The sequence below is a fragment of the Acipenser ruthenus genome, chromosome 1 (assembly GCF_902713425.1).
Source record: "Acipenser ruthenus chromosome 1, fAciRut3.2 maternal haplotype, whole genome shotgun sequence".
NCBI lineage: Eukaryota > Metazoa > Chordata > Actinopteri > Acipenseriformes > Acipenseridae > Acipenser > Acipenser ruthenus.
Window position 1 is genome coordinate 37,275,207 of NC_081189.1, and position 269,733 is coordinate 37,544,939.

The 269,733-nt window shown below is 36.9% G+C and overlaps 8 protein-coding genes and 1 pseudogene across 22 annotated transcripts; 3 read left to right on the forward strand and 6 right to left on the reverse strand.

Annotated features, from left to right (window-relative positions):
* Positions 1 to 18,932: 18,932 nt before the first annotated feature.
* On the reverse strand, positions 18,933 to 36,071 carry LOC117420787 (uncharacterized). Of its 4 annotated transcripts, none has more exons than XM_059024669.1 (13): positions 36,010 to 36,071; positions 33,921 to 34,068; positions 33,425 to 33,542; positions 31,460 to 33,020; positions 28,274 to 30,380; positions 27,500 to 27,647; positions 26,907 to 27,034; positions 26,776 to 26,811; positions 25,440 to 25,714; positions 23,799 to 23,887; positions 21,956 to 22,173; positions 21,797 to 21,845; positions 18,933 to 21,276 (listed from the first exon to the last, which is right to left on the reverse strand). In XM_059024669.1, exons 2-13 carry the CDS (start codon positions 34,027 to 34,029, stop codon positions 21,069 to 21,071), a joined length of 5,046 nt encoding a protein of 1,681 aa, XP_058880652.1. In that variant the 5' UTR covers positions 34,030 to 34,068; positions 36,010 to 36,071; the 3' UTR covers positions 18,933 to 21,068. The 4 variants fall into 4 exon arrangements, with proteins under 4 accessions (XP_058880652.1, XP_058880648.1, XP_058880644.1 ...); XM_059024665.1 differs by having other exon boundaries at positions 33,921 to 34,071; XM_059024661.1 differs by having other exon boundaries at positions 33,921 to 36,071.
* A 1,422-nt stretch (positions 36,072 to 37,493) lies between these two features.
* Positions 37,494 to 81,899, forward strand: LOC117421351 (mucosa-associated lymphoid tissue lymphoma translocation protein 1). 3 transcript variants are annotated; one of them, XM_059024683.1, is made up of 18 exons: positions 37,494 to 37,629; positions 44,201 to 44,415; positions 44,872 to 45,038; positions 46,734 to 46,855; positions 50,025 to 50,172; positions 53,675 to 53,853; positions 54,085 to 54,181; positions 55,561 to 55,608; positions 56,499 to 56,522; positions 59,395 to 59,439; positions 60,223 to 60,426; positions 71,738 to 71,915; positions 72,144 to 72,218; positions 72,618 to 72,745; positions 73,640 to 73,789; positions 76,996 to 77,153; positions 77,654 to 77,779; positions 80,018 to 81,899. In XM_059024683.1, the coding sequence occupies exons 2-18, from the start codon at positions 44,261 to 44,263 to the stop codon at positions 80,501 to 80,503; spliced, it is 2,490 nt and encodes an 829-aa protein (XP_058880666.1). In that variant the 5' UTR covers positions 37,494 to 37,629; positions 44,201 to 44,260; the 3' UTR covers positions 80,504 to 81,899. The 3 variants fall into 3 exon arrangements, with proteins under 3 accessions (XP_058880666.1, XP_058880669.1, XP_058880675.1); XM_059024686.1 differs by lacking the exon at positions 55,561 to 55,608; XM_059024692.1 differs by lacking the exons at positions 37,494 to 37,629; positions 44,201 to 44,415 and adding an exon at positions 49,216 to 49,282 and having other exon boundaries at positions 44,903 to 45,038.
* Positions 81,900 to 95,256: 13,357 nt separating this feature from the next.
* LOC117421082 (O-acyltransferase like protein) lies at positions 95,257 to 111,683 on the reverse strand. 2 transcript variants are annotated; one of them, XM_034034997.3, is made up of 15 exons: positions 108,930 to 111,683; positions 108,127 to 108,260; positions 107,722 to 107,800; positions 107,122 to 107,263; positions 106,258 to 106,502; positions 105,650 to 105,826; positions 105,041 to 105,143; positions 104,454 to 104,555; positions 103,171 to 103,336; positions 101,564 to 101,643; positions 100,699 to 100,809; positions 100,150 to 100,273; positions 99,691 to 99,877; positions 98,572 to 98,714; positions 95,257 to 98,213 (listed from the first exon to the last, which is right to left on the reverse strand). In XM_034034997.3, exons 1-15 carry the CDS (start codon positions 109,075 to 109,077, stop codon positions 98,109 to 98,111), a joined length of 2,046 nt encoding a protein of 681 aa, XP_033890888.3. In that variant the 5' UTR covers positions 109,078 to 111,683; the 3' UTR covers positions 95,257 to 98,108. The 2 variants fall into 2 exon arrangements, with proteins under 2 accessions (XP_033890888.3, XP_058880709.1); XM_059024726.1 differs by lacking the exon at positions 105,650 to 105,826.
* Positions 111,684 to 111,800: 117 nt separating this feature from the next.
* LOC117972772 (zinc finger protein 532-like) lies at positions 111,801 to 156,949 on the reverse strand. 7 transcript variants are annotated; one of them, XM_059024705.1, is made up of 13 exons: positions 156,754 to 156,949; positions 156,492 to 156,631; positions 155,770 to 155,923; positions 154,424 to 154,521; positions 146,590 to 146,770; positions 131,737 to 134,057; positions 128,336 to 128,517; positions 123,875 to 124,051; positions 121,909 to 122,071; positions 120,574 to 120,867; positions 120,193 to 120,305; positions 114,893 to 115,040; positions 111,801 to 114,286 (listed from the first exon to the last, which is right to left on the reverse strand). In XM_059024705.1, exons 6-13 carry the CDS (start codon positions 134,029 to 134,031, stop codon positions 113,798 to 113,800), a joined length of 3,861 nt encoding a protein of 1,286 aa, XP_058880688.1. In that variant the 5' UTR covers positions 134,032 to 134,057; positions 146,590 to 146,770; positions 154,424 to 154,521; positions 155,770 to 155,923; positions 156,492 to 156,631; positions 156,754 to 156,949; the 3' UTR covers positions 111,801 to 113,797. The 7 variants fall into 7 exon arrangements, with proteins under 7 accessions (XP_058880688.1, XP_058880693.1, XP_058880685.1 ...); XM_059024710.1 differs by lacking the exon at positions 156,492 to 156,631; XM_059024702.1 differs by lacking the exon at positions 156,754 to 156,949 and having other exon boundaries at positions 156,492 to 156,740.
* A 7,073-nt stretch (positions 156,950 to 164,022) lies between these two features.
* Positions 164,023 to 175,331, forward strand: LOC131702919 (signal peptidase complex catalytic subunit SEC11C-like; annotated as a pseudogene).
* A 2,890-nt stretch (positions 175,332 to 178,221) lies between these two features.
* LOC117420594 (gastrin-releasing peptide-like) lies at positions 178,222 to 190,069 on the forward strand. Its single transcript, XM_034034080.2, has 3 exons — positions 178,222 to 178,431; positions 185,882 to 186,141; positions 189,308 to 190,069. Exons 1-3 carry the CDS (start codon positions 178,275 to 178,277, stop codon positions 189,359 to 189,361), a joined length of 471 nt encoding a protein of 156 aa, XP_033889971.1. The 5' UTR covers positions 178,222 to 178,274; the 3' UTR covers positions 189,362 to 190,069.
* Positions 190,070 to 198,049: 7,980 nt separating this feature from the next.
* On the reverse strand, positions 198,050 to 201,346 carry LOC117420630 (retinal homeobox protein Rx-B-like). The gene is made up of 3 exons (XM_059024741.1): positions 200,620 to 201,346; positions 199,802 to 200,043; positions 198,050 to 198,996 (listed from the first exon to the last, which is right to left on the reverse strand). Exons 1-3 carry the CDS (start codon positions 200,885 to 200,887, stop codon positions 198,550 to 198,552), a joined length of 957 nt encoding a protein of 318 aa, XP_058880724.1. The 5' UTR covers positions 200,888 to 201,346; the 3' UTR covers positions 198,050 to 198,549.
* Positions 201,347 to 209,305: 7,959 nt separating this feature from the next.
* On the reverse strand, positions 209,306 to 220,940 carry LOC117420618 (complexin-4-like). Its single transcript, XM_059024745.1, has 3 exons — positions 220,283 to 220,940; positions 213,011 to 213,098; positions 209,306 to 209,869 (listed from the first exon to the last, which is right to left on the reverse strand). The coding sequence occupies exons 1-3, from the start codon at positions 220,447 to 220,449 to the stop codon at positions 209,642 to 209,644; spliced, it is 483 nt and encodes a 160-aa protein (XP_058880728.1). The 5' UTR covers positions 220,450 to 220,940; the 3' UTR covers positions 209,306 to 209,641.
* Positions 220,941 to 225,067: 4,127 nt separating this feature from the next.
* Positions 225,068 to 243,600, reverse strand: LOC117420800 (protein ERGIC-53-like). Of its 3 annotated transcripts, none has more exons than XM_034034442.3 (13): positions 243,291 to 243,598; positions 242,211 to 242,365; positions 242,017 to 242,124; positions 240,591 to 240,652; positions 239,876 to 239,975; positions 239,633 to 239,756; positions 239,294 to 239,352; positions 238,521 to 238,653; positions 235,836 to 236,029; positions 235,328 to 235,398; positions 229,934 to 230,087; positions 226,769 to 226,890; positions 225,068 to 226,600 (listed from the first exon to the last, which is right to left on the reverse strand). In XM_034034442.3, the coding sequence occupies exons 1-13, from the start codon at positions 243,487 to 243,489 to the stop codon at positions 226,564 to 226,566; spliced, it is 1,518 nt and encodes a 505-aa protein (XP_033890333.3). In that variant the 5' UTR covers positions 243,490 to 243,598; the 3' UTR covers positions 225,068 to 226,563. The 3 variants fall into 3 exon arrangements, 2 of the variants coding, with proteins under 2 accessions (XP_033890333.3, XP_058880738.1); XM_059024755.1 differs by lacking the exon at positions 243,291 to 243,598 and adding an exon at positions 243,054 to 243,093; XR_009328779.1 differs by lacking the exon at positions 225,068 to 226,600 and adding an exon at positions 227,329 to 227,510 and having other exon boundaries at positions 226,768 to 226,890; positions 243,291 to 243,600.
* Between the last annotated feature and the right edge of the window lie 26,133 nt (positions 243,601 to 269,733).

The following is a 269,733-nucleotide window of genomic DNA, read 5'->3' on the forward strand; positions in this document are numbered from 1 at the left end:
TTTGCCATGTAACATAGATTTGGAGGTTGAATAGTAAATACCAAGCAGTCATATAAATACTGCCAGCTGTAGCGTGAAACCTAAGTTGACCTCGGTAGAATGTCAGCTCTGGTTACGACGCTGATGAAAAGACATGTATATATATGTACCTATGCTGTACATGTTTTGAAATATGAAGTCAAGTCAAGAAACATTTAGTTGTGTGAGTGCAAGGTACATAAAAGATTTAGTGAACAAAGTAGAAAAAACAAAGGGAGATTATCTTCACTTATTACATAGGAGTATTTGCATATTGTGAATACAGTTTGAGAAAGAAAAAGACCTTCAATTTTACAAACACCACACCATCTGTACCTTGTGTACCTCATATTGCGTTTTATTGAACACTTTGATTATTCACTAGCTAGAAGTAAACTGAACTACAGTACTTGTACTGTACAACACACACATAGGGATATATCTCTTGTAGCCTGAATTACCTGAGCACAAGGCTCTGCACCATTTTCTCTTTTAGCCTTTCCCTGAGGAAGGAGTGAGCTCTGAATTTTTAGTCATAACTACAGAGATAAGTTGATTAATTCACTTTTTCTCTCTCATTTCATATTTTGTACCAGTCACCTCCATTGGTACCAGAATCAGTACCAGTGACCCGGTTCGGTCTGGTTTGACACAGAGACTGTTACCAGTGTTCCATTTTTGTGTACTCTATGTACACAACAATTTTCAGCACCAGTCACCTCACTGTCTGTTCTTGTGAGCATACATTGCACGGCTGAACAGTTTTTTAACCTTGCATCATTCCTGGGTTTCACCTTTGTGCTGTTTGCAAGAGGAACTTTCTAGCAGGGGATAAGCACGACAGGTGCATCTACTGCCTGGGAAAGGGAGCATGCAGAGGGGGCAGGTAAAGACCACAGCTCCTGCACGTCTTTGGCTAATTTTTCTAAGAGGACACTGGAAAGCAGCCTGGCCTGCTGTTCCAGGGACCGGTCTGCATCTCTGACACCGGCGTAGCATGACTCCCCCCATTCGTCACCTGCAGTGCGGTCAACAGAGTCCCCACTGCCTGTTACACACCGGGAGCTAAGAAGCGATCCTTTAGGGGTAGGAGCAGGCCTGTGCTCCTCTAAATCCTCGTCTTCATCCTCTGGCTCGGAGAACTCCTTCCCTCTCCTCCACCAAGGAAGAGGAACAGAAGCCGCCGTAGCAGGCATTCTCGCAATACTGACCGGGTTGCGGGGCAAATGGAGAATCTTTTTGAAGCTTTGAACCAGCAGCAGTTTTGTCTCGGCCATTCTACTTTTCAGGGCATGATCGTAACAATGGTCATGAACCCTCATGACACTATTTTAGTGTCTCAGGAGGTATCGGCCCTGCTGCAGAAACAGGCCATTGCAATTGTTCACCCTCTCAACAAAGGAGAAGGGTTTTACTCCAGGTATTCCTGGTTCCAAAACAGGATGGCGGCCTCAGACTAATCCTCGACCTCAGACATCTCAACCTGTACTTGAGAATATGAAGGTTCAAGATGCTGACAATGCAACAACAGTCAGGTCAGGCAACTGGTTCACTATGGTGGACCTCAAGGACGCCTACTTTCACATCCCAGTAAAACCCAGCCACAGGAAATACTTGCAGTTCGCTTTTCAAGGGACCGCGTACAAGTTCCGTGTACTGCCATTCTCTAGCTCATCACACTTTCTCAAAAGATGCTATACTGGCTCTTCTGAGACTCAAAGGCATCAGAGTGCTCAATTACTCTGATATGAGCCAAGTCACCAGCACAGGTTCCACACAGGACTGGTCACCAGCCACCTCAAACGGGTAGGCTTCACGGTGAACCAGTAAGAACAGTTTTACCTGCTGGTATTCCCTAATAGAGAGTGGTCACCCTTTCAGCATAGATGCACTGGCCCACAGATGGCCCAAGACTCTCCACCATTGCCACTGCTTACACTATACTTAGAAAAGATAAGGCAAGACCGGGCTTAGCTGCTCTTAGCAGCCTGAAGTGGCCCAGGGGGACCTGGTTCTCGGAACTGGCACAGCTCCTATACGGTCAGCGACCTGCTGAGTCACTGTGTGACATACAGACCCAACAGTTCTACAGCTCTGGGTCTGGCCTGTCCCTGAGCGGAGACATTTCAGTCACCTTGGGTTATTGTGTCATTGTCACCCTTAAGAATGGTAGGGCAGCATCTACCCGCTCCCAGTACGGTTACAAATGGGGTGTCTTCCAGACGTGGTGTCAGTCGCGTGCCCTGGACCCCATGGCAGATATACTGCCATTTTGCAGGACCTGTTTGATGAAAAGAAGTCTTGCCATATTAAAATTGACACACTTACAAGACCGCCATTCAAGCCCTTCATTCAGAAGAGCTGAAATTCCTGTCAGTAGAGACAGCTTTACTGCTTGCTATTACCTCTGCCAAGTAGGTAGTAGAAATGCAGGACGAAAGCCTGTTTGTTGTTTGTGGGGGCTAGAACTAAGGTTACTCTCCACACTAATGCTGCTTCTCTCCCTAAAGCAACTCTGCTTTCCATATCAACTAGTCAGTGGAATTGGAGGCCTTCCATCTACCTCCTTTCCAGTCTGACAGGGAGAGAAAGTTCCATACGCTCTGCCCGGTTAGGGCACTGGCGTATTATGTTGACCCCACCCAGGGTTGGTGGCAATTTGAGAAATTGTTTATTTGCTTTGGGTCTAAGTTCCACGGACAAGCCCTGTCTAAACAGCAGCTGTCAAGGCAGATTGCAGACATGGTCAGGATTGCATACGACCTAGCCAACCTGCCACACCAAAAAAGGCCACTGGTCAATCCACAAGAGGCCTTACAACCTCCTGGCCATTATTCCAGGGCACATATTATACCAAGGTCATTGAAAAGTTATGCAATACATCTAATACATATAATAACAAACATAAGTAAATCATATGCTTTCAATATTCATGGAGCCTATTTTACAACTTTTAATAAATGATAAAGATAATTCCCAGTCAACTGTATTGCAAAGGATTTCCACAAGTATAAGGAGCTCTTATGTACAGGCCAGTCAATATATAACACAATGCACACAGAGAAAACTATACCTAGCACTCCAATGAGAAGTTGTATTCTATTACTTTGAATTTTTTTGCATGGATAACACATCTAACCCAATGCATGTCTAAACATCTAAAAAAATCATGCATTCATCTCACAATAATTGCTAGTCGGGTCCTCTTGCTTTGTGCATACCTCATGGAAATTAGAATTTGGAAATGGGTATGGAGGATTTTTTAGAAGCTTGGAATGGTGTGTTTTGAGCAGGGATTAGAGCAGTTATTGATAACGTAACTGACTGAGATGATATCGCAGCCTAGAGCAATCGTTCCAGGCATTACTTTAAACATACAATATTGGAATAATATTAAAAATCAGTTAATAAAGGCTGAAAAGAGTAATCCTTTGTAAAGGGGGTCAATGGAAAGATACTTTATTGGAACATTTCTGACCCAATGTTCAGGAATATTTTAATACATAGGCGTGTTTATTTATTTATTTATTTATTACGAGACAGATTCAATTGGATAAGCAGTATATCTGAGTTAGAGGGGTTTCCCTCACCAGTGTCACGCTGGAGCTCTGCATATGCACTCCAAATTAATAATCGATACCTGGGTAAAAAGAGACCCAGGTCAGGTCGGGTAATTTAAAACCCGATGGGTATCTGGGTTTTTGGGTACCGGTGTATATATCGTAAAACTTCAAATAATTGCCTAGTCTCAAATAATTGCCTCTCTCCAATACATGCCGGGTCTGCTGGCAAATATTGTAAATAAACACCAGGTCTCTGTCATTGCCATTGAAGATGAGGAGGAGCTTGAGCGTAATGAACTGTTAATAAGTGACAGTGATGAAAGTAACTCAGGATTAATAAATAATAAAAATAATAATAATAATAATAATAATAATAATAATAATAATAATAATAATAATAATAAAGGTACAAGGTTGTGTGTTAGCGGCTTCTCAATTACCACATGAAGCATGTGAAGCTAGAGATCTAATATTATCGCCGGTCTCCAATACAGGCCGGTCTGCTGGCAAATATTGTAAATAAATGCCAGAGGCGTTTAATTGAAGTTTTACGGTATATATATATTTTACGATATATATATATATATATATTTTTTCTTGACAGAGAAAGACAACACTCGGACAAAAACTGCAGTTAAGCACTTATTCACAAACACAAATCGAAACAAACACAAAGTAAAACTCCACACAGGAGAACTAAACTTGTTTAAATTAATCTCTAACTAAAACAGGACAGCTATACGTTTCCCTGTACAAAAACATTTTAAACTTCTTTAACCACACCATAATCATCTTCTTCTTCTTCTTCTTCTTCTTCTTCTTCTTCTTCTTCTTCTTCTTCTTCTTCTTCTTCTTCTTCTTCTTCTTCTGTGATTTAGGAACACGTGCTTTTGTGCCCACTCGGCAAGTTAGCGTCAGCGCTTGACATGGGCTGAACCTCATTTAAATACAAATGTAGCGATTCAGCAAACCAGCAGTGGCTTGGTTTACATGCACATGAAAATCGACTCTACAGTCATGACTGTGTGACGTTGTTACGCGAATACATCATGAAACAGCAAAAGGACATTCTTTTGGCAGCCCAACTTTAACAGCAGGGTCAATCGCTTTCTCACGATAAAAATAGCTGTAAAAGCCCATGTAAACCGGAGCAGGAATCGTGCTTGTGGCTCACGAGGTTTCAGCAGTCAAGATCCCTTTCTTCTAACTTAATCTCAAGTAATCTCCAGCACAAAGGTAAACACACACACACACACACACACACACACAATGCACATTTTTAGACTACTTTAAAGAACCACAGCGTTTATACTCATACCTACAACTGTTGACAGCAGTCATTATCAGGGTACATTTTAAACATCATCAATATTAAAATGAAAGACAAACTATCAGATACAGCTCAAAAGTTTTATTTAAGCACATCATATCAAACATCTGCACAGCCAAAACACCATATTTAAATGAACAATTAAACATAAAAGGGTTTATTTTCTAACTTACCACATATAATGCAGTACTTCAAAAAATGAAAAACTATAATAAAATAAACATTTAAAAAACAAACTAGTGTGTAAACAGGTTTATGTACAAACAAAACTGTAAAAACAAAAGTAGTTTTTAATGTAAAATGAAAGTAACATGATTTCTCTTGCATGCGTGTCACTCGCAGCACAGAATCCAGGTGGAGCTGCTGCAGCCTGCAGCTTTGCAGTTTTCTGATTGAAATGTTTCTGCTGAAGTGCTGCGGCTAGCTTCAAGATGAAATCTATCCTACTGATATTTTCCCCGGTGCTTTCCTTGTACAAAACAAAGGAATTGAAATGCTGCCAGTGTTTGTGTTTCAGTTGACATGTCAAAACGAGGTCTAAACTGTTTGCAAATTATATGGTCGACTATAAATATCAGGGAAGCAGGCAAAGAAATGAGAGAGAAAAAAGAGAAATGAAAGAAATCGGGCTCCCAAGTGGCACATCCCGTAAAGGCGCTCCACGCGGAGTGCAGGATGTGCCCTATAGCCTGGAGATCACAGGTTCAAATCCAGGCTATGTCACTATTGGTTGAGCACTGCCCGGATAGGGAGGGCTTAGGTCGGCAGGGGAATCCACGGCTCACCGCGCATCAGCGACCCCTGTGGCCGATAGGACGCCTGTGGTTCTGCAGTGGAGCTGCCAGATCTGTGTTGTCCTCCGGCACTATAGGTGTGGTGGCATTGCTGTGGATCTGCAGTGCGAAAAATTACGGCTTGGCAGGAGCACGTTTCGGAGGACGCATGTTCCAGCCTCCGTTTCCCGAGTCGGCGGGGGGGTTGTGAGTGGTGAGCCGAGGATACAGATAATAATTAGGCATACTAAATTGGGGAGAAAAACCGGGGTAAAAAAAAAAAAATGGCAACGACTAAATTAAAAAAAAAAAAAGAAATATGGAGTTCGCACTGGATTAATGTGATTTTTTATAATGTGATACTTTGTAATGTGATACTTTGTACTGTGATTTTGTAACAATTGTAATCAATCAATCTTTATTTTATATACCGCCTTTCATAATGGACCACCATCACAAAGCGCTTTACAAGATGCAGTAACAGCAAGAAAATCCATAATACTTTAAATACAGAGAAATGCATAATACATTACATACAGTGGAAAGTGCATAATACATGATAGTAGCATAATACATGAAATAGTAGCAGCAACACAGCAGCTAATAGCAGATATCCGGCTTAAAGAGCATGAAAAGCAAGAGAGAACATGTGGGTCTTGAGAGTTGATTTAAAGCGAGCGACGGTGGGAGCATCACGCACCAAAGCTGGGAGAGAGTTCCAAAGAGTCGGAGCCATGAAGCTAAAAGAACGTTCTCCAAGTGTTCTGCACTTTTGCTTGGGGATAACAAGCAGGCCAGAGTTGGAGGACCTCAGCTTTGCAGGCAGGGACATAGCGGGTGAGCAGGTTGAGGATATACTCAGGACCTGTGTGATGAAGGGCATTGTAGGTGAGGAGGAGAGTTTTGAAAATAATTCTGAACTTTACAGGTAGCCAGTGCAGCTGGGCAAGATGGGGGGTGATATGATCATGTTTTTTACATTTGGTAAGAATCCTGGCAGTGACATTCTGAACTAGCTGTAGTCGGTTTATGGTGCGTGCCGAGGGACCACCATATAGAGAGATGGTAGAAGGAAGATTTGACCACGGGGGAGATGTGGGCATCAAAGGAGAGGTTGCTGTCAAGAAGTACACCAAGGCTTCGTACTGTGGGGGACGGCAGCAGCAGACCATTTCCGAGGTTCTGGGCAGCTATATTTAGATAATTAAGTTGAGTTTTAGATCCTACTAGAAGTTCAGATTTGCTAGCGTTCAGCTGAAGAAAATTGGCAGACATCCAGGCCTCCATGTCTTGAATGCAAGCCGAGAGCCAGACCATGGCAGAGGGGCTACCAGGGTCAAGTTTTACGTAGAGCTGGGTGTTGTCAGCATAGGAGTGAAACATGAGGCTGTGTTGGCGGATGAGGTGACCCAAGGGAAGCATGTAGATATCGAAGAGAAGGGGTCCAAGAACAGATCCTTGGGGACACCACAAGTGACTGGGCTTGCAACACCACTGCATCCAGCATAGAAAACAGACTGCATGCGTCCGGATGGGTAAGAGGACATCCAGGAGAGACGGGTTCCAGAGATTCCAGCATACTTCTGAAGGCGGTCAAGAAGAATGCCATGATCTATGGTGTCAAAAGCGACTGTTAGGTCAAGGAGGACAAGCGCAGAGGGAGCTCCAGCATCAGCATTGAGCAGGAGATCATTCACAATCTGGAGCAGAGCAGTTTCAGTACTGTGATGTGGCCGGAAACCAGACTGTAGAGATTCAACAGATTGTTGTCCGTGAGATGTTTCATCAGCTGACTGGCTCCAGCCCTTTCGAGAGTTTTTGAGAGAAAAGGGAGATTGGAGATGGGACGGAAATTATATGTCAGCCGGGTCAAGGAAGGGTTTTTTGAGTACCACCGTAACTCAGGCAAGCTTTAAGCAGAAAATGATTTTATGCTATTTACAAAAATGTGTATGGTGTATGACAAAAATATAAATTGATATTTTATTATTATTATTATTATTATTATTTTTAATAAAGAAAAAAATCTTGTAATTCCTATTCTCATTATTTTCATATTTGGAATCAGTGCATTAACTCACATTTTTGTATATAAACGTGTACAACATTTTTGTGAAAGTTTTTAACATATTCCTTATTTACTCTATCTCTTTATATACACACACATTCATCTGTCTTTTTATGGCATACAAATCATGTTGTATGATATCATTAATTTTGATCATGCATGTTCCTGTTTGGCTTATATTTAAAACACATTAAGAACATATGTACATCAATATATGGATATATGATGCATATATGTAACATATAAAATGGTATACATTGCATATATTTATAATATATTGAAAAGATGTGCTCTTCCCATATGGGACAGTTAGCTCCTTCTCAGCAGTCATAAAACAATGAAAATAAAAATACAAAGAAAAGCAGAAAAATATGTTCTTTTTCTGTCTAATTACTGACCATGTAAAGGGACCGCAAGAGACCACAAGAGTGAGGTATGTGCAACAAAATCTAAAGAATAGTTCCAAGAACATCAACAAAAATAATCAGAAAAATCAAATAAACACTTTAGACTATGAAAACACCATTACTGCTGGCATGGGGAAAGTAGTCTAAATATGAACAAAAAATGATGAAACCAGCTGAACAAGTTTCAATACCAAATGAAAATGTCCATTCTGAATGTTTATATATATATATATATATATATATATATATATATATATATATATATATATATATATTGTAACCTCTCATTTTAATATTGACTTAGCACAACCAATTGAACCCACTCAGATTTATGTTCCTTTCCTTTCTTACAGGTAGTGCTCTCACACTCTCCAACGTGTCAATGACATGTACTTTTTTCAACAGGTTGTTATCTGTGTACCTTATGAAGGCAGTTATTGTTTGAATGAACTGGCTACACATGTGTAATAAAATAAAATGCAGCAGACACAGCCTGTTGAATACAACCAGCGTTTATTATGTGTTGCTAGCAGATTAATAAAATTAATAATAGTGTATTAATATGGATTAGTTCTTGGTCACCCCAACCCATGCCCTCAACCCTGAAAATAAAACCAGCTAACTGTTCAAAGCTGTAAGTCAACACTGGAATCTTGCCAAGTGGTCCCTGTGATCAAAGGGTCTTCATCTGCTGTGTTCCCTGCACTTGCAGTTCAGAAATGCTTTTAGTTTGCTCCCGCAGTATCAGGCTCTACTTATTAGCTGGAGTACACATGTCCCAGCAATGGGATGACTCTTTAAACAGAGGAAAGAACTTTGGACTGTGGCATGAAGTTAAAAAGTAACTGGACCAGAAGTCAAATCAATAACTGGCAAACCTTTTCTGGAGCCCAAAATTGAGTAAAAATGTTATTTTTCCACCAAAATAATTTGAGATAAAGCACATATTTTACGTATTTATTTGAAGCTTTATTAAATACCTTAACATTCATCCAAGTGTTCTTGAAAGGTTTGTTGGATCTCCACTCCATTAATAATATTCTCTTCAGTTTAATTTTATATCACCACAAGTGAAATGTCACTTTTACGTTTTGTTGTGCTCAATAGTTACTTTCTATTCAAGTGCACACATGTACCATTTTGACAGTCCTTCATTAATTCACTGTTTTCAAAATGTCATGATTTGTTTGATATGTAATTCAAATAGCAATGTAAAGAGTGAGCACTGTATCACTTTACATGATGTTTTATTATGTGGTTAAATAGCCATTCAATTCTCAAAACACAGCCAAGCGTGTAATTACAAAACACTTATGGATATGTGATGTGAGTTTTGACAACAATGATAGACAAAATAAATTTTAAAAAAACACATACAGGGTAACATTTCATTTATGGTGAGCAGCCATTACGGGTTTGAAATGTATGGATATCCACATGGGTCAAATGATGTTATTTTTTGCCAAAATGTTTTTGCAGTCTGAATTGTTTAATTCCTTCAGAAAAGTGCAAAATCTGCACTATTTTATACATGTTTTACCAATGTTATATATTTTTCATAAAACCACTTATAACAGATCCCTAAACTAAAGTGTTAACATTTATTCAAAAAACTCTGGCACAAAATACAAAATAAGGGGTTAATACTGTATGTCATTATTATTTTTATTTTCAGAATGTGTTTTTCTAAAGACGTGTTGCTTCTACCGGAGTATGCATTGCTTAATGGATATCGAAGATCCAGAGGAATCTAGTTCATTATTAACACGTTATAAAATGGGGATGAGGAATTTGTACTTTGCATAGAATTGTAATTATAATTAGTAATTGTAAATATGCCTTTTTCTGTAAACTACCATTAACCAGATTTCAGAAATCCTATTTAGATCAAGACCATGTGCTTAGTTCTTTAGGTTTTTTTTTTTAGTACCACTTATCCTTGCAAACACCTAATAGCAATGCACACATGGATTGTCAAGCAAGCTAAAATGATTACAGTTAGTATAGTAATATTCAAATACATTTTATATTTATGTTATGTCTTTAATGCACCATAATACAGTACATGCAGAAGGAACCACATTTTGCATGAATATCCCTACATGCAGATCCTTAATATAAACACGAAAACCTCCAGAGATATTTTTAATTGACAATAATCCGGGTCGTAAAATTTTACAATCAATTCCCTCTAATATATAATTTAGTTCAAATGGGTTACATTCATGTTATCTATCCTTTACGACTGATTTCACAGCCCCTGACCTATTATTACTTATAATGATCTGCGGAATCAGTTGTTATTTATTTATTTATTTATTTATTTCTTAACAGACGCCCTTATCCAGGGCGACTGACAATTGTTACAAGATATCACATTATTTTTACATACAATTACCCATTTATACAGTTGGGTTTTTACTGGAGCAATCTAGGTAAAGTACCTTGCTCAAAGGTACAGCAGCAGTGTCCCCTACTAGGGATTGAACCCACGACCCTCCAGTCAAGAGTCCAGAGCCCTAACCACTACTCCACACTGCTGCTGTTAGATATAGTTTTAGATGAATTAATGGTGTTATTTCCTTAGCTGCATTGGCCTGGTCACCCAGTTAAAAAATAACTTTTTCTCAATGTTTGGTTTTTTTTAGCCTGGTTGATTAATTTGATTGATTGAGTATACCTTGAAAGTGGTCAGGTTTTAATCAACCATCATTATGGGTTTGCTCTGTCACCAAGCGGATTAAAATAAAGAACTCAAGTACATTGTTTGTTTTTGAAAATAGAATTGTATTCTGTTGAGCAAGCAACTTTGTTCAGCACCCCCTTTTGAGACGAATTAAAAATCAACTGGTAGTACTAGTGTATACTGTATGAAAGCAGTGTAGTTCCTTTAATAATGCATCTTAATGAACATGAAAAAACACTTGTTTTTCCTTTGCAACTGTTTTAAGAATATGGTTAGTAGCACTTCAGTATGCTAACTTTATCTAAACAGGAATATATTTTTGTTTTTCTTTTTTTCTCCAATCTGATGGTATATGTTTATACAGTTTGTTTGTGGAGATAAAAGACTGGTTTGTACAAAGGACAGGAGTGTGATGGCCTGATGGTCACTGAATCTGGTGGTTAGCCATTGTGGAATCACTCTGACCTTCACGAGGGACTGAAAATAAACAGAGAAAGATAACTTTCTTCGGTTTTGTAGAACAGAGATTCAGCACATTTGTAATGGACCCTGTGCAACTCAAAGAATCAGGGAAAGTCTCAATGACAAATAAGAGGTAATGTCACGTTTGTGGCAAATGTAATTAGGTTTGCATTCGGTCACTAAATGACTCTAGATGTTTTCTACTCCTTCTACTTTGTATCCATTCCTCAATTGTGTTCTTTTATAAGTATATACAGTATTAATATATGTGTAAACTTTACAAAAATCAATTATTATCTAACATGCCATGTGCATTTATGTCACATAAATATTAAATACCATAATAATGATAATTATTATACTTATGAACAAAAACTATTTCAGTACTTTTCTTCTGTGAGGTTTAAAAACTGAATATAATAAACTGTGTGAAACCTAACAGACCCATAAGGAAAAACTCTAGATGAAAGTTAAAATGTTTTAATTCATTTTTCAATATATATTTAAGTGTAGAAGCTACTCTTCAGTTTAGTTGCCAACCATAGACCAAGAGCCAGTGCCATCTAGTGAACAACAACTCTGTTATGCCAACAGCACAAAAGGAAACTCATTCCACAGTTGGTGTTCATTGCATGCGTTGGTGCTAACTAACATAAAGACACTTTGGCTCATCTATGTAACTGTTTCTTTGGCAGACTTAGCAGCAGTGTTTGCTTAATGTGTAAATTAATTGCAATATAAACTACTCAGAATGATTGCAAACATCATAACAAGGTAATATGAAGCTACTTATGTATTCATATTCAACATAATACAACCATGCAGGAGTCTGATGATGTATTGGATAAACAATGATGTGTATTAACAATTCATCAAGATCGTGAGTTGTTTATGCCACCTATTCCATCCCTAATGTAATTTAAATATGTGTACTGTAGATTACGTCATTGTAAATGTCACATTTTTAATCTGGTGGTGTGGAGGTGGTTAGCTATTTTGGATTTGTTGCCTTTGGTTTGACAAATCCATGTATTCTGAGTTTCCGAATTAAACAATTACTGTATACATAAAAGAAAGACAACTTTTTAAACTAAGTGAGTGCATGTTTTTGCATGTTTCTTTTTGTGAACGTGTCTATTATTCTTCAACATTGTTTAAGGATGTACGCTAAAGGTTTACATGATTACAAAACCATTTATTTCAGGACATTTTGTACAAAAGCCCTTCTTCAGCTGTGAAGAAAGAGAAGTAAACAGTGCAGTAAACATCTACAGAATTCTTGGGAAAAAAAAAACTTTACTGCACCATTTACCTTTCTTGCTACACAGCTGAGAGTTATTGTTTAATCATTTAAACCTTTTGTGTTCATTAAAAAAAATCATTTATATATGTATTTTTAGATATATATATATATATATATATATATATATATATATATATATATATATATATATATATATATATATATTAAATACTATTGTTCAATATTCTGCTCATAGAAATATTTGTTAAATTTGCATGCTCCTGTTTTTCAAAGGTGATGCAAGCTAAGTTGCCCCAGTGCCATCCTTCAATGACCCCACCCTCATCCAAATTAATCAATAGTTTTCTGGGACTTACCAGAATGCTGAATAAACTATTTGCTTAAAACTGTGGGGTTGCATAAAGGCAGAGCAACAGGAGGAGCTGGTCCAGAGGCTGTCTGTTCCCCCGAGTCCCGTTTTTGTATGAATTGAACTTCTCACAGTGGTCCACTGTAAAGTCACTAATAGATATGCTGCAAATAATTTATTTAAAACAACTTTTTTGAAACATTATTCAGGTTACAGTTGTTTCTTCTGTTGAGATGGTAAGTTATTTTCGATCACTGTTTTTTACAGTATGTGCAACAGTTTGTTCGGATTCAGATGACAATTGTTCCAGACATTTATTGAATGTCGTTCAACAGCTTTGCTGTGTAATTAACTTCTATTTGTCAATCACTGCAAGTTTTCAATAGTTTTTCAATATTTTTAGAAAAAATATTAATTTAATATACCACTGTTTATATTGTCAAAATATGTATAATATGGGGATATCCATTACTTATATTAGACTATCAGTATTTGATGTTACAAAACTGGATTAATTTAGAATACTGAATTAAATTTGTGCCATAATTACTTTGCAAATACCTCAAAGGTATGGATTATATTAGCACTTCTGTTATGATAGTTTATTTCCAGGAAGGTTATTTCACTCCAGTGGTTTTATGGGAAAGTCCCTAACTAGAATAACTCAAAGCTTGTGTCACTGAGTGTCTGCACCAGGTAACAAAAGAATGAGGATAGTCTTGTTAATTGTTTTCCTCTGAAAATATACTGTATATTATAGTGTACACTGATGTTTTCAAACACACTCAACAAAACTGTTTGTGTTAAAGGATATATATATATATATATATATATATATATATATATATATATATATATATATATATATATATATATATATATATATATATATGGTAATTTTCAGTTTCATTTTATTTGTTTACATTTTTTTATAATTTACCTAACAAACAGTAACATTAAGACATAAGAGAATTAGAACCTACTTAAGTTTACAAATGATCTTTTTTTAAGCAATTGTTAAGACAGTAATTAATTAAGACCTTAAGAATTTCATGTTATAAGATCAAACTAACTATATCTGCCAGCTCTTTCTCAATTCACCAACAGGTTATAAGCAACTCTTATGAACAGAGCTGAGTGACACATTGTAAATTCACGACTATCTTCTCGGCAAAAGAAGCCTGACTCTTATGGCATAGCAGACTGTACATTGATCTCTGAACCAGGAGAGCGGGGTTCAAGCCACAGTCACAATCTCATTATAATACTTTGGTCACTGATGTGCCTTTACAGCAAATGCAACTTTAAACCACTCAACTAATTCAGTTTGTAAAAAGCTAAGTCAAGCACTTCATGAAACATTTTGGATTAACACTGTAACCAGTTCCCTCCATCCAAATACTTCTAAATTTGTGGTTTGCTTTCTTAATTTTCAACTGATGTGCATTTGTTTTAAAATACCCCACCTGCTTTAACAATCACAGAGAATGCTGTCTCCATGGTTAAAAATAATATATTTTTTGTCAACCAAAGTGTGCTTCAGTGATTTAACATAAAAAGCCAGTTTCCCCATGTTTGCCTCTTTCCTTGTAGGCCTGTACAAACATGATTGCCCAGTAATAACACCACCTGCTAGGAGAAGCAGAACTAGAACAGCTGGGAGTTCACTCACACTTGCTGTCTGTCAGTGTGCTTGTGGGTTAAACAACATGGGATAACTTCAGTTCTGTGTTTCTTCAATTCAGTCAAACCTATTCTCATGTTACAGTTTGTAATTTACCTAAATCCAACAGTGTGTATTGAATACGGTATCGTTTTGTTTTTTTGGACTAAATATCAATATAATTCTAAAATGGTCTGGATATGAGAAGCTGAAAGTTACGCAAAGACTGTACTCTTGTTGTGAACTACTAGTGTACACTGATACCTGCCTCAGCTCTACCAAACTATTAATAGGACCCCTGAGTGAAAGTCCACAGATGTTGGTTTGGACACTTGCCATGTCACCCTATGAAAATGTACTTGCATTGGAAACACCAGGATTGACTCCAACAACTGAAAAATTTGTCAAATTTAAAGAAACATTGCACTGAAACCTTTGCTTTGTCGTATTTAAAAAATATTATTATTATTATTATTATTATTATTATTATTATAAGTAGTAGTCGTAGTAGTAATAATAGTAGCTGTAGTAATCGTATTCATTTTATATATAGCTACCTCAAGGTTTTTTTTGTTATAATGTTATATATTATATTATATATTGTACATAACAGACTGTATTTGTTTCTCCACTTTTCACAAACTCCCCCAGCTTCATCTGCCAGAGCTGTGGAGTGTGACAATGGTGTTTGTGTCAAGTGCTATCAAACGCCATTATCACACTAAATAGCTATGACCAGAAACTAACGCCTGACCATGAATTCAGATGGATTCACCTCTGCTGCAACAACACTTCTTTGTGAGTTAATGTAGGTTTTTTTTCTCTCCATTTGTAATTTTGACACTACAAACTCCTGTGACAGCTTGCAACCATTTGGGAACTTTTTGAACAAAGAGACACACAAGAATTGGCTTCCGTTTAATGACAAACTAAGTACAGCTTCCTGATATGACATGTCAAGGTGTTTACTGTCAGCGTTCTAGAATGCTCATGCATTTTCTCTTTATTGCATAACTTTGGGTCATGTATTACATGCAAACTCCAGGCAAACATATTGGTCATTTTGTGATACAACCTGTTCTGTATAAAATGTTTTCACACAGTAAACCCCAGGGTTGTTAATGGGTGGTTATTTTCCCCTGTTTTTACATATAAAATATACAAATAAAAATAAAGATTACAAAATGTGCTTTTGCTATATAATATAATATAATACAGGCTAAAATGGTCAAAGAAACTGGCATTAGAGTATATTTGACAGCAGAAGTCTGCCACAGCTACTTTGTCTACATATAGGTAAAACCACTACTCTGAGGAGGAAATTTCTTCAGTCAAGAAAGGAGGCTCTAACACAAGGGTGTCAAACTCCAGTCCTCAAGGGCTGCAGGGTCTTCTGGTTTGCATTCCAACTTAACCTCTCAATTAACTTAATTTACAACTTAACCTCTCAATTAACTTAATTTATATAATTATTTGTTCAATTGGAAATGCTTAATATGTTTTCAAGGTCTTTTACAGTTGATGACTTAAAAAAATGCACTTGATTCAAGGTACACAACCTATGAAAGATGTTGAGACCTGGAAAGAACTGGTAAATTTGTCCTAATTAATGAAATAATTAGGCCCATGAAGTAATTTAGAGCTTGGGTGGAACGAAAGCCAGAAGACACTGCGGCCCTCCAAGGACTGAGTTTGACACCCCTGCGTCTAACATATTTAATTTGTTTTAATTTCAAGTTATTTTACTGTTTGTATTCTGTTTCTTTATTGGTGTATGTGGCAAAGTGGCTTACAGTGTACAGGTGTAGGATGCGTTGCGTAATCAGGAGACAGACAATTGTAATCCACTCAGGACTGTTTTTTTAATTATAATTCTGGTCTGGTGACCAAACAATAATTCCAGGCAATACACAACAATGTGTAATGCACTGGAATAAATAAACAGGTTGCAGTCCCAAATAATAAACACAGTCAATAGTACAAGCACACTACACAAACATGGTCACCATTCCTGGGTGAGTGCTGTAGTGCTTGTGGTGCAAAATACAATTAATCGTGGTAACAAGTGAAGTGCTGTCCGGGTTTGTGCTGGCCTCTGACGACAGCTCCAGATGTGTTTAGCCGTCTACTAAATAACAAGTAACAGTTAGAGACAAGACAAAACAAAACAAACAAAATGATTTTATGTTTTTTGTCTTGTATTCTTACAGTACAGTGTTCATTAATTAACTTTAACATACAGTACATACAAAAAAAATGGCAGGACAATAAATGACTGTCTACAGCTGTCAATATCAATACCATACACTAGAAGTTGCTAGAAATCACACTTCTTGCCCTGATTGCACTGGATTGGCAGCTGAAATAGTGGTCAACCTGGAAAACAGATAATCAGTAAAAGGGTGTGTATGTTTAAACAGCTGATTGCTCACAAATAGAAACCAGCTCTATTCTGCACTAGGTGGGAAACCTCTTGCAAATAGTCATCCATAACTGCATCCTCTAACTGCAAAACAGATTCTGATGACAATATATGTGAAGCATACTTTTGTAAGAATATGCACGTCTGTATTTTGAAAAGGGAATTCATGGGGTTCTGTACAGTAGTTATTCCACGAGTAAGGATAACTTGAAGTATTCAGTTTATATAACAAATCTAAGACAAAAAAAGTAGTTTTAGTTTAAAACGAGAAAAACAGATGAATTATGTGAATAACTTTCCTTAGATCAGGGTCCTGGAGTGCCATAGACATTTCTGATTTTTGTTTTACCCAAGCCCTAATTGATTCAATGATTGGCTTAATTGGTCAGAATTACCATGTTTTCCAGGTATTTAGCAATTGATGATTAAGCAATACCTACAAAACCTGCAGGACTGTGGCACTCCAGGACCAGGGTTGCCTACCCCTGCCTTAGATCAAACTCTGCATCTGCTTAGCAACGCAGCAACATTTGGAACAGTGTGATTCACCTATTTTTTTCTGTTATAGGATTTGAATAAATGCAGAATACTGCAGATTCCAAAAAGAGATCAGCTAAAAAATAAAGAAATACATACTCTACAGCAGGGGTCTCCAATCCTGGTCCTGGAGGGCTGGTGTCCATTCTGGTTTTTGTTCCAACTGTACCCTAAATTACTTAATTGGAATAATTAAGTGCTTATTGGAAGCTTAATTGGTCCAATTAAGCAATTTAGGGTACAGTTGGAACAAAAACCAGGAGGGACACCGGCCCTCCAGGACCAGGATTGGAGACCCGTTGCAGCCGTTGTGTGTGCTGATGCGCCAGGGAGGCAAAATAGGCTGATCCCTGGAGCCAGCATTATACTTCAGCCATCAACACCAAGTGGAAGGATAGCTACATCATCAGATGGAAGGAAACGCAGATGGATCACATTAGTTTACAGTAAAATAAGCTATGTCTTAGTTGGTGCTTATCTTGGCGAGAGCTGAGTCCAATAACACCTACTCTCATGTAATGGAAATCAATCAAATCATGCCTTTACTGTTAACAGAATGCATTATGCTACATTAATTATTTTGCTGAACATATTTAAATGCACAATAATTGCAAACAGTATCAATATACCTGTAATTTTTACAGGAAATCTACAGATTCTAGTTACTTCGTAGAACAAATGATTATTTTGTAATCCCTGTACAAAGTTGTGATGCTCTTATACCAAATATGTCCTTTACATTGTTTTAATTGCGAGTCTGTTTAACGAAAGATGTTAAACATTTATATATGAACAACATAGAAATACTGTATATAATTCATATTAGTACTGTATCTTGTAACAGGTCTACTCGGTCCCAACCTTTTGATCTGTAGTTTCTGCACTTCCTCCACTGTAGCAAAATTATTAGCAAGCACAAATTCTACTGTATTCATGTCTTCTTTTTTCGATTACTGGTAACTTAGAATACAAAAACTTGGCAATATACCAAAAAAAAAAAGGTTAAAAAACTAAAACACACCGAATGTACTCAAATTTAAATGTGTATTTAATTAAATTTAAGTTGTCCCTGAATGTAAATCAATCCCAAATTCAAAGACCAAGAACAGGACAAGACCTTAACACTAGAACCGCCATGGCAGTCATTTTGACAGTTTTCACTTTTAAAATTGTAATTACTCTGCGTGTGTGAAGGATACGCGGTTGTCCGTTCTTGACTCTTCCTAAATACATGTATTAAATACCCTGATGGCGTTTGAAAGGCAGGATTGCAAAAATAAAAAAGTTATAATCCCCTCTACCTAGAACCACCAGAGCAGTCATTTTGACTGCCTTTTACAATACGTTTTATTTTGAATATAACCTACAATATTCTATTTTATTTTTATATACAAGCCTTTTGATATCTCTACTGGATCTGGCAGCCATGAATTCTTTCATTTTGTACAAGGAATGCACTGGGGAAAATATCAGTAGGAGAAATTTAATCTTGAAGCTAGCCACAGCGCTTTTGTTCATTTATGTTAGAGTTTGTGTTGGGTAAATATAAAACAAGACAGATATGCTGGCAACACTTGTATCATGATGAGGTAAGGCATGAATGCATTTAGTAAGCAGCATCACTTTTTTATTTCTTAATATTGTATGTAAATAATGTGCTGATATTTTGTTGTGAAAATAAACCAAACATGTTAATGCATTTTTACAAAAGCACAAATCTTTGAGTGACAGAAACACATGTCCTGCTGTGGCTCTATACACTCTAGGATACACTTCAAAATCACACTGTAGTTACCAATACATGTTAATTGCAACAGAATCCTAGAGAAGTACTTACTCCACTTCACATATTTAAGTGGGATGTCCTTTAGTATGTTTATACATCATTTACTAAAAGTTATAGAGAGCACCAGAATGTGGGGTTTAAACGTAAGTAGCTGTCCGAACTGTCACCATTTGCTTGATCATCTGCAGAGATCATTACCTGTACTGTAGATAATTGACTTTATCTTTCGTTAAGTGCCTCCAGCTTGAGACACCTGAGAGTCACCACGGTAAATTAATCTAGGTAATGACCGATGTGTTGAACACTAATAATTGCAAACTTAGTGATACTCAAAAGCATTATACAGTATAGCATTATATTTATTGGAATTTATGCTTACATGCATCACAATGTCAATACTACCACTATTTCTGTAATTCTACACATTACATAGTTTAATAGAACAGTATTTTGGTTTTTTACATCATAATGAACCTATTTTAGCACAAATGCCAGCCCAGAGCTTGAAACAACAACATTATGTTATAAACTACCATAGGCATTTACTCATGTAAAGCATGTCTATTAGCTTAAAGCCCTGCATAAATAGTCACATCAAAAAGTAGAAAAAAACATGACAATCCATTTAAATTGCATGTTAAAACATGCTTTATTAAGATTTACGTAACATCATCCATTAAGTAGAAATACATATAAACTATTTCATATTTTCATTTATTTCATTTGTAAATGTCATTACTAACATTTATCACTTGTTCTATAATGTATTATAACAAATAACTAATCTATAAGCATATATACTATGTTAATAAACTATTTATAAACGACACATTAATTATGAAGTGTTACTGATATGCTACATAGACACAGAACGATACATTTTAGCAGCACTGAATCTTAAATAATTCAATAAATAACAATACATGAGTAAACCATAAGTCCAGTAAAACACTGTATTTTTTTGTAAAGAAATAAGTCCAGTCTAGTTTATTGCTGTCAACTCTGCTCTAAAGCCTCAAAATAAGGCATATTATATTAAGACTTTGCCCAGGGGAAACACTAGAAGAGGTTTTTTTAACCATTGGATATTATTCTCTTTTTATTAAAACTATTTAAAACAGTCTTAATATTTTTTGAATGGGGCCCAATGAAACCAGTGCCTTGTTTACCCTTATTAAATTGTGTTGAAATGTCCCTTCATTTAAGTTATATATCCCAGTTACTATTACAGCACTTTGGGACTTTAGCTTTATAAACTAAACACCTGGATATTTTGTATGGATAAATAAATCTGTACAATGCACATGCATCCATTCATCAATTCCTGTCTTTTACTAGTGCCTAAACAATCAATACCTGGTTGCAGATATTTATTTACATTTTTGAAAGCAAACAAACCAACAGAAAAAAATACCAATCTGGTAGCAAGCCCACATTGTGGTAAAATAATATTGAAACATTTCTGTTTCATCACATACATAACTCATATTCAAAGATTATGAAGTATTCACAGACTGCCTGGCTTTGCAGTGCTCATGCCTGCCTGGATAATTTCTGTACCGTATCTGCTGTATTATATTCATGGTAAGTGAAGCACTCAAGTTGTGGAATTCCAGTCCTGTTCAGAGTTTTTTTTTTCTTTTCTGAATGCTGGTATATGTAACAGTCATCAATCCTAATATATTATCCTCTTAGTCTTATAATTCCACATTTATGCTTCTGTATGTCAGCACTGCCAGTTTATGTTTTGTTCTTGGTGTGAGGCAAACATACAATTTTCTTTGAGCTTGGCTGTCCCCTCGCTTTCACTGCTGCTGTCTTTCTGGGCTTTGGTTGGCTGCTTTGCAATGACTTCAAGCCCAGCATTTCACAGAATTTATTACACTGGTGGAGAGCGTTAAACTGATCAATGAAGGAAGTTGCACAGTTCCCTTTGAACCCCTTGTACCTGAAAATTATAATGGAAAAGTATCAGTAACTGAGGGGAAGCATTTTTAAGTTTTATTTTCATAAATTAATTTAGCTTTATATAGTAAATTATATACATATTAGATAGATTTTTGAATAAGGTATTGTTTGATTTATTGTATAGCAATGTATTGTTTAAAGTACTTCATGTAACAGTGGTTCAAATAAATAAACAAATGAATGAATAAATAAATAAATAAATAAATAAGATTTTTCTGTGCTTTGGAAATAATTTGTGTTTTTGCAGCACTAATTTTCAGCAATATATTAAATACATCACTAACTTCCAACACTCAATCATCATTTCTGAGGTAAAACTTTTAATAAGATTAGACAAAACTTTTATCTCCTGATTCTAAGTACTGTAAATGTGATAAACATCCACACGTCAACATCCATTATGACCATGAAGGTAAACTACATACCAGGCCGTGTCTTATTTGTAACCCAAACAGTGCCAAATAAACGTAACCATTTGCATCCTTTCATTCTGAACTCACCCTTTGCCACAGGTTGCTATTCCAACATCAGTTAACTTCATGCCCACACCTGCAAAAGAAACAGCACAGTCAATGTGATTTGTTTATAGTCGAGCAAACTTCTTCTTAAGAAAACAAAAGGTGTTTGTATCTACTGTACACCAAGTGAATAGGCACCACCTTGCAAATCAGTGACTAGGAGGTTCCCGTCTGTCTTCTTGTAGACCCAGTGCTGGAAGGTACAGCATTTCTGTCCAGCATCGGACTCTCTTCTCATCATATTCATCTCCTTGCCGTCCTTCACAGAATATTTCACAAAGTCCCCAACCAGTTCCTCTTCCAGGGTTGCATATGGGATGTTGTTGGCAGGACGATGGATAAGGTAGACAGGAATTATTCTGAAATAAAATCAGTATATATTTTAATGAGTTTAAAAGCTACATAGAATAGAGGGCTCTAAACACAAAGCTTTAGGTCTTTTTGATGAATTAAGCCATTAATGCATAAAATAGGATTTTCATCTGCTGTTTCTATTCCCATTTAATACTGCATTTTGATAAAGGTACGATACCAATGCCTTTCATATATGAGACTGTCTATTACCATGGCAACACCTGATTTAGGAAAAAAATTGTCTGTACCAATGCAGATTACTCCATTCATAGTCATTTGGGGGAGGGTATATTTAAATGTTTGTGTCTGCTTACTAAGTAGGAAAAGAACCTCAAAATATCGTGAGGAGAGCTTCATGCGTTTCCATGAAGATAAAAACATTTAACAAGAGAAATTAATTCAGGTGTTGTTGCGCACATTCTGAATTAAAAACTTTTGAGTTGTATCCGATAGTTTGTCTTTCATTTTAATATTGATGATGTTTAAAATGTACCGTGATAATGATTGCCGTCGGCGGTTGTAGGTATGAGTATGGTTCTAGTGTTGAAGTAGTCCAGAAATGTAGTTCTAGTGTTGAAGTAGTCCAGAAATGTAGTTCTAGTGTTGAAGTAGTCCAGAAATGTACATTTTGTGTGTGTGTGTGTGTTGGGGGAGTATGTTTACTACGGCATTTCTGATGGAGATTATGTGAGATTAAGTCAGAAGAACTGGATCTTGACTGCTGAAACCTTGTGAGCCACAAGCACGATTCCTGCTCCAGTGTACATGGGTTTTTACAGCTATTTTCATCTTGAGAAAGCGATTGACACTGCCCTTAAAGCCGCGCTGCCAAAAGGATGTCATTTTGCTGTTTCACGATGTATTCGCGTGACAACGTCACACAGTCATGACTGTAGAGTCGATTTTCAAGTGAATGTAAACCAAACCTATGAGAATCGCTGACAGATTACAATTAGGTGACAATTCATCCAAGAACATGTCACTTGTTATTGGAAGTTTGAGTGAAGACTGAAAACAGCTGAACTGGTTGGATATTTTTGGAACAAATAGCTATACACAGTTGTTTGTACCTGTCATACACAAATCAATATGAATAGTTGCTGTATCTAGTAAAATATACCCTACTCTGGTTTCTGGAGGTCTGTAACAATCTGCATGCACTGCCTTCACAATTTTGCCTTTCAATTTTAATGCCATTCCTGATTTAGTGTACATAGTGCCTTTTTATAAAAGACACATTTAGAAAATTAACTTATGATCAGTATTTAATTAACCTAATTTGTTTTTCCCCAAACTATGAAATATGTTACTGTTTTTTTTGCAGTGCAGTTATTAAAAAAAAAAAAAAAAATGATACCACTGAATAAAATACAGATTTGCAATATGTGTGCAGATATTTAAACTGTTTTGTTTTTTTGAACACTGTTGAGAGAATGTAATCTATCCATTTTAAAATTATTCTTATCGGGATAAATGATAAGGGCAGCTAAATGATGGGGGACTAGTAAGAATGGTTGGTGATAATTCAAATGTAAACCACAATCACGGTATAGGCAAATTACAACACTTTATGGAAACGTACCTTTAAAGTGAACTTAAATAAAATAGCTACCTGTAAGATTTGACTTACTCTGGCACTTCTCCAAAAGCTTTGGTACATTTTATGTCAGCTCTATATTCTTTAATGTATTCTCTTGCTGTGTTTTGTACATGGCACTCCTAAAAAAAAAAAAAAGAAATACAAAATAAACTGAAAAGTATTGAAGACCAGGGACGAGCTTATTAACCTTTTAGATCCAGCAAAAAAGTCTTTGCATTTTTCTACTCTGATGCATTACGAGCATCAACAGTTTACTCAAAACATCCACTAGTGTTTTCTACTATTATAACAACCTTTACTTGCATAAAGAAGGAAAAACATTGAGTGAAATAACTTGCATCACTCGATTTTCCAAGTGTGGTATCTGAAGCATAATTAACAAGTACACAGAAACATCATCTGTAATTGACAAATCCAGCACTGCAAGACCCAAAAAGCTGTCTAATAATGATAAACAATACATGAAGATAAAATCCTTAAAGAATAGAGTACAAAGGTCACTCTTGAAATCAGGACTTAAAGGATGTGTTGCAGTAAGAATTCCTCTGTTAAGAAGAACAAGACAAAAAGGCTAAAATATAAACAAGAACACAGAAATTGGACTATGGAACAATGGTCAAAGGTGCTTTGGACTGTTGATTTGATGGACAACGACACCTGTGCCTTCTGCCAGTTCTGTTGTCAATTCAGCGCTTGTCTTCTTTCTATTCCTTAATGACATCATCTTCAAGTATTGCTCATCCTTGTTAGACAGCTTTTTGGGTCTTCCAGTCCGGGGTTTGTCAATTACATATGACTTTTCTCTGTACTTGTTGATTATGCTTCGGATACCACACCTTGAAAATCGAGTGATGCAAGCTATTTCACTCAATGTTTTTCCTTCTTTAGTCAAGGTTGTTATAATAGTAGAACACACTAATGGAAGCTTTGAGTAAATTGTTGATGCTCATAATGCATCTGAGTAGAAAAATGCAACATGCCTAGAAAACAAACACAATAGTGTTTGTTGTATATTTATAAAATATAAAACACATTGATTGGATTATAGGCCCTATTCACAATTGTTTTCTATAATATAAAGTTTGATATCCACCAAATGTTTCTAGACTGTTGTTAAAGAAACCATTTATGAAGTACTAATCTATTTACATTGAGAACCTGATACATACTGGCTGGTTCATTCATGTGACTGTAAATAACAAGTCTTACTCTATTCAAAATATAAAAAGGGACCAAAAATATATTCTAATATATTTATTTTGACAAGGGACAGAATAATTGCCTGTGGTTCATCTTCAACCAATGAGAAATAAATAAATATTGTAAATGTATCAATATAAGGGAAAAATTAAGGGCATTCTCAAAGCTATTTACTTCAATTTGTCATCAGCACACATATTTTCAGAAAGGAGAAACACACCCAGTAAAGTTACAAAACCAGAAATAAACAACTCAGACTTTTAATTCAGGGGCTTGAATGAAGCATTAAGTTGTTTCTTATTCATTTTACACATTTAATTGGTGCTTTTTCCATTTAGAAAAAAAAATGTGCTAATGACGATTTGGAGTAAATGGCTTTGAGAATCTAGCCCTAAATATTTAAGTACATCATATATTTTCATAACAATTATTATTTTGAGTTAAGGGAACTCAAAAGCAAGTTGTAGTTACCTGTACTGCTAAGTTGTAGTTCTTCTGAATGAGCTCATCATTAGTTTTGGTCCCATAGGCAATTGCGTTATGGACTTTGAGGACACAAGTGTGCCCTGAGTTAAACACTGGCATCAAGCCACTGATGACCTTTGTTCGGAAAGCTTTCCGGTGCATTCCTTCCCCAAAGTGCTGCTCTTCTGTAACAATGCTGGCAAGCAGATCATCTCCGAAATATTGGTCCCTCAAAAAATCTTCTCTGAACATCAGCTGTGCACATTTAATTTCTTCCCCACCTGTTTTAAATTATAAAACAGAATTGAAAGAGTGACCAACATGTTTCATTACCTGCATTACTTTACCTCAGGCCATTGATAGTATTCCAGTGTTTGCACTGTTTTCTTGACAGAATATTGAATTGTTTGCAGGATAAGAATTTGTCATGCAGGGGAATGTACTTAAATTCATGTGCTTTTTATAGCAGATGCTTTGCTCAATCACAAGCACAATTCTTCAAGTTCAGCTGTCTAGAAGAGATACCTTTACCTACAGCTGCAGTCTGCTCCCTGTAGCATATGATGGGACTTGCGACATGCACTTATGAGAGCAGACAATATCCACATATACAAAGCAGCATCTGCAGTAATTTGGAGATGGAGTGCCTTGTTTCCGAGTAGCTGGGATGTCTTTGTTTAGAGTAGTAGGTTCATTCTTTATAAGAAAATTGCTTTTTAGAATGATGCTTCTCCATATTTGTAGATGAATATTTACATGAATAGTCAAATTTAACCAAGGTGATTAGTCAAGAGAATAGAGTAGTAAATAGTGGTGTTCCAAAAAATATAATGTTATTATGTCCCCACTTCTTGCTATAACTGTTTAAATAATGTATCTGTCATTTGTCTTTTCATTGTTAACATCCTGACAACTTTTTACACTTATAACTTTAAAGTCTTTTTCAAAGCTTTTTTCAAAGTGGCTGCTCTAGTGCACTGTTCTCTAAATTACTGCAGGATTTAAAAAAAAGAAAACATAACAAGTGCTCTGGCTTTTCAGTTTCGTGCCACATCATGGATCGTTATTGCTACGTTACCTATTTGACAATGTAGTCAATAATTCTTACACTATCAGTGCACTAGAGCAGCCATTTCAAAAACACCTTTGAAGTTGATGTGTAAAAAGTTGTCAGGATGTTAACAATGAAAAGAAAAATTACAGGTATGTTATTTAAACAGTTGTAGCAACACGTGGGGACGTGTAACGTCATATTTCGGAATCTTGCTACTTACTTTTTAAGAAAAGGTTTGATTTTAAATAAAGCACATACATGCATGCTACATAATAGGAACTGGCTTACCTTCGAGGTCTTGCTTACTAATTAGTTCATTCAGTGCTAGAAAGGAATCAAAAGGCAAATCAGGTGTAAATTTTAATGTACAATTTGCTTGAAGAAAAAGAAGAGAAAAATAATATTGCTTAGTTTTTCACCTTCTGAGGTCAGTCTGAATTCAGATGACATCTTCCCATTGGGATTCTTCAGCTTGCACTGATACATCCCCTGATCTTTAATTGTCGCTTGAACAATGGCCAGGGAATCTGGGCTGTCATCACCTGCACTGCAAACAAATAAACAGGCATCTCATCAGACAAACTGTTTTGCCTTCTGAACCTACTGTAGTAGTGTAATTCCTAAAACACACTTGACTATTGATTTACTCATGTTTTATATTCCATTAGAAGATCATTTTTGTAAGTCTGCTCCAGTATCAACGCAAAAGACACATACTCCCTTGTGTGGCTGCAATGTGTTTATGTTTCATATACTGTGAACACATACAAAATAAAACTGGATTATGTATAGTGGACAATAGGTTTTATGAAACGGTGGACAGTTGAAAAACAGATTTCCTGAGATATAGTAGCAGTGACATAAACACTACAAATAATATACTCCCAGTTAGCTTTCAAACTCCTGCTTCTTGTACAATTTCACAAAAAGTGAAGTTCAAGGCTCCCACAGTTATAAATCAGTGGCAAGTTTTAAATCAGGATCAAGATCTAAATTAACATCTACTGCTTACCTTCTCTGTACTTTGGCCAACACCACCCCATCTTTAGACCATGTGATAGTTGAATCTGCGTAGATGTCACCAAACTGGCACCAGAGTTTGATGTTTCCAGAAATATCTGGAAAGGTTTCTGCATGGATGTGCTGAAGAACTTTGGGCACTACAAGAAAAAAAGTTTTCATCACTTCAACGAGTGATAAAACAGGGCCAGCTTGCAGTCAACTACAAATGCTAAACAATAGGGATGTTGCTTAAATCACCTTTTACTTTGCACTTCAAAATCAATTATGGGAATTTCTGGATTTCTCCACAGTTAAAAAAAAAAGAATTAATTTGGCATCTTTGTCATTTTACCAATTCTGTAATAGTATGTTAGTTGATTAAGCATTTACACCAGAAGTATGACAATAATCCCTTTGGCTATTGTGTAATTGGATTTGATGTTGAGTCTTACACTGTTCTTTACCTCCAGTCTCCAGTCTCGTTACTGTATCTCCCATGATTTAAGTAACCAGGAAATTATATAAAGTTGAATTATTTTAAAGATTTTCATGTTACTTACTGTAACATTTATTTTACCCAGTAAGTGTAATATATAGCACAATATAAGGTAGGATAATTTAACTTATTTATTCAATAAAGCACCTGATGATAATATAGTGGATTAATACACTAAGGAATAGCCCCAGACTATCAGTAGGCCATACAAAACTTCAAATATCACTTCTTGAGACTGAGGAACTAATAGTCAGGAGGAAAACTGTTCTATTTGTTTTTTTACCTTACCTTTGTTTTCCTCCTTTATGGGATGTTTCTTTTTCTGCTGATCATTATGATTCCTTTTTGGAGTCTCCTGCCCTGTAGCTCTTTGGCCTTCCTTCTTCTTTAGCCCAAGATGTTCGTTTTCTCCTAAATGCTGCTTGTGTTGCTTTGCTTCCACAGATTCACCCTTGGTTCTTTCCCCCGACAAACGCATGCGTTTGGTTATCTCTTCCCTATGCTGGTGCACTTCAGTAGCTGATTGTGTTTCCTCTGGTGCAGAGTGCTTGCCAGACTTGTCTGGAGTAGTAACTTTTCTTCTAGCACTAAGTGGGAGCTCTTTGGCAGTTGAATGTTTGTGTTCATTATCTTTAACCGGATTCCCCTTTCTAGGGTTGGACGAAGCAGCTGGTGTAGGATTTTCAAGGTTTTTCTTGCTCAACAGTAATTGTTTTGCCCCGAAAGCTGCATCTTTCACCTTTGAACCCCCTGCATTGTTATTACTGTCTTTATCCATAGAGGGAGATTTTCTATCTTTAGGGACTTTTTTGGGGGATTCTACGCCTTTTACTTGCTGCACATTTTTTATTTGTCCACCACAAGACTTACTGGTGTTTTGCTCTTTCGCCTGCTGTTTTGAAGTTCCAGTTTTCATTCTGTCTGTATTTTGTGTTACAGATTTCCCATTGAAGGCTTTACTATGTGACTTAAGAATTACAGATGACTCATTGGTTTTCTTGGCCTGTTGCAAGACTGTTTGTTCAACAGAGTGATTCATCTTTTCTGGAGGCACAACATTAGACTTTTTTAAGCCTACTGTCACCAAATTAGCTACCGCATGCTCTGGCACTGATGCGCACATCATTGACAAATCCACTGCCTCCGGTATGGCAGTTTGTGGGACAGCTGTATCAATCTCTATGAACGATAAGTGAGCAGACTTTATCTGATTGCTGACCTTTTCATCTGTAATTTCCATCACATTATCTTCATTTTGTTCAGGCACTGGCTTACAAATTGTACACGATTCTAGGGTTTCTTTTGGGTGCTGTACAACACTTTGTTGATCAGTTGCAATGACTTCCTGTAAGATTAAATCCCCAGGTATACATTTAAAGTTGGACTCAGTTGCATTCCTGCCATCTGTTGTGGAAACATGTTTCTCATTTGTTACCTCAAATTCAGACCCTTTTAACATGTTGATGCTTGTATTTGTTTTAACAGGTGGTGAAATAGTTTGAGCTTCATGTCTACTAGTTGGGTGTGGTGACTTTGTGTCTGAGTTTGTGGTTTTATCTTTCTGAATGTCATCTTTTTGATTAAGCAGTGAAAAGGCAGACTTAGATGTATCATTCATGGGAGGCTTTTTCTTAATGGCAGAAGGTAATCTGTTTGTATCTGAAACTTCATTACAAAGGTTATTTATTTGATTCGTCATGCTGTTTACTTCCTTTGAAGGGGATATGAGTGATGTAGATGTAGATCCACAGGAATTGTCTTTGAATGGTCCTTCGTCTTGTGGCAGCTTTGATGAATGGCTTTCATCATGAATGTGTGATTCATTATCAATAACATTACACCGCTTTGTGTTTAATGATGAGTCTGTATATCGTAGGTTTTCTTGTGATGCTCCATTTCTGAGAAAAACACTTTCTTTGGTGTGTTGAAAATCGTCTCTAGTTTTGTACTGCGCATTCCCTTCTTGAGACCCCTCAGCACCAGTGAATGATGTGGGTAAAATATCCTTTAGATCACTATCTTGCCTCAGGGTATTATTACACAGGTTTACTTTTTGATTCTTCATAGAGCACTTTGCAAATTCACAGCCGTCAAAAGATGGGCTATGCTTTAATTGCAAAGGTTTGTCTAGGGTATTTGTTGCTGTGCTGCTGTACTGGGTCTGAGAAACAGTTTTCCCATCATTATTGCGTTGATCCATCTTCACATTAAGGTCTTCGCTCAAGCAAGAATTTTTGAGACAACGTGAACCTAAAGGCTCATTGAAATTCTCTGCAGCCTCAGCCTTTATGCGATGCAAAATTTCCAAAGAGGAGTTGAATCGTCCTGATTCCTTACAGTGAAGGTATGAACCTGTGGGTGTTTCTTCAATTTCAGGGTAAGGTCTGGTCTCAGTCTGCAAAACAAAAGCATGCATTACTCAACAATCATGATTAAACCAAGACTTTTAACACGTGTAACTAATGGTGAGCGGACACAGACACACAGGCAACAGTCTGAGTATCCCAAGAGACATACTGCATACTTGTCGAAACTTTATCTGAAGCAATTTGACAACACAGTAGCTACAACCTTTTGAGGATTTCTACAGGCCTGCCATCTTTTAAGTAACCAGCCTCCCAAGACTTTTAGCTTTTTACCTGCATGTCCATTATAGCCCTGCATAGTAATATAACCCTAAGACTTACTGTACTCATTTGATTCTGCAATTTAGTTACAATAAAATTAAATGAATACCACATATGTCAATTATAACATTCCATTAGAAATGCATTTAGCATTTCGTATTCTACTGACCTCCGTCTGCATTATATACACACAACAACAGGAATTCTTCGGGTAGGTGGGTGATATTAAGCTTGTAGAAGGACTACATTAACTACAAGTCCAAGAAGAGATGCAGTGGTCGGGGTTAAGCTACGTACAGTAGAGTAGATCCTGTAACTGAATTCAGCTATGATTGACTTCTCCCTGGAAATGTTACTATTATTAGGGGGCATTTTTGTTTATCTATGGCTTTTTCAAAACCTCACATTTGCTTTGCTGCAGCAGCTGTCACTAAGGGTTTATGCCAGAAGTTTAATCCTATACAAATAACTAGGATATTATTATTATTATTATAAATTATTATTATTATTACTATTATTATTATTATTAATAATAATTTATTTATTTATTTATTTATTTATTTACTAATAAAATGTTATTTATTTGACAAACAATTTGAACGCTGATAAAAAAATAAATAGAAATAAATTAAGTGACGATTTTGGTTTTATCAATTCAACCTTAAGATCAAGCCAAAAGCAGGGGGTAACAACATTCCAGCAGAGGTTATGCAGTACACTGTATTTAAAGAAACAGAGCGGATGAAAGAGTTCTAAAATATATAAATAAATACTCACCATCTTTGTGACACTGGAGTTTTTCTGGAAAATATTGATATTTTATTTTCTATAAATCTCTTATACTTACCATCTGTATATTGAGTTCTTCACACATTAATCCAAATTGTTTCTTATGGGAAGTCCTTTCACAGGGGTAAATCCTATCTGTTTTCTCTGTAATCAAACTTTCTTCAGTGCAATTGTCCCTTACTGTACTGCTGTCGCTTAAAATGGCTTTAGTTTCCACGGGTATAAAGTTTTCACACTTAGGAACAACGTTAGGCAAGTCCCACTTGCAGAGTTTCTTAGAATCTAGTGTGCCAGACTGTTTTAAAGCACTCTCCTTCTCTGAGTTGATTATTCCAGTGGAATTTTCTTCTCGAGACTGAGCAATGTTCTTTATCTTGCCTTTTATTTCCTCCTTATCTGTCTCTGACAAATGTTCTCCTTTAACTTTGAGAGCTAGTTCTCCTTCACATATCCCTGAAAGAGAGTTCAAATCTGTGACATTTCTCTCCTTTGTCACTTCAATGTTTTCTTCATCAACTTTCTTGTATTTATGTTCTGGCAAAATAATATTCATGCAATTGTCCTCTGCTTTTTCAAGGCCTTTATTCTTAATTGCCATGGTAGTCTGCGCTTGTGGTTTTATTGCAAGCCACTCACCTTGGTACTGAGTGGCTATGTGAACCATGTCTCTGTGTTTGCTTGAGGGGTTGTTTTCAGATGGGCTTCCATAGACAGCTGGCTTTTTAACTCTTGACTGACCACCAGAGATTGCATCCACAGCTTTACTGTCACTCGATTCCAGGAGCTTTTTTACTTTTTCAGGACTGTTGACAATGTAATCCTTCTCTAGACTGAGGTCATCATCACTGTGGTCACCTTCTTTTAAAAGCGACAGCTCAATTCCTTGCACTCTTGCTTGCCAGATTGCATTGGTATATTCCGTCATGCCATCAGAACATTCAGAATCATCCAGGTCATCTAGATTGAACTCCTCAGCTGTGATGAGACATGTGTCCACAGAGGGTGTGTTATGAAAACTACAACCATTTTTAGAGTTAATCTGTGTGTGGTTCTCTGCTTGGCTCACTGCGTGTACGTCAGCCCCAACAGGTGCCACAAATTTGGTCATGGGCTCTGCCAAGTCACTGTATTCACATCCTAAATGGTGCTTGTCATATGTGTCTATATCTCTTCCAGCCACATCCTTACCATTCCTGATAACTGGAGGACTGTTGTAACTAGGTGACCCATCTGCTGCTTTTAGCCTGTGTGTAGTACCCTTGCACTTTTTAGTCTTGTTTGTAATATTTTTACTAGTATATGCATTTTTCAAGGTATTTATATCTAAATAGCTGTTCTTTTCTTTAGTAGGTTGCTCATCATTTATTGACCCAGACTGTACCAATGCAGGACACTGTTCATCTGAGGCCACTGTCCTGCTTCCATCTACCCTGGAACCTTGTTGAGCAGTCTTATCCTGAGGTTGTGTGTCCAGCTCAGTTCCCTTTGTTTTTCTGAGCATTCTTTCAAAAACCCTCGTTCGTGTAAAAGATCCAACTTCCAGAACTGCAGAGGAGCTGCTCATCCCTTTGTTGTTTCTGGCAGATACTTGATACACTGCAGCATTGTCTTCTGTGCACCTAGAAGCCAAAAACTAGATCACAGGTTCCATGTGGCTCAAGAGATATTCTGGTAGAGTGTTAGTGATATATTAAAAGCTCGGATTCTGAAGTGAGGTTTCAGTAATGACCACTAGGGGAGTGCAACTGTGAGTTAGTAAATATAAATCTCTATATAAAATCACAGTTACAGAGGGGGAATAAATTACAGCTGCACACCTCCAATGGTCATTTTTCAAACCACCCCACTTCAGACATGCAGCTTTTCAGAAGCAGAATATTAAGCAGTTAACAATAGCTGTTGTCTTTACAACACTGGCTTTAAAATTACAATACAGTATCTTCCTGCAGTAACTTAAGTTAATTAACGTTATGTAAAATAAATATAAAAAAGGAAGTGAAAACACATTTCAGGAAATATTTACTTTGGTAAGTGAAGAGTGTGAATGTAGTTGCCCATTAATGTTTCTTGTTCAGTTGGTTCATTTGTATTGATGAGTATTTGACCATTTCTGTACCAGGTCACCGTTGGTTCTGGAGTGCCTATTAAACACAAGAAAAATCGAAATCGGCATTTCAGCTTCAAAGTGGAGCGATTCTCCAACCTACCATATTATACAATTTTATGGAAACACATTTGAATTGGTGTCTGTCCTGTTGTGAGTGACAGACTTTATTTTACTCAAAACTGCTTCCTGCCAGCACTCTAGCTATGCTGTAATATATATTATAAAAACACATATTTACTTACAGTTACTTAGTGTTAATCCTTTATGAAAAAGCAATGCCAATTAAAATGGAGAATCAAAGACAATCAAAGTTGAAGTTGTGACATCTTGCGTGCAAATTGCCTCTATGCAAATTGATTTTATCATCTTGGAATCATGCAAAAACCATGTACGGCATCACTTTTTTTTTTACCAGATATTGTGCAGAAAAAACGAACATCCTCATTCTCTGGGACTGCCTGTGATCTCAGGGTGAGGATGAAGTGTGGTGAGGAGGGCTCTTTGTGTGGCCCCGACGACATCACTTCACATGAACAGGTGCCTGTAATATAATCTTGACACTACTGGTTGAATAATAAGGGAACATTAAAAACATATGCTTTTTTTATTACATTTGGTAATTCTATATGGTAAAAACTAGTGGCAACAAAGAAGAAATTGACTCAAGTTATGATTACGTTCCATTGAATCTTAAATATTCATAAAGTAGACTGTGAAATAATTGATAATAAAAAGGAGTAATATCTAAAGAGCTGTTCTTTTCTTCAGTTATGTTCTTCAGTTATGTTCAATCTCTTAAAATCCAAAACGAAATGTCGAGTTTGTGTCAAAATGTCTTGTTTTTCTTTACAGTTAACTTCTTTTCAAAATGCTACTGTAGATGTGTGTGCTCCATTCCAGGTGATTTGTGTAACTAAATTAAGTACTTCCTAGAAATGGGCCAATGTTTAATGTGAATTGATGCTAGCTTATGGTGTGTCTCAAAGTGTGATAAAGAATAATCACAGATTTACTATATACAGTAATTACTTTTCAAAGTGATGGCCGATTGAAACTAAATAAAAGAGTCATTGTCCTGAACAGTGGAATACAATAGTTAATGCACACTGTAGAGAAAGCATGGTAAAGCAAAATAGTATTGCAGCAGTCCAGCTGTCCAGCAGGGGGCAATGCCAGACACCCCCTTTCTGGCAGGGAGGATAGTTAGAGACTGTATTACAGGGACAATATGCAAATCAGGATGATGGTGAAGAATCATGAGTACGGGTTCTCTGTCATACTTTGGCTGCATTAGGCTCAGTCCCCAGAGCTGGATGTAAAAAGCAAACGCTAAAGTATTTTAGGCACACAGAACAGAGCAGCTAAGGGTCCATTTTAATGATGTAAGCATCTGCGGACTCTTTAACTCTATATTAGTCCATCTAGGAGTGATTTTTGACCCTCTTATTAACATTACTACACACACACACACACACAGACACACACACACACACTCACACACATAAATAACACAACACAATGAGTTCAGTGAAAAATCAGGTCAATACATTTTTGATTATTAAAATAGGCCGCTAGTACTGTATGTTATTTTAGACCCAACTGGTAATTTACACATAAAGTACATTGTAACTATGCATAATAACATTGTATGTGTAAATACTTGTGTATTTACTAAGTCACTACTATGTAAATACACAGTAATTAGAGAAATGTTATGTATAGTTTTACCACCAAGCTAATATATGTTCAGCAAGCAGGATCTGTAAGCTACCATATTTCCACATGTCTCTTTTCCAGTTTGGTCTGAGTCCTGATTACTATATGTTAACCTCTATAATCATGTTTTAGTCTGAGTCAAACCTGAATTTCTGAAGACCAGATTGATGAATCCTCCCAGACTAAAACATTCTTTCTAATAATCTCTAAAGGGTACAGCACTGTAATCCTCGTACACAACATGGATCCCCACAAACTGTGACTCCTCAATACCAGGAGAAGAAAGCCTAGTTGTGATGTAAGTGAGCAAAGGACACAAACATTCTAATAAATGCTTAGGAATACAAATAACAATAGTAGTGTACAGCATCTGAAGTTCAAAAGTGAGAAGAAAGAACATAGTTAAACTGTTGTACAATTTTAAAAAGCCAGGTATTAAAATAAAACTCATAACATTTGAGAACAATATAGCTAACAAGGGAAATATGAAATTATATATTAACAAAAAACTGACCAAATTGAAAAAATTGACATTTCAAAATCTAACATGAAATACTGTACTACGATTATGGCTTCCAGTAGACTTTTGCAATATCTTTATTTATTTATTTATTTTTTAAATACGGACTATGCATTTACAAATCAGGGCAAACATCCTATTCACTGACATACAAACATAGTGATTCACCTTTCTCCCTTGTAATGGAATTATAAGCAATACATGCTAACCCATACACAAGACTACTGCAAAAAACTAAGTAAAGGAATCTATATATTGTACTTACATCCCTGTTTTTCACCCACACGGCACCTAAAACACTGAGTGGTCATATACAGTACGTGGATACATTTGGTGTCAAAGTGTGTGCCTGAATCTATTTTGAACTTTTCCCCAAGTTACCCGTTAGATGATATTGTCAACATGTGCTATTGCAGGACACTTAACACCCCAAGTCTATATTAGATTTACCTACATTTTCAACTGGGGTAAACAGCACTGTACTGTATGATCATTGGTAAACATATTGGGCCTTAATTTCAAAAGCTTAGTAATGTACAAAACTAAGAAATAAACAAGTTGCTAAGTTGCTAAGGGCATTTCAGTCACATGATTTAGATGTTTGATTCTAGTTTTGTACAGTAAAAAGGTGTTTTTCTCTCAATTTTTTTTTTTTATTAAAGACTGGAGTAAACTCTATAAAACTGTGGCCCATTTTATCTTAGAATTTTGGTCAATTAGAAAGAAAATCATTATAAATACTGAAAGAATGTTCTTTTCCTATTTTTAATCCCAAAGATTTCACTTTGGGATTAAACTCTAACATTACTTCCCCTTAAAGTGCTATTGCTTAGGCTTTTTTTTTTTTTTTTTTTCTTGAATTTTTCCACCTGGTGGTAAAGTACTGTAGTTATAGATGTACTGGAGTGATTTTCCACATTTTATGTTGCTTTATTACACATTTACATTCATCATACAAATTGTATTGTATTATTTTTACATGCTTTTCAAAACTGAAATCATTCTTAACCATCTTTACTGTAATCAGTTAATAAACTAAACTAAATGTCGTCAGAAAAAAAAAAAAACTACTAGGATATAGCCACAACTAAGGCAATAGTTTGAATTCCATTCTGCTTACAGTATGTGTCTGGGCAGATCTATCTGTTGACAGATTAGGAGAAATAAGCAGTCAAAAAGTGGAACAACGTTCTTATCATTCCTCCTTGTTTCTTGTTGATAGTAAATTAGATCTGTATGAAACTCAATGTATTTGAAGAGATTGAGATGGACTATGGAATCGAACTATTTTACTCTGTAGTACTTTTAAAACATGTTTACAATTTTTGCCACTATATAGCTAAGGAGTAGCAACATCTAAATTAGTCACTTAAGGCATGTTTGGATAACAGAGAAGTGACCATGGCTTACTTGTCTTAGTGCACGAAAACAGTACAATGAAGCCAATAAATTAGAATAAAGGGATAAGCCATATAAAGATGTAATATTTAATTAAGGGTAACACTAGCACTCAGTCAACTGGTTCTACAACTTGGTATACAACGCCAATTGTACCTCATCAAAAACAGTGGTTTCTGGTCATTTTTTTTAGTATCCATTAATTAACAAAGGGGTTGACTTTCTGAAAACTAAAAAAAAAAAAAAAAAAACCCGCTACTAACAGTAGCGTGCAGAGCCACCTGGAACTCCAGCACTGCATCTCCCCAAGGTCGTGTGCTGTTACGTAAAACAGTATGTATACACCACCAGGAAGTAACTTTTTTTCACCTGTACGGTTTCGGATTTCCCCAATCTCATTTCTGAAAATACTCAATCACTATAAAGGACCTACAACACAGACTAACGACAGATTCCAATTGTCTAACCAACAATGGCGATTTGTAAGGTACTGTAAATGTTTTGTTTGTTTTAGTATGTTTTTTGTTTAAGTTTTGCACGTTTAACCTGCTTCTTTTAAGTTAGTTTTGATATATGACCTAAATATAAGATCTAAAAGATAAGGCAAGCAACAGCGAAGGAGTGCACAGTGGATACAGAATATGTTGTGCCTATTATAATTTATAAATACTATTTAATACTTGGTGAGTACAGTGATTGTGTTAACCTGCTATACTATAATTTGTCCTCATTGTATTATAGATTTAAGAACGAAACTAACAGCGATGCTTGTGTGTTGATTATTGAGTGTAATGATACAAGTGGGTAGAATGTAGTACGATAGATAGTTGCAGCAGCACGAGTGGCAACAAAATATCAACGTTGAAATGTCTTTACAATTGACATTTCTGACACCAGATCATGTACCGGTAGTTAGATTTATTTAACTTTCTAACTGTACAGGAAATGTCAAAATAAACTGACGCATCAGTATTACCATTGCACAATAAGAAAGAATTTAGGCGATGCTAGACGTTTTCTAAAGGAAGCGTGATGTGGTGTGGGTTTGTGTAGTCTGGGGCACAAGACGTCTTCCACATTATTTGTTTATTTAGCACATGTCAGCTCATCGTGTACATTAAAATCTAGATGTGAATGTATAACAGACTCTTACTTGTAAACACTTTGAATAGTTATTTTGGCTCGTTGTGCGGCTCATATGAAAGAGTACATCTCGTGCACAGCTTCAGAGCCAGCAGTATAAGCATAAAAAAGACAGCCAACCTTGCGTGCAACAACCGCTGAAGGGACCATCTAAAGTTAGTACAATAAATGCAAGCAGGCGATTTATTATGGACATATGAGTGTAGCTACAGTGTACTGGTAATTGATAATACAACACTGGAAGGACGTTTGAAGTAAAATGGTATAAGTTCAAGTTTTGTTTACAGAAATTTAAACAAAAAGGCCTCCTTTGGCTTTCCAAACTCTCGTTTTGCCCTTGACCATTCTGTTTGCCTTTGGGAAAAATATGTATGCATGTATGCTTTTAATGTGTACATTTGCATATCAAAATACCATTAGGTAATGTAAAAATACTTGTGACATTCGAGGTTAAAGTATTATTGAATCATAAATAAGCAGGGCTTCACCCTGGAGAAAATTAATTAAATTTAAACTTATTAAATTTCCACAATCCCAGGACTAGATGGATCAGAGGATTCATTCATTTCGAAGAATCTTGAGAGTAAACTGTGGAAAAACAAGCAAGGTCTTCTTTCTCCTTTCTGATAAAGTAGAGCACACAGCGGCAAATCTATAGACGAGCATAAAGATAAAAAAAATTACAAAGGAACTAACTTACTTTAAATTAAAAACGGTTTCCAGGATTAATTTGACCATTAGTACATTTTTTTTATTTTTTTTTGCAACAGATCATACCTAAGAAGAAATACATTTTACAATACAACCTTAGATTCTGCCAAATGTAAATTAAAATTTCGTAGCAACAATTATTTGTCCACAGAAGCGACTCAGTAAGATGATAAATCGTTATTTGTCCATGGAATTTCATACATTTTGACAAATAGTAAAATTTTAATTGAGCCAGGCTGGCGCTGGCCTACCCCCTCCATGCTTTCCACACTTAGAACATGGATCTCCAAAATCTAGAAAAGCATAGTATGATGTTGGTATATAACATCAGAAATCTAGTAAAAAGAACATTCCACTCTGGGTGCCAAAAGTTGTTGTTAACATAGCCACTGATAAAGACCACATGCATTGGCAAAGGGGAAATAAAGCTGGTTGTAGTGTCCGATTCTCTCAGTAAAGTTCCATTACAGGTGAACATTTATGTTTCATTGCCACATTGTTTGTAACCTCTCATATATCAAAGGTCGGGTTTCCATGCAGCTTAGAAATTCATCACTCTCTCTTCACAGTCTATTTATGTGACGTAGCACTCACATACCACACACATTCCACTCGCTAGAGGAAGTACCCGTCTGAAACATTGTCCAACATTAGAAGGTGGGTAAACCGTCTTCTCACGCTAAAAAGCCGTACAATTGACCAAAGACTCATGAAACATGTCCGGAAGTCGTACATTATGTTTACGAGACTTGAAGTGCAAATCCAGTTTGTGTCTTAACCTCTCTACTATAACTGAAGCAAGGTTATAAACAATATTGAAGCTACTACTACAAAAAATAAAATAAATAGAAACCTTTGCAATAAATACATAAATAAATAACAAAGCCCTTCTTTATACTTACTTTTGTTATCTTTGTCATTGGCCATTGGATAGCTGATTGGTTTAGCATAGATTGTTCTGTCCCCTTTAGCAATAAGATGCAATTCATTGTACACAAGCTTATGTACCATCTATCATGCATGAGGTTTCCATGCGGGTCAATTTACACGTGAAATGGCGATGCAAGTCCACGTTTGGGAGAATTACTCGGGTAAATCAGGTTTGTGGCCAAAAAAAACGGCCAAAGAGAGGGATAGGGTAAATTTCATTTACTTGTGTAAATGACGAAACACACGGGAAAACCATGCCCAGTTTCGCATGGAAACATTCCATGAGCGTGTTTATCCTTAACTATAAATATTGCAAGGGATCAGGTCAGTTGTTACTGTGGATTCCAAGACGGCATAAAGTAGTGGCTGATGGGCGGTTTTATGGTTAGCAGTGGAGTAGTTCACCTTAATGCTAATGCTGGCTGTCTTTCATGTTGTATATCTCTTGTGGGTTTACAGTTCTGTATAAAACCACTTAACATGAACTGTGTTATGCATTTGTTAAAGTATTAAAGTAGCTATTTGAGAATACCCTAGCTGTAAAAACTACGCTAATGCTAAACACAAAGAGCAAGTAAGCTGCTTAACTGAATTCATTCCCGTCCTTTTTTTGATCCCAGCTATGTCCAAAGACAACGCGCGTCTGCCCTCCACGTTAATAAATATAGTTTGTGAACTGGATGTCATGAGCCAGTTCGATCGCCCAAAACAGCGCAACAACATCCAAGTTGTTGAAGCCCTCTCAGAACTGACCAAATAAAATTGCAAATGAACGTATCGATTGTGTTTTATTTGTTTGCATCATTAATATTTAACACAACAGTAAATCCAACACAACTTAAAAGAAAGGAGAGCATCTCTGACAGCACGAGCCTCCTCAAATTGAAAAACAATTTGGTCAAGAGCAGTAAAGCACATTATTAACCAAGCAGGCACAAGGTATTTTGCTTTATTACAGCAGCTTATATTCACTTGTGTACCAGTTCTCTGTGCATGGTAACCACATTTTCACAAACTGTCACTAGTAATCTTCAAAAACAGCATGAGTACTTTACACATAGTTAACATGTCAACCCCACCTTTCCCATTCATTTGCATGACGTCGGGTGAAAAGCCCGGTTTACTCGAGTAAAATAAACTGAGCGAATGCAAACCCCAAAAAGCATTTTACACAAGACATTTTTCTTGTGTAAATGTCTCGAGTTAAAAAAAAAACTTGCATGGAAACCCCATGATGGTTACCTAAAAAGTCATATTTGTACCAAAATATGTATTAAATTAGTGTAGATGTATCATTACTGCCGTCTACCTACAACACTAGGCTTGAGCAAATTCATTGAGCAAGATTTGTTTTAAAGTACGAAAAAAATGAAAAAGAAAAAGAAAACTTCCAGGTTCCAGGAATTTGTTAAAAAAAAAAAGACAAATACCGTTTTTAAAAGCAGCTTGCTGCAAGACTAATATACTACATAACAAAGTTCCAGAAGTCCCGGTGGACAGCACTGAGAAATGTGTTGAACTCATGGACTACCGATAGACTAGTTCATCAATAACAAGAAGAACAAAATATATTATATTGTAACCACATTCTACTGACGAGTATTATTATTATTATTATTATTACAACAATATGATGTAGTGGGAAACGCAGTGAGTAGGGTAGCCTGATTTACTATCAATAGTTAAAAAATGTACTGTACTAAACATTTTGACTGGATCGTTTTTAAATCATTAACCTTAAGTGCTGGTATTTTACCTCTGTTAGTAGACTATAAGGATCAGATTTTCTGTGTTATTATTATTATTATTGTTATTATTATTATTGTTATTATTAATTAGACATTTAACAGACGCTCTTATCCAAAGCGACAGAGACAAGGGGTGATCCATGTATGGAAGGCCATCTGGGTCAAAAACGTGTTATTTAGTATGTGTTTTAAATATTTAATACACATACTGATTTGGACAAATAAGACGACATAAAATACCACATGTTCTTAATATATTTAAATAAACTACACGTAGAGGCTGGTCACTTTTATCCAAAGTGACTTACAGAAATTAAACAAAATATTACAGGCAATATTACAGATTGCAAAATATGATACAGTATATATATATATATATATATATATATATATATATATATATATATATATATATATATATATATATATACTGTATACAAAATAAATATAAATAAACGAAAATACAAAAAGGTATATAAATAGGAATTTACAAATAAAGGTTGAATACGTGGGGTTTGAGAAGACAAGGGAAAGCAGTAAGACTGAACAGTTCTGAGGATAACCGGTTCTGAGGATAAATGGGGATTACCACTGAATGAAAGCGATTTCTAAGGCTCTGAACCGCCATTTTTCACTACACTTTACCCAATGCCAAGTCCATATAGCGCCACGAACTAGAGGTGAATGGCATTATCCAATTAAAAGTAAAATGACTTTTAATTGGATAATTTATTACACTTACTATTTACTTTAAATTCTTTGGTTCTTATTTACGTTTTTGGTGATTGGCCAAATCAGTATGTGTAATAATTAGAATTACAACACATACTAAAGTCAAATTAGAATGTGTATTAAATATTTGAACCATGTATTAAATAATGCGTATTTGACCTGGATCGCCTTCCATACATAGATCACCCCTAGTCTCTGTCGCTTTGGATAAGAGCGTCTGCTAAATGACTAATTAATAATAATAATAATAATAATAATAATAATAATAATAATAATAATAATAATAACGTGCATTATAGGTTTATAATAAATATACACTGTATATATGCAGTCAAAAATATTTGGCAAATAATACATTCCAGGGGTGTGCAATTTGTATCGCCCGATGCCCGGGACAACAAGATTTGTGTGAGGGACACTCGAGTTTTGCCGTTATACTTTGTCTGTCAGACAAGTAGTTTTTATTTATTTATTTTACCTATGTTCGTTCTGTTGCTAGAAAGACACTCTGGGTATATTTCTAGAGAGTCACACAAGTTTCTAAAAACTGAATTGCGGAAGTCTAGCACCGAAGCACACACATTTTAAAAAGTGTTTACGTCCCATCCCTGATCACTTCTGATTGGCTAGCTGTGGAAGAAGCTGAAATGCTTAAATATATGAGATTATCTGTACAACACTGTATTATTATTTTAAAATAAAATACAGACTGTAAATCTCATGGCAATGTGCTTATGTATTAATTAATTTATGTTTTTATTTTTCATTAAGAGTAGTGCAGGGAAAGAAAAAAAAAAACCATCAGGATATTTAAACCAGGATCACCCTACTACAGCAGAGTTCCAGTTAGCCATCATGGGACAAGATGTTAGATGAGGAAAAAAGTTATAAAATGTTATTGTACACAGTTTAAATAAACAAAAGAAAAAACATTTTGTCTTTGCAGAATTTGGTGGAGCCTACTGTAAATATTGTGTGCATTTTGCTAGAAAAACAAAATACAAACAGAGAAACTTGAAAGGTTATACAGAAGTCCTTTAAAAATCTGGGGTTTAGCAGTTACAAAACTGAAAGAAAATCAAGAAAAACCAGAATTCCACAAAGTATCTGTGATGCAACAAACTAAAACACCTGTACATCAGGAGGTGGATTCAGCTTACAGAGAAAGAGTGGAAAAAACCGGCAGAAGCTATTTTTATATTTGAATAACTCCCAAGTATTGCTTATTATAGTTCTACTCTTAGTATGTTACTTAAATTTAGTAGCAAATGTGCGCCAAACTGCACTGAAAGGAACATTTCCTTAAAGTATGTTATAAATTTGTTGCTGTGAAGTGGGGTCACAGGGAACCATTTGTGTATCTTTTCACTAAGAATTTAGTGAACCCGTCAAGCTACATGGCTAAATCCACCCCTGTTAATCAGACGAGGCAGGCTGCACTTTCAGTGTTTTAACACAACCTAAAAACTTTGTGGAAACCCAGTTTGAGAAAGTTGTACAATATCAGTAGTTGGGCAAGGCCAAATTGGAACTCAGACACAAATATTGAAATATATCCTCCAGTATTTTAATATTAATTAAGTTATTTGCATTTGGAAGGAGAATTTCTCTGACTAAAAAAAAAATACATGGAAACACACACAACCCTAAAGTACTACCAAAATAGAGTTAGACAAAGGTGAGACTTCTTTTTATTTTTCCATGGAAATTATCCCAATTGTACAAACCATTAGATCTGATAAGACAGATTTAATTTATTATTTATGTGTTTTTTTTTTGTTTTTTTTATTACAGAACGATTCCTGACCCCTGTTCACACGGCTGTAATTGTGTGGATTGCTTATTTTTGCTGAGATGTCAGATTCCTACCAGTTTAATTCCTTAAACATAAACGCTCTAAAGGAGCCTATCTTGAAGAAACTAAGTGAATTGCTGGACAAGACCAACAGCAAAAATGGATGGCGTAAACTTGGGGAAATAGCTGGGAATGACAGACGCTTCAGAGTCAGGTGATTTCTACATGTCATGTAATTCAACCAGCCTTCTACACTGTTTTACACACACAACCCAATGTTATGACCTGTGATGCATTCCAGGGCATGTGCTGAATTCATGCTGATTACAACTAGCTATATACATACTGTTATTTGTTTATTTAGCAGACGCCTTTATCCAAGGCGACTTACAGAGACTAGGGTGTGTGATCTATGCATAAGCTGCAGAGTCACTTACAATTACGTCTCACCCGAAAGACGGAGCATAAGGAGGTTAAGTGACTTGCTCAGGGTCACACAATGAGTCAGTGGCTGAGGTGGGATTTGAACCGGGGACCTCCTGGTTACAAGCCCTTTTCTTTAACCAATGGCCCACACAGCCTCCTACTGTATGTGTAATAGTAAATGTTTTAAATGAGGGATACTCACCCATTGATGAAATAAATATAATTGTTTCTGGCTCATTTACAGTGGAAATGACATGGAAAACTGTTCCCTCAAAGTGCTTGAGCTGGAGGGCAGCCCATCTCGAAGTTTGCTCTGGCTGCTGGGTGACCAGGGATGTACTGTCAAATATCTCCTAGAGTTCCTTGAGGCAATGGGCCATGTAGAAGCTATCCAGTGTTTAAAGACCCCAGGTCAGTACTGTACCAGTGTTATCATTCCTTCCTAACTTTTGTTATAATGTTGTTGTTTAAATCCTTGAATAGCAGATAAAGAACAAAATACAATTTTTTCAATATAATTAAATATTTTTTGCTTTTCTGCTTATAATCACTTTTTTATGTATTTATTTATGTACCATTTTTCAGGAATTTAAAATAAATGAAAATCAGGATGAGAATCAATGCAAGTATAGTAATCCGCTGTGTATCCGCATGTCACAAATCTGTCCTAACCGTTTATCCGCCATGATCAAGCTCATCAGCAACATCACCCACGTGTGCAGCGATAATGCAAAATGGCTACAGGAAAGCGAAAAAGAGATGTGCTTTCAATTTGAAGGTTTTTCTTTTCCCGTAAACACCTATGCATTTTGCTGCTTTGTAAATTACCCAACACTAATGTAAGTGTATACAGCACTGTGGCACTGTGGTGTGTATTTATTGTAATTAATTAGCAAAGTACCTGACGCTCCAGGTGTGAAATCTAATCAGCAGGTCGGTGTGTTCCAGCGGGGCGTCAGGTATAAAAAGGTTTATTCACCTGAGGGCTGCTGCAAAACTAAAGCCAACTGGGCTAAAGAAGTTGAAATTCGCTCACGTGTGTGTGTGAGAGAGAGAGAGAGAGAGAGAGAGAGAGAGAGAGAGAGAGAGAGAGAGAGAGAGAGAGAGAGAGAGAGAGAGAGAGAGAGAGAGAGAGAGAGAGAGAGAGAGAGAGAGAGAGAGAGAGAGAGAGAGAGAGAGAGAGAGAGAGAGAGAGAGAGAGAGAGAGAGAACACCAGGGTTGGATACCGAAGAGTCAAAACCACCGACAGCTGGGCGAGTAGCCAGAGTTAATTTATTATTGAACAGAGAAGATTAGTTCAGAGATTGTAGATCCCACCAAAGTTTTCGTACATTGTGTACTCCGTATGCTATCAGTGTGCTGATAACTAAATAAATCCCATTTGCCTGCGGGGCGTATCAACTTCAACCTCGTCTCAATTTTCTGCCTGTCATTCAGCAGCTAATGCACGCACCCACACGGTAGATGGCTAACCTGTCACAAGCATTAATAACCTGTATCATTCTAAGCAAGGGATTTAGGGGAGCTGAATTTCAAAACAATAATTGTGTGAACATAGTCAGTGTTACAGCTGTATACAGTGGTATTTAAAACAGGATTAATTTAACCAACTTTTTACATATCCACCCTTACTCTGGTCCCACCGCAGTCAAATACGCAACAGGTTTATTTTATGTTAGAAACTCTAAAAGCTAAAATATGTATAAAGCAGTAACAGCTGGCTTATTTGTTTTTTTTTTTCTTTTTCTCTATAACATTGTATAAAAAAACATTTAGTTAACATGTATTATTTTCTTAATAGAACTTACTCAGATTGTTGATAAACATGTAAAAACTGAAAAAGAAGGGCGTTACCTACAATATGATGAAGAAAAATCACATCAACACCATTGATACATTTTTGTTAATAGACAGCATTTTTTTGGTGGGTCCCTGACACTGTCTTCTCATTGAGGCTATACAGTGTTTGATATCTAGTCCATGATGGAAAAAATATATTATTGTGAAAGCAGCAATCATGGCTACCAATTTAGTCTGTGCTAGAGGACTTAAACACTGTGAAAATGATTACAGTTGATAATATTTTGTTGCTTTGTTTTTTACAGGAATAAAAATCATCATTCAGCCGCAGTCTCAAGCAGTGCTAGCTGGTCAGACTGTGAGACTAGGCTGCCATGCTGCAGGACATTCCAACATTCAGTACCAGTGGTTTAAAAGCAAAGAAGAGGTGAGCACTGTACTGGAAGACACTTTCACGCGAGAGTGATGAACGTTACTAGTTTATAATGTTATTATTAAGAAAGAAAGTGATAGTGTACTACAGCAAAAACTGACCCCCCTCATCTGCAGTTCCAGCAAATTATTCCACCATTTTGAAACACATTTTCCTACTTATTTCCTTTCCAAAGCCTGCATTTAAAGCCTAGCACACACCTACAAAGGGTCCTGATAATGACAGACTGCATTCATTTATATAAAATCAGCAGTAATATGGATTGTGCCCAAATGTAATCCGGAAAGTTCCATAGGAGGCTAGAAGTCTATGATAAATGTGTGGATTTAGTACCTTTGTGAGTAGATTTCTATGTCTTCTGCTCAGAGACAGGTGCCACTTATCTAACTTCATCATAAATAATAGTTTACTGTATGGAAAACATGTTGGCAGTTGAGCTTAAAAAAGGAATCTGCCATTCTATCACTTTTTGTTGTATAACTTCCTAACAGCTGACTATAAAAAATAAACAAATAAAAACAGACTACCTCTAATTTTCTCCGAGAGACATCCTTCCTTTCCTACATGTCGAGACGTACGTACACACACACACACATTAGGGCTTCCGGCTTTCGGTGTTTTCTTCCGACTTTTCGCCTGTTCTTTACAAATTAATTTCACAATTAACAGTTTCTCTGTTTTAATTCAGAAATCAAAACACATTAAACAGTGCTCATTGTCATTTTAAAAGGGGATTTACAGTTAAACATGACGAAAACACGGGTGCTGGCGAGTAAATGGCTCCTGAGAATAATATGATGTTAATTTAAGGTAGGGCTAAGGAAAGGTGACGTGTGCGTGATGAATCATTACCATTTTGCTAATTTGCATACGTTTTGCACCGGGTTTTGTATCGTTTACGGCAGTTCTGACAGCGCGCGTGAAAAAGATGCCAGCGCCCAGAGTGAAAGGAAAGTTCCAAATGTTTTTTAAACCTCATTCTGTTCAGAATAACGTCCTTGATCACAGATGTGCCAGCAGAGGAAGTTGAAGTGATCACAACGAGCGATCATATCCCGATCAAAATAATACACACTGAAAAAAAACACCACTCTACAGCAGGCAGTTCTCAGAAATCGTGCTACGATGTCAACACGAAATGTGCAGTATGTAAGTGTAAAAAGTGATCAAAAATGATGGGCTGAATGGGCTAACACTGCTTCTAAAACACAGAGTAACTGTGAGGCACACAGACATAGAGAACATTTTTGAATTCCTAAAAAATTATTTCTTGTAGTAAATCTGTGTGCTGTCTGACCCTTACTCACAAGTGCTTTTTACTGCATATCATTAATTATATCAGTATTTCGACGGAAGACATGCAATTTTTTTTTAGTTTTGTTTCAAAAACAATGAGGCATGTTTTTGCTAAAGTTCACAAAACAAAATTCAATGTACAGTCATCTTTTTCAGGCAAAACAAATTGGTTAAGAACAAATATGTACATAGATCTTGCATTCTGGTCTCCGAATGCATATAAAATGACCCAATCGTAATTAATTGTTAGTAATTTACTTTACAAAACTTAAATAATAAATAGTGAGAAAACAAAAATAAAATCTATCTGTTAGTTATTTTTAAACCCTTACCTTAGCCCTGCCTTCACTCTCTCTGTTAGTGGTATGCAGTAGTACAGAAGAGTCATCTATTCGGGTGATGATATAATATTTTTGAAAGCTATAGGAAAGCACACTAAGCTGATCAAAAGGATAACAAGCTGGCTGTCCAGAGATTCTTGGGCAGGACATTTTTTCTTTTTTTTTTGTGGTTCTCTAGCCCAAACTAGAAGAGATTATCACTAAGAGACACACCTCAAACTTATATTCTACAATGGTCTAGTTATTATTTATTATTATTATTTAGCAGATGATTTTATCCAAAGTGACTTACAACTGCTGCTGCTAAGTCACTTACAATAGGACCTCAGTTTTACGTCTCATCCGAAGGAAGGAGCACAAGGAGGTGACTTGCTCAGGGTCGCTCAGTGAGTCAGTGGCTGAGCTGAGCTTGAACCTGGAACTTCCTGGTAATAAGTCACTTTCTTTAACCACTGGCCCACCAAGCCTTCTTCTCACACGGATATTCTTAAGGATGATGTCAGACAAGGAAATACACAGGCAACAAGTACTGCGGGGGTGAGTCGCAAATGCGCTCGTTTTTATTATGAATAAAATGTTTTTACAAAACAGAAACAAAAACACTATACAAAAACAAAATGTTATAAGCAACAAACAAACAAAACAAGTATCTAAAGTCAGCACGAGTAGCAATTGTTATTTAAAAAATCTTACTGTCACTCTGTCTCCTTTCTCCAGCTCCAGCTCTCATCATCCCAACAGGAGCAGCTGCTTCACTTTTATATATGTGGCCATCTCCCAATTGGTAATTACTTGCTTAATTGGGAGATGGACACATTACGTACAAGTTTTAGCTGGATGGAGGATTTTAACCCCATCCATGCTGTAAAGCAATAATAACACACATCATGTTTTAAACACTAAACAATAGATTTAAATCATAATACAACAAATACAAAATACACACAGGGGTGAGGTGTACCCCGTCACACACCTATATACCATTAAAGGAGGATTTTATAAAATCCTAAATCCTAAGTCATCACAAAAAGTAGTACAAGAGGACACACTTTTTATGATCAAAGAAAATGGATGGAATAGTTTACTGGGTAACATTGTTACCACTAAAACACCAGGGTCATAAAATGCTGCCCAGGGTCTCATGGTGTGGTACAAATGAACACATCTCAATGGACAGAACAGCTTCTTCACATTCACATTTCTTACCTTTCAAGGAAAACCCAAAAGCCAATTCAGGGCCAACTGTTTTTACACCAGACGCAGTATGCTTGTTGTGTGGTAAGAGTGTACAAAGTGCATATACTAATAATTAAAAAAATAATAATAATAAGTTGGCAATGGAGACTATAAAAACAGTAAACAGTAGTCTATGACAACTAGGAGGCATGTTCTTCCTTGTCTGCTGCTTATCTTTACCTTTGTGTAATTTCCAGCATCTGGTTTTGAAACCAGAATCCTGTTTAAGAAATCTTAGGTGTGTTGAGTCTAATTATACGTTTTTTCTTTGTCTCTTCCATGTCCTGTAGGTTCCACATGGGAATTCCCCAGAGCTGGTTTTCAACCCTGTCCATGTAAATGATTCAGGCTTCTACATCTGCAGAGTAAACTCTGGAGGATCCTTTCAATTCAGCCAATGGGCGCAGCTAGAAGTATGTGACATAACTGCAGTTTACGGTGAGTCACACGCTACATTAAATGTGGACCTTTAATGTACTGTGTGGAGAACTATTTGCCTCTCTTCCTATACAAAAAAATCACAAAAAAAACCTATTTTTTACAGTTGTAGGAATTGGTGTCCTTTTTTCAGAACACCCTGGGGAACATTATGAAGTACTTCGGAAACCACAAAAACTTCAATTTGTATTATTATGTATTCCGCTTAGTGTTTTCAAAAAGATACATTTATAACAACTTGTTATTCTATGACCTGAGGGACCTTACAATACTTCCTGATATTTTTACAGATATATGTTTTTAAAAAAAAATATTATTCAGTAGATTTGGGGTTTTCAAAGAGATAAAGGTACAAAAACATTTTATTCTGTTACCTGAAGGACCCTACAACACTCCCTGAAAGTTTTGTTACATATATTTTGAAATATGGGCAAAATACAAGACAGTCTTTCACCTCAATGATTTTATTAATGTAGAGCCGTTTGTTAAAAAAACAAACACAACACATGGTTTAGAACTGAACATTTATTTTAAAAATAAATAATACTGAGAACACCTCTATTAAAACAACTGAATCACTTCAGCAAATTCTGATTTCTGCCAACAATGATTCATCTAATCGTCTTGCCATCTTCAAATTAAATTCTCTAGAGTGAAAACATTGATATTATTGTGTGCATATTTATTTCTGTACATAAACAGTAAACATATATGCAGAATATTGTGTTATCAAAGCAGTATTTTACAAACAGCAAGAACAACAGAATAAATATTGCTAAATGAACTACAAAATGCTCTTTATTATAAGCAAACATAATAAAATTGCAATGCCATAATACATGTTTATTTTCTGGATCTTTATAAGCAATAATGGACACTACTCTTGATTATTTTCTCAAAATAAATATTTATGAATAAAATAATAGTTCTTCAGTCCATTACGATCTGTAATAATGAAAAAAGGTAAGTGATTGTGGCAGGGCAGAAGCCCTGCTGCTATAAATAGTGCATGTGGGAATGTAAGTTTGGCAGGGATGGGGGTAAATCTGTCCCTGTTAGCAATCAGAGGTGTGACCTTTCCCCAGTTAGGTAATTGATGTTAATTGGGGATTCGCCACATGCATAAAGTGAAGCAAAAGCCTTTGTGAGCTGTGAGCTGTAAGTTTTTATTTTTGTATTGTTTAGCAATGTGGTGGTGAAGGCTAATGCCCAGCCTATCAATCAATCAATCAATCTTTATTTTATATAGCGCCTTTCATAGTGGACCACCATCACAAAGCGCTTTACAAGATAGTGGGGAACAATGCATAATACATTAAATACAGTGAAATACAGGGCATAGTACATTAAATACAAACAGTATGTATATATATATATATATATATGCAAATACATTAAATACAAGGCTAGGATGTGAATTCTAAACATTGTAGATGCGTGTGTAATACAGAATCATACGAATAAGATGGAGTGAAAAACCTGAAATAGCAATTTAGACAATAGCTAATAACAGATATTAGGCTTAAAGAGCATTGAAAGCAAGAGAGAACAAGTGGGTCTTGAGAGTTGATTATGAAGCGAGCGACTGTGGGAGCTACACGCACTAGAGCTGGGAGAGAGTTCCAGAGAGTCGGGGCCATGAAGCTCTCCGAGTGTGGTGCACTTTTGCTTGGGTATAATAAGCAAGCCAGAGTCAGAGGACCTCAGCTTGCGTGCAGGGACATAGCGGGTCAGCAGGTTGGAGAGATACTCTAGACCTGTGTGATGAAGGGCTTTGTAGGCAAGCAGGAGAATTTTGAAAGTAATCCTGGACTTTACAGGTAGCCAGTGCAGCTGGGCAAGACGGGGTTATGTGATCATGTATTTTACATCTGATATGGATCCTAGCTCACACAGTTATTATTTTGTTTAAACCTTTTATTTTGGACCTTGTGCCGTGTTTATTTTGTTCCTGTTTTTGTGTTTTTTTTTGTTAAATAAACGTGTGCATCAATGCTTCGCAGCTTTCTTTCTCTGGCTGTGATTCCCGTCAGTAGCCAGCCTGAGCCATGACGTTACCCTCACACCGATTTCAATTTTGTTCATGAAACATTATGTGCTTATATTCAGTTGTGTCTTGATATTTATAAAAACATATATAATAAAACACATGAGACAGAATAAATGTTCACTAAACAAGTTCCTCTGATGTCATCTCTGCGTGCTGTTGAAAGCGTTATTCACCCTTTAAAATGGAAATATCCCTCTCAGTGACGTCACCTGAAAAAAAAAAAAAAATGAAATCCCTCCCCTATCCATTGCTATGTGTTTCTAATCTTTACGGCAAAGTACAGTGGCCCAGTAGGCCCAGAAAGACACTTCAGTATGATTGTGTGTACACAATCACATTCCTTAGAAGGTTAATCAAGGACTTCTATAAGCAATTTCGTAAATGTGACTTATTGAAACAATGACTATTGCATACAATATTATAAAGTTACACATTACTGTAATCTAACTATATTTTTCAGTAACTTGTGACTGTAATGGTTTCGTTTTCAGACAGGTAACGGAATGTGGTAACCCATTACATTTTATGTGAAAAAATAATGCAGTTGTTTTTACTTGCTTTTTAAAAAGGAGTATGGTGTGCATAACATGAAAATAAGAAAGAGCTTCAACAGGGCAAGTCAAGCCTTACATGTCACATGAGCATACTTTTTATATCATGTTGCTGGAATATGGCGTCAGAGGAGGGAACGAGTGGGTTGAATCTTTACATAATAAACTTGGAAGAAACAATAAAATAAAAAAGCAGGTTTATATAGGGAACAAATGGATAACCTAATGATGACTAATAATAAAAAAAAAACACACTTATTATCCAACCAGTATTCTTAAGAATCTTAAGAATACTGACACTTCCATTTTAACCTTTAATGCTATCCAAAACACAGCAAAATAAATAAATTAAAATAAAAACATGTTTTGAAATTATTTAGTCTCAGAAAGCATAACTGTCATCACAGTTTGTAATCTAGCTGGTATTATTATTATTATTATTATTATTATTATTATTATTATTATAGGTAGTTTTGATGAGATGAAAAAAACAGTCTATGAAAAAAAAACTATGGCCACAAGTTGTGCATCACCTAGAATTTTAGGATTGAGTCATAATTAAAAAAAAAAAATATATGAACAGAATTTCAATCTTTATTTAACATTGTGTAATCAAAGTAACCAGAGAATTATATCGCAAAAGTCTACCGGAAGCCATAATAGTAGTACAGTAATTCATGTTGGATTTAGAAATGTCACATTTTTCAATTTTTGTCAGTTTTTTGTTAAGTATATGGAAAACTACAAAGCAATATGTAATTCAATATGTTAAAGTAACATTATTCAGCAGGTTTCATTCGACTTTATCAAGCAAAATTAGTTAATTCTATAGGGTAATGCTAAACTTTGGCCATAGCTGTATATCAAATTTCACGTTTGTTTTCTTTTTTTTTCTGTGTAGGCTCAATGTTTAATTCCACTGAAGGCCGGCTAAAGATTGCCATCCAACCTCAAACTCAGAAGCTGATGATCGGAGACACTCTAGACCTGGAGTGTGGTGCAGTGGGGAAGCCTCTTCCTAAATACCAATGGTATAAAAATGGGGCCCCACTGAAAGATGCAACCAAGAAGAGATACACTGTATGTTACATTTACATTGACCTGGACACTGTATATTACATAGAAATAAAACTTATTAAAAAATGCTTTGTAAAATCTGTTTAAGATTTGTTGCCAGTTTTGGCTGCAGTAGAAATAGTGTATTCTATCTTACATCAGTTATTTCCCAGCATGCAGTAAGTAAAGTGATGACTGAAACTGTTGCATATATTATATACTGCAAAATCCTTCTCATTTATTTATTGGAAACAGATGCATGATATCACCTTGGGTCATCAGGGAAAGTACTGCTGCCGAGTATCCAATGAACTTGAGCACCTATGGAGCCGGGAGGTTGAAATTGTCATTGGTAAATATATTCTGGGTTATTAACATCAAAGAGCAAATCCGTGAATGCTGTTGTTATCATACGTTTCCTCCTCCTCGCATTTTTAACTCCTTCAACAACACGTTACACCAAAAACACCAAGCCAAAAACCTAACAGTGCCACCTGCTTGAAGAGTCTGGGTTGGAGCAGATGTGAGTTAACTGACAGCTGCCTTCTGTCCTTGCCATCTATCATGACAGAAGCCTAAGCCTGAGTGCAATACTGTGCATTATATCAAAGGTAGTTGTTCCTTGCCACAGAGAGCAGCTGTCCTGTAGATTATCAAGAGAGATCAACTCTCAGATAGCACTACTGGGAGACATTAACCTCTTTACTTTCAAGTCCCATGTCTTTGACCTTTGAAAACAACTGTAATTTAGGGGGTTGGGTTTGATAACTGGGAGGAAAGATGTTCCGCATTAATATTTCCATTTAGACACTGAAATACGTGGAACCAGTGAGTAAATATGGGGATAGTTTTTTTTACAAAGTTATCTGTAGCTTGTATTGGTAGTATATGGTAAGAGAGATATTAGTTACTGTGGTATACATTTGATATCGGATATGAACACTTTGCCTGGATTTTGTATTGTAACCTTTGGGTGTTGTTCCTAGTTAATCAAGCCAATCTATCAATTAGGTTTTTGCGTTTTCCACCGCTCCTCCTCCAAAAACACAGTGCCAACTCTACAACGGTCTCCCTCTGGGGGCAAGTGACTTCCCAATCTTAGGCCCAGCCAAGCTGACCTCGACCTCCAAGAGGAAGGTTCTCTGAGAGCCAGAGGGGACCCCTGACCAAATCTTAACATCTTTCTATCATTCCAGTTCCCCCTGGGGGGAGCATACATGCTCCCCATTGGTGCGGTCTCACCTCTGCGAGGGGCAGTTCTCCCTGAGCCAGGTGGCAACCCTGCACTTTTCTCAAATCTCCATTTTCTATCGCTTGTTCCCCTTGGGGTCAGGAGACATGCTCTCCAGCCGTGGAGCCCGATCGGTTCGCTCACCTCTGAGAGGGTTCTCTCCTCTGAGAGGGCAGCTCTCCCTGAGCCAAGTGGAAACCCTGTATTCTTTACTAACAACTTGCTTTTATCTATGCCAGTGTTCCTCTCTGGCCTCTTTGCATGTTTATTTCCTTCTCTTTCAGAATTCCTGTCGCCCCACCCCACTGCTGTACTCTCTCAAGTAGAAATGAACCATATATTTTACTTCATGTTTACAAATCATTCAGTCCAGTATGACATTCCCCTTTGATAATGCCCCCAGTGCTTTCTTGTCACTAAACTGCCATTTCTAGTTGATATTGTGATGCAAGGCAAATGCAGATTACCAAAAACAAAAACTTGTTATTTTTAACTGGAAGGGCCAAGACATTGTTGGGGGTTTTCAGGAGCAATGGAATGTTCTGAAGGTAGAGTATGAGTAGAAATCTGTTAGTTTGTGATTGGTTGGTGGGAAACACCTGGTGCTGCTTTCGTAAAACTTATTGTGGGTTTTAGCAATGTGCTTAAGCAAATTTTCCAGTCAATTATTAGAAACTGCAGGGACTCACTGAGATAAAAAACAGATTACACACAAGTTTTAGGAATACAGCGCCTTGTGTATTTAATGCACGTGGGATCATTTGGTTTTACAAATGCATGCCGAGTTATCAAATTCATTGTAATTTTACTGAGAAAATGAAATTAAGTGGAACTTGAGTGCCATTTTCATCTCAGAGGATGTGGGTGAATGCTTGAAGTTGTGTGTGCTGTGCATGTTTTTTTTTTATTACTGTTACATTGTTCAGCGGTTTCCTTTGTACTGTAATGCATGGGTCTCTGGGGTCACTCTTGGAAGCACCTTAACAAATGTTTTCAATAATTTATTTCTGTGATTAATAACATCTTGGTGTAATAATAAAAATATGTACCTTTAATAAAATCTGTCTGGTTTGCAGAGATGGTTTCCAGGTCCCTTATCTATATGATTTATAAATATGAAATCAGAATCCTTTTTTTTTTTTTCTTACACAATGAATATATGTTAACAGAAAAATTATAGCAGGGTGGCCAAGCCTGGTCTTTATTCCAACTCTGTTCTAAGTTGTATAATTGAACCAATTAAACCAATGACCCTCCAGGACTGTGATTGGACCCCTGCTCTATAGTATGTATGGGTAGTAACAATAAACTGTGCTACAACCACAGAAAACTTAGTGAAATCATACTTTCAAAGTTTGTAGGTACTGGCTGTAGTTACCTTACTGTATGCTGCTGATAATGATTTGTAATGATCCGTTTCCCATTATATGTTTTTCAGATGATATTAACATCTTCGGGGATAGTAAGTGGAAATCTACTGTTTATTACTTTAACGAAATGTGCTTTAATAAATGTATTACCGTACGTGCTCAATATAGTGCCCAGTCTCTACTGTCCAACCTTATTCAAATTAATACCCGTGCTCTACAAACACCCCCTCCCCCCATTCATTTTTTCAACATCTTAAAATATAATGTTACTTACAAGTCCAAAAGGATTTTTTTCTTATACACAATTAAACAAATTAAGTATTATCGACATATATTTTGTTTTGTGTTTATTAATAACAAAATAACATATTTAAAATAATAGATACATTTGCCACATACACGTCAGTCGTGTTTTACCGCCCTTGTATTAAGAATAAAATAAATCCCCATTATATATATATGTAACAAATTAATGAACTTACCCGTCACACGCGATTTCCGACTCTGTCACCAGTTTTCTGATACAAAGCCCATCTCTTCAATGTTACAGTCTGTCACAGCTGTTTTTTTTTATGTTTTTGTCGCATGCCAAATCAGTCTGTCTTTATCGTGCAGTTACACAGCGCTTCCTCCAATTTCACATGATGAAAATGCAGTAAAAACAAAGCGAACATTTTGATTTTATTTTGCTGTTGAGTCATTAATGGGAAATTTTAAATACTGCTACAATACACACCAGATTTAAAAGTATGTCATGTGTTACAGTCCACGTGTCCACAGTCGTCTCTTTTGGCAAGTGATATTTTCAGAATCATATTATTCTGAATTAAAATACTTCTGTTGAAAATATAGTACTGTACCAACAAAACCAACTACAGTACATCTAAATGGAAGCCTTCTTATTTTAAAACACAGTCCATTCAACTATGTATTATTGACATTGTATCTTTTTTGTGTTCCCTGATAAAACGGACAAGGGTTGGAACGGGCCGAAATAATCGCTGAGGTGCGTTTAAAAAAATAAATCAATTCTGAAAATAATATTGCATTACAATTGGCAATCTACAATATCGGGAGTTTCTTGAGTCTCATCAGGAGACGGGAGATCGCGCCTTTCTATCGGGAGACTTGGCAGGTATGTATATTATGATTGAATTTGGTTGATCATTCAATCAAATGCACAATAATTAACACACATATTGAATAAGGGCAAGTATAAGAATGGTGTGAGTAATACACCAAATACACACCGGACGTGAACTGAACAAAAACAATTGAAGCCTACAATATATACAGAAGTAAGATTTTGCATTGCTCGTTCGACTGTGATGTGCATTAGTTTATTTAAATCAATATGTTTGTTAGCCCTAACGTCATATTTTTGTTTCACTGAAATCAACTGACGAATTGCATTATTTAAGGGAAAAATAGACAGCAGCAGATAGGTGACACCCTAAAGCTCATTCTGTCAGCATGTCCCTGTTCTGGTAAGTCAGTTACCATATTTTAAATTAATATTATACATCTATATTTATAGCCTGTTTAAAATTAGACATTCACAACATTTGATGGTATTGAGATCAAATATGAAACCTGCACATGAGGCTTGTCAGAGCCACTGGACAAAGTGTTTAACTTTAGAAATTACAATGTGCAGATCACAATTCAACCACGGCAATATATATATGTAACCCGGGTGGCACCGCATCGATTATTTCACAGTGGCCAATTAGCGCATACTCTCAAATAGACACTCTTAAAATAACCGCCCAGGTAAAGAGAAGATTGAGAAAATAAGCGACGGGTGCTATTTCGAGCAAATACGGTATATATTAATAATGATTCGACTTACCTCAAATACCATAAGGTGTGCTTGGTGGGTTGGTATGTGCACATGCATAGTGTGCTACAATTTTGTACAGAACAAGCCATGTGGACAACAATGATGTAAAAAAAAAAAAAGAAAAATAACTGTGTGGGACTCTTAACATCACAGAGAGATGCAATGCTGAGGAGTTGCTTCTCACTTCATTCAAACTTCTGGGTCCATATATATGTTTTTGTTTATTTGTTAGTTTATACATTCAAATTGTAAAAGTGTGAAAAGGCTGCCACTGCCTTAGATCTAAAGCCTGCATGATGCTTTTGGCCTTGAAAGGGTTAACAAGTTAAGCTACAAGAGCTGAAGTTGCTGAAGGGGAATGCTTTTTGAGTTCTAAACAGTGCATGTCTGCTTAGTAGGGTTAATGTTTTTCACAACATCAAAGTAAAGAGGAATGGTCTTATCTCACTACATGTAAAATTACTACAAATAATAATGAGAGTTTAGATTACATTTTTCAACTGAGTGTAGTTACAGCTTTCAAATAAGGATAATATGTCAAACTTTTTTGGCTCACCTGGTAAAGGCATGGTAAAATACTGCTGGAAGTGTCTGATACCGTGACACATACAGTTTTGTGTCTACCATCTATGCCTCTTCATAGAAAACTCAAACTCAAAAACTCAGTTCTAGTATTAGAAAACATGTTCATTTGTTAAAGCTAATACTGGACCAGGCTTTGCAGTTCAACATTCTAAAAAAACATTTGTTTAAATTGTAGCATAAAAGATTGTGATAACGCAAAGAAATGTTAACATGGCTTTGATTGGTTAATATTACTGGCATGAATCCTGAGATTCAGGCATCTTTTCAAAAGGCACTATTTTTAAAATGGAACCAGGAATGAAGGGTTAGGCAACTTCAGTGTTATTTTAAATTGCATGTAACTTTTCACTGAAAAGTTATCCTTCTATTGTATTCTAACTATAGCAACTGCCTCAACAAAAGCGATTCAGGGTTTACTGTGCTTTAGTAATGGTCTGAAGAGACACTGAGAAATACTTATATTCCAAATGTTGTCAGAGGATTGTATTTTTGTTTTTTTTTATAGTTTTGCTTTATAACTTTAAATATGTTTTTAGGTTATTCTGACAGTGTGAAACCAGGATGTGCCGAAAGAATTGATGGTAAATATTAATTGTATTTATCTTGCTCTTAATTCTATTATTACTTGTACTGTGATGCTTGAAATGTATTTGCTTACGATTGTAAGTCGCCCTGGATAAGGGTGTCTGCTAAGAAATAAATAATAATAATAATAATAATAATAATAATAATAATAATAATAATAATAATAAATAAAGCACATTACTTCTTTATTTCTTTACACAAATGCAAAGACACGTTTTTGAGGTTCTTGTAAAGGTTTGATCCCTATTTTAATGCAGTTTTATGTTTGTGTGAGATACTGGTAGTTAAAAAGGCGGTAAGAATTCATATTAAAATGATAAAAGTTTAAAGCTTTGTTACCGCATTCCGAAGCATTCACGTTTAAAACAATGCACATCTGAATGGTACAGTGGAATATCTGAATCTAGAACAAATGGAATACTAATGCAAATATTGAGACCTTTTTTTCCCCTAATGTATATTTAGATGGATATTTGATTTTGTTTTTCTGAGCTCTTCACTCATCGCTAATAAAACAAAGTGCTCCTGCAGGACATCTTTTATAATTGATTCCTGTCTTCAGTGAAAACTAACCAAAATCCTAAATTACCTAGGCACAGTCAAATAAGGTTCAAGACAATGGGTGGAGCTATCAAGGTACTTTTTACCCTGCCTAAACTTGAACCACTGCTACATTAAAGCTAAGTACCTGAGACACATAAGGACAAATGTGTGAGTACTGTAAACTGTAAACACTTAGAATGCTGTAAGTGCTGTTTGTAATTGTATTTTTCCTACAGCTACAGATAAAGTGGCCCTGCTGATTGGTAACATGTCGTATACGAACCACCCCAAGCTGAAGGCCCCAATGGTTGATGTGTACGACCTGACAAACTTGCTTCGGCAGCTCAATTTTAAAGTGGTGTCTCTCCTTGATCTGACCGAGTCTGAGATGCGCAATGCTGTGGACGAGTTTCTACTACTCCTGGATAAAGGAGTCTATGGTAAGCAATTGTTTTACATACACAAGAACCCCAAAACATTTAGGGTACTCAAGCTTTATACATGTTTTGTGCCAGCTACTGATTTTATGTTGCAAGGGTCAAAGGTTATCAAAATGCGAAATCTTTTAATTAAAATGGGAAACATTTTCATCATGTGGAGCATGTTACACAGTTCTGCTTTTGCATTTACACAACACGTACCCTTTTTCTCCATCACATGTGATGTATGTATTATCAGTCAGAAATGACGGAAAGACCTAAAAACTGTAATGAACCAGTCATTGCTGGAGCCACCAGATGAGTAAAAAGTGAGAGTTTAAAACAAGCAGTATGCATAGTACTGTACTATGCTACATAGATATAGATACATACATCTACAGCTGAAGATGTACTTAGTGTTTAGGCTATCACATTTTATTCAAACCACAAAAATGTTGGACGGCAGTGGCTTATTCACTGGCTTCTACTTTTTATTGAGTCGTAATGCATGCAGCCTCTACAATGTGTGGGGCTGAGGTTTATGATACACGCCAACGCTTCCTGTGGCTCTTCCTGTATCAGATCTAATCCTCATAACATCTGCTAACTTTACTGCAAGTTCTGAACAAACAAAAATAACAGTGAAAGGATAGTTCTACCTTATTTTTATATTTTTTAAAGAAGGGGAGGGGGTTACAAATAACTGCTCACAGAACCAGAAGTCGTTTTTGGCGCCAGCAATCCATGTGGTTCTAAGTGAGGGAGAATATACTATAGGCTGCATGTTGCAGACACATTAATAATAGGCTTTTTCCATCCAGCTGAAGTAGGACGTAGTCCGAAAAGTTCTGATATAAAAACTTTGATCAATTATTCACATTGTATACCTACATTACCTTTGATTTTGGTCTTTTTGGTACACAGCAGTTTTCCTTTTTCAAATTATATATATAGTAATTATGGAATTATGGACTGGAAAAGAGGGCTGTAGTGGAAAATTATTGACCCGAGGGAAGACTATTGTTACCAACGGGGGCTATAATGCCCGAAGCCGCATTGTACCCTGGAGGAAACAATAGTCTTCCCGAGGGGCATTTAATTTTCCACTGTTAGCTGAGTCTGCAGTACATATTTAATATATGAGTCAGTCAAAATAATAGGCAAGGTTGGATAGTAAATATGACTTTATATACTGTAAACCCATAAATATTTGTGAGCCTTTTATTATGTGTTTTTTGCGAATGAAATAAAAAAAACTTAAACATTTTTGGCACGAATACCTTAGTGTTGTACATATAATGAAGTAATATACTACCAGTGCAACAGGTCGCCAACATTTCTGGAGCAAAATAGTTTTTGTGGGTGTGATTTGCCAAATATTTTGGTCTTGCTTACATAATGTTATTTACATTTTAAATAGTGAGCAGATAGGTAGGTTTGTTGATTGTCAGAGTAGTATTGTTCCTTGGGATAACAAAACACTGAGCTGAAGTCATGTGATTTCATAGAAATGCCAGGTGCTCAGTGTTTGGTATTTGAGTTGAGTTAAAATTGCCAAAATGAGTTGATTAAGAATCTGTATAAATAGCCATTCGCAAAGACACGATTTTAATTAATGCAAGAACAGCGAAAGATATGACCAAGCCCCGCTTGATTAATGAAGATTGCCTGGTTGCTATCGGCATGATTGTAGGCGGCCTGTCTGTGAGAGAAGTTGCCCGGAGAACGAGATGTTCTGCTTCAACAATCATCAGACTAGTCCAGAGAAACCAGGAAACCAGCTCTGTGAGGGACAGGCCACGTCCTGGAAGGCAGAGGGTCACCACTCTGACCCAGGACTGTTATGCTGACTGTTGCATTGTTCAAGCCAACTGGTGGGGCGGTGGGAGTGTGATGATGTAGGGAGGAATCTCCTTTAACACAAGAACACCTTTGGTGCAGATTGAGGGCAACCTTACTATCAACGATACATTGACGAAGTCCTTGAGACAACAGTTTTTTCTGTTCCTGCAAGCCAATCCGGAAGTGTCGATTTTCCAGCAGGACAATGCAAGACCACACAGTGCTAGGATTACAATTGCACAACCTCAAGAAAACAATGTCGAGGTCTTGCCGTGGCCAGGTTTTTCTCCTGACCTGAGTCCAATAGAACATCTGTGGGACCAAATTGCCAGTGCCATCCTCAGAAGACAACTGCGACCAGCCAACCATTGCCAGCTGGCTGCAGCTGCACAGGAAGAGTGGCGGAACATCCCACAGCAGTCTATCCGGAGGCTGATCAGGTCTATGCGTCAACGCTGCCAGGGAGGTCATACTTTGTAATGTCATTTTGACAGTTTGTCATGTTTCATACGTAATAGATATAAATAGTCAGCCAAACTAATAGGCCAAAGTAGTTTCTATACAACACTTCAGATCCAAAATATACTGTTGCTTCCTGGTATCTATTCACTTGAACTGCTTGAAGTCTTACATATCATTGGGGCTTCTTGTTTTCTGAATGATGAAGACCAAACACTGACTTCTGGTTTGATTATGAGTATCCTCCAATAAAAATGTACTATTTGGCAGTGGTCATGTGACTTTTGTTTACAGATCATACTTCTTGTTCTGGTTTACCATGACAAACTGTAGTAAAGCATAATAAAAGGTAAGAAAGGTAAACCACAAGTATGGCAAAACAGTGGTAAAAAAAACATGATTAACCATAGTAAGGATGGGTAACAGCATAGTAAACATCAACATTTTTGGTAAATACTACTTTGGTAAACGTATATAAGATATAGACCAAAAACAGTGAACGCAACCAAAGACCTTTTTAGGTTTGCTGGAGCTTGAAATAAATTCAGTACATACAATGTCACAGATCAGCACATCTTTCCTTTGACTAATCACAGCAAAAATGCCAAGTTAAAATAATGACCTCACCAGTTGAGTAGTCTAACAGTAATAACTTATTTTTTTTATAATGAATTTCCAGTGGCTAAGCAGGATTACATGTGCTGGAATATGCAAACAGTCACTCATGGTGGATCTAACTGAGGCATCAGTTTTCAAAATAAGTTATATTTAGGCACTATTCAGGGTCAAGGGGCTTCCCACTCTCAGATTGAACAGGTGTACTTATTACACACTCCAGCTGTATGTATACCACAGCATTTCAGAATCAAGGAAAATATACTGAACTGCTTTCTTTTTTTCTTTTTTTTTTTTTTAATAAATTAAAAATCTCCAATTATTTTTACCCCCGATTTTCTCCCAATTTGGAATGCCCAATTATTACTATTATTTTTCTCCTTCACTGCGGCGATTACCCACACAGCTCAGGGACCCGAGGCTCAGTGGGCATCCTCCGATCCCACGAGCCAATTGGCGTCTTTTTACACCCAGGAACTCGAGAGCGGATGTCTGCAGGCTATCAGCCTCTGGAGGACAAAGACCAGCCCAGCAAATCTCCACCCCCAAACTCACTTGGCGCCTGGCCTGTAGGAGTCACCACAGAGCGGTGAGGAGAAACAGTCTAAACCAGATCCCACCTCCCCAACTCCGGGAGCACCAAACGCCAATGCGGTGCCCTCCTGGAGACCCCAGCGAAGACTGGCTGCCTCGCACAACCAGGATTCGAACTTGCGATCTCTGGTTGTATGACTCATCCTGCACACCGCGCGGCAGTGTTTTTACCAGGTGAACCATTTGGGGACCCTGGCTTCTTTAATTACATTTTGATTACGTTTCAAAGATGTGGTGAAAAAAGGTGTTTTGCATATGAAGCAGAGCCTCAAAAGTTACAAACCCCACACTCATCGGTTACTAAATACAAAACTTGAAACCAGAAAAAGGTCTTATGTAAAATACAGCTCTGGAAAAAATTAAGAGACCACTGCAAAATTATCAGTTTCTCTGGTTTTACTATTTATAGGTATGTGTTTGGGTAAAATGAACATTTTTGTTTTATTCTATAAACTACTGACAACATTTCTCCCAAATTCCAAATAAAAATATTGTCATTTAGAGCATTTATTTGCAGAAAATGACAACTGGTCAAAATAACAAAAAAGATGCAGTGTTGTCAGACCTCGAATAATGCAAAGAAAATAAGTTCATATTCATTTTTAAACAACACAATACTAATGTTTTAACTTAGGAAGAATTCAGAAATCAATATTTGGTGGAATAACCCTGATTTTCAAGCACAGCTTTCATGCGTCTTGGCATGCTCTCCACCAGTCTTTCACATTGATGTTGGGTGACTTTATGCCACTCCTGGTCCAGTGGTTAAAGAAATGGGCTTGTAACCAGGAGGTCCCCGGTTCAAATCCCACCTCAGCCACTGACTCATTGTGTGACCCTGAGCAAGTCACTTAACCTCCTTGTGCTCCGTCTTTCGGGTGAGACGTAGTTGTAAGTGACTCTGCAGCTGATGCATAGTTCACACACCCAAGTCTCTGTAAGTCGCCTTGGATAAAGGCGTCTGCTAAACAAATAATAAATAAATAATAATAATAAAAATTCAAGCAGCTCGGCTTTGTTTGATGGCTTGTGACCATCCATCTTCCTCTTGATCACATTCCAGAGGTTTTCAATGGGGTTCAGGTCTGGAGATTGGGCTGGCCATGACAGGGTCTTGATCTGGTGGTCCTCCATCCACACCTTGATTGACCTGGCTGTGTGGCATGGAGCATTGTCCTCCTGGAAAAACCAATCCTCAGAGTTGGGGAACATTGTCAGAGCAGAAGGAAGCAAGTTTTCTTCCAGGACAACCTTGTACTTGGCTTGATTCATGCCAAAGCTGCCCGATTCCAGCCTTGCTGAAGCACCCCCAGATCATCACCGATCCTCCACCACATTTCACAGTGGGTGCGAGACACTGTGGCTTGTAGGCCTCTCCAGGTCTCCGTCTAACCATTAGACGACCAGGTGTTGGGCAAAGCTGAAAATTGGACTCATCTGGGGGTGCTTCAGCAAGGCTGGAATCGGGCAGATTTGTCTTTGTGAAGGACACATGAATCAAGCCAAGTACAGTCTAATCAACATCCTCCATTTCTTATTTACTGTATTATAAAGTGAAGACCATTTTTCAGTTTCCCTTCAAACATATGTCCTGCCATCATGGATTGACTGAATCTAAAGTATTATATCTAAATGCATATTGTTGTTCAGTAAAGTACATTTGACATTCAAAGGTTGATACAAGTGAATTGGACTCTTCAATTGTAGAACTCCCCTTAGATGATTCATCGCAGCCTCTTTCTGGACAGGGTAGTAAAACATGAGCTCCATCTGATCAGCTAGCATAGGAACATACAGACAGAATTTGGAGCTTGTTTTGTTGAACAGGGACGGATGGGGTCTTATAAAAGTAATTAAAAATGTCAATGAAAATTACAGAAAATCCCAAACCAATTGTAATATAGTGCGGGGTAGGGAAACTTAGTGATTGCAATAGACAGGTGGTAAGATGCAAAACACCAGACACGGAGAGATCGTATGAGTTCAAACAGCACGTGTCTGTATGTTTAGTCTTCCAATAAAGCAACAGTTTACACTTCTTAATCAAAAACAGAACGTAATAACTCTTCAATATGTAAACGTAACAAAACAAACACTCGCTGGCAGTCTCGTGGTTCAGGTACAAAAAGGGTCATCTTTACCGGGTTCGGGTTCTCATTCAGTCCAATAATCCAGTCCACTAATCAGGGTCCAATTCCGTTCCAAAGTCGTTGCCAAGTAATCCTTTGTTTGTTTTGTTTATCTTTTTCTTTCTCTGTCCCTCGCTCTACGCCCGCCGTCCTCCACGTCTTTTCTCCTCCACTACACACAGACGCAGATTGCTGGTCAGAGCGTATTTTATACCAGTGCGCTGATTCGGGGCACCTGTTCCTTGTTAAGCTCGTTAAAGTTGGATACAAATGATAAGAAAGGTGAAGCAACATAACGTCCATCAATTATCCTACCCCGTGCCACATTACACAATGTAATTCAAATAAGATGGTGACCAACTAGTCACACCCAATCCAACACTGGTTGACTAAGAAGACAATGATTTATATATCTAAGATTAACCCTTTAAGACCAATTAGATTATATTTCTAAAGAACCCCATTCAATTATTAGGAATTATGGAGTTGTAATCATCATTTTATAATTAACTATTAAAGGCGTTTTTCTTTCACTTCACTAAATGTATCCCTTTAGCTCATAAATTTTACTAAAAGTAAAATAAAGCTACATCATTTGTAAACAGAGCCTTCAGCAAGTATTGGGGAAGGTTGTTTGTATTCTGTGCCTTAGAGGGCAGTTACTACGATATGTTTTCATGTAAATTAGGATAAATATTAAAGGGTTTGGATACAATTTAGGAAATGTGAGTTTGATGTTATTTACAATAGAGTAATGACATAAAGGAGTGACGTGATCTCACTAATTAGACTTAACCTTTCATTCTAACCCTTTTATATAAAGAACACGGGTAAGATATGTTCTTACAGTCCTTAACGGCTGTGGCTGTGTTCCAGTGTAGAGTGTGTGGTTGATTGAGTAAGCAGCCAAGAAAAGTATCACATCACTTCAGTGCAAATTGCTGAAATAGTCATATGGAGTCAGATTCTTTGAGTCACTGACATGGAGGAAGGTGATGTACAGAGAAGTTTGAGTCGGACATTCCAATTCAGTTGGGTTTGATATTATGTTGACATTAAAGGTGACATTTAAACAACAGTATTTGTTTTTCTATCACCATTAGCAAACCCTGTACTATATAGACCAGAGGTTCCCAAACTCCTGAGATGCATGACTCATGTGCACTACCCCCTTCTAATAAACAGTACAGTATTTAGAAAAGATGATAATCAACATATAATAACTAATAACTAATTGTTCTGAAGACAGAAAGCAACATAGCACAGTACCACTGTTTAAATACTTAATAAACTTGAATATAAAAGAACACCTAGTGAGTCATATTTACCTCAGTGAGTAGGACGAGCCTGCTTGCTAGTGCACAGTTTGTGGTATCTCGGCTTGATTTCAGAGAGTTTCGATTACAGATCTGTCTCTGCAGTCAAGCGATTTCTGTACTTGTTCTTGATATAAATAAGCAAAGAAAACCCTGTTTCACACAGATCTGTTGAGGCAAACTGAACAAGTATTTTAATGGCTGTTTGTGACAATTCAGTAAACTCTTTTCTAATTGAGAGCAAGAACTGATCAACAGACATAACTTTGAAATCATCTGTCAAAGCAGAGTCACCAGCAACATCAATCAAATTCTCTTTCAGACTGACAGCAATCTTGGTCTTTGCTACAAAGTTATCTGAAAACGGATTTCGAACCCAGGCAAAATCCTGAAATTCATTTGCCTCACTTTCAGGAAAATATACTCTGAATTGTGTGCAAAGCTGAGACAAATGCTCCACTATCACATCTTTAACTTCCAGGACCGACATTCCAAAATCCATAATGACAGAAGACAGTGTCGGGGACATAGTTATATAGTCTTGTATCACACAGCTACTCCAAAGCAAAAGTTTTGGGGAAATGCTTCATACTTTTTCCTGTGCAATGAAAGTGTTACAGTTCTTACCTTGCAAAGAAAGGTTAAAGGGTACATAAGGACCTTTTTTATTTTATTGTGTTACATGTTCCCATGTGTTGCTACAAATGTTTACGTAAGGTGTGTGTATTGTTTTAATTATTATTATTTTTATTTTTTTTTACATTTTGACCACTTTTTTTAACTTTTAAATTGCATTCCCGGCCTCAAGATGGTTTCCCATGTACCCGCATGGACTTCTCAGAACTACATTTCTCATCGTCCTCCTGCTCACATATGTAACTGAGATGGATTTACCAGTGAGCAGGAGGATGATGGGAAATGTAGTTCTGAGAGGTCCGTGCAGGTACATGTCAGAAACAAATGTTTACAGATCTTGCGCCCCCGTGATAACCTTGTCACACACCCCATTTTTAAAACTTCTGATATAGACACATTACATGTTATTTGTTGAATAAAATCCAATTAAGCCCATTTCACACTGGCACTCCTACCCGGGTCCCAGTGACCCATCTCAGGATGTGGGTCGATACAAAATGACAAAATGCAAGATTTATTTCGTAAGCTGACGAAATAACAAACAGCCACGTCTGCATGAAGGTTTCATTTCTGCAATGAACATTTCTGTTTATTCTGTTTATCCATATTTATGTTGATTGAGACACACCATGAGCCAGATTGCAACAGAGATGAAGAAACCTTTGCTCTAATCAACATTTGGGCCGACGGTTCAATCCAGAGAAGCTTGGATGGAAGCGTTCGTAACAAGCTGCTTCAGGGGCATTGATACGCGTATTGTGTACTTGCGTCTGTCACCCAGGTCAACCCTGCTTTATCAAAAGCAGTGTGAAATCGCGTAGCCGACCCGCGTGACACCGGGTCTGATCTAGGTAGAGCATGCCAGTGTGAAAGGGGCTTTAGACTGTTTTTTTCTGTGTTCAAATCATCTAAGGGACATTTTTATTTGCTCTGTTGAGGCTAGTCCACTATAGAGGATAACTAGTATATTGGAAGAGAGAAACAGAAAGTTATACACCACAAGTCCCCGTATACCCCATTAAAAAGAACAGGCACCATAACAAGTAGTTCTGAATGTACCAATGTTCCCCAGAGAGAAACTGTGCATCTCATCTATGTCTCTTTCACTTCTCTGAGAAACGCTTGAGAATCTTTTTTTTTTTAATCTCATTTAAATATGCTACTGTATGTGTCTCAAATGGTTATCCTAAAACCACTATTGAAGAAAAAAATGAGACACTGCATATTTCCAATAAGACATATTTCAGCAGTTGAAGGTAAATACATTTGAGCTGACATTTTTAATTTGTATTCCACAATATACTGAGATATACTGTATCTGAAGATGTAGATATCCACAAAATATAAAATTGCGCCTGTAGCTTTTTATCATACAGTGCTTGGTCTCAATAGAGAAAGTCATCTCATGGTTTAAAGACAGTTTATTATGTGGCTATGAACATTTTCAGATGGTTTCACACATGTAGCTCTATTTCGTTTGTCTTCTTAACAGCATTGCTTCCTGTCTCAAAGCTACAAAATTTGAAAGATGCATTGCATTCACTACAAAAATATTACACAACCAAGATTTTTTTGGCCAGTTGGTTTTATACCTTATACATGTACTTGCTTGATTTGAGTATCTGGTTTATCTCTTGACAGAAACAAAACATAAAATTAATTTAAACCCCAATCTAGACAATTTAAATTGATTTAAGACAAGCTAGCACATGTTCTCTCGTCTGTGAAAGGCGCGTTAAGCAACATCAAAGATTGCTTATGTTCTTTATAGACTCTTTAACTGTGGGACACACATAGACAATATAGAGTTACAGTATGTCCTGTAATGTCTGGTTTTGATTTATTGCTGTAACTGCCAGTGGCAGGTTACCACTGTTTACTGAGTGCTCATCAGTTGAGGGTTTTAAGCAAAATTAATACATTTCAAATTAACAAAAGCAAATGGAAAATCGCATTAATTAGAACACAATATTGGATTAATCATGATCAGACCTTAATCTCAAATAAATTGTAAAGTTCTATTCATTTTCATCCTGTTGGGTATGGTTGGACTATATTGGTGCACCATAACTTTAAGCCATATATCAGCATGAAGTTTTAACACCTACTGTCATGTAATGGAAATCATTATTTCAATTTGAAATTATTATACAAATTCTATGACTGAAAAGGTTATCCTATGCTTAATCACATTCATTGCTGCTTTGACTTGAATGAGATTGGCTGCATACATTATCTATATGTAAATGACAAGGTTGTGAGATCTCACCAGATGTCTGTAAATGTTGAGCTCCATATAGCACATACTTCAGCTTAGTAGTGGTGACAGTTCATCAGAGCAGTCAAATTATTGTTGCTGCTGCATCTTGTTTATAAAACTGTCTTTGCCAGTCAAAGTAATCATCCCCATCGTGAGCTTAGTTAGGAGCATAACAGGGTTCATGGATTGGTCTGGGGAGTGTTTCATTTCACAGGACAAATAGAAGCTGCAGAAATGTCAACCACAGCAGAGTGCATTAAAAAAATGTGGGTGAAATTCTGACTCTTTAAGAAAAAAGTTCCTATTTGGGGGACACATACACTCCTTAGCCCTTTAAACCCTAAAATGTTCTCATGTCCTTTAGAATGAAATGCTTATAAGTAGGCTTGCTACTATTCTATTATTATTTTTTTGCCAAATCGACGATTAATATCGACGTTTATTTTAGAAAGAATTTACCAGGTTTTTTTTCGATCTTTATCTTTCAATTCAAGCAGAGAATGGGTGAAATCGATCTTTATGTTTTTTTAAAAAAGACTTTTTATGCCATTGAAAAACGTCTTATTTAGCAAAACCCCTTTATCATATTAAACATGTAACAAAACTTGCACTTATTATTCGGAGTCTGAGCTCCCCCTCCTGCTTCACCACAGCCAGACTCAGAGTCACTGGAAGGCAAGGCAGATGGGCCCGCTTCATCATGCCGCGGAGACATCAGCTGTCGGCCAGGGTATTGTGCACAATATTCATTCAGTGTTTTTCTCTTGCACCCCATTTTCAAATTAAACTGTCACTGTATACCTAAAGCAAAAGCTTACTTAAACCTTAACCTGCTAATTTCAAAGTCGGCGCTCTGAGTGACAGGCACTGTAAATGGCAAATGAGAGCATTCTAGCACTGCTTCAGTCATCAAGATCTGTCAGAACAGGGTGAAACTACAGTACTAACGGACAACTGAGATGACTGACAGCAACCCCCAGCCATTCAGAGTGGAATGGAGGGACAGACAGCAAATATAAAAACTACACAAGCTAGAGAGGATTTTAAATGATTTTTTTTTTTGGTGAAAAAAAAATAGGGAGTGGTTTTAACAACGTTTATCGTATATAAATTTATTTCAGTCTAACTCATATTTTTGGGGAATTCGATGTTTAACAAGCTTTACCCATTAATATCGAAAAGTAGGAAGCCTACTTATAAACTTAGAAGAAAGAGAGCCGTTGTGTCTGTGAAGCCAACACTGATTTTGGTACTTTGCCGTAAATACAACTTTTATTTGATTTAGATACTACAATGCTATAATCTCATTTTATTTAATTGCCTTCATATTTCCCTTTTATTGATGACACATATTGTATTATAATCATTCCGCATACCGCAAAAGTTGCCTTAAAAAAGCTAAACAAAGAGGCATTTTTAACACATCTTAATAAAGGGAGATGGATAACCCAGCCTTCTTAGTTTGTTGTTGTTTTCCTCAGGTCTCCTCTATTATGCTGGTCATGGGTATGAGAACTATGGCAACAGTTTCATGGTTCCTGTTGATGCCCCCAACCCCTATAGATCTGCAAACTGCCTGTGTGTCCAGAGTATTTTGAAACTGATGCAGGAGAAGGAGACTGGCCTAAATGTCTTCTTGTTGGATATGTGCAGGAAAAGGTAAGGCACCTGTCCTTAATTCCACCTAATTGCCTAGTTTTAAATATTAAATCCACAAGCCTGTTCTCTGAAGGCCCCAAAGGTCATGACAGCTAGTTAAGCCAGAGTTCCATTTTGAATGACAGGCCCATTGGTTGATCTACCGTAATAAAGCGACTGTGACACAAGTCTTGTAAGGGTGTGCCTAAAGGAACCAAATCCTTTGTTTTTCTTCTTTTTTTATTGCAGGAATGTTTATGATGACATTATACCAAATGTAGAGGCCTTAAGGGTGACCGCCAATATTGTCTTTGGATATGCAACGTAAGTTCCTGCTGTGCACATTATTGTTTTTTTTATAAATGGTGCAGTTACCCTTCCAGTTACCACATACATTATTGGTACTCATGCTCTGTAGAGGGCTGTCCATGTCAATGTAGACACCAATTTTACACCAATGCTATTTAAGGGCTGTAAGGAAAATGACCCACCCTTTCAAGATATGATTTAGCCACACACTTTCTGTAGCACAAGAAATGTACATGGTATGTACATGCTACGTCATATATGTATTGTAAAATGAATAAGATTGGAACAAACCACACATTTTTAACATAGAGAATGCCATTCGCCTTTTAGAAGTGAATGGGCCTGTTCAAATTATACAGAGCCAATTCTATTTCATTATATTTATGAAAACGCACCACTGTTTAACTTTAAAAGGTGTCAAGATGCTGAAGCTTTTGAGCTCAACTCAACAGGATTCACAAACGGTGTTTTTATCAAATTCCTCAAAAAACGCTTGCTGGAAGATGAAAAGATTACTGTTCTTCTGGACAAAGTGGCTGAAGGTATGTGAGGCCCCAGGGTTTGCTGAAGTCAAACCATTTTACTTTTAACCAGCCTAACTGTAAAATATAAAAGATCACAGAGTTGATGAAGCTGAAATTGTGGGTGGTACATTTGGGAAGCCAGAAACCTAAACTCGAAAGAAAAGACTTTCCACTATGTGCACACCCCTTTTTAATTGGACTTCTGTAAGTGGAGTGGTGGAAAAGTGTTTTTAATGAATGCTTGGGTGACCCCCTACTCAAACACTAAATCTGAGAAACTGAATTCTGAAATGGTCACTTAAACACCCTTTTATGTGTAGGCTCTGCATCCTGTTTAAATATTTTACATTTTTAAGCACAGAAATCCATACATACTATGTGTTGTATATAATAGTGATGTATTTTGTGATATACTTCAACATGTGCTTCAGAAAATGAATACAGTAGAACCTGAATACGATTGAATTGGCTACGAATATGATTGAATTGGCTCCAGGGGTCCATCAGATATGTTAAAATATCGTAACTCAGAGGGAGTCGTTACACTACATTGTAGAGGCTTTATTAACATCGGAGCATTATAAATGAACAATTAATCCCTTGCTTTCTTGTTTATTTTTATTCATCATGGTTAAACTGGGAAGTTACCTAATGTGAGGGCATGTAAAAAGCAAAACTGAATTCCTAAACAAATTCCTTATCTGCAACTGAATCCATTCTGTCTGCCTAAGAGTTGAATGTACTATTTTAGATCCATAATAATATGTGCATTGATCAGTTTCCATCAGTATCGTTCAGTTGGTAGCAGCATGCGTAAATGACGCATGCCGCCAGAGATCCATCGGTTAATAGAGGGTATTGTATATGACAGGTTCTACTGTAATACAGTAAACAAATGTTTGTTTTTTGTAGATATGGGCACGTTTGATCCAACCAAAGGGAAGCAGGCTTTGGAGATCCGCAGCAGCTTGTCAGAGAAGAGGGCTTTAACTGACCCCATACAGTCGTCAGGCTGCTCGGAGGAAATCATGGCACGCAATCTGCAATGGGAAAAGGCTCATGGTACGGTACACAGTATTCATTCAAACAATGGCAAAGTTTGCTGTTTCTATGGAATCATCTGGTTTCACCACACTTTTAGGAAGCCAATAAAAATGAAATGGATCTATCAGAGGGCATTCCAACAATGCTTGATAAACTTGATTTACACAATGAGCATCAGAAAGATTCAGTTTTTTTAAGTGTCTGTTTATAGTCCAGTATTGTCCAATATTCTTTTCTAGACTTCTTTAACAACACTAAGTAATGTTCAAACTGTGTTGCCCCCAAAAATACTTTCTTTAAAAAATGTAATCATAGAAAACCTATTTATTTCTTATTTGATAAGATCAAATTACAAAAGGAAAAAAAAATATTTAAGATTTTAATAAATCATTCTGACTAAATAAACGAAAAACAAATGCCAAACTGTATTTATTTTTAATTTTTTTTTTGGTAAAATCAGCCATGACTAGCCAAAACTGTACAATGAAGAGGGCACTTGCTGAAATGTTTGTCTACTTGACTTCTTTTCATTTTTTTTTTTTTAGGTTATTTTGTAACTTTGTTTATTATCAACAGAAGTTAATTTAGAGAAATCTATCGGCAGTGTGGGAAACAAATTACACAATAAAATAAGCTTAAATGCACACTGCAATTGATGGAAAATAAAGAGGCGATAGAGAAAGGACAGAGAAAAAAGTGGGAAAGGAGAAGAAAGAGAAAAAATATATAACTGAAAACTGAGAGTCACATTCAGTGGATGCAAAGAGCAGTGGAAGAAAGCTTTTAGCAGATCTTCAACTGGCTCAAGGAGTGAGGGGGAGCTGGAATGTTCAAAGAATGTTAAAAAGGGCTGCCATGCTATGTATAATTTTTCTCTTTTTAAATGTGAATTAAGTTTTTTCAAGAATAAGGAATTGCATGACATACCTAACCGAGTGGATGTGAAAGGGTGGGGCAGCTTGCTTCCAGTCTGGCAAGCAAGGTCGCAAAGGCCAGGGAATCTGACTGCAACTTGGTCAGAGGGATGTCACTGGGCACTACACCAAAAAGGGCAATAAGTGGAGGAGCCAACCCGAGACATAACCAAAACATATGTTTAAGGGAGGTGGACCCTGCTTTCATCTGTCACAGGTTCGATACAAATATGGGAAGATCTTAGCCAATTTAGTCTAAATTGTATCAGTCCATGTCTGGCACAGAGAGAGGAGGAATGAACCTGAGACAGGATTCACTCCCAATCCTCATCTGAGAAATTGAAACCTAAATCTGCTTCCCACAACAATTTAATTCTGGAAGGTGAAGGGCAGTGTAGGGGGAAAATAGTGGTATATATTTTTGAAATCATGCCTTTGCAGTTTTGGGTTACACTCAAGTATAGAATCAGTAGGAGATACTTTGATCAAGTGAGTTGAAAAAGGATTTGGGGATCAACACTGGAATACTTTGGAAGCAAGAAGTGGAGAGAGGATAATTTATGGCAGCCGAGCGGATGGAGAACAATTCACTCTTATGGAGATTCAGTTTATACCCAGATACTTTGCCAAATTGATCTAGTATAGAAACAACATAGGGCAGAGAGGATGTGGGGTCAGAAATGCACAAAATAATATAATTTGCTTAAAAATAAAACTTCTGCTCGTCCCCCCCCCCCCCCCCCCCCCCAACCACACCGTGCTCATCCTGTCTGCCATGCAGAAAGATAGATAGAGGTTAAATGGCAATAGCAAAGTGTAAGGCTGAAAAAGGACAGCCCTGTCTTGTGCCGCGATGGAGTGGAAAATATTTGGAGGAAGTGTTGTTAGTACAGAAAGAGGCAAGAGGAGGTGTAAAGTAACTAAATCCAGGATATAAAGTTACGGCCAAAATCAAACCTCTGAAGGCCTTCTCAGTATCAAGTGAGACAAGAACTTCTGGGGTGGCGAAGTAAATAATATTGAGCAGGCGCCGAAGATCAAAAAAGAGTGCCTGTTTTGTATAAAGCCCGTCTGGTCTTCGGAGATTTTGGAAGTACAACTGACAAGGCGATGGGCCAGCACTTTTGCTAGAATCTTAATATCAATATTAAGGAGGGCAGCATGAGCTGCAATCAGGGGGGTCCTTGTTCTTTTTTAATAACAATGATATTGAAGTTTGGCAGAGTCAGAGGCAAGGACTAAGAAAGAAAAGATTCAGAAAATACAAAAGATAGCAGAGGGGAGAGTTGAGGGGAGAATTAATTTAAACACTCTGTGGGAAACCCATCAGGACCAGATGACTTGCTGCTCTGCATCGATTTAATGGCCTGATTAATTTCCTCAATGGCAAAGGGCTCTTCCAGGTGAGCTTTGGAGTGGGGATCGATGGTAGGAATAACAAGGTCCTGAAAAAATGAATACAGTGAATTGGTTGTTGATCAACGGAATCGTGCCAGGCTGAGTATGAGTTTGAGCACTGGCTTAGCTGTTGCGCTTGAATTTTACTGGCCTTGTTGCCATGTGCCTTACGTATGCGGAAATGATCGGATGTGCGAAGATGCGTATCTTGGAGAAACGCAATTTTCATCTTAAGTTGTTGGAGATGGGATAGGACTTTATTGTGATTCACTGGATGATTGAGTCCCCTGACATTCCAGCTTACAAAGTTAACATTACAACCTGCTCTGCAGGCCCTACTACTTGAGTGTGCCATCATTATAGAAGGAATGTAGAGAACATACACAACCAGTGAGCATATATAATAACAGGTAAGTAAGGAGCAAGTCAATAGAGTAATAAACCAAACAAAAATCTGTTTAAACAGCTCCATCTAGTGGTTGGGTGCAGGACAGGTCATCAACTGTCTAGTAACATTTTCCACCATACCATCAAAAACAAATAGAGAAACTAGTAGTAATAATAATCATAATAATGAATGAAACAATAATAAAAAAAAAACACTTCATACTATTTTCAGGAGTATAGCTCAAAAAAAGAGTATAGTTACTAAACATAGATTACGTATATATCTATCGAGAGTATGTCAACACTATAGTAACACACTCTATACATACACATGCATACACACACGCAATCTCCCCATACATACACAAACATCCTCCTTCTTCCTTCACTTAATTAAGGACCACATTTTGGAAAGAAAAGAAAAAAAGGAGAAAAAAGGAAGTAAAATTAAATAAAAAATAAAAAAAAAACATGGCACGTATGACAAACTCCTCTCAATGTGCACTCGACCCTTTACTCTTGCAGAACTTCCCGAAAGTATGTGCTTGGAGTTTGACTGTGGAGTCCAGATTAAGCTGGGATTTGCTGCAGAGTTCTCTAATGTCATGGTGATTTACACTAGCATTGTGAAAAAGCCAGAGGACATGACATCCTGTGAGGCGTACGTTACAAATTTCACACCGGTAAGAGTTTTTCAGTAGTTTCAGATGTCTGCCAGTGTCGAAAAACTAAAACTTGATTTATACAATTCAAAGAAATGTAAAATGAAATTATGCAAAAATGAAACTGATATGACTGCCTCCGCATTGCAAAGCAGTGAGCTCAGGAATTTGGTTATTGGTAGGAGGTGGTACAATGTAATTGGGGTCAAAGTAAAATTGCAGAAAATGTAAAAATGTTGCCTTTAATATATCATAACTCACCCACTTTTTTATTTCCGATCCACATTTTATTAAGCCACTGGATGTGTGTAATTAATGCACAGGAGCTTCTCTCTTTCACTAGATACGCTGAACTTGAGCTGTTATAAAACATTTAAATCTTTAGTTTTATTCAGTTAGGACAAGTGGTGAGAAAATATATTGGGTTAATTGCTCAATGTAAAGGTGGAGCAAAGAAATTACAAATATATATTTTACTATTGATTTTACGTGTTCTTAACAGCTGCCTTTTATATTTACAGGACCTAGATGTGGACCCCAAGGAGACTAACAAAGTAACCCCAGAAGAAACAGGCAGCTATTTGTTATCCAAGAGCCTCCCAGAACACTGTCTGTACACCAGGTTGAGCTCTCTGCAGAAACTCAAAGTATGTGTAAGGTATTATTGGGGTTTGCTAAACGTAGTACGGATGTTCTGTGTTCTATGTTTTTCTATTGTATTTTGTATCTTGCTCTTTATTGTACTGTAATTCTTTATATGTATTTTTTGTATACAACTGTAAGTCGCCCTGGGTAAGGACGTCTCTTAAGAAATAAATAATAATAATAATACGGGGGGCTATTCAATATATCTAAGTACCACCTCTGAGTTCGTTATAATTTGAGAACCATGGTTATAAAAATCCAATATTTAACTGCATGTAGAGCAAAATAATGTACAATGCCAGAGAGGGTCCTAGTTAGTGATTAAAGCCTGATGATATTAACATCCTCCAACCTTTAGATCAATTGAATAGCACCCAAAGACAAGTCCACAAACATTTTAATTTCTAAATGATACATGTCCAAGTATTGGCACGAATTACATTTTGAGTGTAATACTGAAAAAAATACCGAAGCCCGTACGTCCTTTTAAAACTGAGACCAATTATAAATAACTTAAAGACACATGATACAGAAAAGTAATTCATCCATATAGTTAAATACACAACCATAATAAATTCAGTCACAGATGAAGACATCAACTGAACAAATCATCTCCTTGACATAGTTTTATTTATCTGTAGTTTTATTTAGCAAGACTTTCGGCTGTTCCTCCTCCCTGCAAGGGATCCTTTCTTTAAACAAGATATCTGCGTGTATTTCTATTTGACTGCCCCTTTAATGAATGAAAATTAAAATCGTTATAAGGTTTGTCTTAACCATTTCCAACCCTTTTTAGTGACATCAGAGGTTTACAAATACAAGTTAATATTATACAGTACAGATTATTAGTTGGGACATGTATTATGTTTATATATATATATATATATATATATGGATACATGGATACATGGATAGTAGCTATAATTAACCTTTGGCCCATGCTAAAAAAAAAAGTCGTATTGCACTTTTGTGACGTCAAAGTCATATTGCACAGTTGTCAATCAAGATTAGCTGGAGTAAAAGCCGTTTGTCTCAAACTCATCACGTTGTCCTGTTTTTAACACCAAGCCAACAGCGATGTTCGAAAAACTTTTATTGCTCAACAAGAACATGTAAACACGTCCAAGAAAACCAAATTTGACTTGGTAAAATATTATCAAATTCTTACCGGTAACGAAAAAAGACGGTGATTTCAAACCTGTCACAGTGTGTATGGACTGAGCAGGAAGCTCTTGTAAAGGTTTGATTTATTCTTAATAACACTAATGTGTTTTGGGTAGGTTACACATTACATTATGTAAAAATATAAATCTATACAGTAGGCCTATACAATATGCAGTACAGCAGTAAAATCAAATGAATACCTAGCGCTTTTTACTTTAGCTTACCAGTAACACAAAATAAATCATGCTGCTGCATTGTGTGCAATGCAAATAAAATATTTTTTTAAATTGAAACTACATGATTTTAGCTTTTTTTTTTTTTTTTTTTTTTTATTATTATTATTATTTTTAACTTGGCCTACTTAGTAGCCTACACAATTAACACAAAATAGAACCTATACAGATGCTCAGAATGAGCTGGAGGGGTTAGTGGCACATGTGTGGGGAAACCAGAAATGTCATAGAAATTTGTTTTCAAGGCTTGTATGTACACCCTGCCTTTAGTGAAAATTAGGTACTTGGGTGTTCGCCTCAAAAATGCATTGAGCACAACAGGGAACGCACATGAAAAAGTGGACTGGGAAATGCCAGCAACAATTGCGACTGTTTAAAATGTGCTTTCAAAAGTTCTTAAATTGATGCAATTGTAAGTGTCGCAATTGCCGGCAGCTTTAGTACATCTCATTGTAATATTTGAGAACCGTGATTTGCACGATCTCCACCCCATTTTTGTGAATTTATGCAGGAACGCCCATAATTACATATTCATCTAAGGTTGAAACGCAAATAAAAACTGCTGCCGCAAAGCATTCCCTAAAAGGTCGCTAACAGCATTGCGCATGTTTAGTACATTTCACCCTAGACTTCCAAATCGTTTGCAACTGGTTTGCGATTATTGCGACAGGCGCAACACTTTAGTACACCTACCCCTCAGTGGTTTGCAGTTTACTACATTTTTTTCCATGATTTTACTGTGCTTCTGCTGTGTTTTGCCATGGATTTACCCTACTGGTTTTGTGTTGTAAAGCACAATATGGACAGCACACACACTAATTCCTTTTTTTTTCTTCTTTTAAGGGGCAGCTTTCCTTTACGGTGTGCCTACAGGGCAAGTTCAACTCCATGGATGATCTGGTGGACTGGAGAACAGAGGTCAACATTGGGAAGCCCCTCATTGCCAAGTTAGACATTCACCGCATGGTCAGAAGAAACAGCTGCCTTCAAACCTGTCACATGCCACATAGCCCTTCCCATAGTCCCACCCATAGCCCCTCGCACAGCCCGGGGGTGGAGACCCGCTATCACCAGCACTACCCCCAGCACTATCAGAATTCCTACCTGGGGGTCTACCACCACAACCACCCTCTCATGACCATGGGTGGTACGATGCCTGTGGATAACGAATGCTGCATGTATTCCAATTTGTCTTCTTACAACCAAGAGGGGGAGCCTTACGCAGTTTCTGCTAGCAGAGTTAACATTCCCATTGAGACTACTGCTGACATAAACGAGCTGCAGACAAGCTTTATTGACAGCCTTGAAATTAATAACAGATACTTATAAACATTCCACAACTGAGACCGTACAGTCGTACAGTCAATGAACTGTACATCCCATATGTTACTGATTAATATCTTGTTTAGCATTGGTTTTCCCTTAATTATTTATGATAACTAATAGAAGGGAGTATATTTTCAGGAACCTTTGACTAATTTCCTTTTACTTGTATCAATTGAAAGGGAAGTATAAACGATGGTTGTCCAGTATGTAATTATAGTAAAGTACTAGCAAATTGGGAGTTATGTCTGTATGATTTGTAATCATTGGGCTGTATGTGGGATGTTAGGATTTCTTGAACTCCGGTGAAAGCACCTTAACACAGACTTACAGTTGAGTTACAGAAGTAATTTGAGTATTTGAGTAATTATAATTTGAACCACTCAGAATGATTACTAACTTAAAAAAATAAAAAATAATAATAATGTTGAAGTGAATTACTCTTTAAGAACTGATATTCAAATCAACAGACATTGGGGTCTATTTTTATTTCCAGTGGAAAACCCTGCTGGTGTTTTATCCACTTTCTAACATTTGAACCAGCAATAAAAATACAATAACAAATGAGGTCCACAAAATCTTTCAGGGCAGCTGTATTAATATAGTCCATTAAAATATACACCATTATGTCAGTTATCTTACAGGTACTGTTATGTCCACTGTGAACCCAGTCAAATGTGTTTAAACATCTAAACCACTAAGACAGAAATGGACAAACTTCAGTAGCAAATAGCGCTGGTTGCCTGGTGCTTGACTTGAAGACAAGTATTTTGAAATAATATTTTCTGACAATAATACAGTATACCACTGAGGGTTAAGTGTCTGCTAAAGGTTGACTTTTAGACTTTAGAATAACTTACAACTGTAACAACAGGAAGGAAGATTGATCTTTAGTAGTATCCTATGTACAGATATATTAAACAGAAATGAGGATCTGTACAAATCAATCCTAATTCAAATACCTATAGATAGACCCAGTGACAAGTCATTTGTCATGGGTTTTGATTATGCGCTGGCATTACTGGCTAAAGGTCAGCTTCCATGAGTCTGCTGAGCAATTTTGTTTATTGCTTCTTCAAATATGTCTCCTGTAATTGGAAACAAAGTTTGTCTGCTTGTCTTTTATTGTTTAAACAACTGCCATTCTATTAGGTGTTGTCTTTTTTTTTTCTTTTTTCATAGTACTGTTTTGTAAACGGTTTTATTTGTTTTTGATTCAACAAATTCATATTTCCATAAACAAATCCATTAAATATTTAATTAGTTTTGATAGCAGTTTTTAGAATTTTAGAACACTTACACATGTGATGCTTTAGATGGGTATTTCAATAAGAAAAAAATAAACATGCTGTGTGTTACGCCAGGTAATGCTAAAGAACTAGCAAGTAACCATATAAAAATACAGTACTTTCAATTTTTTTTTTTTTTTATTGCTGGATTTACACAGAGGAAATAACCAAAAATTAAATGTTGTTTTTCATTTCTGCACCACTATTGAAAAAATTAGGCAAATTGATGCAGCAAACAGCAAACTGGTGAAACGTCGTTCTATTTGTTTTTGCTGGAAGCAAAGCAAACAATCTTTAGATGTGACCTCCCAGACATTCCACAAGGGGGCAGGTAATCATTGAAATGCAATGGGGAATATTTAAGCCTGGTGTTATATTTATACTTTTCTTTGTAAGATAGATACACGGTAGATGAAACTGAAAATCCACTGCAGCAATTATTTACTATTTCAAAGCTGTGTTTGTCTTGAACACATCCTGGAAAATTGGTGTAAACAGAAAAAAATAAAATCATTTATAAAGGACTTTAAGGTAGATCTAATACTTTTCTGAAAAAACAAAAAATATAGACATTGCTACAAAAATGATGTCTATAAATAATAATAGAAAAAAAAAAAACATTGTCTGCAGGTAATGACCTAAGATTAAAGGTCAAATTTAGATAAATCCAGGGACATTTACAAAAAAAGTATTGCCACAATTTGAAAACTAAAATAAATATGCAAAAACATTTTTATTGCGGTTAAGCTGTCACAAAGCATCTTATAGACATTACACTGTGTGTACTCAAATAAAATGTGTACTTATAGTAAGGTAATACTGTCATCAAGTTGCTAGAATGTCTATCGTTAATGAGAAAAAAACGTTTTTTTATACACGTCTGTCTGCCAGGATGGCAGGCTTTTTTTGTGTCAATTTTAAGTTGTTCTTTTTATTTACCACAGGTGCCAGTTTTTAAATCGCACTTCTAAAGTCTTTTTAGGTACCATTTTTACAATGTTTGCTCTGCAGTAAAACAATATTTCATTACAAAACATTCTAAAGAATGCCGTTTTTAATTCAGAATTCTGTGCCATGCAATGTCATTACATCCACTGTAAACGGGAATTATTATTATTATTATTATTATTATTATTATTATTATTTATTTCTTAGCAGACGCCCTTATCCAGGGCGACTTACAATCGCAAGCAAATACAAATACATTCAAGTGTTACAATATAAGTCATACAATAAGAACAAGAAATACAATAATTCTCAAGTGTGACAAACCACAATTCAATATACAGCAGATAATAGTGAAAGTTACATCAGGATATGATTAAATAGTGGTAGTTACATCAGGATATGATTAAGTACAAAATACTACAGATTAAACACTTGGCAGATTACAATATTCTGTAATATTCTGGAATGTCCATTCTGAAGTATACTTTAAAACAACAGGTTACTCATCTTACCAAATGTGCATGATGGATGTTATTAAAAGTGCATTGAAGCATAGCAGAATTCTAAACATACAGATATGACAAGGTTTTCCTATACCCCAAGACAGTTCCTAATATACAATAGGCGGATGGTGTATGAAACTGACAGTTTCGCATTTTGAAGTTTGACCACTTCTGAATCACAGGGATACCTGCTGTCATTTCAGTAGTGCATTCCAATAAAAAGGAATTTACAAAACATGTTGTTTTTTCTCACGGCCTTCACTGAATTGTACAGGAAAAACAACAGCACAAGGGGGATTGTCACAAACTATATGTCAGATTGCTGGAGGCCTTTCCGTTCTTTTCTGGTCACTAGTCAGGGCAACTCTTGTGACAATGGATATTTTTTTTTATTATTATTATTATTTTTTTTTTTAACAGACTACAGTAAAATATGATACAGTAGAAGATACATAGAGACTTGACTTAATTTGCCATTTGGTCTTACTTTGTGAGGCACTGGGTTCAGCGGTAAAATACTGGCAAGAGTGGAGCTCAGGAAGCAAACTCAGTGTTCTTCCCACCAACCCAGAGGAATGACAAACATCATAGGTGGGTGTGACCGGGTAGTGTTAGCAGTCAGACTCAGAGACCAGAAAGCTGTAGTTTTAAGTGCTCATGCACATTTTAATCACACAGCACAGCACAGCACCTTCACTATCACTATTCTAAACTAACGCCCATGATCACCCTCTTTATACACTTGTGGCTGGAGCAATCAATTAATCATTTATTACATTTACGGCTCCAGCCACATTCCCACATGTTTTTGCAGGGAGACATTTAACCCCCTCCCTGCCACCCAATATTCCCCACACCTGTGCACCGGCAGGGCTTTCACCCTGCCACACTGCCACAGAGGACCATCTAGAAAGTCATACATGCAACTGTGGGTAGTACCAGCTTAGGGTTGCCACCGTTTGGACACGCCAAACCCAGGTATAATTCTTGCACCATGTCTAACAAAGGGAATGCAATACTGTAGCATTTATGAGGTAAAGTCGGACTAGAATGTATTTATAGATCTCATTAAAACCCTCAACTACATTTTACCAAAGGTTATTAAAAACATTATCTTTTAGTCTTTGTTGTAGGGTGTATGTTGCTGAAAAGATTACTTTCTTCATAAGCTCTTTCAGATTCCAAGAAGGTGACAGAGCATATACAAGTTTTCACAGGGGAAGCCAAGCAGCATGTGCCCTTTTTTCAACAGAATTAAGACATGTAAAAAGATACCTGCTCAAGGCACAGTTTTCAGCTTTTGAACCCAATCCCCTCTGTTCCTTTGGTCGAAACGGATGATCTCTCTATAATTGGACCATGTATCTCTTGGAGGTCTCATTCAAATTCCATAATATATTCATTACAGGAATTAACCCCTTTGATCTGTACTACTCCATAATACCCCACAGAAGGCACTGTGCATCACAGGCACTGTTCATCAAAGACCTTAACAGAGCGTTACCACACATAGGGATGCTGCTACATTTTCCTTAATTTAAAGGAACAATAGTGTGTTACATTAGTTCTTTTTATACGATTTTTAGCATACAGTCCTTTTTTAATGTGTTGTTTTGTTTCATATTGTCTCATGGATGTGTTTTTTTTTACTCTTTCAACAGGTGGTGTGGTCATATAAGGTTCATGTAAACAGTGGACAATTTGGTTATATATATATATATATATATATATATATATATATATATATATATATATATATGCTGTGTCCCTCATCCATGTTGTTCCGGCGTGTTTTCTAATTTCATCTTGCCATCTTCCCGGAGGTCTTTTTCTTAGTCGATTTATATCTCTTGGGATCTAGTCTAGTATCTTCTTGGTCCAGCGATGGTCTGTTCTTCTTGCTACCATTTCAGTTTTTTCGCTCTTATAATAACATTGCATACTTTTGTTTGCGCTCTTATCCATTTTTTCCTTTTCCTATCTCTTCTTGTTATTCCCAGCATGCATCTTTCCATACTCAGTTGAGTCGTTTATAATTTGTGAGTCATTTTTGCATTGAGGGTCCAGGTTTCACATCCGTAAGTTAGCACTGGCAGCAAGCATTGGTTGAAGACTTTCCTCTTGAGGCATAAGGGTAGTTTCCCTTTCAGAACCATGCTTAATCTTCCAAAGGCACTCCAGACCATTTTTTGCTCTTCTGTTGCCAAAACTTACTGTCCTAAGGATACGTAGTTATTGACTTCTACAAGCTTGATCCCGTTGACTTCAGTTGCCTGGTATATTAATTGAACATAACTTGAGTCTTCTTCAGGTTCATTTTCAAACCTGCTTTGTTGCAAGCCTCGTGTAGTTCTTGTATTCTTGTTTGTAATTCTTCTGGGCAAACTGTAAATATGAGGATGTCGTCAGCAAATTGTAGGTGATTCAAGTAGGCTCCATTGATCTTCAGCCCCTTATTTTCCCAGTCTAGTGTTTTGAAAATGTCTTCTAGGGTGGCCGTGTAGAGCTTTGGGGAAATTGTATCGCCTTTTTTAATCTTTTAATCTTTAACTCCTTTTTTAATCTTGATTTTGTTGCTGTTTTTATGGATTCTTACTGTGGATGTTGCATTCTTGTATACGGTGCTGATCAAGTCTCTGTACATTTTCTCAATTCCTTGTTTTTTTCAGAGAGCTTAATGCAGACCTTGTGTAAAAAGAGTCAAGGGCTTTTTCATCGTCAATGAATCCCAAGCAAAGTGGTAGTTAGTACTCGTTGCTGGTTTGAATCACTTGCCGTACAACTTGAAGATGAACTTGTGCTAAATCCACTCCTGAAATTTGCTTGCTCATTTGATTGTGCCGAGTCAAATTTATCTTGAAGTCTGTTGGTGAGTATCTTGGTAAAAATTGTGTAGATTATAGGAAGTAAGCTAATTGGTCTGTAGTTCTTGAGGTCTTCTTTGTCTCCTTTCTTATGTATCACAGATGCGTTGGTAAGTGCCCTTTCCACTTTGGCAGAGTATGTTACTCAAGCTTTCACAGCATGGTAGAACCTGCCAGAGTCAAGGGAATCCCGCTGTACTTCGTCTTGAGAACCCGTTGTCACCGTCCTGCCACTTTGAGGCAGTGGAAGTTGGAGTTGGACTATATATATTAGAGGTTGGCATGGGTAGAAAATCCAGAACTGGGTACCCGCTGTGAAAAATATCCAGGTATCCGGATCTTTTTCTCGGTAATGATTAAAAAAATAAATAAATAAATAAAATAATCACATATATTTATGTTTTAAGTGCATGATACATTTTTAAATACTATATAGTACACATACATTTAGTCCCTTCAAATCTGTAGACTTGTGTAACTTGTAACCTTTTTCAGTACTGGAAATATCGAAATAATAATAATAATAATAATAATAATAATAATAATAATAATAATTACATCTCCGTTTAAATACAGTTATTAATGTTAACTGCACATCATGCTGCAGGACTCTTTGTGACATATATTGGCCATTTTCTGTTGTTGTTGTTGTTGTTGTTGTTGTTGTTAACATGGCTGTTATGTAGTACAGCACCACTTTACCGAGCAGGAGAAAATGGAATTTGCAAACTCTGCCAAGGAAATATTTCATTCAAAAGGACAAAGCACACTTACTTAATGTGCTCCACATTATTTTATTTTTATTTTATTTATTTTTAAATAAAGGTTACTTATTTGTTCTTTTTGGTAAGAAACTATATCTGCGCAATAACAGTAGATAAAGCATTCCATATAGGTAGCCACACGTTTATTATTAATGGATCATAAAGTTATCACTGACATAAACCAACAGTTATTATTATTGAGGTGCACTTGCCGCTCACTGTGTTATTGTTTTCTGTAAAACATTGCTATCCTGTCAGTTAAGAAAAGGCTTAATGCCAAAGTGTGTTTTAAAGTTGTCTTTATTAGGCCGGCCAGAGACCCGCGCGTACAACTGCATTGTCATATTTTCTACATTTTCTTTCAATTCTCAAATTTAATGAATCGAAACCTAGGTAGTAAAAAGAGACCCGGGTAGCATGAGGTAATTTTGGATACCCGTGCCGACCTCTAATACATATATAATGTGTGTATGTGTGTGTGTGTGTATATATATATATATATATATATATATATATATATATATATATATATATATATATATATATGATTCAGTGGTTTACTCTGCAACTTAAGAGGGAGAAGAGCAGTAATTTGTTTCAAATGTCAAGCTTTTTCATAAATATGTCACTAAGGATATTTCAGTCAATCTACCAGGATGTCAACGGTAGTCTTATATTAAATGAGATATTGCAATAACATTGCAGAGAAAGTGTACATCAGATATAACAGATTGTTTTTTAATACAACAGAATCCTTGAAGCAATGAATACATAATATAACTTAAATATTTGCTTTTCATTTTGATGACCTTGATAAAGAGGGTGATGTAAGGATACGCAGGTGCAAAACCCCCCCTAATGCTGCCATAAATTGTGTTTAGCAGCCGTAAAGTCTGATTTTACTAGCCGCTAAAAATGCGCCATATGTAAAGAATGGTGTTCACCTAGCGTTCTGCACCCGCTATCAAATTTGCACTTTGCCATCATTAATCCATTCAAAGTATATTGAAATGCATTCAAATGAAGAAAAGAGCATGGAATTGGGCAGGATCTGGGCACAAACATTATAATGTGATGTAAGGATTTTACCTTGCACTTAGGCAATTGCTGACCCTCCAAAAACTTTACACCCCTTCTTACAAGGTGCAAAGCATTGTAGAAGCGAGTAACTAAGAGCTGTATAAAAGCACACACCTGCAGACACCTGTCATTGGCTTCAGGATGGCTGCTGTGGTACACTTCCTGATGCGGCGACACTTGGCTCTTGTTGAGGAGAGGCAGGAACACGTTTGGAGGAGAAGGGCAAGACGAAGAAGACCCTGCATATTCAATCCCAGGGTCACTTTGTTTAGGATTCGGTGCTAAAGCGTTATTGTCTCACTCCGCAGGTCATCCTAGAGCTAAAAGCTGAATTAAGGGATAAGATAGACCCCAGCGTCAATCTGCTGTGTTCTCTGCACTACTTAGCCTCTGGATCATTTCAGATCACAGTTGGAATGTCTGGAGGGATAGCCCAATCCACCTTTTCCAGAGAGCTAGGCAAAAAACCTGGATGTCATGCTCAAAAGGGCAGGCCAATACATATCATTTCCTAAGGATACTAGCATAACTGATGTTGGCTGAGGCTTTTTCAAACAACTCATGCTGAGTGACCTCAGCCGTAAGGACTCTCAGCTCCTTTTCAGAAAATGTTTATTTTCTGTACCATGCGCTAAGAGGACTTTGCTGCCCTTACTGTGACATTTTTTTGGCTTGTATTTTTGTGCTCCACAAAATGTCTTACAGCCACTACTGCTCTCTGTACTCCTAGCTCTGCTAAATAGACCGATGTGCTCATCGAGACCCTCATTATCATAATTGCGGATCATTATTTGTGCGTGTTGAGTAATTAGCATTGCTCTTAAGCTTACATAGGCCGCAGTGCAATTTGAATTTTGCGTCAAAATGTTTTAAAATGTTTTAAAATTCTTTTTGGATACATTTTAAAACACAGGTCCATTAGCTACAGGTTGTTACACTGTAGGTACTATTATTAAACTAATATTAATATTAAACTTATATTTATCAACATGCATTATTCTGTGATTGAGGATGGAATACACTGACAACATGTTTTACAACTGTTTGTTACAGTGTACAGTGTACCTATTTTGAATTCTATCCAATTTTTTTATTCATTGGGACTTTGCTTAGCAGGTATTTGTTGTGTAATCCTGAATGGTTTTAAATCTAAACTTGTGTTTCGCTTTTCGTTTCTGCTTAATATCCCCTGAGATATCCCTGATATTAAGCAGCAAAAAAAAAAAAAAAAAAAAATAGAAATGGTTGCTCTTACTCTGAGAATTACAGTACATCTCAAACAGACATATCCTTTAGCTCAACATTTGTGTCACCTCAACTACTAAATACAATCTGCCAACCATATTAGAATCATCTTGCAGTATTTATGGCATCCCAGCATCTGCGAGTGTGAGTTGCTATTATTGTCTAGTTAACCTGATCCAACTTGGCACTGAGGCGGTCAACAGTGGTGCAGGATCAGTATGGGGCTAATATTTAGTTTCAGATCAGTTTAAATGTTTAAATACATTCCACAGAAGATGGCAGATTGGAGCAAAACCGATAACAGAGATTACATTTAGTTATAATCCAGTTTGGAACAGTTTTTAATTGTATCCAGGTCTGGTGACCAAATAATAATAATAATCCCTGGCAATATATCGCAATGTGTAGTGCACGGAGTAAATAACAACAGGGTTTCAGTCCCAAATAATAAACACGAATATCCATCCCACAATATACTAACATGTGCACCAGTCCTAAGCCAGGTTTCCACCAGCAAGCAAGTGAAAGAAAATGTTGGTTTAAGGACAAGCAATATATTTGTCTCCACTGGACACAAATGAGCTAAACAATGTACAAACAATGCTGCCACCTATAGAAATTTAGAATGGCTGCACTGGGTTAAAGTATTTTAGAAATACTAATTTTGCACAAGCACCAGCATTCTCTCTAAATTCGGTATGACTTGGTTCTGGAATTGTGCACACCCCTATGTATTCTCCTTGCACTATAGAGCAAAAGAAATGTAACTTATCAAATCCAGCAATAACTTAAGTCAAACTAAATGACTGATTAAAGCAAACAAACAAAAGAAAATGAACACACTCACTTGTATATACCACCTCCCATACAGTACAATTACTCCAATGTCTTAAAGTTTACTCTTTATTCATGACTTTTACTGTAGATAATATGAAACTTATAGAATTATAGAAAAAAAAACCTTCTTTCATAACATGCTGCTATTGATAAATGGCAAGTATATGAATCATTACAGCTAACAGTATTACAGATATTTCTAACAGCAGTGACTTGGCAAGAAGCCCTGTTTATGACGCACTTGTATTGAAGCTACAGCAAATTGATTTTGTGTTTGTTCCTTTAACAAATGTTGATTGGTTTCCCATCCGCCATGCCCAATCACTAACACCTGTTACTTAATATTGTCTGAATGTCAAAAAATAATCCAACCTTTGAAGTTAATCTTCATTAATTAAACCGTGAAAAGTAAATGCTGTGTTTCACAGGCACTTTCTTTTCAGAAATTTTGCCAAGGGTGTTTTTTTTTTCCATATTGTAAACCTTCACGTCTCTCATTTGTATGTTACCTTTGTAGGTTTTTAGGTTTTCTCTTAAAATGTAAATGCATCACATTTTTGTTTGAGAAAAACATATGGAGAATTGGAGTGACCCTATGTGTATCAAGTCATTCCTTTTGTATTTAATGAACATGTATTTGAGGTGCAATGATCTTGTTTTATTTAAAAGCTGGTTAATTGTAATAACATTATTACAAATGCATCCATAACGATCCACCCTCCTACCAGAGAAAGTGTTTTGGTAAATGCAAATAAGAAATCTAAAGTGGCTGCATGCTCAAAGACAAACATATCATACAAGTTAAGAATATTGCAACCCATGTAACATATATTCATTTACCCTGTATTCGTTTCAGGATAATTTGCACTGCTTTTTTATCACTGTAGAGTGGAACCTCTAATAAACAGTATGTTTACTGTATCTGAAAGTAACTTGCCACATTTAAGCTTTCTTTTCCTGTTAAAATCCACTATGTTGTGTTCTATCCTGGATTATCAAAATGTCTAACACAGAGTTAAATAGTTCCCCTGAACAAATAGGTGCTTTGCCATATTTGTTGGAACCAAAAAATAAATAAATAAGTACATTTCAGTAAAAAACACTACAGTGATTTGTTACTTTACTTTTTTATAATCTCATGATGGCTGGTGATTTCCATTACATGAGAGAAGATGTTAAAACTTCATGCTGATTTGAACTCGGCTCTCGCCAGGATAAGCACTGACTACAGTAAACTAATTTGATTAATTTGCGTTTCCATCTGATGATGTAGATATCTTTCTACCTGGTGTTGATGGCTGAAGTGTAATGCTGGCTCCAGGGATCAGCTTATTTTGCCTCCCCAGCGCATCAGCACACACAACGGCTGCGATGCTGGCTCCAAGGATCAACCACAGTGCGGTCTCCCCAGCACATCAGCATCACAACCATCTGGATTGAGCTAAGTAGGGTACATCTCTGGGGTCTTCAAGTGGGCACCTTCCATCCTCGGGGTGTTTCGTCGACTAGCCCACAACACCTCAAGAGAGCTCAACAGTGATTCTGGCGTCCGAGCATCACCCTCCTCCGTCCCTCACTCAACTCAGCCCAGCTTAGTTACCCATACATCAGCGTTGCTTTCTTTCTATTGTGCTTGACATCCCCAGCCAGAATCTTTCTGTCTAAACCACATCCAGTTGCTGCTCCTTTCTGCTGCTTCAGATAAGTTCTTCACTATGGGACACAACTCTTGACCACTGAACCCAACACCTCTAAGAAACCGGGTTCCACTGGATAAACCCAGACTCCATCCTCGCTGTTCCGCTTCAGCAGCCAGTTGAGCATACCGAAGTTTTTTCCTCGCATCATCCACAGCATCCTCCCATGGCACTGTTAACTCTACCAGATGAACAGGGCGTGCTGATCCAGACCACAAGACAATGTCTGGTCGAAGGTTAGTGGTGGCAATCTATAACATTTGATACATTAATTTATAACTTTTGATATACTTATAAAAATAAGGTGTGGCGGAGTGTCCCACCCCTATATATATTTATTATTATTTGTATTTTTGTTTGCGGCGCGGATAAAAGCGCAGCGTCTTTTGTTATTGTTTTTATAATTTAAAACCTCGTGAGGCTGCGTGGCTGATCAGCTACTGATTATTTAACTAGCTGACAGTCACGCATCCTTACTAAACTCGTGCAGACTGTGGCCAAGGGGTAATAAGATAAATAACAGCTAGTTAACCCCTCGGCCAGAGTATAAGAACCTGCAGCTGTCCGTGCTGCGAGGAGGAGTGTTCAGAGGAGAGTACTGGGAGCAGAGAGAGCGAGGAGAGAGAAAACAGTTAAGAACAATTGCTATATGTAAATATACTTGTTTCTGTTTATTTGTTTGGCTAACGCGCCTTTTTGTTTTGTGTTTTGTTTGTTTAAATATTTTGGTTTATTGATTTAATAAATTCAGCTGAACCCCGTTGCGTTCAGTTTCACCCGCCCATCCACTGTTTTGGTTCAGTTACTTCCTGGTCCGTGACATCACCACACCTCACCACTGCAAGCCAATCTGCCACATAAGGATACAATAAAAGTTATTTTTCTAAAACAGAGACAATACAACTCAGACATAGCAAAAATGCAATAACAATACTCCCTCACCAAGAACATACAAACACCAATCACTTTTCTCAAGTGTGTGGTCATTTCATAGACTGCATGTCCTGGCAATTCCCCTTTAGCTTGGTCCAAGATTGCCATGTCTGTTGCCTTGGAAGAGGTCATGTGATATTGGAATGGCATTGCTAAGGACCCAGGGCCTTCTCACAAATGCTATCATGAGCATATACCACTGTTTTCTTTTTTCAAATGATTCTAATGATTTAAATGTAGATGCCACTAATGCCTTAAGGCATTTCTGTAGGAATCAGTAACAAAGTATGCAACCACAACATATTTAACTCAAACATCATTAGCCTCACAATTTCTATAAAGTCTGTCAATGTTAGGAGGAACTGGCAGTCTTGATTTATTTAAGAAATATATATAATTATCCCAGATAATTTAATTTTTTAATATATGCTTTTGTGCAAAATAACATTACAAGAATGTATACTTTTATGGAGCATATTTTTTAAACAAGTTTGTGTTTTTTTAATGTGGTTTTTTGGGCTTGCTTTGCTTGCATTGAAATGTACAATTGCAATCATTACCTCATGAAAATGATAATTACTTGGCTTTAGATATATTATTATTATTATTATTATTATTATTATTATTATTATTATTATTATTAATATTATTATTATTATTATTATTATTATTATTATTATTATTATTATTTTTATTTTTTTTTAACTTTTTTCAGCTGTCAAACATTGAATGTGTTTAGTTAGCTATGCCCCATTCAATTACATAGCTGGTCTCCCGGATAATATGACTGGCATTTAATCTAACCAATGAAAATGTGTAAAAGTTGGAAACGGTTCTTTATTGGCTGATGTCTTCAGACCAGCAAAAAATTATGTGGGAGGTAGGAGGGAGCATGGAGCATGACGGAGGGAGGGGGGAGTTACAGAGGAGGGAGGAGGGAGTTTCAGAGGAGGGAGTTACAGAGGAGGGAGCACATAATGACTCCTTTTTGCCTGATGTACAAAGATATCCTAATATGGACACCGTATACTGCATGTAAAACACATAAACGCTGTTTAGTGAATGAGGTCCACAGTATCTAAAGCCATACTAAAGTAAGCTTCAATCAAGGTAAAGGCAGATTTTGAGAAATATATAATGCATCAATATTAAAGTATACTAAAATAGTAGGGAAATGTACAAAATATATATAAAAAAAGATATTTGAAGCTACTTGGTTTTTAGATCCTGGTATTGTGGTATCATGGTCTAAAGTTTATTAATAATAATAATAATAATAATAATAATAATAATAATAATAATAATAATAATAATATCCTTTGTCATTGGTCAGAGATACAGGCTCCAGAGCTTATGAACAAGGGGATTAAGCAGATCTATGTGCACCAATTTAGCATCCATCTATTTGGGCAGATGATCCTATAACAGTGTCACAGACGTCACTTGCATGTCTTTTTCAGGTTATTTCAGTTACAGGAGATGTAGCATGTAGTCTAATAAAAACAACAAAGAAGACACCTGCCTGCCTTTCTAATTTGCTGTCAGCATATGAACAGTTTCATGCAAAAGAGGATAAGAGTGAATTATTCTAGGTGGTGATTTTTACCACGGAATCGCCCTATAATTATAAAACAATCAGCTATTTAAACATCTCTTAAATTGTATTGTCTTCATTTACCCTTCAATGGGGGTCAGATTTATAGAGGCTAAATGAGTTGTATTTACTTCTCCCACACACTCTCTGAGTTCAGTTAGCCTGACATTAATAGGTGATCAGTGACATAAACAATGTTTTTCACCACTCAGTAGGTGGTGATCCGAGAGGGCTCTTATTGGTGACAGAAGCTGGTGTTTTAATATCCAACAGTAATTACTTACATAAAACACTGAACGCATCCCCTATTCTGCAGGTTATCATCTGTTTGGAGCACATTGCATGTCATTATCTTGGAGATAAAAAGAGGTGTGAATGACAAGACATTCATCATCAGGTGCAGATTCATGGCAGGCAGTCCCTCCACCAGTTGTTTGAAAATGTTCACACTATAAATATTACCTGACTGTTTTGTATAAGGTCAGTTTTGATTTAGTATTTCATTATTTATGCAACCAGACTGACGTTGGTTTCAACAGGAAAAAAACAAATCAGTAACATATAATTAGATTGGTAAATAGCATATAGCAAACAAAACATTTTTACTTCCCATAATCAGTCATTCACAACATGTCTCTTTGTAAGCAAATATGCATTTGTAAGATGTGTTGTATAAAAGGGCAATTTATTTCAATACAGTAAAATGTAATACAGTACATAAAAATACAAAAAGTGCCATCAATATCATTTACAATATGCTACTGATGTGGCCAATTGGTGGCTGCACTATTGACCTTGATCACAGACTGGCACACAATAAGTTATTCGATGTGGCATGGGGCAGATTCATACACATACAGTAACAGAGTGCTTCTGTGGATTATTTGTATAATATTTCAGTGTGTGTGCGTGTGCGTGCGTGTGTATTTAAAGTGTATACAGTGCCTTGCATAAGTATTCAGCCCCCTTGGACTTTTCCACATTTTGTAGTGTTACAACCTGGAATTAAAATGGATTTAATTAGGATTTTCTGTCACTGATCTACACAAAATAGTCCATAATGTTGAAGTGAGGAAAAAAATCTACATATTTTTCAAAATTATTTACAAATAAAAAACTGAAAAGTCTTGATTGCATACGTATTCACCCCCTTTGCTGTGACACCCCTAAATAAACTCTGGTGCAACCAATTGCCTTCAGAAGTCATATAATTAGTTGAATGGAGTTCATCTGTGTGCAATTAAGGTGTCACATGATCTCAGATTAAATACACCTGTTTCTGGAAGGCCCCAGAGTTTGTTAGAGAGCATATCTTATCAAACAGCATCATGAAGACCAAGGAGCTATCAAAACAAGTCTAGGATAAAGTTCTGGAGAAGCACCAATCAGGGTTGGGTTATAAAAAAATATCCCAAACTTTGAACATCCCCCGGAGCACCGTTAAATCCATTATTAAAACATGGAAAGAATATGGCACAACCGCGACTCTGCCTAGAGAAGGCCGTCCACCAAAACTCAGTGACCAGGTAAGGAGGGCATTAGTCAGAGAAGCAACCAAGAGGCCAATGGTAACTCTGAAGGAGCTGGAAAGATCCACAGCTGAGATGGGAGAAACCGTCCATGGGACAACTATAACCCGGACGCTCCACAAAGCTGGGCTTTATGGAAGAGTGGCGAGAAGAAAGCCATTGCTGAAAAAAACCCATATCAAAACGCTATGTGTGGCGCAAAGCCAACAGTGCTCATCACCCTGAGAACACCATCCCCACGGTGAAGCATGGTGGTGGCAGCATCATGTTATGGGGATGCTTTTCATCGAAAGGGACTGGGAAACTGGTCAGGATTGAGGGCAAGATGGATTGAGCCAAATGCAGGGAAATTCTAGAGGAAAACCTGTTTCAGTCTGCAAGAGACCTGGGACTGGGGCGGAGGTTCACCTTCCAGCAGGACAATGACCCTAAACACACAGCCAAAGCTACACTGGAGTGGTTTAAAAACAAGAACCTGAATGTCTTAGAATGGCCCAGTCAAAGCCCAGACCTCAATCCGATTGAGAATCTGTGGCAAGACTTGAAAATTGCTGTTCACCAACAGTCCCCATCCAACTTGACAGAGCTTGAGCAATTTTGCCAAGAAGAATGGGCAAAAATTGCAGGATCCAGATGTGCAAAGCTGGTAGAGACTTACCCAAAAAGACTCACAGCTGTAATTGCTGCCAAAGGTGTTTCTACCAAGTATTGCTTCAGGGGGTTGAATACTTATGCAACCAACAAATGTCTTTTTTTTGTTTAATTAACTTTTGTGTCACAATAAAAAGTATTTTGCACCTTCAAAGTGTTAAGTATGTTGTGTAAATCAAACAGTAAAAATCCCAATTAAATCCATTTTAATTCCAGGTTGTAACACTGCAAAATGTGGAAAAGTCCAAGGGGGGTGAACACTTATGCAAGGCACTGTACAGTGTTTTCATTAAAAAGGGACTGGTAGTGTGCATCAAATTTGTTTAAATTATTTAGAAATGTTACAATGAGAGCACATTTATAGAGGAATTATTGTAAATATGGCATCAAGTATCTGTCGATTTGTAGGTCTGAAATGAACCTTTTTGAAATACATTTGTTAACTGTAGACCATATCCACCCACCAACTAGGATTATACAGGCATGGAATCACTCAGAATGATTGTCAACATCCAAAAAGTGAAAGATACATAAATAATATCCTCAATATACAGGTAGTGGACAAAAACATGGAAACACCAATGTAAAGTCACTTAATAGGGCGTTGGGCCACTATGGTATCCAGCGCTGTGGAGTTCTCGGTGGACCGTTTTTGATGAAACTGGCTGCTTGCACCCCAGGTTGAAATTTGCAGTCAATTGATCTGCAGTTGCTCGCCTGTTTTGCCTTGCACTTTGAATTAATGCACGGATATCACGATCCTGGAGTATGCGCTTCTGCCCACTGTTGCCCTTTGCTGATGATGTCTTTCCCTCGGAGTTCCATGCCGACATCACCTTAGACACCGTTGCTCATGAAACATCGGCAAGTTGAGCTGTCTTGGTCACTGAAGCTCCTGCCAAATGTGCCCCAACAATCACCCCTCTTTCAAAGTCACTGAGGTCTTCTCTTGCAGCCATGCTAGCCATAATTATAGGCAACCAGGCCTGTCCAGCATTTTTATACATGACCCTAAGTATGCTGGGATGTTATTTGCTTAATTAACGCATGAGCCACATCTGTGTGGAAGCCCTTGCTTTCAATATACTTGGTGTCCCTCATTTACCCAGATGTTTCCATTTTTTGTCCACTACCTGCATAATAGGGTCTGATCTTCACATATTGACACTGTCATCCTTCAAAATGAATCCTATTTGTCTAGTCCTCTGCCGATGGTGCTCATTATTGTGAATGGAATGAAGAACACATGAGAATGGAGGCTGCAGTTCAGTCTATGTATTAACAGGTAAAAAGTGTGAGAATACTAGGACAGCTGGATTCAGGGAAGTGAACCAAGCTTTTTGTAAGAATGTATCTTAGATGTTTACTAGCCAACTGAACAACACAGTATTCATTTAACTGAGAGGTTTGTGTAAAACAAGCAAATATAAAACCAGAGACTTCAAGATGCTGACAAAGTAACAGTTTTTATAAATAAATTGTGGAACAACATAACATAAAATATACAATTTTGATTTATCACTTTGATGTATTTTTATAGTAAAAAATCAATTCATGGCATCAATTTGCAACTGGTTTCTTAAAATCCACAAAATATTCTCTTTTGTTTAAAATTCACATGCTTTTTTATTGCAAGTATAAAACTTGAGTGCCTTCCACAGCTTACATATTCCATAATTATTTCATGTGGCGCTTTAGAAATAAGTACGGTTTTTCAACCAGCACAGTTAGTACATATCCCAGAGCGACTGTCAGAACGAGGTGTCCCATGTAAAGGTAGAACTGTAAAAAAAAAAATATATATATATATATATATATATATATATAAACATTTGGCACTTGGTTTCTTCTGTGCTATTGCTTATATAGATTTTGTTTTAGTAATCAATTTTAGTCTACATATATTTGAAGATTTGCTTAGTGTGTTACAAATTCTATCAGAGAAAACAGAATATATAGCTATAGGTATTACTGGTATTTTCAGTTCCACTTTTGTAAACTAAACTTATAAAAACACTAAAACCACACTTTATTTATTTATTGATTTATTTTTTAAAATCTTAGCAATGACACCTTAATTGGGAACACAATATGTATACTTAAATGGAATTCAATGCATTGTAACGGTTTGGATACTCACAAAGTTAATGTCTGTATAATGAAATAAAGTTTCCTGAATTCCATTGAATATAATAATAAGAAGAGGGTGTATCATGAAGCATGCAAAACTGATGCTTGAAAATGGGATCCACACATTTAGGGAAAGAAATGTATTTATATACCCTTAAAAAAGAAATGAAGTGTTACAAATGCAGAATAATTCAAATACAGTAATAATAGTAACACAATTGTAATTTAAGTTCAAACTGATGTTTAACTACCAGTATGTATTAAAGGTGACATATATTTTAAACAAATTGTATCAAAAAGATTGTTAACCGAGTCCCACACACATAAGACTGAGTAATTAGGATATGTGCTTTTAATTATAATTTCTACTTTCTCTTCACCTTTTTACAATGTTTGAATCAAATCATTTGATTCTTTTTTTGATATACTGTAGTTTGTGCTAAGGTGCTTTGGCTTGAGCTCAAAAGCTGCTGTTAAATTCCAGTTTCCAGATAGACATTTATGTCAGCCAAAGTGTCTATTTTGTGTTAATAAGTGTCAATGCCATCTAATGAACACCTGCTCTGGATTTAGTTTACTTTTGTATTGCTGGCAACACAGAGTATGTGTTCAGTAAATGGATCTGCTTTTACTACTATAAAAAAAACACACAAGACAATAAGAAATGTAATTTAAAGCTATTTAGTCTTTAATATGTGTCTAAAATGCTGATTCCTACTGTATCTGTGTAAGCTAAAAAAAGGCTTGAGAATTTAACAGCTCTGAAAGCCTGAGTTAAAGGGCCAAGTATTAATATGTAACATTTTCCTTCAGCTGAAGTAGTATTTTCTGTTAGAAAGCAATGACCAGAACTGGTCTGTCCTGATCAGAGCTGGTCTTGCTGGTTCAAGCGATTTAATGGTTGTTAAATGAGATAATTTAAAAAAGAAAAACAGTCAATTTTCTGCACTGCAAGTTAAATTAATTAAATTAATCTAGTAAGGTGTCCAGAAAAGTTCAAATGTTCTTATCACTACAACACTACAAACTGGGTCACAATGCAGTTCTATTGAACTGCAGTAACAGTAAAGATACAGCTTATTGACATTCAGCACAGACAAGAAAGTAACACTGTAAATTAACAAAGTACCTCCGAAACCTTCATCACAAGCAAATATTATCCAGGCAACAGCAACAGCCCAGAGAGTCCTGTGCAGCCCCTGGTATATAGCGTGAGGTGCAGACGGACAATTGGGAACCTCATGTAAAACATACGCTAGGGCTACCAACAAAGCCATGGAGGTCAAAGAGGAAATCCAGCCAACTGCAGCCTGCCACTGAACGAGAACCAAGGCTTTTTTTTAAAGTATTTCATAGGTTATTATGTAGTACAATCTTTGCTCCAAATAATATGTTACTCACTATTACCTGTATTCGGTATTTTCTTGTCATGTGACCTAATCTTTACCCTTCATAACGGTTAGATTTATATAAATAATTAGCATTTACTAAACTAATTTTAGATAACGACCACTGGAAACAAGTGTACCACAGGCATAAAAAGCAATACCAGTGAAAAGTGGAAATAAGAACTATTACATTAAATTACCTGTTTCTTTAAAAGACGCTCTTTCTTGGCGTTCATGAACATGCCCAGAAGGATTCCAATTAAATATGGACCATATCTGGAATACGGCTTATTATAATAATATTCAAAGTATGCCTTGTGAATCCTGAAATAAATGTTTATTGTTAGATACATGATTCCTGATACTGTATACAGTGATATACAATGGGAATATTGTGTTAATGTTTTAAATGCTTAGGTTAGGTGTCATAACTGTTATATTGTGTTATTAAGAAGGTGAAACCTAGGCAGATACTGGGTACGATCATTGAAAATATGTACTGAATAACCTAAATTACAATTAGAAATGCAAACATGTACATATAGCAGTTCTGCATAGGCACTTTATAAATCTATGCATTTAAAAAGATATGGGCTTGAATTCATTGCTCCTGTGAGTCACGTCCCTGTCTACAACCTTGTTGATTCTTGCTTGTATTATACCATTCATTTATTTGCCTTTTTCTTTGCTTCATAATAGGGTTCATCATGATATTTTATGAAATACAAAAATACAAAACAAATACATACCATTCATTTGGTAGATACAGTGGTAATTGGAAATAAGCTGTTAGCAAGGCACTGATAAAGCAGGGAATTAAAAGGAAGATGGTTGCTACAGCAATCAGTGTGTATGTATTTCTGTAAAGATAGAAAACAATGTTTTGTTTTTTGTTCAATTATATTGCATTGTACAATGTGAAGTTGAGAGGCACTTACTGTGAAGGAGTAGTACCACCAGTATATTTGACCATTTCCCCCCCAGAATTTCTATGTAGAGTAATAGGCATATTATTTGGTCTATTTATTGGTATTGGAAGGTTCCAGAAAACTGGTAAGCTAATATCTTGTCACATTGTGTAGTCCAATGTTAGGAGTAGAGCTTCAGATTTTGAGTAAATTGTACTAGACTAAGGGGTCTAGCAGTGTGGAGTAGTTGTTAGGGCTCTGGACTCTTGACTGGAGGGTTGTGGGTTCAATCCCCAATGGGGGATACTGCTGCTGTACTCTTGATCAAGGTACCTTACCCAGATTGCTCCAGTAAAAACCCAACTGTATAAATGGGTAATTGTATGTAAAAAATAATGTAATTTTATGTAAAAATAATGTGATATCTTGTAACAAGTGTTAGTCACCCTGGATAAGGGCGTCTGCAAAGAAATAAATAATAATAATAATAATAATAATAATAATAATAATAATGAACTGTATTATTCACAAATTCCCCACCCTACATGGGGTTTTAATACTGAATTTTCTTGAAAAGGTTTACTAAAGTATGTTAAAAGGGAAAAGTTGCAAACACAGATGTTTCTTAAAGCATGGAAAACACAGCAACACAATTTAAAGTTACTTAACTTTATTTATCTTCCAGTACAAGTACTCCTGCACTTACCTTCGGAGCAGAAAAACCAGCAAAGGTGTTGTAAAATAGAACTGGACATCAATAGCCAGATACCATGACCATGGAATGCACTAAAAATAAGAAAACACACATTTATATTGGAAAACAACAGGTAACCAAATATAGCATACAATATGAACTGCTAATATTTAAAAGTCTAGTTTTGAGTTCTAAGTCTAATAAAATGGCAATGAACTGGAGTGGTAGGCCCCAGCAAAACAGACATCTTGTAATGATGAATCAGTTCCATTTAAATGCACAACATACACCATATGTATAATGTGCATGACTGAGCTGTTTTGGGTTGAATTGTTTGTATATTTGCATACATGCAGCTACAAAAATGCTCCTCTTTTATGTTACTAAAACATCTTAGGATATTTTTGGAATATTATTACTCAAATGATCATCAGCCCTTCTTCAGATAATGTATTGTACAGTTAAACCCCTCTCAGATCCATGATGTTGTATTGGCATACGTTAGACCCACAGACATCAGAGTCACGTTCTGTTAATACAAAATGGCTTAAAAACATAATGAAAAAAATGCTTATCCCTCATTATGTCCCAGTATATTAATGCTGGGACAAATATTAGAATATTCAAACAAACACTGCTTGTAATGTACAAAAATGGTTCATGTTCATTCATATAACATGAGTTTATTAAACACGAAATCATAGTATTTACATGACTATCAAAAAGATATCATGCAAAGGACACCAATGCATAAAAGGCATCTTAAACAATGACAGAATCTACTGCACATCAGAGTGTTTCTCTCCTTTCTTTAGTAGGTTTTTTAATGTATTAAATGTATTAAATATTTACTAAAACGTTGGAAGGTTTCCAGTATTCTGTCTGTTTCACTTGAAATGAAATGTGATCTCCTGAATACACTGATTAACACTATGGGCTCCACTTTGTACCCTTGATAATTAAAGCGATAATACAGAACCCATGTACATACCTGTCAACTCTTATGGGTTTCCCGTATTTCTTACGTTTCTTTTTTTAAGTTTTCAAGTCTTATGGCCGTAAGATGAAAATCTTACGGGCAAATCAAAACCTTATGTTCATTATAGACGATGGTTCTAATGTTAAAGATGTTAATGTTATAATGTTATATTATGTTACATTATGTTATAATAATAATAATAATAATAATAATAATAATAATAATAATAATAATAATAATAATAATGAACACAGCAAATGATGAAAAAGCTTTTTTCTGCAGATTTCAATTACTAAACTGGGAGAAGTTCTGTATTTTTTTTTATTATGATTTGAGTCAGAGCCAAATTTGTTAAGGTTTGGAAGCATTCCTTAAGGGTTTGAAAACTCTGGTATACAAGCTGGGCTCAAAAAGGGTTGACAGGTATGCATGTAACTTCACAATATTATTATCACTTGCTGTTGCTGCCTCCTGTATACAATTCCACTGCCCTACAACCCGTACTGTCGCCATTTCTCTTTCATAATATGACTCACTTTTGAGAGCACATTTTTCATTCTGATATTTTGACAGAAATATGTTTAGTGTGATCTACAACGACTACTGCTAATAAAAGGAAAAAGAGAGAAATTAAACATACCGAGTTAGGGTAAAAAAACAAATTATTTATAAGCAGCATGTTTGTCCACCAATATTTTTTACAAATATCTATCTGCATTTCTGCAAAACTCCAGAAGGAACCCTTAGGGACAACAGAAAGTAGTCCAATAGATAGGCAAACCATGAAAATGTGGAGAGGCTGGATCCTGCAACACACAATAACACAAATCCATTTAGTGCAACACAACTGGGCATGCAGAAAATAATTCATATATATATATATATATATACTGTGACAACCCGGGATAAGTTTGCCATTTGCAGGGCCGTCTTTACTCTTTTGTGTAAAAATAGAACCACAGAAATCAAACAAAACAAAACACCTCTGGCGGTGGAGGCAGGAGCAGCAGGCAGTCTCCTTCTGTCTCTGGAGACTCTGGCTCCCCCCTCTTGGGCGGTGGAAGCTTGGGCTCCCCCCTCTTGGGCGGTGGACGCTCAGGCTCCTGTGCTCGCATCCAGGCAGGCAGCTCCTCCCTCTCTGGCTCTTGGTTTTGGCATTCTTGCCACCCGTGTCCAAACCCTTCACACAGTCCGCACCAGTATGACAGGACATCAGGGCACTTTCTCCAGCGGTGGGCCTGTTCTCCACAATATTCACACCAGGGAGATCTACTGACAGGTGTTTGCTGTTGGTGCGTCTCTGGCAGCAGAAACTCCGCTTTAGTCGGCAGCGGCTCTGGTTCCAGCACAGGCAACTCTGTTCTTGGTGAAGGAACCTCTGGTTTCAGGGTAGGAACCTCTGGTTTCAGCGTAGGAACCTCTGGTTTCGGCGTAGGAACCTCTGGTTTCGGCGTAGGAACCTCTGGTTTCAGCACAGGGAACTTCGGCTTTGGTAGAAACAACTCTGCCTTGGTTTCTGGGAGAAGTTCCCAGTGCTAGTAGACCCAGTCCCTGCCAGTTCGCCAAAACTGCCATCAGGCCACGAAGGCGCGGTTGCCTCAGCTCAGCTTGCTCATGGTGGGGCAAGCTAAAAAAGTTAAAGAACATCAGCATCTCCGGGAACCTGCTGTGGCTTGAGTCGCTCTTCATTGTTAATTTTTTTCTCTTTTTCTTCTTTTACACAAAGACAATTAAAAAAAAAATGTGAAGACTTTATGCCTGCATTCTCCACCATATGTGACGAACTGGGGTAAGTTTGCAACTTGCAGGACCTTCTTCAATGTCTTTTTTGTGTACAAATAGAACCACAGAAATGAAATCCCCCCCCCCCCCCATTTCTATTTTATTAAATTATTTCAATAAAATAAGGCAAGCATATTGTACCTCTTTAATCTGTTAAGCAAAAATGTTCCCACAAGCTGTATGGTCATCTTGTCATCTGCTCTGTGAATCAAGCTGAAAAGTGATTTTACACTTAGGAGACCACTGCAAAACAAAAAGCCACACATAAACAGCAGATCAAATCCCTGCTCTATATTTGTATCTATGTGTTCAAGCTAGAATATAAACAGGGCTGGCATGAGTCGCTTTGGTGTTTGCTGTGGCTTATCTAAAACATAATGTGCTCAAATGTGAAACCAGCAAAAAATGATTTCCCCATGGAGGGATTGAGGGAGCTGTTAAAGCCCATATTACACATTTAATTAACCATGAAATACAAAACAGACAGTAAAATGAAAATGTTCCATTTCAGCAGCAGGTTTGTTATATACCAATACCCAATTTCAGGTACTCTTTGTCGGCTAGATAAGGCACAGCAGGTGTGTATATTCCACAGATGACTTCATTATATGTGTGCAAAAGAAAAATAAATCTTCTGATATTCTGAACATCAAAAAAGGTGGGCTTCAGTGGCAGACATATTATCTGTCTATTGTTATAATGGATAAACTGAATTCTATGATGCTTACCCAATAAGCAAGAAGGTATCCACAGCTAAATAGGAGGGTCCACTTAATGCAACAATGTAAACTGGATTGTTTTCTACGCTGTCTTTCCATCTTTTAGCATTGTCTGTAAAAACAAAATACAACTGTGAACAAGCATGCTTTATACACATCTGATCACTCGGACAACAATCTTTAAAGCACTTATTCTGCACTTATTTGGCATGCCAAGGGTGTTAAATACAAGGTCAAAACAGTGAAGAATTAATATAAATATAATTTGCTTGGACAGTCAATTAAATACTTTATTAGGCCACTTTTAATTACACCTTAGTGTAGTCTCCTGTAAAAATAGGTAATTGATTATAAACAGAAACTAAGGAAGTGATCATGAAGCAGCATATTATAGCTGATGGCCTACTACGACTGCATTTAATATAAAATGGGAATGAATTTCAATCTATTTAACCATTTAAAAAAAAAAAGTTTTTATCCTTTTTGTACATTCAATAAAAACTGACCTTGTAGATGAAATGAAGAGAGTCTTATATTTATGACAAGAATCTACAAATACACAACAACCTTTTCAACACATTTGGTCTGCTGTAATTTCAGACATTTCCTAGGTAGTACCTAAGTTTTCCCAAGAGCTTAACTGGATATTGTGTCCACAAATGATCCACAGGAGACTCAAAATTCGAATTCCATTCAGTGCAGAATAATGTCCTTTGTCCTTTGTAACCCACAGAGATGAAAAATTATTTTGCAACGAGAATGTTTTCATAAAATTATCCAAAAAGTAAACCAAACCTGAAAAGAAACAGTCATCTGATAAGACAGTGCCACAAAAATTAATTGTGTAGCTATTAGATGCCTTTTTGTTGTTGTTTTAAATGAATTTTTGAAAACTGGTTTGTGAACTGCAAACGTGATTTTAATTAATTTTAAATGGGCTTAGAAAACAGTCATTAACAAAAAATAAATCCTTAAAGCAATCTCGTTCCCTTTCTCCTTCTTCCCCGCCAAGACATAATTAAAGGCCTAATTCTGAAGAAATGCAATGGCAGTGCACACATTCCTCATTTGCGTGGTATTATGTCTGGTTAAGCAAATCAGAGATTCACACACTGTCCAATGACAACACAGGTTGACACGTTCTACTGGCTGCAGCAAACAGAGCTTTATTATAACTGAGCATTGTGGAAGCCCTTGTGTTATGATTGGATTAATTGGATACTTACGATTTTTGTTGTTTTCTTCCACGTCTCTTCCAGATTTGTGTTCTGTTGGTGATTCTACATCTGCACTGAAGTTATTGGCATGTTTCTGGTGCACATCATGTTGAAGAAAGGTACCATAAAGATTTGGATCTGACTTAAAGTTGGAACCAGCAGTGGATAGATTCAATTTTTGTTTTTTCCATTTTATTAAGGCTACATAAATAGTTCCACCTAGGGGTAGTGCCACAATGAAACTGCAAACAAACCTGCAAGGGGTTATAAAGAAGGAAAACATACACTTTACAGGAATGCCTAGAAGACAACTGTATTATACCATGTAAATGACCACGCTGGTCCACATACCAGATGTATAAACACAATTTATTTTATGATTTTCAATAGAATCAGATAAAATATATATTTTAAAAAAATTTTATAGCAGGATTGCTTTCAAACTGTAGTGTAATGGATTTGTGTAACTCCAAAAGAAAAAAAAATAATGATATTTGATCTATCAATAAGGACAATATGAGTAATTATGTGTTTTCATGATCTTAATTTCACAAACAGTTGATTTCACAGAACCTGATTAGCAATAATCTTGTGCTTACCACTGGTTAATGTTGGACAAACACAGCTATGTTACTGCACACTACCCTAAATATAATGTGGGACCTGCCAGTTCACAAGCAGTGTGGATATTAATCTGCTACCCACGGACTGTACCATCCACTTTCGTTAGGGTTTAGAACATCAATTTAGTGAGATTTGTTATATGAACACCAGGTCCTTTCAGCACTGCTTAATGATCCACATTAAACCTTATGGCGCTTATTAATTTCTCAAAATGCATACTGGTAGTTCAAGGCATACGTAAACACTTACAGGCAAACTATAGCAGATGCATCTGGAGTACCATTTTTTTTCAGACATTTTGTTGTGGATACTGGTATCTGTTGTGTAGAGTTGTGAAGAAGCACAGATGGAATGGGAGGCACTAATGATGTATCCTTATACTTAAATACATCTGCCAAAAAAAGGATGCAATGTAAAACAAAAGAAAAACTCAAAGTTTAGGAAATGAAAACGTATGGTACAGAATGATAATGTATGGCACAGCATGTAAATGGAATAAATGGGTATTATCTTGTTTTATACTTTTCAGATTCCTTTAAATATTTAAAGATTGTGTAATATTGTGTTTCAAAGCAATTGAATCAGTATTGTTCAAGTATTCATGTAGCCCGCTCTTAATTGTTTTTAAATATGGTGCATGCATAGTTTATTTGAATCTTCTTTTACAGAATAGCTTTAATAGGGATACAAATTACACTAAAGAATGGCTTCCTTTTTCCCATTTTGGAATCTAGCATTTATCAAATCAAACAACTGAATGACAAGTGCTGACAGATAATGCTGCGTTGGGATTATTCTACAAAGAGTAGAGGTTTTCTGAACATAATATAGTAACAATACAGTACTTACCATTTGCAACTAATATTTCAATTTCAGCCTCGTCACAAGAATCTGGAACACACAAGCCCACCAAGTACCCAGTTTGTTCCTATTCGCAAAACAAATGATTAGAAATTGCATACATATTTTTGTATGCACATTGGATTTAATATATGGTTAGATACACACCTGGCGAGGGTACGTCAGGGCAATTTTGGCTCGAATAAACACCAAAAACGTGTCAACCACACCAGAAATGGTGTACATTGAATATGTAAAAAATGTGCATTTATGTTTATGACACAATATGAAGCGAGAGATGGATGCAGTTGAAAAAAATGCATTGTGTGCACCCCTTAATTATATGTTTAATTATATCATGTAATAAATTGTGCATGGATAGCATTTTTTTTTTTTTTTTTTAATAATATTTACCTGTATTAACATGACCTGGCAGTATTGCCCACTGAAATCACCTGCATTGGCTAAAATGCATTCACTGAATGATCCTGGTCTGTTCATGTTTCCACCCACAAAATCGCTGCCCATTTTTCCAAAAGCATCATACACTGTAAACAACAACAAAATAATTACAGCCCTGTCCTTAACTGGAAGACAATGAAACACAGGGTAGGCACTCAACAACCCACAGATATTTATTATGGATTTTATACAGTAAACCAGATTGTATGGGTATTTTGTCAAAAACATGTTTTGTTTTCTCTTTTTACATTTTAAAATAGGTTATACAAGTTTTCAGTGACTTTTACTTGAACTGTGCTTATTTCAATATGACTTGTTAAACACACCTACATTTTGCTTTCGCAATGGGCAATAGGTGTTATACAGCACAGCTGTTATAACCACTGTTGTCACTTTAAACTCCTTTACTGTTGCCTCATACCAATAATGCCTGCTACAAAAACACCCTAATAACATTCAAATAAATATATCTAGCTTTTATTCTCATACTTTCATATCATCTCAGCCCAAGAGCGAGTCCAGTGAAACAACATGCCTTCTCGTCAACTTTGTTATTATAATTTCAGATAAACCCATTTTTTTGGACATAAATATAGACACAACTATTGTAATAATTTCAAATCATTTAAAACCAGGCATCTTGTGGGGATTCTCGGTCTTTAAAAATTTTGTGTTTTCAATTATTTTATATACCAAAGTTTCACATGAACCAACGACACTCATCCACAAAACATATCAATTATTGTAGTACTTACTCAAAGCAGCATACTCTCTTGGGATGTCCTCGTTAAGGTCCTCAATAAATTTCTTGGTGTCTTGCATACATTTTCTTGATACTTTTTCTTTAAATGCCATACAACTTAAAACTGATAGAAGAACGATAAAGCATGTAAACTGAGTCATTTTGGGTACCTGGTCTCAATCTTATCCTTGTGGTTTAAATACTGATTGAGGGGCACACATGGTTTGAAGTATGCAAAATTAATTTCACCCCTGCTCTCTAGACTAATACCAGCGGAAATTGGAGAAATTATAATTTATTGTGTGTGAAAGGTGACTAGATTTTGACCTTAATGCTATGTTGTGTTTGTTTTGTCTAATACTTTCCATTAGCCCAACCATCCAGATTAGCATGCATGAGTCAGCTGGAATATCATTATTTACTGGACGTAGGACTGCCTCCTGTCCATTTTTTTGAGCAAGATGTCCTTCTCATTTCTTTGACGTGTTGATTACAAATAATTATTTTTATTGCTGGGATGAACATCCAAATATTCTTTCAACAATTAAACTATTATTTTAATAATCCTTCATTTTGAATCAGATGGAAATCAAAAGCATAATATCGAAAATCTCTTGGAAGTAAAATAAACCCAGTACTTAATCAAATTACCAACTAAAGACAGGAGATTTTTTTGAAATTTTTTTTTATTTCAGATGTTTTTTATGCATTGGTTTCCTTTCAATGTTTTTTTTTTTTTTTTTTTTTTTTTTTAATTTAGTTGTCGCCAATGGTTTTTACTCCGGTTTTCTCCCCAATCTGGAATGCCTAATTATTATTTTTATCCCGGTTCACCGCTGCAAACCCCTGGCGACTCGAGAAAAGGAGGCTGAAACACGCGTCCTCCGAAACATGTTCCTGCCAATCCGTCATTTTTCGCACTGCGGATCCACAGCGAAGCCACCAGACCTATAGTGCCGGAGGACAACACAGATCTGAATGTCTCCACTGCAGACCCGCAGGCGCACTATTAGCCACAGGGGTCGCTGGTGTGTACCGCGGATTGCCTTGCCGACTTAAGCTCTCCCTATCCGTGTGGCGCTCGGCCAATTGTGCGCCACCCCCTGGGAACCCCCAGTCATGGTCGGCAATGACATAGACTGAATTTTAACCTGTGATCTCCAGGCTATAGGATACATATTGCACTCCACGCGGAGCGCCTTTACTGGATGCACCACTCGGGAGCCCTTTCATGGTGTTTTTGATACAATTATTTGTAAATTCTGGGAACAATCATGGTCATTTTTGTCTCTGAATACATTACAATGATTTAGTTTAAATATTCAAGTCTATTGAAGTCTAAGGTAGTTTTCTTTCATACTTTAAGTATAACAGATGAATAGACACATCATTACCTCCCCCTGCAGTCCTCGCTATTTCCAAAACCTAGCAGTGTGGAGTAGTGGTTAGGGCTCTGGACTCTTGACCGGAGGGTTGTGGGTTCAATCCCCAGTGGGGGACACTGCTGTTGTACCCTTGAGCAAGGTACTTTACCTAGATTGCTCCAGTAAAAAAAAAACCAACTGTATAAATGGGTAATTGTATGTAAAATAATATGACATCTGTATAATGTGAAATAATGTATAATGTGATATCTTGTAACAATTGTAAGTCGCCCTGGATAAGGGCGTCTGCTAAGAAATAAATATTATTATTATTATTATTATTATTATTATTAACATGTACCTGTTCTTTCACTACAGATGAGAAAGACAATGCAATTGTTAAACAACTCACTGCGTTGTGTTAAAATGGTATATTGGGGCTTATGAGCACTTCAGCTAAAATAAGAGAGAATATGTCTGCCTGCAGTGGTTTGTATTTACATAAGGTCATAGTCAGGCACAGTTTCAGAATAAGTAGTTCAGATTTACTCAAGTGTCAAGAAAGTCTTTTATACCAGAAGTGTGGCATATTTTAAGTGTTATTTTGAATTTGCTTCTTGATTTTGGATTCAGGGTTAATTGTAGAGCATGTGTACAAGCTCCAAAAAAACTTGTTTGTCTCTGCGGAATCTTTGTGCCCCCTACTCTCCTGTTAAAGACTGACATTTTATCATTTTGAATCCAGCAGGGTTGTAAACAATGGCATTACAGTACAAATTGTGCCATGATGAATTCTGGGTATCAAAACATCAATAAATGATGTATGGTTCTCCGATAACTTTCCAGAGCTTCTGGTCGACACCGAGGGCACTTCCACTAGTTAGTTTGACCCTTTGATGCGGACTGAAGCTATTTGTGAAACCTCCAAGAACCACGAAAATCACACCAGGATAGACATCAAACCAAGTCAACCAAGATCACTTGAAATGGCCTTCTCGGTTCGCTTGGAAATGGACTTGGTAAGTTTGTCACTTTGCTCCTTTTCAACTTTTTTCAATGTGAAACCAAGCATATTCCAGCTCATTTGGAAACGAACTGCTCCAAACAGAGAAGCAAATCGTGGGAGTGACGTACTTCACAAAAAAAACAAAAAAAACAAAACCTATGGGGCTGATTTACCAACTGGTGCAAACCGGGGCTATTTAATGAAATTACGCTAATACCCATGTTTGAGATTTACTATTGTAGCATGCGTGTTCTTTAACAGAGGTGCACATTTAGATTCTAGTGCCAGAGTACCTCATATAGCACCAGCAACATTAAATTCTGGCACCATATACATGTTTAAAAATGGTTCCTTTGCAACCATATATGATGATAGTTTCTCATTGGGTCTGGACCACTCACATGACCCACCCACATTCATCCACAAAACACTAAAAACTCTTGAAGACTGTTGAAACACATCATGCATAACCTAAACACTCGATCATTAAAAAGTATACCTTTTAGAGGTATAATAGATTCTACTGTGGGCAACCTCCACATTTTATTGACATAAGCATTTCATACATTGACATCTGACACCTATCTAACAGCAGCAAGACACATTCTAAGACCCAGGTAACAACTGTTACAGCTTCTCATGCAGTTTGTTGTCTACACTAAAATTACTTATTTTAAAAAACAGAAATACAAAACATCATATAAAGAAATACATTAATGTATAAAAGCAAAAACTAAACAAAAATACAAAAAAAATTAAAAAAACTCTCACAGAGAATTATTTTTGATAGCAAATTTAACCAAATAGACACATTTTCCACGCACAGATTGTTTTGAAGACAATTGTAAACTGCATGTCAGAAAAGCATATGTAAATGTATTCAACCCAATGTTTTGTTATGCATTAACGGTAATGCATTATTCTGAAGTACAAGGGATTGTCAAAATATTCGTGCCACTGGATATACAGGTAGTGAACAAAAAAATGGAAACACCAATGTAAAGTCACTTAATATGGTATCCCGCTCTATGGAGTTCTCGGCGGACCATTTTTGATGAAACTGGCTGCTCGCGCCCCAGGTTGAAATTTGCAGTCAATTGATCTGAGGTTGCTCGCCTGTTTTGCCTTGCACTTCGAATTAATGCATGGATATCACGATCCTGGAGTATGCGCTTCCGCCCACTGTTGCCCTTTGCTAATGATGTCTTTCCCTCGGAGTTCCATGCCGACATCATCTTAGACACCGTTGCTCATGAAACATCAGCAAGTTGAGCTGTCTTGGTCACTGAAGCTCCTGCCAAATGTGCCCCAACAATCACCCCTCTTTCAAAGTCACTGAGGTCTCCTCTTGCAGCCATAATTATAGGCAACCAGGCCTGTCCAGCATTTTTATACATGACCCTAAGCATGCTGGGATGTTATTTGCTTAATTAACGCATGAGCCACACTTGTGTGGAAGCCCTTGCTTTCATTATACTTGGTGTCCCTCATTTACCCAGGTGTTTCCATTTTTTTGTTCACTACCTGTATTTTCATAAAGTATGCTTTTTATCAGTTCACTTTTGCCAGCTTTCCTGTTCCCAATGGAATTGGTAAGGCCCTCATTACCTATTTGATTTACTAATGTGTAGCTTACCCTGAGACAGATACATTTCTGTAGCTCTTTCCTTGTAAGAAATATTTCAAAGTCAACAATATCGGGTAAGGAAGTTGTTCCAGCAGAGGTTTTCAAAACTTTGATACACAACTACCCAAACTGCATTGTGTAAATGGAGGTCCAATAGTGGTTTAGATCATTAAAATAGGGTCTGGCATATTTCTATTCGATGTCACAAACATTTTGACCTCCCATGTATAACACCTATTGTCCATCTTGAACTGGATGGATTAAATAATGTCTAGACTTGTAGTTTTTTGTTCTAAGTATTTGTCTTTGGACATTAGGCAACACTAGAAATATGGAATACTGCAGTTTGTGAGGTTATATAGTAAATCTCAAGCTATAACTTATTTCACAGTATCAAACAATTCCAAATAATTACAAGAAATTGAAGATTTCTGACACAGAAAACACCGTAAAAGAAAATATCCTATAAAAACATTCAACACCTATATACACACTAAAGTGTACAAAATGTTTTTTGAGATTTTATTTAAATATTCACAAATTGTATTTTAAATACAGAAAAGGTTTTAAGGGTAATTCTGTAGGGGTGTATCGGAGAAAAGAGGTCTAAAGTGAAGTGTATAGCAGCTGAAAATGTACTACAGTGCTGCCCTTTATAAAGCTGTCTTCAGAAGCCCTAGTAAAGAGTAAGTTGTGTTCTGCATTGTGAAATGACATTATAGGGCAAATGGGAGCCATGACCATACCGCCATATAATTGGTTTCAAAGATATAAAGGGCACCCTTATAACGAGGTAACACTGTAAGTGTGAACATTTCACTCTTTGCTGTGAGTGCTTGCAAACAGTATTTGGATATTATTCTTTTTTTTTCATGAAACATTTCTTACTTCTCTGCTGAGTTTAGTCTTTTTGACTTAATGAAAGCCATGCCATGTGTTCTCATGTGGGTGCTCAAGGCAGCTTCTGTTTCAAAAGTCTTGGCACAAACCTTGCACTTTTTATCCGAGGTACTGTCAGAGACCATGCTCCCTTGGTTTAGTTTGTTCTCCTGCTGGCTGTCCTCCCCAGACCCATTTTGTTTGGATACTGGCTGCGGTTCTTTTAATTTATGAACTATGAAGAGGTGCCTGGAGAGTGAGTTGTGAGAGGTATAGCAAAGGCCACACTCTCTGCACTGGAAGGAGGAGCCATCCGATTTGTGTTGGGGGATGTGCTCATGGAACTTGACAATGTCCTCTGTTGTAAAACTGCATACAGCACACTTGTGGACCTTAAAAACGTTTATTTTAAGCTTTTTCAGGGGCTGCGTTATTGCTCCTCGTGGACGGAATTCCAAAACGGTGTCTTCCAGTTTGCGCTTGGAGCTAGGGGCCTGAAAAAAATTTAAGAGAATAATTTGTATGCAAAAGTATAAAAAATAACTACCTGTTTAGATGATTTGTAATTTTCAAAAAAGTGGCAGCACATCTTTATACCAGTTGCCATAAACATCTTCCCACCATATTTGTATTAAATTGAGTGATACTAATAAGGGGTCAATAAATAAACTCTTGAGGTGAAGGGGGGGAGTCAAGCATGGTTAAAATAGAGTAAATAGATCCCCCACGGGATGAAAGGAAAAATGATATTGAGATCTGTGCATGCAGTCTATTTATGCCCTCGGGGGCAAGTATGACTCCGTCACAGGCTCTGACAAGCAGTCTTTGTTATATCTATTCAGGTTACATGGTCTTTAAGGATAAATACCCATGAGGTAATGGTTACATTTAGTACTTGTTAGGGAACACTTTTTTTGGTAATTATGAATCAACAACTTATAAAGTGAATCAGCCTATTTAAAAGTTCACAGGGTCTATTTAATTGATCTGAACAGTGAAAATCAAAGATCCAACAGTGCATTTCAGTCACTTTAGTTTATGTATGCCTGTCAAAATCTGAAAAAACCTAGTAGGAAGATTCATTGCAAATTATATTTTACCTTGTGATCTTCTTTTTCTGGAACCTCCTCAGTGCTGGTGGATCCTGTTATTTTCTTCACATCTGCATCCTTAATGCCATGCATTAGCTGAATATGCTTCTCCAACATTAACCGTTTGCTAAAAGTGTGATTTGGATCTGGACAGTGTCTAAAAAAATGAATTAAGACAGCTATTATTATATTGTAACGACCCGGGACTCTTTGTGGTTTGCTTGTCTTGTCCTATCTGTTACATGCATTGTGAGGGAACGGGTCATGCCGTTACAGTAGGGAAGGGGAAGTATGTGTGTGTGTGTGTGCGTGTGTGCGTGTGTGTGTGGGGGGGGGAGGTCGGGGGTGTGGGGGGGGGGAGCTCTCGTCTGCTGCCGTCATTCTTCGCTGCTCTCCAGATTTGGCGGGAGCCGGAGGGTTGTGAGGAATGGATCTGACCGGTCGATTCCGGTGGTGGGTGGGGGCCCTCCGAGGCTATATACAGGGGGATCAAGCCTCTGCAGTGGGAGACTGCGTCAAGACTTGAACCTGAAGGAATGCTGAGAGACCGTGAGAGACAGAGAGACAGGCTGAGAGCAAGGGGCCTGTACTGTAAAGTGGTTGGGAGGATCCTGAGGGGAGTCTGGAGAGTGGGAATGACAGCGTTCGAGTTGGGGGTAGAGTAAAGCCTGGGGGACACATGAGCTGCGCGACACCACTAGCGGGGAGCAGTGAGGGGTGATACCGCGATATTGGTGGACACACAACAGCGTATGCAGCGGCAATTTCCAAAGTAAATCATGCCCCTACCAATACAGCCAAACTGGTCACAAAATTATGGACTGGAGAGTTAACAGTGATGATGAGACGGAAGAGGGAGAATTTCAAACTAAATTATATGGCATTTAGCAGTATAAGTTCAGTATATGCAATTAATTTATTAAAGAAAATATTGTTATTTACGGAGTAGGAAAGAAACGGCAGGAATTCTACTGTGAGCTTATTTAAAGGTTACATAATTGAAATGTACATGTATTGCTTCACTCTGTGTTTGAGATTTCTTGTTACATTTTAAATAAACGTGGTGTTAATTTAGTAGGGCAAAACTTCATTATGCTTTTAAAAAAATTGCCTTATGTTTCTGAAAGCTTCATTTTTCCCCTTAACTTTCTGTTGTTACAGAATTAAATATCAATAACTTCATTACCCCTAACAGGCACCAATAAAACCAGGCCAACTTTTTGTTAATTATGTGTGTGATGAAGTAGTATAAAATAAATCACACAAATCATGTTGATGGATATTCTGAAGTTTTCATCCAGATATGACATATCATGCAATCCCACACCACCCATCGGATTGGTTAGAGGTAGAGTTGACGCAAGGGAAAATGTCTCAGCTGCAAAATATCGCTCATCTAGCGATATTTTGCCGTTTCAAAATTCTGCTGCAGCGATACTTTTCCGCCAAGTTATTTTTTGGTCAATGTGAGTTCAGTCTCATAGAAATAAACGGTGAGCGACATGCCTGGCGAAATACTGCTTTTTCCGCCCATGTTTGTCCCAGGCTCAAGGGAGGGTGTCTGAGAGAGTGAAACTGATAGACGTTACTTTGAGTTTTATTTTTATTTTGTCATGAACCCTGGCCTAAACAGAGATTTGTTGTTTAAACAGTACTGTGCAAAAGTTTTAGGCAGGTGTGAAAAAATGCTGTAAAGTAAGAATGCTTTCAAAAATAGACATGTTAATAGTTCATATTTATCAATTAACAAAATGCAAAGTGAGTGAACAGAAGAAAAATCTACATCAAATCAATATTTGGTGTGACCACCCTTTGCCTTCAAAACAGCATCAATTCTTCTAGGTACACTTGCACACAGTTTTTGAAGGAACTCGGCAGGTAGGTTGGCCCAAACATCTTGGAGAACTAACCACAGTTCTTCTGTGGATTTAGGCAGCCTCAGTTGCTTCTCTCTCTTCATGTAATCCCAGACAGACTCGATGATGTTGAGATCAGGGCTCTGTGGGGGCCATACCATCACTTCCAGGACTCCTTGTTCTTCTTTACGCTGAAGATAGTTCTTAATGACTTTCGCTGTATGTTTGGGGTCGTTGTCATGCTGCAGAATAAATTTGGGGCCAATCAGATGCCTCCCTGATGGTATTGCATGATGGATAAGTATCTGCCTTTACTTCTCAGCATTGAGCAGCATTGTACCAGGGTCCCACTGTTTTCTGCCAATTCTGAGCTGATGGCACTGCTGGACATCTTCCGATTGCGAAGGGAAGTAAGCATGATGTGTCTTTCATCTGCTGCAGTAAGTTTCCTTGGCCGACCACTGCATCTACGGTCCTCAACGTTGCCCGTTTCTTTGTGCTTCTTCAAAAGAGCTTGGACAGCACATCTGGAAACCCCTGTCTGCCTTGAAATTTCTGCCTGGGAGAGACCTTGCTGATGCAGTAGAACTACCTTGTGTCTTGTTGCTGTGCTCAGTCTTGCCATGGTGTATGACTTTTGACAGTAAACTGTCTTCAGCAACCTCACCTTGTTAGCTGAGTTTGGCTGTTCCTCACCCAGTTTTATTCATCCTACACAGCTGTTTCTGTTTCAGTTAATGATTGTGTTTCAACCTACATATTGAATTGATGATCATTAGCACCTGTTTGGTATAATTGTTTAATCATACACCTGACTATATGCCTACAAAATCCCTGACTTTGTGCAAGTGTACCTAGAAGAATTGATGCTGTTTTGAAGGCAAAGGGTGGTCACACCAAATATGGATTTGATTTAGATTTTTCTTCTGTTCACTCACTTTGCATTTAGTTAATTGATAAATATAATCTATTAACATGTCTATTTTTGAAATCATTCTTACTTTACAGCATTTTTCACACCTGCCTAAAACTTTTGCACAGTACTGTATATCGGTTCAAACAAATAATAAACTGGTATTATTTGCAATCCCACCTTGTCTCCCAAGTTCTGCTTCACTCGAACCTGACGAACGCTACAATATCTTCACTCTAGTGGTACACAATATTTTCAGAATCCACCTTGCAGACTGGTCTGATTTATTGTACACCGCTCAAAAAATGAATGGCACAAACACTATATATGGCAAAAATAAAACCATTAACATGCAGTCACCGGCTGCACGCTTAAGAGCATGTATCCCCATTCAGGCTTCAGATTTGATCATTGGTCAAGTAGCTGCCCAGGTGATAATACTGTTTGTTGTGGCAATAATAACAAAATTGTTTTGTTCCTTTTTTTTCTTGGGCCCAAATTGTGAAATGATATGTATCTAAAAGGAATACAACAGTTAAATGTTAATAAACTAGCAATAAAGACTAAGTTGTTATTTCATTTTCAAAATCAGGTACCATATTCTTTGATATATGGAAAGTAAGAATGCTGTTTACCAGAAATATGACTATACTGGGGATTTAACGTCAGTTTTCATAAAACATTAGTGTTGTGGAAATATTACACAATGATGGATGGATTTGATATCTTAAGCCAGCCTGCACCAGTGAGTGAAATTAAGTGCTCTCTTAAGAGCCTTAATATAATTCTGACAAAACATCATTACCAAAGGCACATTAAAGTTCAGAGACTTTGTAGTGTTATTCTGTCTAGGTATTAGACCAGAGAGAACAAAGTATAATCAAAACCTACATTTACAGGCTCTTGACATTTGCATTAAGCAGACAGCTCAATAAAATTGAATGCACTCAGTCTTTAGAGTTCATATTTCCTCGAAACAAGTTTTCTTTTTACCAATTTATTTTGTAAAGCAGAACATAAATAAATAATTATTAAATGTAACATGTAACAAAGTTTAATTTATATAAATAGAACATTACTTGGTTACATCAGGCAAGCTGTACAATAACCCACACAATTATAATAGTATAAGTCATTTGGTGGCTTGGAAATTGGAATTGGATATAGTACTTGAACTGAGTGCAAATACAGTACACCCTCGCTATAACGAACTTGTTGGGGTCCAAGCCTTTTGTTCGTTATATCGAGGGGTTCATTATAGCAAAACGACAATCAAAGTGAACAATAAACTGTTGGAGTAATGAGATGAGATTGTGAATAATTACATGTACCTGTTTGTCTCATGTATGCAGTATTCTGCCTTTGCTTTATCCTTATAAAACACAGTACAAAAAGCAAAAATCGAATTGAAGCTGACTTCTTATTCAAAATCAATCTGACATGAATCGTTTCAAGTGCACCAAATCTTAATCCAACATGCAAGAATCCCAAACTGACCTGAGCTCATCAGATCCTCAGGTTTTCTTTGGTTTTTGTTGTTTTTTCTTCAATCAATTTTGCTTTGCGACATGGTTGCTGAACAAGCTAAAAAAACAGTCCTTTTGACAACCTATTTTCATGACAGAGATATGCCTGCGTTACTCTTTTTTCAAATGTTTTTATAGTTTCCAGCTTTGTTGCAACATAAAAAGATTTTCATTTCAGAGGCATAGTTACACAGCGCGCGCTTTTTATTAAGACAAAAGAGTTGACTTCACTGCAGAGGTGGCACAGCCCGGGACGTTGACAGTGTGTGTTTATATGAACTTTTTTTGTTTTTTTTATTTGGGGTCCAGGGGCCAGGTTCATCATAGCCGAAGGTGTACTGTACTTGCATTATTTGAAGCACTGGTCACATCTTAAGCAGGATCACATTCATCCTGAATGGTCAAATTATTTATGATACACAAATAGGATGCGCAGAGTATCTAAAATATAAAATAATATCATATATATGGCAGGAGGTGATAATGCCAAATGGCTGGTTTCACAGATCACCTTACCTAAGGTAACATTAGGTAGTATGATTCGTGCTAAATCGGGGTCTGTGAAATCAGCTGTTAATGTCCTAAATGTAGACTTCCTATTTATTTGCATGCGTTGCAATACTTCTTTATATTCCACCAGTACACCTCTAAAGCTACAGCTCCTAACATCAGCTATCTAAATCAACCCTACCCTATGAGGGGATTTAGATGTCTAAGTACTGCATAAATAGCAAACCAACAGGATTGAAAACTAAAGGATTTACTTATATGGACATCAAATGCCATATTTGTCATCTTTGATTAATGATTTGTGGTGCACGTTTTGCTGGGGAGCTCAAATCTGTAATCGAAGACAACTTGTGTTAAATGTTTTTGCTTTATATGAATTTAATGAATTCTGTTTAATTAACACTTGAAAATGAATATAACTTGAATTGATAAAACGCATATAAAATAAGGTTGTATGTAAAGCTAAAGCCTGTATATAAAAGCAAAACAAAAACGTGTACTTACGGACATGTGTAGACCTTGCGGATGCCTTTGTGTTTAATGCGGTTATGTCGACAGAGGCTGTGTGAGGAACTGAAGGACTTGTCACACTGACGGCAGGGGTGCTTCTTCATTTGCTGAGTTTTAAGAGAAAGCACAAAACTGAGTACTGTAAACATGCATTACTGCAAGACCAATCATGAATAACTGCTTCTAGAACAGTTGAAAGTACTTTGAAATGTTTAAACCATTTGATCCATCAATTCATTCTGCATTGGCAGTAACTTAATATAATTGTATATATTCCATGTCAAGCGGACTAAAATTCATGAAGTTGGTGGCTATAAAAGGTTAATGCATATAATAAAATACAAAATGAGTGTTGTGCTGTAAAAATGTCCCCACCTTTCCATGCTCTCGCCTCATGTGAGATACGTAGACTTCTCGCTGCGTGAATAACCTGTCGCATTCCCGGCACATCCACCCAGGGTTATTTGCTTTCTTGGGAGAAGTAGGTATAGTTGCAGTTTTCTTTAGAGATGCTGGAGGTTTCTTGTCAGCCTTTTCAGTCCCATTGACAGGACTCACATCCTTGTTGATCTGGCTGGTGGTAATTGGGTTTGTTGGCTTGATGGTTAGGGGCAAGTTTATACCCAAGTTTGGAGGACCCTCAATTGATTTTAGCGTGCCGTGCATAGTCTGTGTTTAAAAGATAAAGACATGAATTGAAAATATTGTATTTATTATAGGTATTAAAGCATTTTTACATTAAGGTACAATGCTTAATATTTTAATAATACTAATAGAAGTTGCAAAAGAACATTACAACAGGCAGTCATTTTGCCTAGACATCTACACTTAGAAATGTGATTCTGGTTAATGCTCAGTAGTTGTGCACTTAGTAATTAAAGGTCATTAAATCACTTGACTGCTACTAAGTCGCATACAATTTTTCAATTTCAATGTCAGTAACTCGTTTGGCATGAAGCTTGTATATAACCCTGCAAATATGAAGTCACTACCTCAAATGGTTCTGAGATACAAGGCTTTGACTCTTTGGTGGCAGCAGCTTTGCAGAAAACATTTTTAAAAAACCCTGTCAGAAAAAACGGTAATTCATGTTTGTTGTACAACACCCACGACTGAACCTGACCTAGAGAATCGCAGAATACACCTGTCCACCTGTATAAAGCTAATATCTCAAAGCATTATGGCTATTCTCCAGAAACCAAAAAGTCACATGGCAGCCATCTTAGATCACAGGTCAAAGTGAAGCAACTACATCTAGATTTTTCAGTTTCCAAAATACTGACAATTTAAAGTTGTCAGCTTAAATGGTTTGTGTGATTTTAGCAGTAGTAGGTGTGTCAGCGGCAATGGGTTGATGAACTCATACAAGGTTCTTAATTATAGTCAACACCATGACATTCATCCACTGTAGGTAAAAATGTAAGTTTAACATATAGACAGATAGGCGGGTGGACACTTGCCCTAAGGAATGTCCAAACCAGGTTTCTTCAAAATTGAACAAACACTAATATATGTAAATTACAACAATTTAGTGAATACTATCCCAGCATTTTCATGACTATATGCCCTCAACCCACCTTTGTTAATTTTATTCTGTATTAAAAAGTGTGCAGATTCTCATTATTCTTGTTTCCTCCTTAATTAGGCCCGGAAGGGGGTTGTTGATTCTTTTAAGATGTTTAACTAACATTACAAAATAAAGTATAATACCTTTATATGATCCAGCATAAGCTGCTTCTGTGCATATCGCATTGAACAGTCAGGGCACTTGAAGACAGACACCTTCTGATTAGTTATGTGTTGATCAAAGTGGGAATACAACAAAGCCTGCTGAGTAAACACGGTGTCACACATTGAGCACTTGTATATTAACCTGTAGGCAGAAAAGACAAACACACAGGGGTTATTAATGATGGAAAATAAGGAACACATGAATAAAAAGACTGCTCTACCAAAATACAGATATGTAGAAAACAAGAGCTTTAAGAATTAAATCAGAAACAAAAGGCAAATGCTTCACAGCATGTTCTGCATCAATTAATTACAGAAGAAGTCTTTACTATGAATTGTGGAGCTCCTATGTGCAACATAGTGGTTTCTTGCTAGTTTTTTTTAACAGATGCTAAAATGTTAATGATGTAAAATGTTTCTTAGTCACAAGATATTAGATGACAAAACAAAGAGGATAAAAGGTTCATTCACAGAAAGGAAATTACATTCAGTTTAAAGCCTACCAGATAACACAATTAAGACCCTAACAGCCAAAATGTCAATGGAAACTGCACTGTAGAATTAGTTTTCAATGGTTATCCAATTACTTTAATTTAAAACAGATCAAATAGTAAAATCTGCACTGTATTTGAAAAAATACAAGTCACTCACTTTGTTTCTCATTTTACAGTAGTTTAATTTCAGTTTACCAAATTAAAATACAATCAATTCTCATTAAAATGAACTCGGATTAAACAAATGTTCTGATACTACAAATTTTCTGCATGGTCCCGGCCAAATTTAGCAGTCGCTTATTGTAAAATGACTTCTTATAATCCACTTAACACAAATTTCCTGTTTGTGCAAATTATTTTGGAGCCCCACCAGGGAAGAAAAAATCAGAATAAACCAAATTGCCTTAGTTCGAACGGCAAAGTGTAAAGGATATTGGGAAATGTATTAACTAGCATCCAGATTATCGCCTCTGTACTGTATTTTAGGGCTGTTTAGGGGCTACTGATCCTGTGATGCATTTTGTGTTGCCATTGTGCATCCATGTCATTTCAAGGAAATAGTGAAAAAAAACTTGCATGATCCTTTAACACCATTGGAGGTGTTAAAAGTGGTGGATAATGCACCAGGAATTCACAAGGAAAAGACAGATGTTGCTACATATTTCAACATTCAAGCTCAACCACTCTGAAAAACCGGTATATAATAATACAGGCCTATGAAACAAGTAATCAGCGTGTCCGATTTGCTCAATACCCTGATGTTGAGGACTCCTTGCATTGTGGTTTAAAAATCCCCTGATCAGAATGGGACATGCAGGTTTCAAGTGCAGTTCATTTGCAATGTACCGGTATACTTTTAAATATTCACTGACAACCACATTTTCAATAAAATGCATAGTACTTTTAAAAGTATAATACTTTTCAATGTACTGTAATTTAAATCTGATTACAACGTTACTAAAAAACTAACAGTATGCATTTGGTTACACTCCTGACAATTACTGATAAGACTAATGTTGTTGCTGGTCCCTTGAAATTCATATTAATGAGAGTTGACTGCATCTACAAAATTAGGTACTATACAAGACATTGGCAGTTTTAAAACCTATTGCATGTTTGTAATTCCATAGTTTGAGATCTGTTATATGATATTAGTTAAATTTAAAAATTGTACATGTTCCAGTTCTGTAGAAACAGCCAGGGAAGAAATGTATTTTACAAATAACTTCTCCAGGCTGTGCGGTCACTATCAAAACAAAGTTTTCTTGACGTTGATTGATTTTTCTACAGTCTGTACACATACATCTATAGTGGTAAGAATTTTTTCCTGATCCAAAGTTATTCCTTGGCTTGAATTGCATTCATGGCATAAAGTTGCCTGTGCAACTTCAGGATGAACTGAGAGGGAGTTTACATTTTGTTTCCCCAAATTAAACAGTTGTATTACTTACTTGGGTTCCCCTATTTTGATTCCAGGGTGTTGTGTGTAGGCATGTGAGTGGGTGCCTGGTGCTGATTTAAATGCCATTGGACAGATAGGACATTTATAGAATATTTCACAGTGAGAGCCCTGGATGTGAGACTTGAGGGCAGACACGTCAGAATAGATGACACTGCAATGTACACAGCTGCAGGAGAAAAACAATAGAAAACGTTTAAGCACTTCTTTCATCATCAGTCAAGGAACACAATCTGCAGTACCATCCCTTAAGTAAAGGAATACAAAAACCAATAAAATATATACTGTAAAAGTGAAGCTATATGATTTATTAAATGGTTAAACACATAATATGCAGGCTGATGAGTCATATTTAACTTTTGTTAAAATAAATAAATAAATAAATAAATAAAAATCATTAGCTTTCAGGATGACATTTTTTAGCCATGTAGTGTTTATTTATTGAGCAATTTATAAAAATTAAGTTTGCTTATTTGTCAAAACCTGGGTGACAGACAGAGACTGCAAAGGGTCATGCTATATTGCTAGTTTTCAGTTATGATGGGGTGGATGGTTGTCAATGCAGGGAGAAATATTGACTATGAAAGAGGAGACTCCATATTTGTATTGTATTCCTTTTTTTCTTACTAAAACGAGTTTAATATTAGTTTGCCAGTGTTCCTTTTGGTGGAGTTAATGAATGTTGGCTATTCCTGAAAGAAAAGAAGGGAAGACATTGGGACCATATGCATAAAAGATGGTGGTTAAAAAAAAAATAAATACTGGGCAGTATTTAACACCGATTTATAAAACTACTGCCGGGTTATTTTACCGGCCAGTAATGGATTTAGATGTGATTTACCGTCACGGATTGTTAGCAAGAGGTGTTATGTAACCAGTTGTCAGAGGTATACAAATGAGCTGTGTCCCCTACTTAAGACGTCAAAGACCGTCACGTTATGGCTATGGAACATGTCTGGAGACGGGCGGGTTGTGAGAAATATGTCGAAGTCAGGTTTAAAAATAGTAATAATTGCACACACAGCTGCTGGATGCGAGTGCGAGGTTTGGTTAGGGGCAGTATACGCTTTTTGATTTAAAAAAATAAATAAAAAATTATATAGCTTATATGCATGCCTTCCTGAAAAAGAACTGTAACCACAAGAAATGTAATTTGTTTTCACAGTTATAAACTTGCATGATCCTTATAGACATTATATTTTACGTTTGTAAAATATAATAAATCTAAAGTATATAATATAAAGTAAAGTATATAAATCTAAGTACTAGCTTTTTGCTCACGGCAGTGATGAATATACTGTAATATTGAGCGAAACTCAGGAGCCAGGCGACCGCAGCAAGATCTTGTTCGCAAAACAGCAAACTTTACTGTCATGGGGTCATGACTCGATCACACACTCCCGACCCAACAGGTGCACCTGTTCACATGCACTTAGGACATAGAAAAAACACAGAACACAAAACGATACATCACTGTGAACAGGCTGCCTTCGTGGTGACGTCAGGCCGGGAAGAGAATAGCACACACAGAGACATAACTGTAGGGTATGAAAGCACTATGGCGCATTTTAATTATAAATAAAAAGATTGAACAAAACAGAAACATTTTACAAAACAAAATGGCTCGCTGGTCAAAACAAACAGACAAAATACAAAACAAAGGGAACACTAACTCAAACAAGTATCATGCTAGTTTACAGCCAGCACGAGTAGCAATTATTTACTTTCAGTATCTGTTCTTACTTGTCTCTTTCCTCCTCTGGACAACCCACCCCGTTCAGCCAAAGCTGCAGGTTTTTATATTGTGGCAGAAGGATTAACTGGCTATTAATTACCTAGTTTATCCCTCTGCCACATTCGGCACAGGGTTTCTCACATGCATGGTCAACAGCCAGTTTGTCAATAATCACTTGCTGTTAACCACGCATTCTCACGATTTTATCTGGATGGGGCATTTTAACCCCATCTAGGCTGTAAACAATAACAAAATGGTGTGTTTTTCAACACAAACAATACATTTAAAATAATAATACAACAAATAATATAATACACACAGGGGCGGCATGTACCCCATCACACTTCTCCCCCCTTGAGCACAGCACACATGGCCTCAAAGACCACCTCCCCCATTAAAAACCCAAAAGTCTTGGTCAAGGTCCTAGGCCAGGAATGGAGGCATCACTGGACCCACGGGCGGCAATGTTGTCAGTGTCAATGCTGTCAGTGGAAATGCTGACAGTAGGGCAAGGTCTTCCTCCAGTGGCCCAGCTTGCAGTGGAAAGGCTGACAGCAGGGTGGCACACTCCGGCAGCGGAAATGCTGCTAAGGGCAACGACGACAGTAGCAATGCAGACAACAGAAATGCTGTCATTAGATGTGCTGTCAGCAGACATGCTGACAGCACCCTGGCTGGCTCCTCCAGCCGGGGCAATCCTGGCAGTGGCAATGTTGACAGTGTCAACGCTGGCAGTGGTAATGCTAACAGCGGTAAGGCTGGCTCCCCCAGCATAGGCGGTCCTGGCAGAGGAAATGCTGAAAATGACAATGCTATCAGCGGCAAGGCTAACAGCGACCATGCTGACAGCGGCAAGGCTGGCTCCTCCAGCACAGGCAGTTGTGGCAGCAGACATGCTGCCAATGGCAACTCTGGTAGCAGCAAACGACCCCCAGGCGGAGACGAACGGGTCTCCTCGGGCGATGGCGGTGGCGCTGACAGTGGTAAGGATGCCCTCAGTGTGGGACACTCCGGCATGCACTCAGAAGCCTGTAGCCTGGTGAGCAAGTCCGAGGGCGAACTTGAGTTTGGCAGGGGAGAGTGTAGCGTGCGTGGGGGTAAGGGGTCAGGGCTGGTAGGTGACGCAATTAAATATGAAGACATAAGCCCGATACCAGCTTTTGCAGGGAGCCAGCTTTTTTGTACAGCAGTATAGGTGCTATGCTTCAGAGTGGGAGATTCCGGGTTCGCGTCCCACCTCCTCCTGCTAGAAGCCCCTTCCTGCAGGAACTGCGGTTCGCCACAAACACATAACACTTAGTACAGATTGCTACAATACTGTAGGAGCAAAAAATAATTAGTATTTTTTTTTTCTGCAAAACTCGCCAACATCAGAATCCTAAGCATGCACTGAGTTTGTAACTTTCATTAATAGCAGTTTGACGCTTCAGTACATGTTAGTTCTCCACAAAGATGAATAATTGTTCTCCTGTTAAGTTAATACCTGCTATGAATCACATCATCAGAGTAATCCTCTTATTGTATTACTTGTATTGTAACGCTTGAAATGTTTTTGCTTACGATTGTAAGTCGCCCTGGATAAGGGCGTCTGCTAAGAAATAAATAATAATAATAATAATAATCCAGAGGGAAGTCTCAGCTGAAATCTGCATTGTCTTCTCACTCTTCTGGGAGGATCATTTTCCAATATACACTGCTGTGCAAAAATCTTAGACGTGTTGCATTTTTCTACTCTGATGCATTATGAGCATCAACAATTTACTCAAAGCCTCCACTAGTGTTTCTACTATTATAACAACCTTGACTTGCATAAAGAAGGAAAAAACATTGAGTGAAATAGCTCACTCGATTCTAAAGGTATGGTATCCGAAGCGTAATCAACAAGTACAGAGAAACATCATCTGTAATTGACAAACCCAGGACTGGAAGACCCAAAAAGCTGTCTAACAAGGATGAGCAATACTTGAAGATAATATCCTTAATCATAAGGAGGGTTTACCTTCATTTTATGTTCAGCATCATGACAGTGGCAGTACAGTTAGGCTGTAATGACCACACCCTCTATAGCTGCTGCTCAAGCTGACAGAGCTGATGGCACATACGCTCTGTATGGGTAACAGAATGTTACTAGCAAAAATACATTGTTAACACTGATATATAATGCCCATATAATTTTGCAACTGGGAAAAGAGCCAGACACGGAACAAATGTCCATAAATAACCAATTTAAAGGGTTTGGTCTATAAGAACTTGAGTGCAACCCTGACGCTTCAAGTTCATGCCTTATCTTGTGTAACCGACCACTGTCACCCCTCTGTGGAAAACAATAAAATAGTCAACCATGTATGTGGTGTAAGAAAATCTCCCTTCATCAGCCGAACCCACAACTAACAATATTTTATTAATGCATTCATACTCTCCCTTTTGCTAATCTTAGATCACACCAAGGGAATAACCTCTACTTACAACCACTGCACACTGTATGGGCCAACTCCAACCTCCCACAACTGCACCATTGTCATCCCTTCCTATCAGTGTAGTCAGATAGCAGTGTTTACTGTGTTAGTTGCAGAACAATAATCACAAGTAACTTGTTAATTTCTCATCATGCACGGCATAAAGATGGTAGGAACATAGGATTCCAGGCAGTGACCTCTATTTGTGACCTTCCTCAAGTGTTACACATGGTTATGGTTCTAAAAGGACTACCACACTCACCGGTACCCCACTCTGCGGGTGTAGTGCAGACAGCTCTTGGTTACATGAGTCTGGAAGTGGACAGACCTGCAGATTGCTCCACATTCAGGACAAGTATAGGGAGATTTGTGTTGATGAATTCTCTGGTGTGAAGCGAAGCTGCATTGATTTGGAAGCAGCATCTGACAGACATTACAAGTTTTCTGTGGAGAAAATACATTATAAAATCAGTTAAATAAAACAAATCAGGGAGACATACAATATAATCACCCAATGTCTGAAGCCTGCTTTCCACCTTGCCATTCTATGGACTATACAGGAAAGCTCCTGTTACCACCTAAAGCAAAATGATGCAACATGATTCCCTGACTTCAATTACTCAAGTGAGCTCTTTTGAGCAACATGTCACATTAGATGATGCTTTTGTGTAGAGGACAAGAACAAATGTAGACCCCCAAAATATCATTATTATTGCATAAAACAAACTAAAAAAAACTGAACTCCATGTCAAAAGGTACAGGGCTGGGGGAATACAATGTAGAAGGCATGTCATGGGACAGAAACTAGCGACTAGATATTATGCAATTTCTACTCATTTCCCTGAGATTAAGAAGACAGAGCTATCAGTTACTTAAACATGTGTAAGTCAGAAATAGAAAATGGTTTCTGTTTTCCAAACAGTAAAGCTGCTTTCAAAAGCAGTTGCGTTAAAGGTTGGCTTAAAGTGAATACCAGTAATTTTGTTTGTAAAGTATATACAGAGGTGGCAATTTGTCTGAGGCTGAGGCTGAGTGTACTCACAAACATACACCATTCTCAAAATGAATGAGCCGTCACTGTTCTATTGAGCCTCACTATGCTTGAAGAGTAAGTAGCGAGGCTCTGAAAAATATATCGTTATACATCCCGTAAGTTGTCAGGATATTAACAATGAAAAGAAAAAATGACAGGTACGTTATTTAGAGTCGTAGTAACACATGGGGATGTATAATGCTGTATTTTTCAGACCCACACTACTTACTCTAAGTTCATTTTTTTTAAATGATGCAGTTTTATGGTAATAGAAAATAAAACACAGGAACAAACTATACACATGAAACAGAAAATGAAATTGTCAACAGTTACCGTGTGAGTCTTTCTTGTCTATTTTATTCTGTGTTATTATTGGGTATTTTAAAACACATTAAGCTGCCATGTGGTATAGGCCTATTTTAAGTAAGTGCATGTTCTGCTTGAAGACTCAATTCAGAGTTACAGTACTCTGGTTTGTACTAACTCATCTCTAAACAGGAACCCCTTTGTTTCCATTTTCAAAATGTTTATGTAGGTTAATTTTACTTGAACAGTCATACACCCAAACATGACATTTTGCGGAATCCATGCACCTGTAGAGAAAATTAATAATAACCTTAACTTAGATAAAAGGTGTGCCGCTCTTGATTAAGGAAGCAGCAAATGGTAAACAGAGACTCAAAGAGCAATACAAATCTTTGAACTACAGCAGAATTGAAAACACCCTGAGAACACACAGGGGGCTGTAAAAAACATGTTTGTATAATCTGAAGCAACTGAGAGCCAAGGGGATGGCAGTGAAAAGGGTGTAGGTGAAATCTGGTGTATAAATATGGGACATCCCAAACTGCAGTTACAGTCATCCATAACCTCCAGTGCTAACCTAACCTCCAATGGAGAGGTGAATATACTTATCTAACCATTGTTTAAAAGCTAGTTAACTACTTCCATTCACCTAGAATTAGTCTGCAAAGTGTACGTTAATCTGTATTATTTGGAACCAATGAATTCTGTCGGAATATTCTGTCTAAATTCTGTTTAATAAAGTGCATGTCAATCGTAAGTCATTTTAATCATGATAATACTTTATTAATAAATTGCTATGTTTAGGAGAATACATATTGCAGGCATAAGATAAAATTAATAAACATAGTCAATTAAACCTTACACAAGCAATATATTTAGAGTCAAATATTGAAGCTTCCTATAATTAATAATAAAAAAAAACCCTGACAAGGCAAGATTTGGAGGTGTGCATGTCTCAAACACGGGTGATTCTCCAAAGATATTTACTCTCCTACTTGACATGCTTTTTGTATCATGCTATTGTTAAGGAACACATTTGTAAACTGTGTACTGTATGTAATGCCTGCTAGAAAATGTAAATGCAATATGTTCTTCAGCCACAAAGTGTATCTTAGCAGTCAGATGTAATCAGTCTATCTACCACCTTTTACAGACTGTGAATCCTTACAAATGTTATCTTCATTTGGCCACCTGTGGGTATCTCTTATTTAAATAATGTAGCTATTTCCCCCCAATATGGACTTGTTTTGTATGATTGTTAGATTCATACGAGTCATGTTAGCATATATCTGGCTTAATAAAAAAATAAAACAAATAAACAAGAATTCTAACACATAAAGTTACTTGTTTAAAAAAGTGTGCAATATACAAATTTAATAAGGTGGGATGCATTAGGGACACAAGTTCTTAAAACAATAACAGAGTCAATTACTACTGTGCTCCATCTCTACTCCTGCCTTACACATAAAAAAGTCAAATACTGAAAACAGTGTGGTAATGAACAGCTCTTATACAGTAAAGTATATTGCATGTACAATTTACTGTTATAAAACTGTGATTTAGCTACATTCATAAATAACTGTGAAACAACTAGAGAGAATTGCATTACTAAGAAACAACAGTGTATATAAGAGCTTAAGAATAGTAAACAAAAGCCCTAGCTTTAAATAAAAAAACAAACTGAACAGGAAATTCTGCTTGTTTTATGTTTAACCAAACTATAAAGCGTAAGTAGCTGTGCTTCAAATGTCTCTTGTTTTTCTATCTCCTTACATTTTTATGATGCTGCATCATTCTGAGTAGTTCTTATTGCCTTACTCAAATACAATGCTAAGGTGCTTTCACTATGAGATCAGGAGCTGCTCTTCAGTTATATTGCCTGCAATAGACATAGGTAATGTGAAATCAGCCAAAAGCCTTAAGCATCAGCACCAGCACTGTAGCAAAAAAAAACAAAAAAAAAAAACAACTGGCAGAAAAACATCAGGGAGATTTGAGCCAAAGTAGCAGATGACTACAGTATATGATGCTGGCTCTTGCTTCAATAAAGACACTGTGGGTGATCTAGCCTAAGTTACACTGCATGCAACAAGAAGAGAAGACAAGAAAAAGCACCTTAACAATGACAAGGACAAAAAATAAACATACAGTATTCGAGTAATTGTAATAATAATTAAAAAAAAAAAACACTCAGAATGGATTGCAAACATCAAAAAGTTAAGGAAACAAAACGAAATTAAACAAACTGCTCTTTAACTTTGTTAAGATTTGCAAACAGTTACCATCAGAATAAACACTGGACAATCTATGCAAGCTGCACATACCTGTCCACTTGATTCTACAGCTTGCTGGTAATGCATTGCGAGCGAGGCTTCGTCTCGGAACACCTCGCTGCATTCTAAACACTTAAGGCTATGTCTGCACAGTTTGGATGGATCCTCATCGAGCGGCATGGCTGGGACCACTGGGGCACTGGAGGGAGCTGATATAACAGTGCTAAGGGCAGCAGCTACAGTTTTTGCCACTGCGTTTACAGTTGTTGTGGGATTATGTATAGCTGTTGTGGCAACGACAGAAGTGGGGAAGGGGGAGGCGATCATCTGGTCAGCTGGTATGGGCTTCAAGATCAAGTGGGAGCACTGCATAACCACACCTTTGTCTTTGTGTCCACGGGCATGAGAAAGAAGGCTGCACTTGTTGTAGAAAACGAGGTTCTTAGCACAGTGGTTGCATGTCACCTCTATGCGGACGCTCCTCCTGTCATAGTGCTGAGTCAGGCTTTTCTCCAAGGCAAAAGAGTCTCCACATTCTAAACATTTATAACCACGGAAGGGTATGGCAATACCAGCAGCAGAGGGAGGGCTGAGGTTTGGAACGTAAACGGGGACTGGGTTAATGCTGCTTAGAACCTTGTTGAATGCCTCCACCACTGAGCTCTGGGAGCTTGCCAGCACCTGGACCCTGGACACTTTCTTAGCTGTCGGTGTAGAAATCATGGCTTGCTTTATTGGCTGCTGTGGTTTGGAGAGCACTTGACGGAGTTCTGAGGTGGTTGTAGACGTCTGAGGCAGGAGGTTGAGATTCGCAAGATGGACAGTCTTTGGCACAAGTTTGGCATTGGCGAGGCTGGAGGCAGGTACAACCACCGTTTGCTGCTGGATCGCATTGGCAGCTTTCAAGATGGCGCTGCTGGCACTCTGAACAGAAGTGGCTGGAATCACTGTGGCTTTCACCATAGTATTGTTGGCCAGTTTCAGATTAATCACCTGGGAACCTGCAGTTTTAACTGCCGAGACAGGAAGAAACGCGGTGGCTACTGGTTTAATGGTCACCTGCTTGGAAGTCATTTCGGTGGTTGAACTGGCAGTGGTGGCCACCACTGTGGTCTGCACAGTTCTAGATGGAGATGAAAAGACAGTTGTGGATGTTGCCGATGACAAAATGGAAGAGACTACAATGGAGGATGCCTGATTAAGGCCCCTTTTACAGACTTCACGGTTCAAGTCTGGCAGTACACTTGTGACTGTCCTCTTGATTTGTCCCGAGGATGTTTTTATTGTTTTAATGCGGACTTTAGGGATAGCGGGTGTGGAGCCAGCAAGGGAGGATGGAGAACCTTTACTACTGCCTTCGCTTGAAACACTGCTGGGGCTGTCAGGCTGCTTTGTAAATAGTTTTTTTGATGTCTCAATGGGGCTTTGAGGGTTCATGGGCTTGTTGATGACCCTCAGGCTCTCTTTTATTTCCTTTGGTGAGTCACTAGGGCTAGACTGAGGCCGAGGGACAGTATCCAGGGTGGCTTTCTTTGCACTAAGAGCAGCAATAGCAGCGATGCAGGAGGAAAGCTTTGCTGATGATTTGGATTTAGCCTGTGACGTGCAAGCCACATTTACTCCAGTTTTTTCTACACTTCCCTTCACATCCTGTGGCTTTTGAGCGCTCTCTTTGAGATTCTCTTCAGTCTTGCTTGCCTTCGGTTGTTCATACATGCTTAAATTGACCAAGTTTTTGTTGTTTTCCCTTTTCATCGTTTTTACCTTGTTGTGTTCATTGTTCTGCGCTGGTTTGGCCAAGCTGTCCCCTCCTAACCCTTTTGGTCTGTCTTGCTCTTGCTTACTCACAAATCCTGTGAGCGGGTTGGCTCGGTAACAAGGCCTGCTTACCTGCTTGTCTGGTGGATCATCGACTTCGATCTTATCATCATCATCATCATCAAATTCCTCTGCGCTTGAGATGGGGCTGAACTGGTTGAAAGAAGACTCTTTGGTTACCACGCCATGACCCTCCCCCTTTAGGGACTTCCCTGGATCTTTAGTGTAGCGATCAATGGAAGACATGGCCACGAAACCATTATGAAGTCCATTCCCTGTGGAGTGATTTTCCTTTTCCGCGCCCACTGGCTCAGTCGCATCGACATTTCTGATGTTTTTGACAATGACACTGACCCCAACGTCAGGCACAGGTGGGACATGGGAATCCTCCTCCACATGAACACTGTGTTTGATTTGCCCTTCATGGTCGTCATGCCCAGACTCAATAGCCGCTTTAGGATCAACCATGTCTGGGATATCAAAGGCTGCAAGAAGGTCATCGAAGTCTGGGGTCTTCATATCCCCCATGATCCTAATCGTAGTATAGCACAAATCTGTATGACAGAGGGGGGAGGGGAGGAAATAAAAAAAGTGCAATTAGCTTAAAAATCCCTCCTTTTTGTGCATTTGATTACAAATTGTATATAGATATTAAAATAACATAAAACTGCAGGTGTCACATGCTTGATAAAACCTCAATCCTCAACACAGACACATTTCAAAGTAATGTTGACACTGCTTAGAGGCTACTCTATATACAAAATAAGTTTGTTAATACAATAATACAATGGTCTTATTCACCAATATAATTTAAATGGTTTTATTCACTGTCAATCCTAAAGCAGTGTTTACACTAAATCTACTAAGAATCCTCATTGATGGAGAATAAACCCTCACACTTTTTTTTTTTTTTTTTTTACTCCTTGTATAAACCTGAAGACTGAAAACTGAAAAATACTGTGCAGCATTAATTTGAAATTCCACTTGATCAATATGTTACAAAAGTCCTCTTCAGATTGTCAAAGCAGTATAGAGGAAAACGTGCTTGCTGGGACAGTTTCTACAAATGTACAATCTCTAAAGGATGTGCTTTTCATAAGCTTAGAAATGTATACTTTGTATTTCTACGTCAATGAAAAAGTACAATTTGCAACACAATAATACAAATGATTTGGTATGTAGAATTTTGACTGTAGTTTTCTGGTATTAACCATCATTTGACGTCAATGGAAAATTCTCTCTCCTTCACAGCTTTCCCCTGGGAAGAATAGTCCCATAAAATAGACATATCCACAGTATCCACTGTAATGCTGTATATTGTAAATGCATTCCTTTTGGCAAACATCCAGCTTATCTGACTTCTTATCCATATTTTCAAATGCCATACATTTTTTATTAAATTTAACATAATCTTTATTCTACACATGTAATTTAAATTTTGCCAGATTCTGTTACTTTTATTACAGTGGTAATCTTGTAATTGTAACATATTTAATCTTTTGGGACAATGACATTCACTATGCCTAATTCTGTCTGGAAGCCATCTAAAGTGTCGTCTTAATGCCACATGTTGCATCAAGCTGATGGCCAGGTTTTCAGAAGGATTTTCAGTTTCCACCGGGCAGTGTGAAAATTTAAAAGATCTCTCGAGGACATGGCAAACCCCAAAACATCTAGTGACCCAGATATAAGGTGGGTAATCGATCATCCTGTCCCTCACCAACAACACCCATCGACTTTTCCTCCCTCCTCAAATCCCCACCCCCTCCCCAATTGTCCTCCTTTACACCTGTTGACTTTGCCTCCTTCTTCTACTCCAAAGTAGAGGATATTCAGAAGCTATTCTCAAGACGATCTTCCCCTTCCCCCTCCTCACCTGAACACATCCCGCCTAGCCCTCCCACCCCCTCATTCTCACCTCTGTCTGACACAGACATTTGCTCCTTACTCTTGGACTCCAGGCCAACTACTTGCGCCCTGGATCCCCTTCCTATCCAGTCCATTGCCTCTCACTCTACACCTGCTCCCATCTCCCCTTTTGGCTTCTCCTACCATATTTACGTGGGTGATGGCCAGATCTTCCTCTCCTTTCCCTGCTTTGACTCCCACATCTCCTCCCGCATCCATCTCAGAATGCTTCTCGGCTATCTCAACTTGGATGCACTCTCACCACCTCAAACTCAAACTCTCTAAATCTGACCTCTATTTTCCTTCTGCTTCCTCTCCCTCCTCTGACCTGTCTATGTCAGTATACCTTGATCTCCTGCAAAAAAAACTGGGTGTTATTCTTGACCCCTCCCTCTCCTTCTCTCAAAACATCTCTTCCCTAACACACACTTGACATTCTTTACTAGCAACATCTATCAAATCCATCCTTTTCTCACTACTTATTCCACTCAACTCCTGGTGCAAGCTCTTGAAATAAATTAATTAAATAAAAATAATGCCACAGCTGGCACACTGCCCATGGAAAAAGAGATGCTCATCGTCTTTTTAACTTGTCTTTTTTTTCAAATGATAACCTGCAGAAAATTTAAAACAGAAAATATTTTGTTCTATATATTTTTTTAATCTAAAAACCTTCAGAATTCCAGAGAAATCTATATTACCTAGATTTAAAAGCAGTTCAGTATGTGAATAGTCTACTTATAGTGCCCATATTTAAGTCAAATTTTGGAGATGGGTGTTAACTTTGTCCACTGTTTTGTAAGCATGCTTTTGTATACAGTGAACCCAATAAATAAAATTATGATGGTGTGTTATTATTCTCAAATATTCTGGGGTCAAAATAACCATTTGAACATCTAAAATAACCATTTGATCAATAAATAAATGGCAGTAAAAATGAAAAATCATAAAATCCTGTACAGTATTACAAATGCTGATCTAGCGTAATTGTTTTTCTTTGCACTAAGAGCAGCAACAGCAGCAATGCAGGAGGACAGCTTTGCTGATGACTTGGCTTTACCCCACATTTACCCCAGTTTTTTCTATACTTCCCTTCACATCCTGTGGCTCTTGAGCACTCTCTCTCTGAGCTTCTCTTCCGTCTTCCTTGCCTTACATTGTCCGTATGCTTAAACTGACCAAGCTGCTGTTTTCCCTTTTGATTGTTTTGACCTTGTGATGCTCATTGTTCTGCAGTGGCTTGGCCAATCTGTCCCCTCCTAAACGTTTTGCAAGTCCTATGAGCGGGTCAGCCCGGTAACAAGGCCTGCTTACCATTGTCATCATCATCAAATTCCTCTGCACTTACGATGGGGCTGAACTGGTTGAAAGAAGAATCTTTGGTTACTGGACCATGATCCTTCACCTTTAAGGACCTCTGGATCTTTAGCACAGCAATCAATCTATTAACATGCTTCTTTTAGATATTCAAATGATTATTTTAAACCCAGCACATTGTTGAAGATATGCAACTCGTACTCATACTCGTTTTCTTACTATTACAGTAGTTCCTCCCTAAACCGGACATCTCGGGAGACAGGTTATTTGAAATAACGAGGTGTCTGGTTTAGAACAATTGATAAATAAATAATAATAACAAATAAATAAATAAATAGCACGCACAGCACTAATAGTGCTCATTATATTTTAAATGTCTAAATCATTGTGCTGAACTAAAGTTAATGTGTTCTCTGTACAGATACATTATATAAAAATATAAATCTGTACAATATGCTTATGCTGTATGCACTACAGTAGTAAAATCACTTTTTTTGTTTTTTTGCTTTAGCCTATAGGCTACTGGTAACACAAAATAGACCATACTGCTGCATTGTACACATTACTATACAATGCGAAAATAATAAAAGACTATTTTAAATTGAAATTAAATGATTTTAGTGCATTTTCTTTTTTACCACAGGCCACTTAGTACACAACTGACACAAACTAGATCATGGTGCCGCATTGACGCGTTATAATACTACACAGTAGGTTACATATATTGCACAAACTATACAGAAATATATATTTTTTAAATGTACGTAGAAAATTGTAGAGTGTGCATATGGCTGCAAGTAAAACCCATCGCTAACCTGCTACGTTTGTTTACTGTTGCTATGAGTAAACAATTAAAGACTTCAAATTCAGAATTTTAACTATTGTAGTCCACACCTTGCGTTTCGAACCACTGGAGTCCATCAGTATTTCTGAAAGCTCCTGGCCCTTTTCCAACCAATCGATTGCAATTAGTTTAAACTCTGTAGAGTATGAGCTTATAAGCCCTCTTTTAATCATGTACTTAATTTTTGTGATTTAGTAGGCTACTTGTATCTGTTCTTATCTATCTTTGGTGTCAATATAACAACCACTTTTTTTTCAGTGCGTCTCTTTGGATCATGCAATTCACAGTAACCTAGCATCACACTTAATTGGATATTATTGGGGGAAATATGTTCTATTCAAATGTACAGCATAATAGTGTCTGTATTAGCAAGGGACTACTGTGTTGGTACAATTCAATCTTGCCCAAAGCCAATCTGAGCATGTTTAATGTAAAATTATATGCCACTTTCCGTCTGTTAAAGGGATTATGTTATATAGTCATATAGCGGGTCCCTGAAATAACAACTTGACACTGCTTGACACTAGAAGATAGGACTGTAAATAACTTTGGTCACCCAAAAGACCAATCTTTTATTATTTAGTTGATAGCAGGAAAATCTATCATTCCTTCTTTTGCTGTAAGATTTATAGGTCTATATGTGCAACAAACCTAAAATCCTTATTTCTAGCACAGCTAAACAACAACCCTTTTAAAAATAAAGAAATAAAAAAGCAATCTTTTTGGACAGCCACAGAAGATTTATTTTCATATTATTATGACAAAAAAAAAATCTTGCATGGCTCCCAAGTACGATTTATTTTCTTAAATATTTTTGTCTATATTCTGTCTTTTTATAAAAAGAGACAAACTGACCCCTACACATGACATTATGGTCCTGAACTTTCTGTTCTAAAACAAACAAAAACAGAAAAACATCATGAGAGTTTCTGCATCATAAATCTCCCATTATTGTACTGTGAGTTATGTGGACTCGGCCAGCACCTCTATGAGTGCATTTACTTGCATGCCAATACCTATCTGAATTCCAATAGCAGGCATGTAATCAGCTATTCAGAACCCAGGAGCTCAATTCTGAACCACTGTTTTCAGAATCCACAGGGTGGAATACACGATCCAACACTGATTCAATACCAAAAGTGAAACATGTGTAAAGCTGTAAGTGGTATTAAAATCGTATTCGTGTACTGGGCATTCTGCTGTCCTGATTCCCAGCACCATTCAGATTGTTTATCAACAACAGGAGCATCATGGAGGCAACAAGAAAGAAGGCTTGAACTGAAAATGGAGTGGACTATCTTCACAAAACTAAAACACCTTCTTTAAGTTTCTCTGCAAGCTCATTTAAATGCTGAAGCTCACAGTCTGTAAATAAACTCCTTTAAATGGGAACTGCATCCAAAAAGTACTTTTAATACTTAAATTATGTCCAATGCCATTTTTATGTTTTATCAATATAATTATTTATTATGTTCATTTAATGCCTATTTTGTCACAGGTAGGCTTTACATTGTGCCAAGTGACAGTGTTGGTAAATAATAAAAAAGAACAAAAAAATAATCCAATTGATTCAGTTGATTATTCACATATACAGTTGGCCTTTATTTATTTGGTTGATGATTTTTTTTACACTAGTGGCGAGAGACTGGTGTAAAATAAGGTTGATCATAAAATGCTGCCCTCAGCCTCAAAAATACAAGGCTGTAATGTGATTTATATGTAATCAAAAACCCTAGATAGAATTACACCTTATTATGCACAGTTAGCTGGACATGATTCATTATTATTATTATTATTATTATTATTATTATTATTATTATTATTATTATTATTGATTTGCATATTTACATTCTGTAAATCTCTTTTTAGCTGGTACTTGTACCACAAAGTAGAGTGTGAAGAGCATCAGGCACACATACACAAAAGTGCAATGTTTATAATTAACATAATGCAGTTACCGTTTATCTTAGGTTCCTTCACACAATAAAATAAAATATACAACAATACCGTATTGTACAGGCTGACAAAGTTATCTGAATAAACATAAATACAGATAAATCTGAAAATAATTCCATCTGCAGTAGGAGACTGGGTGTGTATATAAATAACATCGGAGAAAAGCTTAAATCAAAAAAGATAAGGCTGCAGACAGGTAAAAATATGTTAGTTAAACACACAAGTGGTGGATTAAGCCAACCCGGTGCAAATCATGTTTTGTTATTGATTACTTTTATTAATTTTGTTTTAAGTGGAGAAAAAGCCAGCTATCAGTAACAACATAGAGACTGAATGTCATCTGCTTGACTGCTCCTTTGTTCCCTACTGTGAACTGGGTAATGAAGTGTTAGCCTTCTTTTAACAACAGTGATGGGTGAAAATGGCACAAATCAAACATTTTAAGGGATGGTACTGGGGGTGTGTACCTTTAGCTTGATGACGATACGATATGTACCTCGATACATGGCCTGTGATACAATACGTATCACGAACAACTAATAAAGCACAAAAAGTTGCTTATCAGTATAATCAATGTATTATTCAACCTCATCTGTGTTCCTGAAACATGTATAAATAACCATTTTTACATCTCAGAGCAAGGACAGAGCAAACATACTACTCATTCTTCAATAAAGAAATAGGTCTATGCCGAACAGTACCTTCATTTTGACAGTAAGGCATCAAAACAAATAAGAGGCATTACCTTTTTTAAACCAAAAGTTAGTTTTTTTCTGTGTACACATGAAATGCCTACAGCCCTGAAATTTCCAGTGGGACACAATACTCCTTTTTTTAAAACACATTTCTTTATGCAATATGGCATTGTGGTCTGCTTTGCAAATGGCAAGAACACCTACAGCAGGGGTGCCCAACTCTGGTCCTCGAGGGCCGTAGCTTAGCAGGTTTTATAGGTCTATTTAAATCAGTGCAGTCTACATCGATACTGTTGCATCTTTTCAAGTGCACTGAAAGATTAGTTGTAGTTCCAGTGTCTTAACTTCTGTCTTGCAAATCGCGTTTGACTTATCAAGCTCGTTTCCCTTTTCATTTAAAAAAAAATGCTTCCACACTTTGGATTTAAGCTTAGTTGGAGCGTTTTGTATAGCTTTAGGTTTAGGTTTGGGTTTATTCTCTTCTGTTTGTTGTTCTTTTACGTCCGCCATCACGTCTGCTATGAGGAACACACTGCAATGACGTAAACAATATTTGACCCAGGAAGTAAAGTAAATAAATTATCACGCACAGTCCTGCGCCGCTTTATTTTTCAGTAAACGATGTTGCATTATCACTGTGTTTACTTAATGAGTTGTAGTGCATTTGTATCGGTATGAATTATTCCTTAACGACTGAACCGAACCTTGAGAGTCTGGAGCGATATATCGTCCATACCGGTGAATCGTTACACAGCTAGATGGTACCTAGTTCATTTTTCATGATTTTGAAAAGGATCTTGTGTGGCAGACTGCACTTAAACTTACTAATCACATGAAATGGCAATTATTTCTTATAAATACTACTGTTAGCTTGCTGTGTTATTTTCACTTGATGGAAAAATAAAAACACCCTTTTTTTATTATTCTGTTCATATAATAATGTAGTGCTTAAATGCATTATACTGTCAGTCAGTTCTCGTTAATACGAATTTCAAGGGAATAGCAAAAAGATGTGTTTTATAAGTAATTATTGAAAATACTTCTGTAAGTGAACGTCTAAAAAGTATACATTGCAAATAAACTGCACTTGAAATCTGCATGTCCCATTCTGATCACAGGCATTTTTAAACCACAAAAGCAAGGCATCATCAACATCAGGGTATTGAGCAAATCAGAAACATTGATGACTTGCACCCAGTTTGCCTGTATTATGGTATCCCTTTTATTTTGGATTGGTTGACAATGTGTTTGTGGGAATGTTGAAATCTGAAGCAACATCTTTCTTCTTCTTATACACCTCCCCTTTTGTCTGCAAGGGTAGTGCACATTTTTGCATGAGCACTATGGCAACTCAAAATACATCATAGGATCTGTAGTCCACAAACAGGACTAAAATAAAGTACAGAGGTGCTAATGTGGATGCAAGTTAATACATTTCCCAATATCCTTTACACTCAAGTGTTCAAACTAGTTTTATTCACATTTTTCTTCCCTGAGAGGGCTCCAAAATAATTTGCACTAACAGGAAATCTGTGTCAAGTGAATTAGTTTATAAGAAGTAATTTACAATAAATGCCTGCTAAATTTTGCCGGGACCTTGTAGAAAATTGTACTATCAGGAAATGTGTCTAATCTGAGTTTGTTTTAACGAGAATTGACTAATTTATTTTCTATAATTGATTAAAACGTTGATATAGCAGTTGCAGTGTATGTGCCATGTAAATCTCATCTATGTTTCACAGGGGCCACCTATTTAACCAGGAGACAACCCTGGCAATAACATACCTGTTCCAAAACTATAACTTTAGAAATACTGGTATTTGATGAGGAGTGTTTGTTGGACTCATTATTAACTGTAGAAGGAGCAGAAGAAAATAAAAACACAAATACTGATGCATTGTATGAACAGAATAATGAAACCCAATATCGAATAATAGACTGTTGTTAGTTTTATTTTTAAGGAATGAGGGAGTCGTATTCTTTTTTCTTGATTAACGGTTTACCACAGGGAAAATATTTTCAAGTAGTAGAAGGATGCTATGTTATAACAATGTATTTGCAGTATTACTCATGTAACCATCTAAAATAAATGAAAAACACGTTAGAATTTAAAGCCAATAGTTGCTAGGGCCTGTGGGACTGTTCAAATAATATTTCTATCCCCATGACCTTCTTCAGTATAAAGTACTGTTTTAAACAAGCATGCTTTGTTTCTGTTACCATAAAGAAATCCGGTCTGCCTCACAACTGTTTTGAGAATGAGAGGTGTATTCACATAATAAAGGGATCCAAATACGTACTTAGAATCATTCAGTTTGAAATGGAAATGATTCGGGTGGTGATGCAGAAATGGTTAAGCAGATCTGCCTTGTACAGTGAAGCCAGGCCTCATGAAAACAGGAAAGACTGTTACGTGCTCTGCAGGTCAAGTAGAGACTTCCCTTCCCCCACTCCCCCGCTGCCTCCATACATCACAGATTCTTCCTTGATGTGGTTAACAAAGGGAAAATGTGTCTCTCCAAAGAACTGTCACTAACAACTTCTTTTTAATAATGCAGAATTCTTATCCCTTCTGATCTCCACTGAGATCTTATATGATGCACAACTAAACACACAGTATAAAGATATGCTCTATTTTTTCAGCTTTAACAGCATTAGGTCTTTAATGTGTTTACAAATCTTTTCAAGAAGACCACAATTAGTTTTTTTTCTATTCAAGCCAAACAGTATTACTTTTTGTGCAAACAAGGTTTTATTTTATTTTTAAAGGAGCTTCAGCACAGTAAAGGCGAGTAAAAAAAAAAAAAAGCACCGATTATACAACAGGAATTCTTTATATAGATAGAACTATGTTCGCCCGTACTTATACCAATACTCTACCTATATTCTAACACACAACTGGTATCGTTCCTCCAAAATTATAAGCTTGTTTTTAAAGACAACTAAAATTATAGATGTACCGGGTTTAATATATTGTCACAGACAAGAGTATTGACACCCTATGCATATTATATGATAATAGGGGATAGCTGGATATATATATATATATATTTATATATAAGGGTTTAATATATTGTCACAGACAAGAGTATTGACACCCTATGCATATTATATGATAATTTAATGTAACAGATTAAGGACAAGCATTTTCTAATACAATTTCTAGTAATTTAACAAATAATATTCATCAAAAGCGCAACTTATTTGAAGTATTCTTCATGACAAAAGTATTGTCACCCCTGCTTTAGTAATTCATGTGTCCTCCCTTTGCTTTTATTATGGCTTTCTGGCGTTTATTATAATTCTTAAACAGTATGTTACATCTTGTTGGTGAAATCTGGGCCCATTCTGTCTTGAATATTTCCTTCAGCTCAGACAAATTGTATACACAGTGTTTGGCTAAAGCATTTCTATTGGATTGAGATCTGGTGATTGCAAAGGCCATTCCAGAACTTGTATCTTTGTTTTCTTGAATAATTCCAGAGTTGAGAGCTATATGAAGATAAACTGTGCTAATCAGCCTAACAGCAGATGGTATCATTGTACTTTGTAGAATGTTTTGATACACGGCTGCATTCATTCAATTTTCAATCACATGAATGTCTTCAGTCCCTGAAATGCTGAAACACCCCCATATCATGATCGAACCACCTCCATGTTTAACTGTAGGTACAAGGATTTCTTCGTTGAAGGTTTTCCCTTTTTTTTTCTCTAAACATAGTGTGATCCATTTTTGGTGAAAAGTTATATTTAACCTCATTGGACCAGATAATTTTTTTGAAGAATGCTTCAGATTCCTGTTCATGTTTATTTATGAGTTTTTTCTTTAAAAGTCGTTTGCGGTGAGGTCTGTGTGCACACAACTCTTCTGTGTTGAGGTGCTTTTGTACAGTTCTTTCATGCAATATTATGCATGATGGATCTAAAATTTTTTTAAGTCCATGACTGTTAATCTTGGATTTTTCAAGAACAATTATCCTGCCTGCTGCACCTGTAATTTTCTTTGGTGGTCCACTTCTTTCAAGCGTTTCAGTTGATTTTGGTATTGCATATTTATTTGATACTGTTCTGTAGCCATTTCCTTTGTTGTAGTTTGCTATGAGTGCTTTACTCAAACGGGAATCCAACAGCTTTCTCCTGACCCTCATCTACTGTGTTGCCAACATTTTCTTCTTCAACAGATGTTGGAAATAATTACCTCTTTTTCTGGCTATTGACTTTATAATGCAGCTTAAGTTACTGTGTACTGATTCTCAATCAATGAATATGTTTTTTAATAAGTTCTATTACATTTTCACAGACTTTTAATGTAAAGATGTCAATACTTTTGTCATGAACAAAAGTGCTTTTTTTATAGATTGTTTATTAAACTACTAAAAATTGTGTAATTTGGTCTTTTACTATTAATTGGTGGCTAGTGTTCACTAAATGCTTGTATGTAATGTTTTCTTGAATTATCTTCTATTAAGTGTAGGGTGCCATTACTTTTGTCTGCTACCATGTGTGTGTGTGTGTGTGATATATAGCTACAGTACTGTAATCAAACACATTCATGAATGTATTTACCAGAAACACTGAATGTGACACAAGTAAGTTTAATATATAAAATAATTAGCCTAATGCTGGTCTATAAAATGTAGAATTAAATATAGGGCTCCTTTTTGGAAACACTCAACAATCTGGGAATATAACTATCTGCTTGTTTCTTCTAAAAATTCACTGTTTCCTGTGCCATCAGTCAGAACACTATTATAATTTTACTGTACAGCTTTGCTGTCAGGCTTCAGGTTTTATCTAAACTCTACATATTACTGCTTTGGCAAGTGTAAATTTACCCCTGCCATTTTGTGTGCTGTACTCTGTACCTACATAAGACAGTGACATGGGGCCCCTGGTTTTGCTCAGGAATTCCAGGAATGTGAAATGCAAGCAAAGTACTTCCTAATCACTGAAAACATCCACTAAAACACAGTTGTAAATGATGAATGACACAACAATAAAAAAGCTTACAGACAATGCACGCAGGGTGCATGCCTGCCCAGTTCTTGAGTATATATGGATTCTTAGTCTTCATTGTAGCATTTTAACTATGCATACAAAAACTGGATTCCAGGCCATCATATCTTAAAATTATTTTCTTAATTTATCAATCAGCATTGTTTCTATTCAAGGCTACACTAATGCACTAGGTGGGCTAAAAGATCTCGGCATATGCAGGCCTAGGCAAGAAAAGGACAAGTGCAAGAAAAAATGCCATACATCCTTTTTTATATTTCATAGATAGATAGATAGATAGATAGATAGATTTGTAGGACTTTTTCAGCATGCTTTTGCTCCTTTATAACTGACATGAGTGCAAACACAACACAATTATTTGTGTAACATGCAAATCCACAAATCTGCTACTCCTCACCATAATGCTCCAGTCACCCAAGCAAACAACCCCCCCCCCCCAAAATAATTCCACATCTCAACCCGGTCAGGCCAAAAAGGGTCATATCCACATTGATGTTCTTATTATCCATGTTACATAAAAAGCAATTGTCAAATGATTCCATTTCACCTCATATATCCATATTAAAATATGACGTTTATGATTGCATTAGCCACATACCCAAAATTGTGTGCCTAGTGTGCAACCATACTGTTGGAGATGGTACTTTTCTGCAGGCTCCTCTGCTATTTTGGCTGCCATGAAGCAGCCAGCTATCTTTCTGTAGCTCAGAGACTGCACTGTTCATGAGCTTCAATCTGCCTCAAACCAGTTTCAGCCAGTTCTGGTCACCCCACAAAAAGCCAATGGAAACTGGTGCTGAAACACAGACACATACATACACTGCCCACCTTATAAAAAGACTGAGAAAGAGCACCCATCTTGCTAAATATTTTATAACATTCTCCCCTAAAATTATATCCAAATAGCACACTGACACGCCTTTGAAAATATAGAATTTCTAGCTTTCTGTTTAGCAATTGTCTGCTTCAACATCACTGCTTACTGTAGGTTCAGTCACAGTGAAACAGAAGGCCTAAACAATCACAACTGAATACTGTTATTTTATTCAGTTTTAAGCTTAGTTCTCCAGTCTGCAAGACAAGGCCCGTTTAGCAGCCTGATAAGCCCAAACACATAAGCAAAGCATTTTGTTTTTAACAATTTAAAAATACAGTGAAATACATACAGGCATCATGTACGGTTTACAGAACATGAAAAAAAAAAAAAAACACTTTAATTCACTGCAAGCATGAATACAATGCAGTACATTCATTTAACAAGTCAAATATAGCTTTTGTTGTCTGATCAAAGAAATGAAAAAAGCTGATTTGAAATGGAATCCTTACAGTATATATAAAATCATGCTCTACCTTCCAGTTTTCTGACTGTGCCACTGTGGTTTGAAACATGCTGGTCTGTTTTATTTTTCAGGGTTGACTCTTCTACACACCTCTTGGTTCTACAGCCCCTTTTTCCCAGGGAAAGATGTGTCAATTAACATCAGCTGCCACACAACAATCCCCCTGGCCCTCAGGCAATTGGGCCTCTTGTCTGTGGCGAATGGAAAAAAAAAAAATGCATCACAAAAAAGGTAGGGGCTGAAGGAAGTTCTACCATACCCACATATTCATTTGTGCAATGCACTAAAAAGATCTTCCATGAAAGCTATATCAGTTTCAACAGTGCCGCACATTCCCTTCTGTGCATCTTCTACTTGCCTGCATTAAACACTGATCTTGTTTGCCGATGTGATTTCTTTGCAGAGCCTGAATGGTTAATAGAAAAGGGGGCAGTGTTACACTGCAGAATTAGGCCATTGTCTACGTGTGAGCTGAAGGGTGAGATGTCTTTCCTGGCAATGAAGTCACAGCATTTCTGCTGCTAGGCTTAACCAAAAGACAAAAATCAAAAAGGCACATACGAAACTCGAGAAGGGAAGTAACAATAAACTGGGTCGAGGAAAGGAAACCTTGAGACTATTTGCTTATGTCGGGTTTAATGGCTGCCTGTTTACTGAACCAAATCTCCTTTATGGTACTACACAAGCCTGGTATACAGTTGGTAAGACAAATATACTGCAATTTAAAAGGTGGGGTAACATTATAATTGTTTAAGTATGAGTTGTCAATAGTGTTAAGGTAATGTAGCTTTTTTGTTTAAATTATGGAGGGAGGGGCAACATCTCTTTCAGTTGTGCTTAGGCAGCTTCTACAATACTACACACGCATCAGAAGCATTACATTTATCTGTAAAATTATACTAGATAAGTGTACTGGAATACACTTTAGCCTTGTTACTTTGTAGTCAGAAAATGCAGTCTGTTTTAATATAGCTAGCAAGGCCATCAAATGGACGAGAAGCATTTGAATTGAAATATTTCCCCCTTTTTTGGAAACCCTTTAGGAGATTTAAAGGTTGTATGACTCAGCCACATGTGCAGTTATACTGTAGGTGTATTAGCTGTGGATTTAAGTACAAAAAACAACAAAGAAAAGTCATTCACATTGGTCTAAAAGAATAATAGGAGATGGGACCTTCTACAGATATGAGAGATTTCAGCAGCCTCTGGTGATAACTAACTTTATCTAACATTCAGCCCATTGAGATGTGTTTGTCCATCTCCTGCATTTCCCCAGTTAAAAAAAAAAAAGGTTAGTTGATCTTGGAATGCAGCGCCTATCTCCCCTCCAGCCACAGTCCTGAGGTTGTCACACAACAAACAAAGCCAGACTCCCACTGAGCACTGTAGACTCACATCAAGGCTGTCACTGCCACCGCCGCCCAGGGATCCACTGTATCAAATCTCTAAATCCAAACAAAAAATCACTACAGTAACCATACAAACAAGACATTTGGTTGGGTACACCATGAATATCCTTCACACACTTAATGCTAAAGACTGTTGACCTGCATTCATGTCAAATTCAGACAATTTGCTTTAGACCTAGAAATCAGTCTTTAACAAAAGCGTGATGAGTGTTTGGCTCATCAAAGATCAACTACAGGTTACAGCTATACTATCTTTTATGACTTTTGGTCAGTTAAACTTGAACACAAGATTTACTGTCTAAGTTCCCAATTCTGTTTCCAACACCTTAGGACTATCAAGAGTGACTGTTCACAGGTCTATTTGCAGAGAGTTAAGCTATTTTTAGATACTGGCTCTGGCTTTATATCTGTAAGCAACAGATCCCTCAGTAGGGGACATAAGTGCCTGGGAGCTGACTGTGTCTGGAAGGTACAAATTAAACTTCCAGATTGGTGGATGAAAGCTTTCTAAGGATCTTTCACATATTGCAAAAAAAAACCCTAGGAAAGTTAACTAAAGAAAGTTAAAAAAAATCAAAATGGTGTTTATAATACCCACCATTTGTTTTCTTTTAGAAAGACATATGCACATTTAGAAAAAGGCCAAGAAATGTAAAACTATTCCTCAAACCTTACAACTGCATTTTGTCGGCAATACTCCATTAAAAGCCATATCTAGATGCAGGTTTATACAGGTTGATATAAAATTGAACAAATTCAGAAAACGGCTGGGTTTACGTGCACATGAAAATCGACTCTACAGTCATGACTGTGTGACGTTGTCACGTGAATACATTGTGAAACAGAAAAAGAACGTCCTTTGGGCAGCGCAACTTTAAGAGCAGGGTCAATCGCTTTCTCACGATAAAAAACAGCTGTAAAAACCCATGTAAACCGGAGCAGGAATTGTGCTTGTGTCTCATGAGATTTCAGCAGTCAAGATCCTGTTTAACTGGTGGAATCTCACATTATTCCTCAGCAAAGCCATACCAAACCACACACACACAAACGCAAGACGCTGCAAATGTAAACCTCAAGTATAGCCTTGTGGCAGAGCAGGGCTCTGCCCTTAGAAATACTGGCAGGGAAGGAGTTAAATTCTCCTCCCTGCCCAGATTGATTGCTTCAGGTGGGAGCAATCAACTAATTAATTATTCAATTAAGGACTGAGCCACCTGGCATAAAAGGAGGCTTCAGCCTCCCATTAGGAGAGAGAGTTCTGGAAGGAGAAGAAGAGTGTTTTTGTTTGTGCTGTGTTTTATTAGTTATTGAATCCAGTGAAGGCAACGCCCAGCCTGGAAGCCTTAATTTGTAAGTTTTGTTTTGTGTCTATTTTGTGTTTTGAAACCTTTCTGTTTGGCCCTTGTGCCTATTTATTTGATTATTTTTGTTTATTAAAAAACTTTATTTTTGAACTTTATACTGTCTCTGAGTCTCAACCTCGGTCATTCCTGTCACATTTGGTGTCAGAGAAGTGGGACAGCGCCACCTGGAGGCTCAGGGCAGTATTTATTTTTTAATTTTGAGGAGTTTTTTTTTTTTTTCTGGAAAAAAAAAAAAATGGGGAAGAAGAGCAGACAGCGGCAAAGGCAGGAGATGCAGCAGCCGAAGAAATGTAAGCTGCTGCAACAACAGCCACCACTGGAGGACCTGGCCAGCCTCTTCCCCTGGTGTTCCTGGTGCGGGAAGGTGGACCACTGCTGGAGGTCCTGCCCAGAAGTGCCACCGGCAGACTGGTGTGGCCGTTGTGAGGAGGACGGCCACAACTGGGCAGGATGCCCCTACAATCAGGCCCAGGAAGAGGTGCAGTTTTCACCCCGGGCATCAGGGGCCACCCCACTACCTCCAGTGCCACCACCTTCACCACCATCCCAGGAAATATGGGACTGGTTGATGCACCCTGAGGCAGACCTCTTCCACAACCTCCCCATAGCTATCAACACGCTGTGGCGTCGAGATGGGGGGGGAAGGTGGGAAAAGTGGGAGGAACAGCATCACCCGGCATCCTTCGCAGAGCTTGCCCTCGTGGTCGTTAACTACTTGGCGGTAGATATGGGAGAGGCCCCAGTCATTCAAACAAAGAAGGTGGAGCCGCCGTCCCGAGAGCCAGAGTGGGAGGAGCCGCCGTCCCGAGAGCCAGAGTGGGAGGAGCCGCCGTCCCGAGAGCCAGAAGGGGAGCCGCTGCCGTCGCCCAGAGAGGGGGAGCCGCTGCTGTCGCCCAGAGAGGGAGGAGCCCAAACGTCCACAGCCCGAGAGGGAGGAGCCCGAACGTCCACAGCCCGAGAGGGAGGAGCCCGAACGTCCACAGCCCGAGAGGGAGGAGCCCGAACGTCCACGGCCCGAGCGGGAGGAGTCGGTGCGTCCACGGCCCGAGAGGGAGGATCCCGAGCGGGAGGAGTCGGTGCGTCCGCGGCCCGAGCAGGAGGAGTCGGTGCGTCCGCGGCCCGAGCGGGAGGAGTCGGTGCGTCCGCGGCCCGAGCGGGAGGAGTCGGTGCGTCCACGGCCCGAGAAGGGGAAGCCCACAGGCCCAGGGCTGAAGGGACCTGCAAGGGAAGAATACAGGCTGTTCCCACCTCCACCGCCAGCAGAGGGGGAACAGCCGGAGCTGTCTCTCCCTTCATCGCCTGGGGTTGCCTGCCTGTCCGCATCGCCTGGGGTTGCCTGCCTGTCCGCATCGCCTGGGGTTGCCTGCCTGCCCGCCCGCATAGTCTAGAGAAACTCTCAGTGTGCTTTCTCCTAGGGATGCTGGTCCACCGTCGCCTGGGGTCGTTGCTGGTCCGCCGTGGCCTGGGGTGGAGCTACCATCCCGAGCGCCAGAGGAGCCAGAGGGTCCCGCGCCGCCAGAGGGTCCCGCGCCGCCAGGGGGTCCAGCGTCGCCAGAGGGGCCAGGGGGTCCCGCGTCGACAGAGGGTCCAGCGCCGCCGGAAGGTCCAGCGCGGCCGTTCCCGCCTCCGCCACCAGAGGGAGTCGGGCTGCCGTTCCCGCCTCCGCCACCAGAGGGAGTCTGGCCGCCGTTCCCGCCTCCGCCACCAGAGGGAGTCTGGCCGCCGTTCCCGCCTCCGCCACCAGAGGGAGTCTGGCCGCCGTTCCCGCCTCCGCCACCAGAGGGAGTCGGGCCGCCGTTCCCGCCACCGCCACCAGAGGGAGTTGGGCCGCCAATCCCGCATCCGCCACTAGAGGTGCCACCAGCGCTGCTCCTGCTGGAGGGTCCAGGCTCCCTGCCAGCGTTCATGGTCTTGGAAGGTCCGGGGCCCCCGCTGTTGAAGAAAGCTTGGGGGAGCCGACATCAACCCTGCCCACCACCGCCCGTTGAAATAGCCCACTCAAGGGACATAAGGGGACTCTTGGGGGGAGGACTTGGGTTTAAAGGGGGGGGGGGGTTTGGCCGATTGCGGCCTCCGTACTTTGTACGTGGAGGGAGGTGTGTGGCAAAGCAGGGCTCTGCCCTTAGAAATACTGGCAGGGAAGGAGTTAAATTCTCCTCCCTGCCCAGATTGATTGCTTCAGGTGGGAGCAATCAACTAATTAAGTATTCAATTAAGGACTGAGCCACCTGGCATAAAAGGAGGCTTCAGCCTCCCATTAGGAGATAGAGTTCTGGAAGGAGAAGAGTGTTTTTGTTTGTGCTGTGTTTTATTAGTTATTGAATCCAGTGAAGGCAACGCCCAGCCTGGAAGCCTTAATTTGTAAGTTTTGTTGTGTGTCTATTTTGTGTTTTGAAACCTTTCTGTTTGGCCCTTGTGCCTATTTATTTGATTATTTTTGTTTATTAAAAAACTTTATTTTTGAACTTTATACTGTCTCTGAGTCTCAACCTCGGTCATTCCTGTCACAAGCCTATTATTAATGTTTGTATAAATGGAGGCTGTGTGGTCCAGTGGTTAAAGAAAAGGGCTTGTAACCAGGAGGTCCCTGGTTTGAATCCCTCCTCAGCCACTGACTCATTGTGTGACCCTGAGCAAGTCATGTAACCTCCTTGTGCTCCGTCTTTCGGGTGAGATGTAGTTGTAAGTGACTCTGCAGCTGATGCATAGTTCACACACACTAGTCTCTGTAAGTCGCTTTGGATAAAGGCGTCTGCTAAATAAACAAATAATAATAAATGTAAATTGTTAAGCACAACTAACCGAACATTTAGCCTCATATTATTATTAGTAGTTGTAATCGTATTTTCTTTCTATAATTCTTTAAATATGTCCCAGGAACAAGCGCTCCACCTCTTCTTCCACCACACAGAACTGGAATGAATTGTTAGCATCAATTGGCATATTGTGCAATAAGTAATGGATGTAGTTAACAGACAACATAAATGTACTGTATCGTTTTAAATAAAGACTTTTGTTTGAATGTTTATAATATTACAAGACATCCACGTTTCATTATAATGTGTGTGTGTTAAGCGGATTCTACGCCTGGCACTTCTACCGCAGCTGCAGACCAGCAGTCACTGGCTTCTCGGAGCAGAGGCAGGGTATAGGGACCGGCAGATGTGTTCAGGAACATTAGGATGCTCAGCCTGGTACTCCGCCTATAGAACTGCCAGTGCATGAAGCTGCTCAGGAACCTTGTATGTATTTCTACATATCCCCCTGTTCTCAATCTTATATTCATATAGGCCTAAGGATCATACTGTTTTTTATTGTATTGTAGTGTAACCCCCCCCATGTTCCCACATTTTCCACATACGTTTATAGACTACTTTAATTAAATAAAACCTTTAGATGTTACGCATATCTATTTTTTAAGCAGTAAAACTTAGAAGTTTTATTTTATATACTTTTGTGTGTGTTGGAAAGGTAATGAGACACAAACAAGTAATGCTTGATAATTCGGAATGTGTGCAACAACAAGTTAATTGGTTTCTCTTGCTATTTTTTTTTAATCTTCATGGCAATGCATGAAGCTCTCCTAACAATATTCAGAGTCGTTCTTTTCCTAATTACTAGGCTGGTACGGCTGACTTTTTTTTCCTAAATCAGAACAGCATAGCAACGCATTTCCTGCAAAGTACGGCAAACACGATGTGAGGAAAACTGTCATGACTTGTGCATGTAAACGCTGTCAATGTGAAAGGTACAATACATAGAAAACATTTTACAAAAAGCATATGCAGCAGCATATTTAAATACACTGGGAATATTTTAAATTCAACCAATGTAGCTTTTAAAGACTCAAGTTTAATAAATTAATTTTGTAAATCGAACCTTCAAGGAGACAAGTATACATTTGGGAGGAGCCATACCATGGCCCTTCATCTATAGCCTGCGTCACTGTGTCACAGTCACAAGATATCACTTCTATGCATTCCATTATGTGTAATGATACATGCTTGTTTTAAATAAGGAAAATATTATTTTTTGTAAATAAACAACACTTGTGACGTGTTTGAATCCAACACAAGGAGAAAATGAAGGGAAACGCTGCTATTAAGTAAATGCTGCTGCAAACCCAAAACCTACTGGTGATATGGAACTGCATCACTGTAATACAAAAAAAAGGCTGGTATATGGTAAAGAATGTGTTTCAAGAATCAAGAAATGGAGAAAACAATGAAAGTGAAAGAAGTAATGCAGCACTATAACAATTTGCAGGCATACCAGTATGCAATTTAACACAGTAAACCCAACATTTGGCTTGGAAGGTTGCAATTGCACGTATTTATATTTTCTATAAATCATTCCAGCTGTGCTGACAGATTTAATTGCTTAATTACATTTTCCAAAAAGTTGTATGCTTGTGTCTCTTATGTTAACCCATCCCAAATGAATGGCTGCATCCTAGATGGAGAAATCCATTATAAAAAAATGAAATAATTTTGGTGAAAAGAAATACATATTTAAATACGACTTTGCCATAATTTCCATGTGAAGGACCAGTGCCAGTAATAAAGTATTAAGAATGTAGTGCTCAACTCTAGGGCAACAACCAGTCTAGTCACATAATTTGCTTCCATTTCAGTCACTCCAGTGTATAAAGCACAAGAAAACTGAGCTTAATTTGCTAAACCACATACATTTGTTTTCTGAATCTATAATTACTGTATTACAATAAAATTAGGACTTGTATTATACAGAATTGCCTAATAAAGAAAACATACAACAGTACACTATTACGAAAATAACAAACAAGTTGTCTCAGTTTAATGTTTTTTTTTTTTTTTTATTAGCGTCATCTACAAGAATCAAGAGTTCAGAAAAACACGGCCCAACTAAAGATGGGATTTGTTAACCTTATGAAATCTAACTCAATGACATCTGCAACAACACTTGGTAACCCCCTATGTGTGGATGTTTAATTGTATAAATAAAGTGCATTTTTCTTCAGGGAAAGTAACATGTGGTTTAAATGGATAAAATGAGACACCCTGGGGTACTTTTAAAACAACACTGTACTCACCAGACTCTTTCCATCCACACACAGATTTTCTTGGGTTGGTAACAACACTGATAGTTTCCTTGCAGTCCAATCCAGGCACTTACAGGTAAATAAAAAACCTAAAAATAAAAGTTACATAAACATACCTGAGTACATTTTATTTACAGGGACTCTTTGTAATTTCAATTTTGCTAGTTTAAAATAAAAAATAAAAAAGTATAGTTGGTTTAAATATGTATTCATGGCCTGGCTAATGCTGAAATACTAACTGGTATTAATTCTGGACTTGTAACAAATGAACTCACAAATTAAGTCAACAGTCTACAGCAGTGGTTGGCAATTAAATTTGACGGCAGGCCAAATGACCCTCCGGCAGCCGCAGAGCGGGCCACTTGCAATACCGTAGCTCCCGCCCAAAAAATGTGTTGCAGCATGGCAGAAGGCATACCGGCTCGTCAATAAAAAAAAAACAAAAAAAAAACTGGTCATGCTGGTTGAAAACAAACCAAAAAGGAAAAAAAAAAGTAATATATATATATATATATATATATATATATATATATATATATATATATATATATATATTAGTGTTGTAGCTATTAAGAGACAAATTAGTTTAGTTTAACATTCCGATATGTTTTAAGTGAAACGTAACTCAAAATGACTCCTAACGATGACAGACTTTATTGTACAGCTAAAAGATAATCGTTTTTGTCCGTGATCCGTTTTCAATTAACCCGGATGGTGATTTCTTGTCCCATGCAAAGCAAGTGCTTCCCGCAATCGACGAAGCAACAACTGGAACTAATAGTATATTTGCAGGCATCGTCATTGCTGAAAACAAAGCAAATCTGGAATCATTCTGGTCCACCTATATATGTCCAGAGAACTACCTCTGGCTCTGTTTGTGCTCTCCATGTTTGGATCTACTTACACATGCAAAACAGCTTATTCCACAATGAATGCAATATTAAAAACAGATGCACGAAACACGCAGACACAAGAATCTTTGGAGGACTGCCTGCGTATCGCTGTCACGTCTATCACACATGGTGTTCTAAAGCTGATCTCAGAACTAAAGTGCCATTTTTCTCATTAAATTTGTCATAATACAATGAAGCATTTAAAATAAAAATGTATGCTACTTTTGAATTGTGTTTTATGTTATTCTGCGTTTCTGTCTAAAACATTAAAATGAAGTTCCGATCTCGCTCAGCCCTTGATACAGCCCTGCCAGGAGACATCTGCGGGCCACATGACACCTGTCCGGTCCACCATTTGCCGACCACTGGTCTACAATGTACTATGGTTTAGCAAGGCCTTACTCCAGGTCATTAGAAAAAAAAAGAAGTTACACAGTTCCACACCTGACTGATGGAGATGCTACAGCTGAACTGCAGGTGTTGACAGTGCTGATGGCGTCCTCTCCCTGGATGGTGAATTTAGAGGAGTAACACAAAGGCAGCCAAGACCTCAGCACCAGCTTCAGCCATTTATTCATCTGCATATTTCATTCAGTACCTGAATTCAAAAATAAAAATACATTGAAAATTAATTACACTGTTGTATAATATGTAACTATAACCTAATATGAAAAGGTAACAACATACAAACAGTAGCTTTTTCAACACTCTGAATAATAAAATACTGTGTTAACTACCTAGAAGTCAAATACAGCTTACTGCCCACCCACATAAAGATGAATGTGGCAGTCACGTGACATTGTTGCTGTGCACTTGCAATTAATGCTGTCACCAAGCTAGCCCTTTCTCTCGCAAACATCAATTTATTTACATTTTGCATTCTACAGTATGGTATATTCCTTATAAGAGACGCATGCCGTCGGTATTTAAATCGCTATGGTTTCCCTTTTTCCTTAGTGTTCTCTGCTACCCATCAGCCACTTCGTTGTGCTGCCTCAAATGTCAAGCTAGCCATCGTTACACAGTTTTTTACTGTCATATCTAAGGTACTTTTTTCGATTCCCAAATCATTTTCCATACTTCATATTAAACAAATCATATTCCCAATCGTTTTAAGTCATTCAACGTATTTTATATATATATAGTACTAGTACTTATTTTCATACCCATCAGCCATCGCGGTATGCAGACAGCTTCTGCTCTGGTACTGTCTGCTGCCCTTTTCTTTGTGATTTCAGTCAAAGTAATATAAGCTCTTCATTTTACATCCGATCTGGAGACTGGATACCAGCTTGACGTTTTTCAGCTGAATTAAACACACACACACAAAATAGCTAATACTTTAATCGTTGTGTTTTAATTAAAAATTGTACTACTGCCAGTCTACTGTATTCCGTGGTGTAAATTCTGCTTCTTTGACATGCTTACCCATCAGTCTCCGCGGTCCTAGCTGCAGCCCAATGTTACGCAGGTCTATGTATTATTTCATTCTAAGATTGCAGATTCCCCCTTTTCTGGTACTTTATTTCATGAAAATGGCTCACAAATATAATTGGACAGGTACGCTGTATTTTAATTAAACCATTGGAAGTGAACTGACTGTATTATGGCGGCACTTGCAGTAATATTCTCACTAGCTTAATGTCTTGTCTCCATCATATCGGTCTCGGTTTTGCCGTTGCTAAGTGAGACCGGAGTAGTTTGATGTTACCCATCAGCCTCTGCTCTGGACCTCAGTGGTACCCAACCGAAATAAAGGTAATAAGTAAATAATCAGTGCAGTTATGTTTGTGGGAACATTTCTGTATGACAAAAACATTTGTAACGGTTAATCATATTGCTACAACATAAACATCGTCATTCCTTACACCAGTGGAAAGACGTTTTTTTAACATTGAGATAACGCTTCAACCCCACCCTTTCATTCCCCTAGGAGATATACATACTTAAAAACCGAAGCGACGCTTGTCAGGTTTTAATTAATTATAAACGAATGGGAGGGACATCTGGTTGTTGCTATTAAACAAGCAAACAAACAGAAAAAGGATACACTGTTGCTATATTTTTTACCTGTTTCATTTACTATCAGTTTGAACTGTTGGTAACGGATTGCTATTTATACCTCAGGACATTTTTAATGTATGTTGTCTGTAAAAGTCTGTCTTACAAGTATGTTTTTTTTTTTTTTGTTTTTTTTTTAAGTTTACAAAATTATTTGGGGACCACCAGGGATCCCTGAACCCCAGTTGAGAACTGATCTGCTGACTAGTAAATATTGGGATTTTTGTTCTTGTAATCCACTTGTCAGCAAATTATTCTGAGTTGTTGAACAGATATATAGGTACAATAGTTCTAGCATAACATTGGTACCCTAGGGCAGTACTGTAATCTAGGCTATTTGTTATAATGTAGCTTGAAAAAAAAAGTATAGGCGAAGGCTATTAAGTTATACGCTGGTTTTGTGAAAGAAAAACAATCATTGACATTCATCCCCCACCACGGCTGTAAATTCAAAATGTGATATATTAGTAACAGATGCCCTGACATACCCCTCCATTCTAAAAATCTCAATAGTTTGTGCTATAGTATGGCCAGACAAATCACATTGAATAAGTGGTTCTTTAGATATTTCTAAATAAATGTGAGTGTGATTCGATATACAGTCTGCTGATACACTCATTAACCTAAAGCAAGTCTGAAGCAAGTCTCACCCCAATTGGATAAGCAGTTCTCTAGATATATGTATACATGTAAATATGTGTCTTATAAGGACATACAGTAATAGCTTTGTGGAAATTGCTGGGCTTACAGTTCTACAAATGCTTTTCCCCAACGTTTCCTTGTTTGTACTGAACAAGTACTGTAGAAATAGTTTGAATCTCGCCTCACCTGCAGGGGTCAGAATTGTAACAGTAGTACCTCACACACTGTAAACCCCAAAGTCATTCTAAATAAATTAAATCAGGATACATTAACTTAAAAGTTCAAATTTTATTCATAACACTCATCCATTTTAAGTTAGTTGAACATTCAAATTTACTTTAGTTGTTCAAACGTAAATGGTTTAAGTAGAATCAGGGTACTAGATTCCCATCAGCCCTTGCAGGACTTGTACAATTTATTTTTAGAATTGTTTGTTGTTTATTGTGTTGTTGTTTTGTATATGTGCGGTTGCACAAGTGTGTTGTGTTTGGTTGTCTCTTGTGTCCCTGCCTGCTCCTTTAGATGTGTTCTCCTTGTGTTGTGTGAGCCACCCCTGTTCGGTGGTCAGTCTGCAGATGTGACCTCCCTCCCTTCTCCCCCTGTCTACATCTCTGCATCTACCTGTTTGCTTTAAATATATAAGCAGAAGTGCTGCAACTGGTAGCTAATGAAATAGCTTATTGATTGCACATTCTGTTGTGTCAGCTAATTTTTTATTGTTCAAATGAAATAATGTTCAAACTAACTTGAATAATAAAAGTAAATCTAACTCAAATGGGTTAAGTTACATGAATATACATGTTATGAGTTTAGTCAGCCCCAGAGAAAGTTGTAACAAAAACTAAATGAGTAGCTAAACTTAATTATATTAAGCAATGAGTTTACTCAATTTTTTGAGTAAACTTGACTTATAAGGGTTTACTGTGCACACAGACACATACAGCACTGCTCTGTTACATTTACAAACCCAGTTTGTCCCGTTTTCTTTGGAAATTACAGAAATTGGTGTCACAACACCTGGTAGCCACTAAAATGCAGTACATTTCTGTGCTATGCATGCAAGTTCTCTTTTATGAAAACAGGGAAGGTCTAGACTTAGTTAATATTTATGGACCTGTCTCAGTTCTTTTGAGCATACAAACTGTTTCTGGTTCATATTTAGCGCAAAATGAAAGCAAAATGAGTTTAGAAAAATGTGGAAGTGAACCAAAAAAAAAAGGAGTTCTCTTCCAAGTGAGTTGTTTTGCATGTAACTGTGACAGCCTGAACTGGATTCATTTGGAAATGAAGCATGAGTGTAAAGATGCAGATTTTTTCTTTTTGCCTAATATTGATAGTGTCCTGCCAAAAACACCCAAGTGTGCCAAGTCCAAGGCTCCATACGTCTGGTTATACCTTTATCAAACAGTCCAAAAAAAGAAAACTACCATGTATTAATGACACCAATTTCTGAAATAAATAAATAAATAAATAATTGAAAATATATATTTTAAAGTTCCAATATTCTCAGATTGGCAGAAGCACAAAATCTAAATATGCCTTATTTTAAAAACATTTAAAACCATTGAAAATAAAAATCAGCTGAACAAAATATAATTACGATCGCAATGCATGTCAGAAGCATGTCAACCTCATGCCTTCAGGGGAGAGTGCAACCTAAAGACTGAGCACCAGAATCCGTAGTTCAATACAGTACATGCTGAAAACTTCCAGAAGTTTCTGTATAATAATTACTAATTTAGCTGGAATCATTACCTCGGCTGCAGGCAGTCTTTGCCCCCTAGTGGTCATGTAAACAATTAACAGTAAAAAAAAACATGGACATCTCTACAATCATGCAAAATATTACCGGTAACAACAATTTTTTTTTGATTAACTATTTCCCCTGAGCTATTTCTTTGTGATGTTAGCTTGGTTAGATATGTATAGAAACATTTCAGTTAGTGGTGGCAATACCATCATTTTCATTAGTTCCCCTCTCACATTTCTTTTTAATCGACTGACATCACAACCATGATTCTAGATCAGTGAGCTGGACCTTTTGCTCTTATAATCAACCTAGATGTAAGTGTGAATTGAGCAGTCTAGGCCAGCCCCTTTAGGAGGGTGAGAGAAGTCAGCCATATACTCTCCTGCTAGAGAAGATACAGACGAGGGCTTTTCAGAGAACAGGGAAACATGCTGTGGAAAACAGCAGGAAACAAAAAACGAAATGTAGAACCAGCATCACATGTATAAGTGTAATGCAGCAGGTTTCAATGTGGCTGCCATTTTGTTTTTGTTTTTTATTATACATAATACATCATTCATAATATATAATACATAAGACCTTCGACAAGGTTGTCTGTGAAACCAGAAGATCACCTTATGGCTGAGTGTTTACAGTTATGGATACAAAAATACAAAATTAAAAAATGTGTATTCTCAACAATCAACGATACATTAACATTACATTCTATTTTTGAGAAGTAATTATTTAGAGCGCAAGGCAATGGATAGCAGTGTTTAATTAGTTAGGTGAATGACACTCACTGCCATACAGGAAGCAGGAGTTTTTGGTGCAAGTACAGATTCTGTTGTGTCGTCTTTGACAAACACCCATCATAAATATCCCAAGCTACTGTGCTATCAAGGTGTTATTGTTTGACCTTTTCATTTGATTTTTACTTTAGAGTGTGGTGGCACCTGGTGTTTTTTGTCCTGGTGTTAGCGTGGGTTCACCAACCAATTTTATGGAGATATGTTGATGCTTTAATGGAAAGTTGTTCTTGGTGTACAAATTGTAGATCATTTTAAAGACGACATCTGATAATTCTTAAGATTGCAATGCTTTCTATTTAAAAAAAAAAAAAAAGTGATGTTTCAACTATAAATGGACGTCTTTGTGAACAAAACCAAACATCTCTGGTAGTATGATCTAAGGCCTATGTCATATCAGATAACATTTTTGATAAAAGTTTTGTAAACATGAATATGGAAATGTGTAAATAGTCACATGTTAAAAGAATGTGGCACTGAAATGGTTAATGTTCACCTGACACCACCCAGATTATATCTGCTGCTCGTCTTGTATTCTCCCAACCTCGCTTTTCTCATGCTACCCCTCTGCTTTGCACCCTCCACTGGCTACCTATCTCTGCTCGCATTCAATTCAAGACCCTTGTGCTTGCCTACCGCTCTCTTCACCACACTGCCCCCTCCTACCTCCAATCCCTTGGGTCTCCCTACACCCCCTCTCGCCCTCTCCGCTCCTCCTCTACAGGCTGACTGGTCATGCCTTACCTCCACTCTCCATCCTGCCGTACCCGCTTCTTCTCTTCCTTAGCCTGTGTGTTGGAACCAGCTACCGGAGAACCAGGACTGCTCCGTCTTTCACTGCCTTCCGCAGCCTCCTCAAGACCCACCTATACTTGTACATCTCTTGATCTACCCCTCCTTCTAAGCACTGGACTTGTATGACCTAAGCACCACATTAATGGCTCCACAGCTAATGCACTATCCTTGCACTAATGCACTACTACTATGTCATTGTAGATATAACGTGTTGTAATCCTAACTTGTTGCATCCTAGCTTATATTGTGTTTTTAGTAGTAGTATTTGCATGAGGAGGTCAACGAGAGACATAAAATAAAGATATGCGGGGATGATCCACATTCTTATCTTTTCTCCATTGTAGCTCCTTTCAGTTTCTTTGTTCGCAATTCAAAATATAAGTACTGCATTTAAGCTTGCTTTGCTGACAGCTTACTTCATCTCCAGCTTTACAGGACGACAGTGGCATCCAGGAAAACATCACCAGTCTGTGGGCAAAATGCATTGACATGTTACCCTGTGGATCTTTGTCATGGCAAATCAATATGTCAAGCCCATTTAGCTACAGAACTTTCTTGCACAGAGTTGACCTTTTCATATTCGTTATATATATATATATATATATATATATATATATATATATATATATATATATATATATATCATCACTGCGATATCCTTAAAGCAGTGGGAGAGGCTGCAGGCAATAAAGTCATTCTTTTACAAAGAACTTCAAGTTTACTTGCCTCTATCTTTACTCACATCTCTCTGAACAGTTTCTCACTTTTTAAAGTAGCAAGCATGGAAAGTAACTGTTGCTTTAAACTGATATGCTTAATTAAAAATCTGACTACACTGTATACTCTCCATCTTATTTGAATGACATGCTATTTTGAGGAGTATCATTCTAGCTGTGAATGAACTGATGTTTCCATCATTTCATGTAGCTATGAGGTGACCTGGTTGACATTTGTAATATACGTTTTAGAATGTTGAGATTTCTGGGGTATGATCACAATACAGCAGTGCATACCCAGAAGTGCATACTTAACCCACTGCAAAAATAGGTGTTCAGGTGGGTATGGATTTACTTTACCTACCTGATTCGTTTAAAAAATATTCTCAGGCAGTTTTGCAGATAACATTTATCCTTCCACAACACTAAGTAAAACTGACATACTTGGATTTAAGTCATCATTTACTGTATATGTTGAATGTAGTGGCCCCAGACAGTGAACTGCTGTAGTTGCAGGATAAATGGGCTTCACCTGAGTCCAGGGGAGAGTAGTATCTGCTTTTAATGATGTCTGTTTAACTGTTTAGCTAATGAGAAATAATAACATATGTTATGCCTTGTTTATAACACATGCAAGTCAAATTTCAATGATTAATAATAATGAACAGGCTTAATTACAGTGTATAAAAGTATTAGCTAAAATGTCTGGCCTTTTTTTTATAATTTTGTGTTTGTAGTCAGTCAGTCCAGCAAGGCTTATTAGGCCCAATTCATTAAGCATGTACATCAGTAGTGTGTTTCAGTACCATTCTTTTCTGAATGGAGTATAATAATAATAATAATAATAATAATAATAATAATAATAATAATAATAATAATAATAAAAGAACATCTGGTGACTGTAATTGCTGTTACTCATTTGGAGGAAAACAAGAAAAGCAGGAAGGTGTTTATCCTGTAACATGGAAATTACACATGCAAATTAGCCAATGCAAATTAACTCTAAGGCCTGTAGTTAAAGAATGCCTTGACAAAACAACATGATAAAATTAGTAAAAATATGGTTTGGTTTGTGTTTGCGTTTGAATCACATATTCAAAAATTAATTAGAAGAAAAATGTATTTCATATCAGTCAAGCAGTGGTCAGGAGGGTCACTAGAGATTAATGTCAGTAAATCTATATTTAAACAAAGAAACATAATTTATTAAGCTTTTTTAACAGTTCACATCCTGCATACCACTGTTTAATGCAAGAAAGAAAGAAAGAACTATAACATTGGTAATTTTTTAAAATGTATTATTATTAAATGATGAACATAAGAAGAAAGTCTTGAAAGTTAGTATATTGTATTGGTAATCAGCTGGTTATATTAAAAGGTATTACCAAAAAAGAAAAAACATTGTTGTACATTTTGATGACCAAAGTTAATAGTATATATTATCACCGACGAGGAGTCATATTGAACATTATTTTTCCACATGAAAATGTTTTTTGAACTGTTTTAGAACTATTGTAGTTTGCTAAATCTAACACTGCACACGGTAAGCTCTATGTATGTTTCTTTTGTGTATTGATGTCCTGTTATTGTTGTACACACAAACTTTAAAAATGTCCATGTACCGATAAACCATAGTGTGGAGTTTATGATAAAAGTGCCATGAAAGAGAATGCAAATGTTACATATAATTGTTCTTTAAACTCTAGTATATATATTTTTTACTTACAGCAATACATTTGAGTTGTTTGTTTTTAACCCCCTCTCCAGTAGGAAGACTAAAATGCAGTAGCCAGAGGTAAAGTAAAGGCAACGTAGACTTGCAGACATGCAAACTGACACGACTATAGCACTGGTACCTGTTAGAAACCTATCCATTTTCTGTTGGTAAGCTGCTTTGGAACCTTTTGTTGATGCGATTCTTCTCTGGGGTCTTGACTGCCAGAACATGAAGATGGATTTGCTGTCTAATGTACAGCAAATGAACAAGCGTCAGGTAGATCATTCCCACACCACAATCATAAAGATTCTGCACTTTATTATAGTACCGTAGTTGATTATTATTATTATTATTATTATTATTATTATTATTATTATTATTATTATTATTATTATTATTATTATTACTACTATTATTATTATAAATTGTGAACAATAATTTTCCTAGCCTATAAAGTTTTATGATACACAGTCAATAAAAATTACTAAAACTGCTAACCTATTTTTTAAATTATTTTTATTGTAAATGGTGAATGATAATTTTCCAGCCTATACAGTTTTATGATACATAGTCAATAAAATCGATTAAAATGGCTAACCTCGATTTTAAAAACAAACTTTGCTACTAGTAGAACACAACAAAACACCATCAACTGCAAAACAAGCCTGGCCTACAGATTTAAAGTTTTATCCTCAGAATAGACAGCAAGAAATCAGTGAATACGCAGAATAACGTACAATAAAGCAATAAGTGATGTACATGTCATTTAGTAAGAAATTACTTCAGCGACACACCCTCCATGGGATCTTAGGCAGACTGATTGACACGCGCGCTCAGAAAGCAGAGGCTCTTGAGTGACGAGGAAAACATCAACAACAAAATAATAGAATTTAAAATTAATTGTTAAAAAATGTACTATTTTTTCCCAATGTTATTTTCAACTCTTCTTTTTCAATTTTTAAAATTCAATACTGATAGTTCTACAATTTATGTCTGTTATGTCACCACGTATTATAACAAATAATATACATTAAAACTGTACATAATTATATGGAGGGTGTCTGGTGACATTGATTAATCACTTGAGCTTTGGTGTACATTATTCCTTATATTTAGTAGCAGTAGTCATAGTAGTATTGCTATTTTAATTCATATTAACTAATTCATATACTGTAGCGATATAGGTTAATGCAAGCAAGCGCATCACACTGGGCGAGGCAATCCACACACAGGCGGAGGGCGAGCACCGATACCGCTGTACAATAGAGACGGCTCCATTGCAAGGAGCGTATATGGGGCTCATGTCCCTGTGTGTGATTACGTCACTTACCAGCCCTGCTGCTGCCTCTGTAAAAAAGAGCCAGCTCCTTTGCAAGGAGTGTATATCAGGCTCATGTCCCTGTGTGTGATTATGTGAACTATCAGCCCTGCAGCTGCCTTCCCCCGTGCACGCTACACTCTCCCCTGCCAGCCTCAAGTCCCCAACAGACTTGCTCACCAGGCTACAGTCCGACAAGTGCGTGCCGCGGTACCTGTATCCCACTTCTGACACCAATGTAGCAATATAGGTTAATGCAGGCAGGCGCATCACACAGGGCGAGGCAATCCACACACAGGCGTGAACCCGAGAGCTGGCTACTGCTGTATAATAATAATAATAATAATAATAATAATAATAATAATAATAATAATAATAATAATAATAATAATAATAATAATAATATATTAAACATATCAGTATGTTAAAGGGTTAACATATAAAAAAATCTCTTTAGATGATTCTGAAACACATACAGCTTTTAAAGCAGACTTTCCTGAAACGTTAAGTCAAAAGTATTGGATTTTTGGTTTATGACATAATTATTAAAAAGTACTTTACTACAAAAAATCTCAACAAACACAATTTTGAATAAAAGTCTGTACATTACAATACTTTACAGCAAATGTCTGTGTGCAGTAATACAGTATAAATATTTCTAATTGCATGCATTTTTCCACATTCAACATTGCAGCCAGGAGAGAAATAACCATTTCCACCACTGCCCTCTAGTGGTTACATTACGATTTTAAAAAAAATTAACACTAAATATAATGTACACTTCTGCAGCCTGTCTGATTCCAGAATATGACCCATTACAACATTTCAAACAATTCCTTAAACGTTTCCTTTTGCATATATTATATACATTGATATACCTGCTTGGAAAGCACTGTAGCCTATTGTGTAAACCTATATTTTTGACAGTTGAGGCCATAAGATTAATCCTCATGGGGGAAAAATATAGTGTACTATACAAAAATAAAATAATAAAAAAACAGCTGCAGTCAAACCAGCTGCTTCTCTCCTTGAAGTGACTCTCATGCTAAAGAGGCATGCCCATGCTGCCAGTACCTGTATGAATGTATTAATGTAACAAGCTGTCTGCAGTGCTTTTCTTATACTGTAAATATTTTACAGGAAACATCTACTCTTATAATACTAACTACAAAATATTAAACAGTTGTAAACTTAGAAATTCTCAAATAAACTTTGTCAATTAAATTATTTAAAATTCTCGTTGCATTTAAGTCTCTTTAGTACTTCAAATATATCATTATATAAATCTATAATTCTAGTAAACACACCTGGTAACCATGGTGAGAAACTACTAAATAAATGGTCCCAAGTCCTACTCTTTGCTGGTCACTGGCATAAAACTTGTTGCGTCAGTTGGCAACAACAGTTTTGTATGCAGTTAAATCAACAACACCAGAATACTGAAATGGGTATTTGTGTGTCTTAAGGTTAAAAGTTAAAAGTTATCACCATGTCTTTTTCCACAGATGTACTTCCAATTTATAAACAGCATGTCTGTCGTTTTCACTGCCTTGATGATTTGGAAGGCCCTTATTGTTGTCACGGGATCTTCGTTTCCGGTTGTTAGTGTTCTAAGGTATGCCACAGTTTTGTCTACTTCAGAGTTACACACATATTTAACTGACTTACAATGTACCTGGATGGTAAAATGTAAAAATATGCGAAATGTAAAGTTGTCTTTTGTGCTGGATTCAAAATAATGATATTCTTTTACTCTTATGCATCCATCCTGTACTTCTCAGTGGAGAGGGTATTTACCAGCAGTGCAAACAGACACAGCTACCTCAATACTGTCAGTATGGTATGGCAGCACCATGGGCAGCCAGGCCAGCGCTGACCTGATATGAAAAGTCTGCTGTCTTTTTTTTTTTTTAATTGCACTGTGATTGCTGCCTCTAATTCGTTCTGGGAAGTTGGTTGATGGAAATCTGTAGCAAAGTCAGCTCTTCAAATTGATGCTTAAAAACATCAGTAATTTGTGGAGTCTGTAACAGAAAAGCACCTGCCAAGTGAGTGCCTGCTAGCTGCTAGATCAACTGTCTTACCCTTCTGTAAGTCTGAAACTGACAGTGGAAGAGGGTCAGGCTGCTTTTATATAATGATAAATATCACAGATGCCATTTGCCTAAAATAATCATCATTCATGCAAGGAATCTTCCACCCTCTATACCTTTGGAGTCTGTATCCATTTCAGGAGAAACAATAGGATTAAAGCACCACATCAGGCCCCCATGAATGTGTTTACCTATGAATTTTAATGTACCTAACTTTTAGGCTAAGTGATCATATATATTAGATTTATATTCAACCAACAACCTTACAAAGCCATCTTTAATGTAATTCTGGCTTATTTACTTTAATACCCACAACATGAATTTGTATTACAAAATGAATTCCAAGAGTTCCTGTTTTTTTTTTTTGTAGTGGAAGTATGGCGCCAACATTTTACAGAGGAGACCTGCTGTTAATCACAAACTATCCAGACGAACCAATCAGAGCTGGAGACATGCCTGAAGAGTACATTAATTAATCTTTCAAAATCCTAATGCAAGTAGTTTTGTTGTAGTTTTGTATTATTCCCGCTAAGTGCAGAACTATGTCATGGTGAATTTTTTGATATGCAACAGATTCAACTTTGCTGGTTGTTTACACAAATACATGGTAATTGCAGTATAGTATTTCTGTATACATTTGTGTTTTAACCAAAAAACAGTAGCATTTTGATACAATTATGGAACAAACATACCAATACCCCAGAAGACTGATTTACAGTACGTATGGCATCATGATCAGGGCATAGTGAATATCACAACTCGTACTGCACCCTCCAAGAATCAATTAAGCAATCAGTGGCATACATACAGTAGTTTTTAAATCCATTCAAAAAAAAATCTGTTTGCAACACTTTTTGGGAAGTGTTTAATGTTATTTCAAATTGTTAAATATAATGCATTGAGAAATGCATATTTAATGGCAAATCATTGGCAAATAAGGCTAAAGCTTCTTCGCTTTTTGTTCTAGTAAAAATGGAGAAGTCAAGTTCCTCACAAAAGGAGACAATAACAGTGTGGATGACCGTGGATTGTACAATGAGGCCCATCTCTAGGTTACCAGGAAAGATGTACTGGGAAAGGTGAAAGGGTAGGAAATGTCTTATTTTCATTCTGTTTTATTTGATTGCTATTTCTCTAAACCTCGGTTTCTGCACTTTCTGTCTCAACTTTAAAAAAAGACACTGGACATCTAGGTTTTCAGTCAAGTCCTGAACCTCAGTCATCCCACCTCCTCATAAGGTCTTATGTATTTTAGCAGCATTACTGTAGCATGTGTTGTATTTTGTTATCAATTTTTAGGTGTTTCTTACATGTACCATATTATATATGACAGCTGTCCAACCTTACCAAAAAATAGCACAAGAAATGTAGTTTACTAAAAAGCTGACTAAATCGCATCAACCCCACTCACACATGGCTTCAGCTGCATGTTTAAAACATAACAGCAGTTTGACTGCACTTATATGGCACTTTGAAGACTGCACATTACTCTGGCAGTCTTTTGAACCTGTAAAATGGGATACTTCAAAAGAGCCAAATAATGGAGGTCAATGAGCAATAGATCTGTTGGACAGCCTTGTTCTGTAGGGTTCAGAATATGTTTTTTCCAAATGAAATCACTGGTGTGATTAGAAAAAATAAAATAAACACAAACTAGTACTGTTATTTAGAATAAGAAAAAAAGTATGATCTCATTTAGAAATGTAGTGGCTGTTTTGTGATGATCCTGACTTTAGCTTTAAATCATTAAATGCCAATTCTCTGTCCCAGGGGTATTACACTGCTGTTTTTATGTTAATAGCATCAGTGGATGGAATGAAAACACCACAGTGTGTTGTTTGCAATTTCAGACAATAAAGTGTGACCAGACACATTTTAACATATGACAGATGACAGTTATACAGTATGTGTTTGCCTGAGAGTAAACTAGATTTCATTTTCTTTTTTTTTTTTTTTTTCCTTTTTTAAATTTAGTCATCGCCAATTTTTTACCCCGGTTTTCTCCCCAATTTAGCGTGCCCAATCATTATTTGTATCCTCGGCCCACCGCTCGCAACCCCCCCGCCGACTCGGGAAACGGCGGCTGGAGCACGCGTCCTCCGAAACGTGCTCCTGCCAAGCCGTCATTTTTCGCACTGCGGATCCACAGCAATGCTACCAGACCTATAGTGCCGGAGGACAACACAGAACTGGCAGCTCCACTGCAGAACGGCCACAGGGGTCGCTGATGCGCGGTGAGCCGTGGATTCCCCTGCCGACCTAAGCCCTCCCTACCCGGGCAGCGCTCAGCCAATTGTGCGCCACCCCCTAGGAACTCCCAATCACGATTGGCTGTGACATAGCCTGGATTCGAACCTGCGATCTCCAGGCTATAGGGCACATCCTGCGCTCCGCGTGGAGCGCCTTTACTGGATGCGCCACTCGGGAGCCCCAGATTTCATTTTCTTAACAGGGTTTTGCCTTATGTAGGGATGGTGACCATTGTGGTGGAGAGCTACCTCCTGATTAAGGTAAGGGTACAGAAACCTCAATGGATCTTAGAGGTACAAGAGACACATTAAAACACAACAGACTAAATATACAAAGAACATGAAGGCAGTTTTGGTGTTTGAAACAAAACACATATAACATCTAATGTTTCTTTTAGTTTTAACATAAACATGAGTCACTCTGGCAAACAATAACATTATTTTGATTACCATAAAAAACATTACAATCACATTGTCACTCTTTATTACAAAATACTGTAATGAGCTAAATCTTCGATGCAAATATAAAAAGTCCTATAGAACAAGGTACAAATAAACCCTTTAGTGCCATGAATTTGTATCCCCAGCATAACCTCATGATGAGGATTGTGATTTGTGGATTTCAGTGTCAGCGACATAGTAGTTGTCTTTCTGGGTGACTCAAATGACTTGCACTCCCTGTGGCAAGGATAACTTGATCATGAGGTATCCTGTTGAGCCAGTGCACACTGCAGTCTTTAGCAGCAATCTCTGGGGGTGAACTGGCAACAGAATGATGTTTTAGGAGTCTTACACTGCCATTACATGACACTTTACTTTCTTGTGCCTCACTCCCACCCAGGGTCAGGGTCATTTCTAATATAAAACAAGGTTAAAATGGAAAAAAAAATTATATTTTTATGAATGGCTATATTTATTTTTAATATATGCTATTGCTTTGAGAATTCAATTTTTTTAAAATATCACTGCATACCCAACTACCACTGAGTGTTAAATAGTTATGGATGATATAGTGTATATACAGTAGATGAAGCATTGTTTGACCGGATTGTTGACTACATAAATGACCCCACCATGATTGCTGCTTTGCTTGCTAAGTTTAGTTACATTCTGTAACATACATCTGATTAAACAATAGCCAAAAAAAGTAAATCATTTTATTTGATTGATATTTCTCTTTATGAGACATAAAAATGTGATTCTCATTACTTGTCTGACTCTTAAAATCCCATCATGTAATATGTGAACCTCTTTACTTCTGCTAGTCATCTAGTTTCTATAAGCAACAATGAGCTCAATGTCAGAAGAAGACTTCTAATTGAGTCACTGCTGTCTGCATCATTAGTTATCAAAACTTATTTTTTTAAAAAGTACTTTCTTCAACAGCTTTCTTTATTGGGAATCATGGCTGTCATCACAATACTGACCAGGGAATAGTGAAAGAAGAATTCTATATTGCATTGTTTGTTACTAATCTAAATAAAAAAAAATGTTTATAAAAATATACTGTGTTATTTTTCTATTATCAATTACACATCATAACAGTCAATATAGGGGAAAGCACAACCAAGGTATACATTTTAACCTGCTGCTTTCACACCTAGAACGATTTCCAAGGTCACCCCCACTAAAGTAGTATAAAAGTATACCAGGTTCACACAAGGGACACAGCAGCCCCTTTCTTGCATTCTTCTCAATCCAAAGTAAACAAAATATAGATGTAATGTGCCTTGTGCCCAGCAGGTGGCTAGGGGGATATCCCAAGAGGGAAATATCTAGCAAGTTCTTGTGTTCTGATGTTCACAATCCGGCACTAAAGACAGTTTTGTCTGTAGTCATTTCTAACTCTAGGTCGGAAACATACAGTTGGAAATGAGGTTGGAGTAGAAGGCATACTGTACAGTACACTGTATGTCTGTTCATTGGGTCATTGGTCTGGGATTCTGGAGTTTAAAGGAGTTTAACATGCATCAGTATGATGAAAATGTTGATAACCATGAGGTATATAAACAACGTGTACAAAGTAGCATATATTATGAAATGGCAATGCAAAGTTTCTTGAAAAGTGATTAATTCCCAAGACAGTTTGAAAGATCTATGACTGCAGATTGTGTTTCTCTCAACACCTTAAGCTAAAGAATATGCACACCCAATTTGATTAAAATTAGATAAGCGATTCTCAAGGTACATGAAAAAATGTAAGTGTGAGATACATACAGACGGATGTGCAGACAGAGACACCTGCATAAAAAACCCAAAATATGATACCCCTAACAACATGCAAACCAATGTGAATTGCCAGAGATTTCATCCCCTGCGGGGGTAATAAAGCACTGCCTGATTGTGTGGGGTTAGTTGCTTGAAGAGCACTTCAGTGCCCTCAGGTTGTCACAATGTATTCTGACATGTTAACTCTTATAAATGTTTAAAAGAATGCAAGTGCACTGTACATGATTTTACTATAACTCAAAGGGCAACTGTGGATTTCAGCTTTGCTGAATATAGATTTTTAAAAGATGAGGTGTGTTATTGACTGCAGACACCTTTTTAAAAATAAAATTGATCTTTATTCCTGAATATTTCATAAAAGGTCATCCCGCATAAAAGATTAATTCTCAAACTGAACGCAGTAGGGATTCAAGGAAATGCATGCACATGGATTAGGGAGTGGTTAACAGGTAGAAAACAGAAAGTACTGATTAGAGGAGAAACCTCAAAATGGAGTGAGGTAACCAGTGGAGTACCACAGGGATCAGTATTAGGTTCTCTGCTATTCCTAATCTACATTAATGATTTAGATTCTGGTATAGTAAGCAAACTTGTTAAATTTGCAGACAACACAAAAATAGGAGGAGTGGCAATGATCTAGACAGCATTCAGAATTGGGCAGACACATGGCAAATGAAATTTAATAGAGAAAAGTGTAAAGTATTGCATGCGGGCAATAAAAATCTGCATTATAAATATCATATGGGAGATAGTGAAATTGAAGAAGGGAACTATGAAAAAGACCTAGGAGTTTATGTTGACTCAGAAATGTCTTCATCTAGACAATGTGGGGAAGCTATAAAAAAGGCTAACAAGATGCTCGGATATATTGTGAGAAGTGTTGAATTTAAATCAAGGGAAGTAATGTTAAAACTCTACAATGCATTAGTAAGACCTCACCTAGAATATTGTGTTCAGTTCTGGTCACCTTGTTACAAAAAGGATATTGCTGCTCTAGAAAGAGTGCAAAGAAGAGCAACCAGAATTATCCCAGGTTTAAAAGGCATGTCATATGCAGACAGGCTAAAAGAATTGAATCTATTCAGTCTTGAACAAAGAAGACTATGCGGCAATCTGATTCAAACATTCAAAATCCTAAAAGGTATAGACAATGTCAACCTGGGGGACTTCTTTGACTTGAAAAAAGAAAAAAGGACCAGGGGTCATAAATGAAGTTTAGATAAAGGGGCATTCAGAACAGAAAATAGGAGGCACTTTTTTACACAGAGAATTGTGAGGGTCTGGAACCAACTCCCCAGTAATGTTGTTGAAGCTGACACCATGGGATCCTTCAAGAAGCTGCTTGATGAGATTCTGGGATCAATAAGCTACTAACAACCAAACGAGCAAGATGGGCTGAATGGCCTCCTCTCGTTTGTAAACTTTCTTATGTTCTTATGTTCTTATAGCAAAGTGCGCCACAGCTTGCATCCATTCTGTGGGCGATTGTTGTTCAAGGGATTTGAATGTTTGTTCTTGTTCTTCGCTTTCATTTTATCACCAAAAGAGGCCGAAAATATTTCATACGTGTACTTGTAAATCCACAATAAATCATTTAAAATGTATTTCTTTGAATATATTTTGTGTTCTATAATGAGAAACTGTTACTTTTAGATTATATGAAGGTCTGCAGACAAAAAAAAAAAACAACAATTCAACATTTTTTTATTTTCTGTTTTATAATTTGTATATAAAACTACTGTACTAAAATGTATAATATTTGGCCAATTCAATGTAATCAATTCCCACTTTGTTTCTGAGCTAAGACACCCACCACCCACCATAATACAACCTTCACATCTGATCTTCAGCCACGTTATAAACAGAGCCCTTATAACCACATGGTGTAGTCATGGTATAATACTGTTCAGCCATGATACCCCAGGTTATTTTGACATTGGGGGTAAGTGTTCCCTAAACCTCTTACAGACAAGTAGGCTTCTTCTGTTATGTTGTGCTTTTGAAAAACGGCTTAATTCCCAGGAGGCTCTTTAGAGAGATACATTGACAGTTCAACATTCAACATTCAGCATTCAACCTTATCATGACAAAGGTTAACATGCAATATGGCTTCTGGCCGCTGTGTACTAAATTGCTAGTAATTACCCTTTCTCCCTCATTTACTTGCTTTCTCTAGTGTGTGATTATATAGTGATTGTTAGTATTACTAATAATATTGGCAATTCCTCAAATTTAACAAACTATAGAACAGTTGCTAGTATTCTTTCTTTTTCCAATTGAGTTGCATGGAAGCAATTTTCTCCCAAATTATAATAATCATAAAAAGAACGCGCTGGAACCAAACATGTTTATTTCTGGAGGTCAATTGTCTTTGAAAAGCTGTGTGTTATTCTTGGAATTTGTAATATTTTGGGACCTATTCACAAGACTTTAAAGAATGTTTCAAGGAATGTTTTGCGAAGGACTGTTTGATCAATTAAATCAAGTTTGCAGTTTAAAAATCCCTTTTCAGCTGTTTTAGAGAGGGGTAATTAGCTGATTCAAAGCACTGTTTAACCTAAGATGAAGATAACATTCCTTCAAGTTTTGTGAACAGGGCCTAGGAACAAAACACCAAAAGCTTCTAGCAAGAATAATAGTAAAAGTACTTCTTGCTGTTTTCTTCAATGTCTTGGGGGGGACTAAATAACAAATATGTGTGTACTCATTATCTAAACAATTTCAGTCACATAATTATGATAAACTTTACTGTTCTCATGACTCGTTTTTCATGGCACAGTTTTTATTTTCTCTTCTGACATTGTTTGGTATTTTTTTAAATTATGTAAATTAAAAATATACATAGATGTTTTAAGGATAAATGTCCACATTAATATTACACAACGGGAAACAAACAACTAGCGAGTGAAAGGCCCTCCTGACATTTTACCAGTTTTTATACAACACTGTTAGATGAATGATTTCCATAACCTTGTTATACAAAGTGCTCCAGATCTGCTGTTGTTTACTTCAATTGAATTGACATTGAATTAAATCACTTAGTTGTTTGTTTACAATAATGAAATTAAAATAAAAGAATAATGCTTTGCAAATATGCTATTTTGTTAAAGACTACAGTGCATTACATATTTGTCTGGTAAGTGTTTTATACATGTTTATGTTGTTAATGTACTTTGTTCCTATAGAAATGTTCATTTAATTCAAATGCAGTGTCAATTTAATTTGTTCAAAAACTAACCTTAAGGCATGAATTCCTATGAAAAGTAATTAAGAACTGCCTGAATGAAGTCCGATACATGTAAGTGTAAGTATTAAACTTACATTTTCATCTGCTTAATCAACAAAGCAGAGTTTACCAGTGTCAGCTTATGGCAGACAAAAAGGTTCCCATTCGTTGATTTTTCCCCATCCAAGTTCCTCATGCAAGAGGTTAATCTTTGTGACCTTTTTTTACTATTAATTTTGAGTACTCAATTATTTTACCCCTGATATTCTGGCCCAATTTAGAGTGTCCACTTACATACCCTCAGCAACTCCTCACCACAGCTCAGGAGAACTGAAGATACTACCTCAAAGCTAATTGCCTCTTTACAGTTTGGAATACTGGCCTTTGGAGAACAAAGGGCAGCCCTGCAGGTGTCCTCTTAAACTCACCAAGCACCTGACCAGTAGGGTCTGCTGTAGCATGATGAGGAGAAATGGTTTTGCCTCCCAAACCTGCGGTAGCGCCAGAGGCTATTCTACACTCACTGGACTCAAAGACTGATAACTTTGTATAGCCAGGATGCAAAATTACATTATTGCTTAGTCACTAATGAAATAATACACCAAAGTTTTAAATACTTTCTGCAGTAAACAAACATGAATATATTGGACTTCATATCTGGATTTTTAGGTATTGCTATCCTAAGAACTTTGCCTATAGTATAGGATTAGTTCTTTAATATTGTATAATACTTATGGAAGTAATTTATATCTGCAAAATCCACCTATAATGCTTCCAGTGTCTTTTCCAATTTAACAATGACCCCTGCCTACCCCTGTTGAATCACTAGCTGGGTTTAAGATTGATGGAGTGTGTGATTGTGAGAAATAACATTGGTGGTTTCAGATCACTACTGCTCTTATATTATTAATGTTGTCCAAAATATCTCTATGAGCCCTTTAATAATATGAGTTCCCTGGGGACAGCATGCCTCCAGTCACTAAAATCCTTTAAATAAGAACAACAATAGAAGGTTATTGATAAAGTTTGACAGGAAGTAGTTCTGACAGACAGTACGTATAGACAGAAAAGCTTTCAGAAAGCAAAGAAAAGGGGCTGGAGTTACCACCTATAATTTTGATAATTTTTTTTGGCCAGATACAGCTACATTGAACATTTTATTAAATCTATGTCATACATTATAAAGTATTGCATTTCCCTGTAGAATTGTTTCTTTGAATACCTTCTCTTAACGGTAGCCATACTAAGATCCCAATGCAAATATGCTTTTAAATCACACTGTATGCTGAAAATATGTTATACGTATATGGTTCTGTCCTTAATATTTGTAAGGGCAATTTATGTTACAGGAAAATATGTTGCAATATATTTATGTAACATTTTAGGTATCTCCTGAGGTAGTACACTGTCCACCTTCAGCTCACTCAGCCCAATGAGAAATCGAGGACAAGGGACTTTCAAGAAAATAGTTATTCAAATGAGAGGTAAATATTATCCCTTTAAAAAAGCACCCAAAAAAGTTTATTCCTCGTCCCGACCTTGCTTACAGAAGTTTAGTTGTCAAATGTGGTGTGCTTACGTTAAGCCTACATGTTTCAATAAATTTGCTGTTTTAACACAATATATCGCCAAGACTATTTGGGATATAGCCTGTATAAACACCTTTCAACTTCATATATATTTTATATTGCTGCTATTTGGAATGTGGCTTTGGGATAATCATAGTCCAATAAGCGCCCTTTGCCAGTGGTCATGTGACTGGATTTTCATCTTTAGAAATGTAATATACAGCTGTAATTTATAGTTGGAAAGGCCAGCAGCAATGCTTCTCTCTGAAGGAAAGTACCATAAATCCAAATGTTAGCAAAGAGTTACCCATCAAGAAAAAATTTGGGGGCTGTCAGTGATACATTGAGATGAGGTCTACCACAGATCACTTAATCAATATATAACAATTGAATTCACTTTGTTGACAGTTTGACTAAATTAATGTAAGTTTAATTGGTAAATTACAGTAATTACTTCCCTTCCTGAATGCATGTACAGATTTTGCACTTGTTGTTCAACTGCCAGAATTCAAGATACCATAGCCCACGAAAGATGACTGTTTACACATGAAGATATGAGAATTTTGTAATATCAGACATATAATATTGAAATACTGATTATCCATTTTGAAACACATTATTGGCCTAATGACTGACTTTGTTAATTAGATTGTGATTGGTGAACACAATTCCATTATTATTTTAGATTTTCTTGTTCTTAAATAATTGTAGGCAAATTGTTACTTAACTGCCCTGCATCCTATGCAGCATGAAATTAGAACACAACCATAATAACCCCAAGAGATAAGCACCCAGACACAAAACGGATATTTCTTATATTTTACTGCCTTAAATAAACATTTGGCACCTCTGTGATCACTGACATACTCTCCCTTGTCAGCAAACGTCAATGTGTTGTAGCTTTTAATAAAATAAACTATTTATAAATTGTTGTGTCTGATATATTCCAAACATTAAAGATGTATTTTATCACACACGTTGTAAGTGTTGCAATTACCAGCAACGTTATTTTAGATTAAGTATTTTATTACGATAGATTGATATTGTACATTCTGAGCATTGTGCACTGTGGGAACTTGCATGTGGCAACTATAACCCTTGTGTGGGTTATTTTATAGCGTGATATGTGAAACCCGTAGGAAAAAAAAAAACGATACAGAAGTGTACAATGAATAACCTCCCCATAGTGTTGTCAGTCAGTAAGATTATTAATTACATGATCTAAAACACAATATAAGTGTGGTGGTTTAATAACTGAGAGATTTCCTCGATATAAAAAGCATTAGTAAATATATGGTCCGTGCAAACATTCCCAAAAGTGTTTGCTGACGTGTTTCAAATATTGTACTAAGATTATTAACTCAAATACCCTGCTGCTGTTAATAAACGTAGCAATACAAAGAGCTGTTAACACCTTTAATAATAGCCCAGTGCTTCACTAAACATTGCCATGTTGATGTGAACATGTTGACAGCTCTCAATAACATTTTACAAAAGCACAATGAGCTATACCAATGAAAAATGGCACATCATTGTTTTTTTTTTATTTGTTTTATTTTGTGTCATCGCCAAATTCTAAGGCAGCGAAGCGATGTTCCCAAGAGGTGAGCACCAAATGTATTGGCACAGCTGTTAACACACTAACCCCCCCCCCCCCCCCCCCCCCCAATGTCTTGACACAGTGCCAATTCCGTCACGATTTCTTATAAATTCAGATCATTGTAAGGGAGGTCCAGCGCATACCTTCAGGAGCAACATTAAGCACAAGGCTCATATTACACCTGATACTCAGCAACAATGGGTGCCGAATTTACCGTTTGTAAATATCGTTCTGTGCTTTCTTTGATAGTTTTAGGGGTAGTTATCTGTAGGACCCACTTCGGATCTGCCGTCCCAGTGCAAAACGAAGAACCTCTTACTAAAATGTACCCCAGAGGCAGCCACTGGGCTGTAGGTAAGTTTGAAGTTACACATTGTATTCTTTTTGGGCGGGGGGTAAGGATAGGTGTGTGTCATTTTAAAACGGGGATTTATTCAGTATGTAAAATGAGTTTGGCAATAAAAGTGACAATAATGTTGAACATATGTCTTGATGCTTACAAAAATAATACAATAATAATTATAAAAGCTATAGGAATTATTATTATTATTATTATTATTATTAATAATGATAATAATAATAATAATAATAATAATAATAATAATAATAATAATAATAATGTTAGACTGCTTACATTTGATTAATTGCCAGATTGCCAGATGTCTTAAAACAAAACTTAAATCTGAAGTTACCCATAAGATTTTTTTTTTAGCACAAATCCGAACATTCTATTTAGCACCACTAAAACGTTATCGGCACGGTGCAATATAACAATATAAAACTGTACCACATTTTGTAGCATGTCGCGTCGTTCTTCAATATTGTCACTGTGAACTTGGTTAAAACTGAAGTTCAAACTAGTTCTGTTGTGTCTTGTGGTACAAAACGGAGATATTTTTCAGTACTGCCTCAATGTGGTAAAACTGCAACAATCTTTACAAATTGTTCAGAACTATGGGCAACATATAAACTGCTCAAGATTACAAAAGATGCCTTTTTACAGTACGATACGTGCGTTTAATACGTGATATTCGTATTTAAAGCCGTTGAATCGCCAGTTGTATGGTATTAGCTTGTAAGTAATCTATTTATATTTTTGTGAAGTCTTGTGAAGGTCTTGTGAAGTACACTTACCTGCATATTACAGATGTTCACCACGGGCGATCAAGGTGTAGCGCTTCCTGCCACCCATTCGAGGAAATGAGTAAATGGCATCACATTGCAGACAGAAATTACAGAGCACAAACTGCATTCACTGTGTAGGTGTGGCAATAACGATATACCAGAGTGTCTATTTCATATATGGAAATATATTCATGCATGGACTCTGTTTATTAGTATGTATGCACTGTTTATTACTATTTATTTGAATACAATAATTAAAACAAAAGAAATCCACTAAAATTAAGAAACACATAAACAAACAACAATTAAATAAATAAATAAATAAATAGATGCATGGGTTTTGGATCATATCATTCGCATTGAGGTCCCCATTTTTTTGGTCATTGTGACAATTCAAACACCAAAGCAGGTTAAGAACTGTTAAGAATGGATTTTTTTGTTTTTTATTGGTGAAATACTTTTTTTTGCATGGCAGATTCCCCCAATCAGATTAATTTTAAGAAACATGATTTATTTGAGTTCTCCTGGATTTCATTGTACTGTTGTGATATTAAAACAACATTAAAATGTATTGCAGTTAAACTCCATACCTGACAAAACATGTTTCAAAAGAAGTCGATTTTCTTATAGACCACATCCATCATTGTTACCCACTAGTCACAGTAAATCAATGCCTAAAAGTAGATTAAAGTTAATAGGGTGATAATAGGTTTAGAATTATGTCAAATTATCTTCTTTTACTTCTGTTTATTTCCTTTCATTTATTAAAACACTTCTATAGTTATTATTGTGTATTTATTTAACATTATCCTTTGGCATCTACACTACCTGTCAAAAGTTTTAGAACACCTCCATTTTTCCAGTTTTTATTGAAATTTACGCATTTTAATGTCTCAATGTACTCTGAAATTAAAGCATAGAACAAATAAACAATTGGAGATAAAAAAAGAAATCATGGAATCGTTTTGTTTAACAAAATTTAATCTAAATTTTTGACTTATCAAAGTAGCCACCTTTTGCAGATATAACAGCTGAACACACTTGTGGCATTCTTTCTACAATGGAAATCAAATATTGTTTGGAAAGTTCTTCCCAACACTGTTGCAGAAGTTCACACAAATGTGTTGCACTTGTAGGTTGCTTTGCTTTCACCCTTCTGTCCAGTTCATCCCAAACCAGCTCGATGGGGTTTAAGTCTGGAGACTGTGCTGGTCATTCCATGATTTGAAGCCTACCGTCTTGTTCTTTTCTTCTAAGGTAGTTCTGACATAGCCTGGAGGTATGTTTTGGGTCATTATCTTGCTGTAGGATGAACCCCTGACTAACTAGGCGTATACCAGAGGGTATTGCATGGCGCTGCGAAATGCTGTGGTAGCAGTTTTGGTTCAGGGTGCCACTCACTCTGTGCAAGTCGCCGAATCTGGATCCAGCAAAAGAGCCCCAGACCATCACGCTTCCTCCTCCATGTTTGACAGTTGGTGTCACACACCGAGGAACCATCCTTTCGCCTACTCGACGGCGTACAAAAACCCTGCGTGATGAACCGAAGATTTCAAATTTTGATTCATCGGTCCATAAGACCTTCTTCCAGTCTTCAGTAGTCCAATGGCAGTGCTTCATGGCCTAGGCAAGCCTCTTTTTCTTATTTTGCCATCTTAGCAATGGCTTTCTTACTGCCACTCGACCTGTCAAACCTGCAGCTCGAAGTATTCTCTTCACAGTTGAAACTGAGACTTGCTTACTTCGACCAGTGTTAAGCTGTGCTTGAAGCTGTTGTCCTGTGAGCCGCCTATCACGCAAGCTGTTGACTCTCAGAAACTTGTCTTCAGATTCTGTTGTGTCTTTGGGTCTGCCAGAGTTTCCTCCAGTTTCCAAGTGCCTTTTGATGGTGTAGGAAACTGTACTCACTGACACCTTGGCTTTCTTTGCAAATTCTCTAAAGGAAAGACCTACACTTTTAAGGGTTATAATGGTCTGTCTGTCTTCCTTTGTTAATTGCCTTTTTCTCACCATTATGAGAGCAATATACTACTTCCTGCAGTACAATACTGTCCAAATAATGCTTAAGAGGGTGTAGTAACACAGTCTGTTCCAACACTGCTTTTATACAGACAGAGGGTTTGTAAGTAATCAACAAAAGTTGGGACACCTGTAGGAATTGTTAGCATCAACTTTCAAGGCTTAATTTACTTCCATTGCTGCAGAACAGCTGTAAGTTGTTAACCCATTACTTGTTCCCTGAAAAAGGCCTTTTTGTATAACTCTGAAATGTACATTATTTTTCAGTTTTTGGTAACCTAAACTTTTTTTTTTAAACCTCTGGCAGTTTACCGCTTACCTTTGTACCATTTCAGGTTATTCACTGGACTTGAACTGCTTAAATTTCAATAAAAACTGGAAAAATGGGGGTGTTCTAAAACTTTTGACCGGTAGTGTATCTGGTTTAAAATTGCTGTGTGTGTTCATTCAATCCCCTTTCTTGCTGATGTTGTTTATTATAGTATTAATAAGTATTGACAGCCAAATGTGCAATCCAGATCCATTAAGATTATTGGATAATCATATTATTGGAACAGCTTATTGTCTGACCTAAGTAATACATTTTTTCTGTTTTTAAATGAGCCACCCTATTCACATTTTGTAGTAAATGTTCAGTTATATTAAACATCTTTTTTGTTCAAGGCTCAAATGAATTCTTCATATTAGGAGTTCACTGCTGTACTCCAAAACACAAATAAAAAATACAGAAGTCACCCCTGTGACGAGGTACACAGATCCTTACATCCCACGAATCGCTTGCTTTCTAACCACAGTGAAGGACAAGGTAGAGTCCAGCCCTCTCCAAGGTGCTGATCTCTCGGGCACTGTTCAGCACAGAAAGAGAGTTGATTAAATCCTCGAACAAGGACACAAAGAGAAGAATCACAAATGATTTGACTTTGCAGCTACCCGCACAAAAGTCTCTGTGTGTGATTGCTTTCCATAGCAGGGTTCATTTGCCTGATGGCTTTATACCCATTAGTGTATGGCCACACAGAATAAAAGATGGATTTGTATTGTTTCAACCATTATTGAAAAATGATATAAACAACCTAATTGATAGATAAGAAAGAGGAATATGGCTTTCTATAACATTTCTAGATTTCTGTTGCATGACACACCTCCTGTATGTTAATGACCTGTGTCTTACACTTCATATTAATGGGAAGTTTAAATGTTGTCTGTTAATGAAAACTCACTCACTAAAGTGGCCTACTGTTCTAATATTATTATTAGTATTATTTTTTTATTTAGCAGACACCTTTATCCAAGGCGACTTACAGAGACTCCGGTGTGTGAACTATGCATCAGCTGCAGAGTCACTTACAATTACGTCTCACCCGAAAGACGGAGCACAAGGAGGTTAAGTGACTTGCTCAGGGTCACACAATGAGTCAGTGACTGAGGAGGGATTTGAACCGGGGACCTTCGGGTTACAAGCCCTTTTCTTTAACCACTGGACCACACAGGCTCCTTATACTTGTATTGATGTCTCACAATGATGTTAGTCTGACCATGTATGCTTATATTTATCTAATTATGGTATCTAACACTGGTACTTAGATAAATATAACCCACGAATGGGATTTCTTTGGACTTGATCACAGAGGTCTTTATCTGTTTATTTCAAATCATTTAAAAAGGAAAAGCCTCTTGAGATACGATACTCATTTTAAACAATAGCTACTCAATTAGCACAACAATGTTAGCATTTGTTGTAAAAATCTAAAATCTAAAATTGCACATTTCAATAAATGAGCTGATAGTGTGTTTGTGAATTTTAGTCAAGAATAGAATTACACTATGTAACACAATTTTTGTTCCTGGGTAGTAAGTGTTATTACCTAATTGCTTATGCCTCAAAAGTATAGAAAATGGCTAATATTCCCCACAAACTTTGCTTTTGTGACCAGACAGTGATATTTTGAAATTTACCTATTTCCAATGAGAAAACGGGCGAATTTGTGTCTTTTCGTTCACAAGTCAGAAAAAAACAACATATGAATCCAAATTAACATGTATTTATACTAAAGTAATACAAAAATGACTACAAAAGATTTAGAAGTGAGTAGTTTTTCGAGATTTACGATTATACTGTAAATCACTTTCACGAATCAGCCCCCAAATGTAGTCTCCCATCATGTTCTCGTTATACTGTCCTTGGTAGCGGCGTTCAAAGTCCAGTATATCCTGGTGGAAGCGCTCGTCTTGCTCCTCCAAGTACGCTCACATGTTCTCCTTGAATTTATCAAGATGATCATCAAGGATATGGACTTTGAGGGACATCCTACAGCCCATTGTGCCGTAGTTCTTCACCAGAGTCTCAACCAGCTCCACATAGTTTTCGGCCTTGTGATTGCCCAGGAAGCCCCGAACCACTGCGACAAAGCTGTTCCAAGCCGCTTTCTCCTTACTAGTGAGCTTCTTGGGGAATTCATTGCACTCCAGGATCTTCTTTATCTGTGGTCCGACGAAGACACCGGCTTTGACCTTTGCCTCAGACAGCTTAGGGGAGAAGTCTTGAAGGTACTTGAAGGCTGCCGACTCCTTATCTAGAGCTCTGACAAATTGTTTCATAAGGCCCAATTTGATGTGCAGTGGTGGCATCAGCACCTTCCGGGGGTCCACCAGTGGCTCCCACTTGACGTTGTTCCTCCCCACAGAGAACTCGGTCCGCTGTGGCCAGTCCCGCCTGTGGTAGTGCGCCTTGGTGTCCCTGCTGTCCCAAAGGCAAAGACAGCAGGGAAACTTGGTAAAACCGCCTTGGAGTCCCATCAGGAATGCCACCATTTTAAAGTCTCCTATGACCTTGATGCCATCTCAGAAAAATGCAGATATGTATCCACTTAGGCAGCTGGAACTAAACTGAACTGGTGGGCTTAAGGCCCCTGTATCTATACTACTATTTAAACTACTATTTAAACTACAAGTTTACTCAGCACTGAATCTATCTGGAATGTTCTGGAAAATAGGTAAATTTCAAAATATCACTGTCCTGGTCACAAAAGCAAAGTTTGTGGGGAATAATAGCCATTTTCTATACTTTTGAGGCATAAGCAATTAGGAAATAACACTTACTACCCAGGAACCAAAAAAAAAATCTGTTACACTGTGTTATCGTCTTTCAGGACAGTGGATTATCATCCTCTTTCTTCACGAGGACTAATACCTAAATAATACATGATCATCACATGTTGAAAACATGACTGTGAATCAGTGAATGGCAATCACATGGTTTCAACGCATGAATTAAAGGAAATGAAGGGAACGGAAAGGAAAGGTCTGTTAAGTGGAATTAAATTAATTTCATTACAATTTCACAAGTCACCGGACCTAATGTAATAGCAATGTTGTGCAATGCACTGCTGGATTCTGGCCACTGCAGCTGAGCTAACGTTACAAGCTCTCTAACTGCACCTTCAAACAAAAACGGTCTCTTTTGTGCAGTGGTTAAGCCATTAGCTTTGGGTGTGCATGGTCAGTAAGATAAGGCTGGATTTAGATCTGGCTGACTGCTGGCATATTAGCTGCTGTTCTGTATTCTTTAAGCTGCAATACATTTTAAGATGTGTAATATGTGCTTTCTCTTCTGTATGTGGAACATGTATCTAAAATGTATAATTATAATAATTCCCCAAATGCTTTTCAACAGATTCGCCTTGGAAGCCCCCAAAATGATTCCTGACTAACTGTTGGCAGTTAAGACTGTTTGATATTTAAACACGTTTTAGCTTAAGTGATCAGCTGAAATACATAAAACCAAACTTTGCAAGCCAGAAAATGACTTAAACACTCCATCTAGTATCTCAGGGTTGTTTCAACCGTCAAACTAGAAAGGGCAGGAAATGTTAAGGGACATAATTGGAAAAGGAGATGAATATATAATAGTGTCAATCATTTTGAATGGAGTTGCTTCAACTGAAAAGGAAAAAAAATAGACTGATTAGGATATACACATCAGGTTTATGGCTTGTTTACAATTATGATACAGGAATCAGGAAATGTATGCAAATTTGACTATATCACTAAAGATGAGGCTGTCAATGCGTAAACTACATTATGCAAAAAAAATAATAAAATACAGTCGATTGTTGACAGATATCTGACGAGAAATATGGTGCAAAATGATCTTGCCAGAAGTGCTTCATCAATAAAAGCAGCCCTGTCTTTGCAAACTAATTACTGGAGTTAGAACTAATCTTTGTCCTAAACTTGAAGCATCTGAAACGGTTCCCTGAGTGTTGGGTTTATTTATGATTTCAATTTACACTTTCAAAGTCTTCATAAAGCCTTTATGGGACAATCAACAACAATTGAATGAACAATTGCAAGACTGATAGTATCCCATTTAAAACTGCAGTTTAACTTGAATTAAACAATCCGTACCATGGTAAGATAAACCATAAGTAGATTTTTTAGATCATTTTACAGCACTAGAGAATCACCCAGGATTGCATCAACACTCTTTCTGTGATTACCATGAGATACCTCAGATAAATAAGGGGCTGATGGTCTAATCCAGAAACACTCAACACTTCTATATCCAACTACGACTTTGATTTGAAATACTTTTTATCTTGCATATCATGATTTATTTACCATAACTGCAATGTGTTTTAATCCAACATTATTCTTCTAGGTCATTTGATGGGGAAGAAGAGCATTGGCTTGCCTTTTGGTTATGAGGGTGATGACAAGATGTTCTATGCATCTGCACCAGAAGAAGTCAAACAGCTTGAAGGATACTTGCAGTGGTCTGAATTTGTCAAAAACTTGATAAGGTTATTGGATGTGAACGACAGTCGGAATGCCCAGCTTTTAAGACAAGAGATTCTGTTCAATAGAAAGAAACAGTGGGAGGCAGCAGACACCACCACCAAAAACAACAACTTAAAGGAGGTGGGTGCAGAATTTAAAGTCTGACTACACTGATGTTCTGTTTATATACTGAATCAAATAGTTTTCTGTATAGCTGATACATATGCTACATTTTAAGAAGACTCTCTTTGAGGTACGCTAATACATGTTTTAAATCCACTGACTGGTAAGCCAGAGAGAAAAAGGGAAACAAATAGTGAAAACACTACAATAAAAACACATTGCTTAAATCAGATATATTACCCAAAATGGTTCACCTGTGTGGTGTGCAGGGTGAGTCATAGAGAGGTGAGCACAGGTTCGTGCCCCGGGTTTGCAAAGTTGCAGATCTTGGCTGGGGATTCCACAGGGATTGTTGCCTTGGCTCAGGCACTCCCACGGTTTAGTGAGCAAAGTCTGTAGGGACTGTTACCTCACTAACCTTTCTCCTCCATCTGCTGTCGAGGTCCTTGGTTTAAAGAGGATGCCCACTAATCTTAATTTCTTGTTAGCTGCTGTGGGGAGTTGCTTTGGTGAGAGAACATAACTAGACATTCTAAATTTAGGAGAAAAACAAGGGGAAAATGATTAAGGTCACTCTAAAAGATGTCACCATATTATCTCCTTAGCTCAGTGATATGAGTGGTAAGATGTGTAGTCCGGTAGAGGTGACAGGCCCATTGCAATTGGGGTCCCATTTCCCCAGTTAGCAATTCAGTAGTTCGGGCTCAACAGCAATCACAAAATGTTTTAGTACAAATATTTATTGTGGAGAATGAGGAGTATGCGATTTTACAGAGAAGTATGTTGTATATGCAGGTTAATTTGGCATCAAACCTAACTTGGTTTGAGGGCTCGCTGCCTGGACGACTGGACAGGGCTGAGGCCCCCATTGATAAAACATAGAAATTGTTTTTAAGAAAGGTGGAGATGGGGAGGTGGTGGGTTACAATGAAATCGAAAAGCAACTGAGAGGTAAGTGAAGAGGGTATTTATAGTGCTAACAATCTTAATTAGCTAATGTGAAAATTGAATGATTCAATTTGGTGACGCAGAGATTGGTGTCTGACCCTCCCCCCGAACTTTAGTTATAAATTTCATTAAGTAGATTTATAATTGTCATTAGCAAATATTTGTTATATCCTTTTCTTCACAACAATGTGTCAATGTGGGACAACTATAACAATAAATGTAAAGTTTGTCCTAGTCTAATTCATAGACCGTTTTATTATTTAAGCACTAATCATGTAAAAACTGAATTATCATCCCTCACTCTGAGAAATCTGATTTTCAATTCATATAGACTGGAAACTTCCATGCTTTAAATTAAGTTTATAACTAAAGGTCGGAGGAGGGTCAGACACCAATCTTCGCGTCACCAAACTGAATCATTCAATTTACACATTAACTAATTAAGATTGTTAGCACTATAAATACCCTATTCAAAATTTCGATTTCATCATACTTACACGCACGACGGAGAACGTTCTCGATTATTCGATTATTGTTTCATCGGATGATGATCTGTTTGCCGATCTCTTCAACCAATTCAACCAGCTCCTCCCATGCCTGATTTATCAGCTCCAAGACAACTTCGATTGGCGGTGTTTACTACTCCAACCTTCTCTGCTCAGATGTCTGCTTCACAACAACTGTCTTGCTCTCCTGCCCGCTGCAGCTCCCGTAACAACAGCCCTTTCAATTATGCAGCACGTAAGGAGAATTTGTTTAATATTTCTCCACTCCACAGTATCCTTCCCGTCACAGGCGTTATGACGACAGCACAGACCATCGCTTTCCATCTCACCCCACACCCACTGAACCAACTCCACAAAATTCTGCGTCTACATCCGGAAGACACAGAAGGCGGGACCTTCATAGCACCAATCAATCGAAGGCTCATTCGGTAGTTTCTGAACATTTGGATCCAGAGGCTGTTTCACAGTCAGGAGCTGCTGCTCCCGCGATCCATCCCGGGGTTTCAGTGCCTGCCATTGTTGTCCAACAAGCCCCCCCCTGTACCTCCAACTGTATCCTTTCAGGTTACACTTAAAACCTCCGACCCCCGCTTATTCAAAACACTCACCATTTCCGAGTTCATTTTAGCTTTCAGCAATTTCAGGGACATAATTTGCAAGTTCTACCCTGACCGCTGGCGTGAGCTGGATGATTATTTGTCCATAATTGTAGATCTGTCAGTTAGATTCGGAGGTTCCCATTTTTTTGTGGTTCCACTGCTCACCCCACCATTTCCTGCTCCCTTACCGACCCTTCACCCCGTACCCTCGTCCCTCCCTCGCAATTCTCCTCATTCTTTCATCCCCTTAAGATCAAAAGACGGCCAGGGCCGCAATATTACATTCTCCGGAGGCCGCCAGATTTGTAACAGTTTCAATGAAGGAATCTGCTCCTACTCTGTCTGTAACTTCCTTCACATATGCAGTCATTGCGAGGAAGCCCATTCCCAAATAGTTTGTTCCCTCCAATCGTAACCTTTCAGGTTTATTTCCCAAACTTGGGTTTTGTTTTCCTCTCCTTGTCAAAGGTTGGCTAAACCTTCAAGTGGGCTATATCCAGTACTACTCGCGGCATTGAGACCTGCATGTCGGCCAGGCACCGAGTCCTCAAACCAAATGAATGAGTATATAGAAAATACTTCTGTATATTTTTGCATACTCCGCATTTTTCTCAATAAAATATTTGTACTAAAACATGTTGTGATTGGTGTGTGTCTCGAACTACTGAACTAGGTAATTAAGGGTGTGACTTTTATAAATGCTTCAGCTTAAGTTCTAGCAAGAATGCTAAGAAAGGTTGCTAGCTGCTGGCTTTCCTCCTGTATTGATTGAGAAAAGGGCAGTACTTTAATTGAATTAACTTCAATTTAACAAGCAAATCCCTGTATACGTTTTGGGGGTCTTTTTGCTAAATTATTAGGGTTAAAAAAACAACACACTATTTTCCTGTTCCGTAGCATTATTGAATAAGACTTGAAACATGCCGCTGTGTAACAAAAATATATCTAAGAATTTAACGTGTTAATATTTAATATGATGGTCTTGAAATGAGTTTATTCAGTGGTCAAAAAACAAAACAATAAAGCAGAACATGTTGAAACAGCCAAGAAGACTGTATGGTAGAATCTACTGACTAGCTATAATCTTTTCTACCTTCTTATAATGTCCTTCTTTTTATTCTTTTTTTTAAGATGACAGACTACCTGCTGCAGATTCTGAATATGAAAGACAATAACCCAAGTTGAATTGAAGATATATCTACTTATATACACTACCTTTGAGAGACTTGGCTGTTCTACAGGCATTCTACTGTAACTAGTACCAAACAAAACTGCTTTTGTGTTGAACAATGCATTCTTGTATTTCTGCCTTTAACTTGACTCAATTTAACAACATTTTATTCTTTGGGTTTGTGTGGTTTATTTATTTATTTATTTATTTATTTACTTGTATATAAACTTTTTGAACGGGGTCTTAATATCTCAATATTATTATAGTTTTCTTGAGTAAAATTATAGTATTTTTTAATGCTAACCCCAATGTTTATCACCGTTTGTTGAATCTACATTACATTATTATATTGTCAAATACACAAATATATTAGATGAAAATGTTTTATTTGAAGGCATACATTTGAAATGTGTACCTGTGTTTGTCCCTTATTTACATTACAAATGTAGAACCATTATCATTAAGGGCTCATTTAAACTGGCGGGGTGTGTGTAGCTTTGCATGTTTCAGATTGATCTAGAAGGTTCTTTCCGAATTTAAAGATCATGTAGCTTGTTAGATTTGAATTGTATTCAAATTAAACTTTTTGCAATCATACTGGTTCAGGGTTCTGGGTTCTGTGGTTCTAATGCTGATTTTTTCTTCTTCTCAATATCAGCCTTTATGTGGCTTGGCGCTTGTTTATATAGCTGCTTTAAATCAAGGCAACCCCAGTGTGCATCATATGTAATATAATGTTTTTCTGTTTCTGTGGCCTGTACTGTGAAATGTCACTGAGAACCACACCAAAAAAGTAATTGTTAATTGTATTATCTTCAACAGTCTGCAGTAGCTGTAGATATCCACAAGATGGCATACTAACCAGTCACCTTCTGATTACACTGCTGAGAGTTATGTTTGTCCATAACACTGATATTTGTCCATAAACTATCCTTTACACCCAGAGACACAGAGGGCAGTTTTGAATCCAAGTGAGCACTTCCTGTTCAACCTTATTCAATACAATTTATCTCTTTGTCTCATTGCATAATTCATTTTATTTGTGGCTTCAAATGAATAAATATAGAATTATTCTGGAGCTTTGACAAAGACATAAACTACTGCAATAGCACTCAAAGGGCCAAGTTCACAAACCTTGAACTCACGAATTAAGGCTATATAATGAAATTTAGCTTTATTTTATCTTCTGCTATTGTGATAGAATGCCACTAGGTGGTGCAGTTGGACAAACTACCAGTCTGAAAAACATTGAATTTAGTTATTAATGACCTTGAAGATTTCATGGATAGCAGTAATAATTTATAATAATTTAAAGCTTGCCAGGATAAACAGTTGTTTTCACTATTAATCAGGAGTTTTAACTAATATTGACACCTCAACTAGGAGTTGAGACGTCTGGCCAAAGTTATTTAAATATAATGGCTCTCTTGAAAAAAAATATTTTCTTTTGACACAACAGTAAATAGTTATTTGTTTCTTAAGGCTATCAGAAGGAGACAACAGTTACCACTCTTAATATTAAGGGATTTTGCTAAAAGTTTTGACAATGTGAATCACTGATGTGGTTTTGAAAGTCTGTTTATTGAATTTTAATTTCTAAGCAAAAGAAAATAAGATCATTCAGAAAGCAAGATAATAATAATCAAATAATATGGTATTCAAAAGGTGAAATAAATAAATAAATAAATAAATAAATAAATAAAGAGCTTGAGGTGATCAAAATACCAGTGTTTTAGTGGTTCCACAGAGTGGATTTTTTTTTTTTAACTTAAGATATTGAGAAAGATCCCTCATCCACCAAATATGTCAAGGTGGGGCTGCCTGCTTCCAACCAAACAGATTCAGATGAAAAGGACAAGAAAAGGATGTCACTGTATTCTGGTACAGGGGGATGTCACTGGAAACCACACCAAAAAGTGCAACAAAATGGGCAGTCAATGAGCTGCAATAGCATTCTAAATTACAGGGATGCAAGTTCCACGGTATCCATATGAATCTGTAGTAGCTATGGATAGCCACAAGATGGCATACTATATTTGTCTATGAACTAGTCTCCAACTTCACACCCAGCTTCCAGTATTGACACAGGGGGCAGTCTGTTCTGATTCCATTTGTGCACTGCCAGATTGAGTTAATAAATAATGGTGAAGAGAAAACAATCCATGGTATTTAATGAACTACAAAAAGCAGGTTGTACCAAATGCTGTATTAATAAGGATATACTGAATGTGTTCCAATATTTAGGTTTAAAAAAGGGTTATTTTGTTTTATTGGTAAATTAAATTTATGTCTTTATGGTATAGCCACACAATGAAGGCAGCCAGATAATATTTGAATGAATCCACTGGGTGCAAGTACTTATAAAGGCATGACTGTACAGTGGCATTCAGTTTGTCAACCAGATACCTGCAGGGCTACAAGCACAGAACCATTTACAGCCAACATCACAATTATTGACTGACAAGTGTGTCGAACCACGTGGTAAAGTTGAGATCACTAAACTCATTTCACATGGGTCCAGAGGTTTACTAAGTTTAGACAACTTATCCAATTAAAAATATATTCCCCTTCACATTGCATTGATGAATACAGGGTGATCATGTGCTGAATTGACCACAGTGTGTATCCTATTGGCTTTAACTTAATTTTACAACCTCTAAGCAAATAGTATTGTTTGGGTTAAATACACCTGTCTCTGGGAGGTCCCACAGTTGGTTAGTACATTTCCTAACAAAAACTACATCATGAAGATGAAGGAACATTCAAAGCAAATCCGGAATAAGGTTTTTCAAAAACACCAATCAGGGGTAGGATATAAGAACATTTCCAAGGCATTGAATATCCCCCGGAGCACAGTAAAGTCCATTATTAAGAAATGGAGAGAATATGGCACAACTGTGAATCTGTCTAGAACACGCCGTCCTCAAAAACGGAGTATCCGGGCGAGAAGGGCACTAGTCAAGGAGGCCACCAAGAGGCCTATGGCAACTCTAAAGGAGTTACAGTCTTCCACAGCTGAGCTGGGAGACACTGTGCATACGGCAACAATAGCCCAGGTGCTTCACAAAACTGAGAAACTGGCAAAGATTTAATCTTTCACCCGGACAATAACCAGAAGCATTTGTTGTGAAAGCAGATGATTTTTTAAATTAATGTCATTCCAAGTGGTGGCCAAATCCAAATGAACACCTCAGGATTAGAAGGAATGTAATGACCACATAACCCAAAGAATTATGGAGCTAATTCAATTGACAGGGTATGAAAGTATGTCTCATTCACTTTTTCAACCAAGTCACACAAAGGCACCTGAAAACAATTGTTGGAGTAAACATGTAATAAACAACATTTCATTAAAAACCTGCTTTAAATAATACTCAAGACCGATTTTCAAGAAGAAAGGCTCAAGTATATTTAAAATGAGCCAAATAAAAACATTTTTAAAACTCCTAAAGAAATGACAACATTTTGTTTTAGTAGTATTTTTTTTAAGTTCATTTTTAATATGAAACCAGGTAAGAAATTATTTTACTTGAGAATATTTTTCTCGACTATTTTCTTCATAATAGACTAAAAATAAGAAAGAAAATATCAAGTAACAAGAGAAACATAATTATATTTACAATTCATTTTAAAAAGATCAAGAATAGTATTCTTGAAATATGAACATGAAGGTAACGTATTCCAACTGCTGAACAGTATGTGTACTTTAGCTCTGTAAGAAGAATGGACAGACTTCAGAAAGCTAGTTAAGTGTACACACGCATAGCAAGCACACTGATACACACAATATGTATAGTATAAACAGTTTCAATGAATGTTTAACTTGTTTGTTTATAAGGCTTCTGATATAATATGGGGATCTTATCATATATTTACAGTATTTCACATAACCATACAAATTGCAGATTTATTCACTGCTGGCTGCACTTTGCTTCCTTATGCAAATCTGCAGACAGTGAAGTGCTCTATTTGATTTGATCCCCCAGAGCCTGTGAATTTTTTACACAGTGCAATTAAATGGTGGTTATTGAATTAGTCACTAACGAGTCATTAATTCTGACTGCCATTGTACAGATAACAAGCTGCTTTGGCATCAGGAAACAGAACTCTTGTTTAAGTGGGGAAGGAAATGAAATATTGTACTGCTATTTAATTAATGTCATTGAAGTATGACTTGAAATGCCAGGAAATACCTAACTGCATGTCTATATCAGAGTGCAGTGCATTGTCAGGTTTTATTAACATAACAATCTATTGCAAAGAAAAAAAAAAAATCTCTGTTTATTCTTCACTAATTCATACCATCTTACTCACCCACCATGGGATTGTGAGAAGTGTTAATTCATGCATGAATGCAGCCTTATACATGTGCTCAACATCACTTGTTACAATGTAATAGTTCCTTCTGTATTATTTTTGTTCAGTAATAACCCAAATTAATGTTGACTTGTGCTGCTTTATCAATGTAAGTTACCAATCTATATTCAAAACGTGTTTGCCCAGACTGTTTTTTTTATATATATATATAACAATCGAGTTTATTAAATGCCAATGGTCTGATTTGCTAAAAAAATGTCCTTAATCCCAGGTAACCTGCAGGAGAATCCATCCCCTTAAGCTGGAAGTAATATTACCCCTGCACACAACAAGACAAACAAAGAAAAACAACAATTATTATTAAAGTAGAAAGTAATCTACCCCCTCCCAGAATGAAAATACAAAAAATGAAAATTACAAGGAATTCACTTGTATGGTATAATATTGTTTATGAAATTTGTCACCTTGCTAAAGATGTTTTCCCCTTTAATATTATATCACAATCCATTTGTGCAATAAACAGAAGGTCATAAAAGAATGCATAACATTGTCTGCTGATATTCCAAATAATAGTTAATTGTGCTTTGGAAAGCTAACTACAACAGGAGAGGCCAAATCATGAACAAATAAAGTCACACAGCAAAGCTATCATCCACCATATTAACAATTGTGTTTTTTCCTACTGCTTGTTAAAAGCAGGTTTTATGGTGGGGTGTCCTTGTTCACTAACAATTTTGTACAGTTGAGACTTTTTAAACCCACTGCATTCTGGTAGTCATACAATATTTGTGATGCTAGTAAAAAAAAAGGCTGAAGATGATGATGATGATGATATATATATACTGTATTTATATACTGTATATATATATACTGTATATATATATATATATATATATATATATATATATATATATATATATATATATATATATATATAGATAGAGAGAGAGAGAGAGAGAGAGAGAGAGAGAGAGATATTAGCTCAAAGAGCCAGCTGCCCTAACGTTTCGATATGTTATACATATCTTTCTCAAGGGAGCCTGTGTTTGAATCAAAACATTGGAGGTATTTATAGGTTTTTGATGGCATGACAACTACTTGTTATTGTTTACATTCAAATTTATATTATATTGCTCAATATATATTGCTTTTTGTAAACATGTGCTGTTGCTTTAAACTAAAATCAACATATATGCAGAACTATATTGTTTTGTTGGCTTAGTTGGTTGATGAACCTCACGGTTCAGAACTTTATATACGTTAAACAAGGACCCATGGAAATGTAATGTGTGCTGTTTTTCTTATTTATTAATATTTACCATCATTATGTATTAATACAGCAATTAAATGGTTACCACCACTACTGTTGTAAACATTAGTTTAAACCCGTTTTTTGAATTTCAGTTTATTTGATAAAAAAAAACGATATTTATATATAGTTTAAAAGATGCAAGTTACCTTTTGAACCGAGTTGAGCGATAGACCAACCATTATGTCTGGAAGAGGAACAGTGATTAATGCCATCTCTCAGTGCCACCCTTTCACAGATTTTATATGTACATCAGGCTGCATTGTATGTTATTTGGAAAAGGTATAAATGTGGTTGATCAAATAGATATCTGTCTCAACCCCATAAACACCTAAAACGTCCTATAATGGTAAGGTGTGGGACTTTTTTTATTTATTTTTTTACATTTTTCTCTGAACCACTAGACAGCTCTGATTAACACTGTTATTTTGTAAAACGTTTTTTTTTTTTGTTTTTATTTAAGTAACACACCGCTTGCTAAGCTGTATGGTTGTACAAGTATTGTCCTCTCAATAGCTGCTGGTCTAAGTGGAAAATAGCCTACTCTATAGATCTTACATCATTAACAGATTTTTTTAAAAGCTTTTTTTCCAGGTTAAAAAAAGCCCTCCTACAGTGAGTATGAATAATTGTGACCGGCTTGTTTCTGACAGCCCCCTAATGGATACGTGCAGATTGTGAAAATATAATTAGGAGCCCGTTTTTGTCTGAGTACAATGAGTGGGAAATTGTGAAAGAAGAAGGTCTCGTTCTCTATTGAACTGTCCGCTGCACACAATGGATGCGCTTGTCAGTCCCTCTCTTTCCCATAATGAGACGTTAATAGGCACAATTTTATTTTGTTAGGAGCATCCTGTTCACATAAACAGGGGCTGATTTTTTTTCTTTCACAATTTCATTCTATTAAAACAGGTAATCGAGATAATGAAAATTTTAAAAAAGTTATTGAATTAAAAGCTGTAACAGCGGACAGCGTTGTTAGAGATATAGAATAACATTGCAACCCACATAAGATTGGGACCTTGAGTCAAAATTCTACAAATATGAACTAGTTCAATGTTCATTTTCCATTAGCAACTGTCCCATATACAAACCAACTGTAACTATTGCGCTATATCTCCAGTAATGTGTTTGTCACCAGGGTCCATTACATGAGTTCAGAATAAATACTTTCAGTGACATAACTCGCCGTCACACGATGTCTTCTTGTGCTCCAATACTTTTTTTTTTTAAGTGTAGGCCTATATCACATATGTATTTCGTGATACTCATTGTAACAGTTAATTCTTGAAAAATGACCACCGCATGCATGCAAGAATGTCCTCACGCAGCTGAACAAAAAGAACTGCTGTGAATGTTTATACGCAAGCCTTCCCTTTAAGGATGTCTGTGCAATAGGATATGGAATTCATATAACTTTACTATGGAAGTCAGACATCAAAGCGCATTAACGCAATATGAAAGTAACACATTTTTGCTGTTTTTGAAAGGCGGAAATCAAACTTGTAAAAGTATATGTAACGGTAAAAGTTAGAATATTGGAAAATCTCGTGATGTTGCCTACTAGTAATTGTCGATAGTTACCAAAGCGGTAAATGTCATAAATAAACATGATAACGGTTTACTTCGGACATTTACCGGTAAATCTCAAGAATATCCACGAGCCTTTGACTAATGACCGAATCTCTGAAATAAACATGATAACGCTTCTTTGGACGTTTACCAGTAAATATCCAGAAAGTAAATGCCTTTACCAATAAACTTAGCCAGTAAATGTGTGAAAATCAATATATTTCTTCACAATTCTGAACATTTAACACCTTAGTGTTCTTGACAGTTACCAGTAAAATTTAAGATTTACCAGATTCAATCTTTTACCGCCCGTTTGGTTTCACTGTGTAGCTTTGAACTGGTTAAAGCTTGAAATATTTGCGTTTCCTAGAAATTTATATCGATAGAAGTAATATTAAAATCGGAAAAAATTATATGGGAAGTGGTTAAAAGCTAAAATGAGATTTTATTTTATAAAGTTTTTCATAACACATAACCTTACATTTTTTGGAGTAAAATGATTGCATCATTTATTTCGAATGGGCAATTAACTATTGAAGGCACAGTTGTCTTTTTGAACAGTAGTTTCATCAGTGCGTCGTGATGATTTGTCATTGTAACAGAGCAAGTTCAGCAATTTAAAGGAATTACGGTGAGAATCACAAAGTTGAACGACAGCCTATAATAATGTTGTTTGTTTGTTTTTGTTTTTTGTAATTTAATTTTTTTACTTTTGAACATAATTGAGATGAATTAATTTAGTTCAACTCGGATTGTTGAACAATACTGTACCTGTATGCATTTCTTTGACTTTAAAAGCTGAAAATAAGCTAAAAACAATATAAGACTGAAGCAGGTTGTTTCCCAAAATATCAAATTAATGAATAGACATTCTAGAAAAAAAAGTCTACAAAATACAAGAACAAGCTATTTTTTTAAGTAACAAGTATTGCACAGGCGTAAGATAATGGCCGCTCAACATATTATTTATGTTGTGTTAAGTGAGTAAAACCGTGTATTTGTTTGTTTGTTTGTTTGTTTGTTTGTTTTCTAAATGACAGACCATGTAGGCTAACTAATGTTTGTACATTTATATATACCTGTTGTAGGCATGTGTAGAAAAATTCGCAAAGCTGTTTTTATGCGTTTGTAGCTCAGATAACTATACATAACAAAATAATCATGCAGATTTGCCTATTTTGCAACTGACCACCTGTTACTTACATTCACAATGTAAACTATAGAACAATGGGGATTATTAAATCGATATTTTCGTTCCAGAATTTACAAATATAGACAGATGGCAACGACTCGACTCTTGTACACTATAAAGGGAAACTAATACACATAGTGTAGCTTGCTGGGCCATGTTAATTAGCATTAGCTATTTCACATTTAAAAAGACGAGGCAAATCTGATATTATCAAATCCACTATCACCATTGTACCACTTTTTTATATTAACTTAAAATGATACACAAATAACGTATTTCATAGTATTGATTTTATATATCAAACATTTGCATGAGGTTTTTCTAAACAGTACAACTTTTTATTGACTCCGCAAACCGACCATTTAAAACTAATTTAAAACCGCGAGCCATTAACAAAAAGAAAGAAAGTACAGTCGAATCTGGAAACATTCTCGAAGAACGTGTTTAATAAACATGTAGCAATCAAAAGTGACACCAACATTACACGGGGGAAAAAATGTATAAAAGAAAATATATACAATGAACGAAACATACAATATGGGACTTGGCGAGATACAATTTAATTTATAAGTGTTTCAAGTTTCATTTTTTTTTTTTTTTTTATCAGTGATAGCCATAATAAAACGAAAGTATAAAATTTAAACAAATAATTTTTTCACCTTAAAAGGGCATGGTCTCAACATCAAGTTCTTCACATTGAACTGTGAAGTATACTGCTGACTAAACTATTAACCGTCAAATGATATCTGGTTGCTGATAATCAAGAGGTCTGTAAAAGAAGTTCACGAAATAATACACAACCCGTCAGAGCTCTACCAGATTTTCCCAAAGGACTGAATGTGCTCCTTTGCTTTCATCCTCAGCGATGCAATGCTAGAGTTTCTTGGGTCAGCTTCTTCCAAAGGAAACTTATCAAGGAAGGTGGATCCACCACATTGGTATGGCGGGGGTGGGCCCATTGCACCCATATGCGGAAGGCTGTGCCCCATGGATGACGAGTTTAGAAACGATGGTGACGTGTAGCTGCTTGGCATGCCCTGTGGAGTGGGCAAGAATCCCGGTAGGCTCTGCAGTGTGGTGGCTGTAGACATCGGTGGCGTAAGCCAGTGCTCCAGCGGCAAATTGCTGCTGATGTTACCCATCGCTGATTGCTGGGGAGATCTGTTAAAAGTCAGCATAGAGGAATCTTGAAGCTTCATTGAGCTCACTTCCAGTTTTTCTTGTCGCCTCCATTTGGCTCGTCTGTTTTGAAACCATACCTGAAAATATATAATGTTTTATTGAGGAAACGCATTTTGCAGGCTCCTTTTTAGGTAATTTTAATCAAATTAAATATTTGGATTTGAATATCCTATACTGAAATATCACATCACATACTGTAGGCTATTGTACAAATAAAATCTTACAATAGTTTTAAACTATTTTTTTCAATATTTGAGCACAGGGGTGTGAAAAACTGTCCATGGGAACATTTACCTACTAATATAGACATATGCTTGGAAAACACAATTGCTTTAACATATTTAAGAATACTGGTTAACTTTAATTGTCAGTTCCCTTTGTTGTTAAATATATTAAATGCGACACAAGTCTCAAAGTTGCTAAACTTTTGTTCCAGTTTTTTTTTTTAATCAAACATTTTTCAACAAGTGTCAGAATCGTTGATCAAATAGCAAATATGAACAAAGTAAACTTGCTCTTTATATAACTATTCGAAACCATTTATAAGCTATGGGTATGTTCCAACGCCATTTTCTAAACTTTTCAGATAAACACGTTTGTTTTCGCCACTTGTTCACTGTAAAAACAGGCATTCTTAAAACCAGTGTGTTATGGGTTGTGTTGTCTGAAAAAATATTACGTTTTATACCAAAGTCTGACGTTTGAATTCTAATTACTTCATGCAGGCCTACGGTAATACTGATTTTGGTATTTTAAAACGTGATATTAATTAAACACAACACAACACGAGTCTAAAAATAAGAACATATACAACATTTAGTTTGTGTGTTGACCAGGAGTTCTTAAATTCAAGCTGGTGTTTGAATTGTGTGAGACATGTACCTGCACTCTAACTTCTGGCAGGTTTACTTTCATCGCCAGTTCTTCTCTGCTGTAAACATCAGGGTAATGAGATTTTTCAAAGGCTCTTTCCAACTCGTGGAGCTGGAAAGTCGTGAACGTTGTTCGGTTGCGTCTGTGTTTCTTTTTAGGATGATCTTCATCTACAATTTTGTTTTCAGTTTCTCTTCCTTCTGGTAAATCTGGACTTATCGAAGACCCCGAACTGCTTGTGCAATATGCGTCTGTAAAAATACATACATATTATATTTGTCATTATTATAATTAAATACATGTTGTTATTTCAAAAGTGATTTTGCTTGTATATCGTTTAATCAAATTTAACGACGACATGTTAAGGTTACGCTGTAACTGAAGTGTTTAAGAATTAAACACACATCTTATGTAACAAATTTCAAACACATTTAAGTAGGCATATTTATGTTTTACATTGGGATGTTTTATTGTAACAATTGTCTTTTGAGCATTTAAAAATATAGTCTAAAATAATAATAATAAATAAACACGAAAATGTGTTTATAATCTGTTCCATAAGATGTATGTTCAATTCCTTAATGTTGAGTTTTACAATGTATAAGTACAGGTACAGGTACCCTATTTCTAATGCAATTCGTTTCCTATATTTCATAATGTTCCCTCTAAGAATTTTTTTTGTGTGAATCTTAACTTTAAAAAGTTTATAAAAACGAAAATCTGCATAAGAAACACGATTTAACACTGATAAAGAAATACCATGTTTTAATGCATTACCATACTTTCTAGATTTGTTCTAAATATAATTATTGCTAATAAACACTTACTATCAAAACTTTGAGAATCATGATCTTCTTTCTTCACAGGTGACATCTTGCTGCAGCAGGTTCTTGAGCTACTCCGTTCTGGATCATTGACGTGCCTCGAATTTCCATTTGAGGGAAACGCTGAGTGCAAGATAGCGTCCTCCTTTGTAAATCCCAAAATTGCATCTATACTGTGGATTCTAGACGGATTTCCGGGGCTTCTTACTAAGCTTCCTGATAGAGACAAACTTTCGTCCATCATGTTGGCGGAAACACTTAGATAACGCATGGAATAACAGAAGATACCAAATTTGAGCAAATGTTTCAGTATTATTAATGCAATATTCGCTTTCAACTGTCCTTTTTAGTCTTATATATGTATATATTTTTTAAAGATCAAAGCAATGAGGCTGTTTCACACACAGTTAAAACTTTCTTCCAAGGTGCTTGCATGGATTCTTCGATTAGTCAGTGCGCATGATAAAAGTGTCCCACGCTCTTAATTTGGAAAATCCCAATCTTGGTGTTGCATGGTGCTTAGTTCTGCCCGTTCCTTGAATGAAGCAGCCAATGGTATATATCTTTCAGCTTTTGGTAGGCAGGCCTTGTGGAGCAGTCTGGAGGTGGCGGCGTTTTAAAGCAACTCCCTGACACAACCTTTTCTCAGAGTGACAGCCCCAGACGTCAGATTAATCTGGCTCTTGTCTTCTCGGAGTTACAGTCCCAATGTGTTGATGCTTTAAAAACAAAACTCCTCCCAGTTTCTTCCAGATACTACAGGGCAACAGTCCCTTATAAACGGGACTTACATAACTCTTAAAACCATCTTTTCCTCTTCCAGATGTCAGATCTATGATGGTCTGAGACAAAAGGGGACGTCTGGGGATTAGAGCTCAAGGTAGAGCAAGATAATAATTACACAATCATAATCAGCACAGGTTTTAAGATTTCAAATCAGATTAGCATTTGGCATTGTGATTAATAGCTATATGCAGAAAACTATAACCTAAATTCGGTACAAAGATGGTAACATTCAAATGAGCCTTATAGCTCTTAGTTTAGAGAGCTTTTTAAAATTATTATTTAGTCATGCAAAGTTAAAGTATTTTTTATGTGGATGTATAACTAATGTCTAAAAGTCAAATATTTAACTTTATAAAAGTAATTTTAGTTTTAAAACTTTAAACTTGAACATGTGTAATATAAATAACGTGTGAAAACACTAAGTCATAGTAAGAACTTGCATAAAAAATAAATAGACCTAGGCTATTCTGACTATTTAAAGTGCAGCCTGTATATTAAAGTAACAAGAAGCCTACCTACAGCTATGGCCAAAGTTTTGCACCCTCCTATGAATTAACTAATTTTGCTTCATAAAGTCATATGAAACCTGCTGAATAATGTTACGTTAACATTACGAATCACATACCTGACAAAAATTGAAAAATGTGACGTTTCAAAATCTAACATGAAATACTGTACTAGTACTATTATGGCTTTCGGTAGACTTTTGCGGTATATTATTATTATTATTATTATTATTATTATTATTATTATTATTATTATTATTATTATTATTACTATTTTATTTCTTTGATTAGCTGATGTTAAATAAAATATAAAAAATATGTAAATTATATATATCTATAGATAGATAGATAGATAGATAGATAGATAGATAGATAGATAGATAGATAGATAGATAGATAGATAGATAGATAGATAGATAGATAGATAGATAGATAGATAGATATAGAGGCCTATATACTTTTTTAAAGTAGCCTATTAGAATTCTACCTATTTTTGTCATCATAACTTTTTGTCATTATAACTTTTGTCTTCATCATAACTCTCGGTCAACGTTTGTGTTAAAATATGATGCAACTTTGACTGAAGGAGCTTACTAAGGAACCTAGTATTTATAATTTTAAAACATTTATAACTCAGTTTAAAACATTTATAACTCAGTTACATAGTCCTTTTTATATCTATCTTTATTTGTTTATGTGTCGGCTGTGTTGCAGGAATGTGAATTCGTAAGATATCCCTAAACATTATTAAGAATTACCAGGCACTGTAATTAATATAACAGGTGTAATTAATTGGCATCATTTTTCAAGTTCCTAAATATTAAAGAGATATGTGTAATTAGCACTAAACAAAGATTGGTGACAGTTTGTTAATCTCTTGCCCACACGCTGCTAAGGGGCTTACTACAGTTAATTCATTTAAAACTACTTTACTAGCTTTTCCTAATTACTAGAGGTGATGTTATCCTGTGTTTACAATTTACCACAGAAGTCCTCAGAAAAGGAGCAGAATTCCTTGACAGTTAATAGTTGGTTGTTAAGGGAACAGACTGAAGGCAAGCAAGAAAAGGTTCTAGGGTGTCTTTTGTGTTCACTATAGAAAGTAAATTCGTATTGTAGGGGGGGGGGTTCTTCAAGCAATCAGTCAGTGAGCATTGTCATGTTTTAATCTACATGTATTTGCCATACAGTTCATTCATATGGTTGAATAGGCTTTGCAGTGCCCCCAATACTTCCTATTTAGAGTTGTTTGTAATTGGAGTTCACCTAGACAATACAAGGAAATTGCCATGGGGCTACTTTCTTTCCCTCAGGTTTTGGATCTTACACACCTCATATGGTAACAGATAATATGGTGACCTTTAGGTGTACGTTAAAAGACCATTAGTGCAGGAAATGAAGGCTACTTACTAACCAAAGCTTGCATTTTTCTTTTACACAGACTAAAGTAAACCCTTTTCACATATTGAAGGAAGGGCAGCAAAGTCCTCTTGGTGCACAGAAAATAAAAGAAAAGTTTTCTGAGGAGGAGCTGAGAGTCCTTACGATTGAGGTCACTCAGCATGAAACCTTGTTTGGAAAAGCCTCAGCCAACATCAGTTATGCTAGTATCTTTAGGAAATTATATGTATTTGCCTGCCCTTTTAAGCATGACATCCAGAAATTTGCCTAGCACTCTGGAAAAGGTGGATTGGGCTATCCCTACAGATGTTCCAACTGTGGTCTGAAAGGAACCAGAGTAGGGCAGAGAACACAACACTTTCCCTAGATTGACGCTGGGGTCTAGCTCATCCCTCAATTCAGCTATTAGTTCTAGGATGACCAGCGGAGTGAGACGATAACGCTTTAGCACCGCATCCTCCAGCATCCCAAACAAACTGACCCTGGGATTGAATATGCGGGGTCTTCTTTGTCTTGTCCTTCTCCTCCGAATGTGTTCCTGTCTTCAACAAGAGCCAAGTATCGCCGCATCAGGAAGTGTACCACAGCAGCCATCCTGAAGCCAATGACAGGTCTCTTCAGGTGTGTGCTTTTATAAAGCTCTTAGTTACTCACTTCTACAATAGTTTGTACCTTGTAAGAAGAGGTGTAAAGTTTTTGGAGGGTCAGCAATTGCCTAAGTGCAAGGCAAAATCCTTACACCACATTATAATGTTTGCACCCGCTTAGTATCCAGATCCCGCCCAAGTCCATGCTCTTTTCTTCATTTGCATGCATTTCAATATAATTTTATTGGATTCATGATGGCAAAGTGCAAATTTGATAGCAGGTGCAGAATGCCAGATGAACACAATTCTTTAAAATCAGACTTTACAGCTGCTAAACACGATTTACGGCAGCATTATGGGGGTGTATCACCCCCTAAATGTTCTGTTTAAAAATCCATTACATAATAACTATAGAACCTTAAATATCAGATTACAATCTGGTAGTTTGCTGCACTGGGAAGGTAAGAGCTGCCTCCTCCCAAGGTAATCAGGGTTTTATTGTGATTAGAAACAAGTAACCAATACCTTTAGTGATATTTGAAATATTTAACTGTGCATAATCAAGCTGTAATTCTATCTCTTTCTGGTGATATTGATAAATCATGTGATTTATATGTCACCAGAAACCCTTGATAGAATTACAGCCTTATTACCCACAGTTAGGTGTACATTATTATTACTATAATACATGGTGAACAATAATTTTCCTATAAACTTCAGTGTTTTACAGTCTCATTATACACAGTGGTGGTGCGAGAGCTGTGCATAATAAGATTAGGAGGTGGTGCGAGACCTGTCGATAATAAGATTGCCCATGTATAATAAGGTTGATGATTAAAACGGCTAACCTCAATTTTTTAAAACAAACCAGTATATGAACACAACCAACCACCATCAATTGCAAAACAAACAACAATGGCCTGCATATTTAAAGTTTTATCTGCTGAAGACTGGGAGGAGTTTAGAATGAAATTACCTGTGTCACATGCCTGTCTGTGGGATGTTAGGCAGTGTAGACTGATGGCCCTCAGAAAGCAGAAGCTTATGAGTGACTAGGAAATCATCCAGCGCCACACTCCAAAAAAGCTAATTTTCTACTCTGATTCTTAGTTATAATAAATGTAGTTTTCCCATGCCCGCCGCTGAACAAAAAATATGAATCCATTAAAAAAATACTGAAGTTTAAATTAAAAAATAAACTTGTTTTATTTATTTTTTTTAATTCTGTTTTCCAGTTGTTACTCTCAATGCTTCTAAACACTGTTATTTCTACAATTTCTTTCTGTTATGTCACCATGTATTATAACAAATAATATACACCAACTCTGTGCATATAAAGCTAATGGTCTCGTGATTTATATGTCACTAGAAACCCTCGATAGAATTACCGTCTTATTAGGCACAGTTGGATTACTATTATTATTATTATTATTATTATTATTATTATTATTATTATTATTAGTAGTAGTAGTAGTAGTAGTAGTAGTAGTAGTAGTAGTAGCATCTTATTGTTAATTGTTTTTATAAGTGTAATAAAGCTAGATATCTACAAGCATAACAACAAGCTGTACAATGATGTAGCAGTAGTTATCTTTGTGCTAATTAAATGGAATTGCATGCAGCAAAGCTACATTAATGCAATCCTTCTCTTGTTTTCCAATTAGCCTAATTGAATCCAAATTACTTAAGAGTGCCTGCCAGAGATGTTTAACTTGAAGGGATGACAACCTTAGCTAAAGTGATCCGATTAGCTGTTAATCTTTTAAATTTTAAATCCTGGGCATCTTAAACTCCAACTCACATGAAAAAAAGAAAAAAAAAACATCAAATCAGGAAATGTGGCTCATGGAAAGGTTATCCTGGGACAGATTTTCAAGAGTCAATTTTTGAGTGAATGACTGAGTCCACCCTGTAACAATATTAAATAAAAATAAAAAACAACATTTCCAGAAGTAGCATGGAGTGTCTCAAAAGTCAAGGGTGAATGAATTTCTAAAGAGTTTAGTCTAAGTGAACTCCTATTTTCGAAAGGAGGAAAAACACAATTGCCCCCAATAATAATAATAATAATAATAATAATAATAATAATAATAATAATAATAATAATAATAATAATAATAATAATAATAATAACAATTGTGTTAAAAATCTAATGATAATATTAACTTTTTCTTGGGTTGAAACTGTTGAATATGTTCCACCAGGCAAAAAAGGAATACTGGCAGTACAGCATCCATCTTTACTCCTACTTCCCCCTCATCACCATTTAACAGAAGTACTTTTCACTCACCCCCGCACTGAACAACTGACAAGGACAAGTCAGTGTAGTGCCCAGCACTTCCACACTGTGTCACCAGGTGCCACAAGTACAGCAACATGACAGATATCTATACACTATTAATAATTCTGGGATTTGGGTTTGTGGCAAAGTGGTTAAGGTGCAAGTGATCAATTAACACCAATTAATTATAATCCAGGTGCAAAGTTGTTTAATGAGGTTGTATATCCAGTGCCTGATGGCAAAACAAAAAGTAAATAATAAATTATGTTTTAAGTAATACAGCGGCATGTATTACTTATATTGTAATCCCTGGGTTTGTCACAAAATAATAGTCCTGTTCTTCATATACCCACACGAAACACAAAATACATACACAAGTCAGTTAGTGAGTGAATTAGTGCTTGTGGTACAAATACAGTTTATTTGTGATACAAGTTCAGTGCTGTTCTGGGTTTGTGCTGGCCCTTGGCGATAGCTCTGGAACGTGTTAGCCATCTACTAATAACAAGACACAATTAGAGACAAAACAAACAAACACTCATGATACGTTTACACAAATCATAGGTCCTTCCAGGTTGTTCTCTAACCAAAATGAAGGAACAGATTACGTTGCTTCATCCTCTATTTATACCGTCACACATGACCCCTTGGTAAACAATTGCAGCCGCTCCTCCAATCCACAGCTGCCACATAATTTCCCTTCCAGGTTGATGAGTTAGTGCACTGAAGCTCCGCCCCCTTTCTAAATGACTGACTTCCTTTTAACCCTAGGAATTAAGTGTCAGGCCAACCAGTCCAGGGTACTCTGTTCCTGTTACTTAGCACCCTCACAGGTCGGGAGGGAGATTTACTACCAAGAATCATTGTCTTTTTGTCACAGGGATGTATTTTGATTGTATGTATTTGAGTTTACTGAAGTGGCATTCATGGGGTTTCCATGTGATTTTTTATTTTAACTTGAGACATTTACAGAAATAAAATGTCTCATGTAAAATGCTTTTTCGGGTTTCTGTTTGCTCAGTTTATTTTTCTCGAGCAAACCGGGCAATTTACCCAACGTCATTGCAAATGAATGGGAAAGGTGTGGGGTTGATATGTAAATTAGCTATGCGTAAAGTACTCTTGCTGTTTTTGAAGATTACTAGTGACATTTTGTGAAAATGTGGTTTCCATGCGCAGAAAACTGGTACACGAGTGAATCTAAGCTGCTATAATAAAGCATAATACCTCGTTATTTGGTTGGTTAATAATTGTTTTTCAAATGTCATTAGTGGGGTGTTATGTCGTTAGCAGTGAATACTGTTTCAACTAATTTATCTTATGGTTAATTAAAAATTAACTCGGAGGTATAAAATGAAACTGACCAACAAGTATTGCAGAGCACCATGGCTGAAAACTGGCAGAGACGTGTATATATTCATTCCCCAAATTGCCACTGCCTGCTGTATCCTGCACAAACTCTTGTCAACAACAAAATGAAGGGTGGTCATTAAAGGGTGGTCACACCAAATATTGATTTGATTTCGATTTTTCTTCTGTTCACTCACTTTGCATTTAGTTAATTGATAAATATAATCTATTAACATGTCTATTTTTGAAAGCATTCTTACTTTACAGCATTTTTTCACACCTGCCTAAAACTTTTGCACAGTAATGTATATATGTGTGTATATATATATATATATATATATATATATATATATATATATATATGGAGAAAATAGAAAATTGGAAAAATGAATACAAATAATTGTTAAAAAAAAGGATAAAAGACAGTTAACTTATCTTCATGAAACAAGTTATGCATTGGTTACCAGTAAGCAGCTTAGCTGTCCGGTTTATTAACTACATTTGTTAATGTTTAGCTAGCACGAGCCACTGTATGCAGAAGCCCTGTTGTCTCCAAAACCCGAGGGAGAAGCGCCACCATCTCCAGAACCCAGAAAAAAGGAGCCACTGGCTACAGAGAAGGGGGAGGAGGTGAAGAGACCACCACCCCTGTTCACCAGTCTGGCACCAGTAGGTCAGGTCCCTTGCCCCGGCTCCTCGACACCCTGCCATTGTGTCTGGACCTCGTGTCGCTGCACTACCAGGCACAGTCATTCGCCTGTTCTTCTATTCCACTCCCTCTGGTAACCCAGATGTCGCTGCACAGTTGCCATGACTCTCACCTCTGCCTGGTGCTCCAGTCGCCCCTGCCACCCCGTTTGGGTCCTCCAGAATGAGGATCTTCGAACCCACCCGCAGGGGAGCGGAAAATCATAAACTGTGTGATAAATGGTTGTGTTTTAAAGGGATGTGTGTGTGTGTGTGTGGGGGGGGGGGTTCACAAGGGGTAGGATATGTGGAAGAGTGGGGGGAGGAAAGTTGTAGTCCTGAAGGATAGAGGTCTACATTCCCCAGAATGCCTCAGGGCTGATGGGCTATTATGTCAATAATGAGGGACACCTGCCTGTAATTTAGGCAGGCAGGTGTATACAAGCAAGGCTAAAACATTTTTCTGTTGTCTGTCTGCCTCTGGGTGAGAGGCCTGTGGATAGACCTGTGTCCCAGCAACCTTAAAAAAAGTTAGTAAACCTTAAAAGATAGTTAACTTGTCTTTATGGAATAAGTGATGTTTTGGTTACCAGCAAACGGCTTAGCTGTCCAATTTATTAGTTATAGCTTGTTAATGTTTAGCTAGCAGTCCTTTAATGTCCTAAATGTTCCTCATAACCTTACCAGAGATCTAGATGTAAATAAGATTCCTGACAATTTCATCCAGACAGCTACAGTGAGATGTAATGTCTTCAAATTAGGACACTGTGTGTGTACAAGAGTACATTCATTATTGTAGTAAATCGCAGTTATTTAATCAGAGGCTGTAACCCCCCCAAGTCCTCACTAATTTTACCCAAGGCTCAAAAAATAAAATGTTTCCTTATTTAAACTGAAAATATGCAGGTTAATAAATTAAAATTTGAATAACCATTTGTGGAATGGCAGATGAAGCAGTTCTTCTTTTCTTCACATCTTGAATTAATCCCAAGTGATGATACTGGGGGTCATACTTAAGTTTATAAAACATATCTAGAAATGTGTTACTAATGGTCTAGAAGAAAGGTAGTATTTTATTAACACATTAATAGTGTAAAGCTTCTTGTCATAAATGAGGCCTCTTGTTATACATGCCCAGCTACATGTTCTTATAATACTGTACTGCTACAGAATACTGTTATTAATAAAAATTAATTGTGTGTTCTGCAGTTCACAATATTACATGTAATGATCTTGAAAATATTCAAACTGACCCAATGAAGAACTTCATAAAGCTAGGCTATACTAATGTCAAGAAAATGGGAAACAACTGAACATTATTGTTTATTCAGACAGCACATAGAAAAAAAACAACTCTTCTAATAGTATCTCTAAACTTTATTTTAAAAGGATGAATTAAGAACATGAATGTTTAGGGGCTCCTCTGATCACATTACTGTGCATTTCTGTTCTGCTGCCTCCTTCATTTCTGCGAAGGTAGCTTGGGCTTTCTCCTTGATCGTATCCATGTCCATGTTTTGGATGTTTTGAATCTGTCCAAGAATGGAGTCTTTCTCTTCCTCCTCAACAGTGTCTTCATCCACCATCTTCCTTAATTCCTCGGGTATGTCCACATCATCCCCAGCCATCTGGATTGCATTCTCATCCTGCTCACTCTAAAAAAAAAAAAAAAAAAAATTACAAATAAATCTTGAATGAGAAATCCGCCAATAACTGTTAAGGATTAGTCACAATTCCATCTTATCATGTCATCTCATTCAACAAAAGGACCTTATATGTTTAATAGCAGTTCCTGAATATAACCTTTGTTTTTGTGATTTGAAATAAGTTAATAGGTTGTGTGTAGGGTGTCCTCTTACTTTAACCCTTTGCAGTCCATTTATTAAGTGCGCGTCAGGCGCGTCAGGTCCAATTTATTTTCACACGCGCAGTTAATTTTAGACGCGCTGTTTAAAAGTATTTTTTTCCACAGTCAAACAGGTTTAAAAGGCCCTGCATATCAACAAAGCACTCACTAGGCATCTCCAGACACGCCCCACCCTTTTCGCTTTCACATATGCCAAGAAATAAATAATAATAATAATAATAGTCGTACATACCGATCGTTCATCTCCTGATCACTCGTTTTATCACCAAACTCCTCAATAATGCAATCCGAGTCATTATTTTATTACTATAACATCTCAAAAAAGCTCTGCAAATGTCCGTGATAGTCTCTGTGCGCTGATTCAATAACAGCCAGCTTGTTTCCTTATGACCGCCCCTATGTAATGCCAGGGGCATGTATGACTATTCATGAGATACGCCTTTTTTGGGGTTTTTTTTTGTCTCGGCTTGTCTCGGCTTGTCTCGGCTCCTGTCGCTCCCACTCGGCCATTGAATGGTTTTCTCGGCTTTTTCCGGAGAAGAAACGACTAGAAACCCGTTTTTTGCGTTTTTTTGATGATGTCGGACAGAGTCCGACAATGGACCTGATAGGAATAATTGCAATGTCGGACCAGGTCCGACAATGGACCGCAAAGGGTTAAGAGTCATCATTTCATATAGTTTGATTAGACAGAACCATTCAGACTGCATGAGATGATGCCCCAGATGCATAAAACTTACCACGTCCTTTATCGTGCCAGTAATAGTGTTTAACAGGACAGTGTTTCATCGGATAATGCATCACTCATCGCGACATTAGAATATGATGCAATTCATAGCAGGTATCGATTTAACAGGAGCACAATTATTCACCTATGTGGAGAACTAGAACACAAACTGAAGAGTCGAACTACTAGTAACAAGGCCGTGCCCGTATTAATGAAAGTTATAAACAGTGCAGGTAAAAAACAAACAAAAAAAAACACACAATTTGTCATTCCTATATTGGTCACTGTCCATGCAGACAGATAGTACTTAGCATTCTGCTAAGTGTTAGTTCACATCACGGCTGCAATAATATTCTTTTTCGCTACCCAGCTCGCTTTCGTCTGTTGCAGCAGCCCAAGATTTCAACCCTCTCAGAAGACCTTTGCTGGATTCTGCTCATCCACCATCGCGTCCCTTTCCTCCTGCTCCTCAATGATTTAATCCAAGCTGCCAATCTTCACCCTGCTACTAGTTCCAGATCGGCCTCCTCCTCTGCTGGTTCTCTCTCCACTGCTACAGCACAGCATTATTGAAGGCTCCCCGATTCATATGCTGGTTCCTTCAGCTTATTTGTTCTCCTTGACTATTCGCCCCCTCTCTCTCCATATTTATTTTGCCCAACAGAGTATTGGAATGGAGGCCACCTCTCTGCCAGGACCACCAGAGATTTCCTCCCATGGGGGTGGGGGGGGGGTTCCCCTCCACTGAGCGGTGAGACCAGTCTTTAATTCTAAATCGGATTTAAAAAAAAAACCTTTAACCTCGATTTCTTTAAGCTCTCTTCTCGCCTTTGAATTACTACTTACCTTTGGAAGTCCGGCCACACTGACCTCCCTCAGCTTAGGCAACCTTTCCAAGCTGGGGAGATCTCTGGACTTCTCTTCATCTTTTCGATTCGCCCGCTATCCTATTTTCATTTCCCTTTGGGGGAAGTAATGGTTGCTTCCCAGCCTCGGAGGCTGATCGGTTCAGTCTCACCTCTGCGAGGACGGCTCTCTGCTAGCCAAGGGGAAAACCTTATCCTCTTTCTAAAATCACAAACACTTATCTCCTGTTTCAATTCCCAAGGTTCTTCCTTCACACAACCCTTGCTCGTGTCCCGTTAAGTCTTCTTGAACAAATTTGTGGAACTAAAACTTTTTTCTTTTCATATATTTGTTCTTCTGAAACAAATCTTGCTCTATGGATTAGGCTTAAGAGATATGACTTCAACTCTATACATGGACCCTCAAGCCTGGTGCTGAGGTAGGTAGTCTGCAGCAATAATAAAGGAGACCACTGGTATGAATTCTCAGCTATGCTAATTTAGTAAATTTTGGGGTACAAACATGACTTTTTTATCCTTCGTAGGTACCCATGGTGCTACTTAAGGCTAGAGTAAAATGAATGGCGTATTATTGCTAAGGGGTAGAAAAGCATAAAACAATCATCTATTCGATCACCAAACAAGAAAATAACAAAAGTGCTGATGAAAAAAGGATGAAAAAAAAATATATATCTTTCTATGCTTGGCAAAGGGCTTTGTTATTTATTCATTTATGTATTTATTTATTTATTGGAAAGGGTTGCATTTTTCTTTATAGTCACTTCAGTGTTTTTTTTATAACCTTGCTTATAAAACAACTAAACTATAAAGCACTTTCTGAATCACCTGTAAATAGAAATAATTTGAAATGTTGAATAAATGGTGTTACATAAAACAAAACTCAATGAAGAGGTCTGTAAACTCCTCATACTCTATGTTTATATTTTTCTATTTGGTCAAAGAAGCTTGCCAGCACTACTTTCAGCAGATGTCAGTTGTTAATAAGGAATTGAATGGTACAACCTTTAGTTATCGTAGAAAGTTGTGCTAGGGTATGTCACAAACGGAATCTTCACTGCTGAAGTCTCGTGAAAAATGGTAAGACTTTTGAACTTGTTGCCATGCACTGCTTTTTAGTTTGAGAAGGCGATTTACCCACTATTTTTAGCCATACCATGTTTTGACTGCACACTTGCGATAGCGTGAGGAATGTGTGTGATATGTGCGTGCCACGTCACATTCTCACGACAATGTAGAGAGAATTTGGAGTTTCTAAACTGCACATAAACCAAACCAAAGTCTTTCTGGGTACAATCAGAAAAGCAGAAGCACAGGGAAAGGAAACAAAGCTGGTTACCTTTGGCAATCTATACTTTTCTCGTAGGTGCACCCTGAGAGTTGCTCTTTCTGCTTTCTTATGTGCAAACTCAGCATCTCTTTCCATCCTGCAATCAACAAAAGGGGACACAATGCAACAAATGGTTAACCACTTTTTTTTATCAGGGTTGTGTATACTAGCTATGAATGCTTTGTTATTACAACAATACATTCATAAATGTAGTCTAAAACACATTAGCAAAGCAAGGGCACTTTTATCATTGGGTATTGATAGTCATTGGTTAGATATAGGCACAGAGTCCTCGAAAGCAAAAGAATGAATAAGTGCTGATTGACAACTGAAATGTCAAGGCTGCCGCATCAACACAAAAATATAATTCCTCCTAATGTTGACATGTGCGTCATTTTAAATTGAGCATTTTCAAGGACCTGAATCGCAACAAAAGCCAGGACACAAAGATACTGAAAACAGCCATATTGTTCCACAGCGGAAGTGTTGCATGTCAATAATACATGATAAATGGTAGTATACAAAGTAGTGCATCTTTCACATAAAACCGATTGAAATACTGTATAGAAATTAACCAATTCTAAATTACTTTAATGACTTTATTATGGAGTTTATGCACAATATATGTTATGTTTTCCCATGAGTGATGTTCATTAAGTGGTAAGTTATTGAAATACTCTGTTGATGCACAGATATTATCCTAAGAATTCAACAGAACATGTAATCTATTGTGTTTTCATAAAATGAACAAATTACCTTAGCTGCTTTGGGAATCAGAATGTCACATTCCAGTTTTATTTATCTTTATTTGTTTGGTATAAATGTCATTCAGAAAACATGCAATATGAAAAATGAGGAAATATTCCAAACAATAGATAAATAATTGCTTAATAAAGGCTAAATAAAGGCTGTCCAAAAGATGGAGCCCTATAAGGCTTACTGAGCTCCACAATATGACTCTTTTGATTTAGATGTAGCTGGACAATCTATAGTTTTTGGTAGAATGCAAAACAACAAATAATATAGGATTTAATGAAAAACACCTACATGATGTCAAATCTAGTTAAACAGCAATTGTATTTTGTTTGTGATTTTTTTTGTTTTCTTTTCATGGCTCTTTAAGAACTCAATTAAAAAGGTTGGACAGCCTTGCTTTAAATAAATACATTGTTCATATTTTAATGGATTGTTTATAGAATGAGTTAATTAGAAGTTTGTATTGTTTTCTGGTATATATGATTGGAGAGGGGTTACTATTATCATTAATGTTCTGATCTGTTGTTTATTACTGTGATTACTTCTACCAGTTTGGTGTGCAGGAATAACTAGGAGTTACTGGATGGAAGGGTCAGGCATACTGATGCAGTGACAAGCTTAACCTTTTTTAATTTTAAACCTCTTAAAGTGTTACCAGCCTCTTAAATCATTACATAACAACCCTAAATGTTCTCCCTCACTATATAATAGGCCGAGGGTTGTACAATACCACCTTTAACAGCTGGTAAAGCATAGCAAGAGGGCATAGCGTCTTTTCACAAGTGACTTTGCTACAATAATTGCCTTCCTAGTCACTCTGGTGCATAGACAGGATACAGCTATATTTTTTACTTCTTTAAAGAAAGAAGCTATTTTCCCACATTTTGACTGCCTATTTCTATTGCTCACCTAAAAGATATTAATTGCTATATTTTCATCGATTTTAAAGTATAACTTACTGTGTCACCAGATATTTTAGAAAATATATCATTGTCCAAGAAATATACTGTGATGTATAAAAAGTTCTTGCCTTTTCACATTCTGAGAGTTTTAGGCTGGAGTAAACTTCTGAGATATTTATAACATTTTGCTGAGACTGTAAAATATATGTTGACTTTTACAAAAGTCTTACGAATTTTATGGATTTTGCCACTGTGCATGCTGAGGTCAAAAAGTGAGATGGTGTGGGGAGGATGAAAGCAAACTGAAATGCAGTGCTGATAATTCATAGAGAGGTAAAACTTTTTTTAAACTGATTATAACTCGGGGTGTGAAGATACTCGTGTTTTCTGATCCTTTAAAATGTATTTGTCACAGGTGTTAAATTAAACCAAACAAGCCTGTTAATTTCACAACAAGAAACCTTTACCTAACCTTTACAATTAAGTACCAAACAATGGCAATAACTTCTTGTTTCATTTGTGGTGCTGACAAATTTTACTGTGATACTGCCGTACAGATTCCGTAAACTGATAATGAAAATTGAAAATATGTCGCAAAATTAGAAAATGTAATTAATTTGTCATATACATGTGAACTTTCCTTAGACCTGCTTTAGGACCACCATACATACTGTGATAGGTATTTCTTTGTCAAGTTAAATCCCACAATTCATGCAGACAAGTGATTTTGAGAAGTGGTTAGGGCTCTGGACTCTTGACCAGAGGGTCGTGGGTTCAATCCCAGGTGGGGGACACTGCTGCTGTACCCTTGAGCAAGGTACTTTACCTAGATTGCTCCAGTAAAAACCCAACTGTATAAATGGGTAATTGTATGCAAAAATAATGTGATATCTTGTAACAATTGTCTGCTAAGAAATAAATAATACTAATAAAAGAGTAAGTAGCAGGGTTTCAGTATATATAACATTTTATGTCCCTATGTGTTGCTACAACTGTTTAAATAACGTACCTGTAATTTTTCTTTTCATTGTTAACATCCTGACAACTTTTTACACTTATAACTTTCAAGTCCTTTTCAAAGCACTTTTAAAAATGTCCGCTCTAGTGCACTGGGGTTTGAGATCTGTCCTCTAAGTCACTGCAGGAAGAGAAATTAGAAAAAAAAACCATAACAACAAGTGCTCTGGCTTTTCTGTTCCATACCACATAATGGATCGTTATTGCTGTGTTACCTGTTTGACAATGTGGACAATAATCCTTACACTATCAGTGCACTAGAGCGGACATTTTGAAAATAGCTTTGAAACATACTTTACTAAGTCTACAAAGGTGCTGTCTATAAATGGTGACTGATTGTTTTAGTGACCATCGTTTGTTTTTAATGGCCATGACTATCATATTACTTTTTTTTTTTAATTTGGAATCAGCAATTGTTTTTTTTACCCCATTTTCTCCCCAATTTGAAATGCCCAATTTTAAGCCTGGCTCACCGCTGCAACCCCCACACTGACTTGGGAGAGACGAAGATGAACACACGCGTCCTCCGAAATGTGTGTCGTCAGCCGTCCGCTTCTTTTCACTCTGCAGGCTCGCCATGCAGCTACCTCGGATACCACGCATCTCTGGGCCTCTTGCAGGCAGGCTCACAGACACCCGGCCAGTCTACAGGGGTCGCTGGTGCGCGGTGAGCCGAGGACACCCTGGCTGACCTAAACCCTCCCCACCACGGGTGGCGCTGGGCCAATTGTGCGTCGCTCCCTGGGAGTTCCCATCCACAGCCAGCAGTGGAATAGCCTGGACCAGAACTGGCGACATCCAGGCTATAGGGTGCATCCTGCACTCCACGCGGAGCGCCTTTACTGGATGCGCCACTCGGAAGCCCCTACATATTACATTCTTTTTATGATATATGAAGATGTTAACTGAGAACACATAAAACAATATGTGATTTGTAAATCAGAACATAATTAAAATCTTCTTTCATGTGGGTTCAGTGAATATTCAATAAGCTCCAGTGAGCAGTTCAGGGATTGATTGTTTTAGGGTTAGATTTAGAGAGGATCGATGGAGTGACCTGTACCAGCTGTGGAGTTGTATACATCTGACAGCTATCTAGTAAAGAGATGAAATAACCCCAGAGCCTTGGCAGAATATTAATTATTTTGAAACAATAATAATCTGGTGGCAGCAGTAGGATTCAAACCCACTACTTTGTCATGGAAATATAATTAAAGGCTGGATCAGACTTTTCATACATTGACATGGTGTTCTTGATATTACATGTTTGTGTAGTATCAAGAACACCATGTTTCTGAAGCTGACACCCTGGGATCCTTCAAGAAGCTGCTTGATGAGATTCTGGGATCAAAAGGCTACTAACAACCAAACGAGCAAGATGGGCTGAATGGCCTCCTCTCGTTTGTAAACTTTCTTATGTTCTTATGTTCTTATGTGTAGGGTGGTAAGATAGTTTCCTTGGATGTTGTTGTACAGTGCCTATAGAAAGTCTACACCCACTTGAACTTTTTTCAAATTTTGTTGCGTCAGTGCCTCAGAGTTTCATGCATTTAAATGAGGAATTTCTCCACTTATCTACACACCATACTCTACACTGTTAAGGGGAAAAAAGTTTTTATTGAGAAAAAAATTATATATTAAAAATACAAAACTGAAAGATCATAATTGGATAAGTCTCCACCCCACTGAGTTAATACTTGGTGGAAGCACCTTTGGCAGCAATTACAGCTGTGAGTCTGTTGGGATAGGTCTCTACCAACTTTGCACACCTAGATGTGGCAATATTTGACCATTCCTCTTTATAAAACTGATAAAGCTCTGTCACGTTCGTTGGGGAGCGTTGATGGACAGCAATCTTCAAGTAATGCCACAAATTTTCAATTGGATTTAGGTCGGGGCTCTGACTGGGCCACTCAAGGACATTTACCTTTTTGTTCCTTAGCCACTCCAGTGTAGCTTTGGCTGTGTGCTTTGGGTCGTTGTCATGCTGAAAGGTGAACTTCCATTCCAGTTTCAGCTTTCTTGCAGAGGGCAGCAGGTTTTCCTCAAGGACTTCTCTGTAATTTGCTCCATTCATTTTCCCTTCTATCCTGACAAGTGCGCCAGTCCCTGCCGATGAGAAACATCCCCATAACATGATGCTGCCACCACCATGCTTCACAGTAGGGATGGTGTTCTTTGGGTGATGCGCTGTGTTGGGTTTGTGCCAAACATAACACTTTGAATTTAGGCCAAAAAGTTCAATTTTAGTTTCGTCAGACCACAAAATCTCCTGAGTATTTTTCTGCATACTTCAAACGGGATTCAAGGTGGTCTTTCTTGAGTAAAATACAGGTCAGATTTGAGGAGTGCTTGGGATATTGTTGTCACATGCACACTTTGACCAGTCTTTGCCATAAAAGTCTGTAGCTTTTGCAAAGTTGCCATTGACCTCTTGGTATCCTCTCTGATCAGTATCCTTCTTGCTTGGTCATCCAGTTTGGAGGGACGGCCTGATCTAGGCAGGGTCTTGGTGGTGCCATACACCTTCCACTTCTTAATAATCATCTTGACCGTGCTCCAAGGGATATTCAAGGCCTTTGATATTTTTTTATACCCATCCCCTGATCTGTGCCTTTCAACAACTTTGTCCCGGAGTTCTTTTGAAAGCGCCTTGGTGCTCATGGTTGAGTCTTTGCTTTGAAATATACTACCCAGCAGAGGGAACCTACAGGAACTGCTGAATTTATCCTGAAATCATGTGAATCACTACAATTTAACACCGGTGGAGGCCACTTAACTTGGTGTGTGATTTTGAAGGCGATTGGTTACCCCTGAGCTAATTTAGGATTGCTATTACAAGGGGGGTGGACACTTATCCAACCAAGCTATTTCAGTTTTTGTTTTTAATTAATTTTCTACAAATTTCTAGAATATTTTTTTCACTTGGAAGTTGTGGGGTAGGATGTGTAGATCAATGAAAAAAAAAATATTTTAATGCATTTTAATTCCAGGCTATAAGGCAACAAAAGGTGACAATTTTGAAAGGGTGTGTAGACTTTCTATAGGCACTGTACATTTAGGTCCATGAGCTCATGTGTGCTGTATTGTACATATAACAATATATTGTAAAAAGCATATCCACTGTGCCTCCAAATCTCATGCAGGGTTGATGTTTCCCAGTGGGGGTTCCCGCTGTAAAGGTTTTGAATATGTGACCTTCAAGTCATGAGGTAAGTATGTTAGTAAGACAGAGAGGAGGAGGAAGCAGTTTCTAAGCAAATATAAAAAATGTTGTACAAAATTAAATTCTACATTTCTGTTGATATAGTATTACTATATGTTACCAGATACCTGGTTATAGATTGTTACCATTGAAGGTTCTGGTTTTAAAGACAAACTGCTCTCATCTGATTGAAAATAAAGAAACAAAACATCCAGATAAATTAAAACCCCCTAACCCTGATTTGGTCTAAAATCAAGACCCATATTGTACTAATCTACTAATCTTTTATATAAATGTTTGTCTCCAACTCTCATCTCCAAATTCTTTTAACTATTACGTAAGAGAACAATTACATAATAAATATAAGAATGCATTACAAAGTGATGCCACAACCTTTTTTTTCAAATTTTCAGCATACAGGATTTGTAGATATTTTATTCCATGGCAGCTGGAAGATGAAGTAGCATTTGTCCAGTTATTTTCCATTTAATCAGACCAGGAAAAGCTTTATCATGCATCATGTGCCTGCTAAATCAGCAGGGTATGAAAATGCATTACTTTGCTCCAATCTGACCCATTGACAGGGATTTATAAAATCTCCTAGGATAGGACAGGATCAGATTGTGCTGCTGATAAAAGGATTTTTAAACTAACCAAGCACTAAAAGGAAAAAAAAAACACAATGAAAACTGTACTAATTTACGCTTTGTGATAAATGTAATTATGTAGAAAAATCTCTTTTATTGACTTAAGCACAACAGATAAGAGAACAAGTCATGTGATTTTCACTGATTATTAAGTATGCACCAGATGTTATCTTGTCCCAGGGCTTTCAATGGGATAACACGAGAAGGAAGTTGCAGACATAATATCTCTGTTAGTGAGATTTCTATTAAAATTTGACTGAAATTAGCCACAGATTTTTTTTTTATATAATTCAGCTAATTTAACTCTGATGTGTGTTCTGGCAAAAAGGCTTCCATATCTGCCAAATGAGAAGAGGGTATGGGTAATGATTTCCAGCCCCACGTCACAAGACCAACAGCAACAGAGTGTGCGTAGGGGTGTTTTGTCTGCAGTTTGTAAAAATGTCAAATACGGAAAGGGAATGGGAATCTGATCTATCATTTCAGATTGTAGTTGAGTAGAACAGTACACTTTCTGACACACATTTCACAGGTTTAGAAAAAAAAACAGAAACATCTTTTTTTTTCTCTAAATTGTTTCTCTTTAATGTTACACCAGTTACCACTTTTACTTTGATGACATATCAACATACTCCCTGAACATATCTATTAGGAACCAATATCCGCCATACCTAAACCCCATGCTAAGGGATGTCTATGGATGCCCCTTCTTCCTGAATCCCTTAGCACAGATAAATGAACAAATTGCACTTACTTCTCCTCCACCACCTGCTTCTGGTACTCCTCATATTCCTCCCGGGTCATGCCTGCAGCTGCAGCTGGGTCTGCAGCAGCCCCATTATCTTTTTTCTCCTCCTCACCCCCTCCTAGACCCAGGTTTTTCACCTGACTGCTCACCATGCTTTTCAAAAGGAAAGACATTCTGCTCGATGACTCGGCCCGCTTTTTTAAAAAAAGAATGAACTCCTTTTTATGACCCCCCTGGTTCGGTTTCTTTAACACAGTCCAATGGGAGCCTCTGAATCAAGTCTGCTGCCTGGACGTCTCGTCAAGGGCACAGTGACAGTGGAGAGTGGAAGCCAAAAAAACTGTTTTACCAGCTATAATCTGGATTAAACATCGAACTCTCCTGTTTCTAGAGGCAGATGGTTTAGATTACTCTGAAAACCAAAATCATTTTTCACTACTGCTGAGTTTCCATAGTATTATCCCTCACTACCATTCTAACACTATCAGCTGCAGGAATGGTCTTCACACTGGTAAAGTTGTTTAGTTTGTTTTTGTTCTAGAAGCCTAGAATTGTTTCTATGCCTGTTCTACACCACCAATTAAAGTTAATCAGGTTATTTAATAGAAAACCCACGTGCCTGCAGGAATAGTCCAAAGAGATTTATTTATATATACCACTGTGCTAGAAAGAGAAATAGAGGATTATGCTTGTTTATCTCACTGGAGCTGGACACTCCCTCATCAGGGATTACATGACGTTGAAGAGAGAAAGTTAAAAACAAACACACATGCGCAAACACACACTTTCAATAGATGTCCATTCTTGTATATATTAAAATCACAATTATGTGTTGAATACAAAAATACGTAAACAATATAAAACAAACAGTTCAACAGCTTCAGATTGTCTCCTAAAATATTTTGCTTAGGGAATGACATACTTGTTTGCTTGTGTTTCATCATGTTTTAATGATATCTAGGAATCATTAGTAAATATTTCATGTTTAATTACAGGGCATGTGGCATCTTTATACCATCATAATAACCTAAACAGCACTGTTTACCGTAGCAGTAAAACAAACTTTGAGACAATCCACCCAAGACAGTCACAAAATTAAATGTTTGGCAGTTCCTATTCGGTATATGGATTCCATCAGGGATATGACATTTGAATTGGACATTTCAAATAGTGTAGAAAGTGGTCCACAATAATCAACACATTTACTGCACAAATTACCAATATTTATACCTGTCACTATAACTGTATCTCAAGAACCTGCACTTTTTTTTTTTTTTTTAATTTAGTCGTCGCCAATTATTTTTACCCCGGTTTTCACCCCAATTTAGCATGCCCAATTATTATCTGTATCCCCGGCTCACCGCTCGCAACCCCCCCGCCGACTCAGGAAACGGAGGCTGAAACACGCGTCCTCCGAAACGTGCTCCTTCCAAGCCATCATTTTTCGCACTGCAGATCCACAGCAATGCTACCAGACCTATAGTGCCGGAGGACAACACAGATCTGGCGGCTCCGCTGCAGAGCCACAGGCGCCCTATCGGCCACAGGTGTCGCTGATGCGCGGTGAGCCGTGGATTCCCCTGCCGACCTAAGCCCTCCCTACCCGGGCAGCGCTTAGCCAATTGTGCGCCGCCCCCTAGGAACTCTCGGTCACGGTCAGCTGTGACATAGCCTGGATTCGAACCAGCAATCTCCAGGCTATAGGGCACATCCTGCGAGGAGCGCCTTTACTGGATGCGCCACTCGGGAGCCCCCCTAGAACCTGCACTTCTAATGTTCTGCTCCCTTGAAAGCATCGTCACATTGCGGCTATAGCTGAAAATAGGTCATGTGACTGGATCCATCTTGTTTATTGGCTGACTATTTGACTCAGGATAATTCCCTTCATTATCAAGCTCCTCTGCCCTGACCAGAAACACGGATGGGCAAAGGCTGGCAAAGGCATGTTGCTGTTTGAATTCAAATGTAGGACTAGAGTCTGTCCATCTTGGGAAAACTATTTAATTATAGCGTTTACAGATATTTTCCTATTCATCAGCAGCAGTCGTTTTGCATTACCATGAAGAGTCTCCATCTTAATTGCAAATAATATTGCTGTAGCATTTTTAAAATTTGTCTTATCCATATAATATTTTATGGTAGCCATCTGAACCAAATAACCACGTTTAAATTTCTCAAAAGTTTTGTAACAAATTGCAGAGCAATACGTACCATAAAGAAAAATCATGATTATGTGACAGATGCTTGGGTACCTTTGACGCTGCTGTTTAATCCTCTTCAGACGTGTCTATCAGTCAAGGATTAGTTGTCCGGAAGACTCAACTGGCTTTCATTTTGTTATTATGAAAGCTAGTGAAGCAATGTTGGTACCAGCAACCTAAAGTAAAAGCAAGGCAGTTGTATTTATAGCATGGCATAATAAAGCAGTAAATCAATTTGTTGTTTCTCTCCTTTTGTTTATTTGAATGACTGCCTCTGATGATTGATAACAGGTAACTTTGACACCATAAATAAAATGTAGTAACATGTCTATAATATACAACATTAAAGCGTACCATTCAAGCCTATTGGAGTTAAAGACTTTCCTTCTTCAGTCTTCATCATTAATAAAAGTATTTTCAAATGGATTACGGCAGTTTCATTTTCTTATGTAGAGAGAAAGAGCTTTCTATAAATATTATAACAAAACAGTGCACTACTGTAATTAGTGTGGCAGCCCTTGAATAAATAAACACTCCAGATTTCTTTTTAACTCCAAGGAGTAGCAGATTGTTAATTGTAGGAGTGCCCAGTGCCTTAACAATCAGTTGTTGGATTATTGTGAATGAAGCTCTGTCCATACAGGTTTGTTTACAACCAGTTAGCATCTCCCCTAAACCCAAATACTTCTCTCTTTTATGCAGTCCTATTGCTCTCACCAATTGGATCCCGCCAGCTCAGATCACCAATCCTAACCTCCCACGTACACCCAGTAATAAGTTAGCTCAGAACAACCTGTGGAAACTCAGTGTGCACATCCCATTCAATCAGCGTACTGATTGGTTAGGTAATAAGTGCATCAACCATACAGTGCCCCTTTTACAGACAGAAGTCTAGTCCTTAATCCAGCTTGAAAGAGGTCCCCTAAGCATGTTCTTAAAATAACACATTTCTGCAGTTCTTTGAGACTTGTGGAAATTTGGAAATTAAAATTTAAAATGGCAATTGATTTAAAAAAAAAAAAAAAAACCTTTACTTTTCTTCATTGAACAGGTCATCAAGCTTTTTGTTCAGTCCTTCTTGCTGTTCGTCTATCTGTTGCTCAATGCTCAAAACTCAGAACTGAACAATACACAAGGTTGTTGAGTTGACCGTAGACCATTTTTTCTTTACTATTCATGGTGCTTTATGAGTGGTTCTGGGCTCTGATACTCCAATATTAAGTTATTACCATTTTTCTCTAAATTTGCCTTTACCTGGCTTTGAGCTCGGTTTGACCTTGTCTGGAAAATCCTAAATGCGGGGACTGAAAAACCTTCCTCATTCAATTCACTTCATGTGACAATGTGATCTTTTAACTCATCCCTCCTACTCGTCAATAAAAATGGAGTAGGTGGGGCTGTACAAGTGGAAAAGGTCACATTGTCACATGTCTCGAATGGAATGAGGCAAACTCTTCAGTCCCAGCAATTTGGATTCTCCAGACAAACCCAGTTAAAGGCAGATGCAGAGATAAAGGATTTCAACAGAACCCAGAACCACTCAGAATAATTGCAAACACCATAGCAGAGTAAGGGAAATGTAAACTAATTCAAATGACACGTGATGCTTGCTCTTCACGCAGACATTTCACTTATATGCAATATCCCAGCTCTTTCTAATGGCTAAACTGACTTGCAGTATATACAGTACAGTAAAGATTACTGGTCTTCTTTTATTTAATGTGCGTAAGATGCCAGGGAGGCTAATGTTAAAAGGGTTTAACATGGCAGAGTATTTAGATCCAAGGCCTTGTTTCATAAACCAAGAGACAAGTCTAATGTTTGTTCTGAGCACAGAATTCTACATTAGACTAATTAAAGCTGTTTTGCACTATGATGTTTCCATTGTTAATTTGTTTCAGTCACAGAAAGTGCAGTCAATTTGTCTCTTAAGACTGCCATATTGTAATTGCAATGTTGTTCTTTGGTGTCCTAAGAGTAGGCTTTCCATTAATTTACTGTTCAATAATGCCCTCAAAAGGCCTGTCCCTATGTATAGGCTTTATGTTGGTTTTAAACCTGATTTGTGACTCTGTCATACAATGTCTTAAGTACAAGGTTTGCAAACCTTTGCTTTCATAGAATGACCTTCGTCCAGGCTTTGTAGCTTATCTTGTAATTTAGGGTTTCTATATAATAACATGAATCTGAAAACGGGAAAGGGGAATAGATTTTTTTTTTTTTTTTTTTTTTTTTTTTAATTGTGCATTAGATAAATATATACATAAAACAGTATGTCACACACACACACAATGACATATTTATCTAATCTATTTATTTATTTATGGGATTAAAAAAAAAAAAAATCCTTAAAAATGTTGTTATTAGGGACCTGTATTAAAACAAGCAGTTTTCCGCTCTATGACATTGTTATCAATCCACTTCAAAAGTTAAGCATACTAAAACCAATATTGTAACAGCTCCCTCCCACTTTTATGCCATGATGCCTTAAACCCTGGATGCTTATACAGGTCCGCTCAATTTTTTCTCTGTCCTTTGACTGAAATCAGAATTTTTTTCAGTGTCAATATGGGAAAAAAAAACAAGAACATTTTGATTTCCCAGTAGAAAACGTTTATTGTTTTGAAATGTCCAAAACATTCTGCATGAAAAGAACATGTAAGCAAAATTGTCTGAGTAGTGCCATGTAATTATAGCCTTACAGTCTTTGAAATACTGTTAATAGAAGAGTAAGCATTTATGATTGGGGGAAATAGTTTACTAGAATGTATACACAAATTATAGCATTTTAAATGAAAATTGAAGCATCAACCTGTTCAGTGGCATTATAAAATGTATTCAAAATGTGCCAGGACAATCCACCTACAACATGAGCAGTATTCCAGTATATAATGGAACACAGCACTGGGGCTTCCTGCTCTCCCTGAGGTTGAGGCAATGCTCTGCCACCCCAAACTGACTTCTGGCAAACAGTCCTCAATGTACAATTCATACTGCGGTTTTCAGCAAGACGTCATTTAAAAGACTTTTTTTTTGCTTTGTTATTTAATCAGGTAATTTTAGAAACCAGCCTTGAAATAGGACCCTTATTACATCTAATAGTCGAACACGTATGTCTAAGAGAGGAATGAAAATCAATAATTATTGAGGGACTGGGTTGATTATACAAAAAAAAAAAAAAAAGCATCTAAGGACAGGCTTCCTCTCCGAGAGCCTTCAAGTAAGTGCCAAGGTCTACTTGAATCAATATATTCATGTAACAATTAATGAAAATAAAATATTACCCAATTCCCGAAGAACAGAAACTTGCATCTCAAATCCAAGCTACAGTTTAGTCAATATACTTGTGTATTACGTTAGAATTTGAATTTCAAAAACATGTTGATTTGCAACCATTATTCTTCTGTAAAGTGTTTCACAAAAAGCAATAACGATTTTAAAACTGTTTCTATTTTATAATTAATGTGTACAAGACAAAGCTTTAAATTGAATATTATATATTAAAACACTAAATGTATAAAGTGTATCCTTTATTGTAGTTTGTTTTCAATAAGCAAGGCATACACATGTCTATAAACAGTACTAACCTTCCATGAATTATTGCAAACTATGTCGCTTGTAAAAAACAATGCATTGATTTTCGATACCGAATGTATGTTCCTACATCTTTCATTCTGACAATATACCAGTATTCCATTCATTGATTTTGTTGAAATGTTTGTTTACAAGACTAAGATGTTTCTTTAGCTTTACTCAGATTTTATGAGGTTTAATGTTTACTAATGCTCTGTAATGCAACTGGGTTTAACACATGACCAATTTAAACTAAGATGGGATATCACTGACCAAACATTCACAAATGTTATTTCTTCTAACCACGCAACTGTTCATTAAAAACTCCATGTACATCTTTTATCAATCATATCAAGAAAAAATATTTGTTTAACTCAAATTTCTCATTAGATCTAAACAAAATATTGCGTATAATTTAGTTTTTTGGAAAAAAAAAAAAAAACACTTAAAAGTTCCCTCATTTACATATTCTTTTTCTTTATAATTTCCACAGAAAAATGAACAAGCTTTTCATCAAAAGAACTTCTTGGCAGCAGCTTCTTGCTGACTCCTGTAAAAAAAAAAAAAGCTCAGTTAGGCATCATGTTTATGAAAAAATAAAAATAGTGCTTTTGTTTGCTATATAATATTTTAGAATGTTTAATATTTAAACTTTTTTTCTTAAATTATAAACCATGTGATATTTTCATGAATTCCCATAAACACTACATATACTCACCTATACATTATATAACCGATAAACAACACTGTCTGAACTGCTACAAACATGAAGAAATGGGTTGTAGATAAACAGGATGGGAAAGGTGGGAGCTCTGGACACGTCGCCTTTTCATTTGGCCCCTGATTTAAATAAAGAAAATAAACACACACACACACATTATATACAGTGCCTATATTGTGTCAGTGCCTCAGAGTTTCATGCATTTAAATGAGGATTTGTTTCCGCTTATCTACACACCATACTCCACACTGTTAAGGTGGAAAAAGTTTTTATTGAGAAAAAAAATATATATATTAAAAATACAAAACTGAAAGATCTCCACCCCCCTGAGTTAATACTTGGTGGAAGCACCTTTGGCAGCAATTACAGCTGTGAGTCTGTTGGGATAAGTCTCTACCAACTTTGCACACATAGATTTGGCAATATTTGACCATTCTTCTTTACAAAACTGTTAAAGCTCTGTCAAGTTCTTTGGGAAGCGTTGATGGACAGCAATTCCACAAATTTTCGATTGGATTTAGGTTTGGGTTCTGACTGGGCCACTCAAGGACATTTACCTTTTTGTTCCTTAGCCACTCCAGTGTAGCTTTGGCTGTGTGCTTTGGGTCGTTGTCATGCTGAAAGGTGAACTTCCATTCCAGTTTCAGCTTTCTTGCAGAGGGCAGCAGGTTTTCCTCAAGGACTTCTCTGTACTTTGCTCCATTCATTTTCCCTTCTATCCTGACACTTGCCCCAGTCCCTGCCGATGAGAAACATCCCCATAACATGATGCTGCCACCACCATGCTTCACAGTAGGGATGGTGTTCTTTGGGTGATGCGCCAAACATAACGCTTTGCATTTAGGCCAAAAAGTTAAATTTTAGTTTCGTCAGACCACAAAACTTTTTGCCACATGGTTACAGAATCTCTACAGAAGTGTTTTTTTGCATACTTCAAACGGGATTAAAGGTGGGCTTTCTTACAGGCCATACAGGCCAGATTTGTGGAGTGCTTGGGATATTGTTGTCACATGCACACTTTGACCAGTCTTGGCCATAAAAGCCTGGAGCTCTTGCAGAGTTGCCATTGGCCTCTTGGTAGCCTTTCTGATCAGTCTCCTTCTTGCTCGGTCATCCAGTTTAGAGGGACGGCCTGATCTAGGCAGGGTCTTGGTGGTGCCATACACCTTCCACTTCTTATAATCACCTTGACTGTGCTCCAAGGGATATTCAAGGCCTTTGATACAGGAACTGCTGAATTTATCCTGAAATCATGTGAATCACTACAATTTAACACCGGTGGAGGCCACTTAACTTGGTGTGTGATTTTGAAGGCGATTGGTTACACCTGAGCTAATTCAGGATTGCTATTACAAGGGGGGTGGACACTTATCCAACCAAGCTATTTCAGTTTTTATTTTTAATTAATTTTCTACAAATTTCTAGAATATATTTTTCACTTGGAAGTTGTGGGGTAGGATGTGTAGATAAATGAAAAAAAAAAAAAAAAAAGCATTTTAATTCCAGGCTATATATAAGGCAACAAAAGGTGAACATTTTGAAAGTGGGTGTAGACTTTTTATAGGCACTGTATATATACATTGACTTACTCCACAGTTTATCGTTCATTTTGATTGTCCTTTCGCTATAACAACCCCCTAGATATAACAAACAAAAGGTGTGGTCCCCAACAGGTTCGTTATAACGAGGTTGTACTATATATATATATATATATATATATATATATATATATATATATATATATATATATATATATATATATATATATATATATATATATATATAGTGGTGTGCAGAAGTATTCACCCCCCTGCAAAGTTTTCACATTTTTTGGCACCTGAGCGTACACCACAACGCTTTCAAATTAGACTTTACATGTAGAATCTACACAACCTACTCCACATTGATAAAGTTAAAAAATGCATATAAAATATAAATAAGTAAGATTTACAGAGAAAAACAGATTAATCTCAGTTGCATAAGTATTCAACCTCTTTGCTACTGCAGCCCTAAATCAGCTCAGGTGCAAATGATTTGTTTGAAAGGTCACAAAATTAGTGAAATGGTTTCAGCCTTGTGTATTCAAAGTTGTTTAAACTTGTAGAGAATTTCCCTCAAGTATATAAAGACTTTCAAGCTGCAACTCACATAGTGATCCAACAAAACAACCATGAAGACCAAGGAGCTTTCGAAACAAGTCAGGGATAAAGTGATAGAGAGGCACAGAGCAGGAGAAGGGTACAAGAAAATTTCAAAGGTGCCGATTATCCCTCTCAGCACAGTGAAGTCCATCATTAAGAAGCGGAAGATGCATCATACCACCCAGTCAACAAGAGAATTAATGTTCTTGAGTGGCCCAGTCAAAGTCCTGACTTGAATCCAATCGAAAATTTATGGCAAGACTTGAAGACTGCAGTCCATCGATGACCCCCAACAAACCGTGAAGAATGGGCAAAAATGTCACCATCCTACTGTGCAAAGCTAGTAGAGACCTATCCAAAAAGACTCATAGCAGTAATTGCTGCAAAAGGTGCTTCTACCAAGTACTGACTAAGGGGATGAATACTTATGCAACCAGTAAATTTCATTTTGTACATTTTCTTTGCAAGTTTTGCTGACATTTAACCTCCTCCTCATATAACAGTGTTCATTTTAAGCACTACAGTTTTGAATAAAAAAAGTTAGTTTGAAAAACTATGCACATATTATTTGTAATTCAACAAAATGTGAAAACTTTGCAGGGGGGTGAATACTTCTGCAAACCAATCTATGTATGTATATATATATATATATATATATATATATATATATATATATATATATATATATATATATATATATATATATATATATATATATATATATATCTCTCTATCTATCTATCTATCTATCTATCTCCACACACGCTATACTAGACTACACAACGCTGGAGTGGGATGATCCTAAAAGGTAAACAAAAGTGCAGACCGATTACGTTAAGGTGAAAATCTATTTGTGTCTTCAAAGTTTTGCTAAGAAGCTTATTTTGAACAGGTGGCTCCTTGTACAAAGGTTAAACATCACATTTTTAACCACACATGTTCTAAATCCAGCCATGCATTATGCAAATAATGTAAGCAGCTGCATCGTGTTAAATAAAGAAAATGAAGGAAAGCCACTTACCCTGTTTCTCTGTATCAAATGGTCAATATCTTTCTTAACCACATGAAGGTGTTCCTTGATGTCATTGAAGTGCTGGACAGTTTCATATGTCCCTGCAGCATTGCCTTGGTTGTGAACATTACCCATTTGTCCGAGAGACTCTGTTAATGTATTCCTGAAACAAATACATTTCACAATTAGACCTTTCAAACACTCAATTTAATAAACTATAACCTTTAAACAGACTACAGCACTGCATGGCTCAATCCAAAACTATAAAATCTAACAGAAGATTTAACAGAAGAGAACAGTGTTGCCAGAGATCAGCTTACAGTTAGCTACGGTTAGTCAAATGTAAAGCTTTGACATCCACTTATCCCGCCTCGCATAAATATAATCAGTGTATTATATATTTTATCATGATTACTTCTCATACTAATATGAGTACCTTTTAAAATATAACTTTGCATTTATTTAATCTGCTTCATTTTTAGAAACTTTGCAACTGAAGATTAATTTTATAAATTATAAAAACCCAGAAGTAGAATTAAATGAAGTTTCTTTTATGTCAAGTTTCAAAACAGTATATATTACACATACATAGGTATACTAAGTCATCTTGGAATGTCATATTTTAATATCACAGCACCAGTCCTTTTTACACAGAAGGGGATCCTTTTTTTTTGATGCCAAAAACCCAATGCCACATGCTTGAAGGACAACGATTAAGATTAACAAAAGAAAATGATCATGCAATAAATAAAAAAAAAAGTTTAATGTACAAAACAAAAACTGAAAATCCTTTTAAATACAAAGATCCTTAGGAAACCAGTTATTCTGAAGTATTAAAAATAAGAAAACAACAATCTTCTTTATAAAGAGCACATCTTAAAACTAAGATCATGTTTCTGATAAAAATTAGTTTCTTATACTGTATTATTGCTGTCAGGGAGAACGTCTTTTTTATAAAACCTAAGATGATTATGACTTTTAAGAAGACTGACAAAGGAAATTTGATTGGAGAAAATAAGTATGCAATCAGATGCTGCTCGGGTTTTTTTTCTCTCCTGAAAACAAGTCTTTAATCCTCCAAGGATCTAGTAAAACGTGACATTTCTTCAAAACCTGATTGCACCCAGCAACAAAAAGCACAATACTATGTCCAGTACATAACCAAAGGAAAATCTAATTATTTTCTGTGCAAGAAAGATTTACCAAGAATATTAGAATTAAAGCTCTTTTATATTAGACAAAGGGAAATGTATTAAATAATCTAATCTTAATCTACTAGAGCTGACCTATTTTGATTGACAAAGAAAAGTCAATCAGCTCAATTAAGAATTAAATATGTGGACATATCTTCACTAGAAAACATCCCCCATGTAAATTGCATTTGATGAAGCATGTACAATAACTCAAATCGGTTCTTATTTAAATTACTAGGTTACACTTCTGTTTAACCTGGCATACTTTTCTGTATGGTCTGGCCCATTTATTCCTTTTATTTTAAAAAGCACTTTGATAATCTGTACCTTTACTAACTAGAAGAGTATTTGTCTGACCCAGCACTACACTCATAAATCTATTAATTGTAAATGAGTGGGTTTTGGGGGTGCTTAAAAAGAATCTGCAACTGTGCCTGGTTTGCTCCCCCACTCTAATGAAGAAAAGTATATACACATTTTCAGATCAATCTAACACAGCGTTACAAGCCTCACAAGCTTGCATAACAAACAAGAAAACACATAAATGCAGCATGTGTGCAATTAATCAGAAGTATTTCAATGATTAAAATAAAGATCTCAAGTCAACAGAGATCATCTCAACAGACAACTTGTTTAAAAATACCCAGTATCCAACTGAAAAAAAAAAAAAAAATATATATATATATATATATATATATATATATATATATATATATATATAAATACTAAACTAATAAACTTGTATAGTTGCTTCATTTTACATAAATTACTGACTTTCCTTACAGTACAACAAATTCTGATTGGATAGCTATAAAATATCTATACTTTTATTTATTAAATATTAACATGCAAACTTAATAAAATTAACCTCTCAATTTTACATATTGTTCATAATAATAAAGTACATGGAAAAAAACACCATGTTTTGAACAAACTGGAAAATGTTCCTATAGTCAAGTGTATTCAGTATTTTAACTTTAAAAACATGTTTATAACAAAAGGCTGGAATTGGCTACAAACAGTGTGGTTGCAAAAATTGAAAAGTTAATATTTATTCAGCAGGGCTAGAAGTTAAACTTAAGGCAGTAGTGAGGATTTGCTACCTGCCTGGAAAGTAGGTAGCAAAATGGTCTTATTCGGTAGCGGTTTATTCGACTAATAATTACATATAAAAATAATTTTAAAAATAAACACCTACCTACTGTTTTAAATAGACTGAATATCCCAAACTAACTAAAGGTAGTGATAATCTATTAGAAAAAGAAGTGTTAGTTATTTTATATATACAGGGTTCTCCCCAGGCCATGTGACAGCTGTGTTATGTCTTGACACAACATTTAACCAATCAGAGTTGAAGGGGACGGGTTTTGTATGTTAAGCACTTTGAGATGCTAAAACGTTGAAATGACTGCTAAAAAAACAGCCGCTTATTTTCAAAGCAAAAATAGTGACAATGAATGCAGGGTTTTCAAAATAAGCCGGTGAGCGGCGCAATCCACCACCTAATACTATATTTGCGCTGACTACTTTATTAAAAATATTAAGATTATTTTCGGGTAGTATCATTCAGTCCATTTTTTTGTCTTATTGTTGTACTGTAAGGTGATTTGTCGTATTATATATTTAAGGTAAGGCAAGTTTATTTTTCCGTTAAAAGTGCTCCTGGCTATAATGTTCTGCCACCCGGCTGTACAGAATTCCTGGGGAGAACCATGTAGATAGATATAGATAGATAGAGAGATAGATAGAGAGATAGATAGAGAGATAGTAAAAATTCAATTAAACGCCTATGGTTTATTTTTTACAATATTTGTCAGCAGACCCGGCGCATATTGGAGACGTGCGATTATTTGAGACCTGTGTTTATAGATTACTAGCTTCACATGCTTCATGCGGTCATTGAGAAGCTGCTAACATACAACCTTGTAGCAACATTCCAGCAACTTTGCTAAAAGGTTGTGTATCAGTGGGAACTAAGTAACAGTTTTGTTTTATAACAAAATTGCATTGTATTGTACACCCTCAAGTATAAAGCGAAAGTATTATTATAGTCTTGTTAGATGCACTGGTTAACAAGGATACGGTATGCAAAACGTTGGAAAATGAACAAGCAGAAGTATGAATTTGTATTTATAAACGGAATTAGATCTACCATTGTTAACAACAACAGTAGTTAAATCCACTAAAATAAAGTCCTGTAGATATATCAGAAAACAGGCGTGTTGGCTACGCTTACAGCACAATGATGATATTATTATTATTATTATTATTATTATTATTATTATTATTATTATTATTATTATTAATACAAACTTCGAAAATGTTTTTAAAAATGAATTTATTGTTTAATCTCAAACTTGTACACGTTAAAATACACCAAATGGTTTGTATCTGACCTACTTTCAGCACGCTTAAAATTATCAAAACTTAATAACGTAATAACTGCATTAAACAAATATGCATTACATGTAGGTCTACCTTAAATTACGTTTTCTATTATTATTATGTATTAATCCTGAGAGTCACATTCATCGCTGTCACTTATTAGCAGTTCATTAAGCTCAAGCTAATCCTCATCTTCCTCAGCTTCAATGGCAATGACAGAGACCCGGCATTTACTTACAATATTTGCCAGAAGACCCGGCGCGTATTGGAGACCAGGCAATTATTTGAAGTTTTATATATATATATATATATCAAGCTCTATTAGCCAATGATTAAAACCAATGCTAAATTATTAACTTAAAAGAAATACTATTTACTACAATATAGCTAGGGCTTCTGTTTTTCGGGTTTTATTAATTGTATTTTTCAGTGCTTATTTTTAGCTATTTGAGTTTTCCACACATGAAATCCCTATGGTCACGGGCACATTGTTCTGGGTTTTTTGTGTGTAGGCATTTTTGTACATTTCGCCACAATTATGTTTTAAATCCTCTATATTTTAACTGTCATGCAGCTTTAAATCCCGCTAGCAAGCCTCAATCCTGATTGGAATATTTGTTTTAAATCTTGCAAGTGGAGTCTCCAATAGAAATGAAGGAATGTGCTGTCACCTAGTAGTTGGGGCGGGTTTAAAGTATTCAGAACGAATCAATGATAGATACAAGTCAGGAAGGCGGGACATTGCCCAGCAGCACTGGGAAATGTATTTATTATTTTTTTTGTAGTAGGTTTTTTTTTTTGAATGGGAATAGGGTAAAGTCAACGTGAATAGATTAACCATTTCCACGTTTTTTCCAGTGTTTATTGGCTATCCACCAATTTAATTTGTTTGTATCTGGGGTGTTTTATCGGGTTTTATCAGTTAAAACCGAAAATCAGAAGCCCTAAATATAGCCTAATTTAGAGATCCTAAGGAATAACCGTTATAATCTATGGAACAAAATGAAAAAAAAAAATTCTAATTAAGTCCTCATGCAAATATAACATTTAGATTTTAGATTGTTATGTTTTGTTTAAAAAAAAATCCCTTGTAAAATAGCAGATACTAAGGATAAATAAAACTGTTGTTAAAGAATGCTCTAACACAAAAAATATGTTTTTGTATAAGCTCACTAAAGATCTAATGCTCTAGGCTGGGGGTAGCTGTTTTGCACTTAAAGATCAGGATTTTAAATGGATTTGAAAAATGAGCAAGAAAAAACTGAACTGTAAATACGTGACTATCGGAATTATATGGCAGATGGTGATATTTATTTGAATTTCTTCTTTAGTTACTATTGTTGTAAGACGATAAGATGAAGCCTGACAAACATTTAAGACAGCAGAATTACTAAATTATTATGGAGATTAAAAAAAAAATCTATTACAAGAAAAACAACTAGTCTTATTATGAACAAAAGCGTTTTGACAGCTGGAGGATTAACAAACACACATGGTAAACATGCTTAATAATAAAATTAAGAACAGCTTCAACAAAAACAGCAGATCCAAGTATCTTGTGACCCCCCATAATTTCTCTGTCAGATCATCCATTTTCAAATTATGCATCAACATGTAGAAAGTATGTTTGTTATTAAAATGAGTCAATAAAACGTCTAAAGTATATCGTTTTTGTTAATCATGCTACTCATATACCAAACATATTCCAGGCCCCAATCAGCAGTAATCTAGGACTTTACATTGGGTAAGGTAGTACAACTTTAGTGTCAATCATAGTGTGCATGTCAGGTATTTGTAATCTTCGCTGATTCATTAGGACTCTTACCTCATATCATTGACATTTCTAAGCACCTCTTGCTGTGCTTTTACAAGAGAGTCAAGTTCTTCGGTGGGAACCTGAAAAACACACACTTTTTTAATGAGCACAACATAGCTGAACAAACTGCAACGTTCTGTACTAAATATTATGAAGTTATTTGGCTGGCTAATGTTAACATTACAATTTATATTATTTAGTTAAATTTGTATCCCTTTTATCCCTGCAACTGTTCAAAACTCTCCGATACAGAAAAAGCACTTAAATTGGAGCTCAACAACTTTGACATTTTAAGTATATGCACATTCAAGTTTACCTCATGGGTATGCATAAACATAGCCCCAACAAGTTTCATGGTCATATACTATGCTGATTTAGCACCTGTTGTCTAGTTTGTGCCATTAATTATTTAGTCAGATATTAAATTTTCCTTATGTTGACATTTTTCAATAAATCATCTTTGTAGGCTGAACAATGTGTATGCACAGCCACAGTAAAAATCTCAAAATCAACGTACCTGTCCCGGCTGGCCCGGTGTCAAAGCTCCTCTCTTTGTGATTTCATCTGTTACTACAGTCACATAGCGCCTTTGCTCATCCAGGATCATATCCAGCTGCCTGTTCAGCTGTTTGATCTCCAGGTGGATTCTACTCTGGCTTTCAAAGATCTGCCTGACCTCCCGGTCATTAACAGATTCATAATTATCTTCAGCTGAAATGAAATACTGTAACTTAAATAAGGAAAAGTTTAAATGTGAATGCTCAAAACTATGAGTAGTCCCTTGAGTCTACCCCACATTATATCAACTCTCCACTTGTAAAATTAAAGAATCCTCCATCACTGTAAACCTAATAATTAAGGAATATTACAAATCAGATTTTGTGCTGAAGCAAAACAAAATGGACAGATTCATGAAAGTCTTAAAACAATAAATCATAGTTTGCACCATTTCTTGTAAAAGAAATAAAACAGTTTGTTACAAAGCAAGAAATACACCAATCAGAGTTCATTTACAGTATGAAAAAACTCAGCTCATTTCCAGAATGCTTATATTACCTGTAACATTAACAATTTCATATTTGTTACCAAACATTAGCCATTGCATTCTGTAAGAAAGATCTTGATAAATCAGCTTCGATAGGGGGGCATATGTACAAAATGTTACTTGTAAGAAAGTCAAGTGAAGCTGTTACTATTATATATATATATATATATATATATATATATATATATATATATATATATATATATATATACACACACACAGTCGCCTCCAAAATTATAGGCACCCTTGATAAAGATGAGCAAAAAAGGCTGTATAAAATAAACAACACAGGTAATGAGCTATATTTTATGCTCAAATATATGGGAAAACCATATTCTTTTATTCTAATACAATTGCTCAGAGAAAAAGTTTTTTATTAACAAGTAATAAAAAATGTTCTCAAAAAGAATTATTGGCACCCCTAAAGATTCTTATAAATAAAATAAAACAAAAATAAATCTGCATTAACATTCTACTTCTTTAAGTTCATCTCAGTCTTAAGGAACTATATTGTGGCCTTCCATGGCTTCCAGTTTCACTGGGGTATAAAAATGAGGTAACACGCATATGAAATCCATTTGTCATCCATCACCATGGGGAAAAGCAAAGAACTCACAAAAGAAAAGAGACAAATGGTTGTTGACCTTCATAAATCAGGTAATGGGTACAAAACAATAGCTAAAAACCTAAATATACCACTTACCACTATTAGGGCAATAATTAAGAAATTCAAAACCACTGGAACAGTGGTAAACTTGCCTGGTAGAGGACGCAAGTGTATCTTGCCCCCACGCACAGTGAGGCAGATGGTTCGGGAGGCAAAGGGAAATCCAAGGGCCACAGTTGGAGAATTACAGAACTTGGTTGCATCTTGGGGTCACCAAGTCTCCAAATCTACAATTAGACACCACCTCCATGCCAATAGGCTATTTGGAAGGGTGCCAGAAAAAAAGCCTTTATTGAGAGCAACCAACAAACGTAAGCGCCTGGAGTTTGCTAAACGGCATTGGCACTTCGATTGGAACCGGGTGCTATGGTCAGATGAGACGAAAATATAGCTCTTTGGCCACGCACACCAGCGGTGGGTTTGGCGTCGAAAGAAAGATACATGTGCAGAAAAGAACCTCATACCTACTGTAAAATATGGTGGTGGATCTTTGATGTTATGGGGCTGTTTTGCTTCCACTGGTCCTGGGGCCCTTGTTAAGGTCAACGGCATCATGAACTCTACCCAGTACCTGGACATTTTAGCCAAAAACCTGGTTGCCTCTGCCAGGAGGCTGAAACTTGGCCGTAAGTGGATCTTCCAGCAAGACAGTGACCCCAAGCACACATCAAAATCCACAAAGAAATGGTTAATTGACCACAAAATCAACATTTTGCAATGGCCATCTCAGTCTCCAGACTGGAACCCCATTGAAAACCTGTGGTTTCAATTGAAGAGGGCAGTCCATAAGCGCAGACTGAAGGATATCAAGGATCTGGAAAGATTCTGTATGGAAGAATGGTCTAAGATCCCTCCCAATGTGTTCTCCAATCTCATTACACATTATAGAAAAAGACTCAGTGCCGTTATCCTTGCAAGGGGAGGGTGCACAAAGTACTGAAAACAATGGTGCCAATAATTATGACACTTCATTTCTTTTTGGAAATAAATTTATAATTTGAGAAATGTGTAATTTTGGTTGATTCCACTGAATCATTAATAGTCAAATATATTCCACATGTTGGAAAATTACAATATAGCTCAGTACTGGTATTATTTATTTTATACAGTCCTTTTTGCTCCTCTTTATCAAGGGTGCCAATAATTTTGGAGGTGACTGTATAGTAATAATATATATCTTGGGGCCAGCAGAGTGAAGTAGTGGTTAGGGCTCTGGACTCTTGACCGGAGGGTTGTGGGTTCAATCCCAGGTGAGGGACATTGCTGTTGTACCCTTGAGCAAGGTATTTTACCTAGATTCAGTATAAACAACTGGATAAATGGGTAATTGTATGTAAACATAATGTGATAATTGTGACAATTGTAATTTGCCCTGGATAAGGGCGTCTGCTAAAATATATATATATATTTTTTTTTTTTTTACAGGAGAAAAAAAAGCCATTATCAAGCTGCAGTGAGTTTACCAAGTACAATAATAACTCAATTCTCACATGGCTGTCCATGGATGTCAGGGTGCTCTTTTTGGAATTCATGTTTCTTCTTGTCCAAATCTTGCTGGAAATGTTCAAACTCCTCTTGGTACTTTTCCTTCTCCTCTTGTGGAATCTCAGCTTCGGGAACAGGCTGTAAATATAACATACAGTACAATGACATTGTTCAGTCGTTTAAGATGACTGCTCACATTAGGCCAGATTTATTAAGGCCTTCACACCACTTTTTTGTTGCAAAATTTGAATAAAGCAACTCACAAGTTTAATTTGAGGACTCCATTGTGTGCTGCTTCTGGTCTTGTAACATTAAAAAGTTTCCTTTTTCTTTCACATAAAAATGGTGCAGATTGCACTTTACTGTATAGTACCTGTCAACGCAGATCAGCTGTTCTGAAATACCAAGGTCCTGTGGCTGAAAAAATATGGCGGATAGCTGATGGGGTTAATGCGGTTGGTACTGTAAAAGGGGAGACCATATACTGCCAGAAGCGCTGGCAAGAGTAATGTTAGATTGTAAACAAAATTGCAAGGTCTTCTCATTTTTCTGGATCATGTTCCAAGATATCTCCCTCCTGTTGCTGTATAGTAATGACGTGGTGAGTGCTGTTTTTTGACGGTAAATGGCGTTTATGCATCACCTGATGAAATACTGTCATGTTAAACACTATTACTGGCACCACACAGGAGACGCTAAGTTTTATGAATATGGGCCTTTATGTTACAAGTTAACATGCTTCAAAAACTCCCAAATTCCAGCTAGTTCTAGGTCATACCTCTTGTTGTCCAGGTTCAGTCAGTCTGAATGTCAAGAAAGATAAGACGTCGTGGTCATCTGAAAAATAAAGAGTGGACCATTCACAAAACAGCTGTGTATTTGAAGCAGGTTCAAACTGTTTATTTTCTGCAAACCAACTACATACAATAGGAATGATTGAGACTTAATTCAATAGATGTAATACTAACAACTGAGTTGCTTAGTTCACTGTTGACATTACCATGTGGTTATGTGAAGAACGCATGGCATTTGTTTCAATCCATACATATGCTGCTGATTTCTAGAAGCATTCCGTTTAGTCCGGATTCTCGGATGATAATAACACAGACACACCAACCTGCAAGGCCTCCTGTAGCTGCAGAAATTCCAAAAAAACCTTCAGCTGGAATAATCATATTGTCCACTTTGGCACAAAATTCATAATCTTCCTTATCTGGAGTAAATCCATTGTTTATCAAAACCTACATAAAATAATTAAAATAAAACATTAAACACTCAAGTTACATACACATGCTCATAATAAGGATGTTCATGTTTATTTATTATTGCAACATAAATCATAATTAATGTGGAACCTTACCGTCAATGACTTTTTGTAGTATGTGATTTTGGCTCTGACTGGATAGGGCTTGTTTCTGAAGTCCCTTAGGCAGGACCCCAGTGCTTGGGTTGAACCATCACTGCAGATTTGAACAAAATGAAATGTCTTACAAATACAATGGAAATAATGTACAGTATATGCAAAACCAGATTTTATTTAATACTAAGAAACATATTGTTTATTTCCATTACATGTACTAATGTAATGGTTGAGTTCAGAGAGTTATCAGATGTTTAGTACAAAACAATGCCATATTAATTGTATTCATATCCTTCATAAATAAGCATCCTAGATCGCTTTGCATGCAATCAAATAACAGAGATCTAGATAGCTGTGGAAGGCTTCATGCAAATAATATATGCAATATTTCCATATTCAGTTTGCAAAAACACAGTCATGCCCATGTTTGAATTAAGGGTTACCATAAAACTGAGGGGGAAAAGCTGAATTACATTAACACCAAATACAGAGACATTTTAGAAAATAATTAGTAAATAAAGTTAATGCACCACCATGTGACATGTCACATGACAGTCTATCGCAGTATATACCAGTAGATCCTAAGTGATGTAACACTTAAGACAAACTGCTGATTCAATCAATCCACATTAGACCCTAATTTAAATAATTCAAGGCCTAAAAAAGACTGCAAAAAGTGTAATATAACCAAAAAGAAAAGCTTTTTTTAACTTACTTTTGATGGTCATAAACAAGTTTTCCGTTGTTACCAACGATAAGAACAGCAGGGTTATTTTTCTAAAATTAACACAAATTAAAAATATTACCATTTTATTGCAAGACACACAGAGAAATTCTACCTTGTTTACATCAAGCAAAAACAGTTATAGTCAACCCTGTTTACAATGAAAAGCTAGATATTTGTTTTCTTATATGTGTGCCAAAATGCTGTACAGCTTTAATTCTTGTCAGCTACTCTAAAACTTACTATCATGTAATGTAAAATGAGATTGGATCACAACAAGGACTATAAATACAAATTTAGATTTTGGCTGTGGACATCCAACGGACATCCATATCTAAAGCAATTCCAGAAACTTAAAACATTTACAACAGATATTGTAATATACGGTCTAGATGCAATCTGCATGTGGTTAATTAAATAATGGTTTGACAAAGTATGACGATTTGCATAAAGTAATGTGGGTTGTGCCATCATTCCAGAGTGTACCATATAATGAATTCGATTAGTCCCAGGCTAACAATACACTATTAAGTAAGACCTTGTTTAAAGCTCTAAATTATGTTTGACTTTACATTTCTACTTCTTTTTTTGAACAATTATTTATTCATTTTCCAATATTTCTCCCAATTTTGGAATGTCCAATTATTATTCAACCTGGCTCACCGCTGCAACCCCCGAACTAACTCAGGAGAGACAAAGACGAGCACTCGCGTCCTCCGAAAGTGCCGTCAGCTGTCTGCTTTTTTTCGCTATGCATGCCTGCCGTGCAGCCATATTCAGAACTTAGAGTCAGAGGACTACACAGTTCTGAATTGCATACAGGCAGGCCTGCAGGTGCCAGAGCAGCCACAGCGGTCGCTGGTGTGCGGTGAGCCAAGGACTCCTCAGCCGATCTAACCCCTACGGACAACCCCTAAGGACTTGGACAATTGTGCGCCACCCCCTAGGAACTCCCGTCCACGGTCGGCAGTGGCATAGCTTGGATTGGAACCGGCGATCTCCAAGCTATAGGGCGCATTCTGCACTCCATACACAACGCAATGCCAAGTGCATCTAAAGTTTGAATATATTTCACACTTTTCCTTTGATTATTGTACCCATCTGCAAGGTTAGTGCACAGGAGGCTAAGCTACAGAACCCCAAACTATAAAACTGAATCTGATTATACTGTAGCTTTACACTGTTGTCAAGCCTCCAGGCAACACCTCACTTGAGAAAAATCATGGTTTTTAGTCCCATGCTGTTAGTGGTCCTTCAAGGTCCTTGATGGAGAAACATCAAGGTAGTCTCCATCTTGGACAATGTTGGGAACACCTGTTCTAGACCATGTAATTATTTTTCGCAGTTTCTTGCTTTTCGCTATTATGAGTGGGACAGCATTATAAATACTTGTTTTGCAAAATATATATTTACCAACCTTTGCATCATTGTCAAAAGAGTCAAAGAAAATTCCAAGGCCATTCCATGAATCTGCTGCTCCAAAGACTGGACCCTCAAGTCCTTGGTCTGATGTGAACCAGATTGCCTATTTCAAAAGGTGATATTATTAACCAAATAATTAACTCTACAAAGCAGGTGAGTTACAATTTTAAAAGTGTAAGTGTTATTTACAAGCCCATCTGCTCCAACTCTTCCTCTTCCAGTAACACGAAATGTAATTTCAGCTTCCCAGTTTTCAAAGGCTGCTTTGTTTTTTGTCCACACTGAGCCTTTTTGACTTCTCAATGATGGTGTGATTCGAACCTGATCAGCACTTGGAATAGCATCTGAAACATACATCGAAACATTTATAAAGAAACTTTTGGATGTGTTTCCACTTCCAGACAACTAGCATCCTTATTTATTTACTCCCACCATACTATGCTTTACAAGTGCAGTATTTAAATCTACAGTAAATGTGAATGAAGTCAGCACAAATCTAAATACTGGTACATTGCATCTTCAAGTATAATCAATATGAATACTTCAAAAACATAGAGGGCCTTACAAATAGCAATCTGGGTACATAATTAATATTCACCTAATAGTTCCTGAATTGACTCCTATAACACACCCCCTAAACACAATATCAATGAGGGTGGTTGTTTGAATATGTATGGACTTCAACCCTCCTGTACAACAACGCAAAAGGGTACATATCTGACCCATCTATTCAAACAGCACAGGAGTGAAACGTGAACTAGTAGGATACTTTACTTATAAATTCACAGGCAGGTCCCCTAAACAGAAGTGAACAAAACCCAGTAATGACGTTGCATTGCTATGTGTACTGGTGAAAAAACGTGTTTATTTTACTGAACTGAGTTTTGCCAAGATGCCAGACTTCTCAAAAACTATGCTTCAATTCCACAGTGCCAAACAGTTGCAGAGTGAGCCCCTCAAATAACTGTAATGAAAACCAACATCACAAAAACATATTTATTTAACAATAGTTGCGGGAATAAAGGTACGAACCGTTATTAAAACCATTCATGGGCATTGTCCGCAACACGTCTTCACTTGCCTTGGACAAAAATAAATCCTGCATCACCTGAAGCAATAAGTTAATAAACCGTGTACTGTACAGTTAGATGAATGTATTCTAGTTGGTATGTATGGGAAATAAAACACGTAGGACATTAACTTTGCATTATGTATTTCTGGCTAGATACAGTACTGTGTTTAGATACATTGTTATAGGAATAAACTTACTCCCATTGTGCAACCAAAAGGGGATAGTGCCATCGCTCTGTGATAAATGAGGTCCTTTGAAGCTGTATTTGTATTCAAACCGGCGGTGAGGAGCGTCGTTAGATCCCGGCGCAACGTCTGCATTAGTGCGATTAAATATTATACAAAATATTAGTAAACCGGCAGCTACAGTCAGCCACTTGTCCATGGACACCGCCATCTTTCTACCCCACTGCTGACGTAGCGCTCAGTCGAAGGGCTGACGGGAATTCCAACAGCCAACAGGGCGCTGTCTCATTGGACGGCTAGGAAACGGTGACGTTGCGTGCCGATGTTGCAACAAGTGCAGTGCCTACAAAGATACCACGAAATGTTCCTGTCAGGACCATTGTAAGGATAGCGCAACGCGTAGAGGTTATCAAAACAATGTTTGTTTTGATAATCTTAAAATCTCAAATTGAATTCGATTAGTATAAAAAGCGGTGTATATTTTGTACCAGAGCAAAAATTATACCTGCTTTTGCTAGCCTAGAAGATCATTAGTTATTTTGAATGGTTATAGCCGGTCATGCCAAATAGCATATTATTATTATTATTATTATTATTATTATTATTATTATTATTATTAGTTTAACATACTGTACTCTAATCATGTCCCAGCATGTGTATAAAGTAATAAAACGACTTAATTAAAGCGTTTAAGTCAGTTCTATTTGTATAACTCAGCACCGTGTCATTTGTACCTCCAGTACCATTTCCTTCCCATGCAAAGTTATCTGAGAGCATCTCACATGACTGTCCTAGAATAGCTAGCGCATAACCAAATAGCATATCCCATTCCCTGAGTCATCTGGTTATGTTGTTATAAAGGCTACAACCAAGCATGGTGGATTAATGCACTGCTTTTCAGACCTGCTTGTTTTCTGTGGACTTTTAATTCACCTGGAAGCCATGACAATTAATTAAAAAAAAGCTGGATTTGGAAATGTTTCATTTTGAATCTACAGTAAAAGCAGCCTTTACTGGTGCAACTAACTGAGTATCCTAAACGGATAACAATGATTGCATAGAACAGAAGTCCTAAATCATAAACTGTGCTTGAGTTTTAAGTGGCATAATAGAACCCCTTAAAGAGAATCCTCCTGGTGCTAGTGTGAAATACAGTGATATTCCTTGCAGTTCTTTTTTTTTGAACAGGTATATTATCCTAAAAGTCACATGGGTACTCAACAAACAGTATGATGTTATTCCTTATTTGCTATTATACACCATTTCTGTTTTTATGCTGCATTTTATTTATTTCCTTTTGACCAATTTCTGTTTTCTGAACAAATCAGTCAGTTTTATTTGGCTTCATATCACAAGCTCATTTATTATTCAACAATACAAGCAGTCGATGCTATCATGTTGTTAGTTTTATTTCTTCAATTTTATACAGACCCATTAAATTGTCTTAAATAGCATTACATTCTTGCTAAAAGCTCAGTCTATTAAGTACATTATACAAAAAACAATGCTTTTGGGATTAACAGTAAGGTAAATCCACACATATTTTGGCAGCTGAATTAATCAGTGTAAAGATATTAAATGTACCACTTAATAAAAGGTTTGAATGTCCACTGGACACATTCATTCCATAAACATCTCTTAAACTCATCTCTCCATTAATATAGAATACTGCCCACCTCAAACTTTCCATTAAGCATTCACTCCATTAGTCTTCTATCCTTATGAGTTTTGATTAGAATGTTGTCATGGACTGTCCATCTCCCTTGTTCATCTAGAGACAGTGCAAGTTAACAGCTATAGCTTTTAATTCAGTTTCATGCCTCCTGTCATCCTATTTAAAATACATATCCTAAGAATGCCCTTCATGTAATACCAGTGTGACACTATAAACTTTTCTTACCTGTAGTTTTTAAACTATAAACTAAATCTAAAAAAAAAAAAAAAAAACCCAAAAAAACACATAACACATAATATGTTATCTAAATTAACTTGGACATTTCCGTTTCCATTACAAAAACAATCTATTTGCCTGCCATCTTGTATTTCAGCATTACGGAAAGCACAAGGTACATTTTAGTTACTCACTTCCCTGCAAGTTGCTATATTACAGTCAGACTAGATTAGACAAACACTGAAGATACAGAGTTACAGAGGTATTGCTGCCCAGCACCACCTCCCACTGGGAGAGTGGGGCTTCCCTCTAAATGAGACGCCTTCAGGGATCATGTAATCTGAACCCCCCTTCAATGGCGTGTCATCGTGGTTTGACCACCTCTGCATGACCATATTAACCTCCTCTTGTGATTAAAAAAAAAATCTAATTTAGTGAGCAATTAAGGGTCACATGCAGGATAAAGAGCAGGATAATCTGGGATTACATACAGGAATCTTTGTTTCCAAGGCAACCCCCATCAGAGGGGGTATTAATGCTCAGGTCAGTCAGTTAATGAAATGGGAATAGTCACTGAGTCCAAAACTTGCACTTGCAAGGCTCTTTAAGTGGGTGAGCTGCTAGAAAAAGAGACACAAGGGATTCCTCGCCTGCTAGCCATTGTCAATAACTGCCATTGCAAAACTCATTTATAATGTATTGTTCTTCAATTCTGTATATATAATTATTGCACATTAAATGGCCAGCAGATCAGAGACTGTCCGTGTTCTTAAATGCTTAATTATAAGCTTAATTATAAGGTAATATGTTTATGTGTTATATATTTTACAAAAAAGATATAATGTACACACCAGTTTTACAGTAAATCACAGTAGCTTGTTTGAAGAAAATAATTTCAAACTCTTAAATGCGTTTTTCAACCTGTTGAATATGCATTGTATGCACTGAAGTTATTTTAGCTTTTGTGTAACTATATTTCTCAATACTGAAAAACAAAGATTAAGCAGCTATGACCACAGGACTCTATTGTCTCAAAGGTTTTACGCTTTTTGGTAAATACTGTAAAATCAACTTCTAAATATGCTTTGTGCTGCTAGGTGGCACTGATTTGAAATATACTGGAAAACAGAAACTACTATACATGAGTCAGACAGTGCTGCAGGTTCCAACTATACATGAGTCATACAGTGCTGCAGGTTCTTACAATACATGAGTCATATAGTGCTGCAGGTTCCTACAATACATGAGTCATACAGTGCTGCAGGTTCTAACAATACATGAGTCATATAGTGCTGCAGGTTCCTACCATACATGAGTCATACAGTGCTGCAGGTTCCTACCATACATGAGTCATACAGTGCTGCAGGTTCCTACCATACATGAGTCATACAGTGCTGCAGGTTCCTACAATACATGAGTCATACAGTGCTGCAGGTTCTAACAATACATGAGTCATATAGTGCTGCAGGTTCCTACCATACATGAGTCATACAGTGCTGCAGGTTCCTACCATACATGAGTCATACAGTGCTGCAGGTTCCTTGTTCTGTTTTAAAGGTACTCTTGAAACATGTGCAGAGTGGAATATTCTGAGAGGGCTAAAATCAGTTTAATGGTTAAAACAATAACAACATTAATACCAATATGACTTTATGGGCCCTATTCCCTGATGTTTTATGTATTTATTTATTAATAACAATCATATGGAAAGGTCCATGTTTTATACCTCAAAACTGACTTTAAAAAATATTCTTTAAATAAGTAATTATTTCCATTTTTATGAATATGGAAAACACATCAACGGTGAATTAAAGTACAGTAAGAAATGACAAAAGGCACCATCTTTTGCATTTGTTTATACTGCTCTTGCTTATTTACATGTGTTGCAGTAACATTTCTCTGTGTTAACAGTTTAAGGGATTATACACAAAATATTACTTTTGAACATATTTATATTTCTTAAAGATGATTTAAGTGCTGTGTTTTTTAGCATTGAATGAAAGTGAGGATTTACAAAAAGAAAAGGAAACAATATCAGCAAGATAAAGGAAAAAGATCAGTCCTCTTACCTTTAAACCCATTCGTATCAGATATCTCTGTACTTAATTATAATTTTGCTGGTCTGCCACACAAATAATTGGAAGGATATTGGGAGCAATTTTCTTTGTCTTAATATCCCTAATACATGTCTAGTTTACATTCTCTACGGTACATGATTTTCTCGTAGTACGTCTAATATCCTTTTAAAGTAATTGAATTATAGTATAAGCCCCCTCTGTGTCAAGTGCTGACCAAAGTAATTAGATTAGCAATGTTACATTTATAAAACAACTGCACTACTACTACTACTACTACTACTACTGAAGGATTTTTGACACAATAATTGCATAATAATACAATACTCAAAGTGACGGTGTCCAATCTATTTCATTATATATACAGACGTGCTCAAATTTGTTGGTACCCTTACAGCTCATTGAAATAATGCTTCATTCCTCCTGAAAAGTGATGAAATTAAAAGCTATTTTATCATGTATACTTGCATGCCTTTGGTATGTCATAGAATAAAGCAAAGAAGCTGTGAAAAGAGATGAATTATTGCTTATTCTACAAAGATATTCTAAAATGGCCTGGACACATTTGTTGGTACCCCTTAGAAAAGATAATAAATAATTGGATTATAGTGATATTTCAAACTAATTAGTTTCTTTAATTAGTATCACACATGTCTCCAATCTTGTAATCAGTCATTCAGCCTATTTAAATGGAGAAAAGTAGTCACTGTGCTGTTTGGTATCATTGTGTGCACCACACTAAACATGGACCAGAGAAAGCAAAGGAGAGAGTTGTCTGAGGAGATCAGAAAGAAAATAATAGACAAGCATGGTAAAGGTAAAGGCTACAAGACCATCTCCAAGCAGCTTGATGTTCCTATGACAACAGTTGCAAATATTATTAAGAAGTTTAAGGTCCATGGAACTGTAGCCAACCTCCCTGGGCGCGGCCGCAAGAGGAAAATCGACCCCAGATTGAACAGAAGGATAGTACGAATGGTAGAAAAAGAACCAAGGATAACTGCTAAAGAGATACAAGCTGAACTCCAAGGTGAAGGTACGTCAGTTTCTGATCGCACCATCCGTCGCTTTTTGAGCGAAAGTGGGCTCCATGGAAGAAGACCCAGGAGGACTCCACATTTGAAAGAAAAACATAAAAAAGCCAGACTGGAATTTGCTAAAATGCATATTGACAAGCCACAATCCTTCTGGGAGAATGTCCTTTGGACAAATGATTCAAAACTGGAGCTTTTTGGCAAGTCACATCAGCTCTATGTTCACAGATGAAAAAATGAAGCTTTCAAAGAAAAGAACACCATACCTACAGTGAAACATGGAGGAGGCTCGGTTATGTTTTGGGGCTGCTTTGCTGCGCCTGGCACAGGGTGCCTTGAATCTGTGCAGGGCACAATGAAATCTCAAGACTATCAAGGCATTCTGGAGCAAAACGTACTGCCCAGTGTCAGAAAGCTCTGTCTCAGTCGCAGGTCATGGGTCCTCCAACAGGATAATGACCCAAAACACACAGCTAAAAGCACCCAAGAATGGATAAGAACAAAACATTGGACTATTTCTGAAGTGGCCTTCTATGAGTCCTGATCTGAATCCTATCGGACATCTATGGAAAGAGCTGAAACTTGCAGTCTGGAGAAGGCACCCATCAAACCTGAGACAGCTGGAGCAGTTTGCTCAGGAAGAGTGGGCCATACTACCTGTTAACAGGTGCAGAAGTCTCATTGAGAGCTACAGAATACGTTTGATTGCAGTGATTGCCTCTAAAGGTTGTGCAACAAAATATTAGGTTAGCGGTCCCATCATTTTTGTCCATGCCATTTTCATTTGTTTTCTTATTTACAATATTATGTTGAATAAAAAATCAAAAGCAAACTCTGATTTCTATTAAATATGGAGTAAACAATGGTGGATGCCAATTACTTTTGTCAGTTTCAAGTTATTTCAGAGAAAATTGTGCATTCTTCGTTTTTTGTGGAGGGGTACCAACAAATTTGAGCACGTCTGTATATATATATATATATAAATAGATGGGCTTCAGTGAGTTAGGGTTTCTGTGATATCATAAACTACAAGACCGTTAGGTTGAGTAGTTTATAAACTGTCACAGAAACACAAGATGGAATTATTTTCCTTTAACTCACTGAAGCTCATCTATTATTTTTTATAATACATGGATATTAGTGTCTTTAATAAATTAAGACAATAAACGGATGTTAAGGTTCAAATTGTAAGTGAATTTAATGAATAATAATAATGTACATTAAGTCAATGTTAAAAGAATCTTAAATATCATTTTCTTTTCGATAACTCAGGAATGGTGAATTAAACTGGGTAGATAATGAACTTCAAAAAATAATGTATTTTTAAGGTAAATGTGTTCCAATGAGGTATGCTTTTTTTATATTTTTTATAATTAGTCGCTGTCTGAGTCGAAGATTTGTGTCGCTCGCTTGGTTGGTGATCCCGTTGGTGAAGGATGATTATAAATCTTCACAGAGGCAGATTTATTAAAAGTGCCTAAAAAGAGGAAAGTCTTTGACCAATGTGTGCCGCCAATGCTAAGTTATGGATGCGAAACCTGGACCCTCAATACAAAAAATGACTCAAAAATTACAAAACGACTCAACGGAGTATGGCAAGATGCATGCTGGGAATATAAAGAAGATAGAGGAAAAGGAAGGAATGGATAAGAGCGCAAAAAGAGTATGCAATGTTATTATAACAGTGAAAAAACTGAAATGGCAGTGTGCCGGACATGTAGCAAGAAGAACAGACCATCGCAGGATCAAGGAGATACTAGACTGGATCCCAAGAGATATAAAGCAGCCAAGAAGAAGACTAGGAAGATGGCAAGATGAAATTAGGAAACACGCCGGAGCAACGTGGATGAGGGACGCAGCAGACAGGATTTTGTGGAAGAATCTTGGGGAGGCCTTCATCCAGCAGTGGACTGAAAAAGGCTGAAGATGATATATATATATATATAGTGAACCGGCGCTTCCTCTCCACGGTTCGTTGCCCCTTTAAAAGTAGACCCAGGACACAGGAACTTGTTTTCAAAAGTACTGATGCGCTATTTTTTTAATACAAAATAAAATTAAAATAAAACAAACACCTAGCTTTCATGAGCATTAACTAACAAAACACAGGAAACTAAACTATAAAACAGGACAGCTAAGCTGTTTACCTGTTAAACAAAACCAAACAAACAAAAACACACAGTTTCTTCCCAATTAACAAACGGTTTTACGCTACCTTTCTCTTAACTACGGCGGGCTTATTCACACAGCAGCCTCGAGCAGACTGCTTCCTTTCTTTATATACCCTGCACCTGGCTCTAATTTACAATGGTAATTATCACATGCCAGGTGCAGGTGATAATTGACTAATAAAACAATTAACAAATTTAATTAAACAAATACATTTCTGGCTTTGGATGATCTGAGAAAGACATAAAGAATAACAGTATTCATGACACTAGCAGTGAAATTGCTTGTAGGCAATGAACTGTCTATAATTTTACACATTCAGATAGTTATATGCAAATTTTGCCAGCTCTATGCTAACTGGAAAATCATTGTGTCATGCAAATCATGCCCCCCTGTTGATTGATGCAGGAACTGCAGAAGGATACACCTGTTATACAGTAACTAAAAATATTGCTACCACGCGCCATGCTTTTTAAAGACATCATTAATGTAATGTGAAAAGTACCAGCAGTACTTAACACAATCAAAGAGCTTTCTGATGGACCGGTAAGGAGAATCAATATTTATTTACCCTCTTGACCCATGAAACAATACGTCCAATATTGCTGTTGTGGTTATGTTACTGCTGTAGATTTTAATGATCTAATTTGAGTGTGACGTTGGAGAAGGAATGACATTGAGAAAGACTCCTGTGTTTGCCAGTTTAGCTTAGCATTTTGTGATATTGGTACTTCACTGATACCCCTCTTACCAAGGGTGCAGTAATCAGTTTCCGCCAGAAAAAAATTATGAATAGGACATGCAATGTTAAGACATTGTGAACAAGTTCCACAGTTTTTTCTATCGTGTTTGTATATACAATGTATGTTGGCTAAAACCCTGTTGTTATGCAGCTTTCTTTATTTAAGAAAAATATGTGCAAGATTAAGACATTGTAAAGGCAGCTAATTAGGAGTTCGTTTTCTGAACAAAACCTCTACAGCTGAGCGTCAAATCCCAAATATCTGGCTCATAATAAGTACATGCAGGATAATCTCATGGTCCTAATGATGTGAATCTGTCATTTATTAACATCATTAACTTTGGCTAAAAAAGGGAATAATACTTGGGGTCTAAGTCTTTTGTGATCAGTTCATTAGGAAGTTAATTCATACAGCTTGGAGGAAGCCAGCTATTTTCATGACAATAGAAAGGCAAATAGTGTCTATGTATTGGGGACAATAATACTTGCAGGGAGTTAATAGATTATTTGGAATATGAATACTTGTACAAATTACCCGGTGTAAACATTTGGTCAACCTCTTGCAGTCTGGATACAAAATAGTTAATCTGAATTTAAATATTTACAAGAAATATTCTGTTATAAGTCCATGTTATAGAAGAGTATAGCATGTCATTGTCAAATCTTTATATTTTGTATATCAATACACCATTGCCAAAATATATTAACTCATCATTAATTTGAGGGTCCGCTATTAGGTGTGTAATAAAAATAATAAACTACTAATTATTTGGGATCAAATAGCTAATAAATAACTGTGGGTCAACAATTAGGCACTTGTAAAACTGAATCACTAATTTGAGCTGAATTTGTTTAGTATATTTGCACAATCATTTGGCAGTCCATCATGCTTTTTCCAGTGTAGTCACATGGACTGTGACTTTATATATTTAGTTACTTTTTTGAAATCTCAGAATGATTGTTTAACGGGATGGATGCAGAACAATACTGCATGCATTTGATTTATACAAGCATTACTCTAACTTAAAAACAAACACCAATCCCAGAAATAAATATATATTTGTAGACGTAACAAATCTTGCACTGTTAGCTCAAGCACTGTTCAAATACAGGGGCTTACTTCTATCTTTAAGCATTATCTACTTTCCTTAAAGGTTGTTACATGTACTTTCCTTCTTGTGGTGGACTCATTAGAAAGTTAATTCACACAAATACAAGGAAACAGGTGATTTACACAACAAAAACAAAGGCAAATACTGTCTACTTGAAAGACAATAGGATCTCTGGGAAGCTTACAGGCTATTTGGAATATCAAATTACCCGTAGTAAACATTTGGCCAATGTGTTGTACTTTGAATGCTAACTACATTATAGCTTATCTCTATTTGAATGTAAATTAGTAAAACTACATTTCCTCCAGAGCTGTACTCAAGTGGTTGTAGCTGACACACTCTTTCCCATCGACACACAAAGCAATCAGCCAGTCTGGGTCTGCAGTCTGGAGGAGCATTTAGGCTTCTATACAATGTGTGATATCAATATTTGCAGCATGGAACGCATAATGTGTTGTATTGTCTCTTGTGGATGTCTAGAATACAACTTCTTTGTATTTTATTGTACAATGCCACCCAGCTGGCAGATTCTCAGTATAATGTGAAGCAAGAATATATGCTAGTTACAAGTGGGGAGGAGACAATAGGGCAATTTCCATGGAAAAAGAAAAATAAAGACCCTTTCACACTGGCATGCTCTACCCGGGTCAGAACCTACCCGGGTCAGGACCCGGTGTCATGCGGGTCGAGTACGTGATTTACGAAGCAGAGTTGACCTGGGTGACAGATGCAAGTGCACAATATGCATATCAATGCCGGAAGCAGCTTGTTACTGATGCTTTGTGACGGGGTGCCCACCCCTTGTGTATATATTATTATTATTATTATTATTATTATTATTATTATTATATGTATTTGTATTCATTATTATTTATTATTTAAAGTGTAGTTGCCGTGGATGGTGTTAAATCCCCATCCCGATAAAGCCTGTGGGAATGTGGCTGGAGCCTTAATAAAGTAATTGTTTGATGGGTAATTAAGGCCCCAGCCACAGAATATAAAAGACCCACTCCGGGCTCATTAGATTGGACAGTGTAAGAAGAGCTTATAACTATAGAGAAAGAGAGTGACTGCTACCGGATTAAAACATTGAAAGGTACTCATTTTTACCAATGTCATTATTGTTTGTGTTTGTGTATTGTTTTTGCTTTGGCCAAGGTGCCCTTTTCTTTGTGTTTTGTGAAAGTGTTTGTGTTTAAATCTTTTATTTTTGTGTGTTAATAAAAGCACTGAGCACCACAGCGCCTCGGTTTTGCCCCGTGGTACCTGTGTTTTGGTTTCATTTCCCTGGTCTGACGTCACCCCTGCAGCCATCTCTGCCACACACTTCCATCCAAGCTTCTCTGGATTGAACCGTCACCAAATGTTGATTAGAGCAAATGTTTCTACATCCCTGCTGCAATCTGGCTCATGGTGTGTCTCAAGCAACAAAACTGTGGCTAAACAGAATAAACAGAAATGTTCCTTGCAGAAGTGAAACCTTCACGCAAGCGTGGCTGTTTGTTATTGGGTCGGCTCACGAACATCCGTCGTGCATTTTGTCTCTCTCAACCCGGGGAAAAGCTGCCAGAGTCTCTGCCAGAGTCGAAGATTATTTGTGACACTCGATATATATATATATAGAGTTAAATTATTATCCTTAGTTTTTTAATACCAAAGAAACTCTTATAGTAAACAGTATTGAATTGTAATATTTAAATTAGAACGGAAATTACAAAATGTTCTCCTACTTTACTGTGACTCTGTATTATCCTTGTTTTTTAACATGTTGTCATATGCTTTTAAGCTAACCCTACCGTGTGTGTGAACAGTGTCGTGAATAACAAGAGTTCAACTCCATGAGCCAATTATGTTAAATGTAGGTGTGGTTATGCATTTGAATGCGTTATTATAGATACTCTTCAGGAAATTAAACATCTATAATACATACATACTTCTTTTTTTTGTAAAAACAATACTTTTCCATTAACTAAATAATGAAAGTAAACTGTTAAAACATATTATAGAAATTAATTTATATTAGCATTAACACTGTATATGTGCAAAATAAAATAATAAAAAAAATCTATGCAAACAGTCTGACACTGCTATAATTTCAGAAAACAAACCATTTTCAGACTAGACAATTTCTGAAATGCTGTCGAACATAATCTAAGACTGTAGCATGAATATAAAATAGAAAGCATTTTCTGAAATGCATTTTGTTATGAAATAAAAATAAAAATATTATTAAAAAAAAAAAATGAAACAGCATTTTTTTTCACTGCAGACTTCTCCCAAGACCCTTTGTTACAGAACACTGTGAGGCATTCATTTTGCAGACAGTCTTTATTCACAGTCTTTTTTATGCATAAAAAAGGCACTTTTATTTCACAAAGGTCTTAGAATTTCTTACAGTGCTAGGTTCAAATCTTGAGATACCTGCATGTAAAAGAAGACATAAAAATGAATGTAACAAAGGATATCTTCGGCTTTTTTTGGTGAAAGCAGGCTATGTAAAGCAAAATCTCTCATTAACTCCACTCATGCTGTCTTCCTCAGCTTGCCATCGCTTAAGTAGCATGTTTTTTTTCAAGCAACCAATTAGTACCTCATCAGCTCCAATTAGGGTAGACAAAGACCGTGTAAAGATAACTCAATGAGAGGGGGCGGCACAACATAGGGTAATCACTTAAGAAGCACTAAGCATTCACTCCAGCTAACTGCAACAGGCCTATTCACCTTGGTCTCCATTCTGGACACATTAAAGACTAGTTTTGTTTTGCTGGGAAGATAGGCCTCCCAGGAGTCTCAGAAGCCTCCCATTCAGAGGCTACCTGTTTACAGCTCATAGAGCAGTAGGGTCCAGACAATCCCATATTGTACGCTCAATGCTTCCTTAAACTTAGGCCCCAACAAGGGTGTGTTTTCAGTGGCTGGGCAAAGTAAGTTAAAGGGGCGGCTTTAGCCTCATTAAGGATCTGTTTGTACTGTCTTATAATTACATGGGAGGGCAACAATGTATTTTCTTTCAATGAAGGTTTTTGGGGCAGTTAATTTGGTGCTTGTACTAAATGCCTTAAAAGCATTAATTAGTGCACAGTAAAACCCTAATTTCCTCGGTAGCTTTCCTCTCCATTTACTTTCGCTATTTTATCCAAGCTTGGATGAGCTGCTTTAATAAAATTACCTCATTAATGTCTTTATTCCAGCACAGTAACTCATTCATTCTCTGCCATTTAGCATTAATTTGATGCTGCTAGAGGCAGGAGGGTGCATTCATGTCTCTCATTCAGTTTTTTTTTTTTGTGGGCAGTTCTAAATAATGAAGAAGACAAGCGGTGAGATATAATTAGGAACAAGCAGCACTTCAACAAATATTTGAAATCTTTTAAGACTGGCCTGTGTGTACCATCGATTAATTACTTCCAAATGGGGTTTTGCCTACAATGTCTGCCAACTTTATTCATCTGGGAACCAAAATATTCCTATTCCGAAGTAGCACAACACGGCATTTTTAACAATGCAAATGATGCCACCAATTTAGCTTGTAGTGTCTGTGAAATAATTTGTATTTGTGCAAATGGTTATATGGTGACATTATTTACATAACGCATATAGAATATTGCAACATTTGTTTGATGTGGTCTCTAATATGACATGTCATGTATTTAAAATGTGATTTTTTTGTGGCATACATCTCATTTACTTGTAAATTTGTTTGTTTGTTTATTTATTTTACACATTTTCAACATTACTAGTGTACATTTACAATGAAGAAAAAAATGGAGGGACACCACCACATGAAAGTGAACGAATAATGCCTTATAATATTCTAGTTTTATTTTACATTTGTGGTTTGTAATTAAGCCTAAGAGCATATTATTGTATGTGTGTTTGTATTTACTGTACCCTCTAACTGTGATGTCATAGCAGTTTACAGTGAATCAATTTGGAACATTTTTAGTTTTTTTGTTGTTGGGTTTCATTCATACGATATGGCCAGCGTATCGTAGCTTTCCTTATGATAATAGCATTAAAAAAGTATTAAAAATGGATATGTTGTGTCTGGAAAATAATATTCTTAATTATGCAATTTATTTTGTATGGTGAAAAGCTACTGTAACAACATTTTGATCCTTTTTTGAGAGAATTAGTTTTTCAACACGTTTTCAAAGAAAATTTCTAGTAATTTACTTATTTACTGCACTGGTTAAGAAGAAATGCATTTACTCATACTTACTTATGCATATGTTTTATTCCTGGGTTTCAGCTGTACAGTATTGTGAATAGGATTCACCAAGCTTAGTGAGACACACTTCCATCAATAGAATTAATGGAATAGCCATATTTTATGCACAGTGTTTATTATTATTATTATGCTATGTTTGCATCATTGGGATTGATTTGAAAGCGATTTGAATTCAGACCTCTCCATCAGACAGCGAATTGACATCAAATGGATTCAGTTAGGACTCTTGTCAGCTCCACTTAGAGTTGCAGGCTGGTAGACCTCAATCTCTCCAGTTTGCATTGATGATGGAAATTATCTTATGGGTTTATTTGATAGACTGCAAAAGAAAATGTAGGCTGAACACGAAGGCCATGAATGTATTATATCACTGTATTGGGGAAATGTTGAAGGTTGGTGAATTAATTTTAAAATAGCATTTTTTTTTTTAAGTGCTGTATGCAAGACTATTGAGTAAAGTCTGGGTTGCAGAATAGGTAAGTTGTAGATTGAAGATGGAAGCAGCTGCAGCATAATTTTACAGAAAAACTGGAAACGTGGTTTTAGACAGTTAGAGAATACAAATCTTTAAACTCTACAGGAAGGCCATAACAGGTTTCCACTGTCATTGACACTATCAAATGAAGCAAGTTTTCAAGTGAAGCAAGTTTTCAAGTGGAAGGTATCAACAAGCTAAACAACACTAAGCTGCAGGTGCGTGCAGGTAGGTAGGTCACTTCCACCTCAAGCTCTTCTGCCAGAAGTAGCAGCTATTAATAGATTATTAGTATCTCTATCAGATGTCCACTTAACATGCCAATAACCTTGTTATATTAAAGATATGTTGAACTGAATAGTTTAACAAAGACTACATAATCGGGGGGTAGCAAAGGTCAATTTTACACAAAACCAAGACAAAGCAATAACAGAAAAAACAGGTAATTGAATTGGCTGTACCTGAATGAGAAATTCTACTTTGAGATTATGGTATTTAATATACAGGCTTAGAAACTGCCCTTTCAATCTTTCTTTACCCATATGGTTTGCAAACAAAATAATCTGCTGTGATTGAAGCCAGGATTTTAACTCTTAACATCATTTATTAAGGATTATCTCATTTTTAGCACAAATTGGTTTTTAAACTGTAATTGCCCTAGCTGAATTTGAGGTGCAGAAGCACTTACAATTTTACAGCATCAGCCAGGGTTTTGATCTTTATTGTATAACAGATATTTATAAAGGGATTCTAAACTGTTTCTTATGTCTTAGTTCTACTAATTGGTGAAAGATACAAATCTTAATAGCAAGTGATATTGTGTAAAAAGTTGATTTTTCTGAATAAGTCTCAATTGTTAGAACTGTCTTAATAATCACTATAATCTGGTTTACCTGACCAAGTTTCTGTTAAATCCTTATACAAAAAACAAAAACATCACTGATTAAAATAACAATACCATGGGCTAACTTTTTTTTTTTTTCTTTACTGCTTTAGCCTTTTAATGACTTTATTTTTGGAAGCAGCACCTAGAAATTATAAGGTCAATAAGCATCCTTTCTGCTGCCACAATTAAGAAGTAATTCTCATTTATTAGTGTTTTTTAAGAACTGAAGTCCTTCCCTTGCTTCATTTAGCCTTAATAATAGACTAACATGCTTGCTGGTTGATGGAAGCTGAGCACAGCAAGCACTGTCTACCACAATCACAAAGCCTGAGCCACAAACTCCATCCACATGCACAATGGAAACCATTAAAAGTAGGCAGAAGGCAGTGAGTATAGTGTAGTCAGATACAGTAACATGAATAACACCCTAAGCAAATCTGAAGTCCTGTAAATGTAGAATCAAATCCTACTGCTGTATATGTCTGTCCTTAAAAGATAAATCTTAGAACCATTTAGGAAACAAAAAACAAACTACAAACATTGTTGACACAGATTAACTCATGAGTTGGTGACCAGAAAAAGTTGGAGTTTATGTTTACCTCTGTATTAATTCAGTGGAGAGGAGCATGTAAAAAGTGTTTCTCACAGTATGCAAATCACTGTTAAAAAAGGGGGTGTTAATTGACATATTTTGTAAAAAAAACCCAAAAAAAACCTGTGCATATAAAAAACCATACAGATGTTGCACATATCATTTTTTAACTGGCTTACTAAGTGGAGAAGCCAGTGCATGGTTGAGAATGACAGTGTACACCCGCAGAGTCATTTACTGTAGTAATGTCCATTCAGCCAAATATAGTATTAAAAATATCTAGAGCTATGAGATTATTTTTCTAATTTTATTAAACTAGGCTAATATGTTATGTGAAATGAAAGAGCAATGTCATTGCTGGTTCTGTGTATTCTCATTGTCCGTGTATTTACTCATTCATAAGGAGAGACATCAAATAAATAATGTGCAATAATGCTGCGTGTTAGCTGGTGTTTAATATGGGAAATGGTGTCAAACCGGAGCTCTTCAGAGCAGGAGGGTGCGATCGATTGACTTTTTCAATGTTACAGTAAATTGACTTCAAATTGACTGTTTGTTGTTAATTGCAGCTCTCAAACAGCTTCAATTGAAAACATGCACACTAGCAGCTCGGACCTGGATAGATCTAACATGAACTTGCCAAGGGTTTAGTTTAATATGGTTTCATTGTTCTCAGCTGCAGTTTTGTTTTGTACTTTTACAGATCAATCTGCAATATAAAGTGGAAAAAACAGAATCTAAATACATGTGTATTCTGGTTCGTCATTACAGTCAGTTTCGATCATTTCAATTTGGTTTGACATATTTGATATGTTCTGCTGTATTAGGTAATAAATACATTAAGAATTACTGAACAGTCTCCTATTGAAATAATGACTTAACCCAAGTCATAATTTCTTAACAACATTCTGATATTTCAATTGTAGACCAAATAAAATAAAACAGTTTCAAATGAGTTTCAAACAATAACCTGAAGCTGTTGTCATTATTTCTATAGCAGCATAACCACGCTCAGCCTAATCTATTTTAACATCTTGACAATCCTGCCATCTTGTGTTTGTGCATTGTAAGCACAAGTTTTTTTTTTTTAGTTGTTTCACAGGCATTAAAGCTCAGACTCCCTCTAGTGTTGATACTTGGTGCTACAACCGTAAACTGCATTCTCTATAATTTCCAATTGACTAGAATGGGGTGCACTGCAAATTAAACAGAAAAAAAATAGTTTCATATTTTACAAAAAAAAATATACTGATCCAAACTTAAACTTAATTTAATTGAAATATTACATGCTATACATGCATTCTAGTAAGAAATTAATTTCAAGTACTTTTAATTAAATACAACATGTATAAGCTTGTACAACTATAAGCTTGCCTACTGCAACTTTTTGAAACGGATATTATAGAATATACCTTTATATTAATTATTCAGTATCTTACATATAAATAAGCAATATCAAAATAATGTATCTATCATTTAAAATCCATAAAATGCATTTCTGTCCATTTATTCTGTATTAAATGTTATATATTTTATTATTTATAGTACTTTTATGTGAAAAATATATGGGCACAAATAATATATGATAATATATTTAAAAATAAATTAATAATGTTTTGTTTGTTGTTGTTTTCTATTCTGATTCAACTCCAGTGTGTTATTTTCAACACGTGGTTTCTCTTGTTCAAGGGTATCTGAAGAAGTAAACAAAATAAGGTAAACACAATAACGTCCACCAGAATGTAATTTTACACATGTGCATTTGATTTTTTTTTTTCGCTTTCAGTAAATGATACAAAAAATATAAAAAACCTGATTGAAACCAGCATTTATGTAAAACACTGGATTTTTTCTCGCATGACTGTTGTTTTGTGGGTTCACTGAACAGAAATGGCCTAAAGGCCTAGCATACTTTAAACGTTCCCTGCCTTTGCCAAATGTGTGTGTTTCAGGGTGACCTTAGTCATTTAAAGCTGCCAACTCTTTTTTTGTGTATGTGTGGATTTCATTTTCACAGTAGAAAAACACTCCAAGCTAATTTCTGATTTAAACAGTACACCTGTGTTTGTGTCTAAGGAGTAAAGATGTAAGACTAAGGTTTTAAAAACATAAAAAATGTTTTATCAGAAATGCCCCTGGGTGTTTATTATGACTTGCACAACCAAAAAGCGTAATGGTTTAAAATCACAGCATAAAACCATAAACATAATAACTTAAATGTATTATTATATCATCGAAAATAATCTTAACAACCTTTTACTCATCCTTGTCTCATTAACAGGTCCACATTAACAAATAGGAATGTCCTTTTTATTCTGTTCTTTGACCTCTGCATGCTGCTGATTAAGTTTTGAAGAACACATGCTTGTACTTAATTGTACTGTATTTTTATTGTTTTCCAGGACCCCTTGTAAATGAGGCCTCGGTCACAAAGGGCAAATGTGGTAAAATAAACAAATAACAAACACCTGAGGGTCAAAATGCAAAGCAAATACTTCAACAATCGTAATAATTTAAATCTTTTCCACTTAAAAGTACATTCCATTTTTATTTTTGAATCCCTACTATTTCTTATTTTATAAGCACTTCCAGATTTTATTTTTAAGATTTACTTTTAGGAAGTTGGAAACTCATACTGACATCAAATATAAATCTACTTTTTAGAAACAGCATCTTGTACATTTATAGCATTGGCAAGAGTCTGATGTTCTCTGGCCAAAGCACATTAGGACCTTTGAAAAAGCAGCTTTCCAGGTGCATCTTATTCCATTTCCGAGACGCGGATAGTGAAATAGAAACATGAAAGACAGAACATGAAACAGACAGATCATGAAAACAGACAGAGCACGCACAGGAAGCTGCAATGTTTGTCTACTTTAGTTTCTTATATGTTTTACCTAAAGATCAGATCCACCGAGTCAGTTCTGTTCCACTCTCAATGTGAACAACTGAATCCGAACCCACAAAAATCATTTTACTCCAGGCCCCACACTTCAAGGTCAGTGCAGGCATCTGCAGTTCCACTTCTTCCTGGCAGAAGACAGCAAACTATGAGTATAAACACATGTGCTTTTATATTCTAAGGGGTGCTTACTGTATGATTGAAAATACAGGTAGGCACAGGATTATACATACAAATTCAAATTACAGGTATAATTCCATGACTAGTCTCACTTATTTGGTGTGAGACTAGACATGTTTGGAAAACAATGGGCCCTATATAAGTCTGCTTGTGGGGATTTTATTGCCATTAGGCTATCCTAGCCAATGGTGCTTCAGCATAACATCAAAACAAACACAAGAGTAGATTTTGTTACAGCTATTGAAAAGCTTTCATTTTTCTCTGAGCACAGGATTAATCTTGGGTACTACCATATGCTAAACAAATTATGTAATCAAGCCACTGAACATGGCCGGGAGCTCCACTGTGACTCCTCTTTCCTTTTGATTTATTATCAGCCTTGTATTTTGTTTTGTTCTAGTAAAGAACACAATACACCTTGGCTTACCGGTATTTGTTTCAAAAGGTGGATAACTGTAAATAAAAAAAGACAGTTTGAAGGTTGTATTGTTCAGGTTAAAAGAAAGTTTCTGAATGTACATGTAGTAAGAATCAGTTCAACTTCATGATCAGCAAAATCTGAATGATCCATTTTGAATGCATTCTTTGTTTTGCACCAACTGCATAGTGGTGAAGGTGATTGATTACTGCTATGAGTACTGTAGGCCAAACTATTGAGTTTCAGTGGGTTGTGGTAAAGCCCCTCAGCCAAGGCTGGTCTATGCCCTTGAAATACTTGACTCAGACACAAGAACTGCGTTTTAGCGTTTTTGTGCACTTTTATTTACAAACACAAATCAAAATAAAACAAAAAAAAAGCCTAACTCCATCAAGGAGCTCTAACTAAACTTGAAACCGTTCTAAACTACAGAAGCGGACAGCTAAGCCGTTTAAAGGTAACCAAAACACTTAGTTCACACAGTACCTTACTTTACCTCTTCACAGATCTCTTCACAGGCCTTAGCATTTACACAGACAGCTAACACAGCCTTTGACCTGTTCTTATACACCTGCCTGCCTAACTACAGGCCTGTGTCCCTCATTCTATTAGAGCCAGGTGTTTACAAACCCCAAGGCATTCTGGGTGATGTAGTCCTCTATCACAACCCTGAACTACATTTTTCCTCTCCTCTCCCTCTACTCTGCCACAGGACGTACACTATATAAAAACTCACAACTAATTGTCAGTGTACAGTATGTTTACTTTTTACTTGCAATGTTATTATTGACTTAGAACTTGGGCGCAATGACCTGGGCTTTATACTGAGGGAATACTCCATGGATGGATATAATAGAATTCCACTATATACACTATATGTACAGTATGTTGCATTTTTATTTTTGGTAAAGATTTTGGTAATAGATTAATTAATGCAGATAATCCATTATGGACTCTAAACAGTGTTTGATCTAATTACCACTACTTTTTAGATTAAAATAGGGTTCATTGTCTACCAAGTTTATCAAAATCAAACATCTAACTCGTCAAAATTATGCAAATTGCTTAAAGACCTTAACATGTTATATTATTATTATTATTATTTATTTCTTAGCAGACGCCCTTATCCAGGACGACTTACAATCACAAGCAAATACAAAATACATTCAAGTGTTACAATACAAGTAATACAATAAGAGCAAGAAATACAATATTTTTTGTTCAAGTGTGACAAACCACAATTCAATAATACAGCAGATAATAGTGATAGTTACATCAGGATATGATTAAATAGTGATAGTTACATCAGGATATGATTAAATACAAAGTACTACAGGTTAAACACTTGGCAGATTACAGTATTCTGAAGTACAGGATTAAATGCAGTAAAATAGGGGGCAGATAAGAGCAAAATAAAGCACATTTGAATGAAGGGTGATAGTGTCCCAGGATACAAACAGAGGAGTTCTACAGGTGCTCTTTGAAGAGGTGAGTCTTAAGGAGGCGCCGGAATGTGGTCAGGGACTGACTTTAGCCTGCCACCTTCCCCTATCTGTCATTTCAAGCTTCTTTGATTCAGTTAATTTTATGGCCAACTAAAAGATAATTCATCAGTGTCTTTTTTGTTTTCACTGTGTTGTTGATCACATGACATAATAGGGCTGATGTAAGTATAGGCATAGTGCAAATAATTGCAGCTGCATAATCCAAATTGCCTAGCGGCCAGGCAATTATTTCGCACTGCGGCCTATGTAAACTTAAGAGCAATGAAAATTACTCAACAAACACAAATAATGAACCGCAATCATGATAATGAGGGTTGCAATGAGCGCTGCCTGTGCATCGGTCTATTTAGCAGCCACATTTACAGCCCAGAGGTGAGGTGAGTTAGGAGTACAGAGGGGAGGAGGCGCTGTATCAGATTTGTGGAGCACGAAAATCAAACCAAACAAAGAAAATATGTCAGAGGAAGGGCAGCAAAGTCCTCTTGGCGCACGGAAAAAATAAGTTTTCTGAGAAGGAGCTGAGAGTCCTTACAGCTGAGGTCACTCAGCATGAAATTTAGTTATTTGGAAAAGCCTAATTTTCTTTCTTGACCTTCTCTGAAGGTTTTCCTGCCTGTCCTCAACAAAAGCCAAGCATTGCCGCATCAAGAAGTGTACCATAGCAGCCATCCTGAAGCCAATGACAGGTCTCAGAAGGTGTGTGCTTTTATACAGCTCTTAATTCCTCGCTATTACAATGGTTTGCACCTTGTCAGAGGAGGTGTAAAGTTTTTGGAGGGTCAGCAATAGCCCAAGTGCAAGGCAAAATCCTTACATCTCGTTATAATGTTCAATGCTCTTTTCTTTATTTGAATAAATATTAGTATCATTTAAATGGATTGATGATGGCAAAGTGCTAATTTGATAGCGGGTGCAGAACATTCTTTACATGCGCCGCATTTTTTTTAGAGCTGCTAAAGTTCCACTTTACGGCAGTTAAACACATTTTTTTTGCGTGTGCAAAACACCAGTTTTGGCCGCAACATGGGTGTTTTGCAGCCGCAAATCACTTTACAGGTATCCTTTCATCAGCCCCTCAATGTGTCTATTTAGTGCTTTAGATGCATAACATTAATATCATGATGTGCCTCGTATTTTCTTAACAGAATCAGAACTTTTGCTCTTTTGCTCTATATTGGCAGACTTGCATCTGTTTTGTATGATACCAATTATCTTCAAATGTTCACAGTAGTGCAATTGTTTGTACATTGCCTTCAAACAACTAGTTTAGTTTCTGGATGCTTAGAACACATCAGTGTGATCTGGCAGCAAATTCAAACAGCTAAAAAGGAGAGGAAGGAGCTCCATGTGACATTCCTGGATTCAGCCAATGCATACGGCATACTTGCCAACATTTGGAAACTGTTCAGTGGGACGCTCGTCCCCTGGGTGTGTGTGTGTGTGTGTGTGTGTGTGTGTGTGTGTGTGTTATGCGCATCATAAACATGGGAGAGGTCATACCCAAAAAACACTGTCATATAGTAATAGACGTATTCCCTCAACTCAACACTGCATGACCAGCATGACAGTAAACATAGACACAATGAAGCGTTCTTACCTTTGTATACCGGTAAGTTAGTGATCAGCAGATGTGTCAGCCGCACGAAGAGCACTGCGTGTGGTTTTCATTAACTCTACTGTGCAGAATAAATTATTTTTTTCTATGTGTAAATATCGGGACCATCTTCCTATGCATCAGGACGCGGGACATTTGCTAGGAAATCAGAACTGTCCTGACCATATAGGGACTGTTGGCATGGATGCATACGGTTCAGTACCACATGAGCTTCTTTGGGCAGCATTTGATTTTTTCAGTGTACCGAGGACAATAACAAACTTAGTGAAAGCCTACTTCGGAGATTTGCAATTTTGTTTTTCAACCTCAGAATTCACAACTACATGGCAATGTCTAGAAATTGGAATAATGGCAGGATGCACCATTTCTCCACTGGCTTTTACCACGGCAATGGAAGTAATTATTAGGGCGTCAAAATGGGTAGTGGGAGGAGATTGCTTGGCTTCTGGAATGCGACTACCACCAATTAGAGCATATATGGATGACATGACAATAATGACTACAACAGTAGCCTGCACTAATCGGTTATTGGGCAAACTAATCAATAACATTGAATTGGCACGAATGCAATTCAAGCCCACTAAACCAAGGAGCATCTCTATAATTAAAGGTAAAGTAGTGGATAAGAGGTTCTACATTAACAGTGAGGCAATACCAGCAGTATCTGAGAAGCCTGTGAAGTCTTGGGAGACAGTGTCTGAGAAGCCTGTGAAAAGTATTGGGAGATGGTATGATTGGGACCTAAAGGACACAGTTCATGTAGGAGAAGTGAGACAACAAACAGTGCAAGGGTTGAAGAGTGTAGACAGCAGCGCTTTACCAAGCAAACTTAAACTCTGGTGCTTTCAGTTTGGTCTACTGCCAAGACTTCTGTGGCCACTCACTGTGTATGATGTTTCCTTGAAAACAGTAGAGAAGCTGGAAGCGTTAATCAGTTCATACGTCAGGAAATAGTTAGGAGTTCCACGCTGCCTCAGCAGAAAATTCTGGCAGATGTTGGACAACTGCTTATTTTCCCACCTGAGATTGCCACCACTAACCTTCGACCTGACATTGTCTCGTGGTCTATATCATCATGCATCAACTAGCTGATGAACAGAACAGAGAGGATGGAGAGTCGAGCTGAGTGGGGGATGAAGGGGGGTGATGCTGGGACCCCAGAATCACTGTCGAGCCCTCTTAAGGTGTTGTGGGCTAGTAGACGAAACACCAAGGATGTTAGGTTCCCACTTGAAGACCACAGAGAAGGACCCTACTCATCTCAGTCCAGACGGTTGTCATGCTGATGCGCTAGGGAGGCTGCACTGTGGTTGATCTCTGGAGCCAGCATTGCAGCTGTTGTGTGTGCTGATGCGCCAGGGAGGCAAAATAAGCTGATCCCTGGAGCCAGCATTACACTATAGCCATCAACACCAGGCAGAAGGATATCTACATCATAAGATGGGAAGGAAACACAGATGGATCACATTAGTTTACAGTAAAATAAGCTATGTCTTAGTTGGTGCTTACCTTGGCAAGAGCCGAGTCCAACATCAGCATAAAGTTTTAACACTTACTCTCATGTAATGGAAATCATGTTGTGTCTGAAGGACTGTGTTGGTTTTATTATTATTTGTATAAAATGTAATGATGTTTTCCCAGACGTGGCTGGTTGTTTGGTTGATATTTTCCCAAATACTATAATATGGTCGTCTGCACAATTGTAAACCTCTCACCCAGAGTTTCTGGGTTTCATCAGGCTCCTCTCAACAACAGAGCTTTCAGACCACATCATTTCCAGTATAGCTGACAGCTGTAGGGTTATACAAGTCCAACTTCCTTTTGGAACACATGGCCCTTATTTCCTTTTCAGATCCTTTTTTCCTGGTTATCCCAAACCTGATGTGATCTGTCTGGATTTGTGAACCTGTGTTCCCAGTGGATACTTTACTTCTAGTTACAAGCATGGCAAATCTCCCTTTGGAAATGTCTTATATGAGGATTAATGGTAATTTGTGATCCAAAGGCATTTGTAGTAAGTATAACACTGAAAGAGAAAGCAGGATACATCAATCTCTTTGTAAAAACAAAATAAAAAAACTGCCTCTTTTAATGATTACCAGTATGATTTCAGCTCCTGTGCGTATCACTAACCAGATACAATGCTCACGTAGGTCAGTCTTTTTAAATTAAAAAGTTCTTTAATCAACAAATAAGCATCTTATATAAAGTTCACCCTAGTGTCATGTCTGTCAATAACATTGAACCACAGCAATACACTTAGCATAGCCTGAATGTATTTTTTCATGTTTACATGTAATTGTATGACATGTTAAACGTTTGCACGCCAAATGTTTTGACACACAATAAAACATGTTCATTCTAATGTCAACATCATTACAAGGTTATCTTTCTTTGTTTTTGCTATGGGGTAAACCTTTCACACTAACCTACAATAGAAATCTTTGAAGGATTTTTGACAGTGAAAGTTTACCACATATTTAGTTGTTTAAAATTGAATTGCTCCTCTTGCACACACAGACACGTCACTACAGAAACTGAATACAGTTATTTTAATTGTTGAAATATAGGCATAGACAACATTATTATAATGAATAGTTTATTAAAACAATAACACTAATAAAAATACCTTCTAGACTTCATGCATTTAAAAAAAATGGCAAACAAGTTTGAAAGCCTACAGATATTCATTAAAAGAAGCTTATATTTTATTTTGTACAGCATATAGGTATTTGGACTTTAGATAAACTAAGGTGGATTCTGAAAGAAGTTGTGAAATAAGCCACAGTGGAATGATATAGAAGTACAGAGGTAAATGACTGTGTTTACAGTATGTCAGAACAGAAAATAGAAAAAATCCAGACTGCTGAAGTACTAGTCATGTGACAAGCATCATTCACAGGCATAAATATCATAGTAACCTGGTTTCAGAGAGTAGGCCTATGACAGTGTGTACAGTATTTATTTTATTTTCATCTTTATTACCTGAGAGTATTTGTTATTTACTTCATGCTAATATTGGACTGTTTTTGCCAAGATAAAATGAGATACTAGTGGTGGGCACCCACCAAGACGTAGCTTTGCTCTAATATATGAGCCTTCAGCGCCTTTCTTCCGCCAATGTAATGCTGGCTCCAGGGATCAGCCTATTTGTGGCCTCCCTAGCGCATCAGCACACACAATGGCTGCGATGCAGACTCCAGGGATCAACCAAAGAGCAGCCTCCTTAGCGCCTCAGCATGGCAACCGTGTGGAATGTGCTGGGTGGAGCACTTCGCAGGGGTCGTCAGGTGGGTACCTCCTGTCTCCGGTGTTTTCATCCACTAGCCCACAACAACAAAAAGGCTCGACAGTGATGCTGGCATCCTAGCACCACTCACCTCCACCCCCCACCCAACCCAGCCCAGTTTACTTACTTTCTTTTCATGCTGTTAAAATTGACATAAGCTTCCACTTTTAAAATATCTCTCCAACTCTGGCTTAGTTGCTATAAGTATACCACTTTTGTATATGTTCTTCAGAAAACTTAAACAGATCTTTATAAAATCTGATTCTTGCATGCCCCTTATTTTTACAGTGCTTTCGTAGGCACTCCAGTTTGCACAACTTTGTAAGCTTATGCTTTAGATCAGTGATTCCCTTGGTAAAAGGTTCTGAGGCCATCGGAGTGGTTTCGCAGGAAAACAAAATAAAAATAGCCTCCTCGCACTGGCAAGTCCCCAATTTCACAACGCAAATCATCTTCGGGAGAACGTAGCGCCTGCCACTGTATGACACTTTGCACACATTATATAAAGTGTGGTTAAAAGCGCGGCGAGTTGCAACGTGTGACATGTTTTAGCCTGGTGACTAAATCACGTCACACGCTGCAACTCCCTGCACGTTAGAAGCAACCCCACGTGGTTTGCCCCGCTAGTGGGAAGTATCAGCAATGGATCAATGGATAAAAACAGGAAGAGGAAAGCAAGTGAAAAAGAAGCAAGCGGCAGTGGAGTACAGGGACAGGCTAAACACAAAATGCGTAAGTACAGCGATACATACTTGGAAATGGGATTTACTTGGACCGGTAGCGAAGAGGAGCTGCGACCGCTGTGTGTTGTATGTTACAAGGTGTTGCCGACCAAAAGTTTGAAGCCAGCTAATCTTCTGAGCCATTTAGAAATGAAACAGAGGGACCCCGACATCGCTGAAACAGCAGCAGCCATCTCATTAGGCAATTGATAGCGATGCCATATGGGAAATTGGAAAGCAAAAATGTCCTTGTATAGTGAATGATAGTAGTACATGGTGGTCCGCGAGATTTTTGGAGGTTCAGAACCTAAAAAGTTTGGGCACCACTGTTTTAGATCATTTTGCAGAATGTTTTCATTGAACAGTATTATTAACAGATACTTCCTGAATTTCAGAGAGGTTGTTTTCCCATACACACCCTTTTTAATGCTGAGAATTTGTATATATGCATATAATTTGAATCTGTCTTACTGATTTCCAACATAATACTTATGTACCCAATCAGTCCAAGGAAATACCACACTTTTTATTAATAATAATAATAATAATAATAATAATAATAATAATTATTATTATTATTATTACTATTATTATTATTATTATTTAATCAGATCTTG

Excerpts from the sequence above, each read along its gene's own strand:
- LOC117420800 (XM_034034442.3), bottom strand. The coding sequence starts at position 243,489 with ATGGCGGTGTCCATGGACAAGTGGCTGACTGTAGCTGCCGGTTTACTA. Across the intron at positions 239,757-239,875 it reads ACTACAAAAAGTCATTGACG|GTTTTGATAAACAATGGATT; the intron begins GTAAGGTTCCAC and ends TATTTTATGTAG. Across the intron at positions 235,399-235,835 it reads CACCGGGCCAGCCGGGACAG|GTTCCCACCGAAGAACTTGA; the intron begins GTACGTTGATTT and ends TGTGTTTTTCAG.
- LOC117972772 (XM_059024700.1), bottom strand. The coding sequence starts at position 145,964 with ATGAACAGTGCAGTCTCTGAGCTACAGAAAGATAGCTGGCTGCTTCAT. Across the intron at positions 134,058-145,837 it reads CACTAGGCACACAATTTTGG|ATTTGTGCTATACTACGATT; the intron begins GTATGTGGCTAA and ends TCTGTCATACAG. Across the intron at positions 115,041-120,192 it reads CGCAAGGTCTACACATGTCC|ACACTGTCCAGATCCAAATC; the intron begins GTAAGTACACGT and ends TCATTTTTTTAG.
- LOC117421082 (XM_034034997.3), bottom strand. The coding sequence starts at position 109,077 with ATGACTCAGTTTACATGCTTTATCGTTCTTCTATCAGTTTTAAGTTGT. Across the intron at positions 107,801-108,126 it reads GCCAGGTCATGTTAATACAG|GAACAAACTGGGTACTTGGT; the intron begins GTAAATATTATT and ends TTTTGCGAATAG. Across the intron at positions 98,715-99,690 it reads TTGTGATGAAGGTTTCGGAG|GGTATATAAATACATTTCTT; the intron begins GTACTTTGTTAA and ends TTCTTTTTTAAG.
- LOC117420787 (XM_059024669.1), bottom strand. The coding sequence starts at position 34,029 with ATGTCGTCGGGGCCACACAAAGAGCCCTCCTCACCACACTTCATCCTC. Across the intron at positions 27,648-28,273 it reads CATAAAGGAGGAAAACAAAG|TGCCCAAAGTTCTTCAGCAC; the intron begins GTAAGGTAAAAA and ends TTTTTCTTGTAG. Across the intron at positions 27,035-27,499 it reads TTGGCCAAAGTACAGAGAAG|TGCAGGTGATGACAGCCCAG; the intron begins GTAAGCAGTAGA and ends ATTTGTTTGCAG.
- LOC117420618 (XM_059024745.1), bottom strand. The coding sequence starts at position 220,449 with ATGTCTTTCCTTTTGAAAAGCATGGTGAGCAGTCAGGTGAAAAACCTG. Across the intron at positions 213,099-220,282 it reads AAGCAGGTGGTGGAGGAGAA|GATGGAAAGAGATGCTGAGT; the intron begins GTAAGTGCAATT and ends TGTTGATTGCAG. Across the intron at positions 209,870-213,010 it reads AAAAGTATAGATTGCCAAAG|AGTGAGCAGGATGAGAATGC; the intron begins GTAACCAGCTTT and ends TTTTTTTTTTAG.
- LOC117421351 (XM_059024683.1), top strand. The coding sequence starts at position 44,261 with ATGTCAGATTCCTACCAGTTTAATTCCTTAAACATAAACGCTCTAAAG. Across the intron at positions 46,856-50,024 it reads GGTTTAAAAGCAAAGAAGAG|GTTCCACATGGGAATTCCCC; the intron begins GTGAGCACTGTA and ends CATGTCCTGTAG. Across the intron at positions 72,746-73,639 it reads TCTGGACAAAGTGGCTGAAG|ATATGGGCACGTTTGATCCA; the intron begins GTATGTGAGGCC and ends TGTTTTTTGTAG.
- LOC117420630 (XM_059024741.1), bottom strand. The coding sequence starts at position 200,887 with ATGCGTTATCTAAGTGTTTCCGCCAACATGATGGACGAAAGTTTGTCT. Across the intron at positions 200,044-200,619 it reads TGATTCTCAAAGTTTTGATA|ACGCATATTGCACAAGCAGT; the intron begins GTAAGTGTTTAT and ends GTATTTTTACAG. Across the intron at positions 198,997-199,801 it reads TGCCAGAAGTTAGAGTGCAG|GTATGGTTTCAAAACAGACG; the intron begins GTACATGTCTCA and ends ATATATTTTCAG.
- LOC117420594 (XM_034034080.2), top strand. The coding sequence starts at position 178,275 with ATGGGTGCCGAATTTACCGTTTGTAAATATCGTTCTGTGCTTTCTTTG. Across the intron at positions 178,432-185,881 it reads AGGCAGCCACTGGGCTGTAG|GTCATTTGATGGGGAAGAAG; the intron begins GTAAGTTTGAAG and ends TTATTCTTCTAG. Across the intron at positions 186,142-189,307 it reads AAAACAACAACTTAAAGGAG|ATGACAGACTACCTGCTGCA; the intron begins GTGGGTGCAGAA and ends CTTTTTTTTAAG.